The sequence below is a fragment of the Engystomops pustulosus genome, chromosome 8 (assembly GCF_040894005.1).
Source record: "Engystomops pustulosus chromosome 8, aEngPut4.maternal, whole genome shotgun sequence".
NCBI lineage: Eukaryota > Metazoa > Chordata > Amphibia > Anura > Leptodactylidae > Engystomops > Engystomops pustulosus.
The window spans coordinates 38,820,769-39,109,126 of NC_092418.1; the positions used below are offsets into that span (position 1 = coordinate 38,820,769).

The following is a 288,358-nucleotide window of genomic DNA, read 5'->3' on the forward strand; positions in this document are numbered from 1 at the left end:
TTCACTAACTATAAGAGCACTATATTCTTACCCATCAGCCACAGTATTCGTTAATGGTATACGCTCGGAAAGATTTACCCTTAGAAACGGGAAAGGTACTTTATTACTTTAAGGTAGTTTATTACATCAATTTCTACTGATGGGAATATTTGTAATTTGATATCAACCCCATAGGTGCAATAAGATGTACCTGTATGTTTTATTGCGCATGAGGGAGTATAAAGAGGGCTCACGGGCTGAGCTAACTTCATACCAGGCGCTTGCTTAAAAATGAAGCAAACACCCGTCGCTAAGACCGGCGATCAGTGCATTAACGAGCCGGCGGCGTATGGGCGCTGCAATCTTGGCTCAGATTGTCGCTCCCTGTGATGTCATTGGGGAGCGGTGATCCATTGCCATGACAGCCTGGGATCACACAAGGATCCAAGGCTATCATGCTTTAGGCTATCTATTACAATGTGCGATTTGCACATTGTAATAGATGGTGTGCGAAATCCCCACATACTGCCATACTGTAGTATGGCAGTATATGGTAGGATCAATCAGACAACCTAGGGTTAAAGTACCCTAGGGAGTCTGAAAAATGGTAAAAAATAAAAAAATAAAAAATTATATTAAAAAAAACTAAAAATTCTAATCACCCCCTTTCCCTAGAAGTCATATAAATATAAATACACAGTAAAAATCATAAAAACATTAGGATGCACCGCGTCCGAAAATGCCCAATCTATCAAAATATAATAACTTTTTTTCACTGCGTTTAACCTTTTAACAGAAAATAGCGCCCAAAGTCGCAAATGGCATTTTTTTTGCCATTTTGAAAAATATAAAAAAATCAATAAAAAGTGATCAAAAGGTCATACAGTTCTAAAAATAAAAGCATTGAAAACGTCATCAAAAGTTGCAAAAAATTACACCCCCCACAGCTCTGTACACCAAAGTATGAAAAAGTTATTAGCGTAAGAAGACGGCAAAATGAAGAATCTTTTTTTGTACAGGAGGTTTTAATTTTTGTAAATGTATCCACGTGATCGTATTGACCCAATGAATAAAGTAGACCTGTCATTTAGGACGCACAGTGAAAAATGTAAAATCCAAGCCCACAAGAAATGGCGCAAATGTGTTTTTTCAGCATTTTCACTGCATTCAGAATTATTTTCCCGCTTCCCAGTACACGGCATAGAATATTAAATACCATCACTATGAAGTGCAATTTGTTACGCAGAAAACAAGCCGTCACACAGCTCTCTACATGGAAAAATTAAAAAGTTATAGATTTTTGAAGGTGGGGAGTGAAAAATAAAGACACAAAAAATGAAAAAGGGCCTGGTCCTTAAGGGGTTAATGTCACATCCTACAAGTAGAGATGAAAGTTTACAAGTACACTTAGAAGAAGCAGTATTTTTCAGGTCTTTGACTATTTTTTATTTTTCTTATTATGCGGAAGAACTATTATCCCATAGCAGAATCTACACTTCAATCTTCTGTCCTTCTACAAACTGTCTATATTCACAGATGAAAACCGTCTCAAGAAGCTGGAAAAGATGATTTCAGAATCCCCATACTGGGAAGAATATGTGGGGATGGTTTACTTTAGTCTGAAAATTCTGCCATTTGTGAAGCTTTTCCCCTCTAAGGCGTCCTAGAATAGCTTCTTCATGCAGATCTCTCATATCTGACAGAGATATTTCTTCTAAATGTTTATGATGAAGTGATAGGGGTGAATCAGAATGAGACAAGGGAGGGACAGGAGCCGCTTAGATAATCTGCCAATTTATTGTCCATCTGATACTTTATATACAAATACCATCTAATTTATCTTAACACGGCTCTAATGCAAATGTATATACCAATAGGCACACGTTTTACTATTACATACATTAACCTCTTAGCGGTCAGCGTCCGATATATCTCGTGACAGGGTGACGTGTGTAAGGGGCAGGTGGGGATTACAAAGTGGACTGGCCAGTTTCAGTGATGTAAGTCATGACAGATTGTGTAATGTCATGACAGATCATGTCATGACATATGTAAAAGTCAGGACAAATCCACCACTCTCCAACACCATCATTTTGCTTTTGGTGATGTTGGAGAGATATGTGTGATCTGTCCTGTAGGTACTGTTTCACAATCACCCTCCCCCCCCCCCCCCATCGATTTGTGGTATGAATTTTTGTCAAAAAAATAGAACATTTGAAAGGTTAAAGTTTTTATGACATGAAGAGATACTCGACAGATTGTCTGTGGAGGATGCAGTAGTGCACTCCGTGTGCGGAGGATGTAGTTGTGCATGCCGTATGTGGAGGATGTAGTTGTGCATGCTGTGTGTGGAGGATGCAGTAGTGCACGCCTTGTACGGAGGATGTAGTAGTGCATGCTGTGTGTGGAGGTGGAAGTCGTGCACACTGTGTGTGGAGGAGGTAGTAGTGCACGCCGTGTGTGGAAGGTTCAGAAGTGCACGCCGTGTTCGGAGGAGGTAGTGGTGCACGCCGTGTGTGAAGGATGTAGTAGTGCACGCCGTTTGCAGAGGAGGTAGTAGTGCACGCCGTGTGCGGAGGATGTAGTAGTGCACGCCGTGTGCGGAGGATGTAGTAGTGCACGCCGTATGTGGAGGATGTAGTAGTGCACGCCGTGTGTGGAGGAGGTAGTGGTGCACGCCGTGTGAGGAGGATGCAATAGTGCACACCGTGTGCAGAGGAGGTAGTGGTGCACGCCGTGTGCAGAGGATGTAGTTGTGCATGCCGTGTGTGGAGGATGTAGTTGTGCATGCTGTGTGTGGAGGATGCAGTAGTGCACGCCTTGTACGGAGGATGTAGTAGTGCATGCCTTGTACGGAGGATGTAGTAGTGCATGCTGTGTGTGGAGGTGGAAGTCGTGCACACTGTGTGTGGAGGAGGTAGTAGTGCATGCCGTGTGTGGAGGGTTCAGAAGTGCACGGCGTGTGCGGAGGAGGTAGTAGTGCACGGCGTGTGCGGAGGAGGTAGTAGTGCACGCCGTATGTGGAGGGTTCAGAAGTGCACGCCGTGTTCGGAGGAGGTAGTGGTGCACGCCGTGTGTGGAGGAGGTATTAGTGCACGCCGTATGTGGAGGATGTAGTAGTGCACGCCGTTTGCAGAGGAGGTAGTAGTGTATGCCACGTGCGGAGGATGTAGTAGTGCACGCCGTATGTGGAGGAGGTAGTAGTGCACGCCGTGTGCGGAGGAGGTAGTGGTGCACGCCGTGTGTGGAAGTGGTAGTGGTGCACGCTGTGTGAGGAGGATGCAATAGTGCACACCGTGTGCAGAGGAGGTAGTGGTGCACGCCGTGTGCAGAGGAGGTAGTGGAGCCCCAAACCTCACCCCTAGGGTACCCACAAACTATAGTGCATACCCCACCCCTTAGTTGGCCAACAAAGTATAATTCACCCTTTCTGTGGCCCCACAATATATAAAACCTAATCTGGAGGCTAATGGCACTTATTTGCTATTGGTTAATTTGGCTATTTGCGCTATCAATGTGGTGTCAGTGTCCTATGGCAACTCTAGGGTCTGAGCCCTAGGACTGTCTATAGCAGTGGTGGCGAACCTATGGCACGCGTGGCAGACAGGGCACGCAGAGCCCTCTCTGCTGGCACGCGCGCCATCATCCTCCACCGTGTGCAGTGGCAGGGAGTGCACTTGCGACTGGGACCTTGAGAGAGAGAGGCACGCAGGTCCTCAGTTTAGAAGAACAGCATCTGCCCCTTGCGCTCAGATACAGAGCAGACAGGTCACACTGCACGGGGTAGATGCAGTTCTTCTAAACTGACGACCTGCAGGCCCCTCTGATGCAGCACTTGGCCGGGTGCAGGACAATGTCTGTGCTCCTGTCAGAGGAGCCGCTGCTCTAATAGAAGTTCCCAGTGCAGCGCTGGGAGAAGGAAGCAGCGGGGGTGAAGCTTGTACCTCCCCCTCCTACCAGGAGACCTGAAGTGGAGCCGGGACAGAGAGAGAGGGGGAGGTGGATGCTGTGACCCGGAACATCCAGAGGCTGCTGTGTGCCTTCCTCATAGATAACTGTAAGTTGTACAGTGTCTAAAATTTGTTTATACAGTTCACATACATATATACCTGTGCAATGCATATATGTGTGTATATGTGACATTTACACACATATGCATAACACAGATATATAATATGTCTTTGTTATGCACATGTTTGTGTGTGTTTATGTCTGTGTTATGTGTATATATATATGTGCCATGCATACTGTACATATGTGTGCACTGTATGTCTGTGTTATGCATACTGTATATGTGTGCACTGTATATGTCTGTGTATGCATACTGTATATATGTGTGTACTATATATGTCTGTGTTATGCATACTGTATGTATGTGTGTACTGTATATGTCTGTGTTATGCATACTGTATATATGTGTGTACTGTATATGTTGTGTTATGAATACTGTATAGATGTGTGTACTGTATATGTCTGTGTTATGCATACTGTATATATGTGTGTACTGTATATGTCTGTGTTATGCATACTGTATATATGTGTGTACTGTATATGTCTGTGTTATGAATACTCAGGGCCGGATTAAGGATGGTGGGGGCCCCTGGGCGCAAAATCTGGTGGAGGCCCCCACTAAGTGTAGCGTACACACAAGTCCTCCTGCTTCCTTCCCACTATCCCAGCAGTAACACTGCTACATACAGCCGCCTCATCCCCAGTAACACAGCTACATACAGCCGCCTCATCCCCAGTAACACAGCTACATACAGCCGCCTCACCCCCAGTAACACAGCTACATACAGCCGCCTCATCCCCAGTAACACAGCTACATACAGCCACCTCACCCCCAGTAACACAGCTACATACAGCCGCCTCACCCCCAGTAACACAGCTACATACAGCCACCTAATCCCCAGTAACACAGCTACATACAGCCGCCTCACCCCCAGTAACACAGCTACATACAGCCGCCTCAACCCCAGTAACACAGCTACATACAGCCGCCTCATCCCCAGTAACACAGCTACATACAGCCGCCTCACCCCCAGTAACACAGCTACATACAGCCGCCTCACCCCCAGTAACACAGCTACATACAGCCACCTCATCCCCAGTAACACAGCTACATACAGCCGCCTCACCCCCTGTCACACAGCTACATACAGCCACCTCATCCCCAGTAACACAGCTACATACAGCCGCCTCACCCCCTGTCACACAGCTACATACAGCCGCCTCGCCCCCCAGTAACACAGCTACATACAGCCGCCTCGCCCCCAGTAACACCAATACATACAGCCGCCTCGCCCCCAGTGTATGTATACACTGATACATAAACGCCTTTATATACTTATATACACACACATAAAGTTCTACAATCGAATACTTGCATATATTATCACAAGTATAGACTGATACACACACATTTGTGCACTCATATACATTTATACACTAATACACAGAGTATATACAAACTCATAAAGTATATACACACATACAGCAAATACTCACACATTCAGTATATACAGCATATACACACACATACGGGAAATCCACACACACATTCAGTATATACATACATACCACATACATAGCATATACAAAAACCACATCATTCACATATATATATATATATATATATATATATATATATATATAAATGTACACACATACAGTATATGCTTATATAAATATATGCGTGTATAAATACAGTAGATGCATATATACACAGTATATACATATATACACAGTAGATGCATATATACACAGTATATACATATATACACAGTAGATGCATATATACACAGTGTATACATATATACACAGTATATACATATATACACAGTATATACATATATACACAGTAGAAGCATATATACACAAACCAAAGTAGGGCAAAGGAGCAGCACCGTGTACAAAGGAAAAAATTGGGTGCAGGTCTTCAGAAGAGGGTCCGACACGACCCATACATCCAGGAAAAAACCGCGATGAAGCAGCACTCCGTAAGATAAAGTCAAGTGAATTTATTCCACCTTAGTGATGCGACGTTTCGTCTTTTCAATCAATTGTCTTGATTGAAAAGACGAAACGTCGCATCACTAAGGTGGAATAAATTCACTTGACTTTATCTTACGGAGACGCAATTTTTTCCTACATATATACACAGTAGATGCCTATATACGCATATACACACTGTATATACACACTGTACATACACATATACACACTGTATATACACTGTACATACACATATACACACTGTATGTACATACACATATACACACTGTATATACATAAATACACATATACACACTGTATATACACTGTACATACACATATACACACTGTATATACATAAATACACACTGTATATACACTGTATATACACTGTATATACACACTGTATATACTTAAATACACATATACACACTGTATATACATAAATAAACACACATAAATACATATGTATATACTTACCTTTTATGATGACCGGGTGTCTGTTTGGGAGGGTGGGTGGTCTTGCCGGTGCTTGTCGGGGGGGGGGGGGGGGCGGTGTGTGAGAGGGTCGTTTGTTTGCTTGTTTGGCCGGGAATGGGGGGTTGGCGGTGCTTGTTGGAGCGGGGGGCGGGTGGGGGTTTGAGCGCGGAGCGGTAGGGGGCGGTGAGGGTTTGAGCGGGGAGCGGGTGGCGGGTAGCGGTGCCGAGCAGAGGGCGGGGTCGAGCGGGGGGCGGGGTTCGAGCGGTCTTTGTGTGGGCCGGCTCGGGCATACACGGCGCCGGGATGGGCGGGCCAGGAAGCCATCACCTGTGCCCCGCCTATAATCCGGCCCTGTGAATACTGTATATATGTGTGTACTGTATATGCCTGTGTTATGCATACTGTATATATGTGTGCACTGTATATGTCTGTGTTGTGCATACTGTATATATGTGCGCACTGTATATGTCTGTGTTATGCATACTGTATATGTGTGCACTGTATATGTTATGCATACTGTATATATGTGTGCACTGTATGTCTGTGTTATGCATACTGTATATATGTGTGCACTGTATATGTCTGTGTTATGCATACTGTATATATGTGTGCACTGTATATGTCTGTGTTATGCATACTGTACATATGTGTGCACTGTATATGTCTGTGTTATGCATACTGTATATATGTGTGCACTGTATATGTCTGTGTTATGCATACTGTATATATGTGTGCACTGTATATGTCTGTGTTATGCATACTGTATATATGTGCGCACTGTATATGTCTGTGTTATGCATACTGTATATGTGTGCACTGTATATGTTATGCATACTGTATATATGTGTGCACTGTATGTCTGTGTTATGCATACTGTATATATGTGTGCACTGTATATGTCTGTGTTATGCATACTGTATATATGTGTGCACTGTATATGTCTGTGTTATGCATACTGTATATATGTGTGCACTGTATATGTCTGTGTTATGCATACTGTATATATGTGTGCACTGTATATGTCTGTGTTATGCATACTGTATATATGTGTGCACTGTATATGTATGTGTTATGCATATGTGTGCACTGTATATGTTTGTGTTATGCATACTGTATATATGTGTGCACTGTAAGGAGCTGTGTATGGACTTGTTTTCTGCGTAACAAATTGCACTTCATGATGACAGTATTTCTTAGTTCATGCCTTGTACTGGGAAGAGGGAAAACAATTCTGAATGCAGTGAAAATGCTGAAAAATGCATTTGCTTCATTTTCTTGTGGGCTTGAATTTTACGGCTTTCATTGTGCGCCCCAAATGACATGTTTACTTTATTCTTTCGATCAGAACGATCACAGAGATACAATATTTATATAGGTTTTATAATGTTTTCATACATTCTTCATTTTGCCATCTTCTGGTGCTAGTAACTTTTTCTTAACTTAACTTTTTACTGAAGTGGGACTGTGCGACTTTTTGATCACTTTTGATCAAATTTTTTATATTTTCAAAATGGCAAAAAAGTGTCATTTGGACGCTATTTTCCATTAGTGGTAAATGCAGTGAAAAACTCAAAAAAGAAAAAGGGCCAGGTCGTTAAGGGGTTGAAATAAAATGGGGCACATGTATCATAGTTTTGTCTCTCTGAGGGGAATTTTAGAGACTTTTGGCAGCTAGTTTTTGCACCTTATGTATGATCCTGTCTTTTTACTTGTGATACATGTTCAGTTTATCCTATCCTGGCAGGCGCAAATTTTGGCTTCTTTTTGAGACTTTTTGTTGCGTGACACAAACCATGTGAGGGTGTTATAGACAGGAGTGGACACCATTTATTTGGGATTTAACACGTTGCGTTTTTAATGCATTTTGAAACCTATTACAACAGCTGAGGAGAGGTGATTTTCCTAATTCCATTACTGTTAACATTTGATTTTACAAAACGCATAGTAAACGTGATGTTAACGCATGCGTTAATGTGGCATTTATATTGTGTTTTGTAAATGCAAATGTTAACAGTAATGTAATTAGGCAAATAGGTTTCAAAATGCATTAAAAACGCAACTAAACTGCTATGTGTGACCTCACCCTTAGAAGTAACCAATAAATTTTTTTTAAAAATGTAAATGCAAAAATGTCAGAATTTTGACAAAACAGGCTACTGTGCAAAATTTTAAACATTTAAAGCATGTGAAATAATTCCAATTTACATGTTAAAATACGGTCCATGAAAAAAATCCTTCCTTTGCACCTGCCCTGGACCAGGTGCAGATTTGCGCCAAAAAAGTCGCAAAAATGGCGCTAAAAAGTGAAACCTAAGTGAAAAGTCGCACGGAACATCTGGGAAACAATGATACATAAGGCAAACTCTGCACAAGGTGCAGCCAAAGCGTACTTGAATAACGACAGAGTTAAAAGTAGCAAAAATGGTGCAAAAACGACAAAATTAGACAATTTGCCTAGGAGAAATAATGATACAAGACTCCCTATGAAACCTATATAAATTTGGAATTCCCTTGATCATACCGAATAATAAGGTGAAAGCTGTAAAAACTGAGCCCACAAGAAAGTGATGCAAATGCGGTTTTCACCAATTTCCCCACAATTTTTTTCCAGCTTCCCCATACAAGGCACGGAAAAATAAATAACGTCACTGAGAAGTCAAATTTGTTACGCAGAAAATAAGCCCTCACTCAGCTCTGTACACAGAAAAATGAAAAGTTACACATTTTTAAAGGTGGAGACTAGAGATGAGCGAGCACTAAAATGCTCGGGTACTCGTTATTCGAGACGAACTTTTCCCGATGCTCGAGTGCTCGTTTCGAGTAACGAGCCCCATTGAAGTCAATGGGAGACTCGAGCATTTTTCAAGGGGACCAAGGCTCTGCACAGGGAAGCTTGGCCAAACACCTGGGAACCTCAGAAAAGGATGGAAACACCACGGAAATGGACAGGAAACAGCAGGGGCAGCATGCATGGATGCCTCTGAGGCTGCTTAATCGCACCATTATGCCAAAATTATGGGCAACAGCATGGCCATGACAGAGTGACCGAATGAGGCTAGATAGCATCTAAAACATCCAATAATTGACCCTGACACTATAGGGGACGGCATGCAGAGGCAGCGGCAGCAGCGGCAGGCTAGAGAGTGGCATGGCGACATACCCTAAATGGACTCAGGCTTCAAACCAATGGGTGGCAGAGAGGAACCAAAGGAGGTGAGCAAGAAGCGCTCAAATAATATCGGTACATGATAAAAGTTTGCCAGTATATTTTGTGGATTACACAGCAGGGTGGCGACAAAGTTAACATGGAAGCCATGAAAACAATTCAAAATTCTGCCTGACACAGCTCGTTTGATAAGGGGACCATGTATGGAGGCAGTGAACTAGTAGTAGATTAAAGGTGCTGCAGTTAAAACTATGTTAGTTGGATCTTGGCGTGGAGCTGGCGCTCCGCTGCCAGGCGAGCTTTTGCCAATCCAAGCCCCTGTCTCTAGGCTACTCCCCAAACAGCACTTCTAAGAACCTTTTGTATAAGATCAAGTGTAGTAGCGTTCTTATAAGTTTGGGATATGGCGGGTGAGGGGAATGTAAACATCTGCGCAAGAAGCGCTGAAATAATATCCGTAAATGAAAAAAGTTTTCCAGTATATTTTGTGGCTTACACAGCACGGTGGCGACAAAGTTAACAAGTTTGATGCGGAATGCCCTGTAATAGCTCTTGGGCGGTGTGCCTTTTATCACCTAGGCTCAGCAGTTTGAGCACCGCCTGCTGTCGCTTAGCGACGGCACTGCTGCTGTGCCTAGAGCTACCGACTGATGGCGCCATGCCCACGGATGGTAATTCGGAGGAGGTGGAGGAGGGGTGGGAGGAGGAGGAGGCATAGTAGGCCTGAAACACCTGGACCGAGGTAGGCCCTGCAATCCTCTGCGTCGGCAGTATATGACCAGCCCCAGGGTCAGACTCGGTCCCAGCCTGCACCAAGTTAAGTGTAGTAGCGTTCTTATAAGTTTGGAATATGGCGGGTGAGGGGAATGTAAACAGATGCGCAAGAAGCGCTGAAATAATATCCGTAAATGGTAAAAGTTTGCCAGTATATTTTGAGGATTACACAGCAGGGTGGCGACAAAGTTAACAAGTTTGTTGTGGAAGCCATGAAAACAACCCAAAATTCTGCCTGACACAGCACGTTTGATAAGGCGGCCATGTATGGAGGCAGTGAACTAGTAGTAGATTAAAGGTGCTGCAGTTAAAACTATGTTAGTTGGTTCTTGGCATGGAGCTGGCGCTCCGCTGCCAGACGAGCTTTCGCCAATCCAAGCCCCTGTCTCTAGGCTACTCCCCAAACAGCACTTCTAAGAACCTTTTGTATAAGATCAAGTGTAGTAGCGTTCTTATAAGTTTAGGATATGGCGGGTGAGGGGAATGTAAACAGATGCGCAAGAAGCGCTGAAATAATATCCGTAAATGGTAAAAGTTTGCCAGTGTATTTTGTGGATAACACAGCAGGGTGGCGACAAAGTTAACAACTTTGATGTGGAATCCATGAAAACAACCCAAATTTCGGCCTGACACACCTCGTTTGATAAAGGGACGATGTATGGAGGCAGCTATATGGACGACTTTTGGAGGTAGCAATGGAGACAACGTGTGGAGGCTGCTATGGAGACAATTCAATTTGGATAGTGCCTGTATGTGGCAGTCCAAAAAAGTTTTCAAACCAGAGGAGCAGGTAGGTGGCCCTCCAGAAAAATGGAATAGATTGAGTGCCTGTATGTGGCAGTCCAAAAAAGTTTTCAAACCAGAGGAGCAGGTAGGTGGCCCTCCATAAAAATGGAATAGATTGAGTGCCTGTATGTGGCAGTCCAAAAAAGTTTTCAAACCAGAGGAGCAGGTAGGTGGCCCTCCATAAAAATGGAATAGATTGAGTGCCTGTATGTGGCAGTCCAAAAAAGTTTTCAAACCAGAGGAGCAGGTAGGTGGCCCTCCATAAAAATGGAATAGATTGAGTGCCTGTATGTGGCAGTCCAAAAAAGTTTTCAAACCAGAGGAGCAGGTAGGTGGCCCTCCATAAAAATGGAATAGATTGAGTGCCTGTATGTGGCAGTCCAAAAAAGTTTTCAAACCAGAGGAGCAGGTAGGTGGCCCTCCATAAAAATGGAATAGATTGAGTGCCTGTATGTGGCAGTCCAAAAAAGTTTTCAAACCAGAGGAGCAGGTAGGTGGCCCTCCATAAAAATGGAATAGATTGAGTGCCTGTATGTGGCAGTCCAAAAAAGTTTTCAAACCAGAGGAGCAGGTAGGTGGCCCTCCATAAAAATGGAATAGATTGAGTGCCTGTATGTGGCAGTCCAAAAAAGTTTTCAAACCAGAGGAGCAGGTAGGTGGCCCTCCATAAAAATGGAATAGATTGAGTGCCTGTATGTGGCAGTCCAAAAAAGTTTTCAAACCAGAGGAGCAGGTAGGTGGCCCTCCATAAAAATGGAATAGATTGAGTGCCTGTATGTGGCAGTCCAAAAAAGTTTTCAAACCAGAGGAGCAGGTAGGTGGCCCTCCATAAAAATGGAATAGATTGAGTGCCTGTATGTGGCAGTCCAAAAAATTGTTTAAAACAGAGGACCGGGTCGGTGGTCCTCCATAAAAATGGAATAGATTGAGTGCCTGTATGTGGCAGTCCAAATGTTTAGCCCTCGGGTTAAACATTTTGAAAATGAGAGTTATAACTTTAATTTTTTTTTTACCTTTTTTTTGTGTTTTTTTTTTTGTGTGTTTTTTAGTTTTTAAAACCAAACGATGCTATCCTATTGCTATGGCTATTTTCTAGCCAAGTATGAAAGCACACTGCTATGCCAGATGAGATGACGCTGAGTTATGAAAAAAATAAACGTAAAATAAAAAAGGAAATGGCAGACTGTGCCTAATTGAAATCCAACCCCGGGCCCTAATAAATTTTCCCACTTCGGTCTTTGCGATGGATATGTGCGTCACTAAGCGCAAAACACAGTGGTCGCAAGTCTCACTCCAAATTGCTCACAATTTGCTAGTAGATGCACTGCAACAACTACAGCCACCAGCAGATCAACCAGAAATCAAATATATATAACGCTACTGTAGGCGTAAGTAAGCCGTTTGGATTCTCCTATGGCTATTTTCTAGCCAAGTATTAAAGCACACTACTATGCCAGATGAGATGACGCTGAGTTATGAAAAAAATAAACGTAAAATAAAAAAGGAAATGGCAGACTGTGCCTAATTGAAATCCAACCCCGGGCCCTAATAAATTTTCCCACTTCGGTCTTTGCGATGGATATGTGCGTCACTAAGCGCAAAACACAGTGGTCGCAAGTCTCACTCCAAATTGCTCACAATTTGCTAGTAGATGCACTGCAACAACTACAGCCACCAGCAGATCAACCAGAAATCAAATATATATAACGCTACTGTAGGCGTAAGTAAGCCGTTTGGATTCTCCTATGGCTATTTTCTAGCCAAGTATTAAAGCACACTACTATGCCAGATGAGATGACGCTGAGTTATGAAAAAAATAAACGTAAAATAAAAAAGGAAATGGCAGACTGTGCCTAATTGAAATCCAACCCCGGGCCCTAATAAATTTTCCCACTTCGGTCTTTGCGATGGATATGTGCGTCACTAAGCGCAAAACACAGCGGTCGCAAGTCTCACTCCAAATTGCTCACAATTTGCTAGTAGATGCACTGCAACAACTACAGCCACCAGCAGATCAACCAGAAATCAAATATATATAACGCTACTGTAGGCGTAAGTAAGCCGTTTGGATTCTCCTATGGCTATTTTCTAGCCAAGTATTACAGCACACTACTATGCCAGATGAGATGACACTGAGTTATTAAAAAAATAAACGTAAAATAAAAAGAAACTGGCAGACTGTGCCTAATTGAAATCAAACCCCTAATAAATTTTCCCACTTTGGTGTTTGAGGTGGATATGTGTGTCACTAAGAGCTAAACACAACGGTAGCAAGTCCCCCTGCAAATTCCTCACAATATGGTACTAGCTGCACTACTAGTGCCAGCAAGCCCAGCCACAAGCAAATAAAAAAAAAAAGGATAACGTTATTGTAGCCCTAAGAAGGGCCGTTGTAGAATCACTCCTGCCTAACAGTAAGCTAATAGAACACCCTAACGCTTTCCCTGACCAGCAGCAGCTCTCTCCCTAGCGGCATCCAGACAGAGAATGATCCGAGCAGCGCGGGCAGCGGCTAGTCTATCCCAGGGTCACCTGATCTGGCCAGCCAACCACTGCTATCGACGTGTAAGGGTACCACGTCATGCTGGGTGGAGTGCAGAGTCTCCTGGCTTGTGATTGGCTCTGTTTCTGGCCGCCAAAAAGCAAAACGGCGGGAGCTGCCATTTTCTCGAGCGGGCGAAATACTCGTCCGAGCAACGAGCAGTTACGAGTACGCTAATGCTCGATCGAGCATCAAGCTCGGACGAGTATGTTCGCTCATCTCTAGTGGAGACTAAAAAAATGAATGAAAAAAATGCTGCTACCTGAAGGGGTGAAGTTGTTTAGTTTTTAAAATGAAGGACTTTTATTCTTCATAGGATTGTGCTGACATCTAGTGGCTGAAAAGAAGCATAACACAAAATAGGTTGCCAAAGTTACTGAACAATGACTAATGACAATGTTTTCCATTGTCAAAGTCCACAAAAATATTGAGAATGCAAAAAAAAAAAAAAATTAAAGGTAACCTTTCTGCAGAAGTTTCCACAGATTTTACACATGATGCCATGGCCATAAAGTGAATGTTGATTAAAATGGTACTTGAAGTGGTTTATTAGGATGTGGCACCACGGTGGCTGAGTGGAGTGACAGAATATAAAATAATTCAACTTGTGGGACAGAATATGAACTAATTAATTCTGGGGGGGGGGGGGGGACACAGAATATAAAATAAATTATTGTAGGGGAACAGAATATAAAATAAATCATTGGGGGGGGGGCAGAATAGAAAATAATTCATTGTGGGGGACAGAATATTAAATAGCTCATTTTCAGGGGAAAGAATATGAAATAAGTCATTGTAGGTGACAAAATATGAAATAATTCATTGTGGGGGGACAGAATATGAAATAAATCATTGTGGGGGGAAAGAAAATGAAATAAATCATTGTGGGGGGACAGAATATGAAATAATTCAACTTGTGGGACAGAATATGAACTAATTAATTCTGGGGGACAGAATATAAAATAAATTATTGTAGGGGAACAGAATATGAAATAAATCATTGGGGGGGGCAGAATATGCAATAATTCATTGTGCGAGACAGAATATTAAATAGTTCATTTTCAGGGGAAAGAATATGAAATAAGTCATTGTAGGTGACAAAATATGAAATAATTCATTGTGGGGGGACAGAATATGAAATAAATCATTGTGGGGGGAAAGAAAATGAAATAATTCATTTTTGGGGACGGAATATAAAATACAGGTGGTCCCCAACTTAAGAACACCTGACTTACATACTGTATGTACCATGTATGAAGACAGCGTATGAGGTATCTACCTCCGCACATATATCAGTGATAATGAGATCTCTACCCTTCAATACAAAGCAGCGATATTAACAATCAGGGACATGTCAGAGTGTGAGGTATGTGTGAGTCAGCCATATATCCAGTGTACTAAGCAATAAGCTCACATATCAGCCATGTATGTGGTGTGTGAGGTGACCGGGGTATATACGTGGGTAATTACCCTCCCATATACAGCACTCACAAGACTGAGAGAAACCTCCTAACATTTCCGGAAGAGAAAGAGGGACAAAATGGCAGCACACCCAGTTTGGGATGTTGAACTCACAAACTCTACACTGTACATGCAATAGAAATGGAGCCTCTATCTGGATTTTATGTAACTAAGGCTTTTACTGTTACACAGTGACACAGGCTCCATGCACTGGTGTATAGAGATACATCTTCTCAGAGATTACTATTGTAATTATTGAGACAACTATTATTTTTATTATTATTTTCATGGAGACTATTATTATTATAATTTTAATAATAATTTCAATAATAATCTCAATAATAATAATAATCTCAATAATCTCAATCATAATAATCTCAATAATAATAATCTCAATACTAATAATCTCAATAATAATGTCAATAAACTCAGTACTAATAATCTCAATTATAATCATCTAAATAATAATAATCTCAATAATTATCTCTGAGAAGATCCCTCTCTATATATTAGTGTGTCACAATGTAACAGTGAAGCTCTTAGTTACATAAAATCCTCTCACTGACATCCACTGAGCTTGTAGCCTGGTGGATAGGGGCTCCTATCTCTATTGAAGAAGGCTGTAGGTTCAAATCCTGGGCTGGGCAAAAATTTATTTAATTGAATTAAATAAAGAGCTTGTGTCTGGGGAAGCCCTAGGAGATGTGGAGACCATATATGGACAGATGCTGATCTGAGCCTGATGACGTGGTCCCTGCTCTCCGCTATCCCGACACAGCTCTCAAAAGGATTCCCTGCCTGATGTCTGCTCTGGGGAACCCTAGGAGATGTAGACACCATATATGGACAGATGTGGATGTCTACCTGATGACGTGGTCCCTGCTCTGCGCTAACCCGTCACATCTCTCAAAAGGATTCCCTGCCCGATTTCTGTAGAAGGTTCGTAGGTTCTGGCTTATACATATAAAATATTTTTTTGATAACCCATTCTATTTTGTTGATGCTAAAAGCATTTGCTATCTCGGGCAACGCCGGGAGCTACAGCGTGTATATATATATACATATACACACAGGATATGAGTAGCAGTCTTACTTACCTCTACTTCCTCCAGCGGCGTCTCTCGCGGCTTGGTGTGCGTGTCCCCACCTCCTTATAGCCAGCATCTTTTCTTATGCCCTGCCCTGTCCCTGCCTACGCTTCTTTACTGCCTGTCCTGACCTTCCGCTACGTCCCCTGATCCTGTGCTGCCTGTCCCTGACTACGATTCTGCTTATTATCACTGTACTTCGCCATGGGTAAAGTCGCGTCTGTGAAGCGACCTGGTGGAACCACTGCTCAACAAGTCCAACCTGCTTTGCGGCGGGCTCTGCTGAAAACCGGGTGGCACTTAGACTCCGCTCCCATGTGTCCATTATGCACCAATTAGGCCTCTTCCACACTAGCGTTGCGTTTCACGTCAGGGTGCAATGCGTGAAAAACTGACGTTTTTGGCTGCGTTTTTGTTCCATTTTTCCTTGGAGTAATTAGCGTTTTGCGTTTTTCACGCGCGTGTTGTTAGCGTTTTTTTTGCGTTTTCGGCGCATTTTTCACGCGCGAGTCAATGGGAGAATCGAGCATTTTTCAAAGGGACCATGGTTTGGGATTAAAATGGGTTATTTAATTAAAAAATAATGTCTTCTGATAAGTTGCAAACATCTGCGATCTATTCTTCACTGTTCCCCGTGTATATTATCTCCCGACAAGTTAGCAGATGTGAAGAACAGTGAAGAATAGAATAAAACCAGTGAACACAGTGAAAACAGTGACCACAGGATCATTTAAGAGAAAAACACAGTGCAGAACACAGTGCAGAATAGATTACAGATGTTCAGCACATCTGCTTACTTGTCGGGAGATACGCGCGGAACGGTGCGGCCAAAATAGCATGTGAAGAACAATATATATGTGTGTGAAGAACAAATTGCAGATGTTTAAATACATCTGCAATGTGTTCTTCACACATATATATTGTTCTTCACATGCCATTTTGTTCGCACCGTTCCGCGCGTATCTCCCGACAAGTAAGCAGATGTGCCGAACATCTGTAATCTATTCTGCACTGTGTTCTGCACTGTGTTTTTCTCTTAAATGATCCTGTGGTCACTGTTTTCACTGTGTTCACTGGTTTTATTCTATTCTTCACTGTTCTTCACTGTGTTTTTTTAATTAAATGATCGTTCGCGAGCAGGGGAAATACTGTTATTCTGGTCACCTAGCAACCCTTACGTTTAAAACGCATTGCACTCGCATTGCACTTGCAATGATTGCGAGTGCAATGCGTTCTTGATGCATCTCCATAGACTTGAATGGGGCGTGAAAATTGCGCGTGACTCGCAAAAATAGAGCATGCTGCGATTTTGACGCGCGTGCAAACGAACGCAAGCACGCGCGTCAAAAACAACGCTAATGGAGAAAGAGCCATTGAATACAATGGGACAGAGTGCAATGCAAGTTCTGCGTGTCAAATGCACGCGCAGAACTCGCGCGTGAAAAACGCCAGTGTAGAAGGGGCTTTACTGGCCCCCTTCTGGGACACAAACAATCAGGTCACAGCTACTCTAACTGCGTTCCTCACTGAATTCCAGTCCATCTTTGAGGAACCTGCCCGGGCGTCTTCATCTGAGACCGCACTACTGAACTTGCGTCAAGGGAACTCATCTGTTGGAGACTATGCGGCTCAGTTCCGTAGCCTGGCTTCTAAGCTACCCTGCAACCTTGGTTGCAACCTTTAAAAAGGGACTTTCAAAAGAAACCATTGGGTTTCTTTTGTGGCATCTCCCCGCTACTTGGACTTGACGGCACGGGATGGTGAATCTACCGAGATCTGAGCTCCAGGTAGGGGGAGGCACAACGCTCTTTCTTTCGATTCCCCTTCTCTCCCCTCCTATTTCCACTCTTTCCCGTCTACTTTTGCGATACCTCGCTGCTATTCCTTCTTTCTTCTTTTTCATTATTAAGAAATTTTATAGAATGCATATAAGTTACAGTGAACCTGTCTCAGTAGATAACAGTACATTGAATTTCTGTTGTTGTACACATGACACCTTGTATTGGAAATTGTCACATTATCCAAATGTAACCCCCCTCCCATTCCACAAATGGGTGCATATTGGCGCGTGATTCTGTGACTTTAAGTGCTTACCCCTTTCCCTCCTCTCTCCCTTTTCGCACTGCTTTGTTTTGTTATTAAAAATTTAAATATGAAAAAAAAGAAAATGCAATATATTCCCAAATCATTAGATGCAGGGTTGTCCACGTCGTATCACACCCATTATTCAAACAGATATTCTGTATAGAGTCCCTAAAGGATTCCCCAAATTTCAGATCATATTTTAGTCAGTGTATCCAACATAAACCAATCCCCAATAATTGGGGTCACTTTGTACTAATATGACACTGCTTTATTGTATTTGCAGAAAGAAGAGGTTACAAAATTTCACCAGCAGGTGGTGCTGCTTCACCCTCATATCCCTGTATATATAATAGTGCGTGTCCAAATTAAGGTTAAATATTCGCTGACTATAATAATAACTTTCAAACACTCAGATTTTACTTTGTTTTACTTCTACTACATTGATTTATGAATACATTTGGACTATAATGATTCACATTTCACATCTATCGACATAAGGTCATAAACAGCCCACCGCCACCACAGTCAAGCGCTCCTTCATCTTTAGTCATGCTCTGAGAAAATGCTTTGCTATCTGAAAAATACATAGAATTTCAAGAAAGATACTGTAATCTTTATAAGAATATATAAAAACACAAAAACATACAGAAAATCATGATGCTATGTTCATACTGCAGAATTTAAGTTGAATTCTGCGTTAAAATCTGCTGTTGCACTTTCAGATGTAGATTATGACTGCTATGTCCTGTATTTTTAGCTCTATATGGGTAAAACTTGTATGACATATATTCCCTATCCCCAGAATATTGAATAAAAGCATTAATGCCGGGGGTTCTATGGCAACCAATTGCAGCTCAGCTTCCATTTAACCAGTGCTATTGAATATTTTAAAGGGGAGCTCTGATTGGTTGCCATGGGCAACTAAGAATATACTGACTTTCAGACAGTTTGATAAATCTGCCCCAATATCTTTACACATAAATAGTGGCACATATTTCAGCGCTCAACCCAGATTAACACCTTATCGACGTAGCTACATGTCATAGTATGCTTGCGGGTGTATGAGCCCACCTCATACATACAGGGTGTTTGCTGCAAAATGCAGTATACGCCCATTTCTAATAATAATAATAATAATAATAATAAATAATCTTTATTTATATAGTGCCGTCATATTTCTTAGCTTGTACACACAGCTCGCAGCTCAGGAGAAGTGTGGAGACATGCATGAGAGATTCGAATTAAGGTAAAGAATAATCTAAAATCACTGGCAGATTGAAGATCACAGGTTGGGCGATAGACTAAGATAACATAGCAGGTACAGCATTATGCAGAGCTATGTGGATAAGGGTGATTATTTTAGGGTGATTTTAACCGGGCCCACAAAAAAATTGCTACAAATGTCAAAACTGTCAACTTTACTGCATTTGCCAGCTTAACAGTACACAATATGGAAAATGAAATCTGATATGTTTACAATTAATGTATTTATTGTGTTGCAATTTGTCGGACACTGTACTGCTAAAGGGGCAATTTGAAACACAATTGTGTTGCCACAGCACGAAGCTAAGTGCACCAAAAAATAAAGGTGCACCTGTGTGCTCATCATGAAAACACATCAGATTAACTAAAAACTGCATTAAGGCTGGTGTTTGCACCACTTTTCATATATTTGGGCCCATGTCTTTAACTGCCGGTATCTTCATAATCGGGTTTCTATGCACCAGTGGCGTAACTTGAAGCTGATGGGCCCCAGTGCAAAGTCTGTGCCAGGCCCCTGACTATAATGTATGGTTTATAGTAATAGTCTTCTCATGTGGGAAATTGACACCTTATGGGCCCCATTAACCTCAGGCGCCCGGTTGCGACAGCACCCACTGCACCCCCTCAAGTTACACCCCTGCTGGGCACTATAGGATTGAAGACAGGGGTGCCTAAAGTGACTCTCCCTGCAGCCTCTAAACCAGATGAATCTCTAACAAATATGACTCTTCTCTGCTCATTTTCACATAATTTTGGAGGTAAAAATGTAATAGATAAACAGTGTGATACAATACACGTGGAATGGGAGATCTCGTCAATCACGGCGCTGCGATGAAGGCTTCTGGATGTCGCAGCGCCGTGATTGACGAGATGTCCCATTCCACGTGTATTGTATCATACCGGCTTGTTGGTCCATCTTCCTGGGAGAACGGACCAAAACCTGAATCTCGTGGCTGTCAGCGTCTCCCGATGCCCAAAAACATCTAAAAACATCTAAGAGCATAATTGCTCGCTGATACGCCTAGATTCTTCCAAAAACCAGGTGAGAGTCATTATCCTTTTTTTCCTATCTCTGTCATACCAAAGAAACACTTGAGTCTTTTTGCGATTTTGTTTCTTCTCTGTTTTGTGATCCACCTACCCCCTCCGAGAGGAATCACTCGGACCCAGCATCTACCCATAGATAAACAGTGGAGATTTCACCTAGAAAATGTTATCCCCATCATGAGTGAGCAGGTAGTTTAATGGTATAAAACCTGTTAACAGAAGCTTCAAGGTTCAATACAATCAGGGTTTTTAATACCAAAAATAAAAGTAGATTTAAAAAAATTAGAGAAGTTCCATCAGTTCTTTATATGTTGTCTCCATCTTCACAACTCACTTATGGAATTTGGCCTAAGAAATCTTAATACGTGAACACACAACCTTAAAGGGAGTAAATTTTGTAATTTCAGCTTTTTATAAAAAGCCATTAATATGTAATTCCTTAACATATTGATTAACGTGGCTCCTGATCTTTTGATATAGTTTTTACTATGGTTTTGTATGTTTTTTGTGTACTATATTACTATAGATGCTATAGAGCTGAATCCCCTCTTACCTTCTCTGGGCTGAAGGCTCCTTGTGATTGGCTGGAAGTTTCTTTTCCCCAGGGAAGGGTGTGTGGGATAGGACTTATGCAGCAGGTTCTGATAGGCTGGGTTTTGTTCTTATAGACCCCATCCCTCCTACTGCAGTGGGGTGGAAATTAGGCAGTCTGTGCTTTGTGAAGAAAGTTTTCATTCATGCTGCTCTCTGAGCTCTCTTTGAGAAAAGGACCAATGTTGCTTTGTTAATGTGAAACTAAGGGAGGTGATTCCTGGAGCATGGAGCTGTGTGCTGTTCTCCTCTCGGCTCTTGTTGCTGGAGTTTATGGCAGTAAGTAAAATATTAGAAATTATGTTTTTTTTAGAGAGAGAAGTTGACATGAGCAGCCACATGATTCCTTACATGCTGGCTTCATCTGTCAAACTGATGGCAATTTATCAAATATCAGCGCTCAACAGAAAGTGTACAGAGCAGACGGACACTGAATATTGGATAGAAACTTTTAGTTCTGATTTTCACATATAACTCAATTGACATGTGAGAGATAGAAGTTTGCCTTCGGGGTAGATCTGCAATAGATATACATGTTTTAAATATATTAAATGTATCCAGTATATTTGCTGATATGGATCAAGGCTACAACAACATTCAAGTCTGATGTGTTGCAAAGTATTTGTCACTTTATGGTAATAATTCATGGTAAATAAATTAATAAATGCATAGGATTCCAAAATGTCGTCCATAAATGGTTTTGGTTTCTTGCTTCTGCATTAAAGAAATAGTGAAATGCAGCCAAATGTTTGAGTGTTGGGAAATGTAATATTGCTGGAATCTACCATCAATATACAAATGTTGAGGGTCTAGGAAAGTGCAGTTATATCTTCCAATCCCTAGAATAAAATATCCATGTAAGGCCCACATGCCTGCATTGTTTTCTACAAAGGTTACAAAATTGTAGCAGGTAGACTATGTCACCTCTGGAGACGAATGAGAATACTTTTGCCACTTCACTACAGATGGATTCCCACTGAATTATATTGATGTCATATCCTAGTAATCAATTTTTATTCTTTATGTAATATTGGCATATGCAAGTTACCAGAAATGGGTTAAACCAAAGGTGCTGGTTGCATCTACAACCTTCTGGTGACTAATTCAACTTTATCAGTCTCTTTATAGTTAAAGGACATCTATCATCAGGATAAAGGATTGTAAACCAAGCACACGGACATACTGGCAGAATCTGCTCTTCTTTTAGTCAGTGTGCTTGGTTTACAATCCTTCATCCCGGTGGCATATGAGCTTTAAAGGGTATTTAAACTTTTCATTTTACCACATTCTTCTAAAAACAGTGTTGATGGCTATGCTACATTCATATACCCATAAACCCAGATCAACACCATTGACTTTAATGGGATCCATGGATTTTGAATTGCAAGAAGCTACAGACTGCAATATTTGTGGCCATCAAATATAATCACCAAAAATTGCGAGTCTAAGCAATGGATGATTTCATTCTGCTTTCCAATGCTCTGTAGAGGAACAAGGATTTATTATTATAATTATTACTATTTATAAATGAAATATATTTTTGATATTGTGTCGGGGGAGTGGTGTGAACATTTTTCTAATATACTTTATTAAGAAACTCTGCTTAGTTTGTAAAGAAACAGACTGCAATGTGCCCCCTAGTTACAATGTTACTTCTCTTTGACTATGTTGCCATGTCAAATATGTCTACAGGATTGAAGACTGGTCTCTGGTTTGTTACACTGCTATGAGTGTAAAGGAGAAATCGGAGAGAATTCTACCTGTAATGACTATATGTAAAAACACATTCATTGTTAAATAATTTCTAAGTCTGCAGAGGTGCATGTATAGGAAATTATTTATCATGTGCTAGTGAATGGTGGCAAGAGGAGCCTTAACCTGCAGTCAGTAATTGTATAACTCTTGTTCAACTGGGGGGTACTGAAGGTATGAGGTGGTGGCAAAATGATAGTACAATAAGCTGAAGGGATTGAGTAGAAAAACCAATCAAGTAGTATTGCAGATCTCACAGAATGGTGTGTGGCCTTGGCTTGGACAATCATTAATAATTGCTCAGAGGGAATGATGTCTGCTGGGAAGGAGGGCATCACAGAAAGTGAATCCCAGCTTTAAAAGGAACCCATTAAAAAAGACAGAAACTACTAACGGTATGTTGTCAAAAAGCACCATCTGGATCATTTATCTTCCACAAGCCAGTTTGGTGGCATTATCCAGAAAATCTACTCTGGTTGTATAAAGTCACAGAAGCAAAGAATTTAGCAATAAGGTCAAGTTCTCTCTTCCCCTGCCCTCGGTCCCAGGGCTGTCCTGAGGTTGGGAGAGTTGGGATATGAAAGAAGCATGATCTGGAAAGTGTTCATCTACTTGACAAAATATTAATGGTGGTTCATTAGGTAAATTTCTATGACAGGTTTCCTTTATGAGTGCAGGGCCAAGATAGTCTCCTCTTTTCTATATGACAACGATTACTATTTGGAAAGGCAAGCTGTAACCGCCTAAGAACGCCTCCTCTGCTGTGATTTGCATCACGCATCAGACTTCAGGAAAGATTGTTACTTGTGATGCTGAATGCAGAAGCATCAGTTGCAATGAAGGTGATATTCTGGTGGAAAGAAGTTATCCTTAGTTACTTTCCACCTCAGAGACTTTATATACGAAATCTGCCTTGAATGAAAGTTAAGACAGAGATTGACTGGTTTAGTAGATTGGTCTTTTCCACCTGGATGTCTGTTGACTGTCACCTTTTATTAGACTGAAGGTGACAGCAGCACAGGTAACATGACTGAGTTTGACTACACACTGCTAAATTCTCTGCTTATATGATTTTATGCAACCAATTTATATCTTACTCGGTCATGAAAAAAAACATAATGTGGGTTGTGTTAAGCTGCTTGACAACTTATTGATCGTAGTTTTAATAGATCAATTCCTGCTGACAGGTTCCCTTTACTTTATGAGAATGTTGTATTGTATGTGTATTTCTCTACACAGGCTGAGAAAGGTTACAGTTATTTATATCATCTACCAACTAGAGCAGGGGTCAGGAACCTTTTTGGCTGAGAGAGCCGTGAAGGCCACATATTTTAAAATTTTATACCTTAAGAGCCGTACAATATGCACATGCACTCAAGTAGATAGGTAGTCCCTGTGTCACGGGTGCCTCTGCGATCTACACCTCGGATCGCAGGCACACCCGTGGTGTGTCCGTGGTGGTGCCCCTTTCTGAGCTCACTTACCTCTCCACTTTCCTGCTCCCGTCCCACCTGGCCAGCGCGCGCGACCGCAGATTTTAAGGGCAGCGCGCCGCTGATTGGCGCTACCCACTTCCCGTGTTCCTATAAAGACTGGCAGCTCCCAGCATTCCCCATCGGATCTTAGTGCTTCATACCTATGAGGCAGCTTTGCGCAGTGTTTCTTTCCAATTGTTGACCTCCTGTTGTGACCCCAGACCTGTTCCTGATTCTGCTCCGTCCGTGCCAGCCCTGACCTCTTGCTCCGTTCCCCACCTCGCATCTTTACCACCGGCCTTGACCATTTGCCTGTTCCTGACCTGCCTAGTGATCCTGTTCCTGACCACGAGACTGCCACCATGACAAGTCGTGCCTGTGGAATGACCTGGTGGTACCACGCTGCAGCAAGACCATCCTGCTTTGCGGCAGGCTCTGGTGAAGACCGGGTGCCACTTAGATCCCAGTCCCATGTGTCTGCTTACATCATCGTCCACAGTGGTCCAGGGGGTTCACTACTCGAAATCCTGACACCCAGCACATACTCCCAGTAGATAGGTAGCCACAGCACATAAATACTCCCAGTAGATAGGTAGCCACAGCACAAGCCCCCCAGTAGATAGGTAGTCACAGCAAAAAAAAAAATGTCACTTACTAGCGCTCCCTGCAGGCAGCTCCTCATCGCTCCCACACTCTTTTCTTTGACCCAGGTTTAGACAATGGCTGCGATGGGTCGTACAAAGGACGTAGGCAGCGGTAACAGCTGCCTGTGATCAGTCTAAGAGACACACAGCAGCCATCACTATTTATTAAAGATCTGTCTGAGAGCCAGATGCAGCCAACAAAAGAGCCACATCTGGCTCCCGAGCCATAGGTTCCCTACCCCTGAACTAGAGCAACGTAGAATGGGCATCATTAATAAAAAAAAGTTGTAAAACGAGAGCTGAGCTCTGATTGGTTGCCAACTAGAAAATTTATCGGAGGCTTGATAAATGAGGCTTAAATGAGTTTCTGGGAAAGTTTGGTGACATCTGATATTATCATCACATATATGAAAACTGATGCGATCTGCCTTCGTGCAATTGGCCTCAAAATGTGAACTTTGTGCGACATTATGTAATAGTGTCGGATGATCTTTATTAATTCCGTCTGTTTTCCGGATGTGGCACGGTTTCACCCTTTTTTCTTGGTGCACTTTTCTTCATGGTGTTGCGACACAATTGTGGTGCAGTGCTGTAGTAAATGTGGCGCAAATCACACCAACACGCCCCTTTAGGAACACAATTTGTAAAATTGTCGGACAAACTGAAGTCGTGACACAATTGTGTAGCAGACCCATAATAAATACATTTGCAAGCTCCAAAGACTCTTTTTTTATGCAAACTTAGACAAAAACTGGCACAGACACAATAATATATCTGAGCCAAAGTGTTTATCATCTATTCTATTGTGACTCTCCATAAGGGTAAATGAAGATAGAAAGTTGAGGTAGATAGAGCTTACATGAAAAATTAAATGAATCCGTGATACACTATTGGGAAAACTGTAACATATGGAAGTTCATAAATTCCCAGTTTACTACATGACACATGTGGCTACAGCAGTAAAACACAAAATTGTAGTGTAAATGCCCTTTGTGACTCAATGTAATTTGAGTCCATTCCACAAATTGTGAATAGCATAGAGATCCCCGGGATGTCCATATGTTATTGTGCATGTGCAGAGTATATAAAAGAGGGTATGGTGTCATTATAAGGAATGGGAGTTTATCTGAGTTTATAAGTAACCCCAGGACAAAGTGATTAAAATATCTGTGATTTTACAGCTTTCTGCCCATTTGCGGCACAATGTAAGAACTGCATTTTAATGTGACTTTAATTTGCAATAAAATTCAACACTTAACACACGACAATGCGGGTGATAAAGAGAAGAATTGGACAATGGGAAATGTATCCTCCCTTATTCCGAGCTGTTGACAGATGTCACTGTAAAATGTCGGTGGGGAGGAAAGACACTTTTGTTCATTATTACTTTTTTCCATTTGATTGACTTCAAATAGTGGGGAGTGAATGGGTCACAGAGACAATAGTAGAAAACAGTCTGAGAGCTCATCTCCAGAGATCCCATCAGCTAGCTGAATCTTCTGAATAAGACGCCACATATCTTTCATAAGTTACAGATAACCATTGACAGTGCACCTTTTCTTTAATACCATACAGTAGGGTCCCCAATGTATAGATAACCATTGGCAGAGCCTTATCTTTAATGCCATACAGTAGGGTTTCCAATGTATAGATAACCATTGGCAGTGCCTTATCTTTAATACCATACAGTAGGGTTCCCAATGTATAGATAACCATTGGCAGTGCCTTATCTTTAATGCCATACAGTAGGGTTCCCAATGTATAGATAACCATTGGCAGTGCCTTATCTTTAATGCCATACAGTAGGGTTCCCAATGTATAGATAACCACTGGCAGTGCCTTATCTTTAATGCCATACAGTAGGGTCCCCAATGTATAGATAACCATTGGCAGTGCCTTATCTTTAATGCCATACAGTAGGGTTCCCAATGTATAGATAACCATTGGCAGTGCCTTATCTTTAATGCCATACAGTAGGGTTCCCAATGTATAGATAACCATTGGCAGTGCCTTATCTTTAATGCCATACAGTAGGGTTCCCAATGTATAGATAACCACTGGCAGTGCCTTATCTTTAATGCCATACAGTAGGGTTCCCAATGTATAGATAACCACTGGCAGTGCCTTATCTTTAATGCCATACAGTAGGGTTCCCAATGTATAGATAACCACTGGCAGTGCCTTATCTTTAATGCCATACAGTAGGGTTCCCAATGTATAGATAACCATTGGCAGTGCCTTATCTTTAATGCCATACAGTAGGGTACCCAATGTATAGATAACCATTGGTATAGATAAACCTTTAGCCGTGGGTGACTTGTTATTTTGATAATGGTTAAATTACTGAATTCTGTGAGCATGTTATCAGTTGTTACTGGAGCAGTAAGTTTCAAAGTTGATTATTTTCAATGACACAAAACAAATACACAAATCATCAAAACGTATAAAGGGCAACACTTTTACTGCATATAACAAAATGTTATATGGCAATTTTCTTTTTATTTCTGGTTATTGTCTTTATACTATATCTATATGTTTTTTCTCAATTGCACATGAATTATTCCAATTAAAATGGTAGAAGTGGTAGAAAAGAAGCAATGCCACACAAACCTGTTTAGTGAAAGACAAAATCTAGATCAATACAAGTCCCAATAAGAGAGACCTTGAGTTCAATACGGTATCAATGCTAAAGCACTCCAATGGTTAGAAAACAATAGTCACTGCAGACAACAAAGCAGATGAGGAGCACAAAGGGTCGGACAATAGGCAAGTGGAGGTAGCCAAGTCAGTTTCCCACAGACATTGTACATTTGGCACTGAGTAGCACAGACTATACTGCTATAACTTTACTATTTTACTTGATTTATCTTTTGCATTTGACTAAAGCTAATTTTTTAATTCTTTTTATGCATTATAGGTGCATCAGAAACTGTGGATCTTGCACCATGTATGTCAGAATGTCCTGGTGAGTTGTAATGTTTATTTATCTATTGCAGTTTTTTATACGTGTATTTTTCTTGCTTCTCTCATTCTTCATTTCATTGGCTAAAATTTTCACCAAATTTTGTACAAAACATTCGAAAAAGGAATAACAACCCTTTCACATTTTATGGTCAGCTTGTTTGACGTGACTGAAAAAAAGACCTACAAGCTGTGTGCAAAAACCTCTTAGAAAAGCAGAAGTTTGTTATAATTGGCACCCCTTGTGATTTTATTGGTTGCCATGACAGATGGGAAACTTTGAGGCCCCTATTTCTGTCATTCAGCTACTGCAACCCTCTTTTTCTGGAACATATATTAGATATGGTTGTGTCCCAAAATGTCCAATCTATTAAAATATAACAATAAAAAATCCCATACAGTAAACAATGAATGGGGTAAAAAAACCTCCAAATCCACCTCTCTGCCACCCTTACCATTTGAAACGGGTATACAAAAGCTTGTACATTAAACTGAATAGTGTCTTTAACTTTAGCCAGTTTCTAAAAAAAAAATGAACACCTCACACAGCTCCATACACTGAAGTTTTAAAAAAAAAATGTTGTAAAGGTATTTAGACTCTACACAACTATATAAATGTAATATATACGTGATTGTACTGATACAGAGTAAAGGGGATGTTTCATTTGTACTTTGCTGTGAAATCTGAAAATAAAGCTCTATTTGCTCGAAAAACTGTTTTTTTTTGTCAGTTCCATTCAAATCAAATTCTTTGCCAGCTTCTCTGTACTTTAGACAGAATATTAAATGGTGTCACTAAGAAATAAAATTCCCCTCATAAAAGCTTTCATATGGCTGGGTAAATAAAGAAGATATGGCTTTTGGAAGGTGGGAAAAGAGCCAATACCTGAATGGGTTAAACATTCTAAACAGCAAGAATAACCAAATCAGAACATATAAAATCATGAATCTAAAACAGTAGAACAAAGCAGAATCACTGATGCTCTCACAGCATAATCTATGATGATCTTGCTGGATCTCTTAGGGCTCATTCACATGCCGATTATGGCGACAGTGATCTTGTCGCATGATTTACGACCAGATCACAACCCCCATTGACTTCTATTTCTCCCAGTCACGGCCAAGTTAGGCACCGCAAAATATAGTACATGTCCTATGCTTTGGGAGATTTGCGGCCTCTCCTCTGCCTATGGGGGGGGGGGGGGGTGAAGAGCCCTCAACCTTCCCCCTCCTCCTCGCAACCCTGTGGTTGCTCGGAGTCTGGTCCAGGCAAGCACACGGCCATCTTAAAGCTCCCTTAGGCGGGGTACACATTTGGGTTCAGATTCTTGTTTTTAGCAAATCTCTGAAAATGTGTTTATGTCATAAAGCAGACAAAACACAGGCCAAGAGGCCTCATTTCTTATTTCCTATATAATTCAGTACATAATAAAAGCCTGTTTTGTGAAAGAAAAGATTTAGTTTCATGTAGAGGAAACTCAGTGATTATCTAAGGCAGAACACAGTGAAATTCTGCCATTCTCTGTTTACCCCAAGAGCACTGTACAGAGTTGGGATCAATCCACTGGGGCCATTTGTAATGAGTTATATTTCCCCACAATATGTCATGATTTCGGTCTTGGCCAGAGAACACTATAAGTGGCCCTGTTACCATCAGCAACTTATCACAATCCAGTATTCATTTTTCCTCAGCAGTTAAATACATTAGATCTAACCTGTGATTGGTTGCTATGGGGACCAAGGCCAGTTCTGTTGATAGTTGAGGCCTAGTTATACAATATGATTTATTACTATTGATTTATGGACCCTCATTTGCAAAGAGTTTTGGGCCCACTTAGATTTTTATCTCTGGTCAGGGACATTGACTCTCCTTAAATTACAAGGCATTGACACTTGACTCTTGGAAATCGGCAGCATTTCAGTATGCTCTGTCCCTTAAATCACCTTCCTTTACATGAAACCTACATTTTTCTTTTACAAAATGTTGTGTTACTGAACGATGTTCTAAATCCCATCAGCTGTGTTTCTTATATGAAACATGTAAAAAAAAAAAACCCTCCAACTTGGCTGCATCTGTATGAGTCACATATGCAAAGTTTCATGGCTTTTTGCCTCTCCTTGTAGACTTAGTTAGCTATTATATAAACTTCAGAGCTAGCCATAACATCTGCATACAGCGTAACTTTTCCCACATTCAAACTTTGCTTTTTTTTATAGAAAAATAACAGTTGTCTAATAAAAAAAAAATATTGAATTTGAAAATATCTTATTAATACTTAATATCTGCCATACACTTCAAATGTGGGGATCATCAGAGACAAATTTACATACGTTTATTAAAGTTCCTGGCGGTCTGGTAAAAAATATACTGCATGTATATATATTGTAGATTGTAATACAGGCAGTCCCCGGGTTACATACAAGATAGGGTCTGTAGGTTTGTTATAAGTTGAATTTGTATGTAAGTCGGAACTGTATGTTTTATCATTGTAATCCCAGACAGAACTTTTTGGTCTCTGTGACAATTGGATTTTAAAAACGTCCGGTTGTCATAGGAATCAATATTAACACTAAAGCTTCATTACAGACACCTTTGATAACTGTTACAGCTGTTTATTGTAGCCCAAGGATAAAGTACAATAAATTACCAATATCCAGAGGTCCGTATGTAACTAGGGGTTGTATGTATTTTATTATGGCCCAAGGCAGACGCTGCTATGACATAGATAGCACTTACATATGTTCCGTTGTTTGCAGCCATTGAATGCACACCATCATGTGCAGTTAGGGAAATTACAATAGTTATTATATTTTATATAATATATTTTATATATATATATTTTATATAATTGTTTTTATTACATTTTTTAACATTATGATAAGAACGGTCAAACTGTTAGTAATGTTCCTTGTACTTTACATTTTCATTTTTCTTGTAGGTTCTGGTCAGCTGGTGTTTCAGAAGGGATACAAATACATCTACAGTTATTCTGCAGTCACTGAAACATTTTTGCAAGGAACTTCTTCTGACAAGAGTCTTCTGGCATTACAGTGTTTTGTTCAAATAGAAGTTGTAGGAAAATGTCATATGCTTTTAAAGGTGGATATCATATTTTGTTATGTCATTATTTTAATTATAAGCAATATATAGCACACAAGGAATGATAAAAGCTCATTTGCAAACTGAATTTTCTCTAAAATGACAAAACGTCATTTAAAGCTTTTTTAAGTGGACCAGGACATGCCACCAATAGGAATGGGTACTGAGAAGATAATTTGTGGAAAAGTGGAAACATTTTTTCTTTTTCTCTAGCCCCCACCATTCCCAAAGTTCCCAATATGATAATTAGTCTATCTACTGTAAAGTCCTGAGCTGCAGTTGACAACCTCCGATCTGACTGTAGGAAGCCTGAAGGGAATATTGGGTGCTAAAATTAATGGCACTGGTTGTTTGGAAACAGTTGGGGTCTCAAGAAAATATTCCAACTGTTCTAGAATCAGTGGAGAGGCACCTACTGAAAGATACAGAGGGTTGGAGTTGGTAGAGTTGATGAAAGGTCTGTATTTTATGTAATTTTTTTTTTTTTTAATTTTTCTATAGATAAAGAATGCACACGTGAAGGCAAATGTGACATCAAAGAAAGGATCACAGAAGGAATTTGATGAGTTAAGGTAATAGGCATTGATGTGTACAGTATAGCAGATTGATAGCTGACAGACTTTTCTACCCATGCAACAATTACAATAGAGAAGAGAGAGCAGCTACTCTACCAAAGTTATCAAAAGGGTTTTTTAAGCTTATAAAATAAAGGTTATTAACCCTACTCCTAATTCCTTTCACTGATTTCTGCCTCCGGAGTCCTTACCCTTGCACTGTCAGCAGGGCTGAAAGTCTCTGGGGTCACAGGACCCACCAAGATCACTGGTTGGCTGTGGTGAGTTTCTTGACTCTTATTAAATACTGGCCAACAGCAGCCCCATATTAATTACTGTCCAGCAGCAGCCCCCCAATTATTATTGTCCAGCCACAGTCCACTTTTCTTAAATACTGTCCTGCAGCAGCCCCTCCCTTATTACCGTCCAGCAGCATACTCCTTATTACCTTCCAGCAGGATCCCTTTATTTAAAACCTGGCCAGCATTAGTCTCCCTTATTAAACACCATTCATCAGCAGCCCCCCTTTCAGTACAGGCTTTAGATTTTAACTGGGGGTGGAATGGGACTCAGGAGCAGATGGGTCAGGACTAAGGCAAGCACTGGGGAGTGGACGTGTGGGCTGTGCTTCCTTCTACTGCTGGCAGGAAGTGCTGTCGGCTGCACTACTGCAGGTGATGCTTTTTTGCAGGCGCGAAGCATACACTTTTATTCATGTTCTACTGTCAAGAAATGCCGTTCCACTGCAGGCAACACTGCCTGGGACTCAGCAATAGAATTTACACCCAAAGATGCAGCCATGACAGCTGCAACACTTCACTGGGAGCTGATTCTCCTTACTTACCTCTGCCCTGGTGGGGTTTTCCAGCATTCCCGAAAAACTCCTTTAAGAACTCAGTAAACATGGTTTGATGTTCTTCCACTGTTGATGCACTTTTACCATTCAGTTCTCAATTTCTTTGTATTGACAAGCATTACTATTACATCACTGGGTCATTTTTATTTGGGAAACTATAACCGTCTTAAAAGAAAATCTATCATCAGATTCAATGGTGATATACTACAAGTACTCACATATGCATTTTTTGCCTTGTCAGTGGATCTGTTAATGTTATAGAGTAGACTGGCTTGAATTTGATTCAAATGAGCTGTTAAAATAATGCAAATGAGCCCAGAGGGGCGCTTGGGGTGTCATCAGAGCCCCTCTGCAGCCTGTTCCATGTTTAAATGTATTTAATCCCCCTACTCCCGCTACCCACCCCCAGTCTTGACAGTGCTGGGCTTATTTGCATATTTTTGAAAGCTTTTACCAAATTCAGGCAATAAGAATAAAAGATTCAGATTAAATCGAAATGAAATAACGCACAGGTGAGTACTAGTAGTCTACCATCAGTGAATACAATGGTAGATTTCCTTTAAATATGTGACATACTGTAGCATTATAGTATGGCAAAGGCCTGGTTGCAACTGTGACAACTGACCTATAGACCACAGGTAGACATTGCATGTTCTGTAGGCATTTCAAGTTTTAGTATTTCCCTTATCCGATCTCACAAGGAGACAGAAGCATCTAATGTTTAATTCTTGGTTGCTGGTCACAGGGACAATCTACAGGATCATCCTTTGCAGTTTTCATATCATGATGGGAAAATACAAAGAATATGTCCAGTGCGGGAAGAGAAGACATGGGCTCTTAATGTCAAACGAGGAATTCTGAGTGTCCTACAGGGCAACCTAAAAGCACCTTTGGCTGGGCGGACCATTGAGGAGGTGAAATATTTATGATTAACTCATGTCTGCTTTAATTTACTGCATTTAATTTTATTAACAATTTATGCTCCTTGTCCACCATTCTATCAACCCCCTGACCTTTCCAGTTATGATTCTCAGTGTTGGTGTTGGACTCTAGTATAATTGTCCCTTTCATCTGTCAAGGATGTGAATACTAGATACAGAGAAGCGTACTATGTCCAAGAGGGACCACATTTGGATTTATTGTGTGTTTTATGTCTTTGTAGCCGCTGCTATTATGCACACAACTGAAGTCTTATTATATATTTTATTTATGGTGAAGATGGGACAGGGATATAAATTGAAATACTTATTGTTTTTCTTCGCAGGTTGATGTTTTAGGAAAATGTCCTACAACATACAAGTTCAGGGGACAATCTGTATGGAAGAAAAAAGACTTGACTCAGTGTTCAAACAGGATATTAGGATCCACATCTCTAAGATCAGTTCCTCTTCCTGGTAAAACTGTAAGTATTCAAAATGTCCTTGCCAAAACACAGACCAAGTTATTTAGGGCCATGGCCACACTCATTTCTAGCATTGCTTCTATGAAAGTGTGATAGAGTTTTCATATTCCCCTTATTTTTTGGACTTCATATTATCAGTGATTAGAAAGTAACATCCCTTTAGGATCGATTCTTTAATGTTGTTCCTTAGTACTTGAAGGGACATGGGCACATGGTAGCACTTAGTGGTATTACAGGAAGTAACACGCTGGCTAACACTGGATGTAGTGGATTAAACTCATGTTAGTATATTGTAGCAAACAAGCAGAGCTGTGACCTTGTTGCATAGACGCAGAACTGTGGTCAGGCAGCCATTAAAAAGAGCTGTGGTTATGCAGAATAGCAGAGTTGATACCACTTGATGTGTTAGAGCTGGCGCCCCTAGATATTGTAGAGTCAGATGCACTTGATGTAGCAGACAAGATGTAGCAGAGTTGGAGCCAATCAGTTTAGCAAAGCTAGATTATCAATGTAGCATGTTAATCCATTAGCATAGCATAACATTACCACAGAGTGCAGCATAGATGTACCAGTAGCGCTGCAGAGTCATATTAACACAAATAGTAAAATATGCTGGGTGTAAACTATATTTTAATTTTTCCTGATGGCTAACATCACCAGTGTTAGACTTTGTTTAACCCCATCAGATTAAAATACTTCTAGGGGGCCACCCTAAGGGTACATTCAGATGGCTTATGGGGCAGTTATCTGGTCTCATGATTTGCGAAGAGATCACTGCCTATAGGATTCTATGGCTTCTGTTCATTATGCGGTGTCTCACCACACCGTGACTGCGCTGCAAAATGTTGGACATGTCCTATATTTTGGCAGATTTGTTGCATGGCCGCTCATCAGTCTATGGAGGGAGGAGGGGTGAGGAGTGCTCACCCCTCCTACCTCCTCCTCACGGCCCTGTGCTGAGTGCATTCCGGGAGAGCCGTCTGCATGAAACCCAAATCAGAAATTAGACCCTAGCAGCCGTGAGGTTTGGTTGTATTCTGCGGACCTCTGGAACCCATATACAATTAAAAACTGGGCACACAAGAGAATCCTCTTATACTCAAGTGGGCAAACCCTGAAAATCACTCATTGGCCTACCTTTCCATTTCATACACAGCTAGAGATGAGAGGATCCAATGTTTGCATTCAGGTTTGGGGTTCGGCTTTATGTCCCCCCTGGCTGTTTGGGTCAGCTCATCTCTATATACAACCTATTTACCTCATCCAGCACTGTATGTGGTGGTGGTGTAGGAGAATTGAATACTTCTTGCAGGACCCCTCTCCATTTTGCAGCTGGTCATGATGAGTCAGAGCAGGAGGACGTATTGCAACAAAATGTTTATAAAAGGTTTAGTCTTCTAAATGTTTCTGTTTATAGGAAAATCTTTTAAACCCTTTTAATAAGTTATTCATAAACTTATTGCCATATAGTATGCTATTTTTTTTTAGATTTACTTAGCAAATCTTGGAACACTATGATAGCTTTCTATTTATTTAGCTTCAGATGATACTCATTGGGATGAGCTGGTTTCCTGCAATGATAGTTATATGGACAGTTAAAAATAGGCATACCTTGAAATAAATCCAATATATGATTTGATAATCAATGGTATATGGATGAAAGTCACAAATTCCACAGTTACAATTCCACTACGGTTTACAGCTCTGTTCTTTGGGTTGTGCCAAGTCATTTAAAGAGAACCTGTCACCAGGGTTACCTCACTAAACTAGTAGGACATGAAACAGGGGCGTAACTACTGTGGTAGCAGCTGCCCATCATTTGTTCTGTTGCACTAAAGAGTACAGGATGGGCACCATTATATTTGTATTATGCTGTACATTGTACAGCATAGTATGTGTATAACATATTTGTGATGTATATATGCTGTATATATGTGTGTGTATATGCTGTACGTGTATATGGTGTATGGTGTGTGTATATACACTCACCGGCCACTTTATTAGGTACACCATGCTAGTAACGGGTTGGACCCCCTTTTGCCTTCAGAACTGCCTCAATTCTTCGTGGCATAGATTCAACAAGGTGCTGGAAGCATTCCTGAGATTTTGGTCCATATTGACATGATGGCATCACACAGTTGCTGCAGATTTGTCGGCTGCACATCCATGATGCGAATCTCCCGTTCCACCACATCCCAAAGATGCTCTATTGGATTGAGATCTGGTGACTGTGGAGGCCATTTGAGTACAGTGACCTCATTGTCATGTTCAAGAAACCAGTCTGAGATGATTCCAGCTTTATGACACGGCGCATTATCCTGCTGAAAGTAGCCATCAGATGTTGGGTACATTGTGGTCATAAAGGGATGGACATGGTCAGCAACAATACTCAGGTAGGCTGTGGCGTTGCAACGATGCTCAATTGGTACCAAGGGGCCCAAAGAGTGCCAAGAAAATATTCCCCACACCATGACACCACCACCAGCCTGAACCGTTGATACAAGGCAGGATGGATCCATGCTTTCATGTTGTTGACGCCAAATTCTGACCCTACCATCCGAATGTCGCAGCAGAAATCGAGACTCATCAGACCTGGCAACGTTTTTCCAATCTTCTTCTGTCCAATTTCGATGAGCTTGTGCAAATTGTAAACTCAGTTTCCTGTTCTTAGCTGAAAGGAGTGGCACCCGGTGTGGTCTTCTGCTGCTGTAGCCCATCTGCCTCAAAGTTCGACGTACTGTGCGTTCAGAGATGCTCTTCTGCCTACCTTGGTTGTAACGGGTGGCGATTTGAGTCACTGTTGCCTTTCTATCAGCTTGAACCAGTCTGCCCATTCTCCTCTGACCTCTGGCATCAACAAGGCATTTCCGCCCACAGAACTGCCGCTCACTGGATGTTTTTTCTTTTTCGGACCATTCTCTGTAAACCCTAGAGATGGTTGTGTGTGAAAATCCCAGTAGATCAGCAGTTTCTGAAATACTCAGACCAGCCCTTCTGGCACCAACAACCATGCCACGTTCAAAGGCACTCAAATCACCTTTCTTCCCCATACTGATGCTCGGTTTGAACTGCAGGAGATTGTCTTGACCATGTCTACATGCCTAAATGCACTGAGTTGCCGCCATGTGATTGGCTGATTAGAAATTAAGTGTTAACGAGCAGTTGGACAGGTGTACCTAATAAAGTGGCCGGTGAGTGTATATGAGTGTATGAATATGTGTGATTATAACTTGCATGTGTGAAGCCTGCTATGGGACCCTGTCTCCCCTAGTTACACCCGATATGAAATGTCCCTTCTAGAATTCACCTTTCTTTGTGAAAGCTCACCTATAAAAAAAAATTATCCCCAAAGTGATTTTCACATGAGTGACTTCAGGGGAACTATAGACGGACCAGGACCGATCCAGAAAAAAAGTTCTACAGTAAACATAAAACAAGAGAAAAAAAAAGATTTTTACTCTGAGCTCCAGATGTTTTTTTCACAGTGGTGTAGTTTTCTATTACATTGCATAAATAAAAAAACCTTCAACATTCTAAGTGCGGCTTCTCTTCCCTCGATTCCACCGTTCACCACAGAAATATGTACACAAATAGCGTAGTATGCTCTTTCAAATTGACATTTATTATTAAAAGTTATACTCACAAAAGCACTTCTAAAATGCGCATATAAAACAAAATAAAACAATATAAAAGCAGGACGCCAACTTCACATGGGCGAGCAGTGTCTCTCTTCAAATCTCGACCTCTTTGTGTCCTTACCAAAATGCTGTACCTCTCACTGTATGGTGGATTTAGCAGTAAGCATTGTGTGGGAAACTGCAGATCTTGTCATCATTTCACAATAGGTGGGGACAGACAGTGGGGGACGGGGACACATGCCAGTGGGCAGAGTCTGCGTAGACAAAGGCAGAAAAAGTTTGGGGGAAGATTGTCCTGGTTGGAGGAGACAGAGTTAGGCTACATTCACACTACCGTATGAGGGACGTATGTACAGCTGCGAGCTTGCGGCCGTACATACGTTCTCCGTATAGAACAATGGCTGCACACAATGGCCATCCCCCATAGACGGCAAAGGCCGCACGCAATGCATTTCAATGGAGAGGGGTCACACCTCCTCCTCGGCATACGTTCGACTATATGCACCCTTAAGCTGGGGCGTCTGCGCTACACTTTTCAACAAATGCACAGTGCATTGGTGAGTAGGGTTTATTTTGTCTGATTTTGATGACAGGTTCCCTTTAAAGGGGTTGTCCAAGATTAAAAAAATGGTCATATATTGCTCCAAGGGGTAATATACAGAGGCCGGGGGTGACATCACGTCGACAGCCATGAGCAGACTGACAGACAGACTGAGCTCTGTATAAGCTCCAAAGCCAAATACCATAAAGCATTTTAGTAATATGATTGATATATGTACCCTTATGTATCAATATGTTTTTACAGCAAATTCTTGAATCCAACCTGGAATGTATGCAAAATTTTAAAGACGGTGTCTTAGCAGAAGCAACTTGCAATGAATCTCATCTTGTCACACTTTTCTCAAGAGAAGGAAATGGGGCTAAAACCAAAACCCAAACTGTTCTAAAGCTGCAGAAAACAGACGTAGAAATGATATCTAATAAAGGTTAGAGATTCTATTCATCTATCTATATGATATCTCTCTATCATCTACAGCTTTCTATTTACTAATATCTATCTAATATATATCTAATAATATACAACTATAACAACTCACATGTATTTTTTGTGTCTAGAATTGCCAGGAAGTGTTTATGCGACAAATCTATTGTATGAAAAAGAAATAAGCCCCGCAAAACCAGGTGGAGAAGATGCCGCAGAAACCGTCAGAAACCTCTGCCAGTCTTCTCACTTGAACTATGAGGTATTGTTTAAGACAATAGATTGTATGTAAATAAGTGTCAAAGGTTTATAGTGCATATTTATTATGAATGCATAATTATGTATTGAGAATGCTCTTTTTATTGCTTTGTCAATAAAGGTCACACAATAACGTCACATGGTTGTGAAATCACATGGATTTTTTGTAATACTGTCCGTAATTAAAAGGAACGCTACCTTCTCTAATTGTAAACAGAAACTCAATAGGGGGTTATATGAATTAAAGAGGACCTGTCACCCATAAATTGGGAACTAGGTGCGGCTTACTAAAGTAAGCAGCTCCTAGTGCTTAAACAAATGGTGCAGTATTAGAAGGATAGCGTTACCGGAAACCTCCGGGAACGCTATCTAACACTGCGGCGGAGTACAATGTAAACGTTGAATCCTCGCAAATTGGTCCGAAGTATTGATGGGTCAGTGTTATCCATATAGAGATCATTGAACAGGGAGGAGGAGATGAGCTGTGACATTATCTGTTGCCAGTAGTGAAGTAATGATGGGTCAGTGTTATCTATATAGAGGTCATTGTACAGGGAGGGGGAGGAGATAAGCTGTGACATCATCTATTGTCAGTAGTGATGTAATGATGGGTCAGTGTTATCTATATAGAGGTCACTGTACAGGGAGGGGGAGGAGATAAGCTGTGACATCATCTTTTGTCAGTAGTGATGTAATGATGGGTCAGTGTTATCTATATAGAGGATATTGTACAGGGAGGAGGAGATAAGCTGTGACATCATCTATTGTCAGTAGTGATGTAATGATGGGTCAGTGTTATCTATATAGAGGTCATTGTACAGGGAGGGGGAGGAGATAAGCTGTGACATCATCTATTGTCAGTAGTGATGTAATGATGGGTCAGTGTTATCTATATAGAGGTCATTGTACAGGGAGGGGGAGGAGATAAGCTGTGACATCATCTGTTGCCAGTAGTGAAGTAATGATGGGTCAGTGTTATCTATATAGAGGATATTGTACAGGGAGGAGGAGATAAGCTGTGACATCATCTATTGTCAGTAGTGATGTAATGATGGGTCAGTGTTATCTATATAGAGGTCATTGTACAGGGAGGGGGAGGAGATAAGCTGTGACATCATCTGTTGCCAGTAGTGAAGTAATGATGGGTCAGTGTTATCTATACAGAGGTCATTGTACAGGAGGGGGAGGAGATAAGCTGTGACATCATCTATTGTCAGTAGTGATGTAATGATGGGTCAGTGTTATCTATATAGAGGTCATTGTACAGGGAGGGGGAGGAGATAAGCTGTGACATCATCTATTGTCAGTAGTGATGTTATGATGGGTCAGTGTTATCTATATAGAGGTCATTGTACAGGGAGGGGGAGGAGATAAGCTGTGACATCATCTGTTGCCAGTAGTGAAGTAATGATGGGTCAGTGTTATCTATACAGAGGTCATTGTACAGGAGGGGGAGGAGATAAGCTGTGACATCATCTATTGTCAGTAGTGATGTAATGATGGGTCAGTGTTATCTATATAGAGGTCATTGTACAGGAGGGGGAGGAGATAAGCTGTGACATCATCTATTGTCAGTAGTGATGTTATGATGGGTCAGTGTTATCTATATAGAGGTCATTGTACAGGGAGGGGGAGGAGATAAGCTGTGACATCATCTATTGTCAGTAGTGATGTAATGATGGGTCAGTGTTATCTATATAGAGGTCATTGTACAGGAGGGGGAGGAGATAAGCTGTGACATCATCTATTGTCAGTAGTGATGTTATGATGGGTCAGTGTTATCTATATAGAGGTCATTGTACAGGGAGGGGGAGGAGATAAGCTGTGACATCATCTGTTGCCAGTAGTGAAGTAATGATGGGTCAGTGTTATCTATACAGAGGTCATTGTACAGGAGGGGGAGGAGATAAGCTGTGACATCATCTATTGTCAGTAGTGATGTAATGATGGGTCAGTGTTATCTATATAGAGGTCATTGTACAGGAGGGGGAGGAGATAAGCTGTGACATCATCTATTGTCAGTAGTGATGTTATGATGGGTCAGTGTTATCTATATAGAGGTCATTGTACAGGGAGGGGGAGGAGATAAGCTGTGACATCATCTATTGTCAGTAGTGATGTTATGATGGGTCAGTGTTATCTATATAGAGGTCATTGTACAGGGAGGGGGAGGAGATAAGCTGTGAAATCATCTATTGTCAGTAGTGATGTAATGATGGGTCAGTGTTATCTATATAGAGGTCATTGTACAGGGAGGGGAGGAGATAAGCTGTGAAATCATCTATTGTCAGTAGTGATGTAATGATGGGTCAGTGTTATCTATTGTACAGGAAGGGGAGAGAAGTTGTGACATCGTCAATTTTCAGTAGGGATGTATTGATGTCAGTGTTATATATACAGATCATTGTAAAGGGATGGGGATGGGGATGAGATAATCTGTGACATCATCTTTTGTCAGTAGTGATGTTATGATGGGTCAGCGGCATGATCTATATAGGGGGCACTGTAAAGGGAGGGGGAGGAGACATGGTGTGACATAATCACTACTGACATCAATAGAGATGTAATGAAGGTGTTTTCTATAGTGTGATCTTCTGTTGTACAGTTTAGTCCTTAAATTGCACACTATTGTAACATCTATTAAATATATACAGTGACATGGAATTTTGTCATTGAAAAATTCTAAAAGCTTGTTTAACACAAACACTTCATTTAAAGAGTGGGTCTTTTATTCTGGTGAGACATTCTCTTTAAAAGAACTCAAGGTAATTTCTGAATTCAGACTATTTTACTTACATTTGAAGGTGAATTTTTGTAAGAAAAATGTCGTTGAATTTCTAAGGTTTGTGAAAGGGTTGCATAAATAATGTAATGTCCCAGTACCTCATCCCAGCTACTGGATAATATAGTTGTTGGGTGGTTGAGGAGTTGCCAAATGTATTATGTGATTCAGATAATATTTGCTCTATGCTGCCACCTACTGGCATAATTGTATAGGTGTGAGAGTTGTGGTCACATGACCTTCCCTCAGCCAGACTGCCTGGAGGAAGCATCTAGAATCTTCTGAGGGAGGAGTCTCCCTAGTGATGGATCGCTGCTCCCCGATGACGTCACGGGGAGCGACGATCCTCCGAAAGATGGCGGCGCCAGCGGCGATCAGCAGGAAAACACCGGCGATCGGCACAGATTGCGGGTGTTACCGGTAAGCTTTTGCTGCAATATGCAGCAAAGACTTACCGGCTATGGAGAGGGCTCGGCCCACGAGCCCATTCCATGCACCGGGACCCGGCATGTGACGTACTATTACGTCACATGTCGGTAAGGGGTTAAATCTGGTGAAGATTATGTAAAAAGGGAATTGTGACCACTCTTATCACCTCACTTGCAAGTCTGTAGCCTGAAAGGTGCAATGGATTATAGTCTTTTATTTAACAGTAAAGATTCCAGTTTATCCCAGTTATAACCTGTGTCTGAGTTGGTCATTACAGACTTGCATCACCCCAAGAGGCTCATTGTGAGGCACACAGGGCTAGCACCCCACAACGTGTACTATAAGCTCCACCAAGCCCTTGTACCATAACAACAAGTCCCCCTCTGGGTACCACAAATCAACTCAGTTCTAAAGATAATGGTTGTAGATACAAAATATCTTGTAATATTCTTGATTTCAAGTTGGTGACAATCTTAGTTTGGATTATTCATTACTAAACTGTAGTTACATTTATAGGTGATCCACATTTCTTTAAATTTTCAAAATTCCAGGCACTGCAGAAGGAACCAGATAACTGGAGGGTAGTGTGGGAATGCAGGCTGTGGCTGAATGCCTCCAGTTATTGATGTTCTTCTGAATGAGACTGTCTCAACCACAGGATATAGTGCTCTCATTCACAGAATCGTATTAGTATTTTACATGCTTGAGATTTTCCTCCATGATGGAATACCACTATATATGTACGTATGCAGTAACAGTGAGTGGTTTGATGACAGAATGAGGAATATGTATAAAAGTATGTTAGCAAAGTGACTGAGCTTCTTACCTTATATAGCAGGCAATTCATCAATAGAAAAAAGTGCAGTGTCACAAGGCTCAAATCTCATGTAAAATGGAAATTTATTATAATGTGATTTCTTACTGCATAATTTGTATTATTTCATTATGAGTGAGATTGGAAAAATTGATTTGCCAAGTTGAGGAAGGCAGCTCTAGACCTACCTCATTAATACATAGGGGCTCATTTACTAAGGGTCACGCGCTGCACTTTTGTCAGAGTTTGCACTTTTACACAGGATTACACAGCTTGGACAGGTATTTAACAGGTGTTGTGTCGTGTTTAACTGGGATTGTGTCGCACACGATCAGTTTTTGGCGCAGCTGCGCTGGCTTCCATGCACACACTTTAGGGGGCGGGCCGTCTGACAATCTGACTGATTCGGAATCAGCGCGGGGTTTAACTTTAAAATTGTGTCGCAATTCAATGAACTTACATATACCACTTAAAAGTAGGTGAACTGAGCAGGGAAGCAACACATGCACGATATTGGGTTCACAATCTTCACTTTCGGTGAACTCCGTCAAACAGGTAAGTAAATGTGCCCCATGTTTGTAGTCCATGGGTACAATCGGTCATATGAACTACCTGCAGCGGTAGTCAGGACAACCCGTGTCCTGCTGATTTCGAGTGGATGGGGGAGGCCATACAGTCATTACTGGTGCAACACCCCTGCCAACGCATAGGCAGGCTGGTAGTTGTGAATGGCGACCTTCTCAGGTGAGGAGCTGTTAGGGAGATTGATCACCGATCTAGGAAGGTTCTGAAATCTGAGTATTATGCAATTGTAGCTGTAGATTCTGCCTGAAAAGGCAACAGTTAAATTGGTGTAAGTATTAATCCAATCATGTGGCTGTATTGTTAGCTGGGGTGTGATTGGAGACCACCTGACCAGGGGGAGTTTAAAACCCCTGCTCAGTGAGAGCACATGGTCTTAGTCTACCTGTCTCAGCAGAGACAAGAGGTGAGTATGCAGCACACCTTCAGTGCTGCAACAGGTATCAATGCCAGGAACTTCCAGTGTCTCAGGCCTATTGCCTAGCACCTAGGACGAGTCTGGAAACTCTAGCCCAGAGCTGCAGCTTCCACTATTTGGACACAGCTTCACCTAAACTATCCCAGCCTGAATCTACTATCAGTCTGGTGCACCATACCTGCTGACCACTCTCTATGACCACTCCAGTAACCTGAATTATCCAATGTTAATCGTTTTTGGGCCATTGTCTGCTGTCTGAAGTTCAATAAGGAACTGTAAGTTGATTTGCGCAACATTGCCTCTGTCTGATCCCTGTATACAGCTTCTTACCACCATGGGCTCCCCTTCCATTACCCAGGGACTCATCCGACAGACACTCAGGGGTTCCCCAGGGAGAAACCAGTACATCGGCCTCTCCCTCAATATTTATTGCACACGCCACCTGCTGGAGACCTGCCAGGCTGTGGGTCCCCATACTGTGACCACAGTGTGCCCAAGGATGCACTAACCAGCCACTGCGGTATTCTGGGCCCCGGCTGCCTCCAGACCCACAAGAAAAGGCTAGGTCCCGGTGGGGGATGTTGCACTGGCTTCCAGGACTGATACAGACTGGTTAAAGGGATGTATATAATTGTGCAAAAATGCCAGGTGGTAGGAAAACACGCTGACCATAGAAATCTTTGTTGAACAAATTTATTAGCCATTGTATTGGTTACAAAGAGTCTCAGAAGTGTATATCCTTCAATCCCTACCCCATACACATCAGCAGCCAGTGTACATACCCTTTGGACCTGATGAAGGAAGCGGTTCTCTCTGAAACTCTTTGTCCCCTCCATCCAACTGCTAATAAATTTGTTCGACAAAGTTTTGTGAGCGCATTTCCTACAACTTGGTATTTTTGCTCGATAGTAAACATCCCATTTGCACTATACAATATGCAGAGTGATCACTTTCACTGTAGCATTTCTGCTTGTCAGAGTGATGGTTTACTGCATATACTGTAAATTCAGCCAAGTTCGGACAATGATCAGGAATGAACTTTCCTAGGAACCTTTTCCTTGGTCAAAGGTCCCTGATCTCTCACACAGCATTGATGGCTTCCATTGTTTTACAACATGGTTTACATTACGGTTCCTAATTTTACTCTGCATCTCAAATTCTACTATTTTCTTATAAGATTGGACACCCCTTATGGACCCCAATGACATAATGGAATCTGTTTGGCTTCTATTATGGCATTCATCATTAGAAAAACTAACATTGTGTCTAGTGTTCATTTTTCTATCAAATGTGACAGAAACTATGTCGGAGCCTCCAACATAGATGTGAACAGAGACTTATCATGTGGAATAGACAGGCACCAGAAAGTTTTCCTTTCAACAGTAGATCAATATTACATGTTTGAAGGTGATAATTTTGTTATGAATTGAAGTCTTAACTTTATCCCTCAATTTCTTGTTTGACCTTTCAAAATAATTTAAAACATTTCTGGGTGTGGGGAGAAAATTTCCTGAAACGTGGCCTAAGCTCAGATAAGAAAGTTACCAGATACCCAAACTAAATCATTCTTGTGATTTCTACTGCATAATAAATCTCTAAGGACCTTCATACCACCAGCTCTTGCCAAGTTTTCCATGCTTCAACTGGACTCCAAGTCATGAAACAAAAGCTAATCACACTAGACGTCTGACATCTCCTCACCCTGCGGGAACCTCAGACCAATCTCATTAGAATACAGGATTTTTTCCAACCGCCTGTTGTCGTCTTGGAGATATCATGTCTGTGACTTTTGCTAATTTGCTTAACTCTTGTTTGATTCTTAGACGATTGTCCTGTACTTTGTGAAATTAATCTTGTTGCATAAAAGCTACAGGAAAACAATGAAGCAGAACATAGTAAAGAAAAGAATAAACCTTTACGGGCATGTTCTTATGAAGGGGTCTGATTTCACAGGAAAGGGTCCAAAAATTATGCAAATGTGCCAAAACTTTGGTAGCTTCTCTGACGAAAACTACGCGAACAGCAAAAAAAGTGCAAAGAAAGACCACACAGGCCCATATTTATTAAAGCATTTGCGTCAGTTTTCTGTCCAACTTTGCACTGAAAAGAACGTGCAAACTGCTTGCACATGTAAGTGTCTGCGCCGGTTTTATGTCCCGGCTGCACTGTGTCCGACAAGACAAACTGCTTGCACAGGTATTTAAGAAGTGTCAGTTTTTACGGCGGGTTACCCGAATTTTTCCGTTTTGCGACGATTCCCTGAATTGCCCCGGGATTTTGCCGCACGCGATCGGATTGTGGCGCATCGGAGCCGGCATGCACGCGACGGAAATCGGGGGGCTTGGCCGTACGAAAACCTGACGTATTCGGAAAAACCGCGGCATTTTTCAAAAAAAATGTGGCGTTTGACACGCGCTTACCTGCACCCAGCGGAGGACGGTGAACTTCAGTGCAGCAGCGACACCTGGTGGACGTCGGAGGAACTACCTTTATGAATCCCGGCAGAACCCGAATCAACCGCAGAGAACACGCCGCTGGATCGCGAATGGATCGGGTAAGTAAATCTGCCCCACAGTGTTAGTTTTCATGTATCTGGGTCATTTAAATGTGCCCTAAAATAATAGCCTTAAAAAATTACATTTCATCACACAAAAGCCTTAAAGGAAACCTACGTGCCCGTGCGTGCGCCGGATTCTAACGTGCTGGAGAGGCGGTGACGTCACCGATCTCCCCGGCACACGCGCGCCTGCGCAATTTAGCACGGGGAAACAGGCCGTGCTAAGTTGCGCAGGCATGGTGCGCCGTGCCCAAGTGCGGTGCGCCGAGTTATAAGTTAATAGAACTTATAAATCGGCGATAGGGGCTTTGTTCCCCTAACAAAAATATGATCTGGCACCAGCTCACCCTGAGCTGGTGCCATGTATATGTGTCTAAACCTACCACTTGTAAGTGGTAGGTTTCCTTTAATACAGCTACACTGCTGGAAAACATATAAAGATGAGAAGACAAAGCAGAATAAGATGTTTAATATGTATCAATGGCATGTCTATTTTAGCCTATGAAAGACTTGCTTATAAATATACACTAACAAATAGTAGGGGGGGGGGGAGCATATAAATACAGGATGAAATTACACAGAGTTGGCTTGTAGTCTGTTACCAGGAAGACAAATAGTTCTGCATAGTAGCTGTATACACAAATCCTAATTTTCCCTGATCTTTGCATTGGATGTATTAAGAGAAGTAGTAAATCTGCACATATCCCTGAGCTCACTGAGAATGTAGTGTCAGTTTTATTGGAATATCTAAATATTTTTTATGTCTTGCCAGTTTACTATTAGTCACTGGCCAGAGATGCTATCTGCTCTTGGCGTGAGCCATGTACAACACATTATCATTTACCCTGGCAGAGCGCTCTCCATCAACCTTTATATAAGCTAGAGTGTTCCTAGCTGTGGTCTATGCATATAGATTTCCGATGGGGTGATTTCTCTTTCAGCGAGTACAGTTCTGTGTAACATAGACTTTTAGTTGTTTACAAGTAATACTTAGAAATATCCAACCTCTGAAGCCCCTTCAGTAAAAGTTACTAGTGTTATTTTAATGCAACTGTAACAACATTAACTCTGTAGAAAAGTTAAATAAGAATCTACACAGTTATACATTATATTAAATGTTACTATTTGTGGACGCAGGAAAAGGTAAATATCAGTTTAAGCCCAAACCATGGATTCTAAAACATTTAGCTCAAACAGTGATGGGGCACATGTGCCAAATTTTTGGCTTGCCCTTTTTCTTTAATTTTTGGGACTTTGCATAGAGCATGTGCTTATTTGTGACTTTTTTTTACATCTAAGACAGTCTCCTTCGAAAGTTTACAATTTTCTATTTTTCTGCAATGTTCCCTGAGTTCTCAACTAAATGCAGATGTGAAATTTTACAAATATATGGTTACCCTGACCAGGCATAGAATTAGCTTAGAACTGATTGCGACTTTTGGAGACTTTTTTTTAAAACAAAAGTAACCAAAAGTTGCAGTACATTTAAATCGAACACAACACGGAAAAACTGCTAAGATACATAAAAAGTCCCAAAAAACAGATGGACAAAGCCAGACTGTCAGCTGTCAGTGGTTACAGGACAGAAATCTGATTTACACCAACTGCTTAAGGAAGGAAGAAAGACAGGGGGAAAAGAAGGACACGTGAACAGATCTCATTAATAAAGTATATTACAAAGTTTACTATTATCATCCTCACTACTGTTAATAGTTTAGTTAGGCTTTAAAAGGGCTATCACAAAAACAACATTTATCACCTACCCCCAGGATATCTTAAATGTATTAAGGGGAGGCCACAACTCTCACCTGCTCAGATCACAAAATGTAATCGTTAACCCAGGTTCTGGTGATCTTGTGATATTCATTGAATTCAAATTGGAATTTGGGCATTGTAGATGGGACCCCATGCTTGTCAACCTTTTTGGTGATCTAGAGCACAGAGCTGTTCTGTGTGGGTAACTCCAATATGAGTCATCCTTGTATTGAAAGGCCCATCCCCGTGCTGTAGCTCTACGTTGTAAACGCAGTGTTAGCGGTACGTGTGACCGCACCCTAAGTGGTTCTTTTTAAAGTACCATAAAGTTATGGCTTAGTTATCACTTCTCATCTATGGTCACTTCTACTTTATATTATTGGAGCATGTTTATCTACTGTAAAATATCACATGTCTTGCTCCATGTCCGTCACTCTATCATTGTGTGGCACAACCATTAACCAGGGCATCTTACTATTTTTTATAGATGCCAACATTGCAGCCAATCTAAGATTGATGGCCTGTAAAGTTGCAGAGATAATAAGTTTCCTAATACAATCTGACTACAACTTCTTGACATGGCAGAAATCACAGGACACAAGGATCGGGCAAGCTGGAATCCAACTGCTTGATCCTTATGTTCTTTAGAGAAGTTTATGGCAGTGGCTTTCTCCATCTACTACACAAGGACTTTCAGATAAGCCATGTATGAGGGACAAGGGAGTTCTGGCTATTATTTGACATGTATCCAATCTATTGTGCATTAGGATAGAAAAGGGGTTATATCACAATAAGAGCTGATGGCCTATCTCCAGGCGTCCCTGTCCGGCAAGTCAATACCACTTCTAATGCATTGCAGAATTGTGTTAGCCCTAGAAGCATCTAATACAGAACAGGATGGGCACTAAAAAGTGTCACCTGCTAGTTTACCAGTTCTTTTTATCCAAAAATAAATACAATTTAGGGCCACATATTCAGAAATTCTTATAAAATAAATACTTTTTAAATGAATGGAAAGGTATGATGACCATTGCAGGTCATATTCATTCATGGGTGTAAAAGTCCTGTGAATAAACCACATTGATACAATTTAAATTGTACGTGGCTCTGTAGTAGAAGAAACTTCTTAGCATTGATCTTACATACTTTGATGTGCAGCCATGAATTAGGTTAACCAAGCATACACGGGATAACTGCATGGGGTGAACAGTTCAAGTCACAGGGAACACGCTAGCTAGATATGTCAAGTGCCCCTTATTTGTGGTCAACCTGTATACATCTGGAGAAGAAGGGAGACTCTGTGATTATTGCTGAGTGCTGATTCATTTAATTAGCTCTGCTGGCAGCCGCTGGGACGCAGCTTTGTCGTGTGTGAAGTGTTGGCAGTACATAACACCGACCCCCAGTTGTTTTTGGAAGCGTCTTAGTAGACCGCTATTTTAGATCATAAAAATGTTACAGGGTTAGTTTCTATTTACTGAAACACCATTTATGTTCTACCAAACATTACCACAGGCAGTGAGGAGCATCTGAAAAAAGTGAATCTAATGTGCAAGCTTCGGCTATGCATGGTTTTATCTGCTTTTCATTTTAAAGGGAGGTTATAGAGCAGGAGTAGCTGAGTCACTTGTATATACTGTCCTATCTGCAGGCTGCATGTAATAAAGCAGGAGGAGCTGAGCCAGTTGCATATACTGTCCTATCTGCAGGCTGCATGTTATATAGAAGGAGGAGCTGAGACCGTTGTATATACTGTCCTATCTGCAGGCTGCATGTTATATAGAAGGAGGAGCTGAGCCAGTTGTACATACTGTCCTATCTGCAGGCTGCATGTAATAAAGCAGGAGGAGCTGAGCCAGTTGCATATACTGTCCTATGTGCAGACTGCATGTAATAGAGCAGGAGGAGCTGAGCTAATTGTATATGCTATCCTATCTGCAGGCTGCATGTAATAAAGCAGGAGGAGCTGAGCCAGTTGCATATACTGTCCTATGTGCAGACTGCATGTAATAGAGCAGGAGGAGCTTAGCTAATTGTATATGCTATCCTATCTGCAGGCTGCATGTAATAAAGCAGGAGGAGCTGAGCCAGTTGTACATACTGTCCTATCTGCAGGCTGCATGTAATAGAGCAGGAGAAGCTGAGCTAGTTGTATATGCTGTCATATCTGCAGGCAGCATGTAATAGAGCAGGAGGAGCTGAGCCAGTTGTATATACTGTCCTATCTGAAGAAAAATGTTATAAAAAAGGAAGAGTCGAACAGATTGTACATAAAGGTCCACATTTATTAAAGTGTGTGCACCAGTTTTCTGTCTGACTTTGTACTAGAAAAACGTGCAAACTGCTTGCACATGTAATCATAAAGTGCCTGCGCCAGTTTTGTCCAACAAGACACAAGTAAAAATGTGCACCTAAAAGGAACCACAAATTTGCAGCATAATAAAAGTGCATGAAAAAAATGCTGCATTCTGCTGGAGCGCACCAGTGCACCAGTGCAGGGGGTTGTGCTGAACTCCAACCTTTCCTTTGCATCATATATTCAATCTCTTGCTCGCTCTTGCCCCATGCATATTAAAAACATCTCCAGAATCTGCCCGTTTCTTACAATTGAAATCTTTGAAATGCTGATGCTTTGGTTCATTCTCGGCTAGTCTACTTTAACTCCTTATATAGTTTAAAATAATCACCCTCATCCACAAAGCTTCGCACAATTCTGTACCTCCCTAATCACTTCTCTCATCTCAGTCTATTGCCCAACCCATGTTTTGCTTCGATCTGCCAGTGATGTTAGATTAATCTCTACTTTAATTCAAACCTTTCACGCATGGCTATCACAATACCTAAACTGATGAAATTTCAGCTCTCTCTTTACTTACCTATCCTATGTCTTCCTCCCGTCTGTTATCCGACAAATATCAGATATATACGAAGCTCCAGGATTCTCTGCAGTCCCATTTACTTTGGAATGTGTAAATAAGATAGCGGCTTATGGTTAGTTCAAGCAGCAGCATTTTTATTTATTAAATTATTTGATTCTGTTCCCTTAGAAAATGTATGAAAACCTAACTGTGTCTTCATCATTAGATCAGTTTTTTTTTTTTTAAATCGAGGCAGTCTAAGTTCATAAACTCCATCAATGTTATTTGCTTATTCATATACTTTAATATAAAGGAAAATTTGAACCAATGGAAGCCGTTGTATTAATGAACATTGCAATAAGAAGTCTACAAACACCCACCAACCCCAACTATCTACCTCGGAATATGTGCAGGAAAGTTCCTGATAGTTTGTTAACCCCTTAAGGACGCAGGGTTTCTCCACTCATTTCTCGCTCTCCAACTTCAAAAATCCATAACTTTTTAATTTTTAAGTGTACAGACCTGTGTGAGGGCTTATTTTGTGCAGAACAAATTTTGCTTTCCTGTAATTTTATTTATTTTAACATGCCATGTACTGCGAAGCTGAAAAAAAATTTCAAATGTGGAAAAACTGAAAAAAAAAACCGCACGTGCGTTCTTGTGGGCTCAGTTTTTTCGACTTTGACTGTGCACTCAAAATAACACCTCAGCTTTATTCTTTGGTTCGGTGCAATCGCGGTGATACCAAATTTATATAGGTTTTATTGTGTTTTAATACATTTTCAAAAATTAAACGAATGTGTACAAAAAAGAAAAAAATTTTTTCCCATCTTCTGACGCTAATAACTTTTTCATACTTTGGTGCACGGAGATGTGTGTGGGGGGGTAATTTTTTGCGAAATGATGCGACGTTTTCATTGCTACCATTTTGAGGTCTGTGCGACATTTTGATCATTTTTTATTTCATTTTTTATGTGATGTGAAAAGGTGTAAAAGTCGCATTTTGGACATTTGGGCGCCATTTCCCCGCCTCGGAGGTCGCCACCGACCGTAACCGTTTTTATATTTTGATAGATCGGGCATTTTGGGACGCGGCGATACCTAATATGTTTGTGATTTTTACTGTTTATTATGTTTTATATCCGTTCTAGGGAAAGGGGGGTGATTTGAACTTTTAATATTTTATAAATTTTTTTTATTTTTTAAACTTTTTTTTTCTTTTTTTTTTCACTATTTTTTAGACCATCTAGGGTACATTAACCCTAGATGGTCAGATCGCTCCTACCATATACTGCAATACTACAGTATTGCAATATATGGCATTTTTGCACACTATACATTACAATGAGCCACAGGCTCATTGTAATGGATATGCAGAAGCCATGTATCCTCGGGTCAAACGAAGACCCAAGGCTACCATGGCAACCAATCGCCGCCCCCCGATGACGTTCGGGGGCGCGGCGATCGTAACAAAGATGGCTGCGCCCACGCGCCACCGTCTTTTAAATCCCACCGGCGACTTTGCCGGCGGCAACGGAGGGGTTAATAGCCGCGATCGGTGCAAGCACCGACCACGGTTATTAGCGGTGGGGGTTTTCTGCAATATGCAAAAACCCCCACCTTTGTATGAAGAGGACTCAGCCCGTGAGCCCTCTTCATACATCCCTTGTACCTCTGCGCCGTAGAGCTATGGGGCCCACAGTGTCAGGGGGGCCCCAGCTTCTTGGTATTTCATTTATGTGTGTATTTGTGATGTGTATATACTGTATGTCTGTGTATATGGTGTGTATATACTGTATGTATATTTTTTAAGGGGTAAGTGGGGCCCTGTCTCTCCTAGTTACGCCACTGTTGATCACAAAATAGAAATCATAATGTTCTACCATTTTGGTATTGCTATTTTCATGTGGGGCACACTGTCATCCACTGTATGTTTGTTTCTTATCACTTTGTTTTACATGCAGAAGTAATTTGATAGAAATATGAATTACAGAAATGTTTTTTTCCCTTTTGTCTAGACCACAGATCTATTCATGGGTTTGGTGTTTGAGCTGAGACTTCTGTCCTCTGACGCATTGTCTGATCTTTGGCAAAGGTCAGCTTTTAAATGCAGAGATAATTGGTAAGTACTGTAATACAGATTTTTAGACTTAAAATGAAGTGTGACCCTAAATGACTGGTAAATGAGAACATTTGCCAAAAAATGCCACCATCTGTGCACACCACTTGTGCACTTCTGTGGTTGAGCATTGGCATTGTGATTCATGTGTTAATGGCACAGAGTATATGGTAACAGTAAATGATAAATTATTTCTATTCTCTGAATTCATACGGGCCTGTGTTTTTACCATGTGTGCCACTTTTTGGCGAATCCAGATGGACTCCATTTTTCCCCATTGCAATCTGTGTGTAACAGTGTAGGGAAGCCCTGGCCAGGCAAATTAACAAATTATTAGCCAAATAATCTGCACTAAAAAAAGATGAAGGTTATAGCTGAAATCTGCATCGTCAGAACCTCGTAGTAATTTCTGCAACCAGATGCTTTGATGATTAAGACTGTCTAAATACAAAATAATACAAAAAATAAATCTAATTCAAATATTTGTTTTGTAAAATGTTACTTGTAGTGGCACATAAACATTCACAGCTAAAAGAAGACCTGTCACCAGAATTTTACCCCTCACAACCAGTAATACCTGCTGGTAAAGGGTTGAAAGTCCTCCCCATATCACCTAAAATTATCTGCCACTGAGGCACTGTACCTTAATTATAGCAGTTTTTCTGATATGCAAATGAGTAAACATAAGTCAACTTCTAAAGTCATGTTTTCTCTAGAATGGCAGTAAATCCCGCCTCCTTCTTTTGACTGACAGTTCTGTGACCCTTCAAATATCGAACTAAGCAGAAAGGAAGTCTTCCACTTTAATGTCCTTACCAGAATCCTGTCCCTCTCACCGCATGGTGAATTTAGTAGTGAACACTGTGTGGGGAAACTGCAGATCTTCTCACCATTTAACGCACCTGTGACGAGTGGGGACCAAGTGGTGGTGAGTGGGGCCACACATAAACGGGTGGGGCCAAACATAGACAGAGGCAGGAATAGTTTGGGGGATGATTTTCCTGGTGGGAAGAGGAAGATTTAAGCTAGGACGTTTGCACTGTACTATTTAACAAAGGAGGGAGGGGGGAAGGAGTAAGGTACATTGTGCCTTAAGATTAAAGGATCCTGTTAAGTAGCAAGTTGTATTCAATAAATCAATGTAGAAAAACACAAATGTTCCTCCACAGCAGGCCTGTGTTCCACTACGCATTAGGAAAGGAAGTTTGCAGGGACATATGCGTAACCAAAGGAAGAATAAATAGTAAGGCCACCCTTTGGACCTCTACCCAAAAAAAGTTGAAACATTTATCTGTAATAATTAGTGCATATTTTGCAGTTAAACTCGTCTTACATTGATGTATGACGGACAGGACTCCATGTAGAATGTAACAGTTATCCTTTAAGGATACCTGTAAATAGTACCTGACAAGCTCTGTGCGAAGAATGTGATTATTCTACAATAAATGCTTCGCTACTAGAAGAATCCCACCGCAGGGTTGGCAACCCCCTCAGTTTGAAGGGCTCTTATTTGTAGGTGAGGCTACAACATGGCATTGATCCCAAACTAATGACCCAGCGCATACTAAACTATGCTGTAACTAAGTGTTATCCCTAGGGAACCAAAAATATAAATGACTACACACAGTGAGAATGACTTGGAGAGTCCCCAGAGAAAGCCTCCATTCTCATGCTAATGTAATCCTCAGGACGGCAGTGTCTGGATCTCCCTTGTGAAATGTTGAAGTGCACCTGTCCTTCCCATGTCTTTCACCGACTCATGACTGACATCTATCACAGGCGATCCGTTTCATTTTAATGCGCGCCTTATTGTCTTCCTTTTGCTGGCAGGAAATAATTCTCAGAAGCATTCACACTGACTGAGAAAGAATATTTTCAAATTAATTCTCTTTAAATCCTGCATTTTCCTTGATACTTTGACCTAATTGTCCATTTTAATCATACTAGTCATCCTTGAAATATTTCCTCTATCAACTCTTCTCCTTTGAATTTCAATTGTTTGATAAGTTTGCCAGAGAAGTGAAAATTTGCTATGATACTCGACTTCTATATAATTAATTTCAAGCATTAAAATGTAAAATATTGTATCAAGGTATCATTTTTTACATAACCTATTTACCCTTTTCATAGAATATCCTTAACAATCATATTTTGTTCACCATTTGGCTAGAAGTAAAATTTGAGGACAAGACGGGCTTGATTTTTCATTTTTAAGTGCCAATTTTATTTGGATTATGAGCAGAGTGAAGTGGAGCTATGTGCAGAGAGATTCTACTGAATCAGAGGGTGGATTCTTCATGAGGGCAATATTAAAATCCAATTTAGCTTTGGTGTAGATCAAAATGTAGCAAATGTTGCTCAATGCTTGCTAAATTATGGTGCATCTTTAATTATTTCATTATTTTAACAATAAAAGTTACATTTCCTTAAAGGGGTATTCCAGGAATCAGCATAATTCATATATAAATGGGTACTGAAAATATAAGCTTATATGTAATTAGCTGTTATTTAAAATTTTGCTCCCCTTAGCAGAAAATGCTGTGGACATTCAAAATCATGTGATCACCACTACGTTTTTTGGCTGTAGTCGGTTGGGTGCACAGTGCATCCAGTATGACCAGTGTTTTGGTGATGGCAGTTACACATCGTTACTATGGTAACAGAGCAGGATAGCCTGTTATAATATATATATTATCACTGGGGGCAGAGCATAAGAGGGAGGAGGAGCTACTGAGAAATGAAGGATCATGGTACTTATAGTTTCCAGTGGTGACCATCTTGGTGATAACTCTGCATACTTTAAAAAAGCCATAAATTTTGTAAAGCACAGTTATTTCAGTACATCATTAGCCTGATCTGAAGTTAAAGAAGTCCACTCTAATTCTAGCAGAGTTGGAATTTTTTATAGACCCCACCTTTCCTACGCCAATCACTGCCATTACTTTCAGCATCTGATATGCTACGTATGCTTACACTATAATATGAATGGTCCTGGTCTGTTCCAACCCACCTGATGGTAGAGAGCATAATTCGAGAATTTTGGGGTCTAGAGAGAAAATTAAAATTATCAGTGACACCTAAAAAAAAAGATTGCAAAGCGATAGAATTAGTGGAGATGATGAAAGGTACTCTTTAAGATTAATATAAATTTGCCATGTTCTAGTGTTGTTTCAATGGATAGCACCCAGCCAAATGTATTTCAATGGGCTCCTATACATGGTTAAAGCAGCTCCGACTGTTGTAGCAGGTCCTATGCCTATCCATGTTTGCAACTTGGGCACTCCTTTTCTTTTGACATCACCAGTTGAGCTCTATAGCCCCTCAGGTTAATTTGTAAAATTCTTAAAACCTTTTATTTTTTTTAAAACAAGGGCCTAAGAAGCTAAAATAAGAGCGGATTTTGTGAGAGTGGGCTCACACCAGCATAGTGCGCTTGGTTTACAATCCTTAATCCTGGTGGTGGATTTTCCTTAACTTCTGGGTGCAAATACCCTTTAAGGGGAGGTGTTGTAGATTATCACTACTACACTTCCATTATAGACATGCTCTGTCCATGGTGCTGACACATCTACTTTGGTATGCAGCTTCATAGAGAAACACTTAATCTTCAGTGGTAAAAGCCTTCACCCAAGAGAAAACAACCCTTAATGCAATAACTGGATCTCTCTGGCATTTGTGTCTGACGCTATTGTAAAGCTTTCTACTAAATACATTGGCTTTAATGCTTCTGTTGACTGATCCCTGGCAGGATGCCCAGGTCACCGGTTCTCTAGTTTATGGTAGTGTAGGGATTGCTACAACCAGTTGATTCACCCACTAGACCAAATAATAGGGAAAATATATAGCATAAAAATAAATTATAGCTATACATATACTGTAGATGGAGAAAAATAATGGATGATAGTGCAGCTTATTAGTCAGATGATAAGTGCCATAAATGATGTGGAAAGAATTGTGTACCAAAGCAAATACGCCCTGCTGAAGATGTGGGATATGCAAACAAGGAAAGCTAAAACAATGACTCCTGGGAAAGAAGATACATTCGGGGAATGTAAGTTATGTATAGGTCAGCCTAATTGCGTCCTATAGTCACAACGTGATTATTTTAGTAACACAATTTTATTACAATGTGCAAAAGTATGTTAAGCTCCAGATATACTACATTTTAGATATATTATATGCACAACCTAAATCTCATATTCTGTCTCCTTTATGATAAATGAAGCCTCAAAAGGGCTTGTGTGGGATGAAAACATTTTTAATCCAAAAGCAGTGAATGGAGCTGAAGCAAAAAAGTTATTTTTACCCTTTAGTCCCCTCTGGTTAAGCATGAACCCTCCTTTTTTGTGTTAGATCAGCTCCTGCTATTGGCCAAAAAAAAAAACACAGACAACCACTGGCACGGGCTAATCACTAAAATTGGTGACGTCTTCAAGGGAACCAGATTTTACCAAGTATAATTACTAGCTCCCACAGGTAGGGTATGGAATGTCCTATCTAAAATTCCCTCTTTTTTGTGAAATATCATCCATTTACCTATAAAAAAAAATCTATCATAGTCATATTTTGGTTTTGATGAGCCCAGTTGCACGGAGAGTGTCACTTCAGACACCCCTATCTAATTTTATGTCACACCTCTTAGCTTGCGCGCTTACTTCCACAGTTTGATATTTCTGGAAACATTTCTTCAATGTGTACATTTTTTTTTGTTAGGCAACCCCTACTGGACGCTCTACCGTCCTGTGGAACCGAGGCCTGTGTTGGCTTAATGAAAGAAATCCTGATGTCAAAGGAATTAGAAGATGACAAAACTGAATCCTATCTCTGGTCACTGGCGTTTATACCAGAGCCAACACCTGGGATGATAGACTCTCTTATGGTGATTTTCGGATAACTTCCTATGTATTTTACGTGATTTATTTCTATGACAAATTGAAAAATGTATCTTTGTTACACTGGCATAATTTATACTGAGTTGTGTAGATTCTATTTAAACATACAGTATGTAAAATCGACCAATTTAATGGCGCAAAGATTATATTATTTATCTGTTGCAAATACAAATTCTTACTCCTAACTATCACTTTTTTAAACATTGAATTGGTTTGAAACAACATACAATACAAGTTCCACAATCTAGCCCGATGAGCTTTGTTACAATATCAGTCATTACAAATGGGCATTGATGTTACTGTAGATCAAATTACAAACACATATCATTTGCTTGGAATATATGCGCACTTGTATCTCCTAATATCTTTTCAGCCTTACTGGGTCCAATATTGCATGAACCAGGCTGGATAATATCTTTACCACCTTTATAAGTCTCTTCGAGACCTACACAGAATGTAGTGGAAATACTTAACAATAAACACATACAACAGTTTACAACAAATTAAACATATTAAACCTGGCCTAGAGCTATTGGTAGTTTGTAATCATTCACTCTTGGTAATTTATACTATGGATCCACCTATCCCATTGGGAATGGAACTTCTGGTATTTATTTGATTGGAGACCAATGTTTTTCTCATACCTACAGGTCTAGTTGATTTAGGAAATTCCTTGTCAGGGCATCCTGTTTCCTTTCAGTGTCTAGTGATAATAATTATTTTTGACATGACATAAAGTGTAAGATTTTAGAAAATGACTATTATTATTCATTTTAATCAGTTTTTTTTTTCAAATAACTAGAGGACTAGAAATCTAATTCTTAAAATGGTAACTTAATACCAAAAGTAAATCTTTTTCCTGGCCATTGTACTATAAGTCATCGGAACATGTACACAACCTTCCAGTTTACTTCTATGGGGTGAATTGTGTGACTGGAACCATGTTGCCAACATGTTTGATTTGAGTTTTAGTATAAGATGGTTATGAAAGGAGTGGTAGCACTCACTCGGAGTTAGGCTACATTCACATCATGTCTTTTGTATACGCACAGTATATACACAGACAAAAACAGGCAGACAGGAGCACCCTTTTTGCCTTTTCCACATTATACATTGTATACTGTGAAAACAAACACAGGAAGAAAAGATGCAACAAGCTACAACTTCCATCGTGCTCCCTCCTGCTGACTGACGTACACTATTAGCCGGATCATAATTACCTATTGGGAATGGATGTAAAGTATGCATTCCTCCCCAACCTCTGCTGAGGTACCTCAGCTGCGAACGTTCTGGGAGGACCCCAGTGGGGGACAGACCCTGAAATATCAGCATCAGCCAATCACTGACTGCTCCCGATGTTCACTCTTCCTCCAGCTATCGGAAAGGAGGGGGAGGAACATGATGACGTATCCCACTTTATGTGCATACATTAAGATGCGTCCTAGCCCACTGATGTAACCTTACAACAAAAATGTGATGTGAACATAGCACCTATATTGTGAAGACAACGATAAACAGAGTGCAAATTAAAGTGTTTTGCTCAATGATATCAGTGATACAATTGTTTAGCTTTGGAGAAGCATGTCCATGTCTTCTGGATCATCCATGGTAATCAAGAATTTGTCAAATCACTGACAATTCATTAGAAGACAATTGGTGCTGCTGCAGGGTCGCAGCAATCATTTTTTTTTTTTTGCCTTCATCAAGCAGAATAAATAAATATTTGTGTTTCTTTATTAAAAATGTACCTGATGTAACCTTGTGCTGAAAGCCAAAACGCATCATAACCATCTAATCAAAACAAATATTGCTATGATCCTGTAGCACCACCAATTGTTGGTGTTCGATTCTTCAGTATAGCATTTATAATTTTTTCTCCAGAAAATAGCAACTAAAAACTTTACATCTGCACTATTTCAATTAATACTAAAAATATTTTTGTTAAAGACAAATCAAGTTCAACTCATGTGTATCGCTGCTTGTATGAACAAACTATTCAGAATTCTGATTCATCTCATTAATGTGCCCTTATGCTCACTGTAATATCCGGGAGCAGAATTTGTCGTCCATAGCTTGACCTAATGTATACTGTATTTTTAGCTTGCTACTTGCTTTAGAAGTTGCTTTTCATGATGTATTAGATGTTGACATCTTGGCCTGCTATGAGTCACTGCGTTTGACATCTTGTGTGCATAACAATACAAAATTCTCTTCAGGTCAGCAATATAACTTAGGACATCTGAAAATAATTCTATACAGTTGTTCAGAAGAATTTTCCATTTGATTATGCTTACAATGAATATGGTCTGTTTCACATTACCTGCTGAATCACTGACATTTTAACTATTTTTAGTGATTATTGAAAAGGAACATGTGCCCATCAATTTATGATTGTTATGCATTGAACATGGCATCATTTAATTCACTTGCCTGTGGATTAAAACTTTCCAAAGCAAGTTTTCTGGCATAAGAGGGGTATACATCTCAATTAATGAATGTAATAGCATTTAACTGTATGCCATTTCCACGCCCTGTATATTCAAGCTATATATTCTTTTACATTTACATATATACTTCACTAATTCCACTACATAATAGCCAATATTATCCAGAATATAAATCGCTACCTAGGGGACAATTACCCTCTTGTTAGGACCAGCCAGGACTTATATAATGGGCTCAACTTAAATCCTTTAGAATTCCTTTGATTCTATCACCACAAAAAATGGGGGATTTAAACAGAGGGAACTTAAGATGTACTTCAGGACACAGATCAGCCCTCTTAGGTGAAGTGGTAGACATCTTGATATCACAAAGAGTAAATTGGATCTAACACAGATATATTGTTAAGAAATACACATGGGTAAAGCAGAATACAACTTGGGAAGAAAATAATTTGCCTTTAAAAACTAAATCTTAATACACTTTCCTTGACTAAAATCGGGTTCGCCTAAATATGGATTTTGTGTTTTAGCCGCTGCTGCAAGAACCAGGGGCAGGGTTGAGTGTCTTCCTAGCCATCACCTCTATGGTTCACCACTTCTGTTCGGTCAATAGAGTCTGTAGTGAGGTGCCGGAAATACAAAACGTCATGAATATTTTGCAAGAGCGTCTGGGAAATAACTGTACTGCACAAGAGCCGGAGGAAATACAACAGGTACATATATGATTATGGCTGTATAGTATATAAAAGTGTTAGAGAATCAGAATGTGTCATCTGCACTTATTTACTAGGTAAAATTATTCAGATTATAGTTTATAATGTTGTATTATGAGAGTTTGTAATAATAATTGGATTATTTTTCTTTTTCTAGATGATTGGAGTTTTGAAAGCTGTTGGAAATGCTGGGCTGGCTGCAGGTTCGCTAATACCTACACTTAGCCGCTGTGCAATCTCCAGAACCAATCCTGAAAGCACTAGACTGGCCGCTGTGGATGCATTCAGGAGGATCCCCTGCTCAGCTAATGTAAGAATCTGTCCCTTGTTCTACATGATATGATTGATACTCTCTCTAAGTACATAAAATTGTCTTATAGTTTATCTTCATCCTGTGCTCTAGACATATACAGGTGGAGAAGGTGTTACCATTTAAATGGTCCGAGCACAGTCTGACACTGTTATGGCAACTTCGTCAACTGGTAACTTTTAGTTTGCAATTAAGTCACTGATTGCTAGAATTCACAACACAGAATTATTAAATTAGAAGATGGAATATAAATTCCATGGAATATACATTTATAAACCAATACAGACATGGCAGTAGTGATGAGGGCTGCAGCTTTACAAGCTTTATGGCTCATTGACTTTTTGCATAGGGTCGGGAAGAGTTCTTCTTATGGAGATTTTGCCAATTAAGGTTGCCTTGCAGGCGTGTGGAGACTTATAGCCATTGACCTTCCATTGGGGGTTTCTTGGAAATATGCAAATACATTTTCCATGATGGGATAAGGAATACATTGCCTCTTTTGTCTGCCTTGTAAGGCAGCCCCATTAGCATCAAGCATGACTTTCAAGAAGTCTAATGATATGATGTGGGATTAATTGTATCAACTTCAATTGTTGTCCCTTAACCCCAGGATAACAATCTGATTAGTGAGGGACCAATAGCTGGGACCTAACAACAATGGATCCCAGCCAATTGTAGGAATGGTGTCCTGTTCCCACTAATTAAAGGAAGTGTCAGGTCAAGCATAAGGGAAGTCACTCATTCAATATATTGCAGAGCACAGTGCATTTGGCTATCTCTGGCATTCTCATGAAAGTGTCAGGGATCGCCAAGCATGGTTCTCATAATCGGTGGAGGTCCCAGCAGTCAGACCCTAACCAATCAGCTTTTTATTCCCTGTCCTGTAAATAGTAGATAACAATCAAAGTTGGTACAACCCCTTTGAAGGATAATGGAACTGGAATGAGCAAGTATCATGTAAAAAATGTTTATGTTTCCTACCCGTGTCTTGTCTGGATATAGAATTAGATTACAAACTGCTGAGTGACTAAGCTTAAAACCTTTCTAGTGTTGGCTCCAATGGAGCCGATGTAAGCAAATTATATTTTGTAATCTTGTTGTTCTGCTGCTTCTTTTTTAATATAAAGTATATATGGTTATAGGCATGGTAATTGATACAACCTGTATTTTAATAGAGAAAAACAACCGAACAGAACTAAGTATTTCACTGGAATAAAGTTAGATGCCAGAATAAAGGCTAAGAAATGATACTATGAAATGTGCCAGCAGGAAATCTCCACATGCCTGCGTCCTCACATATCACCTTATGACCCTATAGAAATATATCATGGAAAGTTTCACAGGCAAATAACACTTTAAATAGCTTCCAAGTAAAACAATAGGAATAATAAGAAGGCGACTCTACCTCCTAGGGGAGAAGTGTACTCATAGCAATACTGTCATCATTCTCCTTATCATAATATTTTATTACATAGGCGACTATGTGGCATGAGCTTCATCCTGTATTTAACAAAGGAGAAGATTATTATGGCCGTCTTTACTCTCTCCAGTCATTTTGCTGCATACAGTATATAATCCTAATCATCTGTATTTTATAGGTAACGCTTTACATGAGGCACATTGATATCAATGAGCCATCGGATAATGACAGTCTTTGTAGATGCGTATTGCCTTGGCTTATTTGAGAGTGATATTGTCTTGTTTGTTTTTTTCAGAGAGACATATTGTTTGAGCTTTACCAGGGCATGGAGGACACAGAAGAAATAAGGATTGCGGCATACTATACTGCGATGAAGTGTCCAAGCCAGGAGCTGTTATATTTAGTGCGGCAAACACTACGACATGAAACATCAACGCAGGGTAGGCCATAAAGATGCTATTTCAATCTACGTATTTTTTTTAGACTACTCTATGAAATTATATTCTGAACTGGCTAGGACATGTTTATGTTATCCCTTGAAATTCTCCTTCAGCTATAACGACATTGACATTTTTCTAATTAGCTTGGAAATCTATGGCTTTCAGTATCTGAAAGAAAAAGCTACATTTTTAGGCCACTGCACTGTGAACTTAAGTGTACACATACAATTATTAAGATGTCTAAAGATGTAACAAAGAGTGTGTGGACCCACTGTACCATTAAACTGATTTGACATAGGATGATTCCCAGGTCATTTTCCATTGGTGCATTGCTGCAGGAGATAGTACAGGGGCATGTAATGGGGATAAGCCGAGGTTAGGGCAAGCACAGCTCTTCCATTGAGGCTACAAGCGTCCAAGGTCAAGGCTGGCAAAATAGGTTCAGCTTTTGGTAAAATGCTAGAGTTCGGGTAATGCGCAAGAAAACACCTTTGCAGGTTACTAGGTACATTATTGCTAGGGCAACTAGCAAGGTGCCTTACATAGACAGGGGTACTGGGAATTGGCTGGGAAATCAACACATTTGGCCCAATAAGCAGTGGTTAGGCAGGCCCCATGATGGACAGAGCACTATATCTATCACTATTGGCATATTTCAAATACATATATCGCAATGAAAGGCAGCAGATTATAAGTATAAGTTATAGGTCCTGATCACTGGAATTATAAAACTGGTTAAGTCGGGTAAGTAAAACTTCTATTATTTTAGCTAATGTTTCTCTCTTAGGAAATCGCCTTTATTTAAAGGTAACCTGTCATCAGCAATTGACCTAATAAACCACTTCCAATATAATGTCAAGCAGTGTAACACCTTCTAGTTATTGTTTCTTTCATTTCCCAGGGTGGTGGCATCATCCAGAAAATCAACTTTGAAGTGAGATGTAAATTGTTTGTTTAAAGTCAAGGAGGAGGAGAGTTAAACACTGAAGTCAAGGTGGGGAGCTCTGAATACCACCTCCTCAATGATTAAAGGAAACCTACCACCCTGGATCTACCTATTAAGGTAGATTCGGTGGCAGGTTCCTCTAATGTAGAGTCATATAGCCCGTTTTAGGGCCAATTCTTTTGTGGCCCATAACTTTGTAAAATTTTAATTTCCCCAATATTCAAATTTCTTAATGAGGCTACTGGGGCATGGAGTAGCCGGAGCTGAGGCTACACAGCGTGGCTACTCCGCGCCCCAGTAGCCTCTTGCATTTCACACTCGTCTACGAGGATGGGTTCTGCCCATGTGCAGAACGCAGGCCGCCAGGTTGCGCGGTCTCAGCTCTGAAGCCAGAGCTACTTCGCATGCGCAGAACTCAGCTCTTTAGACAAGCTCCTGGTAGCTGAAGATGTCAGGGTAGGCGGAACACAAGAGTCTGCTGGGGCATGGAGTAGCCGCGCCGTGTAGCCGACTCCACGCCCTAGTAGCCTCTTTAGGAAATGTAAATATTGGGGAAATTCAAATTTAAAAAAAATTATGGGCCACAAAAGAATTAGCCCTAAAAAGGGCTATACATCTCTTCATTAGAGGGAACTTGCCACTGGATTTGCCTTAATAGATAGATCCGTGTTTTTTTTTTTAAAAACATTCATCAGACTTCAGGAGATCTATTTAGGGATGTCATTTGATGCAGAACCATAGATTACAGTTAAGGGGGCTTTCTAAGGAAGAGAGAGCTTGACTGCAGCGTTAAAATCTCCGCCTCATTGACTTTAAACAATCAAGTTACATCTCACTTAAAAGTAGATTTTCTGGATGATGCCATCACACTGGGTCGAGAAAGAAAGATGATCTGGAAGGTGTTTAGCTGCTTGACAACATACTGGTAGTGGTTTATCAGCTTGATTTCTGCTGACAGGTTCCTTTTAAGTCAGCTTTATTTATCCTTTTGATTCCATTGTAAATAGATTTGTACATTTTATTTCCTTGGGCTTTTTCTTTCTTCTGCTTCTCACTCCCCTGTATCCTTCCCTACATTGGACATAGCAGTGATTTCAGCACCTCACTCCTGATGTAAGACATTGGTCATGCCAACCTAGCATGCCAGCCTAGCCATTAAAATTCTACAATTTTGCAACTGTAAGTGTGCCAGCTATTCATCATATGTGCACATTTAATGACCATGGTTGTTCAGGAGTTTTGAATTAAAATCCCTCCCCCAAAAACTCAAGGAAAGGGGGGGTCTCTACATGGAAAGAGTGATCCTTATTCTGTATTTTTACAGCTACAAAATTTAAACTTGGTCTCATTATACCTGCAGGTAAAGCTATTAGGAAAAGTTAGTGTAAGTGACAGCTGGCAATAAGGCCACACATGTAGTCTGCTCTCCTGTGTATTCCATGTAAATGTATTATAGTAATAGATATTGCTGGCATTGATGGAAAATGATGTTACATGGCATAGGAAAAGTGTAACGTTTGTTGTTACAGCACGTGTATAGGATTACTTGCCTGCATATTGTAATGCTTATGTTTTTACGTTGCAAAAATGCACACTTGTGGATACCAGGATAACAGTTTGTGTCGGTGTTCTCTGGTTTCCTCCTACACTCCATACTGGTAGGTTGTTTAGATTGTGAGCCCGATGGGGACCGGAACCAATTTGGCAAACTCTGTGCAGTGCTGTGTAATCTGTGTGCACTATATAAATAAAGGAATTATTATTATTATTATGATGCAAGGACTCCCACCTGCTGCACAGTGCTTCGACTGTGGTATCTGACCTATACACAGGTCCTTTCCATGGGCTCTGCACATTCCTGTGCAGGGGATCTTAGCATCACTTTCTTATTTGTCCTCCTTTCAGTCAGCCCTCCTCACATTCAGCTTTCTCTTCATATTTGCCCCCCTTCTCACAATCAGCCCTCCCTTCATATTTGCCTCCCTTCACCCCCCCTTCAGATCACCCCCCCCTTAAGATCACCATCCCCCCTTCTCCTCACATTCACTTTCCCTCCTTATTCTCTTAGCTCCCAGTCATGTTCCCCCATCACCACAGTCTGCAGCCTTGTCAACTTCTTCTATAAGTTGCTGCTTGTACAATACATCCCTGAAGATCATGTGATCATGACATCATGGCAGGTCCTTGCGGATGTAGTAATTTTCTATATACAAATACATTTGATATTTTCCCGGGTCGCAGGACCTGAATGATGGCATTCCAGGTCCTGCAGGGCCACGTGACGTGCTTACTGTACACATTGCAAATCACAGCAAAACCATGATGAAACTGACACGGGAGAAACCTGCACCCACATTTTATTTGTACCCAATAAAGGTTAAGTTCTAATCACTCACAACTTCCCCCCCCCCCTAATCACTTTCCTCACAAAATTCATATCTCTATGCTGTATAGAGGACTTCAGATGCACTGCTCACTACAGGAGAAATAGGCAGAGAGGAACAGCTTTACTACTTTCTGTTTACATAGCGAGGCCGGTAGTGACGTGTGTATACACTGCATTAGGCCTCATTCACACAGCTGCAAATAGGGACCTTGACCCCCATAGATTGCAATGGCTCCCGATCACGGCGCGGTAAGCTCACAGCCATTTTTCTGCCTATGTAGTGAGGAGGGGTCCGCCCGCGATCCGGTCCGGTTGAGCAGACAGCCGTGTGTATGAGGCCTGAAACTCATCCAATCACACACTATAATGAATCCACTGGTATCATAAAGTGTAGCTAAACACATACAACTATCATCTAAAGTGCTACACGTGAAAGCAGCAAGCAGTGTACGTAGAGTCATCATGTTGATTCACTGCTTTTAAATCCCCCAATTATGAATAGAGAGAAGCAATTTCTAGCTTAAGAGTATGGGCTAAAAATATGCATCTCACACATTTACTGCGACACTGATAATAAAGAACGGGAAAGTTATTGCCCACTTCATGCCAAGTCTTGAAAGCCCTAATATTAAAATATAGTTGCAATCTAGGTGTTCAGACAGAGGGCTTTTTTATGAATTTAAAGGATATGAGTGAAGAATTTGATAGGATATGATAATGTGTTCCTTACTTTAGTTTTTTTTTTTCAGTGGATAATGCCATTTTCTTCCAACACTGGAATATTAAACGGAATATTAAACCGAACCAGTCGGAAGGATAAGGGATTTTTTTTTTATCATTGACGTTGTTTTTCACATGTTTTTCTGTGGTTTAGTGATTTGCCATTGTTTTCAATGGGTATTTTCACATTGACTTGTATTTTCACTTATCTGTTGTCTGTGCGGATGCGGATCACAGAAGGCAATAGAAGTCTGTGGAGGAACATTTACTAAGGGTCCGCGGACCGCACAAACGTTGGATATTCCAACGGTTACCAATTTGCATCGCATTTAAAAGGGTTTTGTGGTGCACGCGATCAGATTTTGGCGCAATCACCAGCTTTTATGCGGCACAAATTGGGGGGGGGGGGGGGTATCAAACGATCCAACGGGTTTGGACTGAGCGCAGGATTTAACATTTAAATTGTGTCGCAAGACAATGCACTTACATGCACCAAGAAGAAGAAGGTGAACTCCGGCGGACCTGAGCGGGGAAGCGACACATGCAGGAAATCAGACGCACAATCTAAGTGAATCGTGCCGGAGTCCATGATGCTCGGACAACGCACAGCAGGGATCATGACAGGACCAGGTAAGTAAATGTGCCCCTATGGGTCAGCAAAAGAAACTGATGAAACATCCATTTTTCACTGAGGAGGATGGAAAACCAGGTGTGATGATTGCAAAGCAATATTAAACCTTTAGTTTTTTTTTTTTTTTTGCTGACGCTGAGACAAAACTGATGCATCACTGAGACAAAACATAGGAAAAACAGAGGCAGAGAACAGGGAAGTTAATGAATTTTATAGGATATGAGTGAAAAATTTGATAGAATATTATCATTTGTTCTTTTTTTCAGTGGATGACACCATTTTCTTCACAAAATGCAACATATGCGCAACGGAAACACACGCCAATGTGAAACTATCCTTATGCATGCAAACTATTACTAACCTGTCCGGAACAATGACACAATCACAATGATGTCCTATATTTCAGGAGTTTCAGCATTACATAGAAATGTCATAATGAGTCATGATGGTGGAGAGGAGTGACAGTAGGATGTCCCCTTCTGGCCTAATTGATGTCCCATTGTACAGGTACATCTTCACATCTCAGTGGCCAGGAAGAGTCAGGCTAGTGCGACTCCCAATCCCCATGACTCTTTAGGTCATTTGTATACAGCATTCAGATTTTTTTTTTGTAACATGCTTTGACTACCAGAATGTTAAAGGGAACCTGTGACCAGGGACCTCATTTTCACTAAAGACAGGTGACAGAAACCTATTGCAGCTGCATTTCATATATGCCTTTCTGTCTTCTCTAAGCAGTTGCATAACAATATAATTGTGTGTTATAATTTACCTGGCATCCTGACAGAATCCTCTGTGTGGTCTCAGGGGTTGGGCTTTGGTTTAGATGCATTTTAAAAACAACATGTGACTTGTCTGTGCTGCAGACTGCTCAGCTCTTGGTCCCCACCTTTGTGCTCCTGTACAGCTCCTCCCTCCTGCTCCCTCGCAGACCTCACGGCCTGGTGACCTGAGATCAGTGGGAGGAGTTGTACAGGAGCACAAAGGTGGGGGCTGAGATCTGAGCAGTCTGCAGCACAGACAAGTCACATGTTGTTTTTGAAATGCATCTAAACCAAAGCCCAACCCCTAGAACTACACAGACGACCCTGTCAAGATGCCAGGTAAGTTAAAACACACATGCTTAGAGAAAGCAGAAAGGCATATTTGCAATGCGGCTGTAATGGGCTTCTGTAACCTGTCTTTAGGTTACAGAATGTCCAAGGGGGAGATTTATCATACACTGGTGCAAGGTGCGGCACCTGAGAATGTAAGCTCTGCCCCCACCACATCTGATTTATCAGGAGGCTACTGCAAGGTCTGGCACAGAAGGTCTGCGCTATAGCCTGATCCTGAATAAGAGCAGGCTATAGCTAATGCAGGAACGTATAAGAGGGAGGAAATAGGTGCAATTATTGGTCATACTATTGTACTTATTTCAGGGCTTCAGTTTTCTGGTGTAGAGGATTTGACAAATCTTCCCCAGTCTGGGTTTGTCCTAAATCGTGTGTAATGATATTGTATGTTGAAGAGCCTGATTTGTTGTATTCTGTTCTACCCATGGAAAGAAAGGAAGAAAGAAGAGAAATAATGGGAAATCCTATGAAAATCATCTTGAACCTTACTAATTAAACCTGGAGACATTATTATTAGAACACCGAGGTTCCAATGACATTTGGGGCCCACCCTTTATCAATTTCTAGCACACAGTTCTTTAATTGTTTCCAATTTTGGTCTCACACCTTAAAAACCTTTGAAAGTTTTGGTTTCTTCTAGCAGCCCCAGTCTGTATTTCTGACGTGAAAAATAAAAAGTTTATTAAATGTTTTCCATGTCTTTATGTAGGCTCTACTAATCTAGTGATCAATTCCTAAAATGAATTGCCTTTCCTAGGAATAAAAGGACACAAACTTCTGAATTCTAAAGAGGAGCGTTGGCAGCCTGTCATGTCTCTCTTGGCCTCTACAAACAGGACAGGACGTTAAACGACTTCATTAGTGAATTGATTTATTCACACAAGACATACTTTCAAGATCGAAATGAAATGGCTTGAAAATTTATGTCCGTTAGAGAGTGTCCTATTAAGATTAGCATTTTCTGATTATTCTGAAAACAGCCTCTATTATTACAACTTAATTGAATTTTATTAAAGAAGTTACCGAGAGGACAGCGATGGAAGTCTAACAGCCTACCAGACAAGTAAAACCAGCATTGTGTAGGGGACTTCAAAAGTTTTCCAGAAACCCCTTTCCTGTTTCACCTTTCCTGTTTTCTGTCATTTTAGAGAAAATTATATTTGTATCTTTATACAAATTAACTTCTTTCTTAACTTTAACTTCACCGTGAGGGGTTGGTTGTGTTTGTTAAGTATGTATAAAGAGTGCTCATGGGAAGTAGCACAAAAATATAGAATCAGAAAAGAGTGGACTGGGGAAAAAAAAAGATGGCTAATGAGTCAAAAATAAAATGGATCATTGGAGATGATCGGATCGGGTGGTCGGGTTCAGGTTTGGTCGCTTTGGAGGCCCCTGGCCAAATAAACCCATGGCTAGGGGCATCAATTTACCAAAATATGTTTGGTTCAGGTAGGTGAAAACGAACACCACACCTGACCCGATGATAGTGGAAAACTGTGATCAACTCCTCACTTGAAATGTTATGTTTCACAGAGATTTCTTAAGTTTACAATCACTTTAACCAACATCTATTATTTCAGTGGGATCTTTCGTGTGGAGTCACCTGTCACAACTCCTAGAGTCTGATGACCCATTGAAACAAGTCCTTGCAGATATCCTCCCTGATGACATTCTAGCCAAGGATTTTGAGGGTGAATCATGGAAATACTCTACATATTCAGATGCTACAGTTCATTCAGGTACAAGACCATTTCCATCTTCATGTTACTAGCACATAAACTTTGAAATAAAAGTTTTTTACTAGGCTGGATTCATGAATGCAGTTTTTAGTCCAGTTTTCTGAGCCAAGAGCCAATAGTTTTATATGTTTTCCACGATCACATTGTAAACATTGTAGACCAACGCGTTTTAACCGTTAGGTTTTAGTCATGGCCTTAGGGATACATATTCGTGCACAAGGGAATCGTGGCAAAGTGGTGAGCTGAACACCCGAATATGAATTTATTAAACTGCACTAAAATTTTGATGTACAAAATGCGTCTAAAGTACAGTATACAATATAGAAGAGGCATGACTTTACAAAAAAGTTTCTAAAGATGTCCCAAACATATCTTTTCACTGATTTTAACTTGTGTTTCTCTTTGTGCTTTTGACATTTCTTTATGAAAACTTTTTGTTCTTAATATTTTGTACACTCTTTTCAGAATCTGTTGGTGCAAATATGGAGGCATCATTGATTTTTACACCGTCCTCCTTCATCCCACGCTCTGCAATGGCCAACCTTACTGTACACACATTGGGAAGGGCAGTGAATGTAATGGAGGTGAGTTATGTAACCTGTGTGTCTAATTTCCTGTTGCTTTTTATAGGTCAAATAAAGTAACCTTCTTGAGATTGTGATACCTTTTAATGGCTAACTGAAATATAAGATGTTACAAGCAAGCTTTAGGGACAACTTAGGTCCCTTCATCAGGCATGGTATACTAAAAGCAACAGGAATTTCTTCAACTGGCTAACACGGTCCAAAACTTTTTTTTTCCTTGTATGTCTATATCTCACTTGTGTTCTTCAAATTATAATCAACATTATTTACTAGATTTGCAATACATTATAACTGTTAGAAATTATTAAGCATTCATCGTTCTAGCCACATCTGTTACTATAAGTGTAATGTGTTCATAGTTAACACTGGCCACTGGTGGTGCCCATGACTCCCTACATTTTCTATTCTAGTTTGGAATCCGCTTAGAAAATGCAGAAGACTTTCTCAAGTCAATGTTGGGTCGTCACTCTTCAACATTAAATGAAATTCTCGTGGGGAAAGATGAGGAAGACAAGCAATTTACTTCTGAACCACCCACGGAGACTGTAACACCACCTACTGATAAGAAGCCAACATCTAAGAGGTACAACCCTGGGGAACTGCTTGAGAAAAAGTCTGATCAGCAAAAAGTCAAGAAATCCAAGCACAGCTGTCCAAGTGGAAAATACAACAAGCTAAATGAACTACAGCAGAAGGTAATAAAGTATCACATCCTAATCCAAGGCAAATAGACCTTTCACCTCTGTCTGTATAGAAGGGCAGATGCCACAAGCCTACCATTGTGCATCACATGTTGTGGTCCCGGGGGTTATCACTTAAGCTAGATGCAGCTGCAAATTGACAAATTTTACAATTAAAATGTTTCAAATATAAATATTGTGACTGCATAGAAATACAAGTTCAAAGAAATTTAGATTTTATTCCAATTTTTAATCTATGGGCAAAGGAGTCATTCAGATTTGCTTTAGATCAAGAGGGAATCATAAATTGGTTTATGCCTCAGACTTTTTTACTCTTTTACTGTATCAATAGGGTAAAGTTATTTTTAAATACAGTATCCATACCTCTTCCTCTAATCCTTTCGTAGAACTTGATGGACATATGTCTTTTATATAGACATACTAATATGTATCTAAGGTGCATTTTGTTCTCCTACTACACAGGCAGTCCATTATTTGAAATGCGATCTGTGTAATTCTTCCTTTATCCTTTGGGGGCACTGTAGGGAAATTCCCAGCTTCCTTTAAATGGTACAGCTGGTGTCTGGAGGATTTAGTAGTGGGGATCACTTTTTATCTAGAGACAATTCTAACCCAACTTTATGTACTTCAGAGTTTGCTGCCAAGAGGACACTATTCTCCTCTACTTCATATATGACCATGTGACTATACTAAAGACAGATTATTTTGCACCAGAGTTCAGTAGCTTCAAGTGGTATCTGTGCACATGCAGTAGTTTGATTGGGAAGATAGCAAAATTCTATTAATTGCATATTCTATGTTTTCTTTTGGCAGTTTACAAAAGGAATGACAGACAGGAAAGAGCTAAGATGTGGACTAAGCCTGAAGATCTTTGGGAATGAGCTCATCTTCCTGGATTGTGAGGGAGTAAGAGACACAGTGAAACAATACTCCTTGAGCCTGGCTGGACTTGCAGTAAAACTCCTTAAGGTATAATCATTAGTGTTGGTTTTTTTGTTGTCAGAAGTTCTCAAGCAGCACAAGATAATATGTCTTTAGGGATTGGGGGATTTTCTAGATTTATTTACTTTCTTATGTGTGTATCACATGACTTTTAAAACAATGGTAATCATTTTTTGTATTATTTAGAGGTCATTTAATATGATGAACAATAAACTTGAATAATTGGGTCTATGGCACCAATACTATTGATACTAAGAACTTTATATATCATACATGTTTTAAAGTGGGGAGGGGGAACATTATAAGTCCTGATTTAGAATTAGGATAAATATATATAAGTATTGTAGTAAGATACATTTTTGAGTGTTTTAGGTGGATGATAATAGTAAAGGGTTGCAAAGTCTTGTACTAAACTGTTTTGTGAAAAACATTTACACCAGACAACTAGGATATTGTCCATGATATATTCCACATTTTTGGAATAGAATTTTTATTTACTTCTGTAGTTTGCTTTTAATCTGGCTTCTGCACCCAGAGGTGCAGTGCACTCGCCATGAGGCGAGTTGAGCCAGTTGCCTCAGGCAGCACCCTGGGTTTAGGTTCTACCCTGTCTGTGCCCCTCCAACATTGTAGGTGCTTGTAAATGTAATTTTTCTTGCACAAATACATTATACTTCCATTTGCATGACCATATCCTAAGGTGCCAGTATGTGTTGCAGGGCCAAGAAGTTCAATACAACAGAAGGCTTACCCTGGCAGCAGATGGTGTTATATTTCCAGCAATTTCAGGATTTCCAATTCAGCTAGCCATCAATTCTTCGGTTTCGACTAACATCAAGATCCGAGGGAACATGGACTTTAAGCAACAAAATAATTTTTTTGTAAATGGATATGTTAAACCAAGGTAAGAGAATGATGCGGAGTGCCAGAGGCTTGACTCTTAAGAGTGCAGAAACTTTCTGCTCCTTATTAGGGGAGACCATTACTATGTTCTTCAATAGGGAGGTAAGCTCCTGGGGGGGACATCTTATACTGTACCATATAGCTTGTGTATAGATAATGTTTGTGTGTTGTCACTTGAAGACCAAGGGTAGAGCCAGACCTGCATTTTTTCTTCCTGCCTTCCCAGTGGTGTGACTTGAAGCTGATGGGCCCCAGTGCAAAGTGTGTGTGTATATAGTACTAGTCTTCTCATATGGGAAATTGACACCTTATGGGCCCCCTAAACCTCATGGACCCGGTTGCGACCGAACCCTCTACACCCCCTCAAGTTATACCCCTGTGCCTTCCGTTGTGTCATAATATACACTTATCCACATGATATAGAATAAGAGTTTGGTTTCTGGAGATCTTAGCAAGTTGGACCCCCAGTGATCTGGTGAGTGGGGAACCAAAGGTACCCTGAAGTTGCTCATACCTAATAATTCATGGGTGCAAGAGCTTGATCAGCACTTCATTCACTTCTATGGGTTTTATGAGTTGGGCTATAGGGTTATGCCTATTGTTGCTCCATTTATTAAGGGTTACACTTCAGAGGATTTTTGCCCTTCATTCATGCAGTTGGGGTCCCAGTGATCAAAATCAGACATTGATTGACAATTATTGTGATTATGATAGTTCTACCTTTACAAGCATATGATAAGCAAATCTTTTTTTTCTTTCTGCAGTGCTTCACTCCAGCTCTCTTCCCAAATGGGAATTACTGGAACAGTGGGGAATATTGGCTTAAAATGGGTAACTGGTGTAAAAACCGTGACCAGCCTGGATGGGGGCATTCATATGAAGCGTGGACAGGATCTCAAGATTTTCCTTAACACACATGAAGAATCAATGGAAATACTGGATTATAGGTGAGAATTCTGGGATTCTGTTGCATTAGAAATAATTAACGCTACCCACGTTTCAGCACTGGGTGAATATTGGGATACTTGAGGATAGGGATTTATTTAGGTAATGGCAGTTCTCACATGCGTAAAGGGGTGAAAAATATTCAGAATGCAGTTAATGTTTAAGATTGGGTTAAGAGAAAATTCTAATTGTGCGAGATGTAACAGAGTAGGTGCCGACATCCTCCATGTTCTCTGGGACTGCCCAAGGATTGCGAGATACTGGCGTGAGATCTTCGAAATAATCGAGGCTCAGGTCCAGTGCACGCTACCGTGAGCAGTCACCCTCGGGCTCTTAGGACTTTCTGTTTAATATAGGCTTGAAGCTTTTGTTTTTGGCAAGATTGGTATTAATTAAAAATTGGAAAGATGCAATAGATCCTGTGGTGAAGGAATGGCAAATTATGGCAGATGGTATCAAGTCATCATAAGTGTGCCTACGAGAAACGTTATAGAAGGGGTAGGAGACTTAACGATATCTGGGAGCAATGGGTATAGTGTGGAAGGGAAGGGAGATTTTGTTTTTTTTAGTTTTTTTTTTTCCTTTACATCTCCAACCGGGGAGGGAGGACAGTGGGGTGAAAGTTTTCTTTGTATTTATAGAGCCAAAATGATGTCTTGGTATTTCATCTGTTATGTACTGATGTGGTGCGCTATTATGCTGGGATTGGTGTATTTTGTGAAGCTTTGTGCCACTTTTTTTTACGTACTGTATTGTACTTTTTTTGGTCAAAAATAAAAGAAAAAAAAAGAAATAATTCTTCTCTATTTTTAGAAAATATGAAAAATGTTTAGATTTTTTTTTGGAGTGAAATGTTGTGGTTAACATTAGAATTCATCAGCCCAAACACTTCTATGATTAAGTGGGTGACGATACTTTTATTAGAATACAAAGGAATCATCTACTGCAAAATCTGACAATTTGTAAAGGGTCTTTCACAGTTTCAAAACTGGAAATTGGAAGTTTAGATTGTTGACTACACATGACCAAATACGCAAATTATGCTGCTCTATGTTTAGGTCTACAGTAACACTGAAACGAGGAGTTGGTTCACATTTGGGTTTGATTATGTGAGTTTGGCTCCACACAATATTACTTGGCAATAACTACAACAGTGACATCTGCAGGCTGTTTGTATGCATTACAGCTTTGTTTGTCATGTGTCTCTAGTAGAGATGAGCGAACACTAAAATGCTCGGGTACTCGTTATTCGAGACGAACTTTTCCCGATGCTCGAGTGCTCGTCTCGAATAACGAACCCCATTGAAGTCAATGGGAGACTCGAGCATTTTTCAAGGGGACCAAGGCTCTGCACAGGGAAGCTTGGCCAAACACCTGGGAACCTCAGAAAAGGATGGAAACACCACGGAAATGGACAGGAAACAGCAGGGGCAGCATGCATGGATGCCTCTGAGGCTGCTTAAACGCACCATTATGCCAAAATTATGGGCAACAGCATGGCCATGACAGAGTGACAGAATGAAGCTAGATAGTATCTAAAACATGCAATAATTGACCCTGACACTATAGGGGACGGCATGCAGAGGCAGCGGCAGCAGGCTAGAGAGTGTCATGGCGACATACCCTAAATGGACTCAGGCTTCAAACCAATGGGTGGCAGAGAGGAACCAAAGGAGGTGAGCAAGAAGTGCTCAAATAATATCGGTACATGATAAAAGTTTGCCAGTATATTTTGTGGATTACACAGCAGGGTGGCGACAAAGTTAACATGGAAGCCATGAAAACAACCCAAAATTCTGCCTGACACAGCTCGTTTGATAAGGGGACCATGTATGGAGGCAGTGAACTAGTAGTAGATTAAAGGTGCTGCAGTTAAAACTATGTTAGTTGGATCTTGGCATGGAGCTGGCGCTCCGCTGCCAGACGAGCTTTCGCCAATCCAAGCCCCTGTCTCTAGGCTACTCCCCAAACAGCACTTTTGTATAAGATCAAGTGTAGTAGCGTTCTTATAAGTTTAGGATATGCCGGGTGAGGGGAATGTAAACAGATGCGCAAGAAGCGCATGATGCGCATGGAGCTGGCGCTCCGCTGCCAGGCGAGCTTTCGCAAATCCAAGCCCCTGTCTCTAGGCTACTCCCCAAACAGCACTTTTGTATAAGATCAAGTGTAGTAGCGTTCTTATAAGTTTAGGATATGGCGGGTGAGGGGAATGTAAACAGATGCGCAAGAAGCGCTGAAATAATATCCCTAAATGGTAAAAGTTTGCAAGTATATTTTGTGGATTACACAGCAGGGTGGCGACAAAGTTAACAACTTTGATGTGGAATGCCCTGTAATAGCTCTTGGGCGGTGTGCCTTTTATCGCCTAGGCTCAGCAGTTTCAGCACCGCCTGCTGTCGCTTAGCGACGGCACTGCTGCTGTGCCTAGAGCTACCGACTGATGGCGCCATGCCCACGGATGGTAATTCGGAGGAGGAGGAGGTGGAGGAGGGGTGGGAGGAGGTATAGTAGGCCTTTGAGACCTGGACCGAGGTAGGCCCCGCAATTCTCTGCGTCGGCAGTATATGACCAGCCCCAGGGTCAGACTCGGTCCCAGCCTGCACCAAGTTAAGTGTAGTAGCGTTCTTATAAGTTTGGGATATGGCGGGTTAGGGGAATGTAAACAGATGCGCAAGAAGCGCATGATGCGCATGGAGCTGGCGTTCCGCTGCCAGGCGAGCTTTCGCCAATCCAAGCCCCTGTCTCTAGGCTACTCCCCAAACAGCACTTCTAAGAACCTTTTGTATAAGATCAAGTGTAGTAGCGTTCTTATAAGTTTAGGATATGCCGGGTGAGGGGAATGTAAACAGATGCGCAAGAAGCGCTGAAATAATATCCCTAAATGGTAAAAGTTTGCCAGTATATTTTGTGGATAACACAGCAGGGTGGCGACAAAGTTAACAACTTTGATGTGGAATCCATGAAAACAACCCAAATTTCTGCCTGACACACCTCGTTTGATAAAGGGACGATGTATGGAGGCAGCTATATGGACGACTTTTGGAGGTAGCAATGGAGACAACGTGTGGAGGCTGCTATGGAGACAATTTAATTTGGATAGTGCCTGTATGTGGCAGTCCCAAACATTTTTCAAACCAGAGGAGCAGGTAGGTGGCCCTCCAGTAAAATGGAATAGATTGAGTGCCTGTATGTGGCAGTCCCAAAAATTCTTCAAACCAGAGGAGCAGGTAGGTGGCCCTCCAGTAAAATGGAATAGATTGAGTGCCTGTATGTGGCAGTCCCAAAAATTGTTCAAACCAGAGGAGCAGGTAGGTGGCCCTCCAGTAAAATGGAATAGATTGAGTGCCTGTATGTGGCAGTCCCAAAAATTCTTCAAACCAGAGGAGCAGGTAGGTGGCCCTCCAGTAAAATGGAATAGATTGAGTGCCTGTATGTGGCAGTCCCAAAAATTCTTCAAACCAGAGGAGCAGGTAGGTGGCCCTCCAGTAAAATGGAATAGATTGAGTGCCTGTATGTGGCAGTCCCAAAAATTGTTCAAACCAGAGGACCGGGTAGGTGGCCCTCCAGAAAAATGGAATAGATTGAGTGCCTGTATGTGGCACTCACAAAAATTGTTTCAAACAGAGGACCGGGTAGGTGGCCCTCCAGAAAAATTAAATGCATGAAGTATAGCAAGAGCCAGTGGGCCCTGTCAAAAAATAGCCATTTTCCTCTGCTTTACTGTACAAAGAGGAGGAGAAGGAGGAAAATGAGGAGGAGGAGGAGGAGTGGATCAATTATTCAGGTTGAGCTTCCTTCACCTGGTGGAGATTGGAAATTCTGAGAAATCCAGCCTTTATTCATTTTAATAAGCGTCAGCCTGTCAGCGCTGTCAGTCGACAGGCGTGTACGCTTATCGGTGATGATGCCACCAGCTGCACTGAAAACCCGCTCGGACAAGACGCTAGCGGCAGGGCAGGCAAGAACCTCCAAGGCGTACAGCGCCAGTTCGTGCCACATGTCCAGCTTTGAAACCCAGTAGTTGTAGGGAGCTGTGTGATCATTTAGGACGATGGTATGGTCAGCTACGTACTCCCTCACCATCTTTCTGTAAAGATCAGCCCTACTCTGCCGAGACTGGGGACAGGTGACAGTGTCTTGCTGGGGTGACATAAAGCTGGCAAAAGCCTTGTAAAGCGTACCCTTGCCAGTGCTGGACAAGCTGCCTGCTCGCCTACTCTCCCTCGCTACTTGTCCCGCAGAACTACGCACTCTGCCGCTAGCGCTGTCAGAAGGGAAATACTGTTTCAGCTTGTGCACCAGGGCCTGCTGGTATTCATGCATTCTCACACTCCTTTCCTCTCCAGGGATGAGAGTGGGAAGATTTTGCTTGTACCGTGGGTCCAGGAGAGTGAACACCCAGTAATCGGTGCTGGAATAAATTCTTTGAACGCGAGGGTCACGGGATAGGCAGCCTAGCATGAAATCTGCCATATGCGCCAGAGTACCAACGCGTAAGAATTCACTCCCCTCACTGGCCTGACTGTCCATTTCCTCCTCCTCCAACTCCTCCAACTCCTCTTCTTCTGCCCATACACGCTGAACAGTAAAGGACTCAACAATGGTCCCCTCTTGTGTCTCACCAACATTCTCCTCCTCTTCCTCCTCATCCTCCTCCACCTCCACCTCCTCCGATATGCGCTGAGAAACAGACCTGAGGGTGCTTTGGCTATCAACAAGGGAATATTCTTCCCCTGTCTCTTGTGACGAGCGCAAAGCTTCCGACTTCATGCTGACCAGAGAGTTTTTCAACAGGCCAAGCAGCGGGATGGTGAGGCTGATGATGGCGGCATCGCCACTGACCATCTGTGTTGACTCCTCAAAGTTACTCAGCACCTGACAGATATCAGACATCCACGTCCACTCCTCATTGTAGACTTGAGGAAGCTGACTGACCTGACTACCAGTTCTGGTGGAAGTTGACATCTGGCAGTCTACAATCGCTCTGCGCTGCTGGTAAACTCTGGATAACATGGTCAGTGTTGAATTCCACCTCGTGGGCACGTCGCACAACAGTCGGTGAGCGGGCAGTTGGAGGCGGCGCTGCGCTGCCCTGAGAGTGGCAGCATCTGGGCTGGACTTCCTGAAATGCGCACAGATGCGGCGCACCTTCGTGAGCAAATCAGACAGATTGGGGTATGTCTTGAGGAAACGCTGCACTATCAGATTTAACACATGGGCCAGGCATGGCACATGTGTCAGTCTGCCGAGTTGCAGAGCCGCCACCAGGTTACGGCCGTTGTCACACACAACCATTCCCGGCTTGAGGTTCAGCGGTGCCAGCCACAGATCAGTCTGCGCCGTGATGCCCTGTAATAGCTCTTGGGCGGTGTGCCTTTTGTCGCCTAGGCTCAGCAGTTTGAGCACCGCCTGCTGTCGCTTAGCGACGGCACTGCTGCTGTGCCTAGAGCTACCGACTGATGGCGCCGTGCCCACGGATGGTAGTTCGGAGGAGGAGGTGGAGGAGGGGTGGGAGGAGGAGGAGGCATAGTAGGCCTGAAACACCTGGACCGAGGTAGGCCCCGCAATCCTCGGCGTCGGCAGTATATGAGCAGCCCCAGGGTCAGTCTCGGTCCCAGCCTCCACCAAGTTAACCCAATGTGCCGTCAGCGATATATAGTGGCCCTGCCCGGCAGCACTCGTCCACGTGTCCGTGGTCAGGTGGACCTTGTCAGAAACGGCGTTGGTCAGGGCACGGATGATGTTGTCTGACACGTGCTGGTGCAGGGCTGGGACGGCACATCGGGAAAAGTAGTGGCGGCTGGGGACCGAATACCGAGGGGCGGCCGCCGCCATGAGGTTGCGAAAGGCCTCGGTCTCTACTAGCCTATAGGGCAGCATCTCCAGGCTAAGCAATCTGGAGATGTGCACATTAAGGGCTTGGGCGTGCGGGTGGGTTGCACTATATTTGCGTTTCCGCTCCAGCGTCTGGGGTATAGAGAGCTGAACGCTGGTGGATGCTGTGGAGGATCGTGGAGGCGACGATGGGGTTTTTGGGCCAGGGTCCTGGGCAGGGGGCTGACTAGCAGCTGACACAGGGGAAGGAGCAGTGGTGTGCACGGCCGGAGGTGAACGGGCTTGTTGCCACTGAGTGGGGTGCTTAGCATTCATATGCCTGCGCATACTGGTGGTAGTTAAGCTAGTAGTGGTGGAACCCCTGCTGAGCCTGGTTTGGCAAATGTTGCACACCACAGTCCGTCGGTCATCCGGTGTTTCCTTAAAGAACCTCCACACTTCTGAAGATCTAGCCCTCGCCGCAAGAGCCCTCACCACGGGAGCTTCACTAGTTGACAGTGGCGCTGATGCACCAGCTCTGGCCCTGCCTCTCCGTCTGGCCCCACCACTGCCTCTTCCAACCTGTTCAGGTCGAGGACTCTCCTCCGTCTCAGAAGCACTGTGTTCACCCGGCCTCTCAACCCAGCTTGGGTCTGTCACCTCATCATCCTCCGATCCCTCAGTCTGCTCCCCCCTCGGACTTCCTGCCCTGACAACAACTTCCCCACTGTCTGACAACCGTGTCTCCTCATCGTCGGACACCTCTTTACACACTTCCACTACGTCAAGAAGGTCATCATCACCCACAGACTGTGACTGGTGGAAAACCTGGGCATCGGAAAATTGCTCAGCAGCAACCGGACAAGTGGTTTGTGACTGTGGGAAGGGTCCAGAAAACAGTTCCTCAGAGTATGCCGGTTCAAATGGCAAATTTTCCTGGGAGGGGGCAGACTGGGGGGGAGGAGGCTGAGGTGCAGGAGCTGGAGGAGTGGGGATTTCGGTGACATGGGTGGACTGCGTGGAAGACTGACTGGTGGTGGACAAATTGCTCGAAGCATTGTCAGCAATCCACGACATCACCTGTTCGCACTGTTCTGGCCTCAACAGTGCTCTACCACGAGTCCCAGTAACTTCAGACATGAACCTAGGGAGTGTAGCTCTGCGGCGTTCCCCTGCTCCCTCATCAGCAGGTGGTGTCTCACCCCGCCCAGGACCACGGCCTCTGACCCCTGCAGTAGTTGGACGCCCACGTCCCCGCCCTCGTCCTCTACCCCTAGCCCTGGGGTTAAACATTTTTAAAATGAGAGTTATAACTTTTTTTTTTTTTTTACTTTTTTTTGTTTTTTTTTGTGTTTTTTTGTGTTTTTTGTTTTTTTTTGTGTTTTTTGTTTTTTTTTGAGTTTTTAGAACCAAACAATCCTATCCTATTGCTATGGCTATTTTCTAGCCAAGTATCAAAGGAAGCACACTACTATGCCAGATGAGATGACACTGAGTTAGTGCCTAATAGAAATCCAACCCCTACTGAATTTTCCCACTTCAGCCTTTGCTATGGATATGTGCGCCACTAAGCGCAGAACACAGCGGTCGCAAGTCTCACTACAAATTGCTCAGAATTGGCAAGTACATGCACTGCAGAAACTACAGCCACCAGCAGATCAACCAGAAATCAAATATATAGAACGCTACTGTAGGCTTCAAGAAGCTATTTGTATTCTCCTATGGCTATTTTCTAGCCAAGTATCAAAGGAAGCACACTACTATGCCAGATGAGATGACACTGAGTTAGTGCCTAATAGAAATCCAACCCCTACTGAATTTTCCCACTTCAGCCTTTGCTATGGATATGTGCGCCACTAAGCGCAGAACACAGCGGTCGCAAGTCTCACTACAAATTGCTCAGAATTGGCAAGTACATGCACTGCAGAAACTAAAGCCACCAGCAGATCAACCAGAAATCAAATATATAGAACGCTACTGTAGGCTTCAAGAAGCTGTTTGTATTCTCCTATGGCTATTTTCTAGCCAAGTATCAAAGGAAGCACACTACTATGCCAGATGAGATGACACTGAGTTAGTGCCTAATAGAAATCCAACCCCTACTGAATTTTCCCACTTCAGCCTTTGCTATGGATATGTGCGCCACTAAGCGCAGAACACAGCGGTCGCAAGTCTCACTACAAATTGCTCAGAATTGGCAAGTACATGCACTGCAGAAACTAAAGCCACCAGCAGATCAACCAGAAATCAAATATATAGAACGCTACTGTAGGCTTCAAGAAGCTGTTTGTATTCTCCTATGGCTATTTTCTAGCCAAGTATCAAAGGAAGCACACTACTATGCCAGATGAGATGACACTGAGTTATTGCCTAATAGAAATCCAACCCCTACTGAATTTTGCCACTTCAGCCTTTGCTATGGATATGTGCGCCACTAAGCGCAGAACACAGCGGTCGCAAGTCTCACTACAAATTGCTCAGAATTGGCAAGTACATGCACTGCAGAAACTAAAGCCACCAGCAGATCAACCAGAAATCAAATATATAGAACGCTACTGTAGGCTTCAAGAAGCTGTTTGTATTCTCCTATGGCTATTTTCTAGCCAAGTATCAAAGGAAGCACACTACTATGCCAGATGAGATGACACTGAGTTAGTGCCTAATAGAAATCCAACCCCTACTGAATTTTCCCACTTCAGCCTTTGCTATGGATATGTGCGCCACTAAGCGCAGAACACAGCGGTCGCAAGTCTCACTACAAATTGCTCAGAATTGGCAAGTACATGCACTGCAGAAACTAAAGCCACCAGCAGATCAACCAGAAATCAAATATATAGAACGCTACTGTAGGCTTCAAGAAGCTGTTTGTATTCTCCTATGGCTATTTTCTAGCCAAGTATCAAAGGAAGCACACTACTATGCCAGATGAGATGACACTGAGTTATTGCCTAATAGAAATCCAACCCCTACTGAATTTTGCCACTTCAGCCTTTGCTATGGATATGTGCGCCACTAAGCGCAGAACACAGCGGTCGCAAGTCTCACTACAAATTGCTCAGAATTGGCAAGTACATGCACTGCAGAAACTAAAGCCACCAGCAGATCAACCAGAAATCAAATATATAGAACGCTACTGTAGGCTTCAAGAAGCTGTTTGTATTCTCCTATGGCTATTTTCTAGCCAAGTATCAAAGGAAGCACACTACTATGCCAGATGAGATGACACTGAGTTATTGCCTAATAGAAATCCAACCCCTACTGAATTTTCCCACTTCAGCCTTTGCTATGGATATGTGCGCCACTAAGCGCAGAACACAGCGGTCGCAAGTCTCACTACAAATTGCTCAGAATTGGCAAGTACATGCACTGCAGAAACTAAAGCCACCAGCAGATCAACCAGAAATCAAATATATAGAACGCTACTGTAGGCTTCAAGAAGCTGTTTGTATTCTCCTATGGCTATTTTCTAGCCAAGTATCAAAGGAAGCACACTACTATGCCAGATGAGATGACACTGAGTTATTGCCTAATAGAAATCCAACCCCTACTGAATTTTCCCACTTCGGTCTTTGCTATGGATATGTGTGCCACTAAGAGCTAAACACAACGGTAGCAAGTCCCCCTGCTAATTCCTCACAAAATGGTAAAAGATGCAAATTAAAATAAAAAAAGTAGAACGTTATTGTAGCCCTAAGAAGGGCTGTTGGGTTCTTTGAGAATCACTCCTGCCTAACAGTAAGCTAATAGAACACCCTAACGCTTTCCCTGACCAGCAGCAGCTCTCTCCCTAGCGGCATCCAGAGACAGAATGATCCGAGCAGCGCGGCCAGCGGCTAGTCTATCCCAGGGTCACCTGATCTGGCCAGCCAACCACTGCTATCGACGTGTAAGGGTACCACGTCATGCTGGGTGGAGTGCAGAGTCTCCTGGCTTGTGATTGGCTCTGTTTCTGGCCGCCAAAAAGCAAAACGGCGGGAGCTGCCATTTTCTCGAGCGGGCGAAGTATTCGTCCGAGTAACGAGCAGTTTCGAGTACCCTAATGCTCGACCGAGCATCAAGCTCGGACGAGCATGTTCGCTCATCTCTAGTCTCTAGTCTTCTGTACAGTTCAGGGAAGCCATATTTAAACTTTTTTTTAAAATGTATATTGAAAAGTTTAAATATTTTTTTTAAAGGTACAGAAATCCAGTAAGCAATGCTGATATATCAGCATGGTATATTGTTATCATCAGTGGGAACCAATAAAATATGACTGATTGATTAAAAGGATTGGGAGAATTGTTTTCTGTGTCCACTCCTTTCAAGAACCTTTGGCTAACTAGTCATACTGACCACTTATCATCTATTTATTGTGTTACATGTGGTTACCATAACTGCACGTTCATTAATCAAATATGGGTCAATGATTTAAGTTTAATCAAAAGACTAAGGCTACGTTCATACGTCCATGAAAAAACATTACATTTCTAACTACAAATGGACCAGAGTACAAAATCCTGTAGTACATTTTTGAGTGGAAATCCTACAGGTATTCCCCTATGAAGACCTGTACAGGCAGTTGTCTCTGTGACAATTTAATTTTCCCATTTTTGTACTGTAATAAAGATCACTACAGACACCCCACAGCTGATCATTGCAGCCAGAGACTAAAGTAAAGCATCCAGAGAGCTTCACCTGAGGCCATGGTGGCCAGAGAGTTCCGTCTGTAACTCGGGGTCTTCTTTAAGTCGGGTCTCCTTAAAGAACATTGACTTACAGACGACCCCTAGTTACACACGGACCTCTAGATGTTGGTAATTTACTGTTCTTTAGTCCCAGGATACAATGATCAGTTGTACAGTTATCACAGGTGTCTGCAATTAAGCTTTATTGTTGATCCTGGTTCTTATGACTATCCAACATTTTTAAAATCCAATTGTCACAGAGACCAAAGAATTTTTGGCTGGGGCTACAATTAAAAAATATACAGTTCTGACTTACATACAAATGCAACTTAAGAACAGGACTGCCTGTGCATCCTTCATTCTGTTAGATTCTTGGATATACATATTACACCTTTGCTGGATAGTCATATTACAAAGTGGATAAAGTTTTGGGGTCTGACACCTTTGAATATCCTACATGAATGCATAAATAATTGGGGAGCTTAAAAGCCATAAAGCCAAGGTTAGATATCTACCGTATATTATCATATAGACCCATATTTGCTTTTTCAACATACAAATGATGAATTACTTTTCTTTTCTTGATCAGCTCCCAGTTGTACCTTATGACAGTGAATGTTTTGGAAGAAATCCAAAGTCCCAGAGGTCAAGCTGAAAAAAAATCCTGCATGAATGAGGAAGGTGAAGTCACAGAGGCACAGGCTGCATTGTATCTGCATTGTTTTAATTATGCTTTGTGTTAAAGGGAAACTGTCAGTAGTTTCGACCACTTAAAGGAAATCAACCACTTAAAAAAAGGCACTAGAAAAACACACCTCCGCTCCTCTTCATTCCGGCACTGTCTGACACTAATCTATACACCCCGGGATCACCTAGAAAAGAAAGTTATAATTAGCTGCATAGAGAGCGGAAACAAGATGTCCGGCACTCCAGGCTGCTAATTATGAACGCCCCCACAACTGCTTCTCCCTGTGTGACATCACCACGCTCTCCCATGCTCCCAGCATGGGATAGGGAGGTGCGGGGCGTGCATAATTAGCAGCCCAGACTGTCGGACATCTCGCCCCTGTGCTCCGTGCTGCTAATTATAACTTTCTTTTCTAGGTGATCCCAGCGTGTCAAGAATAGCAACGGACAGTGCTGGGATCAAGATGAGGAGAATCGGGGGTAAGTATTTCTAGTCTTTTTTTTGTTTTTTTAAATGTTTGAATTCCTTTAAAGATGCAGGCAGGGTTAGCAAGCAGCTCTGGAGATTATTGTAACCATACGTTTATGTGTGTGTTAGTAGCTGCAGGACTGTAAGAAAAGCATTTATATTCCAGGATTGTAACTGGACTTGGAGCAATATGATGCACTGGTGTGTGAGATCTCTTTACTGAACACAGCAAAGTCAAACTGCTTGAAAAGGGGGGAGTTGTTGATCTTGGTAGTTTCTGCTATGTGGTAGTTTCTGCTACATACCCCAAGGACAGTCCTTGCTTATAACCATCAGATGCTTTTTAATTTGGTGTGAGAGCTCCAGTTTTTTGGAGCAAATAAGAAGCAGAACCATTTGCACTTCTGCACATGGTACCATATGTGGTATGGACATATATAGACTTATGTACCGGCTTAAAGTCATACAAAATGGTTTCAACAAATAAGTCAATATTAAATGACTGTGTTTGCTTATATTTCCATAGCATCCAAACTGTTGGGTTGGCAGCCATGTTTGGAACTGTCTTTCCCTGAAGGAGAAAATCCATTACCGTTCCCCTTGTCCGGACCAGGCAAAGCATTGCTTGTATTAAGAAAGCATGACAAGGGGCTACAACAGTATCTCCTTGAAGCTTCCTACAACCATGTTTCACAGGTACTGGGGTTTTATGAAGTGTTTCCCTCTAGCAAATTCATGTCAAGAAATAACAGCAGGCACATTCATAATTTTTCCCTTACCTCAGATTTACTGATGATAGACCACTTACACGGACATCTATAGTTCATTAGTTCCTCCCTGGTACCATCCTTCTTATACCCTTTGATCCCTTTACCTTTAAATATTTTTGGTAAACATAATTGATAATTTAATGTATGTTTGATTGTCTATCCTTTCTGATCACTCAGAATTTTTATACACTTTCCTTTTTTCAAGTTCCAGAAAGATGGCTGGTTGCCAAATGAAGCTACGGTGCACTTTTTCCTTGGAACTCCAAAATCTGAGATTAAAAGAGATGTTGGCATCGACCTATATTATAACATCCCACATAGGAAATTCAGGCTAAAGCTTTTACATCCAAAGAAGAAGGTGCAGATGGATGGTATGATATTTGGACCAATTGCAATTTGCAGCCGCTCTAACATTATTGATGACTGTAATCATTATATCTATGATTGGGGAAGTAGAAAGACAAGGAGTGAAGATATAGGGTAGACCAAGTGCAGAGGGTTATTCTGACTCCCTTATTATGTCAGGAAGAATTTGTTGCCTTTCTTGGAACTACTAACAAAACTGGTGGAGAAGGTGTGTACATAACCCAATTTCCACCAGTTGATTTCCAGTCACTGTGGGTGTGACAGGGTGAGGTGCAGAGCCTGCTGTATTACTATATTTCTGATGGTATATAAATATACCTGTGTGCAAAGGTTATTGCCCCACAAACCAAATAACTGGTTGGGATATCCTTTAGAAATAAGACACAGTCATCTTTGCAGAATTGTTGTAATTCACCCACATTGGAGAGTTTCCAGGCATGAATTGCTTTTTTACGGTAATAAAAAGCATCTGAACTTTGACTAGGCCGCTCAAAAGTCTTACCATATATACTCAAGATATACTTGAATATAAACTGACGCGAGTATAAGCAGAGGTACCTAATTTTAACACAAAAATTGGGAAAACCTATTGACTCAAGTATAAGCCTTGGGTGGGAAATGCATTGGCCACAGCCTCCACCCAGTATACAGCTAGCCAGCCCGCCCATGCATTCAGTAAATAGCCAGCCAACCCATGCCCTCTAGTATATAGCTAGCCAGCTTCCTGTCCCCCAGTATATAGCCTACCCCCTGACCCCCAGTATATAGCTAGCCTGTCCATACCCCCTAATATATAGCTGGCAGCCCCTGCCCCTTAGTATATACCCTGTCAGCCACTACCCCCAGTATGCGTAACCTATATAAAAAAAACTCTCTACTCACCTTTCCAATGCAACCCCTGCTCCACCCCCCCTCCGCAAGTCCTCATCTTTCTTCAAATACTCCATCTCCCTGCACGCTGCCGTCGCACACACACCATGTTGTCAGCCGCTTACTGACATCATAGTGTATACGTCCGCATTGGCGCACACACTATGATGTCACCAAGCAGCTGACGTCAGTGTGTGTGTCCTAAAGCAGCGTGCAGGGAGACAGAGCCAGGGTCTTGGAAAAAGAGGAGGACCTGCCGGGGGCGTTGGAAAGGGGAGTATAGAGGAATTTTTTTTTTTTAACCTCCAGTTAAGCCAAGTTAGGTTTTTCAGCAAATTTTTTGTGCTGAAAAACACGGCTTATACTCGAGTATACACAGTATGTTTCTTTTTCTTAAATCATTGAAAGGTGGAGATGCTTATGTGGTCTTATATCATAGTCATGCTTCATAACCGGAGTGCGCTTCGACCAGACATCACAGGGGGCAAGAAGAAGATTGCAGTACAAAACGTCCTGCTTTTGCTGGTGCTAGGCTGTGTTATCACAGCCCAGGCACTGACACCTAGGATTAGTATTAAAAGGTTTAAACAGAGTTTAACCTCTTGAACACTACGATCAAACGTGGATCAAACTTTCTAAGCGGGTGACGAGGAAGTAAGCCTCTCTAAGTAACCCATCAGCACCCTACAGCAAAAGTTGCAGGGGTTCCCAATGACGTCAAAGGGTGCCCAGGGGTTCTCTGTGGGTGCCTGCCAGCATCTTGCTATTATGCCATGACAGAGACCTAATACATGGCGATCAGTAGCGAACTGAATAATGCACTGCATTTCAAAAGTAGTGCAGTGCATTATACAAAACATTCAGTGCCCTCTTTTGAGATAAATGACAAGAAAAAAAAAATTCTTAAAAAAAACACCAACACACATGAAGAAAAAAAAAATTAAAATCACACACATATTATACTTCTAATCCAGGTAAAAAAAACTATAATAGCACGTATCCTGTATGACAAAAACTTTTTGATAATAATTCTTCACGTGGCTGTATGCACTTCTCTAGGTGGAATTTCAGGTCCATTTTGTTATGGTGTAACTACTATTCTGTTGCGTGTAGTGCTTCTGTTCCCCCTTAAAGGGGTTGTGCAGGAATTTAAGGGAACCTGTCAGCAGTAACGCATCTAATAAAACATTACCAGTGTAGCCAAGCAGCTTAAGGCCTTCCAATTTGTGTTCCTTCCATGTCCCCTCCATGATACAAATATCCAGAAATTTTACTTTGAAGATAGATGTAAATTGGTTGCATCATGGAGAGTTCACTATTGAAGTCAAGCTCTCCCTGCTCTCCCTGTGATTCACTTCATTAACCAGACTTCTGCAGAGGCGATTAGGGATGTTCCTTGATGCAAGCCCATCAGTTACAGCAAAGTGGGTAACTTGACTTTAAAGTGCTGAATTCTCTGACTCCTTTACTTTATACAACAATTTACATATCACTTCAAAGTTGATTATCTGTTGATACCACCTAACTGGGTCATAAAAGATACATGATCTGTAAGGTGTTAACCCATTTGACAACTGGCTGGTGGTGGTTTATTAGGTCAATTGTTGCTGACATGCTCCCTTACATTTTTTTATACAGAGCTGGAGGTCTGTAAAAACAACAAAGAGCTGGTAATGAGCTCCACTAGCACGCCGGTTAAATTATAAAAAAAAATTAATTCTTGGACAATCCCTTTAATGAAGAGGTGGAGCCTCAACTGGATTCTTACCATTTGTTAGATTGAATGTTAATTCTAATAGATTTGAGGTGGAGCGTTAATTGTAAAAAAAAGTTTGTTGATACAAATATAACTATAATAAAGATTTATTTTCATGCTAAACTTTGTGTTTTGTCTCATCATTAACAGGAAGACTGGAATCATCAAGAAATTCTAGAAATGGACACTTGGAAATAATTGTGGACGACAAGGAGATCTATTACGTCAAAGTATTAATACTAAATGTCTTAGGAAACTGTTCTATATAGTCACTTTGTTCATACCAGATAACTGTAAATGTATATAAGAAAATGCGAAAATTATTTTAAACAACGAAAAGCCCTTTGTAATGAAAATTTTAGTGTAGGAATATAAGCAGGGATAGTAGAAGCTTTCTGTACTGTATACACTGTACAAATAAAGCAGGTTATCCTTAGCAACACTTTATCAGAGAGTTGCTGAGGAGAACTTCGCATTCAGTTATTATTATTTTTTGTAACTCCTTAAAGGAAACCTACCACTTGTAGTGGCAGGTTTCCGATGGCAATATCGGGCACCAGCTCAGGCTGAGCTGGTGCCGGAGCTTATTTTAGTTAGTGCTTTAAACCGCGGTATCGCGGTATCGCGTTATAGCCGGCGCAGGCAGGTACGCGTTCGGCGCTTACCGTGCGCGCGGCTCTCATTCACTTCCTATGTAGCCGCGTGCACGGTAAGCGCCGAGCGCGTACCTGCCTGCGCCGGCTACAACGTTTAAAAAGTGTTTTAAACCGCGATACCGCGGTTTAAAACACTAACTAAAATAAGCTCCGGCACCAGCTCACCCTGAGCTGGTGCCCGATATTGCCATCGGAAACCTGCCACTACAAGTGGTAGGTTTCCTTTAACGTTCTGCGCCATAGCTCTACGGCGCAGAGGTATATGGGATGTATGAAGAGGGCTCACGGGCTGAGTCCTCTTCATACAAAGGTGGGGGTTTTTGCATTTTGCACAAAACCCCCACCGCTAATAACCGCGGTCGGTGTTTGCACCGATCGCGGCTATTAACCCTCTCAACGCCGCCGGCACAGTCGCCGGCGGTGTTTAAAAGACGGCGGCGTGCGGGCGCCGCCATCTTTTTTCCGATCGCCGCGCCCCCGAACGTCATCGGGGGGCGGCGATCGGTTACCATGGTAGCCTCGGGTCTTCTTTTGACACGAGGCTACATGGCTTATGCAGGTTCGTTACAATGAGCCAGTGGCTCATTGTAATGTATGACCTGCAAAAATGCCATATATTGCAATACTGTAGTATTGCAGTATATGGTAGGAGCGATCTGACCATCTAGGGTTAATGTACCCTAGATGGTCTAAAAAATAGTGAAAAAAAAAAAGTTTAAAAAATAAAAAAAAATTATAAAATATTAAAAGTTCAAATCCCCCCCCTTTCCCTAGAACGGATATAAAACATAATAAACAGTAAAAACCACAAACATATTAGGTATCGCCGCGTCCCAAAATGCCTAATCTATCAAAATATAAAAACGGTTACGGGCGGCGGTGACCTCCGAGGCGGGAAATAGCGCCCAAATGTCCAAAATGCGACTTTTACACCTTTTTACATAACATAAAAAATAAAATAAAAAATGATCAAAATGTCGCACAGACCTCAAAATGATAGCAATGAAAACGTCGCCTCATTTTGCAAAAAATGATCCCTCACACAGCTCTGTGCGCCAAAGTATGAAAAAGTTATTAGCGTCAGAAGATGGCAATTTTTTTTTTTTCTTTTTTGTACACATTCGTTTAATTTTTGAAAATGTATTAAAACACAATAAAACCTGTATAAATTTGGTATCACCGCGATCGCACCGAACCAAAGAATAAAGTAGGCGTGTTATTTGGAGCGAAGAGTGAAAGTCGTAAAAACTGAGCCCACAAGAACGTGACGCACATGCGTTTTTTTTTTCAATTTTTCCACATTTGGAATTTTTTTTCAGCTTCGCAGTACACGGCATGTTAAAATAAATAACATTACGGGAAAGTACAATTTGTTACGCACAAAATAAGCCCTCACAAAGGTCTGTACACGTAAAAATTAAAAAGTTCTGGATTTTTGAAGTTGGAGAGCGAGAAATGAGCCGAAAAACCCTGCGTCCTTAAGGGGTTAAATAAAAGCACAAAGCTTTGGTTAGAAAAAAACAAAAACATTACAGACATCTTCTAGAAGACTTCCCCTACATATGTTTAATAATATATTTAAATATTCTAAATAAAATTCTAAATAAAATGAAAACTTAGTTTTTTGACCTTGTAAATCTTCTTCAGAAATAAAGACCTTCCTAGACAAAGGCTGCTATATATATATAAACATAGACGAATCGGTTTATGTATTATCCTATTTATTTAGTAAACTATAATGATTGTGAAACATATTGTCTCTATATGTTTTAGGCAATGACAGATTTGCAGACAGTGGGCTTAGAACAGAGATATTTTGCTATGACAGAATTGAAGTTGAGTAAGCATGGCGGCCCCATCATTGTCTCAGGAAACATTACCAAACAGCTTGGAAAAAAGATGGCGTTTTCTGCATCGTTGATAAACTTACTCAAGGATACAGCCTTCATTACAGGTAAATGTGATACAGACAACCAGTGCTTTCTGCAATAAATATGTCAAGATCCCATAATCCTATATACTGTACTTTTCAATATAACTGTTTGCAATAAAAATTACATAATTAATAATGATAGAAACCATTGGGGGAGATTTATCAGAAATCTCTTAGAGCAGAATTGCTCATGGCAACCAAACAGAGCTCGGGCTTTCATATTCCCACAGATTTTTATTAACCCTTTGAGTATCCAGAAATCAAGCTGCCAGCGATGCATTTAAGCACAAATGACAATGAAATTGGCAAATAATGTAACTATGTATTTAATATCATAAATACATAAATCAATAGTATTAAACTTATCAGGTATTTAATCAATATGTTAATTTTCATGAAAAATTGTATAAATGTGTTTAATGGGAATTACTTTGGGGATAGGTGGCACCATTGCTGTATGTGGCATTGTCATTTTGGTGGTAAGACAGAAGGGTACATGACGGTGGGAAGCATTAAGGTACCGCATTATATTCATGGAAGAGACATGTGGTACTTTGGTAATACTTAATGATTTTTTCAGGTTCACTATTATGTATTCTTAGCTTACCCGGGCATAGTATACCACCGGCTGAAGAAGGGGGAGGGCTCCTCACCTCTTCCCTTTTCATACGGAGCCGTGCAGCCAGGTCGTAAGTATGGTGAAAGATAGTGAAGCAAACCTTTTTCAGGTGACAGCAAGGTACAGTGACACACATATGTGCTTACCTTACCGTGCTATGCACAACGCACTCTTATGGTTGCCATATGTTAGCTTCAGTTCATACAGCTAGCATCTGACCGCCATATACGTTCGTATGCATGGGGGCCTAAGTCTCTACTCCACTTTCATAACCCTGACCCATCTTAGACATAGGTACATGTCACTCCATATGCAACCGGTGCTGCACGAGTAGGCTCCTACTCAGTTTTATTCACAAAAGTAACTTGGCACCAAAATAGGTAGAATACAAAGTGTTATTTTATTACGTTGCAAACTACAAATAGCAATCCACAGAAAATTGTGACATTTGGGTCTTTGTGGACCTTCTTCAGACATAGTCTTAAGATATCAGTGATAGAAAAAGAGCACCAGGTTCTGAAAAGTGACAATTTTCTGTGGATTGCTATTTGTATGTCGCGACATAATAAATAACACTTAAGATTCAAGCTATTTTGAGTGCCAAGTTACATTTGTAAATATTACCCTGTCTGAGAGTTTAAATACTTATCTCTTCTAGTCTCTGCTCCACCTTTCCTACCCCGCACCATGACATAAAAATTAGTTTCTCTGCCTTAGGCTACATGCACACGATGTATACATTGGCCCCGGGGGAGAGGAGGAAGGGGAGAGCGCTGCTCACCCCCGCCCCTTTCCATAGGAATACACAGCGCACGGCGCCGCATCCCTTAGAAACATAGGACATGCCCTATCTTTCTACGGGTTACAGAACGGTGCGGTGCCACACGTGTGCTGCACCGTATCGCTCCGGTATGGTGCCGCAAGGTCATTGAAGTGTACGGGGGACGTATATACACCGTACATATATCGGCCGTACATACGCCCCCCATGCGTTCATGTGAATGTAGCCTTATAGTGACGGTTTAAACAGCAACAAATAAATCTTGAGCGTTGGATAAAATTAATGAGGTCCTGCGGTGACAACAGGAACATGTTTTTTTTACATCTTTAACCAGTTTTTCATATTAGTTTGGGATACTGTACAAACTAGATGATTATCTTATGTCTTCATCAACCCAAATGCAACAAGTCCAACAACTCTTCATTGCTGAGTCCATGCAAAAGTTAAAATAGTATGAAATGAATTACTTTTACTTGTCTTCTGGACCCCTGTATAACATTACAGTAAGCACAATAGAGTCCGTTGTGTCACTGATCCACAGATAAGCCTAACAGCTTGAGAAGCGCTGCTGTACAGCGAGGTTGCCAACAGCCCGTAAAATTTACAGGCAGTCCATAAAAATAGGGGTCTTTTTTCAGTGTCAGTAAATCAAATTAACAATCATTGAGATAATGGAAAACATACATGAAGTTTTCAACACTTAGCCGTAATGAAACCAAAGGACAATGGTTAGCAAAAAATAGATAGCAGCAGTGTCACAAAGGTTGCTGCCCGATATGCATTTCTGACATATTCACAGGCATATATGCAAAAACCTCTTAATTTATTGGAGGCATAACAAATATTCAGTCACAATCCAAGTAAATACACAGGTATACCTGCAAATGTACAGGTATATCCCATGGCTATGACATAAAAGCCGAAGGACTAATACTTTAAAAAGTAAATTTGATAATGCTTTCGGGTGTAGGAATACCCATCTGTGGCAGTCAAATGGACATAGGAGTAAGGAAAAAGCAGAACTCAGAGTCACATCAATGTGAATTAAACAAACAATTAAAGTGTGCCATAAAAGAGAGATGGAAATATTCCTTCACTGGTAAATCGAATTGTAAACATTTTGCCCGAAAATTTCCAATTCCAGTTTTAATGTCATTTTTATATAAATTAATTTCCTCCCATTGATTTATAATTTGCTTCTTTGCTGTGGGGATATGAAGAGCTTAGTCTCAAAGGTCTAGAACAGTGATGGCGAACCTTTTAGAGGTCGAGTGCCCAAACTGCAACCCAAAACATGCATATTTTTTGCAGTAACATATAGCAATTGTCTTGCTCTGTGCTGTACCACGGCTTTCAACGGGACTAGAGGGCACCAATATCTTTGTCAGAAGGAGAGGAAATTTGAGTTGCCACTGGAACTACCCTTGAGAGCCCCCTGAACAGGAACATTCAGGGGTCGCACAGAAGGAGCTCCAATGATAACCTGACCCTGCCCACGCCACCTCTCTCTTCTTGCAGTCTCCGGTATACCAGGATGCTCCACATTAAAATAATGCTAAGCATGGCAAGTTCTGAGACTGCAGGTGGATCCCTATCTGGAGAACTCTGCCATGGTGCAACAGCCTGAGTGCCCTCTGAGAGGACTCGGAGTGCCACCTCTGGCACCCGTGCCATAGGTTCGCCACCACTGGTCTAGAATTATAATAGTAGTAGTAATAATCATTAGGCTGCAGAGTTGTATCCGACTGAACAGTCAAAATGTAAACATTGAATGGACAAATTGTGGGTATGAGGTTCTCTACCCACATGGGTCTATGTTGCATGAGAAGAAGAAATGGCTCCTAACAGCCATTCTGCCCAATAGGGTCCTCTGTAAGCAGCTATAAGCAGTTCAGTGGGATTGACTGATAACAATGAAAGCAGCAACCTAAAAGTGTGAGGTTGAGGTAACTACAGTATATACACACCCATAATGCCTGTATAATAGTAGGGAAAGAAGACAAATGGTGGACCACTCTATGGAAGAGCAGTACAAGGCGTCAAACTACAAAGAATGGTGCTCTAATACTTGAGATAGCTATGAAGTCTGTGTTAGATACTATTTGTAACTACCAAGCTAGTTGCCACTTGTGAAATCCTTATAAACCACTTAGCCTGATGCCTCCTGCAAAACTGATGTGATCACTAAAGTTTTAATATTATATCAGTAAACAATCATTCCAGTTATGCTGTGTCTGTCTGAATTACTGTACCATTGTCATATGGGGCCAAAGCTTCATAGAAGTAATAATCCTGGTTTCTACCTTAACCTTCCAGTCAGTTTGAGTAGGCTAACAAAAAGCCAGAAGATTGTGGTCCCAGTTATTTCCATCATCTTGACTTGTGTTATTAAATGTAAACTGTGTATTTTTCCTTGTTTGCGTGGATTTCCTCCAGGTCCTCCGGTTTCCTCCCACACTCCAAAACATACTGGTAGGTTGATTAGATTGTGAGCCTCATTGTGGACAGGGAACAATTTGGCAAGCTCTGCAGTGCTGCGTAATTTGTGTGCGCTATATAAATAATAATAATTATTTTTCAAAAATATATTTTTTTCTTTACAGTTTTAATTGACAAGAAGTCAGATGATAAGATGAAGCAATATTCACTAGAAAGTGAAGCTTACATTCCAGGAGTATTTGGGTCCTATGGGATTGGACTTCTGCAACAACGAGGAACTGTTTGGTCAAATGCCATGAGAGTCAAGTATGGACTTTTAGGTAAATTTCTTGTTCACATTAGATATATCACTGTGTTCAATCCTGGCTGTTTTGGTGGTTGCTTTGTTTTAGGGTGTTTATTATTCCTGGCATCATCCTGGAGGTTCCTGTTTGACTCCACTGTCAATCCCATATGAATAAAGCATGATGCACTTTGCTTTTTTTCTTTCAAACTCTTATATTCTTATTTTGCAGTTTAAATACACAGTATAAGCAACACATACAGTGGGGCAAATTTACTTACCCGGCCCATTCGCGATCCAGCGGCGCGTTCTCTGCTCTGGATTCGGGTCCGGCCGGGATTCATGAAGGCAGTTCCTCCGCCGTCCACCAGGTGGCGCTGCTGCGCTGAAAATCATCTCCACGCGCCGGAATGCACCACCTCGGACCAGGTGAAGGTAAGCGGTCACCAAGCGACACTTTTTCGGGTTTTAAATGCGGCGGTTTTTCCGAATACGTCGGGTTTTCGTTCGGCCACGCCCCCCGATTTCCGTCGCGCGCATGCCGGCGCCGATGCGCCAAATTCCGATCGCGTGCGCCAAAAACCCGGGGCAATTCAGGTACAATCGGCGCAAAACGGAAATATTCGGGTAACACGTCGGGAAAACGCGATTCGGGCCCTTAGTAAATGACCCCCAGTGTGTCTTGTATGAATATCCATAAATGTCCATAACTCACATATTTGTGAGTCTGTGTGATGATAAAATAATATAGGAGTTTGAAAGAAAAGAACAAAGTGCTTCATGCTTTATTACTTCAAATATTTACCATAACAGGCATCTTGCATGATATAGCATTTCTGATTTAGTCACTCAGTTTATATATCTTCTCCCTCCAGTACCAACAACCATGAGCAACCAGCCTATATAGCAACACAAATAATGTACAACTAGGTCCTCACAATAAAGTCATACTACAACACAAGTATATTCAGTGCCCAGACCATGCTTCAAAAAAATTCAGACCTTCAGCCCGAACTTATAATGGGTTGGCAAGGATGTCAAAAAGAAATCCCTGAAAATATAGGTGCAACTGCTTATCATGGTATCGCAAAAATAGTTTAAGGAAAGATTAAGCTTTCAAACAAAGTTGCATCAAGGTGCTTTCTGTATAAAGGGCTAGCACATTATTACAATCTACCTCAAGTTTATGTTCAGAAAAGACAAGATTAGCAAGATACACATAAGAGTAAAAGACGACTGTGTACTATATCTCTATAATCCGCTGTCGTTATTTAAAGAGACTGCACGACCAATCCGTTTATAAGTAGAGCATTTCCTAGCCAGAACCGTTTTTCACACATCACTCATACACTGTAGGAAGATCAAGAGACTGCAGGTGCCAATCAAATGCAAATCACCCTTGGAAAACGAAAGAAAAGATCAGTTTTTAACAGACAAGAATTAGTACGGTCATGTGCATGGAGCGTTAGTATGTGATGAGACACTTTATGGGACAAGATATCTAAAAAAGAAAAGCCGTGCTAATATTAGGTGCTTGCATCAGGCTTCTCCTTAGTGGCTTGGCGCTAATTTTTCATTCCATAAATGGCTGCTTTAAATTGAATTTTTCATAGATTACATTACTTCAGGCTCATATATTCACCACATAGTTCGCGGTCCTTGGCACAAGCATTGCTTTATAACGTTCATTTATCGTTTATCTTGTGCTTGGCTTGTTCTATGGAATCGTTAGCTGTATTTTATAACCTAAGTTTCTGGCCAGATTCGGCTGTGGTTCAGTGGGATCAGAGCCGTCAAATCAGCTCTTGTAACACAATTTTGATTAATTTTCGTCTCCAGTTCATAACCCTGCATGACGTTCCAGAGGGCACTTTCCGGGGATTTAAGATACGATTGAATGCAGATCTCATTCATTTACATTTGACTAAGAGATTGCTAACGCTACGTGACTGTTGTGCAATAAAGCTGTTAAGGTGACCTCTCCTCTTTTCCAGATTTCCAATGTATGTACGTAAGTGGTAAATCAATCTAATTTCCAGCTCCTTTGGCCTGCAATTATTTCTAAACCTTTAAGAGTTTTAGGACATTAATTTCCTTTTTTAGTGGCGAGTGCACATTTTTATGAATCTAGGGTTTCTCATGAGAAGTATTCACACTGCTCCATAGAGAATGTGACCTTGCAGCTCCCTGATGGCACTATTCTCTTATAGCAGTAGAAGTTATATAGTCAGTGGGGCAGATTTACTTACCCGTCCCTGCGCGATCCCTGAGGTGGGTTCCCTGACTCCAATGCACAGCTGCTGTGATTCACTAAGATCGTGCGCCCGATATCCTGCATCTGTCGCTTCCCCTATCATGTCCCCCAGTGTTCACCTTCTTCTTTCCAGTGCATGTAAGTGCTTGATCTTGTGACATGAATTCAAAGTTTGTCTGTCGATTCTTCCGATGGCCCCCCCCCCCCATTTCTGTTGCATGAAAGCCAGCGCTAATGCGCCAAAATCCGATCGTGTGCGACACAATCCTTGTTGCAATCCCTGAAAAGACGGAAAACCAGACGAAAATGCATCCGCAGGACCGTTAGTAAATAAGCCCCATTGGGTGCTGATCTATTGGTGCTGGTAAAGCTCTGAATGCGCTTCTGTTGAGGTGCTTATTAACGGTGAAGGCGAGTACCAGATAAATCTGAGTGCTGTCCTCTGAAATTTCTATCACTCTCATAGTTTAGAATCAAAGTGGCAGGATACATGAGTGGTCTTCCACTCTATCTATTAGTGAGAACAGGACCCCTAATGTTATGATTGATAGAGGTCTATTCTCATGCCCAGCACTGAGGCTTCCACAGGGTCCTGTGTAATGAGGATCACAATCAAACTTGGCACAACTCCTTTAATTCAATTCAATTCTTTATCATGCTTCATTGCTCAAAATGATATCTAAACGTATAAATTAAGCTTCTGAAAGGCAAAACTTAAAGAGGTTTTTAATCATTTTTAATAATTCTGTTCCATTAAAAATGTCTCTGCATGTATATGTACATGTGTCTTTTCCCCCTTTGAGAGCTTCAGCCTCTCCCTGTTCACACCATGCCCGTTCCCTGTACACAACTTCCTGTTTCGGACTCCTTCAGTCTGTCCTTATGGCGTCACCCACTGTGCCTTTTTCTCTCACAGTCCCTCCCACTAACATACATAGGGAGAGGGGAGGTGGAGGGAGCATGGTGTTTCTTAATCTCCTGCTGCAGCCACTCCTATTCTTCAGAGTCCATGTAAACAAAGATGCATGGAAAATTTGCAGACAGCACTAAAGTAAGTAGGAGGGATGCTGAATTATTTGATGAACATGCAGGGATCATTATTAAGGCAGTAAACGCACTTGGGCAACTTATGTAAAAGAGTGACCAACTCTTTTAACATTTCATTGATCTTTTAAAAAATGTAATGGACTTTCAATGCAAAGCAGGCAGACATTTAAAGTTATTGGGGTCTTCTGCTATCCTACAAGACCAGCAGTCCTGATATTATGTTGTCCATGTGTAGCTAAAATTGTGGACTCCAAATGCATATCCTCTTTAGTTTGCCATCTATATTAGTCTGGATTCATCAGGAGAAAAGGCTCTGAAGAGGTTGTATAAACAAGTCTTAATCTACCCCTGCCAAGTCCTAGTATTTGGACCACTGATCATGTTCATGTTTAATTTCCCTAGTGGGGCTATTCCAGTTTCAGAATTTAAAAATCCCATTTCTAAATACATGTATCATAATGCATAGTAGAGAGATATGTGCATTACTGGCTGTTCGTTTACATAGATACATTTTGGATAGACGTTCCACATATTTTCTTTCAGCTGGAGCCAAAAATTAATCAGTTTATCATCATTTCCTGTGTACTCTCAGGAAATCATGGAGGAAACAAAAGTAGGTGAAGGCGAATGATCTTGGCAATACTCTTTTTTTTACCCTCACATTATTTGCACCCTATGTGGATCTACAATTCAGGATATACAAACAAATAACTAAATAAGCATTAATATAGTTTTAGCACCGGTTTTGAAGTTGCAGTAGACTTTATATTGTTTTAATAACACTACTCAAATATTTGCGGATTTGAAAATAAAATGTTCTGCTTCTTTGCCATCCACTTGCCTTTGTAAAGTTACCTATCATATTTTACAGGTGATGCAAAATTTCTCCGCCACGAATGTGATACAGGACAAAAAATAAAGATTGACACGGATTCTGAAGAACAGTACAAAGTCGACTTTGAGCATGAATTTCATTGTACACAACTTCAAGCTTTTAACCACAAGGTACCTAAATATTTGCAGTTTACTTGATCACTTCAAGCTGGTCGAACACTATGCAGACTGTATGTCCTGGACCGATCACATCCCCATCACCTGCATAGAGTTACATTTCCCTTCCTGTGGAAAACTCAATGCACAAAACCAAAATCAACTCATTGGGGCAAATATATAGAATTTTTGGCTTGGATTTTTCTTCTTTATCTAAGACTTTTTTTGTGACAAACTCCCTTCAGTTCGTCATGGTCAAGTTTTTCTGCATTGTTCGCTGAGTTATCCCCTGATTCCAAATGTGAAACTTGCAACTTTTAAAAAAATTCTTAACGTTTTTAAAAATTGCAAATCGACATCTGCCCCCAGCCTGGGGTAAGAAATTGTTTACAGCGGTTTGCAAATTTTTAGAGACTTTTGCAACTTTTGTTACAATAGTCTTTACAAAAGTTTACTAAAGATTTTAACTCCTTAAATGCCAGGTGCATTAACCCCATTACGAAGGGGCCTGAAAAGGCTCTAGTGACCAGGCATTTTTAGTGAATTTATGTAAATGGCGGTTTAAGGGCCAGCCGCTCTGGTTAACCCCTTTGGACCCGGCGGTCATGTGACCATCGAGTCTATAGAGAAATGGCAGCAGTGGTACTTCAGCGCGATGCTGTTAAAAGCGAAGAAGGGAGAAATGTTGATAAACTGCATCTCCCTTATCCCTAGGGTATCCGGATGTCTCTGACTAAAGAAGTTGCTAGAAATTATAGACAGGCTTTAGACATCATCGGGAGAGCGGAGAGAAGGAAATAAGGAAATTCCATTAAGCCAGACTTAAGTTACATGTGCCCCACTGTGTGGTGTCTGTGCTGGGGTAATGTGGCCACCACACACTGTAGAGATAGCTGTCAGCTTATAGCTACGTTATGCTGTAGGGACTATCTGGAATTGTTAACTTTTCTTATCCTACTAACTTAATAAAATGTATTATAGGTACATTTACATCATGAAGAGTATGCACCTCACATACATTCCTACCTGGAGGTCAGCTATGGAAAACACTGGGATGAAATGAACAACAAGAAGAAGCTTTTCATCAGTCAAACATTCAAGAACAACTCGAACCCTTCATCATCCAGCTACTTCATGGAGGTAAGCCCTCATACACCCAAATGTATTTTTCACAGTTCACATCCCCTTGTATCCCTATGGGCTCTTACAGACAGAGGTGGTTTCCTCAGCCCCATGTATGAGCCTAGTGCCCCTGAGTACATATCAGGCCATGTCCTATTCTTGGCCACGTTTGCAGCTCTGCCATTCCATAGGAGTCTAAGAGAACAAATATGGATAACATACAAGTGTATGTGCCAACCGTATATGTGAATCGGTTGCTGTGTAACACAATCATGTGAAACTCCAAAGGGTTGAGACAAGGTAGTCAACATTTTGCTGCCTGATGCGTGCCACAGGTGGCAGCCCCCTGTGCCCCCTCCAGTATTAATATATCAGGTAAGTTTTTTCAGTAGTCAGGCTCTGCATGAAGCATTTCAAACCCATGCTGACATAGGGTGTGAAGAGACACTATTTTTAAGTGTCAGGTACTTCTCTGAAGCTGGTGACGGCACCCCTCATGCTGCCCCCTTCTTTCTTCAGTTGCTGCTGCCTGAGGTGAGAGACTCAACTTGCCCCATGGGTGGTAAACCCCCTGAAGGAAGTAACCTAATTTGCCAGCCTTCAAACTTGTGTGAATGTATTTTCAATGTCTATAGATGTGGTTGAAACAGTTTTTTCTTTGCAGTTGTAAACATCTTTAGTGCAATATAAATTGATTTTATTCCTACAATGCAAAAATATAAAAGAAAAGAATTCCAGGAAATCAGCTAAATAAAGATTATTGTACTTTTAATGCATTTTTCTAATGCTTCTAATTTTTTTAGAGTTGGATTCTTAGGAAAAGCACAAGCTTTTTACAGATATGTAAAAAAAAATTACAAAAATACATGTGTGTCTTGTTATAAATCTGACCATAGGACTGTTATAAATCTGACCTATTTCCAGATACTAACAAATAAATTTGTTTTCAGTTTACCCTACAAGTTGCTGAGAAACAAGTGAACTATAGGACACAACTTTTACATACGCATTCGGCTCTGGAAAGCAATACCAACTTTAAGGTGCAGTACAATGACAGGATGCCATTTGTTGCCGGATTTCAGTGGAAAGATACGTCAAAGAATGACCTTTACAAATGGGAAGGTAAAAAAAAAAAGAATAAATCTATGTCAATCTAACACTAATGAGACACTACACTATTATGGGGCACATTTACTAAGGTCTGTGCGCAGTTTTCTGTCTTTTCAGTGCAAACTGCTTGCACATGTATTTAAGAATTGTCCATGCTACATATGTGTTGCACGTGACCTTGTTGTGTCACGGCTGCACTATTTTTTATGTGTCACAAAATTCTGCATTGAAATGGGCGTTCTGGTGCTCAGTCAGACCATGCGCCACATTTATTTTGAAATGTACAACAACAAAATGTGTTGCACGGCCCATGTTAAAGGTTCACCAAAAAGTTTGTTCACTCCGTCGGGTCAGTGCAGGGGGCGCCACAAATCAGAAATCTGGTGCCCTCTGTACACAGTGCGGTTTGCACTGTTTTTAGGAAATGTGCTCCTATATTTTTTGTGACATGAATTACTGCACCCAATAGTCGTATACGTCTCCAGAATTATCTGTAACATATTATTTTCCAGCTTAACCAAAGCAAGAGTAACTGTTAGTTAGTAGACTTACTCATAAAAAGGGAAGTAGTTGTTCAGAATGTACAACTATTTTAAAGTGGTTTCCTTGGTAATAGATATTGATAACCTGTTATCTAAAGAATCGGAACTTAGCTCCAATCCCTTGACTTCCACCTTTGTCCACTGTAGTGTCTTATATAAGTTTTAAGAATTGACTTTCCATGATGATAAAACAGAAGTGTCAGATGGACCTCACAGTAAAAACAAATAAAATGGTGCAACTGTATCTTTTTGTCCATTCTATGGCATTTGGATTTTTTGCCATGAACATTTTCCATTTACATGATGGGATAGTTATGGGATATTTTCTATAATTGCTCCTTCTTTTTCTCTTACACAGGAGCGTTTACTATGGACACTCCTTGGTTGTATCTCTACTCAGCCCTCAAACTTCATCAGCCTCAACTGCACGCTTACCAGACCATCATTGAATTGTCTGCTGGAAAAGCTCTGTCTGTCAAGAACCTAGTGTTGGATTTGTTCTACAAAGACTCAGGAAGTGAGAAAGAGAGGAGAATTCATATACACACACCTACGAATACTTACCTAAGAGTCAGTCTAAGTTTATAATTATATTATTTCCCAAATCTCATTCAATGCCCTTGTATTAAACTGGAAGTTATTTTTTAAAACTTATAATTACCTCAATCTTTAATTTTTGTACGGCTCCCCCCATAGCTACCATTTATTCATCCTTCATGAAAAATTCTGGAATTGCTGTTTCTCATCTATCTTATCTCACCAAAACAATGTGATTAAAATGTGTTTTTTTTAAATAATAAAACATAGGAAGAACTATTTCACTTTGAACTATTTATATTTTTCTGTTCCAACCCAAAAGTAATTTATTTGCTAACTATTACTAATGTATGTACTTGTTTCCAAGTACAATATATGGAGCATTAAATGGTTCCATAAAAATGCAACAGTAACAGTAGGCTACAGAAGGTTGATGGAAAAATAAGGATACTGGGAATCAAGAGCAAAGATTGAAAAACTAAAATTTCTGTATGTCCATATCCATGGGGGAATTTACCAGCTTATAGCTGGTATACAATAAAACTGACTGTGCTGTATATAAATATACAACTTTAGCTGTTAGGGCCATGGTCATTTGACATTTTTTTTTACTGTGATTTAATGATTTTTTTTGTCATGTTTTATGACATCCAGAATATTGTGGTTCATCTTTTCGTTAGGCTTCCACAGTCAATTTTATTGGGGCTAATTCCTTCAGAAGTTATAGCGAAATGGTCTCACTGTGGAATCAGCTGATAAAGAATGAGATCCATCTGGAAAATAGTGAGAAAATGAAGATTATTTCATTCAAGATCAAGGGATCAAAGCAGGAGTTTAATGTGACAGTGGATTATTGGATCACAGATCTGGTAGGCGCATCGTTCCATGACATATATATTGTGATGATAGTGGGGGTTGTTGGCTCTCCCACAGAAATGTGGTCTGTCCCGTTAGGCATAAGGAGAGCTTCGGAGATTATTTGCACTTCATCTGCCGGATCTTTTTATTCTACCCTCTTCTATTTTGTGGCTGATGAAGCATATGGGCAAGTATCTAAAGTGTAGGGCCGGCTGTATCTCAGTTCACAAGGACCTTGGGACATTAGACAGTCAAATGCACGTAACATTCATTTGATACCAGTCTTAGGGTCATCTTTTCAGACTGAATACTGGTAAATGTACACGTGTCACAGATGTATGTAAATAAAAAAATGGTGTTCCTACCAATCGGTGAAACAGGGAAATGCCGATGTTCTTCACCCTTATTATAATTTTTTTTCAAAACCAAGAATAATAAAAAAAAAATGCCCCCTATTAACAGATTTTCTTGTTTTTGTAGCCAAAGAAGTCTAATTTTCTTATTAAATCAGTGTTGGCCGGCCAGAGGAACCCCCCTTTGATTTTAGAGCTGAATGGTCAGATAGAAGATGTGAAGAAAGAAGTTCTGTTCTATCAGAAACGCGGACTCATACAATTCAGGTATTTCAGCATTTCCTAACACAGGAGCTTTAAACACCCAGCAGTCAATTTACTGCAAATTTACATTTTATATGCAAACTAGCTTCTTAGTGCACAAGGGGCGGGGGACTGGTGGTGGTCCTGTTTTTTTTCTTTCTACACTGCTTACAGCTGCCCCTTTACATGCTGATTGATATGACCCTTGTGCCAAGAGTCCAGCCCTGCCAATAACACAGCATTATGGGCACTTTTACTTACCCAGATACTCGAGTTCACTGAATGCATTGTCCATCTATAATGCACTGTGCGGCGATTCACTAAGATCATGCGCCAGAAATCATGAATGTGGTGCTTCCCGGCTCAGGTCTGACAGAGTTCACCATCGGTGCATCTTTTACATAGGGCGTGCAACACAATTTAAAAGTTAAATACGGCACTCGTTTCAAATCAGTCGGACTGTCCGACGGCACGCCCCCTAATTTGTGCCGCATGGACGCCAGCGCAGCTCTGCCACAAAAGGGTCCTATACGCTGCATACCAAGCACACACTTCTTAAAGTGCAAGTCGTTTTACCCTAGAAGAATGTGCATGGTCCGACAAAAGTGCAGTGTAAAACCCTTAGTAAATGAGCTCCTATGTCTCCAGTAAATGTCTGCAATTAAAGAATTTAAACTTAAAAATATTAGGATTCAAAATCCAAACAACTGTGAGTGGAAGGTTCTAGTAGTACGTCTCATCAATGGTCCCTACTGAACAGAACATTATTATCTCTCGCCACCATTACCTTATGTTAGTAAGCAGCGCACTGGAGACGTACTGTATTTGCTTTAATGATATTACCAAGTGTTACAATTATTCATTCTGCAGAATAGATGACAGATGATTTGCAGTTAGCCTTAAGAAGGCTTCTCTGGCTAATACAACCAGACATATTTCACTGATGCTCTCCAATCCTCCTAGCCTGCTCGAAATTTACTGCCGTGAACTTTTACACTCCGATAAACTGCTGAATTTTTTTTGCAGACATTTGCGGTTAGTTCTCCCATTCTATAAATATTGGCATTAAAGGGGTATTCTAATTTCGTCTATACAAATATTTTCAATATAAATCTTCCACAAATACAAATCTGTCTTGCTCAAATCACTGGAAGTATGATGGTTTGGAGGCGCGTTTGTGAATTGTCTTAACAGTAAACCTATTCTGTATTTGACAGTACAGTATTGGGTTGTGTTAGAGAGAAGATAATTTGTGCACTTGCAGGCATGGCTACCTCCCCAATGCAATAAAATGTTAATTTACTAAATTATAAAAACATCATTATCTCAAAAATCACAGGTCCTGTGGGCACGAAGATTATCTGGACAGAATTTAAAGTCATTTACACAATCCAGATTTTTCTTGGGGTGTGGGGGAGGGGGGTGCTATTAGATGGCTGGTCCACTCTCATTGCATTTCATCTGACATTGAGAGAATAGGGCACACGTTTCAATTTCAATCATAAAGATATAAAGAACAGCAAAACCGCAGTGAGTACAGAGATTTTGTGCTGTTTGTCTGATTTTATCACCATCTCTCTGCCATAGTATTGGTGTCCCCAGGATATGTGGCACCCCTTGGTTTCTTGGGACCCAAGCAATTGCTTGGGTTGCCCTATGAGTAAATCCACCCATGCATATATCCATCCACAATCACAGGTATTGCACCTCTCTGTATCAGTCGGACTGGCTGATTTACTTTATCCGAGTGTGCTAGATAAAAATACAATAGCTAATTATCCGTTCAATGAAGTGCTGCTTTAATTGCACTTATTAACCTAAGGTTTTTTTTACAGCAGAAAATAAATCTGCTCTTTGTTCTGCCCTTGCTGACTCAATTTGAAGTTTAAATGGAGTTCTTAAATGCGAAAAGTCATAAAAACCTCTCAGCAAATTGGCTGGGTACCCTGCTTTGTAATGGGTTTATTGAGTATTGAGTTATAATATTTACACTCATGTATGAGAACATGTCTATAGAGATATACAGTATATATTAGTAAAGAATAGGAATGCAGGGTCTTTGTTAGATAGATAGACGGACTGTACTATGCAAGTTTTTTATATTATTGTTTATCAATTAAACAAAGAAATTAACAAAGAAAAATCTATATGACTTCTATATTTGCTGTGACCACCCATTGCCTTCAAAACCACATTATTTCTTCTGAGTACATGTGTACAAAGTTGGATAATAGTCAACTGTAAAGGTTGTTTCACATTGGTGTTTTTTTTTACATCAGGGATCTGTCACTGAACCCATTTTGGCTTATGGGCAAGTACAGATTGGTTTTCTCTTCCTGGCTTCAGTGATTTTTCACTGATGCCTTACTGAACCATTCTATGGGCTTTTTCACACTTCAGTTTTTTTTCCCCTGATTCAATGTTGTCAGTGAACACAAAAAGAAAAGGTTCTTAATTGACGGCTGATCAGTGGTCAAAAAACTGAAGTGTGAAAAAGCCCATTGGAAAGAATGGTTCAGTAAGGCATCAGTGAAAAATCACTGAAGCAGCAAGTGTGCTAAGAAGAGTTGATGTTTTGAAGGCAAATAATGGCCACACAGGATTGGAGAAAATCTTCTATCACAGAATATACTACCAACCTTGTGTTAACAAGAACTATGAAATGTTATAAAATCCCTTTGAATGTATTTTATCATGTCTAGGCATCCATTTAAGCTTCCTGTCCCACAGAGTGTCCTTCTGCAGGAGACTTTCACTGTAGATAAACGGAAAAAACATTACATACTGGAAACCAAGCTGGTTCTTGACCAGATCGATGAATGTGTACAGACCATTGTGCTTGGATACGAAAGTGACAATCCTTATGTGAGTAGAATAATACGTCTACAAACAATAAAATCTACATAGTAATCCATTGGAAGCTAGCTAGTACAGATTATGACATGCATGAGAAGATGTACTCTATAGCGGTGATTTATTATGCATTCCTGGGGTACAAGGCATAAAAATGAGTTATTTCACCTACATGCCACCATCACACCAAATGGGGGCGAAGAGGTGGGACACAGGGCAGGCATCGGGTAGTGCATGACAAGGTGGGGATGCCCACATACACCATATTTACTACAACCTGGCACAGGTTATAGTGGAATTCTCCAAAAAGGTGGACCTGGCATAGAATTCATCCAGAGCCTCTTAGTATATTGGTGCTGCATGTGTCAAGAATGGGGCACGATCCTAACCTTGATAAATTCCCCATTTATCTAATTTCCCCCTTCTTTGCACTCTTTGCACCTCATTTGTCTTTCTCATTTTGACTCTGTCAAATGCAGGGTTTTTTGTGCCTAATTAGGAGCACATTTTTAAAAAAGTTGCAATTTGTAGCGCAAATCAAACCAATTGTCTTTTGTAAGCATGGTCAGGACTGACGTGTTATTGTGCAATTATTTACGCCCATATAGGCGCTATAGTATAATAAATCATGCGCAAACATCTGGAAAGAGGCGCAATATAATTACAAATAGACGCACCAACACACGTTGAATTGAGGTGTTACATTACAAAAACAGCCATTAGCAGCAAAAAGGCACAAAAACACCAATAAAAAAAAAGATATTGCATACTACTTTTTTGTTATGTCCTGCTGTTTTTCCCTCCCCACCAAAAATACACAGTTTTAAGATGTTTGTGAGTATATAAATAAACACAATAAGAAGCCTACCTGGGTGAGTGCTGCTCCACTTTTTTCTATTTTCCTGTTCGATATTCTTTGTAACAATGGAAACAGAGCACCACCTTAGGCTCACTAAATGCTGATCAGATGGTTTATTGTAAAGGTTGGTAATTTTCCAAAGGGCCCCTACAAAGCCCACACAATTACATTTTTGTGTGTCTCTACACTATACAATAGATTTCTATAAAATAAGAGAAAATATCCAGCCTGTATATTAACACAGTTTTTCGTGGTGCACAGTTTGCCCCTTAAGGAGCTACTCAAGGTATAAGACCGGTCCACACAGTCTTTGAAAAAGTCCACAAAAATAGATAAAAATATTTTCACTATGACCGGAGCTCCAAAAATTCTTCTTCTCCCTCTTATTCTATCTTAAAACTTCGATGAACAGCACCAATCTTCAGTTTCTCCTGCTGAAAGTATGTCACCATTCAGACTAGCACCATCGCACTCTCATTCTCCTCCTTTAATTGTATTGTAACTGGAAGAAAATATGCAGGCAGATGGTGTGGTACGTTCCAATAAGGTTAAAATTTATTTCAATTCATCATACTCACAAAAATCCATTAAAAATGCGCATATCACAAATTCACATAACGGGACGCTAGCTTTCTATCCGCCCGACCCAAAGCGTTGCTCTTCCAGTTACAATACAATTAAAGGAGGAGAATGAGGTTGTGATGGTGATAGTCTGAATGGTGACATACTTTCAGCAGGAGAAACTGCAGATTGGTGCTGTCCATCGATGTTTTAAGATAGAATAAGAGGGAGAAGAAGAATTTTTGGAGCTCCAGCCTGTATATTGTCTGATTGTCTATATTTGCAATTTTTTTCTAGATCTGTGCTAGCCTAAAGCATCCTTTTAAGCAGTCTCTTCAAACTATACCTAGCAACATTGAAGCTTGTGCCTCAACACGGAGATACATATCTGTAAGTTCACTTTTAGTTTTCTCTCACCGGTAGCAAAAATATGACTTTATGGAGAAGTACATAACAGTATTGATATGATTAAAATAAATAAAGCTATAGAGGTTAGATAGAAACCTACCATAAGCTACAGCATCCTCTGCTTACAACTCCTTCAGTTATTCTCACCCCTATCTATAGATTTATATGGGGAGCTGTCATCTCATACCTCTTCTTGGAGACCATGGCACATTTAAAAGAGGTATTTGAAGTATTGAGAGCCTAATAAGTGGTGGAAAGGGGCATATTTCTCAGATAAAATCTAAACATTTTTATTGATTTAAGTCTCCACAACAAAAATTAAAACAAAATGGATATTTAAAAACTAGGTTTTTAAATGTGCACATAGACCCGCAGCCCAATATATAATACATTGTAAGATGTGCTCTCCTTGTTTCTCATCTATTGTTAAATATCTTGCATATAATCTTTTTGGTCTCTGGTTTCCTAATCCCTTTTAAGGATATGAGACATCACCTTTAAATGTTTTTTTTCACTATTACTTACCTTTTTCTTTTTGTGTGCTCATGCTTTATATTTATGTTACATTACTTACTAATCGACTTTGGATATTAAACATTTTTTGACATAAAAATAAAAGAGCAGCCTGTAAAATTAATCAAATTTTGAATGTCATACAGGGAAAGCATGAAGTCGAAGCAATCGTTAAAGTTAACAGGAAAGATATGTTCGGTCTCACAGGGAAGTTTGAGAACAGATCTACCAAGAAAGAAGTGTTGCAAGCAGTTCAGATTGATATGACTCACGCTTTCCAGGTACCATTATGTTATCTGGCCCTGATTCATAAGTAACATAGTATCTCAGCTGTTGGTCTCTTACCAATTCATTTTCTACTGAAATAGACATTCTCAAAAATCATGACATCAATAGGCTATGTTTATCTGAGTCACACAGATGTGAAATGTAAGTTTGACTTTTTGTCTTCATAATATTTTTTGAAAAATACAAATTTAGAGGAACCCATATGTAACCTTGGCACTCACTGATGGTCCTCTCCCGATAGCATACATTGTCTAAGGGGTGGGTTTTCCTGCTTTGTATTTTCCCAATGTTGGAAGCAGTTGTGGGAAGTAGAAATTTTATGACATTAAAAAGACGATGAAATGTTTAGCACTTTGTACATTTAAGCCACTGGCTATTACCACTTATCCAACATCAGTTGGAAATTTCCATCTGTAACATAAATGTTTGATAGATGTAAGAAATACCACTAGAACCCACCTTCTTAAAAACTTACATTCAGACCTCATGAGGTCTACTATGGATACACCATAACTGACTGTAATCTCTTTACATTGCCTGTTATTGTCTGAATTGCTTTTTTCCAAAAAATAAATAAAAATTTACTCTCGAAATTGTGCCAATGAAAAATATAGCTTGTTTAGCAAAAAGTAAGCTCCCACAAAACTCAATCAGTGCAAAACTGAAAATCAGACTTCTCTCTCAATACGACGAGGCAAAGAAGCAAATTATTTTTAAAAAGTTATTTTACGTGCTTATCCAGTAAAACAGTGAAAAACCTTGCTTCCTCTTTTATTTCACTAGAAGAATAGATCATATTCTTGCACAAAAAAGACGCCTGATCAGTTATTTCACTGACGTTTGAGTTTGTGGTGTAAGTTATGCAAATGGTTGGATTCAGCTCACATTTGATTACATCAGTCAAAAACAGATGAAGATAAATTATTTAGAGTCTTAAAATTCAATATAAAATGTGTAAAAAAATGTTCTTATTTTTATTCATTAAAAGTTGAGATTTCCACGCAATTTGAAGTTTGATGGGATGATCTTCTCAAGGGAGAATAAGCAAGATGGTTTTGATCATGGACTACATGGAAAAGTTATAATTAATGCTAACAATACATTACAGGTATGAGATACAGGGATATTATTATAAATATTTGGTGTAATTTCTACACTGTAATTAGGTCATCCCATAGTCATCTTTTTGTATATACAATATATTGGTTGAAGAATTGTTACTATTTATAAATCTATCCCTTTGATTAACGTTGATTGTGTTTTTTTTGTTTACAGCTTCATGTTCAGTTTAACAAATCACTCAATCAGGTGGCATTTTACTCTCATCTTTCCCATCCTTATCAGTGGAGAATTCCTCAGGATCTTCAGGTACAGCTGGATATTGCTCCAAGCCTCTATTTAATCACTAAAGGCCCCTAAACATTAGAGGGAAATTGGCCATACACTTTGACATGTTTGGCTAATCATCCTACGTGTATGGGGCCTGTCAGTTCCTTCCATAAATACGACTTAGGAACTTGGAATTGAATTAATTCATCCTTTTGTTCTTGGGAAATAAGATAGGAGACATCGGGGATTGCCTTCTACAATAATTAGACATAGACTTCTGGCTGATCCAGTGGTGCATGTGTGTGAGGTAGGGAAGTGAATAGGAAAGTCAGGGCTCCATAGCAGGTTTCTGTATGGGACTTCCCACCTTCCCTTCCTGCTTAAAAAATATACCTATTTGTATACAGGCGGTCCCCTACTTAAGAACACCTGACTTACATACGACCCCTAGTTACAAACGGACCTCTGGATATTGGTAATTTGCTGTACTTTTGTCCTAGGCTACAATGATCAGCTATAACAGTTATCAGAGGTGTCTGTAATGAAGCTTTAGTGTTAATCCTGGTTCTAATGACAACCCAACATTTTTAAAATCCAATTGTCACAGAGACCAAAAAAGTTCTGGCTGGGATTACAATGATAAAATATACAGTTCCGACTTACATACAAATTCAAGAACAAACCTACAGACCCTATCTTGTATGTAACCCGGGGACTGCCTGTACTCAAATATGTGATTTACGATAACACACATATACGGTATACACTCATGTATACATACACATACAGTTCTTCACTTATGCACACACATTTATATATTCATACTCAGTGCCATATACAAATTTACAGCATATATACACACATAAAGTATACCCACAGCATACATATATAAACACAAATACAGAGCATGGACACATCACACATATGAATTGCACATATGTCATTTACATATTATTCTGTAAAACATGCAGCAAAATATGTATATAATAGTTACATCTTTTATATGGTTGAAAAGAGACAAACCTCCATCAGGTTCAACCAAGAATGGTCCATTCACTAGGGGCCCAATAGCAGCTGCTATGGCTGCTGCCATTGTAGTTACTGGTGTGAAGGAGTTGGGGGAGAGAACTTTAACTTTCTATTAAAACTTCAATCTTTAATTATATTATTATTAATTATGTAAAAAACATTTACACACCTCTTGCTATAGCAAGACAAATTACCAGGTGGTGCACAGTCTGGTGTCCATGCTGTAGGAAACCCATCAAGGGCATGGTCACTACTTTCGATTCTAGCATGAACTGGTCTGTCTTTTGATGATAGGAGCTACTCCTACACCATTTAACTCTGATAGAATATTGTAGAATATGTAAGCGAGGTGCCCAGAGGTATTCTAGAACTAGAGCTGTGTATATATGTTTTTAATGTACCGGTAATTATTAATAAAGGTTGAAGGTTGAATTAAGAAATAGGAAGAATTGGCATTGTCTTGACCTAAAAGGTGAAGAAATGTTGTGGCTTATCAAGACAGTCATACAAAATGTCATGTCAACCATAACCCTAAATAATTCCCATGAAAGAAAATTGTAACATAAAATAATATCACTTTTAAAAGTGGCCATACGTGTTAGGTTAAAGTTGAGGGGACCAACTTGTTTACAGCATTGTTTGTACAGCATACTTAAACTCATCACCAGGTTTTACCCCATTAAACTACTGTTTTATGTAAAATCTCACTGTTTGCCTATAACATATCTCCCCCAAAATCATGCAAATATGACCCTGCTCACCTCATTTTCAAATGAAATGAGTCAAGTTTAGTGGCTGCAGGGATAGTGTTGTATAATAAATAGAAACATACCTTTTGTTTCATATTAAGGATAATGATCCCATTTTTCTCATCACATAAGGCTTATAGTTCTGTAAACAGAGTTTACAACCAGAGATACCTGCAACTAAAGACATCGCTGGAAATGCAGACTGGAGTTACCTATTTTCTATCTGCGTATATATCCAATTCTGTAACTCACAGAACCATAAGCTTAGAAGGGACCTTAAAGATGAGAATCTTACCTTTGATATGACACAAACCATGTTTCTAGGGGGCCATTTCAGGTAAGAGGAGGTAAAATGTTGAGATTTTACATACAGGAGGGAATTCTAGAAAGGATATTTCATTCCCTACCTGAAGGGCCTAGGAGTTTAGTATGGTAAAACCTGGTGACGGTAAATCCGTTTAAGAAAAAAGCTATTGGGCACATTGGCTTTCAATGTGCCGATCCTTTCTTTTTGAAGGGACATAATCTGTTTTGCAGAGAATTCTTATTTCATACTAATTGTTCTTTACCAATACTGATCTGCAAGCAACTTTCTCCTTTTTCTGTATATAGATTAAGGCTTTGGGAAAGAAGTATGGTGGAAGTAGCACTAATGGAAGCTTTATTCTTCACTATGATGGTAAAGATATGGTATTAATTGAAGCTGATCTAAACCATGAGAGTCGGAAGAATATCAGAACACTTGGGCTGAGTGTGTATACACAACAAGCTCTAACAGGTGACCGGCAGACTGCTGGCCTAAAAGTCATGGGCAAAGCCCTGCCATCAAGGTACAGTGATGACATGAAGCATTGTAGATATGTAACTGCAATCATTGTGGAATAATGTTCCTCATAGCTCTTTGTTAAAACGCTGATGAAAGTGGGATCTTTCCAATAACCAAATTTGTAGTCAGTATTTGGGTTTAAGATTATCAGCTTCATTTTACTCTTTTTGATTGTTTTACAACTGTAAGAGTAAGATTATTGGTGTATTTATCACATAAGGCAGTGGTGGCGAACCTATGGCACGGGTGCCAGAGATGGCACTCGGAGCCCTCTCTGTGGGCACCTAGGCCATCACCCAGCACAAAGGTCACCATTCAGGACTCCTCCTCCTGCATTTACAGGCAGCCCTGAACGTGCCATGTTCAGGACTATTTGTCATTGAAGCCCCTTCTCAGGGCCTGTGATTCATCCCGTTAAGGGGACCTTAGAGGAAAGCTGCAATAATAATCCACATTTCTCCATCTTTCTACTGTATTGGTGTCTTCAGGACGCCAATACGTTCAAATCTGTGACACAGCAGGGAGCAATAAGTTACATTAAACTGGCATTTGGCACTTCGTGAAAAATATGTGACTTTTGGTTGTAATTTGGGCACTCAGTCTCTAAAAGGTTCGCCATCACTGACATAAGGTATTCAACACTAAAGTCTGAGGTACTTTGGAGACAACCAGATCCCCAGCACTAAAGTTTGAGGCACTACAAAGACTACCAGATCCTCAGCATTATAGTCTGAGGCACTTCCGAGACAAGCAGGCTCTCAGCACTAAGGTCTGCTACAGATTTTGTGGTCTCTAAAGTCTGAGGTACTGCCAAGACAACCAGATCCTCAACACTGAAGTCTAAGGCACTTTAGAGAAGACTAGATCCTCAGAACTGAAGCCTCAAACACTTTAGAAACAAACAGATCCTCAGCACTAAAATCTGAAGAAGTTTAGAGACAACTTCATCCTCAGAACTAAAGTCTGAGGCACTTTAGAGACAAACAAATCCTCAGCACTAAAGTCTGAGGTACTTCTGAGACAAGCAAATCCTCAGCATTAAGGTCTGAGGAACTTTGGAGACAACCATATCCTCAGCACTAAAACATGTGGCACTTTCAAGGCAACCAAACAGATCCTCAGCACTAAAATCTGAGGAACTTTAGAGACAACTGCATCCTCAGAAGTAAAGTCTGAGGCGCTTCTGAGACATGCAGATCCTCAGCATTAAGGTCTGGTGCAAAACCGGGATAAACTGATCCTCAGCACTGTAAAAAAAAACAGATCCTCAGAACTAAAATTTGAGGAACTTTAAAGGCAACCAGATCCTCAACACTAAGGTCTGAGGAACTTTGGAGACAACCACATCCTCAGCACTAAAATCTGTGGCACTTTCAAGGCAACCAAAACTTACCTGAGCATGAAAAGTAGTTTAAAGTTTTAATACTAAAATGAATTGGAAAGATCTTAATATAGATATATAAATATTTACTATCAAACTCTATAGTTCCCGTTACTTCCTTCCTATATCTAAACAGTTTTCGGCATCTGCAGATGAAGTAAATCCAATCAATTAATGTTTATCAAACCACTTAAGACATTGGTCTGGAAAAAAATCCTCAAATTGATAAAACCTGTGTATAAACATACTTAGACAATGAGAATGAATAGATGTATTCAAATCTGGATGCAACGTGTGCCATTACTACTACATGCAACCATCAGGGCTGACATTTAGTTAAAGATTACCGTATATACTCGAGTATAAGCCGACCCGAGTACAAGCCGAGACCCCTAATTTCAACACAAAAAACTGGGAAAACCTATTGACTCAAGTATAAGCCGAGGGTGGGAAATGCATTGGTTACAGCCTCCCAGTATATAGTCTGCCAGCCCCTGTAGCATACAGCCTGCCCAACCCCTGTAGTAGGAAAAAAAATAACACTGTACTCATCTTTCCAACGTCCCCCATAGGTCCTCTTCTGTCTCAGACTGTCTCAGACAGAAGAGGACCTACGGGTGACGTCAGGTGAGTTTTGTCTTTATTTTTTAGTTGACTCGAGTATAAGCCGAGTTAGGGTTTTTGAGCACAAATTTTGTGTTGAAAAACTAGGCTTATACTCGAGTATATGTTATAGTTGATAGTTTCTATCAAGAAATGTAAAGATTTTTTTTTCTATACTAAATCCCTTAGAAGGAAGGAAAGCTGAGACCTCTAAAAAAAGATTAATTTTTCCAAGTTATCCCATGATTACTATTAATTATACGGTTTCTATATTAAAACATATAAATATAAAACATTATTAATTGGTTTGTCTTTTTCACTTTTGAGATTTATTTAGGTTTTTATTATTTTATTTTTCATTTATTTTTCAGAATGTCTTTTACATCCAGGATTCATTTCAATGAGAAATCTTTGCTAATTGATTTATCTGGATCTAAAGAGCAAAAAGTGGGTCTTGTGTTAACATTTGCTGGGAATCTAGTACACAATTTTGAAGGATTGTCTACTGTCCCACAACAGATTTCCATTGACGGAGGTTTAAAGCAAAAAAAGAACATTAATGAAGGTAAGAATTAATAATGGAAAACATAAAAATCCACAAGATCATATTCGTTGTCCTGTATAATAGACATATGTGTAGGTAAGAAAGTGCTCCATCTCTTAGACTGTAGGTGGACTTCAGGCACATAAGGCTTAAGAACGGGGACGTATTTCCTTTCTACAATGCTAATCTGACATTGAAACATTTTTAGAAACTCCATTTTACAAATTATCTAAATTCCTGTCCAAGAATCCAAATTTTAGTGCTGTGAATCAGCTGCCAGTTACATATATGTTTAATTAAAGGGGTTTTATGAGACTAAGCTACTGATGAGCTCTGCTGTTCTTTGTATCTATATTCCAATAATAAATACATATAAAGTTTATTCAATTTAATAATTCTTAAATTTTATTTTTAGGTTATATCAGCTTTGTCAAGAATCAGAGATTTTATCAGGTCAATATCCGTAATCGAAATCTATTTATCAATGGCAGCCTTCATAATATCAGTATAGGCTTCACCCAGAATGGAAGCCACTCACTGCCTGCCGAAACAAAGCTCAAAGCCAACATTCACTTGGAGGAACTACAAAAGCACGGACAGGTCTGCATCCAGATCGATACAAAACTCATGTGTATGGATCTGGTAAATACAGCTGACCAAGAGCACCGTGTAAAAGGAACATTGTCACACAACATCGCTTCATTGCAGAATGCAGGTATGCCACTGAATATTTAATATTCCTAATAACCTATGTCCTGTTATTAATAGGATGTATTATGTCCTATGATTTTACAAATGTCATTCTCATTCCACCTTAAAACATTTGAGGGAATCAGTCACCAAGATTTACCGAACCAAACAAACTGCTAATGTTATGTAAGACTATGCCCGAACATGCCACTCGTAAGTTTTTTTTTTCAGCTGCCAAAATTTCATATGCAAATGAGACCTCTCAGCTGCATAGAGAGGTGGCTCTGTATCGGGGGTCTCTATTCATTTCTTTGGGGACTTCGCTATTCTTGGAGGTGCCTTAGAAGCAAATTGCAAAGGCAAGAGTGAAGATAGGAATCCCCCTTTAAAGGAAATCCATAACCACAATTTACTTACATAAACTAACTGCTATGTAATGTATGGCTATGCCCTCACATGACATCCAAGACTTTTTTCTCCCATGCCAAAATTTTACTATTGAACAATACAAATGAGGTTGCAGTGCTTTGGGGGGCATTAGCAGAGCTCCACAGGGCTCCGCCTCCAAATTTTGCTGGACCCAGGAGTGACATAACTGAATAAGGAAGGATAAAAGAAGATGTTGGGTGGTGGAAGTGTAGCAGGAGACGTTGTTAATGCTGTGGAGCTGAAGCCTGAGGCACTCTAACCCCCCAAAACAATTTGCCCTCATTTGCATTTTTAATAAGCTACATTTTGGAATGAAGGAGCTGCTGGAAAATAGAAAATAAAGGTTATGGGTGGCATGTGTGGACATAGACCTATGTTACATAGCAGTTGGTGTACGCCAATTCTGGTGATGGATTCCCTTTAAAGGGGTATTCCTCTCTTTATTCTCGCTTTTGCAATTTGCTTCCTTGGGGAGCTCCAAGATTAACTAAGCCTCCCTGTGTTTGGAAGTCCCACAGAAATTAAATTATATGCAGAACCTCTATTCACTGTAGCTGTGGGGGGGCTCGTGTGTATGTTTTAAGGTTCTTGTTTGAGGTTGCCTAATAGTGTAAATTGCTGCAGAGATCTACTAACAGAATATTTTATTTTGAGGATAGACTAACTCTCCCAAAAAGAATACGTTATATGGAATAATAGCAACCCCAACAAGAAATTTTTTTAAAAAATTTTTTCGAGTGAAACTAAGTAATAGAGATTTTACTAGCTGAATATTAATAAAGGTTAAGTTTTAGGCCTGACCAACAAGGTTTTTTCTGTCTTAGGACAGTTTGTAAATAATGGTAACAAAATGTAACAGAAGAACATGAAACAACCAGATTATTTTGGGTTGACGTTTGTTTTGTTGAACCTCCAAGCAGAAACAAATGGTCCTCATTCTTCATTGGCTTCTCTAAGTTACTGTAACTGATTGAAAAGCGATTGTTGCTTATTTTGCAGGAATTCCAGCAGAGAGCGCTCTAGAACTGACATATAACAACACAAGTAACAACAGGACGTGTGGAATGGTGCTGGGCTCTGGAGCAAGTAGGATTGATGTGTCCATAGGTATAGAGAAGTCAACAGCACATACCCAACTGGGAATGAGCCTAAAGCACAATAGTGAAAAGCTAAAAAATCATAAGATTCCCTATATTGTGAATGGAGTCTGCCATTATCAGGTAACTGAATTGTTTACATGTAAATTTTTACATATAAATTCATCTTCAAACACTGATATGTGGATTACTTAAAGGGGCTACTACGTCGGTGTTCCTGAATACAAAATCATGACTAGTCATTCTACATTACTATATTATCTCTTTATACAATGTGAGGATTCCTTTTATTTTTACACTTAGGTGCTATGCGTAGATGTTTAAGATTTCATATTGGTTGGACAAATAAGATGCAAGTCTTGTGCTTCACCTATACAAATGCTAAAAGTATATATTTGGTGTGTGGTAAAACTGCTCCCTACCCCATCTCAGTTCAATTCATCATAGGTTATCTTAGAATTATATTACTTGTCAATTGCAGCTTAATATAGCATATAGCATAAATGGGTAATCCCAAGTTTAGAATATAATATCCATAAAAACGGGGTTTACAAGGTGATCATTGAGCATCCAACTGCTGGGACTACCAACGATCACGAGAATGAGACCCTTAGCAATCCAGATAACAGAGGCCCTGTCCTCACTAATGGGTAGAGCGACAAGCCAAGCAAGCACTCTGTCGCTCCACTCTATTCTATTGGAGGGTCAGAGATAGATGAGCGCTGTACTTCTACCTCTGGCACTCACATACTCAGTAATTGGAGCGGCAGGGTGATTGCTCGGTTAGCCGCTCCACCCATCAGTGAGAATGGGATCCGCATTCTCCTGATTTTGGGGTCCCGTTCTTTGGATTGGTTGGGGCCCCAGCAGATAGACCCTCACCTTATGATCCCCCATCCTTTGAATAAGGGATAAATTGTAAATTTGGGAAAACCTCTTTAACAATAACTCCTTTAGTTAAAAGTGCTTTTTTAACGGGCAAAGGTAACCCATTACAAAAATAAAAGTTGTCTGGAACTAGGAAAAGCTCCACACCTTTGTGCGATATTGTGTGTAGTATATCTCATTGTAGCTGAGCAGCCATATTTGACATATAGTATGTGGATGGATGCGACTTTGTTTTTGGAAGGAAGCAGCCATGTTTTATAATCTTGGAAAAGCAACTGCATCTTAATTAATGTATATACTAGAGTATAAACCGACCCAAGTATAAGCCGAGATACCCAATTTTAAAGGACATCTACCAACAGATTTACTGGTGGTAGGCTGTCACCAATGCAATGCACGTTCCTAAACATGGGAGAAACACTGCCACAGGTAATGAGCATTGCATTGGTGACAGTCTGCCACCAGAAAATCTGTTGGTAGATGTCCTTTAACACAAAAAAAAAAAGTGCTGGCAGAGGCAGAGATGTGCTCTGCGGGTGGCGACATGCCGCATCATAGTTGTGTGCGGGGGGACGAGGCACATTACTGGAAGCCGGAGTTGCTGGAAGAAAATCAGCCGCAATGTGAGTTAGATGCCGGGGTGAGCGCCTGAGTAGTATATACTACTTTTTTTTTTCCTTTATACTTGAGTAAAGCCTAGTGGTACGTATACACAGTAGATTAAGGATCACTTTTTATATTATTTAAAACTTGCATATTAATACTTAAAGGGAATCATTTATATATAATGTATCTTGTTTTATATTTTAGAGTACAAACAGAAAACTTTTCACTGGAGTTAACATTTCTGTTGAAGGGGAACAAATAAACCTTGAAGTTCAGAAGAAAACTGCAGGAAGCACATCGGATATCGGTCTCATTCTCCGCAATGACCTCAGCTCAATAAATCACGTATTACCATCAAGCATAAAGGTTGGCTTCAGACCCACCATCATCAGTACATAAAGCGCTCTGCATTGTGCAGTGTCATTTGTCGTACTCTACTCTGATGTTAAATTGGAAGGTGGTTCAGGGGTCACACTCATTAAACATATTGGCACATATGTTACTGCAAGGCTAGCGCTGCACTCCCATTTCTTTTGGATTTGTACTAAGCATTGGATCTAATGGTTATACTCAACCCAGATCTAACTGATGTACACTGTTCAATCTTATCTGATACAGGTCATGGCAACCCGTCTCTGTGCAATTCACTGAATGAGAATGGCAGGTGAAATATTCATTAGGACTATTCGCTAGTTTGTTGCCATATATTATGTCTCTAAAATGAAAGTACATATTAAAGGGACACTGCCATTAGGTTTACACCATTACCATTACCAGCACCCTCTTGTAGGGTATGAAATAGTCTTAAAATATCCTCTTTTATAGAAAAAAAAACTAGCCGTTTATCAGTAAAAAAAAAAATAAACTACAAAGTCATGTGAAAATGAGCAGAGAGGAGTCACTTTTAGAGGCTTAAGAGGGAGTGTTACATTAAATACCCATTTTGTGGGCTCTATTTGCAGGTAAAATCATGCTTTTAGAATCATGTTAAAGATAATAATAGCATAGATTTGGTGCTATAGAGATATGGATATCTGATGTGAGGCTCCCGCTTTAAGCTTTGAAGTTGATGCAATTCAAGTGAATTTTTTCTGCTCATTTGCAAATGACTTTTTTTTTAAACAGGTGAGATTTTACATAAAAGAGGGAATTCTAGAAAGGACATTTCATTACCTAACTGATAAGTGATCATTAATGTACAAGCTGGAAGTACCTTAAACTTTACATTTTGTTATAGGAAGTTTTTAGCTGTAAAACATGTTTGGAAACTAGACTACAAACTACAGTATTATGTTAGGAGTATCCCTTAAAGAAAATTTACCATCACTTTTTTATACATTACTATTTGTTCGAGATAAAGCCAGAAGTGAATCCAGCAAAAAGGACAATTCTAAATCCTTACTTTATATTCCTGATTTATATTGAATTCAGTTCTGGGGTTGTCAAAAAAAGGCATCACAAACAGTGTAATTTTTCCTCCAAATACTGTGTGTGATATCAGCCTTATAAACCTGCTCATCTCCATCTACTTGAATTATGTCACTTACGGAAAACAGTTTATAGTGACAGACTGTACATGCCCCTTGTTTATTCTATTACATACGTGTATATATATATCTGTAGATTAACGTATAGTGTTTCTTATTCCCTTATGTCGTAGGCTATTTGCAATGGTGAATTTACTCCTACTTTATTTTATGGACATTGTCATGGGGAACTGACACGGAAAGTCATGGAGGTAAAAAAAATTACTTTTAAATTGTAAATATACAGATAGTACTGCATAGAAAATACTAGTGATGTACAGTTTTTTTGAATCCCATTTTGACACAAGAAATCCAAAATTGGGGTATTGCTAGAATATTGGGGCTCATTTACTAAGGGGCCGAATCGCCGGGTTTCCCGAATACAACAGTTTTGCGATCGGATTGTGTCGCATCGGCGCCGTCTTGAATGCGACTGGAAACCAGGGGCGTGACCGTCGGAAAACCCGACGGATTCGGAAAAAACGCAGTATTTAAAAAAGAATTTGCTTGACAAACACTGGGACAAAGAAGGTGAACTTCTGCGGACCTCGGTGCAGCGACACCTGGTGGATATCGGGCGCACGGACCTTAGTGAATCCCGGCAGATGGGAATCCACATTGGAGAACGCTCTGTGGGATCGCAAATGGACTGGGTAAGTAAATGAGCCCCATTGTGCTCCTGTCAAGATATGCTGTTGCTTTCATTTAAGCAAAGCGGCTATTTAAAAATTAAATAAAAATTAAAAAAATACTTAAACAAAAACTCATTTCTACTTGTGCACCCTTCACCTAATTTCCATCTATATAACAGAAGTGCAGAAAGAAAGGCTCCAGGCTACAGTGCAGTCTCCTGTCTGATTTCAGCATTTTTTACATTTTTATTGTTTTGTGTTATACCTCACTCCTATTGTTCCATATGACTCTTTGTAGTCTGCAATGTAATATTATACAGGCAGTCCCTGGGTTACGTACAAGATAGGTTCCATGGGTTTGTTTTTAAGTTGAATTTGTATGCAAGTCGAAACTGTATATTTTAAAATAGTAGTTACAGACAAAAAATTTTTTGCCCCAGTGACGATTGTAGTTTCAAATTTTTTTAGTGTAATTGGACCAAGGATAATCAAAAAAACTTAATTACAGACACTTTACAGCTGATCATTGCAGTCTTGGACTATTGTAAAGCATTCAGAGAGCTTCAACAGAGGTCACGGTGGGCAGAGGGATCTGTCTTTAACTAGGGGTCGTCTGTAAGTCAGGTGTTGTTAAATAGGGGACTGCCTGTATTTGTATATGTCCCCTACAATTTGTAAACCGCTACGGAATTTGATGGTGTTATATAAGTAAAGATCATTATAGATTATAATTATTATACTATCAATCCCACAGCAAAGCATCACATGGGCATCTAAAGTCAGCACCATCTGTACCAATTGGGGAGACAGTCCAATTTTAGTTTTCTCTTTGTTTTCTTTAATGAGACAATATTTTGACAGTCAATGGGGCTAAGCGATCATCTGATTTATTATAACTGTGTAACTGGAGCTGTCTAATCATGATAGGAAACTAATAGGAGTCCATGTAATTTTATTATTCCGGTTGTTTAGGGACTAGTGACTTAAGGGAGCAGAATGAGATTTAATTCTCAAGACATCACCACAATTTTCAACCATCAACTAAAGTTGGGGGTTGGGAAATTCTTGCAATTTAGAAAACTGGACATGGACACCATTGTATTAAACTTGTAAAAATATTTAGGTAAAGTTCACTCATTAATATACCTGTATACAGAAAATTAATGCAATAAACTTGTGTTTTGTTAAGATTTCAGGTCCAGTGAGAGCTACATTCAATGGGTCCCTCTTGACTACTGGCTACAAAACCAATATATTTGGATTGGCCTCCTCAGGCGACACCTTTGCCCGCATAAATATCAACACTGAGTGGGGTCTGCACAACACTATTGAGATAGGGTTTAAACATGCCCTTCCTCAGCTCCAAAGCCTTGGGATAGCCAAAGACAGCAAGATGAGGATGGTGGCAATTAGACAGGGCAAAAATGCAGCATTACTTGACATAAGTATTGGAAAATGTGTCTTCAAAGCTAGTTGTGAAGTGCGGACTGATAACAACAGAAGTTTGGCATCTAATCTAAACTGGACCAGCTCTGTGCTCAACTCTTGCAACCTCCTTGAGGTAAAATATGAGCATCCTTTATAATCAATTAATAATCATTTGGACGTGCAGTCATATATAGGTATAAATTATATGATTTAACCTTCCTTTCAGAAATTACATTTACCAAAGAATGTGACTATGATGGGCTCCTTACAGAGAACTCCCTGTGACTTTGGTCTCTTAATGAAGGTTGACTATGAAGGGAAAGAAGTCAAGATGCAGCTGAAAACAATATGTGACCCTTACACCATACAAGGGACAGTGAATCATTCTGTGCCTTTCCTGAGCACTCTGGGATTGCCTACTACTAACCGCATCGAGCTGTCTACATTGGCCCGATCATCTGTTGGTGGCTTGATCGTATTTCATTCTGGGAATTGCAGAATAAATGCTAAGGCAGACATCAAGGCCAAAAATAAAACTGAATGGATACTACAGACAGAAAATGACTGCAAATTGTTGAAGGTAACAGTGTCTTATGTTCTTTTATAACTCAATTATAAACTAAAACGGAGTCCAAAGAAGCGCAGGGTGCTGAGACATGAGGAGCTGTTTGGTGGTATTCATGGTATAGAGCTGCTTCAGCTTTTACTGTGGTCCCCACCCTTTGAATTGCTATTATAAAGATATAAAGATGGTTACTTTATAACATATAGCCCAGGAATGGTGGGAAAGTGCTCACATCCAATCCCATAGATTGACAGAACTGGAGGAGTCAGGGGAACATTCAGACAAACACCAGTTTTGAGGTCTGGGAGCATAAGGAAATGCTTCTACTTCAATGGGCCCACATCTGGTGACAAGGTTCCTTTAAAGGGCATCTACCTCCAGGATGAAGGACTGTATGTAAATGAGCCTTAGGGGCTCCAGGCTCCATAGGTGTTAATGGAGCCTGGAGCCCCCCCTCAGGCTCATTTGCATACAGTCCTTCATCCTGAGGGTAGATGCCCTTTAAGTCCCTGAACCAAGCGGAACCAATTTCACATTAAGATCTACCTCTTTGTTGGACCGGACTTAAATTTGGACTTTAAGTTCACAGTTCATATGCCATTTTAAAGTCCATAGAGTGACTATGTTGTCATATAATTGTAAATCCTAAGGTGAACTCAAAGTGACAACAAGACAAATTTAGTCATAGAAAAGGTAAATGATAGAGGGTGGATCCAACCTTGGTCTTCAAACATCCTGTCTCAGGTTTTGCCCCTTATAATAATTTTGAAAGCTTATGTACCAGTTTTCTTGTTTCAAGAACATTGATCTATATTATTAATGATCTTTCATGATCAAAAAGATTACGCCCACCACAACCATGACATCATCAGTTCTGAGCGCAGTTTCTCCTGCCATATATAAGTGAATGAGAGGAGGTCAAACCCAATCCTACTCATTAATTGTATGTTTTGGCAGCTTGATTCAATTAATAAAGCAAACACATTCATTTTTATGAGTGATGGAGATTAATATTCTGTGGTTTCATTTGCTTTGACAGGATCTCAATATTCCGTCTCAGACTCGGATTAATGGCTCTGCAGTTATTAATGGTTGTGAAGCCGAGATGCTCTGTGCCCTTACATTGGATGGTAACACGTCCATGCTCCAAATGAGGACCGAATGCCAGCCAAAGCTAAAAGTGGAATTTATATTCCGACATAACCTGCCCATGTTAATAGAAATCAGTGAGGAAAGCAAGCTGTCAATCACTGTTGGCAAACAGACAAATTACAACATTGACATTTTACTGAAGTCTGGAATTTGCTCCATTGAGGTTAAAGGAGATATAAATGCTGACAATAAATTGCAGTGGAAGATGGTTGCAGAGAACAAGTGTAAGACTATCCAGGTAATATGAGGAAAGTCAATGGGGGTCATTTAATTTTGATCAGGACATTGGGACATCAGGTTTTGTATTTGTTTGATATATCTTAGAGGTTGATATGTCAGGCAACTGAGTCTGTGGGGTTTTTGAGACTTTTTATTAAAAAGTTGCACAAAAGTCTCAAACTCTTCTATAACCCCTTCTAAAAAGTTTTTGGGACTGGAATTTATTTGCGACTTCTTACCATGATTTGCGCCAAAATTTTTAATACGTTCACATGATAAATGTACATGAGGCACAATACTGAAAAAACCTTTGCTAACTTTTCCAGGCTTAGTCTCAAATTTAGACACACATTTATAAATATGCCAAAAAAAGTCACAAATATAAGAGAAAAAAAGAGAAAATCTTAAGATAAATGACCGCCAATGTATTTCTCTGTGGTCATAACGTATGGTCACATTCATCTGAGAATCCATAAGGATGCAGAATCTGTGTAAGAATATAAAAAAGTCCTAACTTATACCCTAGACCATTATAGGCAATGAAGGTGCCCTCAAACCTCCACTGGAGTCTATATTATTTTAGGAGTCTGAATTCCCTAAAAAATCTTCAGAACCAGCACATTAGTGGTCCAGGAACATGCCATCAGCTTATGGCACCATTATACATTTGTAAGACTATAGGGCTGTTGCATCTCTACTTTGATATTATACTTCTTTGGAACCAATAACCAAGTGGAATGACATAACACTGAGTCTGTGGACTGTATGTGTATATATGGTAGGGGGTTGTCTAATGGATGGCATAGATGAAAGATGAAACACTCAGGACCCCTACTCTTATCTGTAATAGAGGGTCACTAACAAACATTTCGGAGAGATGGCTATTCCCAATGTAATGTGCCAGGGCTGTAAAAAGCTGGCCCTAAGTCAATTATCTGATCATCCTGGCAGCCTTTATCTAGATAGGGATTGTGTTTGGCAGAGCAACTATTGGGACATTAAAGAATGACAAACTACCCATTAAACTAGATTTGCATTAAGTGTTTTATTGTTTTTTTTAAGTCCATTTGACTAAAATTCAATACTTGGGGGACTTCACTTGTATATGGGACATAGCTAGACCAAATGGTGAGCATGCAAATGGCAATTCTTTAACTAACTTCCCCTAGTGATGGCATTACATTTTCTCTAAATCCTATATTAATTCTGCATAAAAGTACATGTTAAAATGATCATTTTAATTTTGCGGTACTAATAGTATATCATAATGATATACGTTTATACATAATTCATACATAAGATTCAATTAAGCAGTGCAGGTTGCTTGGAATTACTGGAAAATTAATTGTCATATAATTATAATTTATTGTCCCTTGAACTATGTCTGATGACTCGCCTTGTGATGAGGAAATGTCACAAGGTTTATTTATGGTGGATGTCTAGATGCAATATCATGTTAGAGGTTCTTGTGTGTAGATGAGGTCACCTAGATTTATGCTGCAAACATTGTCATTAAAATGTCTTGAGGAGTCTTGTAGGTTCCCATGGGCAGATATTATATCCCAGAGTTCAGTGTAAATATCCTAGTTATTAAAGCACATTCAGATGATGGTGACTGACACTTGGAATAAACATGGGCACGAAATATAAAGGATCTATATAGGCAAAGTTAATGAAAACGAATCTATAGATATAAACATTATATCAAGTGGGGTTTTAAGGGATCTTGGAAAACCCTGTTGGGGCTGGTGCAAAAATAATTCAAAAAGTTTACCTTCCCTGCTCCAGGTCCTGGTTCCAATGTAATGACAGTGATTGGTGACCCAACACAACTGGAAGGGTCTCAGCTGAGGCCACTTATTGGCTGCTATGGGCCTCTTGACCTCCCAAGAGTGTTGGGGACAGATGCCCAGGAGCAAGGGAGCTATACTTCTTTCTATTTGCTTACCCCTGCTTTGTCTTCATGGGAGCCCTTTAAAAAGCCCTTGAAACAAAAAAGTGGTATTAAAACACGTTTGATTGAGTAAATGGGCTTCTCATTTCACTGCACTTGATCATCATCTTAGTTACATATCAACTAAATATTAGCCTTAATAAAAATATTTTTCCAAACTATCAGAAACCATACCCTTATCCCAACTTCCCCCTATCTGCCATTTGTTTAGTTTACATGTTACCAGAGGAACAGACAGAGACCCTTTAAAAGTACAAGGCAAAAAGAACTTTATATAAATATGGACAAGGAGTAAGCACAGGAGAAAATTGCTATCTAGGCCAAATTATTTTTGAAGAATATTACTTTACATAAACCTTGCTTATATATATATCCATAACTTTATTCCCACACAATTGTGTATGTAATGTAAACATAAGTTCTATTTTTCACAGGACCTTGGTGCTCCCATGAAGATAGAAGGATCTGGATACATTATAATTAACAAGAAAGCCAATTTGGACTCACAAATGTTAGTGGTGGTTGATGAAAGCAACCTGCAAGGATTACTGATTCTAAAAGCAACAGAGGTACGTAGTGTCAGCATAGGAAACCTATGTGGGTCCACCATAGCTCATGACTTTTAGGGCCCATCCACAGTACATCATATAAACATGAATAAAATAAAAAAATATAAAATATGTAAATCATTCTTTAAGAATGATGGGTGGGCTACTGTTGATGGTGTATGGTGCTAATCTCTGATGATAGATTCTTAATAAAAAAATCATTGCATAAAAAACACAAGAGGTTAGTCCGTGGATAACTAAAAATGTATGGCTTTTGAACTGCAAAATTGTTAACAAGTTAAGGAAGGCAATAGTACAAGCCACGGTAAAGAAACACTACTTATATTTACAAAACCAGTTATTTCAGCAATTTTCATAATGATTATTTAATGTTCTTTCTGTTCCCTCTTATTCTACAGAAAAAACAAGAGTTAGATGCAATTCTTACCCACAATGTTCAGCCTGCAATATCCCTTGGTATACCCACAAGAACCATGGTAGATGTCACAACGGAAAGAAACAGTGAACTTTATAAAAGGTCAATTCACCTTAGCTGGGACAATAAACAGGTATTTAGCATATATAACAGGCAAACAGTATATGGATTATTCGTGGTTAATCATTTTGCAAAGATATTTATATAAAGTAACCATGGGTGTTACCACTGTAGGAGCATCCTATGCAGCAGTAGTAGGGGTAACATCATAGTTGGTGACATAGTTTGATAGCATTAATAAGGATTAGGGGGCATATACTATAAATATAACTATAGAGGTCATAGTGATCGCAGTTGCAACCATGCCCAAAAGCAAGAGTGTAATCACAATATTATAGAGGTGTCTATCAAAGATAGAAGCGAGTAGCTGTACCTAAACTAACATTATATGGCATCCCCTTACATAAAGCTAAGATGCTGATATCATAGAAGAGATATATTATTGATATTCTGTTCCAAAACACATATAGTTCTTTCGGGGATAAGAATAAAAAACATATGTATAGGCATGTGCCCCTTAAGACACTGACAATGTAACTGGATCAATATTCATGGAAGCTGCTTAAGGTACTGATGGACATGAGAAAAAGTTGTGTGTTAGCCGTAAGCTTAGCTTTTGTCCTGGGGCTGGTGAGTTTTTAGCTACATCCCTGCTCTGGAACCTCTTTCCTCTATGCACTAACTGGTTTTGTGTGATCATTCTTTACTTCTATACTACTGATACAACAAGGTTGCATGCTACCCATGTGTGAGGAACATAGAAACATGTGAGCAATACTAACAGGACATCAGTGACAGCCCGGATTAGTCACTCATTCATGATAACGTTTTGTTGAATTTGTGATAACAGATTAGTGAAGAAGTGAATTTTCTTCAGAAGGATGAACATGTAATGTTCAGTTACAAGATAACACATAATCTGGAAACCCTGAAAAAGTTCCTGCTCGAAGATAAAGTGGAAATAAGGGTAAGTTATTGCTATATTTGGGTCAACACCCAAGTGACATGTGACTGACATTTTTGAAATCTCACCACAAAAAGTCTAATTCTCCCCTCTACAGCTGATGGTACTTGAAGAGTTTATTGGAGATGCATAATATTATGTTATTTTATATACAAATGAAGTATGAATAGGTCATTAATTCTGCTATAGGAAAGGAGAGAGTCACTGGGGGAGGGGGGGGGGCATACATTTTCCCTTGTCCACCAATTTTATGGCAGAAAAAGCACATGAAGCTATCCCTCTACACCAGTTTTGGCCTTTTCCAACCTGCATGCCACTTTGGGAACTAAGAGTGATGTTAGAAACACCAGTCTTAATGAATTCCCCAACGAACTATTAGGGTTGCAAGATGTCTCAGATTGCAATACCATGGAGTATGGAAATTGTAATACTTTACTTAGTTTAAGTATTGTGTTGTGTCTTAGGACTTACTTACCCTCTCACTGGAGACTAAGGGGGCTGTTTCTCCTATTCCTGTATAGGAGTACTAGACTTTTGTCTACATCAGTGATGGGCAACCTTTTGAGCTTAGTGTGTCATAATTCGCCAAAAAAACGAGCATAACTCGGGTGGTGTGTCACCTTGACAAAAAAACATATTTTTGTGATATTTATATTTTAAATAACAAATATGTATACTATTTAACTTCTAGGGTACTTTAACCGTGGATTGTCTGATTGATCCTACCATGTACTGCCATACAATCAGACAGGTGTGAAATTGCTTAGTAACCTGCAAACTTTCAGTCATGAAAGTTCACAGGTTATAGCGAGGGCGCAGGCACCGCTGTCCGCATTTCCTTCATGCCCTTTTGGCATGGAGAAGGTGTGCGGTTAAAAATAATCGCAATGTCTGGCGATTTGCAAGGCGTTGCGATTATTTCAGGGCTTGTACGTCACAAAACTGACACACAAGCCCTGATGACTTCTATCATACAGTGCACTGACCTTACTCACTGTGTGATGGGAGTGGTTGTCCTCCCTCATCCCTGCTCTGGAGTTGGTCAGCGTAGAGGTGGCAGCTGCTGGGACATCACACAAGGCAGCAGCAATGTGGCCTCTGACTGTGTTGCCATACTACCCCCACCACAACTATCGGGAGCTGCACAGGAGCCTCCTGGGTGTATGGCCGGGTCACCTCTCCTGCTGTGCCCTGTGCTGATACCTGTGCTGACTGGAGACACTAGGCACAGCTCACACATGGGGAGTGGCCGGCCCGGGGAAGGAGGAGGAGTAGGGGGGAGTGCTGGGAGCTCAGTGCAATCTCTCAGCCTCCCGGCTACTGCACCTGATCATGTAGGATGAAACTTAACTCTCAGGCAGCCGCGTGTCAGTGAAAATGGCTACGTGTGTCAGCACTGACACGCGTGTCATAGGTTAGCCATCACTGGTCTACATTGTCATTGCATGTTGGCTTTTTTCTTGTGTTCCTTTAAAATTAAAAATGTAAAAATATGGTTCAAATTTTGGTTTTGTGGCAACTCTACTCTCATTATAACAATACTTTTATCATTATCCTACTCTCTCAATTTTTCAGTATATATAAACCAGCAATATAGATGAGGGATAAAGGTAATAGAAGAGAGACATATTGCCGAATTGGTGTCCGTGCAGCCCCTGACCAATCACAGCCATGTCTAGTAGCAAGGGGCATCAATTTGCTCAATTGGCTGCATAGCCGCCACTCCAGCAATATTTCCAGGCCACGCGGGATCGTTCATTTCTAGAACATACATACTAAAAAACATGTAGATTAAATGATCAGGCTGAATTTACAAAAAAAAAATTCTTACCAAAACTACAAAATTGAAAAAAAAAAAAAGGGTCATGATTAAAAGATCTAAAAAAGGATAAGGATATCAGAAAAGATGGCAATTACATTAGAATCTTATTTATATGTTGAATAAAAAAAATGTATATTGATATCTAACTGCTTCCTAAAACTAATATCATTCTGGGGAACAAGAAGGCAAAGGCAGAACGCCTTTGCTTGATTTCTAGTACAGTTTAGATATATACAGTGGGTAAGGAAAGTATTCAGACCCCTTTAAAATTTTCTCATTTTGTTTAAATTGCAGCCAATTGGTAAGATCAGGAAAGTTCTTTATTTGCTCATTAACCCCTTTGCATCACATCCTTTTTTGGTTCATTTTTTACTCCCCACTTTCAAAAACCTATATATTTTTCATTTCTACATGTACAGAGCTGTGTGAGGGCTTATCTTCCGCATAACAAATTTTACTTCTCAGTGACGTTATTTATTTCTCTATGCCATGTACTGGGAAGCTCCAAAATTCCAAATGTGCTGAATTGGTGAAAAGTTGGAATAAACTTGACGTAAAAGTGGCGTTTGGGATATTTGGGCGCTATTTTCCGTTATGGGGTTTATTTTATATCAGTTTAGGGAAAGGGGCTACTTTATTCCTAGATACGGATTCTTTCTACCATATACTGCAATACTACTGTATTGTATTATATGGCATATTTACACATGATTCATTACAATATGCCACTGGCAGAGAATCTGCAGAAACCATACAGACTTGGATCTAACAAAGACCAGAGGCTGTCATGGCAACTGATCGCCGCTCCCTGATGACGTTACAGGGAGCGATTATTAAAGACAAAATGGCGGCCCAGGCACCACTGGACTTCACCAATCACAGGTGATAGTGTTGGATGTTTGCTGCAATATACAGCAAACCCCATGTCTCTATAACGAGGGCTCAGTCCCATAAGCGAGGGCTCAGGCCCTTTTCATACATCATTAACAGCTACGCACTGCACATTACGTCATGGAACGTGCAAAATGTGTGGAGAAAAGCAGGCGCTGATCATCACCTGCCAAATACAATCCCAGCAGTAACATGTGGTGGTGGCAGCATCATGGTTTTTTTTTTTTTTCAGTTGTAGTGATGACTGGTTGTATTTTTTCTTGTTCAATAAATTAGCAAAAACCTCTACATTTTTCTGTACAGATGGGGGCAGAGTGTACATTAATGAACAAAATAAATTGATAGCAATGAAATAAAAAGGGTCTGAATACTTTCCGTACCTATTGTATACTTCTGCCTATATATTTCTGTGACTATTCTGTCACAGTAGCACTGTAGTCCGTTCCATCTTATTAGTGGACCCATAGCACTTGCTATAGTATCTTCATTATCTTCGGGACCCATGCCACTTATATTAATGTCATGAAGCAGTTATACAGTGCCTTGAGAAAGCATTCGGCCCCCTTGACCTTTTCTACCTTTTGGCACATTTCAGGCTTCAAACACAAAGATATAACATTGTAATTTTTGGTGAATAATCAACAACAAGTGGGGCACAATTGTGAAGTAAAATAAAATTTACATCAAATTTAAAAAAATAAATAAATAAACTGCAAAGTAGGGCCTGCCCTTCTGTAGTATATAGTCAGCCTGTCCCCCCTGTAGTATATAGCCATCCTGCCTCACTGTAGTATATAGCCATATCCCAAAAAATAATTAATACTAATACTAACCACATGGTCTATCCCAAGTCGCCGGCCTCTTCTCACTGAATAACCTAGGAGGCTGCCGGCACCAAAGCAATAATGGGCGCTGGCTGTGCACAGCAACCAGCGATATGTGTATATTAAAGAGGCGATTGCCTACCCTCTCCTTTGACCAGGCTCCGATCAGACCACTGCAAATCTACCAAGAACCGGCCATCCCTCTAAACTTTCTTCTCAAACAAGGAGATGACTGATCAGAGATGCATCCAAGAGGCCCGTGATCCCTCTGAATGATCTACAGATATCTACAGCTGAGGTGGGAGAGAGTGTCCATAGGTCAACAATCAGTCATACACTGCACATATCTGGCCTTTATCAAAAGACAGCCATTTCTCTAAGATATCCATAAAAAGTCTCATTTAAAGTTTGCCACAAGCCACCTGGGAGACACCACACATGTGGAAGAAGGTGCTCTGGTCAGATGAAACGAAAAATGAACTTTTTGGTCAATGCCAAACAACATCCCCTCTGCCACACATGGTGGTGGCAGCTTTATGGTCTGGGTTTTTCTTCAGCAGGGACAAGGAAGATGGTTAAAATTGAAGGAAAAATGAGTGAAGCCAAATACTGGACAATTCTGGAAGAAAAAAGGTTGGAGTCTGCAAAAGACCTGAGACTTGGACAGAGATTTATCTTCCAACAAGACAATGATCCCAAACAAAGCAAAATCTACAATGGAAGGTTCACAAATAAACGTATCCAGGTGAATGACCAAGTTACAGTCCAGACCAGAATCCAGTCGAGAATCTGTGGGAAGAGCTGAAAACTGCTGTTCACAAACGCTTCATCTAACCTCACTGAGCTCCAGCTGTTTTCCAAGGAAGAATGGGCAAGAATTTTAGTCAGTCGATGTTTAAAACTGATTTTGTCATCATTGTGACTCTAGAACACTTGAGATTTCCCAAAATATTCCTGCAACTCCTTTATGTTGACATTACATTTTTATGTACTGGAAATGTACCCTGCCCTCAGCCTCAGGATTTAGAATTTCCCCAAATTTCCTAAGACTCGTCATACTTCAGTTAACAGGCATCATCAAGCTCAATTTCTCAGAAGTATGCAGTCTACAAGGAACGTATGGAAATTCCCATAATCTATCCTTCTTGAATTATGAATTATATCCATCATGTCAGTGGACCTATCATTTTAATAAAGTTATTATTTAATAATGTTCTCAGTATGGTGTATAAGAAAGGATATGTTTCTTTTATTCTTAGGCTGATATAGAACTCCAGGAAAATAGAAATATGAGCCTGGCCACTTACTATGGACCTCACTTTGTCAATACCACGGTGAGAATACGGAGTAATGAGACAACCTGCAATCTGACCACAAGCGTCCAGCACAACTTGCCTTGGTTACTGCGCCAAGGAATTTCTGCTTCTATTCTGGTAAAGTATATTGAAGTGCAAAGAGGGTTTTTATTAGATCATCAAAGAAACCTTAAAGGGATTGCCTAGGATAAGTTATTTGGTTGTTGGCCAAACAGATACTTACTAAATCAAGTTTTTAACATGATTACTACCCTGATTTCTTGATTCCAGATTTTAATGCCACCATCTCCACTTCCAGATTTGATCATAGAAAGTAAAAATGTGTAAGGCTCTATTCTCACCAAGTTTAGCCCTCTTTTGCACACGGCCATGTGCTCGCCCAGGACGTAATCCGGATGAGCTCACGACCGCAGACAAGAAGGAGGGTGAGTGCTCTTTATGCCTCCCCTCTCCATTGAGAGTCCAGAGGCCGACACCATAATCAGGCATTATATAGGACAGGTCCCATATTATACATGGGCGGAGGGCACTCAGCTAAATCGTGGTGTGGTGAAACACATTGTGCTCACCGCACCCTGATCTGGTGCCATGATCCTGCCACAAATGACTCAACTTACATGGCCAATCATAGCCGTGGAACGTCGGGTTCGCTTATCTCTACTAAAAATATTTCTCCATTGTTTGATTTATTTTATGAGGCATCATTGTGAAACCAACAAAATGCCTGATCTCTCTTTAGAGCTCACTGGACATACTAGCAATGAACGGCAAGCAAGAAGTGACTATGGAGGCCACAACAACGCAGAGCGCCTTCATGTGCACTGTGTCATCACTGTCCGCAGGAAAGAACAACAAGATCCTCTTCAAAAGTGCCCACAACATGGACTCTTTTCTAAAATATGGATTTCCAAAAGTGATCCATGTGACAGGAATATTGGGAAAAGAAGGTGTGTAGGTTCATAGAAGAATATCAAGAACTGAAAAAGGAGTGTTTGATTACAAATTAGTGAACCATTGCCTAAGTTAAAGAAACCGGTCATCAGAATTTGGCCTAATAAACCACCACTAGTATATTGTCCCATATTGTGACACCTTTGTGACATTCATACATATATGAATGAATGAATGAATGAATGAAGTGCCATTGCTGCTTGCATGGAAGTACATAGAGGTGGGGGCACCAAAATGCATATTGTGGGGTCCCTTACTGGCAATTATTAACACTACTAGGTTGAGGCTGCTCCACCAGAGTACCAGAGGATGCAATGGGCTAGTTCTACACCCTCCACATACATATTGAGGACTAATGTAAAGATAGATGCCACTGATGCACATAATGTATCCCTGTCAATAACACTAGCCCAGCCAAAACGATCACCAGGACTTGGTGCTTGCGTGTCTTCATCTGCTTTCTATGCTAGTCAGTAATATAATATCTGTGATACATGGATTCCACCTCTCATCAGATTAATTTATGCAATCAATCTGGTCCAGTTCCCCTCTCAACAGGGGTCAATTAGTGTCTGTTTAGTCTACCACTATGTACGGTATATACATCATATCTGCCTGCAAGCAAACCAGGAACAATGCTGAACATGTTAAATGGTGCACTTACAGCCCGATTTGCATATTGATATAAAAATATAGGGGCATATTTATCAGGATCAATGCGCCACGTCAGTGGGACATGGAAGGGGAGCGCACTCGCTGCTGCCGGCTACTTTTCCAGACGGTGCCTGGCGTAGAATAAGCGGTGCGCAGCTACCTGCCCTGATACATCAAGAGGTGGACGCACGAGCGGTGGCCTATGATAAATATGCCCCATAATGTGAAATGTAATGTAATTAGGCAAATTCCCTCTTCTCACTTGCTGAAGTGCTTTTCAAAACGCACTGTAAACGCAACTTAAACGCAACGTGTGAATGGGGCCTTAACTTTAAGAAAATGAAACCCCTCAAAGTTAGAAATGTTGAAAAACGTCAGCACCATGCATGGGTACAAGTGTTTTTTTTTTGTTAACAGTTTTTTTGTCAACTTTGACAGGAGATAAAATAAATGGCACATTGGACTTGGAATCTGACAAGAAGAAACTAAGGATCGATTTAAAATCCTTTATGGATGTAAGCCATAATTTTGGCATTGCTGCTGGAGTGAAACATTCAATGCCGATGCTGCTTTCCTGGTCAATACCAAACTCAATGCAGGTAATTGAATGACTGCTAGATATGACCTTATGTTCTTATATGTGCTCTTATATATCACACACTATACATGTCTCTTTTCTCAGGTGCTGATGCAAGCGGTATTAACCAGTGCCGAAGCTGGTGGAGCTTTGATGTTTAACTGCGATAAGGGCAGCAACGTTTCCTTCTCTGCTAATGTCATATCCAAGCAGCAGAGGTCAGTACATTCACTCCTTTCTGGGTAACATGTATCAGTCACACTGCTCCACAAATAGTACAGTCATAGTACAGTGAGGTAGTAGTAAGGAGACTGGTTAGATTTGTATCTTTCTCTACTACTTACTTTGGTAAATAACCTCTGGAAAGATTTGCAGACAATCAATGTTTCGACCTCTCATTGACTATTCCTATCAACCTACAGGGTTTTAATCCAGATATAGTTTTAGTACATAAGGATTTAAACACTAGAATTTTATAATTTTTAAGGTTATGATTTAGAAGAAATCTACTATAAAAATTAAGAGTAACAAAACAATCCTAAAGCACCATATCATGGGCTGGATCATATCTCATAAGGACCCCCTTTATTTTTTTTAAATCAAATCTTTTTTATTGAAACATCTCCAACACCTTTTTCCATTTACAACAATGATGACAATTCCCAACACACTATCCCCCCCTAACCCCCCCCCCAGCCCAAACCCCGATACAATTCCGTAAGAGTCCATAACTTGACCCTCCGTCACGGAGGTAAGTGTTCATATTCTTGTATATCCGTCTTCATGGATTGCAGGTTATCATCTTGATTACCTCATACATGCATCACTCATTCCGCCACAAGACAAAACAAAGACTATTTATATAGCTACACACAGTCATATTAGGGCGTCTCAAGAGGAGAGGGGACTTATCAAGAACCTAGAGGGGAGACCTGGTGTAGCAATCCATGGTCCCCACACGGCGTCAAACTTTTTCATGGCCTTTCTTTTTTTGTACACTCCCTTTTCCAGCCTAATTACTTCATTGAGCCGTTCCTTCAGCTCCTTAATAGTGGGGGGAAGCGGTTGGATCCATTTGGACGCTATCAATTTACGCGCCTGATACAATATGCGGGACATACCTATGATGTCCGGTGTGATTGTCATATCATCCTCCAGCAGACCCAACAAGCAGATCCGTGGGGATACCTCTAATCGTATGGAGTATATCTTGAAGATAAGGTCCAGTACTTTTTTCCAATATCCACCCAATTGTATACATTCCCAGAACATATGTATTAAGTTTGCCTCAGGCATGTTGCATTTTGGGCAGTTAGAGTCCGACCTGGCCCCTATTTTGGCCAGCAGAGCAGGCGTTTTGTAGGCCCTGTGTAGCAATAAAAGTTGTGAGAATCTCCTACTTTCGCTGAGAGAGAGCACTGGTGTTAGGGAAAGGATAGTGTCCCATTGAGTGTCTGTGAGTGGCCCTATATCCGTCTCCCATTTGGATCTGCTAGGAAATGTAACGCCTTGAAGGAACTTGTCTTGCAGTGCCCCATATAGCATTGAAATGAGCCCCTTAGAGGAGCCAGATAGCAGTAGTGATTCCAGCACTCCCAATCTTTGCAATGTCATGTCTAAAGACTGCTTCTGGGACTCATATGCATGTCTTAACTGTAAATACCTAAAAAAGGCCGTGTTTGGCAGTTGATATGTCTCCTTAATGGTTTCAAAGCTTTTTAATTCCCCATTAGTCTGGATCTCTTTCATGGACACAATGCCTTTGCTGGACCAAAATTGGGGTTCTTCCATCTTTAAAAACTCCCCAAATGTTGTATTGTGCCAAATGGGTGTGTGACCACTCACTCCTGTCAATCCCAGCATGCTCTTCCCTCTATCCCACACCTTATATTGCAACGCCAATGTGGGGTATACTGGTCTCAATCTCTCCCCTCTTCCTGCTTCAAAAACGTGTATGGGTATGTCCCATGGTGAGTCCTCCGCAACTATTCGTCCCCCCACTCCATGTTCCTCTCTTGTGCCCCATCCCCGAAAGTGTTGTAGCTGTGCTGCAATAAAGTATACCCAAGGATTTGGTACCGCGAGTCCTCCATCCTCTTTTCCTCTCTGAAGGGATTCCAGTTTAATTCTGGGGTGCCCTTTTTTCCAAATTAGTCCCCTAAATATTGTGTCAACTTTGTAAAAGTGTTTCCTAGGTATCCATACTGGGGAATTGTGGATAATATAGAGGAGCTGTGGCATTAAAACCATTTTGATTAAATTACATCTGCCTACTTCCGTTAATGGTAGCTTACACCAGGTGTTCACTTTAACCTGGAACCTGTCCAGTAGTGGTATCAGATTGTTCTGCACATATTCCTGTGGCCTGCTGGACACCACCACCCCCAAGTATTTAAACTCCCTAACTATTTTAAGAGAAAGAGAGTCAAGCGGTATTTCAGGGTCCAGCCCATCCACCGGGAGTAGGACTGACTTGTCCCAATTAATTTTGAGACCAGAGTGGCTGCCGTACTCCGTGATGATCTGCATCACTGGGTGCAGTGAATTATATACATCCGCTAGAAATAGCAGAAGGTCGTCTGCGTAAAGTGCAACCCGTTCCTCCGTGTTACCGCATTTAAATCCCACTATGTTTGGGGCGTCTCTGATCTGGCAAGCTAATGGCTCTATGGCCAGTGCAAAGAGGAGGGGGGATAGTGAGCAGCCCTGTCTTGTCCCCCTTTCCAATACAAAGCTGTCTGATAGCCTTCCGTTTGCTCTGACACGTGCCCTAGGTTCCGCATATAAAAGCTTAGTGAGCTTAACGAATTTGGGCCCAAAACCCATTCTGCCCAATACCGCCCACAAAAATTCCCACTCGACGCTGTCAAAGGCTTTGGCAGCGTCGAGAGAGATGACCGCCCTTGAGCCGGTGTCCTGGGAGGAGATCTGCACTGCAGTGAATAGTCTACGTATGTTGGTAGCAGTAGATCTATTGGGCATAAAACCGGACTGGTCCGGGTGCACCAGACTCTGCACCACCTCCGATAGGCGATTTGCCAAGACTTTAGCAAGTATTTTAATGTCTATTGGGAGAAGTGAGATTGGCCTATAAGACTCGGGGTACTTCGGGTCTTTGCCCGGTTTTGGCAACACTACCACTATGGCCTCCCGCATTGACGTAGGTAGCTTACCCTCTTCCGTTGCCTTTTCAAGCACCGCCAACAAATGTGGTAACAGGAATTCCTGGTACTTCTTAAAGAATTCCCCTGGCAGCCCGTCCATCCCCGGGGCTTTATCATTTGGGAGAGCCTTCACTGCCTCCTCTAGTTCTGCTAGCGTAATTGGGACCTCCAGTTTTTCCCTGGCCTGCTCCGTTAGGACTGGTATATTAATGTTTTCCAGGAATTCCTTTATCCTGTCAGGGGATCTCTCTAATTTAGTTTTGTACAGATGTCCATAGAATTCTCTCAGTATTTTAAGGATACCCGCATCATCTGTTATCTCTTGTCCCTCTATGGAGTACAGACTTTGGATATGGGAACTACTCATTTGACTTCTCACCACTGTGGCAAGTAGATGCCCTGCGGCCTCCCCTTCTGCAAAGTATTGTTGTTTCAAAAAGAACCTCTTATAGGACGCCCTTTCCAATATATGGTCCTTATATAAAGCTTGGGCCTCTTCCCAATTAGTTTTGGAGCTGTCATCCGGGCACTCTATAAATTCTCCTTCTGTCGCAATTACGCGCTTTTCCAGTTCCACCAGCAGTTCCCTGGATTTGGTTTTATACCTGGAGATGCGGGCGAATAGTAAGCCCCTTGCTTCGCCTTTAATGGCGTTCCATAATGCAAGGAGTGGGACTGACCCTTCGTTGTATTCTAAGAACCTTTGTAGATCCGCCTCCAACTCACATCCTACCAATTCTAACCAAAATGGATTGACTTTCCATATTGGCCTCTCTCTATCACGTGCTCCAAAGTCTAATTCCACTCTCAGTGGTGCATGGTCCGAAATACTGCGGGCCAGATATTCTACGTCCTTTACCTTGGTCATCATATGTTCGGAGCCTATTGCCAGGTCGATTCTAGACAGGCTACGATAAGAGGCCGAATAGCATGAGTATGATCTCATAGTAGGGTTACGGTATCTCCAGATGTCCAACAGCCCCACCTCCCCCAACACCCTGGCCAGCGAAGTGTGAGGCGTGGTTTCGGCAATGGTGCCCTGATGGAATTTATCTAGGTACGGGTTCAGGTAGTTATTGAAATCCCCTACTATTAGGATTGAGTATGTGGGTGAGTTGGCAGCCAGACGTAAAATTTGTTTTAGTACATCTGCCGTGTACGGTGGGGTATGTATATAGCTACCAGAAGTATGGGATATTCCCTGATAGTGCAGAACAGACACACATACCTGCTCTCTGAATCAATAACTTGTCTAGAGCACTGAAATGGTATAGCCCTGTGGACGAGCACACTAACTCCCCTTGCATGAGTGGAGAATGTAGAGTGAAATTGCTGCCCTACCCATGACCGGCCGAACTTTCCCACAGTGTCAGCTGTATAGTGTGTCTCTGACAGGCATACAATTGCCGGTTGGTATTTTTTGAGTAGCTGAGACACGGCGCATCGCTTGTTTGCGTCTCCCATACCCCTCACATTCCATGCAATGACATTAAATGTATCCGCCATATCTTGCTAGGGTTATATATATTGACAGTTGCATGTGTGATTCCTTAAGTCGTGATGCAGTCATATGGACCTTACAGTTAGCTAGAATTGTACCGGTACAACAACCCCCCTTACCCATTCCCAACAAAGACAAACATAGAAACAACATATACCACTCATACGACATCCTTTCCAACTTCGGACGCCGGGGTAGTCAATATCCTGATCCTTGTAGTTGTGAAAGTTCCTGTTGGTGAGCAAGGAATCATCCGAGGTAGATTACTCCGGTGCACATAACAGTAGACGTGTAGTCCTGGCATCAAAACAACTCAACTCCATGAACCTTAACTGCGGCAACTGAGTAGGTAGCTCCCATCCCCCCTGTGAGAGGAGAATATTAAACACACTCCAGCTTTTCCCAGGGTTAATTCCTTTCTGGTCGCCGGATGCGGCCTTCATTGACATAAAGCCAGTTCATGGCCTCTCTCGGCTGGTCGAAGAAGTGGGTCTCGCATGGCATATGGTACCTGCGCCGAGCGCAGTCTCCTTTTCACGTAAATGAAGAGGGCTCTCCGTTTCTGAATAGTAGAAGAAAAGTCCGGGTAGAAGGAGACCCTGTGGCCCTCAATTTTGATATCTGGTTTATTTCTCGCGTGGCGTAATATCAAATCACGGTCCCTGAAGTGAAGAAGCTTTATCAATATGGGTCTGGGGGCCGCTCCTGCTGGCAGAGGTCGAGTCGGGACCCTGTGGGCTCTTTCAATGGCAAACATTGGTGTTAGCTGGTCTCGCCCAAAGGTGGAAGTTAGCCACTGCTCAAAGAAAGTCACTGCATCTCTCCCCTCCGCTTTCTCTGGGACCCCCACCAGACGGACGTTATTTCTTCTAAGCCTGTTCTCCAGGTCGTCCGTTTTGTCAAATAGTGCACGAACATCCTGGTTACATCTTCTTATATCTCTTTGCATAGGTGGAACAGCATCCTCCACAGTGCTAATCCTTCCCTCCATCTCCTTCACTCTTTCATTAATCTTATACATATCATGCCTCATGCGTGTGAGCTCTTCTTTAAGACCCCCCATGTGCAGATCAAGGTTGGAGTTACACAGAGCCACAGCAGATAGGACATCTTGTAGTGTGGGCTCTGCTGCTGCCCTCTCCTGCTGCTGCAGACTGTGTGGGGTTGCAGCTGCTCTTATCATGAGCAGGCACTTTATGTGGAGTGTGGATCCCCTGGGGAGGCTCTGAGGTGGGTGACACACTGGGGCTTGGAGGGGCTACTGCTGCTGCTGCCTTATCTGGTGTATCAGCGCTGGGGCTGACAGGGGCCAAGCTTTCATTTGGGGATGCCCGGGGGGAGGTGTGGGCGAACTGGCTGAGCCGCGCTGCGGCCGCCTCGCTCCTCTCCCTCTGCTTACTTTTGCGCGTCGGCGCCATTTTGGCCGCACGCTCCGGCTGCTTACCCTTCTCTCCTTTGCCGCGAGTTGCGGCAGTCGGTGCCGGCATCTGATGTCTCCCGCCGGGTACCGGGTGTGATGGGGCAGCTGTTCGCGGGGATTCGCTCACCGGTGACGCCAGGACTCAGGATATTATGTGGTAAGTCACCGGAGCTCCCTCAGCGAGCGTCCGATCACATCCCTGGTCAGGCCACGCCCCCAAGGACCCCCTTTATTAGTAACCAATGTGAACTCCTATCATGGATATATTCACCATAGAAAAAAAGGTGTTATAATTATCACAACGTTTTTCACAATATTCTTTATTATAACTTAATTAAAATCTTCACAAATACATATATCAAAAATTGGATTCCAAAAAAATTCCTTCACATGTGACAACTGGACACATAAAGTAAAGGTACCCAAGATTATTAAAACTAGTTTTAAGCAAAGCTATATAGTGCATATACACTCACCGGCCACTTTATTAGGTACACCTGTCCAACTGCTTGTTAACACTTAATTTCTAATCAGCCAATCACATGGCGGCAACTCAGTGCATTTAGGCATGTAGACATGGTCAAGACAATCTCCTGCAGTTCAAACCGAGCAACAGTATGGGGAAGAAAGGTGATTTGAGTGCCTTTGAACGTGGCATGGTTGTTGGTGCCAGAAGGGCTGGTCTGAGTATTTCAGAAACTGCTGATCTACTGGGATTTTCACGCACAACCATCTCTAGGGTTTACAGAGAATGGTCCGAAAAAGAAATAACATCCAGTGAGCAGCAGTTCTGTGGGCAGAAATGCCTTGTTGATGCCAGAGGTCAGAGGAGAATGGGCAGACTGGTTCGAGCTGATAGAAAGGCAACAGTGACTCAAATCACCACCCGTTACAACCAAGGCAGAAGAGCATCTCTGAAGGCACAGTACGTCGAACTTTGAGGCAGATGGGCTACAGCAGCAGAAGACCACACCAGGTGCCACTCCTTTCAGCTAAGAACAGGAAACTGAGGCTACAATTTGCACAAGCTCATCGAAATTAGACAGTAGAAGATTGGAAAAACGTTGCCTGTTCTGATGACTCTCGATTTCTGCTGCGACATTCCGATGGTAGAGTCAGAATTTGGCGTCAACAACATGAAAGCATGGATCCATCCTGCCTTGTATCAACGGTTCAGGCTGGTGGTGGTGGTGTCATGGTGTGGGGAATATTTTCTTGGCACTCTTTGGGCCCCTTGGTACCAATTGAGCATCGTTGCAACGCCACAGCCTACCTGAGTATTGTTGCTGACCATGTCCATCCCTTTATGACCACAATGTACCCAACATCTGATGGCTACTTTCAGCAGGATAATGCGCCATGTCATAAAGCTGGAATCATCTCAGAATGGTTTCTTGAACATGACAATGAGTTCACTGTACTCAAATGGCCTCCACAGTCACCAGATCTCAATCCAATAGAGCATCTTTGGGATGTGGTGGAACGGGAGATTCGCATCATGGATGTGCAGCCGACAAATCTGCGGCAACTGTGTGATGCCATCATGTCAATATGGACCAAAATCTCTGCTGCTTTAAATAATACCCCATACACAAAGAAATGTATAATGTAGAAAGGTACAGTAGATAAGACTGTCTTAAAATGTATTAAAAGAAACTGGTGTTGGATGATAAACATGGTGCTTTAGACCTTTCAGTTTACTTTTCTCCAGATTTTCACTATAATTCTTATACAACTTTGCTGCACATATTAGTCTATCATTGCCCTTTCAGTACACCATGACACCTACCCCTTGCTTGACAAGTCAGGATAAGTGTCTTAATATAATAAATGTGACACACAGAATGCAAATCAGTTTCTGGAGGAACTTAAAGGGTTTGCCAAGTATGTTTATTGATGACATATCCTTAGGATGGGCAAATTATATCTGATCATGGGGGCAAACATTGCACCGATAAGCGGGTCTGGCCTAACCCAATGCAAGGTGTTGGAAGCTGAGGGCTGTATGCTTTTTGGTAGTGGATGGTCACTCTGTGACACCAATTACATATGTGTAGTGGTCAGTGGGTAGTGGTGCAGTTATTGGAGCTGAGGTCATATTCATTTCCTTTGTATCAGGTCTTGCAGTGTCAATCTAGAGGAAGAGCACAGAAACATCAGCTTCCGGCTCTGTGCCCTGTGTTGAGTCTGAACATCTCATCACTGAGTGGGTCGGTTACTTTTGTCTTGGTTGGTCTTCTGCTTCTTTCTGTATACTACATATACAGACACAGCAAATTTGAATACAACATAAGCTTTTTCTGTAGTAATATCTTAATATAGAAAAATGAGTATAAAAAAAAGAGACTAAGTCTCTTTCACACCAACATCTGAAGTTATAAAGAATCTAAGAAGAACTTCATAAAACCGTTCACTTCCTTTACATCTTGTATGTTAAGTATCAGCTTCCCCATACACATTTCTCTAGAATCTATCGGCTCCTGTATTCTGGCTCTTCTTATTTTCTTGGTAATTGTTTACAAAATGTACAAATCTCACACAATGTTAATTATTTTATATGCTTGTTCTTCTCTTCATGTCTCAGAGTAGAACTCTTCCAGTTGCCCATTTCCACCAATCAGAGCTCAGCTTTCATTTTCCTACAGCTGTTCATAAAATTAAGTTTGAGCTCCGATTGGTTTCCATGGGCAACTGGAACAGTTTTACCTCTTCTGATAAATCTCCCCCATTGACTGAAATACAATAGTGCAAAAAGAGTACATTCTAATAGCGGCAGGTGTAAGTCCTTTGGTACATATCTCATCATTTATGCAGATCATATAAAGGTTCAACTCCATGGTACATATAGGGGGTCATTTACTAAGGGCCCGATTCACGTTTTCCTGACGTGTTACCCGAATATTTCCGATTTGCGGCGATTGTACCTGAATTGCCCCGGGATTTTGGCGCACGCGATCGGATTGTGGCGCATCGGCACCGGCATGCACGCGACGGAAATCGGGGGCGTGGCCGAACGGAAACCCAACAGATTTGGAAAAACCGCCGCATTTAAAAAAGGAAATTGTGTCGCGGAGCTTGCACTCACCTTCATCCAGGATAGGATCGTGAACTTCAGTGCATTTCAGGGAACTTCAGCGCAGCAGCGCCACCTGTGGACATCGGAGGAACTACCTTGATGAATCCCGGCCGGACCCGAATCCAGGGCAAAGAACGCGCCGCTGGATCGCGAACGGGCCGGGTAAGTAAATCTGCCCCATAGAGTTGCAACTTTACTGGTATGTTGCATACATTACATTTTGGGTACCATAATATACACCCTTTAACACATTTTTTTTAAAGGGTTTTCCACTTCGATATTGTTTGCATAATGAAAAGTTGTAGATTTTCCAAAATACTTTCTGATGCCAGTTATTGAATCTCTAGCAATCTAACATTGATGAGCTATCCTAAGGAAAGGTCATTAATATGAAAACTACGTTTAGTAGTAGGTGCTCCATCATGTTGTGATAGTTTAATAATGGCTACAGCCATGATGGCCGGAACTTTGTATAGTCTGTTACTGGTCAAGAGACCAGTCTTTATTTTCTAATGGCTGCCTAGTTATCAAGTCCAAAGGCTGTCGAGTGAGGTTTGCAAAAGTATTTATATTGTACAACTTTAAATATGGTTACATTGCAAGGAAAATCCCTTCATTGTTTAGAAATGTTTATGTAGTTCTTGAAAAAAGTTTGTCATGAGCCGAAACCTTCATACAACTTCACACAACTCTAGTGTGCTGCTATTTCTTGGATGTCATGTGCGGAGGACATGGCGCCCGACCCCTTTCAGTGTTCAGCCACCAAATAACTGGTTATTCTACGCCCTGATTGTTGTGCTGCATTAATTTTCTTTTTATGTATAAAGTGATTACTTCCCATTATCATTATAGAATGACAGTGAAAGGTGTCACTTATATATACTGTAGGATCCACCATTTATTATGGATGATGGTCAGCGACTTTGCCTCCCCTCACAATGACCTCTGCGCAGGTCACATATCAAAAAATTAAAGCAGATTAGGAAATGAAGTATGAGCGTCAGGACTGGTATATGATAATAAGTAAAATGTAGGATGATACTGTGGCTGGTTGGAGCAACATCTCATGTGAAGCAGTGGATCACACACACTTTACCGTCCAGGGGGGCCATTGGGTCTGAAGCATACATCATTTACAAGCTTTTTTTGGTTGCAGCATTCACTACTCAGTTCCAAGGCGACAAGGTCAGCATAAGAACTGATGGGAACTTCTTTAATTAGGTTTTCATTGCCAAGCAGCTGCAAACAAGCCTGACATCATTATGTATAATACCGAGCATTGTCTGCAGTGCTATAAATGTCTCCTTTATAGATCATAAACTATAACAGTTGTTTAGATTTGGGGAAGTTAGCTTTTCTTACAAGTGACATCAGGCTTGTTTCTAGAGCCAACTAGTTTACTGGTTACAGAACATCTCTCAATGAACGTGTACATACAGTACATGATATCACAGAGGCAGCATTCTTCACCGTTTTACATACACAATCTCCTGCATCTCAAGGAAGTTTGCTGGTCATTAACAGTTTACTCTAGGCCTCATACATACACCTCTCCTTATGGGTGTGTGCACACCTTGGTTACGGCCCAGGCGAGAATACGGCCGCCTGCATGAGGCTCCACAGGCATGGCTTACATAATCAAACAGCTGTTAAGAAATCACAGGCGCTTAGTTGAGCTCTCTTATCTAGCACAATGGAGGATATTTACGAAATATTGGTGTTTAATACACCAGTGCAGACTTGGACTTCAACGTCGTATTTTCAGTTAGATGAATTATGCAGGATCATGCCCCCTTTTCTTCAGACAACACCCCATTTTTCGCACCTATAAATGTGGCACAAGGCATTTCAGGTGCAAATAACTCCAGAATTCTAGCATAGAAAAAAATTGATAAATCTCCTCCAATATTTACATGTAGTTGTATATGGTATGGAGCAGCCGCAGGCTTGGTTGGGGATTCCAGCACCCAATGAGGTCACCATGTTATCTGTTCTATTTGCATCACTTCTATGTAAAGATTTACTAGTTTTGGGTACCTTTTTGGAATATTCCGACACTTCACACTATGCAATAGGGTATATATACACATTTCGCCAGCACATTATAACTATCACTTGTTACAATCACTAGTAACAATGCTATATATAGAAAATTGAGTGACCTCCAACTGAGGGTTTGCCTGGCTCACCAGAGGATCATCTGGATGACCCATAAAAATAGGCCCCCAAGGTACAGCAAAACACAAACTCATCCATAGGTTACTGGTATACTAGGGACATTTTCAAAATGATAAACAGAATGGATAGAGGATGAGCCCTCAGCATCATCACCTCTGGCAACACAAAACTGGCGTAAAGACTTAATACATGTGAAAGCAGTTTGATAAATGTGGCCTAAAGACTTTTGCTTTGGACACGTAACAATAAGAGAATTGAAAAATTACAGTTTTCAAAGTTGCTTCATTATCTATATCTATGATTTAGATATAACATAAAACAATACAGAGTTTTAGCACATTTAAAGGAAATGTTCCAGATTCCACATCCCTCAACAAGTAAATACAACATTGTATAGAATGGAGTTCCTGTTTCCTCTTGATCTATTAATTTTGAGAAATGCAAATAAGCTTCTAGGTGCACAAAGTTATTTTTGTACAGATCAGCATTAAATACCCTGGTGCTGTACATGCAATTGGGAGTGCAAGACAAAACTACATTGAACTGGAAAGAGTTGAAGGAAAAACCTGTCAACGAGGGCTCAAAGTCTTATTTCTACATCAATCATTTTGCGGCAGTGCTGGTTGGGTGTACAAGCAGCCCTGGTGCACAAAATATAGCAATTTGGGAAATAGGATTATTTTTAAATAATTTGAGAAATCTGATTGAATGCCCCACTATTTTTACTTTTGGGGTATTTGGGGAGCTCTAAAAATCCTTTTATCTATTTCTCTCAGAGGTCCACGTTTATCAAAACAGTGCAAACTACACTAAGTGCAGTTTCCCTGTGTAGTGTGCAGAGGGCACCAGATTCACGAATTGTGGCGCATGTTCTTCATGAATCTGGCGCTCCCTTCATTGTTGTATATTGCCTTATTTTCATGGTGTGATAGATATACCATTTTGTTATAATCTGATATAAAATATTATTTGGATGTTTATTTTTTGCTATCTAGTGAGGAACTGATTGTGAAAGCAGCACACAGTGTACCAGCCCTGCGATCCTACATCCCAAGCTCCAGCACCTTCATCACAGAGGTCAGTATCTCTTTAGTGAAAAGTGACAATACACTGACACAATTATGTAGTACCGGTAATTTCTTTTAGATTTTTGTTATCAAAAGACAGAAAACATTATTTGCTCTGTGAGTGTCATACCCCAGAAAATACCAATCAAGCTATAATAATAATTCTGTTATTGATATAGCGCACACAGGTAACGCAGCACTGCACAAAGCTTGCCAAATCAGTCCCCGTCCCCAATGCTATGACAACAAAAAGTGGTGTATAAAACAGGCCAATATAAGCCAGATAAAATGTGCAACTAAAAACACCCCCAAAGATCTCATATAAGCTCTATTACATTTTTGTACCCACCCCCCATTGCCAAAGGTATAGCCCTATAAAACCCAAGTGTGAACAGGGCTGTGCAAGGTTTTCATAAACACAATCAGAGATGATTGATCCTGCCTCTTACACAGCTGCCGGTCCTTCTTGGAGACCTCGGTTATCACTTTGGGTGCAGCAAATATTTATTGCTTGTATTTTTCAGCACAGTACCTTGCATATGTCAGGTCCTATAGGCCTATTCCTAGAGCAGTGTGTGTGTGTGAGGGGGGGGGGTACAAACAATGTTTATTAAAACTCGTTTGGGTTGGACACATACACCATTGGACCTGTTTTATACTCTACACCTTTTGTTGTTGTAGTTTAAAAATCACTTCTTTTGGAAATATATTTCATATTCATTCTCAATATTACAATTTTTCTTTTAGTTTTTCACTTTAAAGCAAATTTCACCTTCATGAATAGTAAGAAGAGAATACAAGAAACTAAAATATATCTTATCAGAGCAAAGTACTTATTTCTCCTCTTCTTTTGGCTTTTATCATCCTCTCTCCTTTCCTTGTAATCAGCTGAAGCTCATAACATAACAGGACAAGAGGTGGAGGAGTGGTTTGGCCATGAAGAGCCACAGAGTGAGCCAGTGTGGGACAGGGAGGCCACATGCTGGCACACAACCTATAGCCTGTGCCAGTTACAGTAGTGTGCTGTATATGCAGGGTCGGCTCCAGGTTTCAATAGGCCCTTGGGCGACAGAGCCTCAGTGGGCCTCTTTGCAGTGAAGTCACATGGAGGCGTAAGAAATTCAGAAACTAAAATAGTCTCCTATTCCCCAAAATATTCCCTAGTTTATCATATCATTCAGTCCCCTCATAGCTATTTTGTATACAGCCGCCTCATGGTTATTTTATATAATATGCCTCTCCCCCCTTATGGATTCATTAGATACAGCCTTCCTCACCCCCATGGATTCCTTATGTACAGCCTTATGTGGGCCCCAGCACTTGCCCGGGTATGCCCAATGCTGGCGCTTGTGCTGTGTATATGCTAAGAGTTTATCTTTCGAGACCAGCGGGGTTGGGTTAACTTTAAGCTCTGTTGCACAATGTGCCAGCACTTGGAAAATCCTCCCATCCTTTAACATGTCATTAAACTATTTGGGCCACATTTATTAAAGTGTTTGCACCAGTTTTCTGTCTGACTTTGCACTAAAAAAAAAAATGTGCAAACTGCTTGCACATGTATTTATAAATTGTCTATGCCAGTATTGTGTCGCGGCTGCACTATGTCCACCACGCCACAAATTTCTGCACCTAAGGGGGTTCCAGTGCCAATTCAGACTATTTGCCCCATTTATTATACAGGTTTGTGTAGCACCAAAAAGAAAGGGTGGTGAACACTTCCCAAGGCATCAGATTCATAAAAACCGTGCATGAGTATTGAATAATCTGCTGCACCCTGCTCATTAGTGAGGCAAACTGCACATAGTACAAACTGCATTTTGATAAATTTGGGCCAATTTATACAAAAACAATTAACAGAGCTTTATAAAGTGGTGATGCTGGTCCCCCTGGCCAATCATAGCCATGGCTAGTAGTTCAAAACGTCAATTTTGCCGATTTGGATCCAGCAATATGTTTGGGTCGCACACTGAACCCAAGAGCAAACGTCAGGTCTGCTCATCTCTACCACGGTAGTAATATTATGTGCTACACTGGAAAGCACCATTTAGACTTAAAATTTGATGCATATTAAATAAAAATCATCAAAGTGAATATTGTTTTGGTTAATCTAATCTGGTGCTTGTACTCCTTTTACATGGAAAAAAATCTTTCATACTTGTCATATTCTACAGCATGTCAACACACATCGGCAGTCATATAGAGACGATTATGGCAGGGCAGACCTGTTCAGAGAATTGCGAAATACTAGGTTTCACAATGAGAAATTGGTTACGGTGTTGTGGGTAATGTGGCTTTTTAATCAGAAAACATTATGACATAAGTGGTAATATTTAAGCCCTTTCTGGAAGCCAAACTATTTGATTTCTGAAGAATTGGGACTTGATGTGGTCTGATCTGCATACACACCTGGCCATAGACACGTACACAACCTAATGGTGCACATTTACTTACAGGGTCACCGGAGTTCACTGAAAGTGCATTGTCCGTCTATAATGCAGCTTGCGGCAAATCAGATCATCGCATGATCAGATCATCGCATCGCAAGATCATGCACCTGAAAATATTAATGTGTTGCTTCCCCGCTCAGATCCGAGTTCACCATCTTTTTTGTGGTGAATCGTAGAAGCCCTATGAAACATAGGGCATGCGACACAATTTAAAAGTTAAATACCGCGCTCAGTCCGAATCAGTCGGATCATCTGATGCACGTCCTGTACAGCTGCGCCACAAAAGGGTCACGTGCGATACAATCCCAGCGCACATACTTCTTAAATACCTTTGCAAGCCATTTAAAAAGCCCCGAAAAAGGTGCACAGTTCGACTAAAGTGCCGAGCGAGACCCTTAGTAAATGAGCCCCAAAGACTTGCATCAACAATATCTGTAGAATAGACAACTGTAGTGTTGTTTTTAATTTTCCTGGAATTTTCATATTTGGCAAACAAGCCATTAAAGATGTAAATGTAAATGTAGATCATAGTGCAAGATAGTAACAAAGGTTTTATACATATTCTGTAGACTGATTATGATGTGTGTGAAATCAGCTCAGCAATGTATTCAGCTCAGTTCTCACACAATTGAAGGTTCTACCAAACAATACAGTGCGACATCTGATGTAGTAGAGGAAGAAATCCTTTTCTTTTTCTAAGTGATGTTATTTTATATATTAAAAAAAAAAAATCTATATATAAACAAGCTTCTCATGGAACGCCAGAGGTGTGGCCATGACTACTGGTGCATCCATTGGGGGTCATTTACTAAGGGCCCGATTCGCGTTTTCCCGTCGTGTTACCCGAATATTTCCGATTTGCGCCGATTGTACCTGAATTTCCCCGGGATTGTGGCGCACGCGATCGGATTGTGGCGCACCGGCGCCGGCATGCGCGCGACGGAAATCGGGGGGGGGGTGGCCGAACGAAAACCCGACGTATTCGGAAAAACCGCCGCATTTAAAAACCGAAAAAATGTCGCTTGGGGAGCGCTTACCTTCACCTGGTCCGAGGTGGTGCATTCCGGCGCGTTGAGATGATTTTCAGCGCAGCAGCGCCACCTGGTGGACGGCGGAGGAACTACCTTCTTAACTCCCAGCCGGACCCGAATCCAGAGCAGACAACGCGCCGCTGGATCGCGAATGGGCCGGGTAAGTAAATTTGCCCCATTATGTTTGATAGTCAGCCAGCACTGCCTCTTTGCACATTGATTTACATGACATAGAAATAATAAAAAGGGATTAAACCACCACAATGAAGTAAATACTTGGCACTAGAATTCATGTAATCTTCTTTTATTTTATTTTGATTTAATTTGTGTGTTTGAACATGGGAAGCAATCCAGAATACAAATAACGCTTCAGTCTATTTTTCCGTCTATTTACCTATGACCTTCATCAGAAACAGATTCTCCATGGAAAGAGATATCCACAATAAGGAGCCTGTTAAGTGGAGAACGAAGAGATAATATCAGTACAATGGCAGCGCTGCCACATTGGTACGGCCAGTGTAGTCTACCCACTATGGTAGTGCCGCTATTGTAGTGACACTACAACCTTCTCCACTTAATGGACATCTACCATCAGGATGTAGAATTGTAAACCAAGCACGCTTACATGCAGGTATGTGCCCCCTCTGGCAGGATACACTCATCTTTTAGCTTGTTATGAACTTGTTTGTAGGAGAAAAAAGGCTTTAACAATTATGCAAATGAGCCTGAGGAGCCCAGAGCCTCTCAGACTAAATTGCATTCTTTTTAAAAAAAATTAAAACGTGGGCATAAAAAGCTAAAAGAAGAACATATTCTGCCAGAGGAGGCACACACAGTATGTCAGTGTGCTTGGTTTACAAACTTTGACCCTGATGGAAAATATCTCTTTCCATAGACAATCCGTATCTGATGAAGGTAATGTAATAGACAGAGACGTTATATGTATATCTACATTACTTCCCATGTATTACTTGCCAAGTATTTATTTCATAGTATTTATGGGGATGGTTCCTCAACTAGCGCAACACTGAATATGACCTATATCAAGGAGCGATGTGTACTTATTCTTTACCGGTTAATCCAGCATAGACGTGATAATTCACAAAAATTGTGAAGGATGGAAGTCCATTTTTTACTTACGTATTGATACAAAAACCTCCACTTATTATTTAGGTCGCCTACACATCAAATGAGGCAGAAGGAAAGCTTTATGTCGGTATTGAGGAAAAAGAATTGAACTTCTCATCAAAGATCCATTTCACTGAAAACGCATGTTTGAACATTCTACAATTCAAGCATTCTTTACTACAGGTAGGTAATCTAATATATCTGATAGTCCAGAACCTAAGGGGATCTTACCATGCATATGCTTCTATACCAGGAGCGTTTTAATCAGCCTATAAATTAAAAAGAACCTGTCAGAAGAAATTGACCAAATTAACCATAATCAGTATTGTAAAGCGCTACGGAATTTGATGGCGCTTTATAAATAAAGATTATTATTATCACAGTATCATAGTAAAAAAAAAGTCCAATCTATACATTATACTGCGTTGATCCAGAAGGCAACAACCCTGCATGGTTGATGCCAAGTGGCCCAAAGCAGGGAAAAATTCCTTTCCGATATTTCCGATATTTACTTATATTGCGGTCAAAATAACTCCCTGGATCAACAGAAACTACTAATAAAAAGTTTTATTCCCATACAATGTGATATTATCATATGGGAATAGAATACTTTCCACATTATGTTTCTTTCATGTCCCACTAAAGTGACATTGTCTCGAAAATAATGTTTGAAGTGAGATGTAAATTGGTTGTATAAAGTCAGGGAGGCAGAGAGTTCAGCGCTGATGTCAAGCTCTCCTTGCCTTAGAATGCCTCGTTCTGGTGGACTTTTCATGTTCTTTTCAGTGCAAACTGCTTGCACATGTGTGCCGCACTTAACCATTTGGTGTGGCGGCTGCACTATTCTTCACAAGACACAAATTTCTTAAATGAAAGGGGTGTCCCGGTGATCAGTGGGAACGTGCGCCACATTTATCATGCAAAGTCCGACAGAAGTGTGTTGCTAGTCCCATGTTAAAAAGTGCACCAAAAAAAAAAAAAAAGATTGGTGGGGGGTACTAGATTCATGAAGAACAGGTGCCACAAATCATGAATCTGGCGCCCCTGCACTCTACACAGGAAAAACTGCAGACTGCACTGTTTTTAGTAAATTTAGGTCATTAACTTCATTGCTAAATTCTCTTTATACAACAAATTTACATCTCAATTCAAAGTAGATTCTCTGGATGCTGCCATTACACAGGTCCATAAAAGGAAGACTATCTCGAAGGTATTGAGCTGCTTCACAACTAACCGATAGCAGTTTATTATAGTATGAAAATAAGAAGGTACACTGCACTAAAAGATAACAGGGCTTGGAATAAAAGGACATTGGTATTGATGCACTGCTCAGACGCACTATTGTTTCGAATCACATTAGCGTTTATTAAAGTGAAACACCAAACTTTTCCTATCTTCCAGTGGAGATAGGAGATGCATATACTCCAGCAATATCAGTATCTGGACCTGACAAAGGGAACGGTGTGTTCTTGAAATGCGTTGTCCCATTCGTCTGACTTATGTGATTTTAAACAATATTACATATTATACCCAATCTAGACACACACAGAAGTTTATTAGGTCAGTTTATGCTGACAGGTTCCCTTTAAAGCAATGAACTTTAATCTAAAAAGCTGATACGAGTAAATCCTGTGTAATCTGGCACTTACTAACTGTATAAAACGTTCTTCATTTTCCAGTTGAGGAACCTTCCAGCTCTAATAGAAATGAGGACTTTTTATGAAAAAAAAACCAAAACAGCTGCTCTTGACCATAAAACCATTTGGGGCAGAAAAGAACTAAAGCTGTCGGGAACTTACACTGGACACTTTCCAAAGTTATCTGGAGGACATGAGATAACAGGTAAGATATCTTTGTCAGGTAATAGCAGGTGTCATCATCAATAAGGATGAACCGTGGTGGAAAAATACACAGTATGGGGCACATTTACTAAGGACGGTGCACAGTTTTCTGTCCAACTTTGCACATTCTTTCATGTGTAAACTGCTTGCACAGGTATTTAAGAAGTGTCAGTCCCACATATGTCGCACGCGACTCGTTTGTGTTGCGGCTGCACTATACCCAACGCAACACAAAATTCTACACTGAAATCGGCGTTCCAATGCTCAGACGGATCGTACAACACATTTATCATGCAGCGTCCGACAGAATTGTGTTGCACGCTTTATGTTAATGGTGCACCAAAAAATGTTGGTCCACTCTGTTGGGTCTTTGTAGGGGTTGCTAGAATCATGAACAATGGCTGACACAATTCAAGAATCTGGCGCCCTCTGCCCACTACACAGGCAAACTGCACGTAGTGATAAATGTGCCCCTATGAGTTTGTTTTTTCTTGTGTTCCAGGGGAGTTTTCCCAGTCTCTTGTTCCGGCAGCTCTGCGGCAGGTCAATGTCAATATCAAAATAGAGCACTCAAATCACAACCATCAAGATCATATCAGTATTGTGTGGAATGTTAAAAACCAGGTATCATATCTATCTAATGTGAATTTTGTTGTATGATTAAATTGCATAGGTGTCACATGGTTTTCCACTGGACTAGTGGGGGTCTAACTCCTGACACCCCCTGTTTGAAGAGTCTGTGCTGCTTAGGAGGCTACTGCTTATTCTTACATAGAAAGATAAACGAGTTAGTAGAAATATGTTATTGATGCAGATTTGTTGTGGCACTGGAAACAGTCAACAAGCATGTTGTCAGACAGCATTAACATGTTACTTGAGCTCGTTTAATACATAAAGTATGGTTGGGATTACCTTTATAGTAGGTGAGTAAATGTGAAATTTGTCACGCCATGAACTAGAAGGGTATCTCACCATACTTCATTTCCACTACGAAGCCTATAGAATTAGGAATATACCTGCAGACATTAGATGTGTCAGATATATGAAACACATAGTGGTGGTGACCAAGATTATGTTACCATAATATGGTAAAATCCCCAGAATAGTCAAGGATTTGAAAAGTGGCGAATGCCTGTGGTTATTTGTTAGGGGAGCTCAGGAGCTTTACTTGGCTCCCTCTAGTGGTAGCTCCAGAAAGCCAACAATTTATTTTTGACATAGAATACCATGGAGCTCTGAGCTTTGTAAAGATTTGTAATCAAATAAGTCAGTTATCATAAACTATTAATATAGAAACATATATTTTAATCCAAGGACTCCCACTTTTCATTGGCACAGGATGCGGATACCTGAAGATGGTATTGGATAAGATGGGGGGGTTGTTTATGAATGATTACTTTAGTCTTCCTTTGGTCTTTCTAAATCCAAACCTATGTAATACACAATTGCGCTATTTACTTTGAACAATATAATGAGAGTGGCATTGTTATGGGAGTTGCAAAGGACTCCACAGCCCCCTCAATACTATGAGAACGGTCAATCTGTGGAATAGCCTGCCTCAGGCGCTGGTCACAACAGGGACAGCAGAGAGTTTCAAGAAGGGTCTAGATGCCTTTCTAAACCTAAATAACATTGATGGTTATGTTACATAGAATTGTTTCCCCTAAATCCCTCCCTCATCCAATCCCTTCCCCTCCTTGGTTGAACTTGATGGACAAGTGTCTTTTTTCAACCGTATAAACTATGAAACTATGAATATACTGATGAGATAGGAATATCTTAAACTAACCCAGTCACTGCCTAAAGCACCAGGAATACTGTAATAAACCCCCTTATTGCCATGGACCACCTAATCCTTTCATATTCCTAGATCACCACCAATCCTCACATTTACCCCATCACTGACCTTGATCACCAAGAGTGCTGTATATGACATGTAACATTTAATGACTTCCATGTTTCTTTCTGAAGGTCAACCTTTCCTCTTCTCTAAAGATCGCGAAGGAACGTCTGTACTACAGAGCCGGCTTCTCACATCCTTTCAGTTTTGCTATAAAAGAGATGGAAGTGGGTTCTTTATCAGAATGGAAAAACAATCAATATGATCAGAAGGTAAAGATATGTGTTTATAAAGAATTCTGTGTATATTTAAAAACTAAGTTCAAATGTGATCATATAACAAAGATGGTTATGTACAGGTAGAGACACAGATGTCAACCATCCTGGATCCAGCATCAAATATATTCCAAAAGGAAAAGATTAGTCAGCTCAACTGATTGCCTTGGATCCGTAGTTTAAAATCTGAAGCCTAATGACCCACATATTCCAAAATAGAGGCGACACCAGACACAACGGAATTCTCAAGGCGTTTGAATGAAACAGGTCTTCTTCATTATGAAAACATTGTACATACAACAGATATGATACATGTAGACTGATCAACGCTAAGCATCCTAATCATGATCTAACTACGACATTTCTGAATTTCAGATATGATATGAGGTCTTCTGCAAGTATAGCTATGTGTCAGTATCCTCTTCTCCCTGTGACCTCAGCCATTCTCAAACCCAGGCACCCCAGCTTGAACGCAGCGGCAGTCACACACTTCACTGCTGTCCATTTATCTGTGTAGGAATGCATGAAATATGGAGTAGTGTAGAAGCTCCTCTATAGCAATCCCATAGAGATGAACACACATGTCTGCCGGTCACCCCTTTAAATTGGGGTATACAAGACCCCTGTTATTGTTATCTGCGAGGGTATCTTCCTTATCCTCTTGATAAGATGAGATAAGATAAGATAAGATAAGATAATCCTTTATTAGTCCCACAGTGGGGAAGTTCACAGCGTTACAGCAGCAGAGAGGGTACAGAGAGTAAAGTACAAACTATGACAACAATAATATTAGGGATAAATGAACAAAAATAAAAGGGGGATAAAAAGACAAAAAAGAGACAAGCAATGATCGGCAGTTTGATGTTTAGTCTGTGGATGGGACCTGCAGGGACTGGTTAGGTGGGGGGCGCAGGTTACTTCTGTTTGGGCCTTGTTTGTTGAACAGCCTGATGGCAGCGGGGAGGAATGACTTACGATAACGCTCCCTCTCACACTTGGGGTGAAGCAGTCGGTCACTGAATGTGCTCCCCAATGCCACCACAGTCTCATGCAAGGGATGGGAGCTATTCTCCAGAATAGACTTCAACTTACACAGTGTCCTCCTCTCAGCTACCACCTGCACTGTGTCAAGAGGACCCCCCAGGACAGAACTGGCTTGTAGAAAACAAAATGTAAGAAATACATTTGGCTTGTAGAAAACCCGTTTTAATTTACATTAAAAGTAGTAAGATCTTTTGGATTACAGTATTCTTCATCTTCTCTTCCTCATTTTATCTGCAGTTGATATTACATCAGGAGATCAATCTGCACACGATACAGTGATTAGGAAATATTATTGCTGCATGATATTAATTTCTTCACAAACCATAACGGCCAAAGCACCCACATGGGAAAGTGCCATCAGAAAATGTCCTATTTTTAAATACATGTATTTGTTATTGAACACGTTTATTAAGAAAATTACACATTTTATTCATACTCTATGTGAATATTTGTAGAAGTGATCAGGGTATTCTTTTCAAGTCTTGAAGATAAATCATGAAGTAGATTTTTAAGAAAAATAGGCTTTGAAAATTATGCAATGAGCCTGAAGGGCTTTAGGCTCCATAGATGTTAATTGTGCCTGGAGCAACTCAGGCTCATTTGCATAATTTTAAAATGCTTTATTTAAAAAAACAACAACAGGACATTAGAGATAAATGAAGAGCACACAGCAAGATGTAGGTGTACTTGTTTTACAATCCTTCATCCTGGTGGTGATCCTAGTGATGTTCTTAAAAAAAAAATATATATATAAAAGAAGTAATATCTGTCTTTCTGTTCTAGCTATAAATATCAAGCAGAAAACCAGTACAAAATCTGATCAAAAACTGTTTATTTTGTAGTTAAGTATAATCCTGAAATATTCCAGTTCACTCTATTAATTTAAGGAAATCTACCAGTACAATCCAGCATAATAATCCAGGGGCACTTGCTGATAGATATATTTGTTATGGCCTCCTTCCTGCTAAAATCGACTTTTAAAATTATGATAATGAGTCTGAAGGGCTATGGAGGGTGTTAGCAGAGCCCTCCATGAGTCCTTCTGTGCTGTAGCTTAAAGCTTCACAGGCTGTTACAGTGTCTCACCCCCCTGCTCTCTCAGCACTTCCCACTCCCTCTGATGTAATATTACTGCACAGCACAGAGTGAGAGGGTGGAAGTCCTGCACAGTGTAAAAGTCAGTGAAACTGCAGCAGTAACACATATTTTTAAAAGTTGATTTTAGAAGAAGAGGCCATAGATAACAAATATAAGAAGATTGCCACATTCACAGTGCCTATGAGTGAGTGTGTCTGGTTTGTTATTCTTGATGGTAGATTTCCTTTAAGACTTATAAAAGGCTGATACCTCCTGCATTGTAGAGATCACTTTTCGGTTTCCCTATTCAATAAATCAAAATTTTTACATGAACGAAGAAACTAAATTCATATAAACAGTGTATATACACTCACCGGCCACTTTATTAGGTACACCATGCTAGTAACGGGTTGGACCCCCTTTTGCCTTCAGAACTGCCTCAATTCTTCGTGGCATAGATTCAACAAGGTGCTGAAAGCATTCCTAAGAGATTTTGGTCCATATTGACATGATGGCATCACACAGTTGCCGCAGATTTGTCGGCTGCACATCCATGATGCGAATCTCCCGTTCAACCACATCCCAAAGATGCTCTATTGGATTGAGATCTGGTGACTGTGGAGGCCATTTGAGTACAGTGAACTCATTGTCATGTTCAAGAAACCAGTCTGAGATGATTCCAGCTTTATGACATGGCGCATTATCCTGCTGAAAGTAACCATCAGATGTTACAGGGTACATTGTGGTCATAAAGGGATGGACATGGTCAGCAACAATACTCAGGTAGGCTGTGGCGTTGCAACGATGCTCAATTGGTAACAAGGGGCCAAAGAGTGCCAAGAAAATATTCCCCACACCATGACACCACCACCACCAGCCTGAACCGTTGATACAAGGCAGGATGGATCCATGCTTTCATGTTGTTGACGCCAAATTCTGACCCTACCATCCGAATGTCGCAGCAGAAATCGAGACTCATCAGACAAGGCAACGTTTTTCCAATCTTCTACTGTCCAATTTCGATGAGCTTGTGCAAATTGTAGCCTCAGTTTCCTGTTCTTAGCTGAAAGGAGTGGCACCCGGTGTGGTCTTCTGCTGCTGTAGCCCATCTGCCTCAAAGTTCGACGTACTGTGCTTTCAGAGATGCTCTTCTGCCTACCTTGGTTGTAACGGGTGGCGATTTGAGTCACTGTTACCTTTCTATCAGCTCGAACCAGTCTGCCCATTCTCCTCTGACCTCTGGCATCAGCAAGGCATTTCCGCCCACAGAACTGCCGCTCACTGGATGTAAACCCTAGAGATGGTTGTGCGTGAAAATCCCAGTAGATCAGCAGTTTCTGAAATAGTCAGACCAGCCCTTCTGGCACCAACAACCATGCCACGTTCAAAGGCACTCAAATCACCTTTCTTCCCCATACTGATACTCGGTTTGAACTGCAGGAGATTGTCTTGACCATGTCTACATGCCTAAATGCAGTGAGTTGCTGCCATGTGATTGGCTGATTAGAAATTAAGTGTTAACGAACAGTTGGACAGGTGTACCTAATAAAGTGGCCGGTGAGTGTATGTGTTTAAGAGTACAATTTTTCAGCTCATGACCAAGAGGTATAAAAATCCAAACTACAGATATCAGGAAGAAGATTACCTTCAATACAGTTTCACGATATACATTTCGAAAGGACCAGACCATAACATTTCCCTAACTTTAGGTAACCGAATCCAGGTTGTATTTTCAGAATGAACATAATTTGACCTAAACACTTGTAAAAAGCAAAAACAGGACCCCTCTGTAATCCCATTTCAATTGAGTTGCTGGTCGCATGTGTGCTCCTTCTTTCACTTCAATATAAGTGAAAGTCTATGGGACTTCTGTAACAGTACTTATTGCTAAACCAGTAACGTACAGTACATGACATATATATGAATGCTGTTTTTGAATTATTTCCTTACAATTTTTATGTGTTTAGACTCATCTTGCTTGGAACAAAGGGCTTCCCGTCAACATCACAGTCTCCTTAGAGGACACGGTTTCAGATCTCACTAGTGTATGGAGAGCCTGTGTGGACATTTTACCAGGTCAGGTAGGAATTGTGTGTTTGCAAAATGTTTACATATATATTTGTATTGTTTTTTTTAAATATATTTTTCTATGCTTTTTAATGCATGAATGACTGAAAATGTGTACAGTAGAATAAGTGGCTGATACTGTAGAAGATAAAAATGTTTTTTATCCATAACATTTAAATGTAAGAGCCTCCTGTGCTTTATATTGGGTCTATACACATGACTTAACTTTTCATGGTTATCCCACACAAAAGTTGTTAGGGGAAGTGGTCACCTGAATGAGTAAGTGTAGGCCATACTGGTAGGTGGGGAACTAAGTGTCCCTCCATCTAAAATGTATTTATGTGCACAATGAATGATGTCTACTTTTTTGTCCGGGGCGTAACTAGGTGAGACAGGGCCCCATAGCAGACTTCTGAATGGGCCCCCCTTCCCCCTTAAAAATATATATATTAGTATACTCACACATGTGAGCTACAATCACACACAGTATATACACAAACACAGTATCATACACACAGACATGCAGCATATACACATATACATACACATAACATATGCACACATATACAGTAATCATACATCACACAAGCACACAGAATATACACACCCAATACCCCCAGATGTTTGGGCCCCCTGACACTGTGGGCCCCACAGCAGCTGCTAAAGTTGCTACCCCTACAATTACATCCCTGTTATTGTCTACAATATTAAAGAAATGCTCAGTTACACATATCATAACCTATGTAGATGTCTCTTATGTCTGGTGTCACAGAATTTCCAGTAATAAGTCATATCATGTCCTCCTTGCTACAGATGCAGCACTTCCTGATCCCCAGAAATATTCTCCTTTGTGGATATTTAGAGAAAACATCAAACATGTTTCAGGAGAATCTGAACCTAATGTGGAATGAGAAAAAAGTTGTGCAAAGTTTATTGTACAAGGTAAACTAATATTCAAGTGTAAATCCTAGTAAATCCAGAAAATTCCATTGTTTTTCTCAAGATACTCTAAAATACATTTCCTAGCAGCTAATCACATGAAAGGAGACGTTCTTTATACAACCTATATTTAGATTTTATATGGAAGTCACAGTTTCGAAACAGTTGTACTAAAGCCTCCACATGTCAAACCCTCCTATAGCCTAAACTGCTATAATGTCTCACAGGGCTATGTTCACCTCTTCATTAATCTGGCGTAAGCATAGAACTACTGCTAGTACAAAACGGCGCAAAGCCAGATTCATGACTCTGGGATTTAGCAATTCTTGTAGGTACTCTAGTCACCTGCTGGTGTATGTGCTGGGACTTTTTATGCATTTTGAGACTTTTTTGGGGGAATTTTGGAAAAAAAAAATCCCACACAGCAATTAGAGCTAACGAACATTTATTTATGGACACATTAATGGATTTCATACGCAGGGGTGTAACCCTTCCTGCTTCAGCTTCACAGGCTTCTCCCCCTCTACTCCCTCAGCACTCCCTCCTCCTTCTGCCTGATGTAATCTCACTGCAGCAGTTTCAGTGCACAGAGGAAAGGGGAAGTGCTCCTACACAATGCAACAATCTGTAAAAATGCAGCACAGAGGGGCTCTGGTAACATCTCCCAGAGCCCTTCAGACTCATTAGCATAATTGTTAAAGTGGATTTTAGAAGGAAGGAAGCCATGGTTAACAAATACAAGAAGATTACCACAGTCACTTTTCCAGGATCTATTAGTAATAGTCTCTGGTTTATCATGCTGGATTAGGATGGTAGATTTTCTGATATGCCACCAAGAACATTAGTGGCAAATCAGACATATTTCTGTATTATTTTCTAGTTTTGGTAATGCTCCAAAAAACATTTTTTTTTTTGCTTATGATAGTGACTACCATGGTGCACCCGCAGCATTGCATCAGCCTCCAGACAAACTTGCAAAATGAACTACTTCTCATGCGTCACTCCTGCCCTCCATTCATCCTTCCCTTAATGCTTTGTGACACTGACTCCAGCACAGTTGGATCTTTTTCTCCAATAGTAACCTGTCCAGTGCTCCATGTTTCAGCACCCAATATACCTGGAGCAGAAAGTTTGACACAACCCACCTGAATGCAGAGAGTCTGAGTAGCATCCTGGATGCAGAGATGTTTAGTACCAATTGCTTGGGGATGGTTTGAGCTAGATAGTTGGGAGAAGTGGCAAAAGATCCTCTCATTTTATGTTTAGTTGTCACCATTCAGAACATTACAGGATACATATCACAGTATCCTGACAGCCTCTTGTGATCATGTGATTGTTAACATGCCAGAAATAGGCGGTAGTCTAAGAACTGCCTTAATCATGTAAGAAGGGTGGCGGCAGGAGGAACAGAAGAGCACACTCCCAGTAGTAAAAGAAAAACCATAAAAACTTTGGCATAAGTCAGGGGGTCATAGCCCTAATTCTGGGAATTGCAGGTCTCAGAAGGGAACAAGACATTATGGCTAATCCTGTGGCTATGTCATAATATACAAAATGAGAATACCCTTTCACTGTGCTTTGTTCTTCCGTTTATTTTGGCCTCAGAGAAGCCGTTGCATTAGATCCTGTAAATGTTAGTAACTTTTTGCTATCTTTATTAGTAATGCCATATTGCTATGTTTGTTTTTTATTCCTTGTGATGCTAGAGAGATAACACGTTGGATCCTGACAGTCTCCAGCTAGAAGCCACATTTGAAAACATCTTTATAGTTGGCTGTGGCAAACAACATATTCTGACCAAAATAGACACGAATTACATGAACATGATGAACCACATCCTGAAGCTGGAAGTCTGTGATCTTCCACATGTAAGCCGGCCTTCGGTTATTGCGATTTCACAAATCTCCATTATTCTTCCTTCCAGTAAAGATTTGTTCAATTTTATTCCTAGCCAATTGTTTTATCTGGAAACCATCGTCTCGGCAAGGAGGAGCTTTTCCAATCAAAGATACAGCTAAGTGTCTCGGCGGATGAGGTGGATGACACAATACTGGTTTTGGCCTTGCATGATTATGGGGAAAGACCAGCACAGAATTATTCGCTAAACTTAATGGTAAAAATATAAATTTTAATATCACAATGGCAAATTTATATATTTAAAGGGGGAATTATAGGCCTGAGCATTATTATATTTAAAAAATGAGAAGGGCAAGGGACACAAACCAGATTATGAGCCCTAAATGCCTGTGATTTTACCCAGTGTTAGAAAGTAATAGTTGTCCTTATGGAGACTTTGCCAATTAAAGCTGCCTTGCAGGTGTGTGGAGACTTACAACCATTGACGCTCCCCTGGGGATTCTTGTAAATATGCAAATGGGTTTTCTAGGATGGGATAGGGAAAATAATGCCTCTTCTGCTAGCCTGTAAGGCAGCTCCCTTAACATCAAACATGACTTTTAAGAAGCCTAATGACATGATGCGGGATCAAAGCCAAACCAGTATATGTATTCCAGAAAGAACAGATTCCCAACTGTAGACAGCGCTGTTTCGATGTCTTTGCATCTCAACAGCAGAGTGCAGGAAACTGGTTTATCTGAGTGATAGGCTTTTGACCAGGGTTGGGAAGTTAAAGCTCTCCTCAATGAAATCTTACCTAAATGTTGTATATTTCAGTTAACGGCATCAGCTGCGGTTCAGCTTGATTTCAATGGAAAATACCTATCATCTCCTACCATGAGGCAACTATTGCTTGAGGGGAAGTTTCATGATGGTGACAAATGGACTGTGAGTGCTACCCATAAACAGAGATGTCTTCAGCTGCAATTTGGACAGCATGTATCAGGTATTGTTACGACAATGAATTTGTTCTTTACAGAGCTGCAGCTGACGCAGTGCATTTTAGAAATTATAGTCCCTTGTTACTGTCCAAATATTTAATGCACAGCGCCAAATATGGCCAAATATGTGAACTAGAAGTCATCCATGTTCTCTCCGACTATATGTCTAGTTGCAGGAAGAGCAACCTTAAGCTCCTGGGCCTGAACCGAAAATGTTTCAGAGAATCTTCCCAAACATAGGATGATGAAAATTTACCAAAGCTTGCACTGGCATGCGAGATTCGTGGCACAATTCCCCCACACCACCTCCATGCCAAGGGCCACAGAGTGGATGCAGAGCCTGGTGTAGAATGGATTTCGGGCACATTATCTTGCGCCAGATATACTAAGAGACTGAAGACTATTAGTATATCCTGCTAGCCATGCCGGGCATGATGCGCCAGATCTTATCATATACCCCCATTTGAATTTACTATGGATAATACTAATGATGTTGAGTGGCAAGTGGCTCCTCTTAGACACCATAGTCTTGGTACAACTGCACCACCTGTACTCCCTAAACTATATAAGTTTAGAGATAATGGGGGTGATTACCTTATAACTTGGCTGTCATTGTCTTTATGGTTCCCTTTAGTAGGGGATAATTGGGCACAGACTTGTAGGAGATTGTTATGGCGGATACTGTGTACAGGCCTGGATGACTTACTTGAGAGTAAAAATATCAAGAGTTATGGGAAAAAAGACATTTGTTTGAACCTAAATTATAGGTTGGACTTTATGGACCTGCATCTTTTTCCAACCTTATATACTATGATACCATTACATTCATTGGCTGCAGTAGTCATTTCTGGTGCACATTGCACTGCTTACATGAGAAAACAAGCCTCTTGTGAATTGTATATTTAGAGCAAGTGCTCTTTAAAGCACCTCAGAAGACAAATCCATGGCACATAGGGGAAGATTTATCAAAACTGTATTAGTTGCTCATATCAACCAATAACAGCTCAGCTTTTATTTTCCCACAGCAGTTTATACCATGAAAGCTGAGCTCTGACTGGTTGCCATGTGAAACTAGAACAGTTTTCCTCTCAGATGGTTTTGATAAATCTCCCCCATAATGTTTATTCTTTGCTTTAGAACATTAAATGCCAAGCACAGGTCATTGATCAATCTGAAGGTTAAGAACATTATGTTTCTGTTCACACCTATTACATACTATTATTGTACAGTGTCCCTTCTTATAAACTTAATGAGCTCAGCTTCTTGGAGAAATGATTCTACAAAACATCTTTCCACTTGAAGGTTATCGAAGCCACACTGAGTAATATTGCACTTAGTGTTCAACTTCTTGTGTTTCTTAGGAAATTCGGAGGAAAAAGGCATCGAGCTCAGGGCTTGCACGGATTCCAAGCATTTAGCAACAGTGGATACTTATGTGAACACTAACAGAACACTAGAACGATTGGGACATTTTGTCCTTTCTACAGTAAACCAGAGTCTAAGTTTATCTTACCAAGGATGTGGAGAGAACGTTGCCAAAGCTGAGGTACATTATACTTAGGGGTTTGTTATGGTTATGCACATGCTCGGTATTGTCATGGAAGTCCACTTAAAGCCCCTCAGCAAGTATGTATGTGCTGACAAAGGACACACATGAGTCTAGTAATTGTTTGCGTGGCATAAATAGTATGTAGGTGCCCAGACAGGATCCTACTTCATCTACCGTGTAAGAAATTAGATTTATAAAATATGTAAACCATGTACTCTATTGGAATCTACAGAAATTGGCAGTGTTTCAGTATGAGAGAGACTTTTATAAAATTATCAATTGCCTTGAGGTATTAGAGTTACCGGGGGCATGTCATAGGGTCCACCGCAGCTGTAAAAGGCTATAGAAATGCTAGCACCTTAAAGTAAATCTACCATCAAAATCAAGCATGTTAACCAGGAACTTACTCATGGATCCAGACACCATTACTGTGGTAACCTTCTTATATTTGTTATCCATGGCCTCTTTCATTCTACAACTTTTAAAATTGTACTAATGAGCCTTAAGGACTTTCCTGCTCACCCCTCCCCTCTCCATAGCACACTGCCATGCACACAGTGAAAGACAGAGAAAGCCCTGTCGGGAGCCTATTGCCATCTATGTAGACGTATATATACAGCCGCAAACTTGTGGCCACATATACTGTACGTCCTCAAAATGGCATTCTGAATGCACCCTTAGGCTACAGTGACACAATGGGGGTCATTTACTAAGGGCCCGATTCGCGTTTTCCCGACGTGTTACCCGAATATTTCCGATTTGCGCCGATTTCCCCTGAATTGCCCCGGGATTTTGGCGCACGCGATCGTATTGTGGCGCATCGGCGCTGGCATGCACGCAACGGAAATGGGGGGGGCGTGGCCAAACGAAAACCCAACGGATTCAGAAAAACCACCTCATTTAAAAAAAAAAATGTGTCACGGAGCTTGCACTTACCTTCACTAGGAATAGGCTGGTGAACTTGAGTGCGTTCCATTGCTCTTCAGTGCAGCAGCGCCACCTGGTGGACGTCGGAGGAATTGCCTTAATGAATCCCGGCCGGACCCGAATCCACCGCAGAGAACGCGCCGCTGGATCGCGAATGGACCGAGTAAGTAAATCTGCCCCAATGTATGCCATGCCGCTCACCCCCGCCCCTCTCCATAGGGATATATAGCACACAGCGCCATATTCCGGAGAAAGATAGGACATGTTCTAAGGAAGCAGGGGGAGGGTGAGAGTGTTACAGCATGTAAAGCCAGATCACAGAGGGTTTTTGATGTTATATTTTTAAAATTTCATTAACAACAGTATTTATCCCTAAAATTCTTAAACTCAATTTGGAAAATACTGAAAACCAATATTCGATTTGTAAGCCACGTGACATCAAAATAAGTTATGCATTATGAAAATGTAAAGAAGACACATGGGAAATATTATTCAGCCACTAATTCCAAAAATTCCTATTTTTTTTCTTTCTGTAAATAAACGCAAAACTTATCAGCCAACATTTACCACTAAAATGAAGTACAACATGTGAGGAAAAAAAAACCCAATCTCATAATCGCTTAGATAGGTTACAGTGTTCAAAAGTTATATCCATATAAAGCGAAGCATGTCAGAATACAAAAAATGGGGCTGAGCCTTAAGCTATAAAATGGCTACATCTTGAAGGGGTTAATGACCATAACAAAATAGTGTGTTTTACACTAATAAAGAAGAAGTCCACAAGTCTGGTAAGTGCTGCTGTCTTTCTTCATCTATTGGACTATGTTTATCTATCTTAGCGGAGCACCACAAGGAGTGGATCGTTCCTCCTGCTATCTAGGCTCTGCCCAAAGCTGGACTGCCCTGTTCTGAACTGTACCCTGTAATCTTACCTTTTAGGGAATTCATTAATAATGTTCATTTTGAGTTAAATTTTTCCCATTTTTAACCCCCCAAAAATGCAGTCAACATTGCCATACATCTGATGATCGTTGTTCTTAAAGGACTCAATCACATATAGAGTCAATATGGTCAATATAGAGTTAATATGGTCTTGTAGCTGAAGTTCCTGGTCTGTCAGGAAAATCTGTAGCATAAATGCAGAGATATCAATTTTAACTTAACTGCAAATTAGCATTTAGTTGTTACCTAGTTTAACTACCCAGCACCTACCACCCTTAGTTGGCCAATCGTGGCCTAATCTACCATGACCAGACTGAATTGCTCATTTCAAACTTTGACCCAGCTAAGACCCAGCTGTGCCATTGTTTAGTGACCATTTTCACCTTTGGATGTTTAGTAATGATGGATTAAAACACTGTCTCTTTTAGAACCTACTGGGAAGCCTTGCATCAACTTTGAAAATAAGACTCGCAGAAATTAACAAAAAATTTGACGTCTACATTGGAGGAATCCAAAAAACTGTAAGTAGCCTGTAACTTGTTGTAAAGGCTGATACCCTTTATCGCTCATCGCGTCAGCAGGATGTCAGAGACAGCCAGAGACACCAGGAAGAGGGTAGAAGTGGGATATTGTTGTTGTCTGTAGGGGTTAATCAGAGCTACTGGGTCTAATCAGTCCCAGTACAGCTCTGATCAGACATCAGCCCCAAAGGGGATTGTTTGCCCAGGTAACTAGAGCTCTTATGGATGCCCCAGTTACAAGGGAAAACTTGAATGAAAAAAAATAAATTAAAAAAAGTAAAAATGTTCCCATGGGGTAGTTTATGACTTCATGGGGACATATAACGTAAATAAAACACTCACATTCCGTATGTACAAATAAATATCTAAAAATATACATTAACTAATTCCCAACAAAATTTTTAAAAATCCCCGCCACACCATAAAAACACCACCATTTTCGTCCTGTTTGCCCACATACATTTTATATATCAAAATGACCTTCATCCAAAAGGGAATTCATTCATAATGGTCATTTCAAACAAAGTTACAAAAAAGCCTTTCTGCTTATTGTAACTTTAACACCCCCCTTTTACCATTGTTGACTAGCAGTATGTGTCACAACCCCCCCCCCCCCCCCAAAAAAAAAAAATTTGAAAAAAATTATTATTAGGTTTTTTTTTTTCAGGGTAGCATGCTAAAAAAAACCACTACATATTTGCCAAAAATGCCTGATCATTAAAGCCTTTTCAGGTCTCATCAATAAGGGGTTAAGAGTAAGGGCGCTGTAGTGCTTGCATTTCGCTTAGATAGTTTACAGTGTTAAAAAGTTATAACCATATAAAGCGATGCATGTCAGAATACAAAAAATGGGGCTGAGCCTTAAGCTATAAAATGGCTACGTCTTGAGGGGGTTAATGACCATAACAAAATAGTGTGTTTTACACTAATAAAGAAGAAGTCCACAAGTCTGGTAAGTGCTGCTGTCTTTCTTCATCTATTGGACTATGTTTATCTATCTAAGCTGAGCACCACACGGAGTGGATCGTTCCTCCTGCTATCTAGGCTCTGCCTAGAGTGCTTGCATCTGGCCCTTAGCACCCACAACCATGTATAGATGTACAATGCATAGATATTTTTGGATTGGGTTAGAGTATAGAGGTTACAAGATAAGCATTCTAGGAACTGATAAGCCCTTACTGAGTCACTCCCTCCTCTCTTCTATGAATTACTAGTGTAAAAGGTGCATTCTTGTAACCTGCTCACCCTATACTCAGAAGAGGAAGTCCTGTGGGGCATGTACTTGAGGCTGGAACCACTATTGTGGTTCAAAGACTAATTTCCGAGTTAATGAGTTCAGAATAATGCTTTCATCTGTCATATGTTTGCTCTTGGCAGATTGTGCTAGTACATTATTTATTGCATGGTGACTATGACAGGTCAAGAGTGTTGTGTGTTAAGGGCAGTGTGTTACTGGGAGATTGAGTAATGTAAATGTTCTCTTCCAACATGAAGTGAACCAGAATCGCCCTCCTCTGTGCCACTCTTCGATGAAGATAACCTTTTAAGAACTGCTGGATTCCGTTTGCCGTTTTCTTTTGGAATGTAAATGTTGTCATGGGCTATAATAAAAGATAAAAATAAAATAAAATGTAATTATTAAAGGGGTTAATATTAAGGATGAGCTGAAGGGGGCACCTTTCTATGGTTTGTCTTGATTCATAGACAACTTTCTGGTGCCTGAGGCGAGCTATATAATGGCGTCCCCTTTGCCCAATCCAGTGTTAATATAGCAGGTTATTTTTTTTTTTAGTATCATATTCACTTAAGTATAAGCTGACCTGAGTATAAGCCAAGGTACCTCATTTTACCAAAAAACTGGGAAAACGTATTGACTCGAGTACAAGCCTAGTCTCTAAAAAAAAAAAAAAAAAAAAAAAGCAGTCGCCGTCAGAAGGCGGCGAAAATGCTGTGTCATAGTTTGTGCACCAGCAGATCGCATAGACGTGCACCTGCCGGCATGGCCTGGAAGCCTTTGAGGTGCCGCGGGGAGAAGAGGATGCCGGGGGGGTCAGGCCCGGAAGGAAGGTACTACGGTTATTTATAAATATTCGAGTATTAGCCGAGTGGTGGGTTTTCAGCACAAAAATTGTACTTAAAAACTTGGTTTATACTTGAATATATATGGTAAGTGGGTTCTCCATGCAGTGTCCCATGCTGACATCGTATGTGAAGAGACATTATTTTTAAGTGTCAGGTCCTGCTCTGTTGCAGGCGACTGCACCCCTGACAATGCCCCCATCTTGCTGCAGGTGGTGCTGCCTGAGGCAAGAGGCTCCACTTAACTCATTGCTGATGCACCCCTGTTCGTAGACAGAAATATAAAAAAAAGTTATGGACATCAGGATATGCAATGTAAAATTAAAACCATATAAGTTTGGTATAAAGATAATGGGTAGCTTTAAATAAAAGGCTATAAAGTAAATAAACCCATAATAAAATGGTGTAAAGACTTTATTTTTCAGATTCCATCCTGTTCTGAATCAGGAAGTACAATATTTCTTTCAAAGACCAATCTTTAATGGTTTTGTGAAAGAGAAAATGAAAAGTTATGGGTTTTGGAAAGAGGAGTTGAAACGAAAATACTAAACTAGTAAAGAGCTTTGGTGGGAAGGGGTTAACTTCTATATGGTGCTGGAGATTGTACATATGTGAGTTCATTCTGTTCTTCTAATGTTCAACTTAATTGTCATTTGCAGGTGCAGAAATATAATTTTCTCCATGAAGCAGCTGGGTGGCCTCTGGCGTTGTCCCAGGAGATAGCGGAAATCCTACAGTACGGACCCAAAGTAATTCATCAGATGTGGAAGCAGAGCAGTCTGAGACAAACGCTTCGACACGACCTTCCTTTATACTTGGAAAAACTCAACAACTTGGTACAGCAAATGCAAACTGAACTGCAAAGTAAGAGAGAAGTTGTGTTCAGTGTGTGATATAAATTATAAATTTAATGGAGAAATGTGTAAATGCAAGTAGGGGTTACCGACCCCTTGTCTCCAATCACACGCCTGTAGTGGTGGCCACACAAATTCTGGCCAGATCATGGGCCCCAGACAGGTCTGTTACACATGTTCATGGTGGTTGGGTACAATGGGGCACAGGGTCGCACTACACACTTTTGTCGAACTGTGCACCTTTTTCGGGGCTAAAACGGCTTGCACAGGTATTTAAGAAGTGCCTGCGCTGCGACCCTTTTGTGGCGCAGCTGCTCTGGCTTCCATGCAACGAAAATTAAGGGGCGTGCCGTCGGTCGGTCCGACTGATTCGGACCGAGCGCCTATTTAACTTCCAAATTGTGTTGCACACCGTATATTAAAGATGCACCACAAAAAAAAGATGGTGAATTCTGTCAAACCTGAGCGTGGAAACGACACATTCATGATTTCTGCTGCCGCATGCAGAATTATACACGGACAATGTACTTTTAGTGAACTCTAGTGACTTTATAAGTAAATGTGCCCCAATGGGGCACTAAGGGTCCGTGGATCACATTTCCGTCGGACTTTCCGACGTTTTCGGGGATTGCATGGCTGGGACAGGTATTTAGAAGGGAATTGTGTTGCACGCGGATTGAATTTTGGAGCAATTGCGCCAGCTTTCACGCAACAAATGCGATGGCCTTCCTTGCTAGCCTTCCTTGCCCTCTCCCTGCCTACAGTTTTTGTACTAATGTAATACCCTATTTTTCCCTACTTTCTCTTCTTATGTTGGGTGCAAATTAAAGTAAAATACACAAGTAAGGAGAGATAAGAGGTGCTAAATAGAGAGATAAGAGATGCTTTAAATAGGTGCTTTAGGAGGGAAAGAGCAGGAAAGGTTAGAATAGGGCTAGAAATCTATGCACAGTTTAGACAGGGCAGATGCCAAGTTATTCAGCCAGCATACACATACACTTTATACTCTCCAGAAATCAATGTCACTGTTTTCTTAACATACAAAGCAGAATTTCTTAATAATGTATATTAAAAAATATCAATCACATTCCAAAATATATATTAACCATTATTTCAAATGGCTGATTTTAAATCTGCTGTTGAATGCAGTTAATAAAACAAACTTACAACCTATTCACATCAAACACTTGATATACAGTGAATAAATATGCAGCAGTGATCAGATTATTGCTTGCAGTAGAAATGTCCTTATTTTATAGAATATATAATTTATTGTACTATTGCTTTGGATGCACTCTTCTAGGAAAGAGCAGAAATATGTAAAATGATTGGAAATTCTAGACGCGATACAAATCAATCTGAGAAAAAACTAAGTCCAGAAAAGATTCAATTTCAACTTCTTGTAGTGTTCTGTATTTATTTCATCTCCGTTATCCAGTGATATCCTGAGGCTTTTCATATCATCATCCCATAAGATTTCACAGTTTATCATGTGTTAACAATGCAAAATAAATTTGAAAAAAACACATATGAAAACTGCTCATTTCAGATCTTCGGGGAATTGGAAGTGTTTTCTGCAGCCTTTTTAGACTTTAGAGGCAATTTTGTTCATGTAAAGTAAGAGCATATCATAAAACCTTCTTGAGTAGGATTTCTAAACAATCCAGCAGTCCTATCAAAATAATACTAGACCATATGGTGCCACTCGTAATGCCCTTAGAAATCTTCATACAGAATTGAAATAATTGTGATACTATGGTCAGAAAATATAAAGATACCTCCTAAATAATAACACTATGCAGTAAATAAATACATCATACACATCAGCAGGCACTCCAACCCCTATAATCCTGGTTAAAAAAGTCTGTACACACATTAAAAGCTCTTACTTGGTGCAGAATCTGAGGTAGGTTTGCCATTTCTGGGACCCCACCTCAAATGGCAGAACAGCTTAAGAGTGCATCAGTGACATATGGAGGACAGTTTAGACAACCGGTGGGAGAACTGGCTGTATCCCTCGAATGTGTGGGCCTCCCCTCATTTCTAGAGCCCATAGGTAATTTTAGGTTGCTTTATAGATAAATCCGCTCTTGTTCGGAAATAAGTCTGAATTTGATAGGAACTACTACAGTAATGGGTAATGGTAATTTTACCACAACCTTATATTTTAGTTATTTAATCCTTTTGTAGACTATAAAATGTGTAAGGATGTTCCTTAATGTGACTAGAGGTCTATATGTTGTATAACATGAAAGTTACAGTGCTGTACAGCTATGTTCATCCAGTAATTGTTATTGGCGTTACATTGCTTGTCACACGTGACTTTAGACTCGCAGACCACAATGCAACTCACATCTGACACGGCTGGAAGTTGTCAGTTTTGTTCGCAGCTCTTAATAGTATTGGCAACAGCAAGTTACAGACACGTTGCCAAAATGTCTCTGGCCGGAGAAACCCTATGTTACACAACATGTGTTGCTGTCGCCTTGATCTAATAATGTGCTATTTATGGAACCCTGTATAATCCTTATTTTGTATCATTTTAGAGCCTCTTTCTACGTTAAAGGATGCCTATTACGACGCCACCCTAAAACCACTCGATGATGTATGGAAGGACAAAACAGACACAAGTCTTCACCAAATCAATGCCTATCTCCCAAGTATTGTTAAGGATGAATGGTTGATGGAACCCATCAGACACATCTTACATGGCATAAAGAGTGGGGTGGATCTGGTGAGTAAAATTATATTGTCAAGTCTCAAGTACCCATCAAGTGTGGAATTAAATATATCCTTGCCCTAAACTGAAGCCAGCCTGGTAAACAACTGAGGCCGCATTCACACAGTGCGTTTTGATTGTGTTTTGGGACCCAATCCAAAGGCTCCAATTGTGATCACATACTGAGATAACATGTGCTACCATCAATTCTAAATGCAATAGAAACACAAGGTTACCTCAATATGTGATCACGGGGTAGTGAAGACGCACCATGTGAACGCAGCCTAAGGGTTTGACTACAGAAACCCAAAACTGGGGCAACATGTAGCATTACAAATGATTTGAAAACCCTGTTCTGATGTGTTAACTTTCCACAACTTATTTAGAGAAGAGAAATCTGCAATGTGATGCTACTCTGCATGATGTGTTATACTAATTTTGCTTTTATATACCTTAATGTTTGGAAATTTCCATGTAACCCAGGTATTATCTATTTTCATTCAGGGCATCCATCAAATACTGAAATGGACAGAAAACAAACTTTCCAGGACAGTAAGTAGGATAAGAAAGCCTCTGACAGGACTGTTTCATTACTCCAGGTACAGGATTAGTATATTTTTATAGTATATAAATCATATGTAATTATTATGTATCAGATATTTAGGATTTCTCAGAATTTCATATCCCCATAGGATAGGGAATCACTTGATTGGTGGGGGTGACTCATGGGACACCTAATGATCATGAGGATGGAGTAAAGTCACATGAATGACCAACCATTGCATTGTTTTAGAGGTACAAGGGGACCCTAATTTCAGACCCCCACAGATCAGCAAGTTATCTCCTATACACATATATTTACACCAATTACAACTCCAGTTATCTGCTGTTTGCAGCAGCTCAGTGAAGCAAAAATGAGCCATCCATACACTGTGTTTGGCCATGGTGGGGCAATACACATAGATCAAAATTGGGCATCACATCAAACCTAAAGGTCTAATGAATGCTCCAAGTAAGGCTACGACCAGACCATGTTATTATCCCTTGGTTGGAAGAAAACGTTGGTCAGATTTGCAGTGTACCCCTACAATGGGGATTAGAATATAACCCACTGTATGCTCATGCAGTGGGATAAGTCATCATGTTCCTCATCTCCCCTCCGAATGTGGGGGGAAGAATGATTATTGCCAGCAGCCAGTGTTTGGTGGCTACTGATGTTCAGGCAGCTTCTCCCAATGATGTTACTATCCTTATATAGACAGCAACATCACTGGGGGTCTGCCTGAGATTATGCTCATCAGAGGTTGGGGATGGATGTGATACTGTGCCGCTCCAATGGCCTATGCTGAGCGTACACAACTCTCAGCAGGATGGGAAGACATAACTTCATGTAAGATGCCTCCATCTGCCAGCATATACAACCGCTACTTTCCTGGCATATACGCAGAATGTATACATAGAAAGTTGTATGAATGTAGCCTATGGTGGCCATAAAGGAGCACTGATGTTTCTTTTGATTGTTGAAATGATTTTGAAGCCTACTCCAAGCACCTTTAAAGTCGCTTCTGAAGTACCCCAATTTTCAATTGGCATTAACATAGTGGACAAAAAACATGCTACAAGCTTTGTATTCCCATGTGTTCCCATGAAGCTGAAAGGGCTAAGTCAAGCAGTAACTTCCCTTGCCACTACAAAGTATATAGCACTGTGATGGGTACACTGCGGCCCCTGCAAACAGATGATTTTTTTTAGGGATGCTGCAATTCAGATGCTACCAATTCTAAGGATATGGGTTTAATAATTTACTTATTAATAACTCTATAGGGTCTACAACCTCCATCAAGCCTTATAATCTACTGGCAGCCTGTTGTAGAAAAATACACATATATGAGATATTCCCAGTTTACTCGGTATGCTAATGAACAATTGGTGCACCAAGATTCTGTCCTTAGCACGCAAAGCCCTGTTTTACCCCAGTATTACCACATGTATCTCAAAAGACATATCCTGCTCATCTGATGTAGTTGTTAGCTGCCCAGGCAGAAATAGCAGTGCTAATGTTCTGGGTTAAATAGGAATTTCTAAGAACTAGTATAATGGACAAATAATCAAGATGATGTTTAAATCTTAGTTCATTTCTGAAAAACTTGCAGCAATCAGATTATAATGCCTGGGGGAGGTGGTAGACTGCCCTTTAAGTAATGACTATAGAAAAATTCTACAGAAATATTCAATGTATGAATAGTTGACATTCTCATTTTATAGGCATTGAACGTTTGTTTTCACAAGTCAGTTTTCTTACGCAACTAAAAGTTATACAGAATCATCTTCTTCATGGTTAATATCTGATTTTCAGAATGTAATTTTTGAGTCACATGTATTTTTACATTTTCCTTCCTAAATTTCCTTCTATTAAATATTGCAAAAGCAAATGTCTAGCGGATTGTACACAATGGGGAAGATTCATGATGGCTCACATTTATTAAAGCGTTTGCACCAGTTTTTTTTGTCTGACTTTGCACTAGAAAGAACATTCAAACAGCTTGTACATGTATTTATGAAGTGTGGCTGCAAAACAGAAAAAATGTGCACCAAGAGGGGCGAGTCAGACCGTGCGCCACAGTTCTGCAGCATGAACAAACTGCACAAAAAATCATGCACACTTCCCAAGCAGAGCCGGGGGGGGGGGGGGGGGGGGCAGATTCATGAAGACCATGTGACACATTTCATGAATCTGTCGCACACGGTTTTTGAGAGTTTACTGGCAGAGAAGACACATGAATCTCCCTCTTCCTGACAGTTTTTTGCTTTCTCTGACTTCCATGTCACTATAGGCGTGTTGGGAGATCAAGTAGGGAGCTGGGTGGAGGGTGTTCCAGGACGTGAACAGCAGAGACCAGCGGAAAACCGTCAGAGACTATAGCAACAAACTCTGCCAGTTCCAATCTGGTCTACAGAACAAAAAGGGTTGAGTTTGCACCCATATTCACTGAGAGGCCAGAGTCTTTTGGTAATTACGATTGCAGAAGTGCCAGTGGGGGCGTTCTAAACACCCGTCTTAATGGATTCCCCCAATGTCTTTTCTGCAGGGCATTTTATAGAGCAGGAGGAGCTGAGTAGATTGTACAAAGTGTACTACCTGCAGGTAACATGTTATAGAAAAGGAGTTGCAAAGCGGATTGCGCACAGTGTCTACTTAGCTGCTTCTGCTCTATAACATACTGCCTACAGACAGAAGAGCACGTTGACAAGTTCACTATTAGGGTCCTCACTTATATAGGCGGTCCCCTTCTTAAGAACACTCAACTTACACCTAGTTACAAACGGACCTCTGGATGTTGATAATTTACTGTACTTTAGCCTAAGGCTACAATAAGCAGCTATAACAGGTGCTTATTGTATAAAAGGTGTCTGCAATGAAGCTTTATTGTTAATCCTGGTTCTTATGACAACCCAACATTTTTTAAAAATCCAAATGTCACATAGACCAAAAAAGTTCTGGCTGGGATTACACTGATAAAATATATAGTTCCAACTTACATACAAACTCAACTTAAGAACAAACCTACAGAACCTATCTTGTACGTAATCCGGGGACCTCCTGTACAGCTGCTAAACCCCTCAAAACTATGGTCTAACTTCTGAAGGTTAGCATATCATTCCATATCTCACCAAACAATGGTTTTAGAAACAGGAAACTAAAACCCATGTTAAAGTGTGGCAGGTCCACATAGATATAAACACTGCATCAGTCAACATTGTTGGTCTTTCCAAGAAAAGATGACACAATCTGATGTTACTGTTAAGATGTTTTCATGATAATTCTGGCTCTGCACCTACCACTCAGCTATTCATTTGTCTGTGTTTTATACTTTGCAGTAACTGCTCGGTCACACTGAGCTTCCCTGTGCTTCCGATGGAATACCACTTAACAGATCTGGCCAATGTCACCCACTACATCATTGAGGAGAAGCTGATGAAACCACTAAGAGAGCTGTACAGCGTCAACCCTGTGGCAGAGTTTTACCGATTTAAGCGAAGGATGATGGAGAGTCCATTTGCGTGTAGGTGACATTCAGTTATTTGGCGCGGTTCCTCAGTGCAGTATCTTAGTTTACAATGGTTAGGAATAGCTCCGGTAGTAATATATTTTTAAAAGGGAGATCATGTTCACATTTTTTTTATGTGCGATTATAATGATGGGTACCCCCAGTAATCTCTCTTATACAAATAAGTTGTGCCTGATCCATATTCAACCATAGGACTAAGCAATAGTATTGGGCTAATAAGACTAGGTCAAGATGTGACGATAACTAAAAGGTAGGTGATAAAAATGATATAACCAAATCTATAGATGGATATGTTCAATTGAAAGGAATAAAGGGGCATGGGCTGGCAGGCAATATACTAGCGGGCATGGGTGGGCTGGCAGGCAATATACTAGGGGGCATGGGTGGGCTGGCTATATACTAGGGGGCATGGGCTGACTGGCTAGCCATTTACTGGGTGGAGGCTGTGACCAATACATTTATCACTCTATGTTTATAATTGTGTCACTAGGGTTTCCCTGTTTTTTGAGTTAATATTAGCTAACTCAACTTATATACGAGTATATATAATAAAGTATCATATTAAAACATAAATGTCAAAGTCTACAGGTAAATAGCATTTACAACATTGACATTCTATGAGAACTATCATACACATTGTTGTCAACATCTTCAAATGCACACCAGAATCTACATAGTAGAAAAATGTTTTGGTCTGGATTCGGGTCAGCTTTAGATACTATAGTCCTACCATTGAGTGTTAGAAGACATATGGCTGATTTGACCTACAAATATTGTTATCTAATATATAGACACCTCAGTGGAGTTGTGTCATGAAAGGCACACAGAGGTAACACAAGCAAAAATAAAAGCCTTATAAACTATTGCCAGGGTCCACATGAGATAACCCCTTTAGTTCCCAAAAAACTGAAAAAACTTTAGGTAATACAAAACTCGAAGAACTATAGGTTGCACATGATTGCCCTTGAAGCCCAACTTTGTCATAGTTATATGGCTATTGGGTTCTTGAGACTGCTGGAGACTTCCATGATAAGAAAATATCATAAGTTACAAAATATCCAATTCTACTTCCTGTAGTCAATATCAGAATGATTGAATGTAAATCATGTGATGGGTTTCTTATCTTATCTTTATTGTCTCTAGATCATGCAGTTTTAATTGGAAACAAACACATTGTGACATTTGATGGACACATTGTAGACTTGTCTTCCAAATGTAACCTCCTGTTGGCTAAGGATTTTCTGTACAACACATTTACCATAGTACTGAACCAAGGTACTGGCGGCCAGAGATCATTGCACATAGAGATGAATAAGGTCGCCGTTGACATCTATCCTGGACTAAAGGTAAAACTGTCCATTCAGCAGTAAGATATAAAAGAAAACTACTATCAGGGATACACTAACCAAGGTATTTCTGATGGTACTTACCTTTCTGTCTACTAAGCCCTACACTGCTTTTACCTAAACTTTTAACCAGAACTAACAGAAAACTTTATGTATTGTTTATGTTAATAAACCTATGAGGTTACTGGGACGTAGAGCAGCCAAGTCTACACAGATGCCCCTGTAGCCTATAAGTCTTATATCTCTGGATGCGGCACCAGAAGCGTTCTATGGCTATTCAGCCTTGCCCATGCATACGCGGTAACTTGTTACTCTTTTCAGCAGTGAGCCCAGTTACTGCACATGCGTTGGCACAGGCTGAATGGGGCCGCGCCCAGAGGTAAGACTTCAGAGGTTACAGGGGTGTGGTGTAGCCTTAGCCCCCGGTGCTCGGCCGGGCTACTCCACACCCCAGTAGCTTCAGAGGTTCATTAGCATAAACAACGTTTATAGCTAGTTCTGGTTAAAAGTTTAGGTATAGGCAGTATAGGGCTTAGTAGAGCGAAAGGTATCCACCTCAGTTAGTGTAATACTGATGGTAGGTTTAATACTACGTTATACTTTCTGCACATTTGCAAATGTTGATCTTTATATTTTCTATAGGTAGAAGAGAACTGCCAGAACCTTGATCTTCCAACATTGAAGAATGGAATATCAATAAAGAAACATGCAAATAAAATTGAAGTGTCAAATCAACAGGGAATAAGTGTGGAATGTGACAATCACTATGACGTCTGTAGTATCACCCTGGATGGATGGCTTCATGGTAACTCAAGTGGAATGTGTCTCTGTATATACTGGATGCTCATACAGATGTGTATATCCTAACCAGGGCTAACCTTAAAATTTACCAGATTCAAGTTAGGCTACAGGGGTTTTCCAGCCTATGAATAACTAAATCAACATTTATCAATATTTAGATAATCAAAGATACAATAAAAAAGAAATACATTCAGTATATGTCACATAGTCTTTCAGAAATCTCAATGAAACTGGATAATGGTTAGAGAATTCGTTAAACTCTAATTTCTTAATTTATCGGTAACGTGACCCTATTGTTTTCCTATCCCAGGAGTCTCTGCTGGACTATTCGGCACAAATGACAATGAAGCTGGGAATGATCTGCTGCTTCCAGACCATACCCGTACAAACAGCACACACGACTTTTCACTAAAATGGCAGGTAGTTATCCATTCTGATTTTTGTGTTTATTTTGTATATTGACAGGGTTTTCCAGTTTAAAGTGTAAGATAAAAATGGTCCAGCACTACTACATGTAACAAAACTATAAACTGAAAAAAACATATTATAAGCCCAACTATTCAAACCTCATAGTACAATTACATATGTTTGCAAAAGTCACTCAATACAAGTAACTGATTTCTTTAATGTAATGAATAGCTAGACAGCTTCCGTCTGAATCTTCACCCATACTTTATGGACATCGGCCTCCAACTCCCTATTATTTTTTTTTTTTTTAAACCTAGTGACACACGGTACAACCATAGCAAATGTCCCTTTAAGGGGGTATCCAACAAGTTTAGTGCGGTCCAGAGTATATTTGCTATGCTTTAGGCTCAGTACAATACAATAAAAGTATCAAGAAATGCATAGTCTGTGTGCATCAAAACAAAGTTCTTCGAAACTTGATGGCAATGTTTTGTGTCATGTAGTAAATAGTTATTTTAGCCTTACAATATATGAATATTTGTCACATTTACTTTGTACCTAGGTTGACAGCCAGTGTAGTTCTGGAAGGAAGAAGGTGAAGGCCTGCACCACTGCACCCCATCACAAGTTATGTAAAGCCTTCTTCCAAGGAGGACAATCCGTGCTGAGGAACTGCTTCAGAGTTGTAAGCTCATAGAAACTGATCGATAGTATATACTGTGTATATGGAGAATTGTTTTAATTGTGTTTTATATGTGTGTAGATGTAAGACGCCAGTTCTACTAGACCAGTGATGGCGAACCTTTTAGAGCCTGAGTGCCCAAACTTCAACCAAAAGCCACTTAATTATTGTAAAGTGCCAACACAGCAATTAAAGCAGTAATTTATTTCTCCCTTTTTTTGAAAACTTTAAATCGTTCAGCCTCCTAAAGACACCAACACAGTTGAAAGGAGGAGGACATATTCATCTATCCATGTAGGAAGAGTCTGTAGGAAGATTCTTTGAGTCCTGTCTGGTGAGCTTTATGCTAGGGTGAAGACCTGGGTGCCCACAGAGAGGGCTCCGAGTGCCGCCTCTGGCACCAGTGCCATAGGTTCGCCACCACTGTACTAGAGCCTTGGTTATAAATGTGAAAGTACTCGTGACTATTTACTCCACTGCAATTATCCAGAAAAGTGCAGTTTTATTTTCAGTATGATCCTACCAAGAGATATAATGCCCTCCTTATAGATTTACAGTGTCAGAGCTGAATTAGTCATATACTGCTAAATCACACAACATTTTCAGATGGAACTTTTTACAGTAAAATGCTCTCTCTGGTTCTGAGCCACTGAAGATGTGTTAAAACCAGGTGCACATTCTGACTGGGATACAGGCCACTAGAGGGCACAATAGAAGCAAGTGTTGAGACATAAGAAAAATCATTATATTTTTATTTAAATAATCATGATAATCCAGGGGCACTTCCTCGTAGATCCAGGCATCGTGACTATGGTAATTTGATATCCATGGTCTCCTGCTTGCTAAAATCAACTTTTTAAATTATGCTAATGAGTCTGAGGGCTCTGGGGGTGTTTTCAGGGACCCGGAATGAAGTCTTTTCAATTGTTGTTACAATGAGCACAGCAGGTCACCCCTCTCCCTGCTGATGTGGAGGGGGAGAAATATCATTTTTTCTTTTTTGGATCTCTTTGTGGGGTTCTGTTATTTGACTATTCGGGGAGTAATCCTTGGATAGCATTGCATGTGATATGTCTTTTACAGAGTTGTGCCTGAAGGTGAGCAGCATTTGCCTGCAATTTTAAGCATCTCTAGGGAGGGCTGTCTTTTTCTCCTATATACATGTTCTGCTCATTGCACCAAGTGAAAAGACATGATGAATGGGCTCTGGAAACACCCCCCAGAGCCCTCTGGCTCCATAGCATAATTTTAAAATTTGATTTTGGAAGAAAGGAGGCCTTGAATAACAAATATAGGGAGATTACACAGTAACGGTGCCTGGATCTATGAGTAAGTGTTCCTGGTTTATCATGATGGATTTTCATGGTAGAATTCATTTAAATTGAATAGTTGGAGATCTAACAAAGAAGAATTTATTAGGAGACAACTCCATTATGGCTGTTTTGTTAATGAATCAACCTAATACTTCAACTCTGACTGTAATTCTATAGTCCAGCTCATATGTGAGTTATTTGTGGTTTTATAAAATAAAATTCAACTCTACAACATCTGTAGGATGGCTTTCATCAAGATGAGTCACAATTATAATTTCCTAAAACAAATCCAAAAATAATGCAGTGTCGGGTATCAGGAGGACCAGCGGACACTCATGGTCTTTTTGAGTACAGTACTTCAGTAGTGAGGTGGAGACATTGAAAAGTTGGTCATTAGCCAAGATAAAAGAACTTTTTAAAAAGAGGGTATTTAGTGAACATTTAAGTATTAACTTTATCATAGTTTGGCAATTGGGCAAATAAGCATAGGAATGAGGAGAGGGTGTTGTTAGGCAGAAGAGGGGCAGGTCAGGGTGAGGAAGGGTAGAGTCAATAGGCAGGGACTTTACTTGGAGTAAATATGTGAAATATCTAGGATCTGCAAGCTGTCTGCAGCTACTACAATGATCTTAGGTGATAAGTGAAAGGCGTAGGTTTTGTACCCTCAATGAACACCAATCAATGACCTTATCCAAAAAGATAAGCATCTCATTTGCAGTCTTAGACAGCCAATTTAATATAGAATTTCGACATGAATTGTCCTCATGGGTCAACAGCGATGAGCCCCAACTCGGTAATAATTTTTCTGGGTTGGGACAAGCCTTTCATGGCAAACACTGTGCCCGTGTCGCCTATTAAAGATGACATGTCAACATAATTTATCCCCTCACACCAGTAAGACCTGGTGGTAAAGAGTTAAAAGTCCTCCCCATATCACCTAAAATTATCTGCCACTGAGGCTCTGTACCTCAGTTACAGCTGTTTTCGTGATATGTAAATAATTAGACAAGAGTCAACTTCTGACAAGAAGAGTCATGTTTTTTCAGGCTGCCAGTGAACCCTGTCTCCTCCGAAAGCTCTGTGTCCTCTTCCTGTCCTTACCAGAATGCTGTCCCTCTCACTGCATGGTGTAGTTAGCAGTGAGCATTGTGTGGGAAACTGTAGACCCCCAAGCCCCATTTTACACACCCACTGATGAGTGGGATGGAGTAAGAGACAGAAGCGCAAAAAGTTTTGGGGTACAATTTTACTTGGTGGGAGGAGGCAGATTTAAGCTGAAATGCCTGTATTGCCCTTTACAACAAAGGCAGAGTGGAGGGGGAGGGGTCTTGAGTAAGTTTCATAGTTCCTTTTCTTGATGACAGGTTCCCTTTAAGGCATACAATTGTCATAGACAGGGACACATGACTGTGAAATGGTCACCAGGTAACACTACATTTCTCAATATCTGTTCTCAGGTTTCCCCTGCTCCATATTATAGAATGTGTGTGGAAGATATTTGCGATTCCAATGAGATTAAGACCGTCTGTAACTTAGCTGCCGCATATGTCCATTTATGCAACAGAAACTATGTTCCTATAGAAATACCATCCCAATGTGGTAAGTACACCAGTAATATACACCCCAGGTGAGAGGTTGTGTATGCAGCAGCTGTTCTCCAGATACCTCTGTGAATACAGATTTACTAGTGTGGCTTCTGACTGTGGCTGCTGGTGTTTCCTCTGGGTTCACCTAGGCTCCTTACCAAATTTTAATGTTTCCCATAAGCCCAATTGTATTTGTAATCATATCTTGTATCACACACCTTAGGCCTCTTACACACAAACGTATAGTTTTTTTCAGTCATGTATTATTTTAGTGGCGTTTTCAGATGTAAATATTGAACATATGATACCCATATGACACTGGGTCAGAACCTTCTTCCTCTATTCTGACTGGCAGTGTTGGTATTTAAAAAGGACTGAGTTAGTCACAACCTCCACACATGTTTTATATAGCTGCAATAAGAATGATTTCACCTTTTGCATCTGGAAGCGAGTGCCTGGATTTATATTCGTACTACAAGTTTTGTAAGCACCATCCGGTAGTGTGCTACAGAATAAGTTGGTGCTGAGCAGTGGGAGTACAGAGTAGTGGTACAGCACTCCCCAGTTTCCAGTAGTAACATCTGCTGTGTCTACATTGTATACTACTTAATGTGCTATATACATCCAGATCCTGTTGCCCAGCACACTCGTCATTGTGGCAGCCCTGTCCCTTGATATATAGGATGCAGTAAGTGTAGTTATGTTGTAGCGCTCCATTTCTGACATCAGTGCCATTCACTATGCCATAAAAACATAATGGCTTTTCCCCAGTTTGTTTTTCCTCTAAGCAGCGCAGCATTTACTGAAAGTAATAGATTGCAATCCATATCAGTGCCAGCTGCCGTAGTGATGGAACGGGCACTTCATTGTGCTGTGGTAATGTGTCTGCCCCCGGAGCCACTCATTACTAATGTGCACCGCTGGCTTTCTGGTTGGATGATAATAAAATGAAATCCTATTTACTGACATGTCTATATCCCCACATTGCTGTAAGATTAATCGTTCAGGGATCAGTTGGTTTCTGTATTGTTAAGAATAATGAAGAGTTTGGTAAGAGGAACAGCAAATGCATAAATTATAACAGAGGAAACAGAGTTTATCATTGTGGATTTATTAAGTCCGGAGCAAGAGCCATGTGTTTTACATGCAGAGTTTGCTGAAGATTTACCATAGATTTGTCCCTATGTATCAAAAAGGGCGAGATTTCAAATATACAACAAAGCAGAAGCATGCCATGAATTCTACATATATTTGGAATCATATTAAAAGATAAGAATTTCATCCTTTAGACCACATCAGCCTTACAGTTTTATGAGCTACAGAATCGAATATACAGGCAGTTAAACACTTTCTGGGGGTCCGATGAGATCCTATGTACCTCCGTCAGACCCCTCGTTGCTTCCAGAGATGAGTGGAGCAGACAACCATGCATTTCCGTTCTGCTCCATTCATCTCTATGAAGTTGACGGAGATTGCACACCACTGTGCAATCTCAGTCAACTGCATAGAGAGGAATAGTGCAGAACGGACATGCACGTCCTTCTGCTCCGCTTATCTATGGGATCGAAGAGGGGTCCGACAGATTTTTTTTTGTGATTTGTGGGGGTCTCATCACTGAGATCCCCACTGATCAACTGTAGATAGGGGCCTTACTCTCTTCCCGGGAAAATCCCTTTAAGAGGATTAGAGGGTGTTATATAGCAATTTTCAGGACTATGAATGCAACATCAATTCAGCCCAAATAGACTCATAACTGAATTAGAAAAATTTGGTGAATCTGCAACAAAGCAAATCTTGAATAATTCGCTCATCTCTACATACAACTATAACAAAAATCCTTGTTGCATGGAAACCTTGGGTACATTTCTGTCCACTACAAGCGTTTTCTTTTGGAGTGGATTACAACACCAGCACTGTTATCCATGATATGGAGCCAACTATGAGAACGTGGATCAGTCTCTATAATGTTTTAATCTGAATTATTTTCTTCCTGCAGTATGAAGCACAGCCAATCCACAGGAGCAGCGATGACTGACACATCTATGTTGTATATTATCTGAAAATAACATATGAAGTGCTTGTATGTGATGAATTCACCTAAGCACACATAAACTAGTTCAGACCTAACCAGAACAGGGTATAAACTGAATGTATGGAGCGTTTTACACACCTCACTGTATTCTGCTGTAAGTAGCACTATTTTATTTTTTAATAAAGAAAATTCTTGTTTCTTATCCAAACTCTGTTTTATTCTTTATTATGATATTTTGAAGTAAGTTTTATTTACAGTCGATTAAGTTGTAGAAGTTTGACCATTTTTTAACATGTGACGATTTTCACCAATCACATTAATTTTTGCTCAGACGTTTATGTAAGTTTATTCTAAGGCAAAGATCAGTCGCCAGGATAGAGAAGAATCTAGTATATCAGTATAATAAGGGAGCGGAACAAAGGTACAACCTCTAGAGCATTGAGGAGGGTCTTACACACATATGTTCAATACATCTGTGCATCCCTGAAAAGTACCTTTAATTTATTATGCAAATGATCTACTATATGCTCATAATTTGGTAGAGAAAAGTAACCCATAAATTCTTCACTATTGCTTTAAATCAACAGATTTTAGCTCTACTCCTCTTGGAATGAGAACCACCACCACCTCAGTCATTATCCGAGAACTGTAATGCACCTCTTCTTCCCTCTATGTTGCCTTTGGCTTATGTTATCACCTAGAACAGATTCTTCTGTCTATCAGCCAGCCTAGATAACAAAATTATCCAAACAGCGACCCCACTTTAGGCCTTTCAGCAAGAGGAGATCCAACATGTCCATGTATTACAAAAAAAGCTTACTGAAGGGAACCACATAATGCTTCTTACAACCTGTGGTGGAGCTCCAGGAGACTGAAACACCACTTATTTCAGATGACCACTATGGTCCCAGAAACTGAAGACCTCCGATAATCAGCTAATTGTTGCCAGACTCTCCTAACAAACACGGCTCGTCTAAAATGAACAACCCAATAAATTATGATGGCACCGAAAACATCCAGAATGGCCATTATGGCAACTAATAAAGAAAAAAAACATTAAACGGAGCACAAAATATTTATGATATCATTCTAAATTAATTTGCGCACCATTTTGTTAATAGACGGCCCTTGACTTTCTACTATCATTTATAGAACATCATCTCTTGAAATAATGATTCCAAGACTAAACGAAAGGCTGTTAAAAGGAGAATCAAAAAATGTCTGCTATAAATTATTTCCAAACCCATTAAATGTTTGCATCTGGGATTAAAACAAAAATAAAAAAAATTATTCTCTGGATATATATCAAAATTCATAATGAGTCCAATCACTTGTAAATAAGATACCAGTATATGTTCATGTTAAAAGACCTAATAAAAGACAGCCATAAATTTTAGACGTCGGCTGAAAACTTGTTTGGCTGAAGGTCAACTTCATCAGGTCATTGGTAACATCCTAGTTCAGCTCAAGCAAGCAGTTATAGATACAGATATAAAGTGCCCTATAAAAGTATTTGGCCCCTTGAACTTTTCTACCTTTTGACACATTTTAGGTTTCAAACAAAGATAAAAAATTTAAATTTTTTGGGGAAAGAAACAACAAGTGGGACACAATTGTGAAATGGAATGAAGTTTATCAGATATTTTAAACCTTTGTAAAAAATAAACTGAAAAGTGGGACGTGCAATTATTTGCCCCTTTAAGTTAATACTTTGTAGCGCCACCTTTTGCTGCGATTACAACTGCAAGTCGCTTGTGGTATCAGGTCTCTCTCAGTTTTGCACATCGAGAGACCGAAATTCTTGCCCATTCTTCCTTGGAAAACAGCTGGAGCTCAAGGAGGTTGGATGAAGCATTTTGTGAACAGCAATTTTCAGCTCTTCCCACAGATTCTCGATAGGATTCTGGTCTGGACTGTGACTTGGCCATACTAACACCTGGATACGATTATTTGTGAACCTTCCATTATAGATTTTGCTTTATGTTTTGGATCATTTCTTGTTGGAAGATAAATCTCCATCCCAGTCTCAGGTCTTTTGCAGACTCCAACAGGTTTTCTTCCAGAATGGTCCTGTATTTAACTCCATCCATCTTCCCATCAATTTTAACCATCTTCCTTGTCCCTGCTAAAGAAAAGCCCAAACCATGATGCTGCCCCCACCATGTGTGGCAGAGGGGATGGTGCGTTCAGGGGGATGAGCTGTGTTGCTTCTACGCCAAACATACCAGAGCACCTTCTTCCACATGTTTGGCGTCTCCCAGGTGGCTAGTGGCAAACTTTAAACAAGACTTTTTATGGATATCTTTGAGAAATGGCTTCTTCTTGCCCCTCTTCCATAAAGGCCAGATTTGTGCAGTGTATGACTGATCGGTGTCGTATGGACAGACTCTCCCACCACAGCTGTAGATCTGTGCAGTACATCCAGAGGGATTATGGGCCTCCTGGATGCATCTCTGATCAGTCTTCTCCTTGTTTGAGCTGAAAGTTTAGAGGGTCTTGGCAGATTTGCAGTGGTCTGATCCTCCTTCCATTTCAATATGATTGCTTGCACGCGGCTCCTTGGGATGTTTAAAGTTTGGAGATCTTTTTATATCCAAATCTGGCTTTAAACTTCTCCACAGCAGTATCACGGCCCTGCCTGGTGTGTTCCTTGGTCTTCATGATGCAGAACCCTGAGACTATCAGAATGCAGTCACACGTTGCAGTTAAAACTGCATCGCAATAAGCTTTGAGGTGGTTTTAGGTGTAGTTTTTGTTAATATAACAGGTTAACATTTGTGGAACAAATTTCTCCTTCAAAATCAAATTCACAGGTTCAGTTCATGTCTTTCAACAGTTAAATTAACAAAACTGCACCTAAAACCACTTTAAAACTGATTGCGATGCAGTTGTAACTGCAACGTGCGACCTCACCCTCACAGAGCAGGTGGATTTATACGGAGACTCTCACACACAGGTGGATTATATTATCACCATCAGTCATTTAGGACATTGGATCTTTCAGAGATCCTCAATGAACTTCTGGAGCGAGTTTGCTGCACTGAAATAATTTTGTACACCCCACTTTTCAGTTTATTATTTTTTTCTAAAAGTTTAAAATATCCAATGAATTTTGTTCCATTTCACAATTGTGTCCCACTTGTTGTTGATTCTTCACCAAAATATTTACAATTTCATATCTATATGTTTGAAGCCTGAAATGTGGCAAAAGATAGAAAAGGTCAAGGGGCCGAACACTTTTGCACGGCTCTGTAGGTGAGTCGAAAGTAACAGTGACGAGGCAAAATCTTCTACACCTAAAAAGAAAGGTTTCACCACCATCGTAGACAGGAGTTTTTCCACTTAAGAGCAGTGAGACCATGTAACTTGTTGCCACAGTATGGTGCAATGTTTTCATAAAGTGAATTTTTCGCCACTGTGGGATTATAAGCATCAACTATTCACTATTCCTATGGCCCAGATCTGTTATTCTGTCTGCGCCAGTTTACTGTCCGACTTTGCACTGAAAAAAAGAGAGTCTTTGAAGCTTGCACATATATTTAGGAAGTGTTTGCGCTACTGTGTCCGACATTTTAGAAAAATGTGCACCTAAATGGGTGTGGTAGTGCTTAGTCAGTTTTTGACACCTTTAATACAGCGACTCGACAGAACGCACACTGTATGTTAAAGATGCAGTTTAAAAAAAAAAAAAAAAATAGGGTGCACACTTTCCAAGCAGAGCAGGGTGTGCCAAGAAATTAAAGCCCATGAGCAAGTATTCAGTAATCTGGCGCAGTCTGCACACTAAAAAGGCAAACTGTGCACAGTGCAAGTCTGCACCATTTGGCCCACAAATTGTATATGGCCAGCTTAACAGTGAACTGTTTGGCATAGAGATGAGTAAATATGAGTGGACCCAATGGTTTGGCTACCTGACCCAGACAGGGGGTGTCCTCCTGGCCTATCATAGCCATGGCTAGTTGCTAGGAGCATCAGTTTGCCGGATTGGCTGTTCAGTCACCAATCCGGCAATATGTCAAAGTCAGGCAGCTGAACCTGAACCAGAACTCAACTATTGAGTTCACTCATTTCTATGGTTCTATGGCAAACAAGTAGAAACAGTCAGGTAGTGTTTTTTTATGAGTTCCATGAATATTTAGGTGATAACAAACCAATAAAATGTAACTTTTGATTATGAAAAAGTATAAAAAATAACTTGCTGTGCCAGCTTTCCATCTTACTTCACGTCATTGTCATTGACAGATGGTGGAGTATTTGCCAAAAAAAATGGACCCTTTTCTTACATGCTGTATACACTCACCGGCCACTTTATTAGGTACACCTGTCCAACTTCTCGTTAACACTTAATTTCTAATCAGCCAATCACATGGCGTCAACTCAGTGCATTTAGGCATGTAGACATGGTCAAGACAATCTCCTGCAGTTCAAACCGAGCATCAGTATGGAGAAGAAAGGGGATTTGAGTGCCTTTTAACGTGGCATGGTTGTTGGTGCCAGAAGGGCTGGTCTGAGTATTTCAACTGTTGATCTACTGGGATTTTAACGCACAACCATCTCTAGGGTTTACAGAGAATGGTCCGAAAAAGAAAAAACATCCAGTGAGCGGCAGTTCTGTGGGTGGAAATGCCTTGTTGATGCCAGAGGTCAGAGGAGAATGGGCAGACTGGTTCAAGCTGATACAAAGGCAACAGTGACTCAAATCGCCACCCGTTACAACCAAGGTAGGCAGAAGAGCATCTCTGAACGCACTGTACATCGAACTTTGAGGTAGATGTGCTACAGCAGCAGAAGACCACACCGGGTGCCACTCCTTTCAGCTAAGAACAGGAAACTGAGGCTACAATTTGCACAAGCTCATCGAAATTGGACAGTAGAAGATTGGAAAAACGTTGCCTGGTTTGATGAGTCTCGATTTCTGCTGCGACATTCGGATGGTAGGGTCAGAATTTGGTGTCAACAACATGAAAGCATGGATCCATCCTGCCTTCTATCAACGGTTCAGGCTGGTGGTGGTGTCATGGTGTGGGGAATATTTTCTTGGCACTCTTTGGGCCCCTTGGTACCAATTGAGCATCGTTGCCACAGCCACAGCCTTCCTGAGTATTGTTGCTGACCATGTCCATCCCTTTATGACCACAATGTACCCAACATCTGATGGCTACTTTCAGCAGGATAATGTGCCATGTCATAAAGCTGGAATCATCTCAGACTGGTTTCTTGAACATGACAATGAGGTCACTGTACTCAAATGGCCTCCACAGTCACCAGATCTCAACCCAATAGAGCATCTTTGGGATGTGGTGGAACGGGAGATTCGCATCATGGATGTGCAGCTGACAAATCTGCAGCAACTGTGTGATGCCATCATGTCAATATGGACCAAAATCTCTGAGGAATGCTTCCAGCACCTTGTTGAATCTATGCCATGAAGAATTGAGGCAGTTCTGAAGGCAAAAGGGGGTCCAACCCGTTACTAGCGTACCTAATAAAGTGGCCGGTGAGTGTATATATTCTTCTATTGAAGTCAAAAGGAAAGACATCCATATTGAATTAGATGGAGTATCTGCTGCTGAATGAAACATTTAGTGCTTCTACAAACTGTCTAGCTTATGCCACACATTAGATGGCCAACTTTGCTTTAGAAATTTGTAGTAATTCAAGAAGAAATTATGACAATCAATAAGGGATGGTCACTAATTCCAAACTTTAACAGGACTCCAACATGGCCACCTATATAGTACTTATCTTGTGGAAGTACAGTGGTCGCCGCTTGAAGCTGCACGTCACGTGACCGGGGAAGCTAAAAAAATGTGTTAATAAATCTATTGTCACAGGTTCACCTGCGACCCATATCACGGGTCGCAGGCGCACCCATGTGGCCCCGGAGCCTGCCTGCATGCGAACTCCCCTCTCCTGCAGCGGTCTCCTCAGCTCCCATGGTCTGGTGCGCGCGTCCCCGTTTCCTAGGCCTGCTGCCTTCCCTGATAAATACCCAGCCCCTTCCTGTGTCCCCTCCCGGATCTTTGTACTTCTATGCCTAAGAGAAAGCTGTATTCCAGGCCCTTTGTGATTATCCTGATTTCACATTGTGACTGTGTTCCCATGCTGCCTGTCCTGACCTACCGCTACATCCCAGACTCTGATCCTGTGCTGCCTGTCCCGACCTCCTGCCTGTCCCCAACCACGAGTTTCTCTTAAGATTCTGTACTATGCCTTGGCCAACGCCGTGCACAAAGTCTCGCCTGTGGAACGACCTGGTGGTACCAAGCCACAAAAAGTCCAACCTGCTTTACAGTGGGCTCTGGTGTAAACCAGGTACCACTGATCCTGACATCTATTGCCACAACATCACCTGTAAGGTTTTTCTTTTAATAAAGCCAAAGGCACAGTAAGGTGCTGAGCAACAATGCAGGAAGTCAAGTTTTTTAACAGAATGTTTTTGGACTGTCTGTTTACAATTTTTTTTTGTTCTACAAAAAAGGCAGCAGAAATAATGCTGAATAGCTATGAAGAGAGTTCCAGACTACTCTGTATTCATGTGCAGCTGTAAACTACAACTTCTAACTTTCTAGTGTTAGGTGTAATTATTCTTAGAATTGTCTAAACATGTTGTCCACTTCAGACAATTTTTCTTGTTATGTAGATGTGAAGCAATTCTTAGAATATGTTCTTGCAGAAACTAGGACACTTCAGTGCCCTTTGCCTGTTTCATGCGCTAGTAACTGCAGTTCTTGGTACATACAATACTGTGTTTTAGGCGGTTGGGGAAGATAAACTGCACAATTGCAGTTCAATCAACAAAATGCTAAGTAAACGAGGCAATGAAATCTATCCTTAACCAAATAGAAACATTTTTGAGGGATTTCAGCAGGAGAGTTGTTCCAAACATCCAGGAGGGCTAAATACAAATCTTCTGTGGATGTAGACTTACTAAAATAATTCTGTGGTGGCTAGCTTTAAACTTTCAGAACTATTTTATATTATTTAAGCTTAAAAGTGTAAACGTTCTCCCCCCCCCCTCCCTTGGTGAATACAGTGGGTATGGAAAGTATTCAGACGACTTTAAGTTTTTTGCTCTCTTTCATTGCAGCTAATTGGTAAAATCTAAAAAGTACCTTTTTTCACGCCTGGATTCCGGGATCCCATGCAGATGCTTTCTACACTCACCGGCCACTTTATTAGGTACACCATGCTAGTAACATGTTGGACCCCCTTTTGATTTCAGAACTGCCTCAATTCTTCGTGGCATAGATTCAACAAGGTGCTGGAAGCATTCCTCAGAGATTTTGGTCCATATTGACATGATGGCATCACACAGTTGCCGCAGATTTGTCAGCTGCACATCCATGATGCGAGTCTCCTGTTCCACCACATCCCAAAGATGCTCTATTGGATTGAGATCTGGTGACTGTGGAGGCCATTTGAGTACAGTGACCTCATTGTCATGTTCAAGAAACCAGTCTGAGATGATTCCAGCTTTATGACATGGCGCATTATCCTGCTGAAAGTAGCCATCAGATGTTGGGTACATTGTGGTCATAAAGGGATGGACATGGTCAGCAACAATACTCAGGTAGGCTGTGGCGTTGCAACGATGCTCAATTGGTACCAAGGGACCCAAAGAGTGCCAAGAAAATATTCCCCACACCATGACACCACCACCACCAGCCTGAACCGTTGATAGAAGGCAGGATGGATCCATGCTTTCATGTTGTTGACGCCAAATTCTGACCCTACCATCCGAATGTCGCAGCAGAAATCAAGACTCATCAGACCAGGCAACGTTTTTCCAATCTTCTACTGTCCAATTTCGATGAGCTTGTGCAAATTGTAGCCTCAGTTTCCTGTTCTTAGCTGAAAGGAGTGGCACCCGGTGTGGTCTTCTGCTGCTGTAGCCCATCTGCCTCAAAGTTCGACGTACTGTGCGTTCAGAGATGCTCTTCTGCCTACCTTGGTTGTAACGGGTGGCGATTTGAGTCACTCGAACCAGTCTGCCCATTCTCCTCTGACCTCTGGCATCAACAAGGCATTTCCGCCCACAGAACTGCCGCTCACTGGATGTTTTTTCTTTTTCGGACCATTCTCTGTAAACCCTAGAGATGGTTGTGCGTGGAAATCCCAGTAGATCAGCAGTTTCTGAAATACTCAGACCAGCGTTTCTGGCACCAACAACCATGCCACGTTCAAAGGCACTCAAATCACCTTTCTTCCCCATACTGATGCTCGGTTTGAACTGCAGGAGATTGTCTTGACCATGTCTAGATGCCTAAATGCACTGAGTTGCCGCCATGTGATTGGCTGATTAGAAATTAAGTGTTAACGAGCAGCTGGACAGGTGTACCTAATAAAGTGGCCGGTGAGTGTAGTTCCCTGAGGTTGGAAGTTGAACGTTAGTGGAAGACATTTTAAAATGAGATGCTTAATTGGGTCTGGGTCAGGGATCTGGTTGGGCCAGTCAGGAATGGTCACAGAGATGTTCTGAGGCCACTGCTTTGTTATTTTACCTTTCTGCTTAGGTCTACACTGCAAGAAAAAAGGATGTGTGTCAATAAGACAATGAGTTATGGAAGCTAACTTTATTTGAAAACTAATACACAAACCTGAGACAAAATACATAGACAAAAAAAAAAAACCATTTAAAAATAGTACATAAGTACCAATAACAAACGACTGGTTGAATTGGCCATGTAAGGCCAACCAACCTAACGCCCTCTCAAAACCGGTGTAAGCATCCACCCCTCCTAGTGGAAAAGAAAGGTAAATATATACAGCATTCAGCATCAGCCATTGGTGGTAAAAATCCAGATCAACAAAAATAAGTAATTTGCCTATCAATCTCTAGGATAAAGTAAACTCCATAAAACATTACCAGTTCCAAAACAGCTGATGGCGAGGTACCCCCTCACAGATGATACGGTAAGTCAAAGGGGGAGTAGGAGGTGGATGTAGAGAAGGTGGAGGGCTCCCCAGTGTATAGTCCTCTCTCAAGGACTTCCTCAGGGGTAAAGATCAGAAACAAAAAAAAAAAAAAAACGTCTCCTGTTCCCTAAAATATTCCCTAGCTTATCAAATATACAGCCCCTCTTACCACCTATGGATTCATTAGATAGAGCCTCTCTTATACAGCCTTATTTGGGCCCCGGCACTTGCCCAGGTATGCCCAGTGCTGGCGCCGACCCTGGTCATTTATCTTAGTCAGGATTAATGCGCCCGTTTTCGGCTTCTTTCATTTTTCATAAGAGGGATTTAGTTTAAATAAATCTTGGTGTTATTTTTGCGACTTTTTAGTCAATTTTTTTCTTTAAAAAACGCAGCCCATATCAATCTGTTGCCTACGTCTGGTGTGGACTGGAGTTGTTTGCTAATTTTTGTTGCAACTATTTCAATAGTAAATAAGTCGTCTACATCCGGAAGCAAGTAAAACACTTGGACAAATAAGGCACAAACCAGGATTACTGATATGTGGCAAACTATTAAAGGGAACCTGTCACCAGGGAGCTCATTTTCACTAAAGACAGGTTGCAGAAGCCCTTCACACCAGCCGTGCAAATCTGCCTCTGCCTTTTCTAAGCATTTGCATTACAATATAATTGTGTGTTACAACTTACTCTTGCATCCTGACAAAATCCTGAGGAAGGCACAGGGGCTGAGTGTTGGTTTGGATGCATCTCAAAAAACAACATGTGCCTTGTCTGTGTTACTCCCTCCTCAGATCTTAGCCCCCACCTGTACCGCTCCACCTCCTGCTCCTTCTGAGAAGTCACAGCCTGGTTAGATGACATCAGTGGGGGAGGGACAAGCTGTACAGGAGCACAAAGATGGAGGCAGCCTGCACCTCAGACAAGTCACATGCAGTTTTTTGAAATGCATCCAAACCAAAAGTCCAGCCCCTGGGACTACCCCAGGATTTTATCAGGGTGCAACAGGAGAGGAAAAAAAGACAGATCAGACTTTGATTTGTAAAAATAAATTCAGTAAGTTGTCACTACCTTCTTGGGGGCCCATGGCCACTCAAACCATTGAACAAATGTCATACGCAGAAGGACCATCATCCATGAAATTCTTGTACATCTTTTCCTGCTCTCAATACAAATGTACATAAAAGCCATTTCAGGACTTTTATAGGTCCTCCAATGGTCCTGAAGCGGATTCTAGCATTGTATATAGGAAGTGAATTTGCGACTAATATTTATACAGCCATAGTCAGTCTTAATTGATTGCACAATGGATCACATCCCGCACATTGTATCTCCAGGGGGTTTCCTCATCCAGTGACTGCTTTGTTAGCACTGTAATCTTGTACATGGGGAGCGCTAACAGATGTTCCTCATTGTAAATGCATGATAAAGAATATGCAAATAAGATTGCCAGGATGGGAAAAGGAAAGCTATGACTCCGGTGCTTCCTTACATCAATGCCCAGGAAGCCTTGTGACATGACCTGGGAAAACAGCCAGACCAGAGTCTTTTCCAGAAGTACAGTATAGAGGACTGGTTTGGCTCGGTGAGAGGCTACACACACACACACTTTGGTTGGTATATAGAAATGTGCTGACCAGAGTGAGAAATCAGAGCAAGGATTACGGAAGTGCACCAGAATATGTATGGGCAAAAAAAAAAAAAAACAAGTAAACTATTTTAAAGTCAGTGGGGGGTACTTACGATGAGTAAAGTCAGGGACACTTACTGATCGTTCCAGGCACAGTGACTGTGATAATCTTCTTATATTTAGTATTCAGGGCCTCCTTTCTTCTAAATTCAACAATTCAAATTATGCTAATGAACCATAAGGGGTCTCCATGCTGCAGATTCACAGGCTGTTACACTGTGCAGGAGCACTCTCTTTCTACTATTTGCTGAATCTTCCTCTGCTGCAGAGAGATTCTATCAGGCAGAGGGAGGGGTGAAGCATTAAGGGAGCAAAGGTGAGGGAGATAAAATATAACAGCCGGTGAAGCTGCCACAGGGAGGGGCTCTGGTAAACCCCCCTATCGTCCTTCAGGCTCATTAGCATAATTTTAAGAGTTGATTTTTTTTTTTAATGAGAGAGACCATGGATAAGAACAATAAGAAGATTACCATGAGCAGGTGTGTCTGGTTGACCATGGTCAACTGTGATGGTAAATTTCCTTTAAGGTATCACTGGAGGAATATTTTCCTAGTCCTACACACGGAAATTGTGCCGATTAGGGTAAATTGCTATTCCAGAGTGAGTGATGAACCAGAATTATAAGGCTGCGTCCACATATTCAGTTTTTCACAGTTTGACGTCCAAACAAGGAGTGCAGTGAAAATAGAGGAGGAGCAGCTTCTCTCAAGGATATGTCCTCTATTATCATCCACTCCTACTTTTGGCTAAAAACTGCATCTGCAAAACTTAGTGTGGATACACCCTAAGACCTACAGCCCAAAATGCAACTTTTATCATGTGCTTGCCGGACCAAACACTTAGAGACTGAAACGGCACTTACAAGATGAGTTGAGTATAATTCCGGTCTCTGAGCTTTCGGCCCGGACATTCCGGCAAGTGCACAATGCGTGCGAGTCGCATCAGATTTGCTTGTGGGCTTTAGGTCTTAAAGGAAACCTGTCACCTAATTTTCACAAATACAGCTAGTGACAGATTTCTATAGAGCTCTATGAACTGACTAAAAATAGTTTCCTTCACATCCCCATAAATCGTCTTTATCATATATAAAGAAGGTATGTCCTGCTTGCCAGGGCCCCTCCCATCTACTCCTCCTCATGCCTTGTGCCTCCTTGTTCAGAAGTTCATGTCATGTGACCAGGGTAATCTCATCTAAGATTCTTTACCATTTACATTGACAAAATGTATCCTATGCATGTATCTGATCACATGAAATCACAACAGCCTCCATGGACATCTCCATGGTAAAGAGTTAAAATACACACTATACAATAGCTGGTGACAGACAATTGGGGCAATGGTGGAGGGCAGTATCAATCCCGTATAATGAAAGCACTTTGTTATTTTTAAGGGGAAAAACTATTTCATAAGTCATGGACAAAATGTTCAAAAACACTTTAATCTTTGATCCATTCACAGCACAAGTTACAGATAAAGATAAAATGTTGCTCAGAGAATAGATAAGATACAGAATAGATTAGACCAACCCTTTCTGAATGACTGCGTTTTACGTGAATTCATCAGGAGGTGGCAGTGTTAACAAATCTGGGCTCTCTTTACAGTCACTTCATGCAAATATAACAAAAGTATCCAAAGTAACACATACAGGTCCAATTCAATTACTTGCACAACTTCATATAAGGATGTGTCACATTTAACGAAGTTTCTTAGGAGTTTTCCCTTGAATCACACATTCCCAGTAATCAGATTGTTCTCTGTAGTGTGTGGACGTAAGGATCTTCCTCTTACACATTGTAGGCAGGAAGTTGTACATTCCTTACATTTCCAGGGAAATCAATTTAGGCATCAGTTTTTCCTGGTGTCTCTGTACCATGTTAAAGAGAAAGCACTGGATACTTTTCTTTTCTAAAGCAGTCTTTAAAGAAAGGCAAAAACCAAAAAAAAAAAAAAAAACACACCACAACAAAAACCTAAAACTCACCTACGCTCCTCTTCACCCTGATCCCAGCGCTGTCCTACGCTAGTCTTGACACCCTGGGTTCACCTAGAAAAAAAAAGTACTAATTAGGAGCACCAAGCTCTGGGACAATATGTCCGGTGCTCTGGTCGGCTAATTATGCACACGTGCCTCTCCCAAGCTGGAAGCAAAATTCACACCTCTCACGTGACATCACCTACCTCTCCCAGCATGTTGCAGGAGCATGCATAATTAGCAGCCCAGAGCGACCGACTTCTTCTGTATCGATAATAAGGAGTTTCTTTTCTAGGTGAACTTGGCATTTCAAGGCAAGCGGCAGACACCACCAGCATCAAGGTAAAGAGGAGGGGAAGTGAGTATTAACTCTTTCACAACCCGTGACATAATAGCACGCCACAGGTCGGCTGTGGGCACAATCCTCTCCATAACCGGTAAGTCTTTGCTGCATATCGCCAGCGGCTTCAAAGAGATGGTGGCGCCACCATCTTGACGAAGCTCATCGGTCCCTGTGACGTCATCTGGGAGCGGTGACCTGTCGCCATGACAGCCTCAGGTCTTCCGAAGACCCGAAGCGGTCTGGTTTTAACCCTTTCACCAGGCAACTGGGGCGTGTTGTAGCCGCTCTGTGTAGCTTCAGCTCCGGCTACTCCCCGCCCCAGTAGCTCCTTTCACAAATTTGCATATTAGGGCAATAAAAGATTTGCCCTAAAAAGGGCTCCAATGGCATTTTTTAGAAGAACCTGCCACCAGATCTATATTAATATTTAACAATATTCGGACCGCCCACTGACTTTAGTAGTCGCTGGAGCAGAGACGCTGGAGCATCATGCTGAATGAGCGCTCCATAGACTCGGCGGTCCCAGAGGTGCGGGGTCTAATTAGACCCAGTCCAGATCTGACCAGAATCCCATCCATAGGTGGTGGTTTTCCCTGTAACGGAGGCTCTTATAAATGCCTTAGTTACAGAAAACTTGTAAAAGAAAATAAAGAAGAAAAAAAAAAAAAAAAAAGTAAAAAATGGCCCCCAGGGGCCTATCTTGTATGTATCACATGGACCGTCTGTATAATTAAAAAAAAAAATTTCTCCCGCTACACTACACAAAGCATCGCCATAGTCACCCCGTTTGACCGGGACTATACATATTATTATAATTAACTAAGAAAAAAAAGGCTTTTTTTCCACCTACAGTATATACGCGAGTATAAACAGAGACCCCTAATTTTATCACAAAAAAAAATTGGAAAAAGCTATTGACTTGAGTATAAGCCAATGGCAGGAAATGCACTGGTCGGCCTCTGTAGTGTATAGCCTACCACCCTGCTGTAGTATATAGCCAGCAGCCCTTGCCCCGCCTTCCGACATTGAGCCGAGGCGGAGGTATTTCAGCTGATAAATCTGCTGAAAATCTCGGCTTTTACTATAGTATATACGGTAAAAAAATGTTTAAAATTTTATTACCTTTTTAACTGGCTCTATGTGTCCCGAAAAAAAAAAAAAAGCTATGACCCTTAAACCAGCGCAAACGAAAATTTGCTAAAAATGCCTGGTCACTAGAGCCTTTTCCGGTCGCGTCACTAAGGAAACTCACAGATCTGCATACATGACAGGTCCTGACATCTTATATAGACTCCAGGGAGCGATGATCTGAGCCAATATGGTGGCTGGGATTTCAGATGCTGCTAGAGCCAGCACTGTCCATGGGTGTTAGTATGGAGGGAGCTCATGCCATCAATGTACCTTTATGGTTGTTTGTGGCAAGGAGTTAAAGGGAACGTGTCACCAGAGGACCCATTTTTAGCACTCCCCCAGTCCCCACAGAGCATAGTACATACACTGCCAGTGTTTTTGAATAAAAAATATGGAATTAGACTTACCGGTAATTTGGTTTCCACTAGTGACCATGACGGCCCCCACCTGGAGGATGCTCCTATATCCTGTAGGGACAGGAAGTGCAAGAGATTAAAAGCTCCTCCCTAGCACCCAACACCAGTGTCTACCAAAGTACCACCCGGAAGGATGCAAGTGCAAAAAAAATTTTTACATAGAACCATCTCCAAGAAGGAAGAAAGGGAGGGAAATAATGGGGGCTGTCATGGTCACTAGTGGAAACCGAATTACCGGTAAGTCTAATTCCATATTTCCACCACGTTCCATGACGGCCCCCACCTGGAGACTTAGCAGATTACTCCATTATTTGGGAGGGACCACCACCTGCCCTTCCTGGGAGGCAATATCCAAACGGTAGTGCTTTGCAAAGGTCGAGGAACTTGACCACGTTGCTGCCCGGCATATCTGGTCCAGAGATGCACCCCTATTTTCGGCCCACGATGTTGCCATGGCCCTAGTGGAATGGGCTTTAGTGTCCCCCGGAAGGGAGGTGTTTGAGGTTTTATAGCAGAGAGAAATGGTGGATTTTATCCATCTGGCTAAGATCACTTTTGAGGCTTTCAACCCTCTATTCTTCCCCCCAAAGTTGACTAATAAATTTGAATCTTTACACCACTCTTTTGTTGCTTCTAAGTAAAATAGAACACATCTCCTAACATCTAAAGTCTGCCACTTTTTTTCACGTTCAGATTTAGGATTAGCACAAAAAGGAGGGAAGAATAATTTCCTGTCTACGGTGGAAATCAGACACAACTTTGGGGAGGAAGAGGGAATCTAGTTTGAGAACTATCTTGTCGTCTAAGATTCTTAGAAAGGGTTCCCTGCGCGAGAGGGCATGAATTTCGCCCAATCTGCGAGCTGTGGTAATCGCAACTAGGAAGACCGTTTTAAATGTGAGGATTTTCATGTTTGCAGAATCAAGAGGCTCAAAGGGAGGCTCTGTGAGAATATTTAGGACCAGCGAGAGATCCCAAGAAGGGACTGGGTTGTGTATATGCGGTTTAATACGAGAACAGCCCTTAATGAATCTTTTGATCCATCTGTGATCTGCTAAGGGGAAATCAAAATATATACTTAAGGCCGAAATTTGGACTCTAAAGGAGGGGTACGTCACCAGGGCGCCGGGCACGTCATTTGGGGCGGCCCTGAATGCCCGACTCCGGGGACACGGCTACAGTCCAGGAATCAATCACTTCCGGTCAAATCGGAAGGGGGAGGAGGGAAGAGCCTCTCCAGGCACGCCAGATCACTTAAATAGCGTCCCTGGGGAACCCTATCTCGGGTGGCTCTGGTGCTTCCAGCAACATGGCTGATGACGCATCCAACCTGTTCCAGGTCCTGGTACCCGTAAGTACAAGCCCTGGGCTGACTGCTTCTCTCTCTCACTCATACATTTCATACCTGTCTATTGACTGTTATCATGTATGCTTCTCTTAGGGAAAAGAGCAAAAAGAACCTAAGGAGAAAGAACAGAGAGATAAACCCCTTAAAAAACCCTCTGAAAGATGTGGCTTATGTAATTCTAAATTATCCGAGGATTATAGAAAGAGTCTATGTCCAGACTGTCTAGCTAAAATTCTAAAGGAAGAAAGATCGTCATTAATGGACGAAATTAGATCCGCAATAAAGGAGGAAGTATCCTCCTCTATTGCTGCTCACTTACCCGAACTACCTAGGAAAAAACCTAGATATATTCAGTCATCCTCTTCTGATCAGGATTCAGATTTTCCTTCCGGTTCTATGAATGAAAGACTGGAAGAAGACTTAGAGGAGGTACATTCTAAGGAGCAGGGGCACACGAAATACTTGTTCGCGTCCGAAGATCTAGATAACCTTTTAAAAGCCCTGAGAAACACATTAGAAATAGAAGATGTGTCAGAACCTACTTCAGTTCAGAATGACCTCTTTGGGGGACTTAAATATAGAAAGAAAAGTTTCTTTCCAGTAGTTGACACGTTAAAAGATTTAGTGTTAGCAGAATGGAAGGAACCAGAAAAAATAATTTCGGTTCCTAGAGAATTCCGAAACAGATTGTAATTTGAGGATAATGCATTATGGGACGAAATACCCAAGGTTGACATCCAGGTCGCTAAGGTAGTTAAAAAAACGGATCTCCCATTTGAAGATAGTGCCCAATTAAAAGACCCCCTTGATCGTAAATCTGATGCCTTGCTAAAGAGGGCTTGGGAGAAGTCTTCATTAAATATTAAGACCAACATTGCCTCCACTTCTGTCGCCAGGACTTTATATTTCTGTTTATCAGAATTAGAATCCATCTTGTAAATAAGACCTCAAGAGAATCTATTATAGAGTCTTTACCCCACCATAACCTGCCCGTCCGCTGGAACCCTCCACCTGCCGAGGACCGACGCCCGGACTCGAACGCCGGTCCCCGAACATGAAGAAAAGGCTCTAGCTAGCAGGTATTACCAGTCTGCCTGCTTGCCCCCGGATCCGGCCCAGCATTAGTCTCCCGGGACCGCTGGATGGGCCGGATGGCGCGGGGGGTGGGGAGGAGGTGTTTCTTGTTCCCCTCCACTCGGTTGTGGAGGCGGAACTATCGGAAAAATAAAAAAGAAAAAGTAAAAAGTTAAAATTTAAAAATCTCTCGTGTCTCCATAAGGAGACTCTCTTGCATCCTATATCCCGTAGGGACAGGAAGACACTGGTGTTGGGTGCTAGGGAGGAGCTTTTAATCTCTTGCACTTCCTGTCCCTACAGGATATAAGAGCATCCTCCAGGTTGGGGCCGTCGTGGAACGTGGTGGAAAAAAGGTTTTACAGAAAAAAGATATATCACCTTTCAATGCCATGTGCTCCTGGGAGTGGCTGGAAAGGAGCACATGGCAATGAAAGGTGCTATACATCTTCTTTTGGGAAGCTGCACCTCCATGGGTCATTTATTTGAAAAAAACACATCACTCAAGATTGGCTATAGAGAAGCAAGAGGTGGGGGAGTGGTAAAATGGATCTCCTGGTGACAGGTTCCCTTTAATTTCTAAATTGTATTTAACACATTTTCAAAAATACAGCCTGCATATCAATAAAATGAAATATAAACAACTTTTACCACATTGTACGGGCGCAAGTAAATACCACCTACATACATCACTGAGCTACGGATGTTTGATGTGTGAATGAAGGAAACCTGTCTGTATAGGTTTATTGTATACATGGAGGATGGGTCCCGGCCTGTGGTTTTTGCTTTTAATAGTTTTGGTGATCTGTGAATATGTACAGCGTCTAGTTCTCAGTAACTTGGTGGTTACAAAAATGATCGCCTTATCTCATTGGCATCTTCACATGAAACTTCTGTAATATCCTACTTACAGAAAAATTATGATTTTTTTTTTACATCAAATAATTGTACATTTTATAAAGCGTTCTGCATTCTCAACTTCCTGGAACAAGAATGGTGAGATCAATATGCAAAGTAAAAAAAATTCTGAATTGAAATGGGATAAGAATAAACATGGGCAAAAACAGGCCGAATATTGACATCTAGTGATTTGACGCCCTGTTGTACTTGGCCACAATATAATCTGTGACTCGGGGGCCATTAAGTGTGACACTTCACATTGTGTGTAAAATGTATATAGTTGTTTCCCCAAGTGCCCAGGGTTTGTTTCTCCGCATGCAAAATAGAAATGGTACATTCAGGCTGATGTACAGCCATGTTTATATAGAACATCTTGCTGGAGGCCAGGTCCAACCACCAAAGTTTAAAGGGGATGGCCACTCTTTTACAACAGTTTCTCGTGTCTCTTTACTACTTTAATAATAATAATCCTTATTATCAAGTAATTCAGCATTCCTGCTACTTTAGTGCTGTCTGCAAACTCTCTGTGGATCTTCGTTTACATGAACTGTGAGAAAAAGGCAGTGGGTGATGCAATTAGGACGGACTGAAGGAGTGAGAAACACGGTAGAATGTGGATAACAGGAAAAGGCTGAAGACCTCAAAGGAGACAGACATAGGAACATAAACATGCAGAGACCTGCCTATTAGAGATTTATTGAAATGTCACCAACCCCTTTAAAGGTGTTGTCTGAGAGTTATGAAAAAAAATAAATAAAAAGGTGGCCGGAGGGGGCTGCTTAAAAAAAAAAAAATAAAAAAATAAAGATCTGCTTACCTTCGGACACCCTTTCGGATGTCCCACGCTGCTGTCGCTCCGGTCCAGGCACCATGTAAACAAACAGCCGCCAGAGCAGTGCTGGACTCAACTTCCGGCCGGCCACCCTACCCATCCCTATTCACAGCACTGTGTATGCGGACCGGATGGTTGTCCAGTGCTGCTCCGGCGGCAATGTTTGTTTACATGACGTCGGAAGGCAAGTAGATCTTTATTTTTTAAGCAGCCCCCTCCGGCCACCTTTAGGGTTTTTTTTTTTTAATAACCCTCGGACAACCCCTTTAATGTCTTAATACATATGAAACTAGAAGGGTGTTTTTGTTTTCAAATGTTTCAGGTTTTATTTTCAAAATTATATAAATAGAAATATGATAATATACATACAATAATACAATCCCCAAGCGGGCTTCACGATGGAATACAGGAGGCATTGTACACCAATTCTTGGAGAGAACTGAAGGCCCTGTTCACGCCTTAGTAAAGTGTCAAACACCTGTGGGCCATCAGACTGGACCCCCAAAGAATCAGGGAATCCTCCAGTGGGCTGCCCCCTTCTGAAATTACTGAGGAATCCTCTGGTGGGCTGCCAAGGCTAGGAAGAAGCCAGCAGCATTGGGGATGTTATAGAGCACACACTCCATTTATCAGGATGTTATCCTATTTATTTAGTCTTGGAAGCACCATCTTCATACACTTCTCCAGCGCAGTAGTGATTGGATCTTTATTAATTTACAGAACTTACACTATGTACAATAATTACATAACACGCACTGAGGATCCTCACAACTAACTAGTTCTCTCCAAAATCTACCAAGGAGCACATTTGCTTGAATATGACGTGGAAACAGTCTTTCTAGAGTGACATTTGTAGTGAAGCAGGACACTGGTGTCCGAGGTGCTCTAGCTGTATGTCATGTTCATATGTAGATCCTCCACTTCATATCTCCACATACTATGATGGACAGGATTGTCTGACAGATCGCTGATCTTCACAGCACGGAGGATGAGCTCAGGGCTGCAGGACAGGACTGTGCCCATCACCATCACATACTTTCCTGTGAACAGGAGGAGAACAGAGCATCAAATAGGTCCAAAACCAAAATATGATAAGCTTAAAGACAACCTTAAAATACAGGCTGCAAGTTTCAATGCTCTAGACTTCTGGAAAATATATCTCAACTATAGAATTATTTAAGTTTTGGCAACTCCAGTTTCATTCTATTACATGGAAATAGCAGTTCTCCAGAACATGACGTGAAGCCTCCTGTCTATTACCTCATCAGCCAGACATTTCTGTCCATAAAATGCCCGTAGATGGAGGGTCATGTGATCTCTAATTGTCCATGAACAAACGCCCTGCCAGGGCCTCGATCTTATTTTTTAGTGAATACCATCATAAGGTCCTGGCAGGACGATCGCTCATGGGCAGAGAGAGATCACATCCATTTTATGGTCAGGAATGTACAGCTGATGAGACAGGAGGCTTTACTTTACCCATCAAAAAAGACACGGATCGGATTCCCCTGTACCAATGTGCAATGTGTGTAGGACCTGGCTGTGACGTACTGAGCAGTGGATTATAAAAAAAATAAAATTCCCATACACAAGTACAAAAAGCCCAAAATCGCAACAAAAAAACCCCACATATTTGGTATTGTCGCATCCTTAAGAATGTGTACAAAAAAAAAATAAAAAAAAAAATAAAAATCAGAAACGTTATTGGACCCACTGGGTGAACGCTGTTAAAATCAAGAATGTTAATTTTTCATCAAATCCCTTCACTAAAACATGATCAAAAGAGTCATGCGAAAAAAAAAAACTAAAAAGAACAAGTCAAAAAATGAGCCCTCAACCGAAAAATACTAAAAAGGTATACCTCGGAAAAGATGGCGATACTAAAACAAATAAGATTTTCTCTACATTAGTTTTTCTTCACCAAACATTATTTGCACAATTTTTACTGGACACGAGCTGCTCCAAAACTACAAGTTCCCTAATGATTGTCGTCATCTGATGAGTATGGGAGGTTTTATTCAAAACCCCAGAAGAAATAAGAGGCCGGGTCCACACCACGTTTTGTGCAACACGTTGTAGGACAAGTCAGGCAGATTCCGGATGTGTCCTTAGAACACATGACTCGTCTCCCACTATATAAGCATACAATGGGTTAAATCAACTGGGGGGGCCCCCCCGGAATACGGGAGGAGGCATGAACAACAGCCAGAGACAGTAATTGGTGGCTGCCGATGTACGGGGGTGTTTCCCCAGTGATGTCACTGTCTTTATATGGATATCAGCAATTTGCTGTACTTTATCCTTAGGCTACAATGATCAGCTATAACAGTTATTAAATGTGTCTGCAATGAAGATTTATTGTTTATCCTGGTTCTTATGACAATCCAATATTTTTAAAATCCAATTGTTAGAGACCAAAAAAAAAAATTCTGGCTGGGGTTACAATTATAAAATATACAGCTCCGTCTTGCATATAAATTCAACTTAAGAACAAACCTACAGAACCCATCATGTATGTAACCCGGGGTCTGCTTGTACAATAATAGTCATAGAATAAGTCCCATCTTACTTCATCACGGAAAATTACTACGCAGAACTTGGATCTGTGTAAACAATTCACAAAGATGAAACATGCACAATGTAAACTGTGCGCCTTCCGGGAAACGTCTGAGCTTAAGGAATTTATGGTGTCCAGATAATTCATCAAAGTCACGCAATGGTTTACAACCCGCACAAAACAGAAAGTGAAAACTAAATCTCTAAGACGACAAGAAACAACTCTTTCCTTGTGTATGTAGACAGTCCCCGGAGTAGTAACTTACTGCTCCATAGCAACATCTCTGGTGGGAACCCAAACTTTCAGGCTGCATTCACGCGCAGAGTTTTTGGTGCGTTTTGACCACATCAGAAACTGCAAGAACGCATACGTGTTTTCAACGAAAAGCCTTTGTTCTAGAATGAGCAAAAGGTATTGTGCACGAGAGTGTGAGCAAATAATTGTTATGTTCTACATAAAATATGTGGTTATTGTATCATAATGGTGATTAAAGCCTTATTACTGTACATTTATCACTTACACATGCCCCATGTATGTGGGAGTTCTAGGGAAATTGAGGTTTGGCTTAACGACTCCACAGCCCTGACTTTTATGGCAGAATTCAGAAAGATGTCATTTACTTTTCCATTAATGAAGATGGTGGACGGTCTGACTACAAGCCGTAGTTTTTAGTCATTTCTTTTTTTTAGATCTCACTTACCCTATTTGTACCCTGAGATGACCAAATCACTTTAAGGGACATCTACCACCTGATGGTAGATTATTATTCCTTACCTCCCAGTCCCGTCCCTATGTGTCCCAAGCTTCATTTCTTATATCTTTGCATGGATATCAGATAAGGTTATATTACAGAGGAGCCTGAAGGTGCTATGTAGAGCAACGCAGGCATTTGGCGCCATTTCCCAACCCACTCCACTTTTCACTTATGCCGACCACCAGCACCAGATACAGCAAGACAATCCAGATGATGATCCAGTCAACTTGTCTTTCAACGGAGACTGTAACGGAAAGTCCATAACCGCAAACCCCCACCACTGTGCCATCCAGTAGCACCCCAGCATCCTAGGAAACACTAGGGGGAGCTCCTTACCACCCCAGCCAGTGACTGATTATTAGACAACCTCAGTTGGCACCTAAGGACTGCACTGGGGATGGATGAGTTATGTTAGCAATATCTTATCAAGTCTCTTCCTATCATCTTAAACCGCCCCCCCCCCCTTACTTCACCTTCAAACTGCTTCTTATTGGTAGGATAGAAAGCAGGAGGTCAGCAAATGCTGGTCCGTGACGTTTGGAAGTGCTGCAGTTTCTCCTGCGCAGGTCACAGGAGCAGGACAAGGTCTCTGGGTGTCAGACACCGCCGGAGACCCTAAGGTGAAGACAGCAGTAAAGCTATGCAGTGAATACAGGAGCCAGTACTGCCACCGGTTCTACAGACCTGGTCACGTGATCAGCAGTCTGCAAGGATTAAGCAGAGCTGCTGGGTGCAATCAGACCCAGTACAGCTCAGCCCTGACAGTGGGTCGTTCTCCCTTCTAGCAGGGGCTCTTATAAGATGCCCACATTACAGGGGAACACTTGTAAGGAACAAAAACTGAAGATCTTCCCTAGGGGTCTTTTATGACCTTATGGGGGACAAAAAAAAAAAGTGATAAATATTTAGAAATCAACATTCATATTTCCCAATTTAAAAAAAATCCTCCGTACACTACACAAAACATCTCCATAGCCATCCAGTTTGCCCCAGACTATACATTTTATGTATCATAACAACCGTCACACACAAGGGAATTTAATTTTCTATTGGTCACGGTCAGTTAATTTGAAAAAATATTTACTATATGTTCCAAAAATTCAAAAATAAAGAGTTGTGGTCCCTGAACTAATACTTATGGAAATTCATTAAAATGCTTTGGTCATTTAGGGGTTACAGCATGGTAAAATCACTACAAGGAATGCAAGTGGTTCCCAGGCCGCACCGGTTCTGTGTCATCACTGTGTGACCCGTTTCCAAGCAGAGTTTTCCACAGCCTCGCCACGGATCCCTCAATCATATTCATGGGTCCATTGAAAAATTTTTAAAAAAACTATTGCGTAGCATATGGACTGCAACAACCTTCATGTGCAAGTAGTCTCAGGCCGCGTTCACACGATGAGTTAGGTTTTTTTTTTGTTGTTGTGTTTTTGACGCATTCCAAAGGCCTTGATCACACGCTAAGGTTACATTGCATTTCCACTGCATTTGCCAAGACACAAAGTAAGCTCAGTATGTGATCACAATTCACACCTTTGGAATGCGTCAAAAAAGCAGCAAAAAAGTGACGCAGCGCATCTAGTAGAGCCTGGAAACACGTCTGCCACATGGACAGAGATTCCCGGACCTGTCCCTGGCATTGGATGTAGTATTCTCCTCTTACTATGTGGCAGGGGAGACCACATAGCGGCTAGTCTCCAGCATTTAGACGCAGAACATAGCAGCTGTTTAAGAGAAGAACAGTATCAACTGCGGCAGAGCGCGTGGGCTACACCTACAGCAGGCGCAATGCTGGTCCACAGGTCCATAAACATTAATATTGTGCTATTTATTATGTAGGCGGCACCTGGCACTACTATACGGCATATAACTGCTGCTCCAGAGTGTGGTGTATACAGTGCATGTAGCTGCTATGCCCTCAGCACACGGCAGGGGGCGGCATACCTTGCTCCAGGCATGGCTTCCCCTTGGGCACCCTGTCGGCCCCGCACACAGTGAACGTGTGACTGTCATCAGTGAGGCGCAGCGTCATCCCGCGCTCCGGCCGCACCTGCAGGATCCTGCCCTGCATCCACACCACGGTGACCTCCAGCTCCCCGCCTCCTGCCGGCCTCTCCAGCCAGAATGACGGCGCCGCTCCCGGCCGCTTCTTACACTGCTTCAACCCGGCCGCCAGCATCTTCACCGGGGGAGAACTAAACTGTCCGCCCCCCTCCTGCACCGCAGTCATGTCCGCCATGTGTGCGCTTATCCCCGCTTCAAATAAACGCGCCGTAATGACGACAACTCGCAGCCACTAGAGCGCGGACTACTCGTTATATATTTGTCTCTTCTGAAGGCAGCCGCCATTTTGGTGTAGGTTCAGTCACTTGGCTGTATTGGTGTGTTAGATGATGTTACCAGGAGAAATTCTGCTTCCAAACATCTATAAAACTTAATTATGCCACTATTATTGTATATATTGATATACCAGGCATATGTCCCAACAAGTGCGCATTATGCAGCCTTGTATGACTAGTTATTATATGTGTATGTGATTATTATATAGCTTCCAGTCATTACACACCAGGGCTCTAATTATTACTAATTACACTTTTACTTTTTTTTCGTTTGAAGCCATAAAGATTTGCACGAGCTCCAAGTAACAAGATTTTTCATGTATTTTACAATATGACACAACTACATGAGAATACAATGCATCACGTGAGTTATACTGTACAGACTACTGTATATGCCAAAAATAAAGTTCATGGGGGACAAGGGGGCACCAGGGATTACAATCCAGATTACAGGGATGCCAGTAGCTCTTCCCCACCAGTATTCTGCTCTTCCCAGTGGTCACAGCCACTAGATCACTTACCTGTACCCCCAGGATACCAACATCTGTTATAACCAACCTACCTGACCCTCCGCCATCCTATCCCCTATGTCAGTGATGGCAAACCTTTCAGTGACCGCGTGCCAAAACTATAACCAAAATCCACTTATTTACCGTGAAGTGCCAACATGGAATTTTAAGAAGTAACTTATTGCTACCTGTTCTTCCACATCTTTTAATTGTATCGGCCGCCTGAGGCCACCAATACCGTACAGTTGAAAGAAGGAGAGCAAATTCAGACTATCATAGTAGTTTTCTCTCCAGGGTCTCTCTGTAGAGGAAGAACAGTGGGTCTAGCAAGATAATGCAGTTCTGTTAAAACCTTCTCACTTTTCCCGCAGTTCCAAACAGCCAATAAAGCGTCACTTAAAATAGCGCTGAGAGCAGCATCTCTTAAGTTGCCTGGGACTGCAGGAAGATTCAGTGTTTGGTAAACTCTGTAATGGGGCGATGGCCTGAGTGCCCACAGAAAGGGCTCTGAGTGCCACCTCTAGCACCCGTGCCATAGGTTCGCCATCACTGCCCTGTGTCATGTGTGTCTACATCATCATTTAGGCTGAGTGTATTTGTCCTGGGCCTATCCCTCTGTCCCCCTGGTGATAAGAGGCATTGTCCCAGGGAGAGGGTCCCTGAGCGTTAAAGGACCTAGTCACTAATGTGACTGTTTTGGTTCATAATCCCCAATTTATACTGTGATTTGACTCCTAAATACCAATTCTGTTCTGTTTTTATGTCAACTCTGGAGTTCAATGGTAAAAGCCAATAGGGTCACTTAGAAACAGTCCAAAGCCTAACTATTTAGGTAGAACAGGGGGCACCTTGTATTTAGTCAAAACCTAAATGTAGTGAATGAAATGTCCTTCATAGAATTCTCTCTTATGGTAAATCTAACACGTTTACCTATAAAAAAAAAATTTCCCTCAAAGTCATGTGAATAGATTGTAAGGCTACCTCCATGCACATGTAGGCTCAGATAGTAAGCTCTTGTAAGCAGGGCCCTCACTTCTATTGTTTCATCTTACTATGTTATTACTCTGTAATGTCTTATTTGTGTGTATATGGCCCTCTTGATCTGTGAAGTGCTGCAGAATATGATGGGGCTGTAGAAACAAAGATGTATTATTATTATTATTATTATTATTATTATTATTATTATTATTATTATTATGTGAAAATGAGCATAGAAGAGTCAAATTTAGAGGCTGCAGGAGGAGTGGCACTTCAAACAACCCTATCTTCTCTCTTTCTCTACTACCTGGAAACTGTGGACAGCATGGTGGCTCAGTGGTTAGCACCACAGCCATGCAGCACTAGAGTCCTGGGTTTAGGTCCTATCCAGGTCAACATCAGCAAAGAGTTTGTATATTCTTATGGGTTTCCTCCGAGCCCTCCGGTTTTGTGAAACTTTGTGCAGCGCTGCGTAATCTGTGTGCGTTATATAAATAATGGAATTATTATTATTACTACTAACATGGTGTCATATTAAAGGTAGGAATCTCATCTTTATGATCACAACAGGATTGTTGTTCTGTGATCTATAGAACTGGAGATACAGGCAGTTGGGAACTGGATTTTTATCAGCAACTTACATTTCCAACATGTCTGTAGCAGGTTCTGTAAATCACCAAGATCTGAAAGATGAGATTCTTATTTATGATATGCCGCCAAAAGCATAAACTTGACTCATCTTAAGTGAAATATGACTCTTCTCTGCTCATTTTCACATGACTTTGGAGGTGATTTTTTTTAGATAAATGGGTGAGATTTCATATAAAAGAGTGGACTCTATAAAGGACTACTCTATAAAGGACTCACTCAGGTAAGGTATGGAATATACCTTACCTGAGTGAGGTGAGTAGTTTAAAGGGTTATTCTCACAAAGACAAAATTCTTAAATAAACCCAGGATGGCAAAATAACACATTCACTAATTCAATGTTACGAACAAATGTGCAGCGTTTCACAGATACATAATAGAAACCTGTCTCTATCAGTCCTTGTGTTTACATTTTGGCTGTCCCTGGATATGACCATAGACTCCTGACTATGGTAGGGCATATTCCTGGCATATGACAAGCAGTTTCTCTAGTATTGCAGGGGCCGGAAGCAGAGAGCACTAAAGACAGAGACACTTCTTGACCAGCAGCAGTGTGCATAGGAGATGGCAGCAGCTCTACAGACAAGATAAGCTCTGGATTCGTGGGCAGGGGGGCATAGCAGTTCTGAGTCAGCCTTAGCTGTGAGTACATTGCAAGTAAAATGGAGCATTAAGTATTTTGCATGTAGTTTGACTGGCATCTGGCTCAGGCACTTGGACTGATAAAGGTTGTGCACCCCTGATATAACACATATGTCTTCTACCTGCATGGGACTGCTCAAGGTAGTGTCAGGCTCATATGATTTTTACCATTAGTAACATGTGACTGCTAAACCCCCAGAAGAGAAGACAGTAGGCAAGACAAATCCACATCATGATAAATATTAAGGAAATATTTTATTTTTGGTAAGGATCAAGGCCTTGTCATTACTCTCCTGTGATGCATTAGGCTCTTACAGGTGTAGTATAGGAGAACTAATATAGAGCATGAACTCTACATAAAGAAAACTCGATTAGTAGGTAAGAGCACTAACTACACATAAATATTTCAGAGTTATGGAAGATATTGAAATATTTTCTTTACTTTTCATCTATAGTAATTAAAATGATAAAAGAAAGGGAATTATTATACAAGCCATCCCTAGTGGTAGAATGATACATTATGAGACACGGGGACAGACACGTTTGTTGTTATCCCTAATAATTTGTATCCAATATACAGTTCAGAGATGTTTCGGACGGATAGGTGAAGGGTCGTATAACAATATGGAGGATGGCTCCTGGAAGGCAGTGACATTCAGATCCAGGGTTTTCACCTTCATCCTCTGTTGCATCTGGAAAACTGGCGCTGCTTATATGCTTCCAAGTATGAAGAAAGAAAGAAGCCTGAAAGAAAGGAGCAGACAACATAATGATAAGAGGTGTTTACAATCTCATATTTTATAACCAGTCCTTTCCCCCTGGGACTAAAGCAAAACTGTCACCGGGAATGTCATTTTTAGTTGGTGACAGGTTCCAAAAGCCTATGCTATGCAATGCTGATTTTAAAAATGCCTTTGTCAGCATTGTGGATCATTTCAATAGTTTATATAAGTTTATTTCACATTACCTGGCTCCCTGCCAGCAGCATGTGGTGAGTCCAGGGGGAGGGGCAGCTGAGTGTGTGTGTCGGTGTCTCCTCATGAATTTTCCCTCTACTCCACACCATCCCCTTGCTCTGCTTTCTCAAAGCACATGACCAGAAGAGGGGAGAGATTTTGATGAGTGTGGAGGAAATGAGATTAAGACACAGACACACACCTGACCTTCTGCCTGTCCCCTGGGACTCACCACACACTGCTAGCAGGTAGCAAGGTAATAAAATTATATAAAATATTAAAATGATTCAGAATACTGAGAAACGCATTTGTAAAATGCGGTATATAGTAGACCCCACATGTAACCCAGCAGTATATAATGGCCCATATACGTGACCCAGCAGTATATATAAGCCCTCACAAGTGCCCTAGCAGTATATAGTGGCCCAGATACGTGACCCAGCAGTATATAGAAGCCCCCACACATGCCCCAGCAGTATATAGTAGATCCCACACGTGCCCCAGCAGTATATAATGGCCCAGATACGTGACCCAGCAGTATATAGTAGACCCCACAAGTGCCCCAGCAGTATATAATGCCCCAGCGGTATATAGTAGACCCCACAAGTGCCCCAGCAGTATACAGGTGATGTCTCCTGGTGTTTTTTTAATACATCTATTTAAAACATCTACCTAATAAGCCAGTGCTCTGCTTGCCCATGCACAGTACAGCAGTCCTATTATACCCCTGATATATGACAATATATAACATAATAACAGCTGTGCTGTGATTGGTGGGGGAAATGGATGGGAGGGTTAAAAGTTTTATATTTTACCAATACTGTATATGCCACCAATGCCTTAGGGAATTTGCTATGTATTTATATATATATATAAACTGCAGTGCAGAGGCAATGTCAATGTATATAAGACAATGCAATAAGATAAGTCTTTCCAAAATCCCACATACCTCACTAGCAGTTTAAGGACGATGACATTAGACACGGTAGGTCCGGTCGCTCCTCCACATGTATAGATGTCCTCCAGATATTCATGAAGGGTTCTTGTCCATTAAGTTCTCCATGTAAGGTCTTCAGTAGATTGCAGCAGTTACTTGGAGCTTTTCCTGAGCAGGAGCATTACTGTGGGTGTGTCTATTGGTGGCACATATTTTTTAATCATTGAGTCCAGTCTTGGATTCCCAGATAATGTGCTCAGGATCTTCTTGCCGTGCATCCGGGCCTGTGGACAGCTGTCCTGGATGCACTTGGCGATGGCTGGTAGTGCCCGATCAGTCACTCCTTTTCTTCCAGACAGTATATAGTCTGGCCCCTTTCTATCCACCAAACCTGCCAGATGTTTGCTGGTGGTGGACCTAACGCTGCTGTTTTTATGGCACAGTCCACCCTCTATCAGGGCTACCAGAGCACGGCCGGAGCTGACATTATTCACCATGGATATGAGAGTGCTGTCCACTGCGTCACGGATAAAGCTGTTGGCTTCCCCGGCCTTGTGTAACAAAACCTTTGCAGTTTGCTGGAGGTCGTGGTCCATTTGTGTCTTCCATGTGCAGAACATCATGTTCAGGCACTTAATCGCAGCAAGGGATACTGCAGACCTGAGGTTGGTGACTTCCTTTATTACTGCAGTCCTCAGGTCTCGGACGGTCTGTAGATCATATTCAGCATGAGAAGATAACAGGGAGAAGATGGTTTCAATCCCTTTCATCTTTTTTTCCCAGTCTTCATAATCCAGTAATCTCACGGCCTCAGAAACCGCCGTCTTAGGTTCTGGAAATGTCTTTGGCTGTGTACTGGTTGTGGCTTTCTGGGGTTGGGCTTCATGAGGACTAGATAAATGTCTTATAGGTGGTAGAACAGACATCTTCTTAGGTACACAAGGCTCAAAGATCTTTGTGCCAAGATAAATCTGGGCAGATGCTGCTGGTGTTGGATATGTATCTCCATAGCAAAGGTTCTTGGTTACCTGCTGCCTTGGTACTGGGGTGTTCGGAATAGTCCAGCCCATACTTGTCCTGCGTTCACCAGGTACAGGAGATGTTCTCGGGTTTCTCAGAGTATTGGTGCTAAGCTTAGCCAGCACTTTCTGAGCCGCTATGTCCCTGTGAGCGGTAAAGTTATCACCTAGGCAGAATTTTTTGGATGACGGTAGCTCCATGCCAAGGTAGAAGGCGGAAATGTCAGAAAGCTCAGAATCTGAGCCGGATCTTACGGAGTCTGACTCCCACATCTTCAAAAACAAAACTCTATAAAAAAAAAAACACTTGCGCACTGAATACAAGCACTGCTTCTCTCCGGAAAGAAAGTCAAGCAATGTACAGAACCCTGAGCTAGCAAGGTTCTAATAGAATATTCTCACAATACCGGGCCTATGGCATCAGAACCGCTTCTAGAACCTTCTACTTAAAGGGCCAGTGACTGAAAAATACAAGAATATCTCTAATGTTGTTCATTTAGAAAACTCACCTATTTGTCTTTACTGAAACCAATAAAATGGAGTATTATTAAAGGGGTTTTCACACAAACAAAAGTTAGGCCCAATCAACGGGATATGGCCTAACTTGCTGGTCAGTGGGGGTCTCAGTGATGGGACCAGTACAGATCACGAAAACGAGGGGTCCGTCGGACCCCTTGTTGCTCCATCAGACTAACGGAGCAGACGGCCGCGCATGACCGTTCTGCTCCATTAATCTCTATGGAGCTAACCGAAATTGCTGAGCACTGCGCTCACTGATCTCCGCCAACTCCATAGAGATTAATGGAGCAGAACAGTCATGCGCGGCCGTCTGCTCCGTTAGTCTGACGGAGGGGCAGTCTGACAAGGGGCCCGACGGAGCTTTTAGCTACAAAAGTTATATATTCTTAAGGGGTTAAAGGCAGCCCTCTTAACTTCAAGCATGGCTTTCAAAAAGCTTAATGACTTGAGGCAGGAATAAAGCCAAACCAGTATTAATTCCATAAGGCAGTGGTCCTAAACCATTTTATAATCAGGAACTGGCTGCATGTCACATTTATTTCCTGGGAACAGTGGGGAGAGGCTTCTTCCGTATATATAGTCCTTAAAAAAAATGGTGTGCCCCCCCCTTTATTGTGTGCACCCACCTAGCCACAAACTATATTATGTATCCTTTCCCTCAGTCCCATCTCTTAAATAACCTCCATTCGTGCACCTGCCAGCTTTTTAATTTCTATTCCCTGCAGCCGCCCCTAGTACTGCCCAATTTCTTGCCACCCCCTTTATAGTGCCCTCTTTTCTAATGCCCCTCCTCATAGGACCCCCCTAATAATGCACTTTTTTCTGTAACCTCCACCTTAAAGTATCTCTTTATCTGTCGGCCTCTCCATATAATGCCATGTTTTTTGTATACACAAAGCGTATACATCAGGATAGCACTCGATAGCACACACAGAATCTCCTGAAGACAGTATTAGAACTCCGATACCCCCCTTATTGTGTGCACCCACCTAGCCACAAACTATATTATGTATCCTTTCCCTCAGTCCCATCTCTTAAATAACCTCCATTCGTGCACCTGCCAGCTTTTTAATTTCTATTCCCTGCAGCCGCCCCTAGTACTGCCCAATTTCCTGCCACCCCCTTTATAGTGCCCTCTTTTCTAATGCCCCTCCTCATAGGACCCCCCTAATAATGCACTTTTTTCTGTAACCTCCACCTTAAAGTATCTCTTTATCTGTCGGCCTCTCCATATAATGCCATGTTTTTTGTATACACAAAGCGTATACATCAGGATAGCACTCGATGTATAAGATTAGTGTATACATTGACAAATAGTCAGCGTGTGATTCTGAGCCCCGTGAACGGAGCGGGATGAGGTGGCGATCCACACAGAATCTCCTGAAGACAGTATTAGAACTCCGATACTGCTTTATTATTGCTACGCGTTTCGGTCCGGTACCCGGACCTTCATCAGGCATGAAGTGCATTACAATTAGGGTAGTTTAAATAGATAAAAGAACATGAAAACGAGGCTCCGGTGTAAGGTTCCGGTCACATGTGGACCGGACTTACTCGATTCACCGGACAGCCCGATACAATACATTTTGTTCATTAAAATAGACACTGAACCTTTAAAAACTTACAAAATATACATAACCATATTCATATAACATTAAACCGATATACTTGCAGAGATTTATCTCATTTGTAAGTGGGTAATCGTCTATAGCGTATGTAGTGTATATCGTTGCTTAGTGACCGGGATGTTCTACGGAAGCCGCAGAGGGACAAAGTGCTTTGCGCTAATATGAAATCCTGTGGGGAGAATCTGAGGCGTGTGTCGTTACTTAGCAACATTAGTTACTCTACATCAGCTAAGGGGAGAAGAGACTAGCGCCCGTCCCGGTGAGATGCATAAGGGACTCGTGAGTGTGCGTCACTGAATGGATATTCCACTGGCATGGATGAAGTTAGATGTGAAAAACATGAATGCAGCAAGGGCGCAAGTGGTAAGCAAGTCAGACCGATTCTATAACTTCATTTAAACCGTGTGGATGCAGAGAATCTAGCTTGAATATCCAGTACGATTCCCTACGGTTTAATGTTTTAATTCTATTTCTATTTTCTTGTGGGATCTGTTCTATAGGAGTGACCTTAATGGCTCCGAAGACTCGCTCATGTTCCAGATGTAAATGTTTGGAGAGGCTTTGCTTCAAATACCCTATTTTAGTCTTATGTCTGTGGCCGTTCATACGTACCCTTAGGGTTTGGATGGTCCTACCCACGTATTGAAGGCCACAGGCACAGTCCACTAAGTAGATCACATAATCGGATGCACAAGATAAGGCTTGTTTTATTCTGAATACTTCTCCTGTTTTATTCGAGCGAAAAGAGGTCGTTATGTGGTGGATAATCTCGCAGCAGAGGCATTTTTTATGTCCGCATTTTGTCACCCCTTGTGATGGAGTTTTAGTGTTCTTATTCTTAGTAGCATCTTCTTAATTTGCTGGGTGCAATCATATTCTTTATTGATGTTGCTTTCCTGAACGTGATCCTGGCTTGTTCAGATATTATATCTTTTAGGAACTGATCCTTGCGCAGGATGCCCCAATATTTATGGAATGTTTTCCTTATTTCTTTGTTCCCTCTATCGTAGGTAGTGAGGAAGAATAAGGTGAGCTGCTGTTCGCGACCTTATGCACTTCCTTCTTCTTCAGTTTTAGACACTCGCCTTGTGTTCTCTTTCCATTTAGGTTGAGGGCTTGATCTATCAAGGGAAGTGGATAGTTTTTCTGTCTAAATTTTTCTTTCATATCTCTGGCTTGGATGTCATAATCGGATAAATTGTTGCAATTCTTTCTTAACCTGTGAAATTGGCTGAATGGGACATTCTTAAGCCATTTCGGGTAGTGACCGCTGGTGTAGTCTAGAAAGCTATTGCTATCAACCCTTTTGAAATATGTTTTGGTGTTAATGCAATTATTTCCTTTTGATAGTTCCAGGTCCAAAAACACAATTTTTTCTTTCTCAATATTCATGGTAAAAGATAAGCCCCATGTGTTGGAATTAAGGGCATCGACAAACTTCAGAGCTTCTTCCTTCAAGGCATGCCAAATAAAGAATAAGTCATCGATGTACCTTTTGTAATATTTGATGTTTTTCAGCCATTGGGGGGTGTTGTATATATGGGAGTCCTCGAACCGCCCCATAAATAAGTTGGCATAGCTAGGGGCGGCTCGAGTCCCCATTGCTGTACCACACCTCTTAAATAAAGTTTATTCTCAAATAGAAAGATAGATATAAAGAGGAGACTTTCAGTCAGAAATTCTCTTTGATCCATAGGAATAAAGGTTTTATTGGTTATGTACCATTTAACCGCTTCTAGGCCTAGACAAATAGTGGCAGGTGGGGGCACAGTTGTTGCCTCCCTCTGGCCATTATACGTTCTGCACGTCAAAAAAAAGCAGAATAGAAAGACGTAGCAAGCTACATTTTTGTAAACCACACCCTAGGCTTTGTGGGTGACACCAGAACCAAGTTTACTACATAAAATCAGAACTGAGATTAGAACAAAATATACAGCACCAGAACCGAGTTAAATGACTGCAGCACCAGAACCCAGTTCAGTACATAAAGAAACACTTCCAGAAACCAGCAGAGTACATGGAAATAGAACCAAGCTCAGTGTAATAAAATATCCAGTATTGAGTGCAGAAATTTGAGCTCATGTGTAATGCCAGCACTTCCTGTAAATCAGATTTGGCAACACAAAAACTTTAGGTTCCACGCTCCATCATCATCTACTCTATGTTATTATCCCAAAACTAATACTGTTCATGTATGTACTAATACTGGTCATGTGAATAGATTGTAAGGCTACCTCCATGCACATGTAGGCTCAGATAGTAAGCTCTTGTAAGCAGGGCCCTCACTTCCATTGTTTCATCTTACTACGTTATTACTCTGTAATGTCTTATTTGTGTGTATATGGCCCCCTTGATCTGTAAAGTACTGCAGAAAATGATGGGGCTGTAGAAACAAAGATTTTTTGTGAAAATGAGCAGAGAAGAGTCAAATTTAGAGGCTGCAGGAGGAGTGTCACTTCAAACAACCCTATCTTCAGTTCTCTACTACCTGGAAACTGTGGGCAGCACGGTCTCTCAGTGGTTGGCACTACATCTTTGGAGCACTGGGGTCCTGTGTTTAATTCCCATCCAGGTCAACATATGCAAAGAGTTTGTATGTTCTCGTGGGTTTCCTCTGGGTCCTCTGGTTTTCTCCCACACTCCAAAACATACTGGTAGGTTGATTAGATTGTGAGCCCCATTGGGACAGTGACCAATTTGCGAAGCTTTGTGCAGCGCTGCGTAATCTATGTGCGCTATACAAATAAAGGAATAATTATTAACATGGTGTCATATTAAAGGTAAGAATCTCATCTTTATGATCACAACAGGATTGTTGTTCTGTGATCTGCAGAACTGGAGATACAGGCAGTTGGGAACTGGATTTTTATCAGCAACTCACATTTCCAACATGTCTGTAGCAGGTTCTGTAAATCACCACGATTTGAAAGATGAGATTCTTATTTATAATATGCCACCAAAAGCATAAACTTGACTCATCTTAAGTGAAATATGACTCTTCTCTGCTCATTTTCACATGACTTTGGAGGTGATTTTTTTTTAGATAAATGGGTGAGATTTCATATAAAGGAGGGGACTTTATAAAGGACATCCCATACCTTACCTAAGCGGGGCGAGTAGTTTAAAGGGTTATTCCAATAAAGACAAAATTCTTAAATAAACCCAGGATAACAAAATAACACATTCACTAATTCGGTGTTATGAACAAATATGCAGCATTTCACAGATACATAATAGAAACCTGTCTCTATCAGTCCTGGTGTTTACATATTGGCTGTCCCTGGATATGACCATAGACTCCTGACTATGGTAGGGATATTCCTGGCATAGGAGCATCTTCTCTTGTATTGCAGGGGCTGGAAGTAGAGAGCACTAAAGACAGAGGCACTTTGTGCATAGGAGATGGCAGCAGCTCCACAGACAAGATAAGTTCTGGATCCGTGTGCAGGGGGGAATAGCAGTTCTGACTGTATGCCTTATTGGTTAAGTGAGGTGGCAGAGCTGAGTGTGTCATTGGGTCTTATATACATCTCATGACTCTCATCTGTATCCTTTTCTAGGTGTCAGATACAAGTAGACTGTTCAGAAGCTAAATGAAAGTGTAGCTAAACCCTGGACCATGATAATCTAAGCACATTGTCAGCACACAGCATCATATGCTGCTAAGGTATGGTGTGAACCTGACACAAGTGTAATGTGGTTGGTAAGGGGCCTGGAATTATTCTTAGTCAGCCTTAGCTGTGAGTGTGTTGCAAGTAAAATGAGCAGTAAGTATTTGCATGTAGTTTGACTGGCATCTGGCTCAGGCACTTGGACTGATAAAGCGTGTGCACCCCTGATATAACACATATGTCTTCTACCTGCATGGGACTGCTCAAGGTAGTGTCAGGCTCATATGATTTTTACCATTAGTAACATGTGACTGCTAAACCCCCAGAAGAGAAGACAGTAGGCAAGACAAATCCACATCATGATAAATATTAAGGAAATATTTTATTTTTGGTAAGGATCAAGGCCTTGTCATTACTCTCCTGTGATGCATTAGGCTCTTACAGGTATAGTATAGGAGAACTTATATAGAGCATGAAGATATTGATATTGAAGATATTGAAATATTTCCTTTACTTTTCATGTATAGTACAGTAATTAAAATGATAAAAGAAAGGGAATTATTATACAAGCCATCCCTAGTGGTAGAATGATACAGTATGAGACACAGGGACAGACATGTGTGTTGTTATCCCTAATATTTTGTATCCAATATACAGTTCAGAGATGTTTCGGACAGATAGGTGAAGGGTCGTATAACAATATGGAGGATGGCTCCTGGAAGGCAGTGACATTCAGATCCAGGGTTTTCACCTTCATCCTCTGTTGCATCTGGAAAACTGGCGCTGCTTATATGCTTCCAAGTATGAAGAAAGAAAGAAGCCTGAAAGAAAGGAGCAGACAACATAATGATAAGAGGTGTATACAATCTCATATATTTTATAACCAGTCTTTTTCCCCTGGGAATGTCGTTTTTAGCTGGTGACAGGTTCCAAAAGCCTATGCTATGCAATGCTGATTTTAAAATTTGCCTTTGTCAGCATTCTGGATCATTTCAATAGTTTATATAAGTTTGTTTCACATTACTTGGCTCCTTGCCAGCAGCATGTGGTGAGTCCAGGGGGAGGGGCATCTGAGTGGGTGTGTCGGTGTCTCCTCATGAATTTTCCCTCTACTCCACACCATCCCCTTGCTCTGCTTGCTCAAATCACATGACCAGAAGAGGGGAGAGATTTCGATGAGTGTGGAGGAAATGAGAATAAGACACAGACACACACATGACCTTCTGCCCGTCCCATGCTGGCAGGTAGCCAGGTAATGTGAAATAAAATTATATAAAATATTAAAATGATTCAGAATGCTGAGAAAAAATCATTTGTAAAATCATCATAGTATAGGCTTAAAATGCCGTAAGGATTTGCCGTAGATCAGGGGCGCACAACCCTTTTTAATCCAAGAGCCACATTGTCGTACTGCTACCCTTCAGTGCGCTGCACTATAAACACACAGTATACACAGTACAGCGCAAATGCCCCCAGAAACAACTACTGCATTTGTACAATAAGTAACATAGAACCCAGAGCAGACTACAATACAGACGATAATAATAATGGAAATTGCCTGAACCCGTGCAGCAGGTAATAATTGTGAATAACTGGCTGCACGCAGGGGCTCTGATAGACCGCAGTACTGTGCCCTACCGACAGCTTGTCTCTCCTCACTCATGTAGCCCCCCTCCATGTCTGCTACCCCCTTCTCACACAGCAAACTCCCGAAGGACTCTAAAAGCAAGCCCCCTGGGTGTAGTCCTCTGTCCTCCTACAGAATCACTCTCCCCCAGGTCTGGGTTTGGACAGGAAATGCCCAGCAGTATATAGTGGCCTCCACACATGCCCCAGCGGTATATAGTAGACCCCACATGTGCTCCAGGAGTATAGAATGGCCCAGATACGTGACTCAGCAGTATATAGAAGCCCCCAGCAGTATATAATGGCCCAGCAGTATAGTATATAGAAGCCCCCACAAGTGCCCCAGCAGTATACAGGTGATCTCTCCTGGTGTTTTTTGAATAAATCTATTTAAAACATCTACCTAATAAGCCAGTGCTCTGCTTGCCCATGCGCAGTACACCAGTCCTATTATACCCCTGATATATGACAATACATAACATAATAACAGCTGTGCTGTGATTGGTGGGTGAAATGGATGGGAGGGTTAAAAGTTTTATATTTTACCAATACTATAAATCCCACCAATTTCCTAGGGAATTTGCTATGTATATATATGCTGCAGTGCAGAGGCAATGTCAATGTATGTAAGACAATGCAATAAGATAAATCTTTCCAAAATCCCACATACCTCACTAGCAGTTTAAGGACGATGACACTGGACCCTGTAGGTTCCGTCGCTCCTCCACATGTATAGCTGTCCTCCAGATACTCATGAAGGGTTCTTGTCCATGAAGTTCTCCATGTAAGGTCTTCAGTAGATTGCAGCAGTTACTTGGAGCACTTCCTGAGCAGGAGCATTACTGCGGGTGTGTCTTTTGGTGGCACATATTTTTTAATCATTGAGTCCAGTCTTGGATTCCCAGATAATGTGCTCAGGATCTTCTTGCCGTGCATTCGGGCCTGTGGACAGCTGTCCTGGATGCACTTGGCGATGGCTGGTAGTGCCCGATCAGTCACTCCTTTTCTTCCAGACAGTATATATTCTGCCCCCTTCCTATCCACCAAACCTGCCAGATGTTTGCTGGTGGTGGACCTAACGCTGCTGTTTTTATGGCACAGTCCACCCTCTATCACGGCTACCAGAGCACGGCCGGGGCTGACATTATTCACCATGGATATCAGGGTGCTGTCCACTGCGTCACGGATAAAGCTGTTGGCTTCCCCGGCCTTGTGTAACAAAACCTTCGCAATTTGCTGGAGGTCGTGGTCCATTTGTGTCTTCCATGTGCAGAACATCATGTTCAGGCACTTAATCGCAGCAAGGGACACTGCAGACCTGAGGTTGGTGACTTCCTTTATTACTGCAGTCCTCAGGTCTCGGACGGTCTGTAGATCATATTCAGCATGAGAAGATAACAGGGAGAAGATGGTTTCAATCCCTTTCATCTTTTTTTCCCAGTCTTCATAATCCAGTAATCTCACGGCCTCGGAAACCGCCATCTTAGGTTCTGGAAATGTCTTTGGCTGTGTACTGGTTGTGGCTTTCTGGGGTTGGGCTTCATGAGGACTAGATGAATGTCTTATAGGTGGTAGAACAGACATCTTCTTAGGTACACAAGGCTCAAAGATCTTTGTGCCAAGATAAATCTGGGCAGATGCTGCTGGTGTTGGATATTTATCTCCATAGCAAAGGTTCTTGGTTACCTGCTGTCTTGGTACTGGGGTGTTGGGAATAGTCCAGCCCATATTTGTCCTGCGTTCACCAGGTACAGGAGATGTTCTCGGGTTTCTCAGAGTATTGGTGCTAAGCTTAGCCAGCACTTTCTGAGCCGCTATGTCCCTGTGAGCGGTAAAGTTATCACCTAGGCAGAATTTTTTGGATGACGGTAGCTCCATGCCAAGGTAGAAGGCGGAAATGTCAGAAAGCTCAGAATCTGAGCCGGATCTTATGGAGTCTGACTCCCACATCTTCAAAAATAAAACTCTCTAAAAAAACACTTGCGCACTGAATAAAAGCACTGCTTCTCTCCGGAAAGAAAGTCAAGCAATGTACAGAACCCTGAGCAAGCAAGGTTCTAATAGAATATTCTCACAATACCGGGCCTATGACATCAGAACCGCTTCTAGAACCTTCTACTTAAAGGGCCAGTGACTGAAAAATACAAGAATATCTCTAATGTTGTTCATTTAGAAAACTAGCCTATTTGTCTTTACTGAAACCAATAAAATGTAGTATTATTAAAGGGGTTTTCCCACAAACAAAAGGTAGGCCCTATCAACGGGATCAGGCATAACTTGCTAGTCAGTGGGATGCTCCATCAGGCTAGTGGAGCAGACAGCCGCGCATGACCGTTCTGCTCCATTAATCTCTATGGAGTTGGCGGAGATCGTTGAGCGCAGTGCTAAGCAATTTCTGTCAGCTCCTTATAATTCCCTCTTTACTGCAGTCAGCCCTTCCTTATAAGGGCAGACCTCAGAACAGGGTCCATTATAAGGTTGGGTTCAAACCGCGTTTTTTGTATACACAAAGCGTATACATCAGGATAGCACTCGATGTATAGGCTTAGTGTATACATTGACAAATAGGGGCAGGTGGGGGCATAGTTGTTGCCTCCCTCTGGCTACTATACGTCCTGTCCGTCAAAAAAAGAAGAATGGAAAGACATAGTAAGTTATGTTTTTGTAAACCACACCCTAGGCTTTGTAGGTGACACCAGAACCAAGTTCAGTACATAAAATCAGAACCAGAACTGAGATTAGAACAAAATATACTGCACCGGAGCAGAGATTAGTAAATAAATATAGCACATGAACCCAGTTCAGTACATAAAGAAACACTTCCAGAAACCAGCAGAGAACATGGAAATAGAACCAAGCTCAGTGTAATAAAATTTTGAGTATTGAGTGCAGAAATTTGAGCTCATGTGTAATGCCAGGACTTCCTGTAAATAAGATTTGGTAACACAAAAACTTTAGGTTCCTCGCTCCATCATCATCTACTCTATGTTATTATCCCAAAACTAATACTGTTCTGTTATTTCCTTAGAGATCATTATTAGCTCCCAATAACCAATACAGTAACACTCCCCTAACAATAACCAATATAATAATGGTGCCGCCACACAGTAGCCAATATAGTCCCAGTATCCCTGCACAGTAGCCAATATAGTCACAGTACCGCTGTACAGTAGCCAATATAGTCACAGTGCCCCTGTACAGTAGCCAATGTAATCCCAGTATCCCTGCACACTAGCCAATATAGTCACAGTGCCCCTGTACAGTAGCCATATAGTAACGGTGCCCCCACACATAGCCAATATAGTAAAAGTGCCCCCAAAGTCACCGAAATAGTAATGGTGCTCCACACAGTAGCCAATATAATCAAAGTACCCCCACCAAGTAGCCAATATCGTCAAAGTGCCCCCAAAGTCACCAAAATAGTAATGGTGCTCCACACAGTAGCCAATATAGTAACAGTGCTCCCTCAGTTACCAAAATAATAATGGTGCCCCCCCCACACACACACACAGTAGCTAATCTAATCACAGAGCCTGCAAATGGTTCACAGTGCCCCCGCACTGGGTGTGCACTGTGCCCTTGACGGCAACGTTGAGCCCCTCTATACCAACCAGGGCCATTGGGTAACATGGAAACATATTCCATAAGTGTTTTTTGGCATAGATAGTCACAATCTCTGGCGTGATCCCCGAAAAGTTGGGAAACCTGACGAAAATACGGCTGCGGGGCCCTTAGTAATTAATTCCCATTATGTTTACTGTGGGCAATAAGCACCTGTTAATGTGAATGGAGACTAAGCAATAAAGTTACCCAAAATCGATGGAGTAAGGAAACATATGTGAAAGGCTACAAAATGTCATTAAAATGTCAAATTCCAAACAAAATATTTGGATTAAATATGTGGATGGTTGCTCTAAGGGCTTATTCACATGGCCATCTGCGGGGCCGTACATGCAGCCGCAAATTGACGGCAATAGCGACACGGGGGGATACGGGCCGCACACCGTAAAAAGATAGAGCATGCTCTATCTTTCAGTGTGTGTGCGGCCGTGAGCCGGTGTTTTCTATGGAGGGAGGAGGGGTCACCTCCTCCTCCTCTCCAGCACACGGCGGTATACCCGCACAGCGGGCATACCGTGTGTGTATGTACCCTAAAGTAGGACAACATAATTGATGTAGGGTTATTATACAGGCAACAAATAAGGGCAAGTGTTAAATATTAATTTATCTCATGATTTCCACTACCTGGTGAGAACCCGGACCAAGGTGAGTATCAGATGCTCAGCACATGAGGCAATAATCTAAAGTTCAGGGGCTTTTGCCCTGGGTGCTAAATTTAGCAATACCATGATTAATCCCTCTAATTTACTATTTACTGTATTCCTAATGAATGCTTCGTGTCACTATTGAGGTTAATTCCCAAAAATATATCAGGTAAATAGCAACATGATATAAGATAACATTAAGAAAGAATTAGGTGCTTTCCTAGACATGAGCCCTAGACATCAATGAGCCCTTTGGGTAAAACAGTGACACCATGTTATCGAAATGAACAGGTCCTCTACCAGTGTTACAGACCTTTTACTAACTTTACAGCATTGTGCTTGGTAGAAAAGGAAGAGGCCAAAATGGATAGGTTATTAGATGGGTGGAGGTCCAAATGCTCAATGCTAGATGCTCAGTGGAGGTGCCAGGGTTTGGACCTCCACCCATCCAATAACCTATCCATTTTTAAATAGCACTTTAAAATATATTGACCGTCTTTCACTAGTACAAGCCATGCAGCCAGAAAATGTAATTCAACAATGTGATGTTCCGGACCCCTGAAGGGAACGCAAGGTCAATCAATTATTCATTTTTTATAGACACTCCCTGAAAATACGTGTTCTGGAAGGTGCAGGAAGGGAGATAGACTTGTCCACACAACATCCGGTATGGAACAACACTAGCTCACAACCCTGAACAGCTGAAAGCCGCTTTCACTAACCCCAATGAAACAAAGCCTTATCAGTACAGTAGACTGCCACCAACTTCTTGTTCCATATAAGCCTGGTCCAGGGTAGCACGTATATAACCAAGACACGGAAGTGGGGATTTGTGGATTGAGATAAAATAACAAAGCAGGTTAAATTTTATATTTAATTGCCTTAAAGCAGTGGTTCTCAACCTGTGGGTCGGGACCCCAGCGGGGGTCGGACGACCAAAACCTGGGGTCGCCTAAAGCCATCGGAGCCGCAATTTTACTGTGTTTTTACTGCGAGTTGCATGGTTTGGGGTCACCACAGCATGAGGAACTGTATTGCGGGGTCACAGCATTAGAAAGGTTGAGAACCACTGCCTTAAAGGCTCACTAGACAAAACAATAGCACTGTATTGTATACAGTTACACAGAGTACAACTAAAATCAGTGTACTACATGTATCAATTCACTGGTTCAGTTACCTAGTGCTGGACTAATTGGGGAAAGGTTAGTCCACACATGAAGATCCTTCCTGCTCTTGAGGTGACTGTAAATAATTCACCCAGGCAGATGGGCAGAAGGGTTGATGAAGGGGTTAAAGAATAGGCTTGCTTAACATGAGAACTAATGAGTGCATTTTCTGAAGCTTAGCTATGTCACTGTATAATTACATTTAATTAGTCTCATTACAGAGATCTGATGAAACTGATTTCTCTGATGCCAGTAAAATCTATATGGAGATACCAGATTTTCTTGTTTAGCATTTTTTTCTCGGCTACTTAACATTTTTTGGCTAAGAGATGTCCAGCTCAATACTATGATCCATCTCATAAGAAATAATCCTAAATGTGGTAGTTTTCGTCATTACTGCTACCCTTTGAACCATTTTCATAGAACAAAATACATTTGATGGCATCAATGTGATGTACCTCATGTACAAATCTCTGCAGCTCAGTCATTCCCCTCCCATCAGGGGTGTAAGTGGGAGAGGCTGGGTCCTATAGCAAACTTTTGACCTTTCCAACAAATATACAAATCTGTACACTCACACATGTTTATACAACCACACACATTTATACACACATGTACATACTCACATACACACACATACAGTTCTAGACTCATTTATACATTTTAATCACATATACACACTTTTTGCACACATTTATACACTCATTAATACATTTATAAACTTATACATGGAACACTTGCTTTTGTCAAGAGGATATAGGACGCTATTCAGGTCACCGCCTTAAGCCCATCCTCTCCTATAGTACGTCACTGCGGGGGGAAGACTTAAAGAGTAACTAAAATTTCAACAACATTTTGTAAATAAATAATGCAGATAATAATTAGGAACTATGTAATCTACTTTATTAGAGAAATATGTTCCTGTGTCCTTCTTTTTCCTCTGCCTTTCTTCCTTCTTCAACTCTCTACTACAACTTTAAAATTTGCTGAGGAAAAGAACGAGGGTCTGGTGGAATCGGGCCTTCCTTGAGAAATACCTGGCAAAGGATTTGATACCTTGACGATTGAGAATCCAAGTATTTCCCTCCTTCGAAGTAGAAAATGAGACTTTAAGAACTAAGTGGGAGGAGGTCTCTAATAAATGCTCTAAAGCAGTGGTTCTCAACCTGTGGGTCGCGACCCCGGCGGGGGTCGAACGATCAAAACACAGGGGTCGCCTAAAGCCATCGGAGCCACGATTTTATTGAATTTTTTGGCACGAATACAATATTCTTGTACATGGTTTGGGGTCACTGCAACATGAGGAACTGTATTGCGGGGTCACAGCATTAGAAAGGTTGAGAACCACTGCTCTAAAGTGTTTATGGAACTACTAGTACTAATGAACAATGAATCCCTTAGCGAGATTGAATTAGAACTGGAAGGTTTATAGAATAAATTAAAATTGGAACTTTCAAATGACGCAGTAATGAAACTCAATGAGGAAATAGAGACAGACTTAGAGAAATGGGAGAAAGAAGTTTGTAAAATGAAGCCTGAAAAATTCCAGTGGGATGTATCAGATTTCAAACAGGGGTGCACATATAGATGGTCACACAATAGAGGTAGAACGATGTCAAGAACCAGATCTAGGTCACGCTCCTCCTTGCAGACTTCGGAAATGGAACACCAGAGACTCATGACTAGGAGTAAAATGTAAAAAGCAAGGAGGCCAACACACAGAAGCAAGCCTTAGCTGAAGATGATGCACATACCTCTGGTAAAAGGAAATGGCACCCCCATCAGCAGGGAAAGAAACCAAAAAAAAGTTAGAGGTAATTAATCTTTCTTCCCGTCCTCTCTCTGATGTCCAGTGTGGTATTTTCAGTAAGGGGCTAATTTTTCCGCCCTCTAATGATTTCGATTTTTTTACAGCGTTAAAAGACCTGCATTTGTTTTCTCTGAAATTAATTTTAAAAAATTGCATTATAAAAAGGATATGGAGACGGATAGTCAGACGGAGAGGGATGCACTTCAGGCTTGAGAAGATCTTCTACAGGAACAAACCTTGCAAACTCCCAAACTCTCAGCCTTTCCCAGATCTACCTGTTCCCCTCCTTGTCCTTATGCCCCCAGGTGGAAAGTTTTACTAAATTGGCCAGAGATTTCAAGGCTCTCTGTAGATGTAGATGTAATGACATTCTAACACTTGTCGAACGTTAGGCCCTGAATTGCAAAATTATGATGATATCGTTGTGAAGGGGGGGGGGGGGTAATCTGGTCTAAGGACAAATACGAAAAAGAAGCCTTTAGGCAACTTAAAGTCCGTAACACATACTGTAAATTAGCGTATAACCCCACCAGCAGTTTCTCTGCTGAATTGTGTGACATTCTGCAATTAGCATATGAGAAGGGGATCTTTCCTAAAAAGGTACTCTAAGGAATGGTGGTACAAGAACCAAAAGTCACAACTTTATAACTCTTGCCCAAAATACACAAAGATCTTGTTGATCCCCCGAGGAGGCCGATTGTCTCTGGGATTGGGGGGTTATGTCACCCAATATGTAAATTTATTTACTACTACTTAAAACCCCTTTTAGAATGTCTGCCATCCTATGTAAGGGACAGTTCAGACGTCCTATCCAGAATCAACGGGATTTCTTTCAGGTCTGATATGGTGCTGGTCACGGCTGATGTTGGACTGGTGTTTCTTTTCTTGCTTCCATATGTACACCCCCACAACGGCTGTGTGAATGCACCCTAAGGGTCAGAAATAAGAGGACAGTGCAGTACAGAATCGATAGGCAAAAGAGATGATACAGGTAAAGGGCCTAGAAATCCAAAATACAGAAGATAAACATCAGTTAGCTCCAAAAAAAATACTTAGAGCATGCATGGGAAAAAGCTTTCATGGGATTTCAGAGTCCTGGTCCACAGGATCATTGGGCTAGTTCTGTTACATCCAAACAAGACAGACCAGCAGAGGAGAAGTGGAGGAACATTCTGTCCACCTGTGCAAAGTCAGAGGGTAAAGCTATTTCAGACAGAATGCAACCCAAGAACAAATCAGTGCTTACTCATCAGTGCATACTCAGCTGTACTTTAAGTTCCGAGTACCGTGCTGAAGCTTAAACATGCACAGATGTAACAGAAATATTCTCTAGGTACAGAAAGAGTGAATTATTAGTCTTGTTATCTGCCCGAGGTTTCAACGAGTTTTTAAAGGGGTTTGCCCACGACAGAAAGTACTCAAATCTTAATCCCCTAGTGATCCTAAAATGATAAAGATAACTTTAAATAGTTAATTTGCAATTTTTCTCCTATCCCAGGATCAACTAGGTGGGTGTAAGATCCTGATGTGTGGTTGTGGCCTAGCTGAGCAGTCACATGGTCTGGTCTTGACATTTCCTAGATTATCATGCTACAGGGTTTATCTACACTTTCATCAAGTCTTCTACTTATAATATCGACATATAGAAAAAGATTTATGACATGAATAGAAGATTCCTAACTAGATAACAGAAATAGAGAGTAGAAATGAGCGAACTTAATGTCTGACTTCGGGTTCGGCATTCTGTTTCGGGTGAGTAGCTAGGGGCGTTCATTTGCCAGATTGGCTGTTTAGCCTCCCATACAGGAATATGTCCAGTTCGTGGCAAAAGCCATAAAGAGATATCACCTAACCCCTGTCACACAAACCTCTGCTATGACACATATAACAAGTTGTCTTTTTCACTGCTACAATTTTAGGATACAATAAACTCATTGAGCCTTGCAGCGCTGGGGACCTGGGAGTTATCCCGCCGATCGCGCCGGCAGCTTCAATAAGATGGCAGCGCGTGGGTGCCATCTTTGTGACGATCGTCAGTCCCTTTGACATCAGCGGGTAGCGGCGATCGGTCGCCATGACAGCCTTGGGTCTTCCGAAGACCCAAGGCTGTCTCGTTTTAACCCACTCATTACAATGTGCGATTTGCACATTTTAATAAATGAGGTGGAAAATCCCGATATACTGCCTCACTGTAGTATGAAAACGTTATTAGTACAGATGATGGCAAAATAAAAAAAAAAATTTGTCCAGGAGGTTTTAATTTTTGTAAGTGTATGAAAACATTATAAAAACTTATACAAATATGGTATCTCCGTGATCATACTGACCCAAAGAATAAAGTAGACGTGTCATTTTGGCACAGTAAAATCCGTAAAATCCAAGCCCACAAGAAAATGGCGCAAATGCGTTTTTTCACCAATTTTACCGCATTTGGAATTTTTCCCCCTTCCCAGTACATGGCATGAAATATTCAATACCATCACTATGAGGGGCAATTTGTTACGCAGAAAAGAAGCCATCACAGAGCTCTCTACATGTAAAAATAAAAAAGTTATAGATCTTTAAAGGTGGGGAGTAAAAAATGGAAATGAAAAAACAAAAAAAGGGCCAGGTTAAGGGATTAAATACCTGTGCAAGCAGTTTGCACTGAAAAGAACTCAGAAAAACTAGTGCAAGCAGCTTAGTAAATGTCATTGGATTTGGAAATAACTTCTAAACTAAACCCTCACAGATAAAGGCTTTTTAAGAAGCAGAGCTCTCCCTCGCTGTGCACACTCGCTGTATCAGCTAAGCACTTTCTTGTCTTACAAGTGGCAATGCACATAAATAGTTCCAGATGCCTGACCACGTGATTTCTGGGAAAAGCGCCGTTTACCGAAAGCAAATAACTGCGCGGACGAATATAATAGCTGAAAGAACTGCAGGACAAGCCGGGGTTGTCACTGTCTTCATATAAACAGCCCTGGGCTTAGGTTCATTCATATTCAGTCTGCTAGTAACCCATTCAGCATGTGACAAAGCATCACAAAGGGGGGAGATAAGGAACAGCACATTCACAGATCAGGATAAATAGACTTCACGGAATGTGAGTACATAAATGAGCCCTTCTTTTATCATGCTAGGGCAGTGATGGCTAACCTATGGCACTGGTGCCAGAGGTGGCACTCGGAGCCCTTTCTGTGGGCACTCAGGCCATCACCAGAGAGGACTCCAGGTATCTTCCTGCAGTCCCAGACAGCCCAGGACTTGCTGTGCACAGAGCTATTTTAAAGTGACAGCTCTACCTGGGACTATTTTTTGCTTTATTGGTGTCCTCAGAGTGCTGGTATCAATGAAAACTGTGACAGAAAAGGAAGTATAAATCACAAATTAAATTTCTGTGCTGGCACTTTGCGATAAGTAAGCAGGTCTTTGTTGTAGTTTGGGCACTCGGCCTCTAAAAGGTTTGCCATCACTGTGCTAGGGGGTTAGTTTGCACAAAGTCCAGGTTTGTTAAAATCAAAGCTGAGAAGCCAGTGAATTACCATATTATTTTTGCATATACGCAAGTAGAGAAATTCATACTTCTCTCCCAAACTTAGTCATAGCGCAAATTCACTTTTCGGCATCTTCAGGAATGCAACTTAAATTATATATGCAGAAGCATAATTAGCAAATGCTGGCCAAATAGTAGATTTCTGCATATTTGTATGTATTTGTACACACGTGTTTATACAATAACAATTAATTATTTACTATACACACAAAGTTCTACACAAACATTTATACAATCATCACACTCACACATTTATGTACTTATATACACTCATGCATACAGTATATACAAACTCATACAATACATAGACACACACACAGTGGGGCTCATTCACTAAAGGTGCACTGCAAACTTTTGTCGGACTGTGCACCTTTTTTGGGGCTAAAACGGCTTGTACATGTATTGTGTGTGCGCTTGGATTGTGGCACAGGTGACTCTTTTTGTGGCGCAGCTGTGCTGGCTTCCATGCGACACAAATTAGGGGGCGGGCCGTCCGACGATCCAACTGATTCGGACAGAGAGCAGAATTTAACTTTCAAATTGTGTCGCAAGCCCTAGCACTTAGATGCACCACTAAAAAGATGGTGAACTCTGTCGGACCTGAGTGGGGAAGTGACCCATGCATGATATCGGGCACACGATCTTAGCAAATCGCCGCACGCTGAATTATAGTCGGGCAATGCACTTTCTGTGAACTCTGTTGACCCTGTAATTAAATGAGCCTCAGTATATCCCCCGAATATAAGACCTAGTACAATTTTGTTCAGGTTTAGAAATATAAGGCCTCCCCTGAAAATAAGACCTAGTGGCAGTCATTGCAGCAGCTCCCTCCACATCATACATTATTATTAGTAAATCTTTTAGATTTTGCAGAAGGTTGTGCCATGGGGGAAGAATTCATGGAATTAAATCAATGACTGTTGTGCTGCAAATGTGATACCGGCAGCTACCCGGATAAGAAGGGTCATTTATGGAAAGTGCTTTTACTAAACATGAGAGATTGGGGCCAATGATTCTAATAGAAATGGAGTCACAAGAAATACAGCATGAAATTCAGAGTTTGGAGGGTCACAAGAATGTTAGAGAAGTAGATTTTCTGTTCAACGATAAATGTAAATTCTTGTTCATGGAAAAATAAGACATCCCCTGAAAATAAGACCTAGTGCCCTTTTAGGAGCAAAAATTAATATAAGACACTGTCTTATTTTCGGGGAAACAGGGTAGCATGTGACGCACCCAGGGCACGTGCATTTAATAAACTAATAAAACTTCAGCTTTATCTCTGCCTTGGGCGGTGCGGCTGGAGAGTGGCGTTGGTGGTCATGCTTGAGGTTGCTCTTGCTGATTAATTAGTTTTATTTAGAACCAAGTCGGCCAACACTTCGACATTGTATATGGCACCATATGCTAGCTGTATGAATTGCATATGGCTGCCATAGAACTGCATTGTGCATGGCATTGTGTATGGTGAGCGCACACGTGTTTCAAATACCGCGCCATTCCCGGGAAAAAGATTGCATGCTCTCTCTTTTGCCATAAGAATGGCCTGGCAGCAAGGCTCCCTATGGAGAGGGGAGGGGTAAGCAGCACTCATCCCTCCACCTCTCCAGCCGAACATATGCTACACTCAGGTCCCAGCCCCGGTGTAGCATACGTCCATAGTTAAGGAGACAGAGTTGGAGTTTAGTGAAACAATTTTTAGGAAGAAAAATGCAATAATTCTAGGTTAATAAATACCCCCACTGTGCTCCTGAATAAAAAAGCCCTCATAGTTCTCTAGCCAACAACCACACTGAGTCCACTTCACATGCGCTATGAATAAAAGAACACTGCAACTGTCCATATTTAAAAATAAAAGTACCTTTTAAATACCTTGTAAAGTTGGGCCACACCAAATACTGAAAAGAGTACATCTATGAAAAAAACATTGTGAGAAATCTGTCAGATTTTAGCAGAACGGTTTTGATGAGTTGGGATTTGGGTATTTGACCTATTGTGACAGATGAGATTCTTAGCTTTAAAATGGCACCAAAAGCTTGTTTCTATGTACTATAGAACTAAAGATATGGGCACCTGAATCCTTAAGACTATAATAGTGACTCATCTCAGGCAAAATATGACTATTCTCTGCTCATTTTCATGTGACTTTGGAGGAGATTTTTCATAGGTAAATGACTGAGATTTCACATTCAATAGGAAATTCTAAAAGGGACAATTCATACTCTGAGAGGGCTTATAGTTTTATGGGAGAAAATCTGGTGACAGTGTCTCTTTAATAATCAAAAAAGCCAAATAAAAGACTTATATTGTCCTTGAATGACCCTTAAACAATGTATTCCTTCTTAATCATGACTCATCTACATGGGAAACCCTTCCAAGTTACTTTTAGAGACAAACAGACATGGTGATCCCTGGCTCGGATAAGTAAGTGATTCATAACTGCCCTTTGCTGTGGTTTTCCTATCCTTTGCCGTAGCATTTCTGAATAATTTTTGTTCGCTGTTCTCTTTCCTTTGAAATGTGGGTATCATATGTTCTCTTTAAATGAATCAAGAAGCAATTGTTGGCTTTCTGCAGAAATACAGGTCACAGTGTTATAACCATATTCTGAAAGTTGTAGTCAGCAAAGCGCAGTACAGGCGGTTCCCTACTTAAGAACACCTGACTTACAGATGACCCCTAGTTACAAACGGACCTCTGGATATTGGTAATTTATTGTACTTTAGCCCTAGGCTACAATAAACTGCTTTAACAGTTATCAAATGTGTCTGTAATGAAGCTTTATTGTTAATCCCGGTTCTTATGAGAATCCAACATTTTTAAAATCCAATTGTCACAGAGACCAAATAAATTTTGACTGGGGTTACAATAATAAAGTATATGGTTCCGACTTACATACAAACTCAACTTAAGAACAAGCCTACAGAACCTATCTTGTATGTAACCCGGGGACTGCCTGTATATGGATTGTGCACCAAGAAATAGGCCCTGCATTACACCATACAGGGTGTAACAAAAAGGTCGGGATGGTGGAATATCTCACAAAATACACATCAGATCGAAAAACAGGGGGGGGGGGCAGATTTACAGTCTATGAAGCTGCAGCACAGAAGAGCTCTAGTAACATCCGCAGAGCCCTTCAGGCTCATTAGCATGGTTCTATGAATAAGTGTCCCTGGTTGTTCATGGTTGATGGTGGATTTCGTTTAAATTTTGCTTCATATATTATTCATTGATCTACAGAACTATACTATATCTTCTTTTTTTAAAGGGAACCGGTCACCAGATTTACCACATTGAACTACTAGCCACCTCAGGTTGGTTACAAAATCCTTTCTAGGATTTTCCTTCTTTGAGAGTTCTCCCCCGTTTACCTATTTAAAAAAATCTCATCCAAAGCCATGTGAAAATGAGCAGAGAAGAGTCGTATTTTGCCTTAGATGAGTCACTTTTACAGTCTGAAGGAGAGACATCTCCTATTTTGGGTACTCTAATACCAAGATACATATTTTTGGTGTCATATTAAAAGATAAGAATCTCATCTTTCAGGTTGCAGCAAAATTGTGTTTCTGGAAGTTACTTTATCTGTGAGCTCTTGCTTCTTGCTCATCCTCTTTTAGATACATTCTAGCTTTTTTTATGTGTCCATGTGTAAAGTAAACTGGGACCCAGGAAGAAAAACAGGATAGTGAGCCCTAAGCTATGCTCCCAAAGCTGACACCTGCCTACTGTCTTAGCGAGTCGTAATGATCAGTGCCGCCCCTACAAAGATTGGAGCCTCGCAACTGGAAAATTTTGTGGGCCCCCACAGAATGATAATCCGGTTCTGTGTGCACAGTGAGTTCCCTGCACCTAGGAAAGGAGGAGGGTTTTCTCTCCCTTCTCCTCATCAGGGCCCCTGAACACTGTCACACTAAACCCCCCTGATGGCCGCCCTGGTAATAACCTAGGACAACTAGAAGACAATCTCTCTTTAGGTCTCTATGCAAACAAGAGAACAAGACAAACAAACAAAAAAACACAATATGGGCGGAGTGGAAAAACCAGATCAGCAACTATGGCAGCAAAATCTGAAGGGCAGAAATCAGGTCAGCCATCCACTAGAACCCAGTTCAGACTGCCAGACAAGTGAATAACAGAAAAACTCAAGGTCTCCTCAACCTATTAGCGCAGATCCAGGAAGATGCTGACACAAACATGACAGAATAGCTCCATTACAGTTTATAGGCACAAAGAGATACAACATTTCCCGACCGCCTAAGGGGATTTGCTAGTTACCAGTGATGATAAGTGTCTCTGAAACCTGTAAAAAGAATGAGTTATGCTTGGGGCGGTGTACCTGAGCATTTCACTAGCACATATGAGCCCTCATAGGTTTCCTATAGTATGTCCGCTTGATTCTATGCTATGATGGACTGTATACATACATTTTTCTAACACAATGTAATCCTATAGTACAGTATGGGTGAATATCACATAATAAATATACTAAATTCATTACTGTTTGGCTTTTAGACATAAAGAACATCTACATCAGAACTCACACAACTTTGTGCAATGTTTGTTAATACACATAACACACATCCAAGATCGGCCAAGTTGGAGTTGGTGTGGTCACCTAAGGTTAACAACTTAGTTTCTGAACTTTGGACAGAAGTTATGGTTCATATATGATTAAGTAAGTTGTTTTTCATAATAAATACAGTAATATATAACTTATCTTAAAGGGCAGGTCATGAGAGGACAATACATAGACAATGGGGCACATTTACTCAGGGTCCGTGGAACGCGTTTCCGTTGGGTTTCCCGAATTTTTCAGATTTGCGCCAAATTGCAAAGGGTTTTTTTCACGCACGTGATCGGATTTGACGCATCAGTGCCAGCTTTCATGGGACACAAATCGGGGGCGTGGCCGTCGGACAACCAGGCTGATTCGGACAAACCGCAGAATTTAAAATTCAAATTTTGTTGCAAGATCAGCACTTGCATACACCGGGAAGAAGAAGGGGGACTCCGGCAGACCTCTTTGGTGAAGGGATACAGGCAATAAATTGGACACACAATCTTAGTGAATCGAGGCAGCTCCGAATCCTCGACGTACAATGCACCTCGGGGATCGCGACGGGACGGGTAAGTAAATGTGCCCCAATGTTTCTGCCTTTTCACAAGTTAAGACGTGCGGAGGAGAACCCAGGCATTGTCTACAGACAGTCCCTTGAAATAACCATATCACAGACAGCTAGCCAACCCATCTGAATGACAATAGATTATCTGAGTGCTAGCTTCCAGGATTTCTCAGCTAGGCAAGAGAAAAGCTGCAGGTTTATATACAGCGACTAGTGAACAGCAACCAGATCCCATCTATTGAATTCAATGCAATGAAAATATGTTGTCTATTCGCAGGATAAAATAGATTTTTATGGCAAGTATTTATAATGTCGCCAGCTGCACACCGCAAGTGGAATTACGGGATCCACGAGAATACCGCAGGGCGAGCGACACATGGAGAACCTGATGACCCTACCTTCCCACTTCATTGCTTACCGGATTTAAGGTACTGTTTCTCCTTGGATGTGCTACCACATCGATATTGAATATCTGAAAGACGTGGATGCAGAGGGAAAAACTTTTTAGACAAGTATTTATAATGTGCCTAACCCTAAATAGAATAGTAAATGATTGATTCTTTATAGTATCCTGGTTAGAACATGAGAGTTGCCATGTGCCCCCAAATGGCAAACTGTACAGAGGTATTTTGAGTGATGAGTTCCAAAGATCGGAAGCTGCGTCACAGAAGACTCCTGCGGCAAAGGTTTAATACTGGATCCTGAGAATAAAAATTGTGTCTGCTTCTAAAAGAGGGTACTAAGAGGTGTAGGGAAATATTTTAAAGGAGCTGCCCCTACTTCTGGGACCTTAGAGATCTGCAGAATTGGGGGCTGCAATTGTCCACAAATGGCATTTTTGTTCCATTTTTAAGCATGCGTTTTCAGCCCGTTAAAAAAGGCATGCCATTTGAAAACGCATCCGTTTTTGACCGTTATCTTAATTAAGATAATTCGGAAAAAATCATCAAATGTACTTCAAACGCATGCTTAAAAATGGACTAAAAACTGAATCAAAACGCTAACGTGTGGCATCCCACACGCTAAGGGTGATGTCACACATGGCATTTTTAGATAGCAAAAAAACGCACCCGTTTTTAAAAATCCACATGCGTTTTTGAAAATGCATCTGTTTTTTTCCAGTTTTCCAAATTTGCGCAATTAAAGACAGACAAAACAATGAGCGTTTTCGAAAAACACATAGGTTTATAAAAAAGGATGCATTTTTTTAACGAATGCATTTTTTACGATCTGAAAACGCACTAAAAACTAAAAACGACCTAAAAACGCCATGTGTGACATTACCCTAAGGGTGATGCCACACATGGCGTTTTGAACACGTTTTTTGGGCCGTTTTTGAGCAGTCCGTTAAAAAACGCATGCGTAAATAACCCATCCGTTTTTAAAAATGCATCCATTTTTGGAAAAAGCATGCGTTTATGCACATTAATTTTTTTAACGCATGCGTTTTCTTCGATCTGAAAACGCACTAACTAAAAACGGCCTAAAAGCGCCTCGGGTGTCTCCACCCTAAGGAGATCTTGTGCAGCAACAAAGAAGTGAATGGAACACCAATCAGGTATGTACATGTGCGCATGAGATCCCAGCAATCTGACATCTAGCGATCTGTAACTTACCTCCTACTTTTAGGATAAGTTGTAAATTACTTTACTGGTGTAACCTTTTAAATTGGAGTGTTATGGGATCTTGTCTCAAATGTTTGGTTATTAATTTAGTTGCCACATTTTGGACTTACAGTGAGGCACCTATTCCTGCTAAGAGGTTATCAAGGTGTGGACCAGTGTGAATAGATTCTAGCGAATTCAGGTGTTTAATTAGGCCAATGTTCCTTATCAATGAAGAGTCAATAATGATAAAGATTAGAAAGAAAATCCCCAATTTATAACTGCACCCATGTGTACTCATAGTTTTGTAGGTTTGTGTATCCCAGCAATACAAGTGTTGGAGTTGCCATTTTGTTGTTAGATGTTAAGTAAGAGAACTTCAGTTTTGCCACATCCATCCCCAAACCACTCCATCTACTTTATCCAAAAGTGGTCAGTGGGTTCAAAATGCCAAAACGCATGCCTTTAACCTCTTCATGAAGCAGCTTTTTTTTGTTCATTTTTTGCTCCCCACATTCAAAAATCTATAACTTTATTATTATTCCATGTACAGAGCTGTGCAGAGGGCTTATTTCTGAGTAACAAATTGCACTTCGTAGTGATGGATGGTATTTATTATGCCATGCCTTGTCCTGGAAAGCAGGGAAAAAAAATTCCAAATGTGGTGTAATCTGTGAAAAAACACATTTGCACCATTTTCTTGTGTCCTCAATTTTTACGACTTTTACAGTGCGCTCCAAATAATACCACTATTTTATTCTTTGGTTCAGTACGATCACAGGGATACCAAATGTATCCATTTTTTATTGTGTTTTAATACATTTTAATGATTAAAACCTTTTATACGAAAAACATTTTCAGGATGAGCTGACGTTTTCATTGATACAATTTTGAGGACAATACGACCTTTGAATCACTTTTTGTAATTTTTTTTATATGTTGCAAAATGGTGGAAAAGTGGAGTTTTGGACGTTGGCCGCTATTTTCTGTTACTGGGTTAAATGCTGGGAATAACCGTAATCATGTTTTGATAGATCAGGCATTTTAGGACACGGTGAAACCTTACATGTTTGTGATTAACCTGTTTAAATCAGGTTTTATTAATTTATTTTTTTAACTATTTTTTTTTTACTATTTTTCAGACCCCCTAGGGTACTTTAATTCTAGGTTGTCTAATTGATCCTACCATATACTGCCATAGTACAGTATTGCAATATATGTGGATTTTCCACATCATCTTTTACAGTTTGCAAATCTCACATTGTAATAGATAAGCTAAAACTAGACAGCCTCAGTCTTTGTATGACCCAAGGCTTTAGTGGCAACAGATCGCCACTCCCCGATGACATCACGGGAGCGACGATAAAAAAAAAAGATGGTGGCACCCACTCACTGCAGTCTTTTAAATGTCGCCGACGGCAATCAAAGGATTGACACCAACAAAAAGTATTAGCACTGATCACAGGTGATAGCGGTGGGTGTTTGCTGCAATATGCAGCAAACCCAATGTCCTCTCCATATTTTTTTTAGAACTTCATGACGTACTATTACTCCATGGAGTATCAAATGGTTAATCCAAAAATACTAATGTGCAAGGCATAATAAATAAGGCCACTACAATCTATTTATTGAAATGTCATGTACAAATGACACAATGACGACACAAGTCATAGTGTTATGTAGAGGTCTTGGTCTTTGGTTCTTGCCAGTCGTATGTTATTTAGTAGTTCTTTAAATTTGGATACAATGCTTTCTACTTAAAGGATGACTAGTCTAGTATCCTGTCTTTTTACATAACTATTACAAAGGACAGTCTGCAGACATACCGATTACTATTACTTATGGCCAGGTATGCACCTCCCACGAGGCATTTTGAGAACATGGGTGGACTGTGTGACGAGGAGCCATGGGTGGGGGCTCTGTGAGGAGAGATCGGACATGGGGGGGGGCTGGATGAGGGAGGTGGACATGGAGGGCAGAAATAACAGAGATGAGGTTACACATAAATATATTTCCTTTTTTACTTTGCACCAATGATGTAACATCACATGACAGAAGCAGAAGTGCAGCCCCTGAAATCATAAACATGTGCCAATGCCCGATCTATTAAAATATTTAAATAATTATCCCTTAGGAGTCTAATGAATTTGTAATTTTTTTCCCCTTCCCAGTACAGGGCAGGGAGCACAACCTGCCGTGCAGATAGCAAGCCTCATATAGCTCTGGAAATGGAGAAATAAAAAAGTTAGAAAGTTGCAAGATGAGGAGTCAAAAACAGAAAAGGGCTGTGGTATTAAAGGGGCACAAGAACTGGGGTCTGTTGTATCCCAAATGACTGTAGTGGCAGGATGGACATAAGGGTTGCCGCTCCAATCAGTCGAGATATCAGAGTATGGCGCAGAACTAACTCACTCAACACCATAGAGATGGATAAAAAAGCAAGGAACATGTTGTACTCTGTTCATTTGCGGTACAGCGGACCCCCCTTTTTGTAATCTGTCGGTACCTCAATTGATTATTTGCAGTAAGCATAGTATATAGCTATTTGACAGGTGAAGGGGTGGGGGCGTCTTTCTATGGTTTACTTCAGGCAGTAAAGAGGTTAGGTTCACCCATGAAGGGGCTTCTGCACATCAAATTGTGACCATCAAGTTTTGTTTAGTGTGACCACCAGAAGGCAATCATTTCAGTGTACATTGTCCAAATTCTAACCCCAAGGCAGATGCCGTACCACCTTCATGTTCAAGTTCTACCTTCCTAATTAGAAATGTGTGGACACAAGGTGGAGATCACAATGATAAATGAATAAAAGTTGAATTTATTATATGTACAAAAGAGATATAAAAGTGTACATCAATAAAATATTGCAAGTCCTAAAAAAAATGCCAAAAACTTCGCCCAACCAAGAGTTTCACCTGTTCATATTTAAAAAAGTTGTTGGTCTCAGAATGATGCGATACAGCTAATTCTTTTGATATTTTTTTAATGTATTGAACCAAATCATAAAATACAAAAAATAAAGGAGAGGCGTTTTTTGTACTGCACAGCGAAAGCCGTCAATACGGAGCAAATATGGAAATGGCGCAACTGCTTTTTTTTCAATTGTGCTGCATTTGGAATTTTTTTGCAGCATTATAGTATGTTAAATACTGACACTAGGAAGTACAATGTGTCACATAGATAACAAGCCCTCAAAAAGATAACAAACTTTGTAAACTGAAAAGTAAGAAAAGGGCCAGGTCGTTCGGGGTTAGGGTACTAACTGTTATTAGTGTTGTTGTTTTGGGAGGTTTGTAAGGGTGTGAAAGTGGGTTCCAGTAAGTATGTGCTCAATGTAATCCAGGGTAAAGCTGCCATCCAGTTTTGCTGAGTTAAAGTTGAGAAAGTTGTAGATGTAATATTGGATCCTTAGTTCTGGAATACACAGATCACTATATCAAAAGCATGGGTTCAGTCGTTTTATATTTCAAGTCAGACCCGACTGGAATTGCAGGACCTACTGTATACATGTGGTTTGAACAGACCTTTGGAAGATGCCCCCTTTCCCCATCCTAATGTCATGTACATACTGAGGTCGATAGTTTAGCATTACAGAGGGATTTGTGGAAGCTTGAGGGATGGGCAGAGAAATGGTTGATGAGGTTTAATGTAGATAAATGTAAAGTTATGCACTTGGGCCATGGAAACAAAGTATAATTATGTTCTAAACGGTCAATTACTTAGTAAAACTGAAGCTGAAAAGGACTTGGGCGTATTGGTGGATGGTAAACTTAATTTTAGTGACCAGAGCCAGGCGGCTGCTGCTAAAGCAAATAAAATAATGGGATGTATCAAGAGAGGAATAGATTCTCATGATAAAGACATAGTTCTGCCCTTATACAAATCCCTGGTCAGACCACACATGGAATATTGTGTACAGTTTTGGGCACCAGTATATAAAAAGGATATAGTAGAGCTGGAACGGGTGCAGAGGAGAGCAACCAGGATTATTAGGGGAATGGGGGGACTAGAATACAATGACAGATTACAAAATTTGGGATTATTCAGTTTAGAAAACAGACGACTGAGGGGAGACCTCATTACAATGTACAAATACCTGAACGGACAGTACAAGGATCTCTCCAAAGATCTTTTTATACCTAGGCCTGTGACCAGAACAAGGGGGCATCCTCTACGCCTAGAGGAGAGGCGATTCTACCATCACCATAGACAAAGGTTCTTTACTGTAAGAGCAGTGAGACTATGGAACTCTCTGCCGCAGGAGGTTGTTATGGCGGACTCTATGTACATGTTCAAGAGAGGCCTGGATGCCTTTCTGGAGAGAAAAAATATCACAGGTTATGTGGATAAAACATTTATTTAATTCTTGAAGGTTGGACTTGATGGACTTGCGTCTCCTTCCAGCCTTATATACTATGATATACTATGATTAGAGATGAGCGAGCACTAAAATGCTCGGGTACTCGTTATTCGAGACGAACTTTTCCCGATGCTCGAGTGCTCGTTTCGAGTAACGAGCCCCATTGAAGTCAATGGGAGACTCGAGCATTTTTCAAGGGGACCAAGGCTCTGCACAGGGAAGCTTGGCCAAACACCTGGGAACCTCAGAAAAGGATGGAAACACCACGGAAATGGACAGGAAACAGCAGGGGCAGCATGCATGGATGCCTCTGAGGCTGCTTAATCGCACCATTATGCCAAAATTATGGGCAACAGCATGGCCATGACAGAGTGACAGAATGAAGCTAGATAGCATCTAAAACATCCAATAATTGACCCTCACACTATAGGGGACGGCATGCAGAGGCAGCGGCAGCAGCGGAAGGCTAGAGAGTGGCATGGCGACATACCCTAAATGGACTCAGGCTTCAAACCAATGGGTAGCAGAGAGGAACCAAAGAAGGTGAGCAAGAAGCGCTCAAATAATATTGGTACATGATAAAAGTTTGCCAGTATATTTTGTGGATTACACAGCAGGGTGGCGACAAAGTTAACATGGAAGCCATGAAAACAATCCAAAATTCTGCCTGACACAGCTCGTTTGATAAGGGGACGATGTATGGAGGCAGTGAACTAGTAGTAGATTAAAGGTACTGCAGTTAAAACTATGTTAGTTGGTTCTTGGCATGGAGCTGGCGCTCCGCTGCCAGGCGAGCTTTCGCCAATCCAAGCCCCTGTCTCTAGGCTACTCCCCAAACAGCACTTCTAAGAACCTTTCGGATAAGATCAAGTGTAGTAGCGTTCTTATAAGTTTGGGATATGGCGGGTGAGGGGAATGTAAACATCTGCGCAAGAAGCGCTGAAATAATATCCGTAAATGAAAAAAGTTTTCCAGTATATTTTGTGGCTTACACAGCAGGGTGGCGACAAAGTTAACAAGTTTGATGTGGAATGCCCTGCAATAGCTCTTGGGCGGTGTGCCTTTTATCACCTAGGCTCAGCAGTTTGAGCACCGCCTGCTGTCGCTTAGCAACGGCACTGCTGCTGTGCCTAGAGCTACCGACTGATGGCGCCATGCCCACGGATGGTAATTCGGAGGAGGAGGAGGTGGAGGAGGGGTGGGAGGATTTGGAGGTATAGTAGGCCTTTGAGACCTGGACCGAGGTAGGCCCCGCAATCCTCTGCGTCGGCAGTATATGACCAGCCCCAGGGTTAGACTCGGTCCCAGCCTGCACCAAGTTAAGTGTAGTAGCGTTCTTATAAGTTTGGAATATGGCGGGTGAGGGGAATGTAAACAGATGCGCAAGAAGCGCATGATGCGCATGGAGCTGGCGCTCCGCTGCTAGGCGAGCTTTCGCCAATCCAAGCCCCTGTCTCTAGGCTACTCCCCAAACAGCACTTCTAAGAACCTTTTGTATAAGATCAAGTGTAGTAGCGTTCTTATAAGTTTAGGATATGGCGGGTGAGGGGAATGTAAACAGATGCGCAAGAAGCGCATGATGCGCATGGAGCTGGCGCTCCGCTGCTAGGCGAGCTTTCGCCAATCCAAGCCCCTGTCTCTAGGCTACTCCCCAAACAGCACTTCTAAGAACCTTTTGTATAAGATCAAGTGTAGTAGCGTTCTTATAAGTTTAGGATATGGCGGGTGAGGGGAATGTAAACAGATGCGCAAGAAGCGCTGAAATAATATCCGTAAATGGTAAAAGTTTGCCAGTGTATTTTGTGGATAACACAGCAGGGTGGCGACAAAGTTAACAACTTTGATGTGGAATCCATGAAAACAACCCAAATTTCGGCCTGACAAACCTCGTTTGATAAAGGGACGATGTATGGAGGCAGCTATATGGACGACTTTTGGAGGTAGCAATGGAGACAACGTGTGGAGGCTGCTATGGAGACAATTCAATTTGGATAGTGCCTGTATGTGGCAGTCCAAAAAATTTTTCAAACCAGAGGAGCAGGTAGGTGGCCCTCCAGAAAAATGGAATAGATTGAGTGCCTGTATGTGGCAGTCCAAAAAATTTTTCAAACCAGAGGAGCAGGTAGGTGGCCCTCCAGAAAAATGGAATAGATTGAGTGCCTGTATGTGGCAGTCCAAAAAAGTTTTCAAACCAGAGGAGCAGGTAGGTGGCCCTCCAGAAAAATGGAATAGATTGAGTGCCTGTATGTGGCAGTCCAAAAAAGTTTTTAAACCAGAGGAGCAGGTAGGTGGCCCTCCAGAAAAATGGAATAGATTGAGTGCCTGTATGTGGCAGTCCCAAAAAATTGTTTAAAACAGAGGACCGGAAAGGTGGCCCTCCAGAAAAATTGAATAGATTGAGTGCCTGTATGTGGCACTCCCAAAAATTGTTTAAAACAGAGGACCGTGTCGGTGGCCCTCCAGAAAAATTAAATGCATAAAGTACTATACCTAGAGCCAGTGGGCCCTGTCAAAAAACAGCCAGTTTCCTCTGCTTTACTGTAGAAAGAGGAGGAGAAGGAGGAAAATGAGGAGGAGGAGGAGTGGATAAATTATTCAGGTTGAGCTTCCTTCACCTGCTGGAGATTTGAAATTAGGAGAAATCCATGCTTTATTCATCTTGATAAGCGTCAGCCTGTCAGCGCTGTCAGTCGACAGGCGTGTACGCTTATCGGTGATGATGCCACCAGCTGCACTGAAAACCCGCTCTGACAAGACGCTAGCGGCAGGGCAGGCAAGAACCTCCAAGGCGTAGAGCGCCAGTTCGTGCCACATGTCCAGCTTTGAAACCCAGTAGTTGTAGGGAGCTGTGTGATCATTTAGGACGATGGTATGGTCAGCTACGTACTCCCTCACCATCTTTCTGTAAAGATCAGCCCTACTCTGCCGAGACTGGGGACAGGTGACAGTGTCTTGCTGGGGTGACATAAAGCTGGCAAAAGCCTTGTAAAGCGTACCCTTGCCAGTGCTGGACAAGCTGCCTGCTCGCCTACTCTCCCTCGCTACTTGTCCCGCAGAACTACGCACTCTGCCGCTAGCGCTGTCAGAAGGGAAATACTGTTTCAGCTTGTGCACCAGGGCCTGCTGGTATTCATGCATTCTCACACTCCTTTCCTCTGCAGGGATGAGAGTGGAAAGATTTTGCTTGTACCGTGGGTCCAGGAGAGTGAACACCCAGTAATCGGTGCTGGAATAAATTCTTTGAACGCGAGGGTCACGGGATAGGCAGCCTAGCATGAAATCTGCCATATGCGCCAGAGTACCAACGCGTAAGAATTCACTCCCCTCACTGGCCTGACTGTCCATTTCCTCCTCCTCCAACTCCTCCAACTCCTCTTCTTCTGCCCATACACGCTCAACAGTGTAGGACTCAACAATGGTCCCCTCTTGTGTCTCGCCAACATTCTCCTCCTCTTCCTCCTCATCCTCCTCCACCTCCACCTCCTCCGATATGCGCTGAGAAACAGACCTAAGGGTGCTTTGGCTATCAACAAGGGAATCTTCTTCCCCTGTCTCTTGTGAGGAGCGCAAAGCTTCCGACTTCATGCTGACCAGAGAGTTTTTCAACAGGCCAAGCAGCGGGATGGTGAGGCTGATGATGGCGGCATCGCCACTGACCATCTGTGTTGACTCCTCAAAGTTACTCAGCACCTGACAGATATCAGACATCCACGTCCACTCCTCATTGTAGACTTGAGGAAGCTGACTGACCTGACTACCAGTTCTGGTGGAAGTTGACATCTGGCAGTCTACAATCGCTCGGCGCTGCTGGTAAACTCTGGATAACATGGTCAGTGTTGAATTCCACCTCGTGGGCACGTCGCACAACAGTCGGTGAGCGGGCAGTTGGAGGCGGCGCTGCGCTGCCCTGAGAGTGGCAGCATCTGTGCTGGACTTCCTGAAATGCGCACAGATGCGGCGCATCTTCGTGAGCAAATCAGACAGATTGGGGTATGTCTTGAGGAAACGCTGAACTATCAGATTTAACACATGGGCCAGGCATGGCACATGTGTCAGTCTGCCGAGTTGCAGAGCCGCCACCAGGTTACGGCCGTTGTCACACACAACCATGCCTGGCTTCAGGTTCAGCGGTGCCAGCCACAGATCAGTCTGCGCCGTGATGCCCTGTAATAGTTCTTGGGCGGTGTGCCTTTTATCGCCTAGGCTCAGCAGTTTGAGCACCGCCTGCTGTCGCTTAGCGACGGCACTGCTGCTGTGCCTAGAGCTACCGACTGATGGCGCCATGCCCACGGATGGTCGTTCGGAGGAGGAGGTGGAGGAGGGGTGGGAGGAGGAGGAGGCATAGTAGGCCTCAAACACCTGGACCGAGGTAGGCCCCGCAATCCTCGGCGTCGGCAGTATATGACCAGCCGCAGGGTCACACTCGGTCCCAGCCTCCACCAAGTTAACCCAATGTGCCGTCAGAGATATATAGTGGCCCTGCCCGGCAGCACTCGTCCACGTGTCCGTGGTCAGGTGGACCTTGTCAGAAACGGCGTTGGTCAGGGCACGGATTATGTTGTCTGACACGTGCTGGTGCAGGGCTGGGACGGCACATCGGGAAAAGTAGTGTCGGCTGGGGACCGAATACCGAGGGGCGGCCGCCGCCATGAGGCTGCGAAAGGCCTCGGTCTCTACTAGCCTATAGGGCAGCATCTCCAGGCTTAGCAATCTGGAAATGTGCACATTAAGGGCTTGGGCGTGCAGGTGGGTTGCACTATATTTGCGTTTCCGCTCCAGCGTCTGGGGTATGGAGAGCTGAACGCTGGTGGATGCTGTGGAGGATCGTGGAGGTGACGATGGGGTTTTTGTGGCAGGGTCCTGGGCAGGGGGCTGACTATCAGCTGACACAGGGGAAGGAGCAGTGGTGTGCACGGCCGGAGGTGAACGCGCTTGTTGCCACTGAGTGGGGTGTTTAGCATTCATATGCCTGCGCATACTGGTGGTAGTTAAGCTAGTAGTGGTGGAACCCCTGCTGATCCTGGTTTGGCAAATGTGGCACACCACAGTCCGTCGGTCATCCGGTGTTTCCTTAAAGAACCTCCAGACTTCTGAAAATCTAGCCCTCGCCGCAGGAGCCCTCGCCACGGGAGCTTCACTAGTTGACACATTTGGCGCTGATGCACCAGCTCTGGCCCTGCCTCTCCGTCTGGCCCCACCACTGCCTCTTCCAACCTGTTCTGCTATAGGACTCTCCTCCGTCTCAGAAGCACTGTGTTCACCCGGCCTCTCAACCCAGCTTGGGTCTGTCACCTCATCATCCTCCGATCCCTCAGTCTGCTCCCCCCTCGGACTTCCTGCCCTGACAACAACTTCCCCACTGTCTGACAACCGTGTCTCCTCATCGTCGGACACCTCTTTACACACTTCTTCCACTACGTCAACAAGGTCATCATCACCCACAGACTGCGACTGGTGGAAAACCTGGGCATCAGAAAATTGCTCATCAGCAACCGGACAAGTGGTTTGTGACTGTGGGAAGGGTCCAGAAAACAGTTCCTCAGAGTATGCCGGTTCAAATGGCAAATTTTGCTGGGAGGGGGCAGACTGGGGGGGAGGAGGCTGAGGTGCAGGAGCTGGAGGAGTGCCGATTTCGGTGACATGGGTGGACTGCGTGGAAGACTGACTGGTGGACAAATTGCTCGAAGCATTGTCGGCAATCCACGACATCACCTGTTCGCACTGTTCTGGCCTCAACAGTGCTCTACCACGAGTCCCAGTAACTTCAGACATGAACCTAGGGAGTGTAGCTCTGCGGCGTTCCCCTGCTCCCTCATAAGCAGGTGGTGTCTCACCCCGCCCAGGACCACGGCCTCTGACCCCTGCAGTAGTTGGACGCCCACGTCCCCGCCCTCGTCCTCTACCCCTAGCCCTCGGGTTAAACATTTTGAAAATGAGAGTTATAACTTGTATTTTTTTTTTAACTTTTTTTTTTTTTTTTTGTTTTTGTTTTTTAGTTTTTAAAACCAAACGATGCTATCCTATTGCTATGGCTATTTTCTAGCCAAGTATTACAGCACACTACTATGCCAGATGAGATGACGCTGAGTTATGAAAAAAATAAACGTAAAATAAAAAAGGAAATGGCAGACTGTGCCTAGTTGAAATACAACCCCGGGCCCTAATAAATTTTCCCACTTCGGTCTTTGCGATGGATATGTGCGTCACTAAAACACAGTGGTCGCAAGTCTGACTCCAAATTGCTCCCAATTTGATAGTAGATGCACTGCAGCAAGTACAGCCACCAGCAGATCAACCAGAAATCAAATATATATAACGCTACTGTAGGCGTAATTAAGACGTTTGTATTCTCCTATGGCTATTTTCTAGCCAAGTATAACAGCACACTACTATGCCAGATGAGATGACGCTGAGTTATGAAAAAAATAAACGTAAAATAAAAAGAAACTGGCAGACTGTGCCTAATTGAAATACAACCCCGGGCCCTAATAAATTTTCCCACTTCGGTCTTTGCGATGGATATGTGCGTCACTAAAACACAGTGGTCGCAAGTCTGACTCCAAATTGCTCCCAATTTGATAGTAGATGCACTGCAGCAAGTACAGCCACCAGCAGATCAACCAGAAATCAAATATATATAACGCTACTGCAGGCGTAATTAAGACGTTTGTATTCTCCTATGGCTATTTTCTAGCCAAGTATTACAGCACACTACTATGCCAGATGAGATGACGCTGAGTTATGAAAAAAATAAACGTAAAATAAAAAGAAACTGGCAGACTGTGCCTAATTCTACTCAAACCCCTAATAAATTTTCCCACTTTGGTGTTTGAGGTGGATATGTGTGTCACTAAGAGCTAAACACAACGGTAGCAAGTCCCCCTGCTAATTCCTCACAAAATGGTACTAGATGCAAATAAAAAAAAAAAAAGTAGAACGTTATTGTAGCCTAAGAAGGGCTGTTGGGTTCTTTAAGAATCACTCCTGCCTAACAGTAAGCTAATAGAACACCCTAACGCTTTCCCTGAGCAGCAGCAGCTCTCTCCCTAGCGGTATCCAGACAGAGAATGATCCGAGCAGCGCGGGCAGCGGCTAGTCTATCCCAGGGTCACCTGATCTGGCCAGCCAACCACTGCTATCTACGTGTAAGGGTACCACGTCATGCTGGGTGGAGTGCAGAGTCTCCTGGCTTGTGATTGACTCTGTTTCTGGCCGCCAAAAAGCAAAACGGCGGGAGCTGCCATTTTCTCGAGCGGGCGAAATACTCGTCCGAGCAACGAGCAGTTTCGAGTACGCTAATGCTCGATCGAGCATCAAGCTCGGACGAGTATGTTCGCTCATCTCTAACTATGATACAACCTCTTTTGGTAAATGTTGAACAACTGTCTAATGACTGTGGGGGTCCTAGACTCTCTTGGCAATTCAAAGGGGCAAGAAGTATCATTCATGTTGTCTTTCCATTTGCCGCATTTTTTGTCCAATGATCCACAGAGGTGTTTGGGAATGGTATTTCCCTTTTGCCCACAGAGCCACATATGTATCTGTTGGTGGACTTGGGATAAATAATTTTGTCTGAATGCATGTTTGGCATACTACTGCAGGCTACTTGCTTTCTTCCAGATCATGTTTTATTCATCACCCCGGGTGGGGGCATCATCCAGAAAATCAGCTTTGAAAAGATGTAAACCGGTTCTGTAAAGTCATGGAGGCAGAGAACTTAGTGCTGAAGGCAAGAAAGCCCCCTTGGCTGTGTCCTGGGACATCATGATAACCTGAGTAAATGATGTCGATAACAGCAGAACGGGTGCTCTGAGGCAGGGGGAGCTTGACTTTAGTAGTAAACTATCCGCCTCCTTGACTATATACAACCAATTAATCTGCTTCACAACATTCACATTCAACAGGTTCCTTTTAATTGTTAATATAGGGGCTAAATCTAATTTCCTTTACTTTCCATCCCAGTGTATTACAGTGTGTGTCTTTATTAGGTTAGTTTGATTGTAAGAGAGATTTTCTATTTTATACCACTGTAGTTAATAAAAACATATATGCCCATAACTTACCTCCTTGAGGAAAATACATATCTTGGTGCTTCTTTATTACAATAATTCTAAGTGGCATATTTGGTTTTGAGATCGTTTTGTCTTGTGTTTTTGTAAATGTTAGAACGAATTATGGGGCTCATTTACTAAGAAAGACAGACCACTAAAATCGCTCTGCCCGTGTTTAATGCTGGGTGCGACAGATTCATTAAGAACTTTCGCCAGAAATCATGAATATGTCGATTCCCTGCACTGGCCCGACAGAGTTCACCAACTTTTTTGTGGTGCACCTTTAACATCAAAATTTAACATAATTTTCAAATCTTCGCTGACGTGGATGGAAGGTGACTACAAGACCCCGTTCCTCTACTCAGAGAGTGACGCAGCAAGCCTCTCCTAAGATGGCAACACCACGCGCTTGGCAACACTCAGGAAGGTGCAATCTACCCGCAGTCTGAAGGGTCCTGGGGGTCAGAGAGGGAATCAGGCTCCTTACATCCCCTTTGCCAACAAAGCCCCGAGGCAGGTTTGTTTAATAATGAAGCCAGCCAGATCAGGGGCGGAACTACAGTGGTAGCAGCCATAGCAGCTTCTATGGGGCCCACAGTGTCAGTGGGCCCCATCAGCCAACCTGACAAAAGAATGGACACCATGATGTACAACATTATATACATATACATTGTACATCATAATATGTATATAACATATACACTCACCGGCCACTTTATTAGGTACACCTGTCCAACTGCTCGTTAACACTTAATTACTAATCAGCCAATCACATGGCGGCAACTCAGTGCATTTAGGCATGTAGACATGGTCAAGACAATCTCCTGCAGTTCAAACCGAGCATCAGTATGGGGAAGAAAGGTGATTTGAGTGCCTTTGAACGTGGCATGGTTGTTGGTGCCAGAAGGGCTGGTCTGAGTATTTCAGAAACTGCTGATCTACTGGGATTTTCACGCACAACCATCTCTAGGGTTTACAGAGAATGGTCCGAAAAAGAAAAAAAACATCCAGTGAGCGGCAGTTCTGTGGGCGGAAATGCCTTGTTCATGCCAGAGGTCAGAGGAGAATGGGCATACTGGTTCGAGCTGATAGAAAGGCAACAGTGACTCAAATCGCCACCCGTTACAACCAAGGTAGGCAGAAGAGCATCTCTGAACGCACAGTACGTCGAACTTTGAGGCAGATGGGCTACAGCAGCACAGGGTGCCACTCCTTTCAGCTAAGAACAGGAAACTGAGGCTACAATTTGCACAAGCTCATCGAAATTGGACAGTAGAAGATTGGAAAAACGTTGCCTGGTCTGATGAGTTTCGATTTCTTCTGCGACATTCGGATGGTAGGGTCAGAATTTGGTGTCAACAACATGAAAGCATGGATCCATCCTGCCTTGTATCAATGGTTCAGGCTGGTGGTGGTGGGGTCATGGTGTGGGGAATATTTTCTTGGCACTCTTTGGGCCCCTTGGTACCAATTGAGCATCGTTGCAACGCCACAGCATACCTGAATATTGTTGCTGACCATGTCCATCCCTTTATGACCACAATGTACCCAACATCTGATGGCCCTTTCAGCAGGATAATGCGCTATGTCATAAAGCTGGAATCATCTCAGACTGGTTTCTTGAACATGACAATGGGGCATATTTACTTACCCGGTCCATTCGCGTTCCAGCAACGGCTTCTCTGACGAGCGTTCGGGGGTCTACCGGCGATTCATGAAGGTCCTGCGCCCGATGTCCACCAGTTGGCGCTGCTGTGCCGAAGTCCGCCGAGGTGCCCTGGAGTTCATCGTCTTCATCGTGGTGCATGTGACTATGGCCCGTGCGACCATTTTTTTTTTTTTTTATGCGGCGGTTTTTCTGAATCTGTCGGGTTACCGTTCGGCCACGCCCCCCGATTTCCGTCGTGTGCATGCCAGCGCCGATGCGCCACAAACCAATCGCATGCGCCAAAATCCCGGGGCAATTCAGGGAAAATCGGCGCAACTCGGAAATATTCGGGCAACACGTCGGGAAAACGCGAATCGGGCCCTCAATGAGTTCACTGTACTCAAATGGCCTCCACAGTCACCAGATCTCAATCCAATAGAGCATCTTTGGGATGTGGTGGAACGGGAGATTCGCATCATGGATGTGCAGCCGACAAATCTGCGGCCATCATGTCAATATGGACCAAAATCTCTGAGGAATACTACCAGCACCTTGTTGAATCTATGCCACGAAGAATTGAGGCAGTTCTGAAGGCAAAAGGGGGTCGAACCCGTTACTAGCATGGTGTGCCTAATAAAGTGGACGGTGAGTGTATGTGATGTATATAAGCTATATCTGTGATGTACACTCACTGGCCACTTTATTAGGTACACCATGCTCTATTGGATTGAGATCTGGTGACTGTGGAGGCCATTTGAGTACAGTGAACTCATTGTCATGTTCAAGAAACCAGTCTGAGATGATTCCAGCTTTATGACATGGCGCATTATCCTGCTGAAAGTGGCCATCAGATGTTGGGTACATTGTGGTCATAAAGGGTCATGGTCAGCAACAATACTCAGGTAGGCTGTGGCGTTGCAATGATGCTCAATTGGTACCAAGGGGCCCAAAGAGTGCCAAGAAAATATTCCCCACACCATGACACCACCACCACCAGCCTGAACCGTTGATACAAGGCAGGATGGATCCATGCTTTCATGTTGTTGACGCCAAATTCTGACCTTACCATCCGAATGTCGCAGCAGAAATCGAGACTCATCAGACCAGGCAACGTTTTTCCAATCTTCTACTGTCCAATTTCGATGAGCTTGTGCAAATTGTAGCCTCAGTTTCCTGTTCTTAGCTGAAAGGAGTGGCACCCGGTGTGGTCTTCTGCTGCTGTAGCCCATGTGCGTTCAGAGATGCTCTTCTGCCTACCGTGGTTGTAACGGGTGGCGATTTGAGTCACTGTTGCCTTTCTATCAGCTCGAACCAGTCTGCCCATTCTCCTCTGACTTCTGGCATCAACAAGGCATTTCCGCCCACAGAACTGCCACTCACTGCATGTTTTTTTTTTCTTTTTCGGACCATTCTCCGTAAACCCTAGAGATGGTTTTGCGTGAAAATCCCAGTAGATCAGCAGTTTCTGAAATACTCAGACCAGCCCTTCTGGCACCAACAACCAGGGCCGCCGATAGGGCAGTACAACTGGTACTGCCCTATGGGGCCCGGACTCTAAGACACTAGGGGGGGGGCCCGCAGGGCCGCATCTGCCATGAGCAGAGCCGGATCATCATTGGCGCTATTGGAGCGCTAGCGCCGGGCCCCCGGATCCGGATTTATTGGTTGGGGGCCCCCGTCCTGGCGCTCCAATAGCGCCGATATTCATGCTCCTACTGGGGCCCCGGCAGGCCCCGACACTCTCCACGGTAGACGGGCAGGGACCTCCGTCCGTCCGGACCGGAAGCTCCTGCCCGTCACTGTATAGTGCTCGATGCGGCCGGAAACGGCCGCTCGAGCACTATTACTGGAGCGATGTGCGCCGGGGTTGTCTTCCGGCCACATCGCTCCATGAATTAGGATGCGCGGCCGCGCGATGACGTCATCACGCGGCCGCGCACCCTTTCCTGCCTGGCCGCAGGCTGAAGAAAGAAGATGTGGGAGCCTGAGGTGAGTACGAGTTTTTTTTTTTTTAAATCAAATAGCAGTAAAAACATGGTGGGGGCTTATTAAAATATGGGGGCAGAACATTATATAATTCATGGTGGGGGAGGAGGCAGCATATTAAATAATTCAGTGTGGAGGGGCAGCACATCATTTAATTCCTTGTGGGGGGGGCAGCACATCATTTATTCCATTGTGGGGGGGCAGCACATCATTTTATTCCATTGGGGGGGGGGGGGCAGCATATCATTTATTCTATTGTGGGGGGGGGGCAGCATATCATTTATTCCATTGTGGGGGGGGGCAGCATATCATTTATTCCATTGTGGGGGGGCAGCATATCATTTAATTCATTGTGGGGGGGGGGCAGCATATCATTTAATCCATTGTGGGGGGGGGGCAGCATATCATTTAATCCATTGTGGGGGGCGGCATATCATTTAATTCATTGTGGGGGGGGGGGGCAGCATATCATTTAATCCATTGTGGGGGGGGGCAGCATATCATTTAATCCATTGTGGGGGGCGGCATATCATTTAATTCATTGTGGGGGGGCAGCATATCATTTAATCCATTGTGGGGGGGGGGGGCAGCATATCATTTAATTCATTGTGGGGGGGGCAGCATATCATTTAATCCATTGTGGGGGGGCAGCATATCATTTAATCCATTGTGGGGGGGGACAGCATATCAATTAATTCATTGTGGGGGGCGGCATATCATTTAATTTATTGTGGGGGGCGGCATATCATTTCATTCCTTGTGGGGGAGGGGGCGGCATATCATTTTATTCATTGTGGGGGGGCAGCATATCATTTCATTCCTTGTGGGGGGCAGCATATCAAATAAATCATTGTGGGGGGGGGCAGCATATCAATAATGAGGGGATGTGTTCTATGTGGGGTAGCGTGCGGTCACTTGTGTTGTGAGGGTTATTTAGGAGCGCAGTGTTGTTATCCAGGAGACTTTATACTGTAAGTGACTGTGGTATTTTTAGGGACGCCGGGTGGAGATGCTGCACGGAGCTGAAGATATCCAGCTGTGAATTCACCTGTGATACATCATGGATTGGAGAATCCGGAATAAAGTCCTCCTGATGGAAGAGATTGTCATCTATAAGGTACTAGATGCCACTAATGACTCCCAGATCCTGTAGTCAGTCACACAGTGTCAGGGAGCTGTCTGTAGGGATGTTAATTGTTAGTAAAGTTTTCAGCATTTTCTGAACAGGGAGTGGAATTTGATAAAAGATTTTGCAAATCTGAAAGTAAGAAGACTGATTGCTCCGTGAATCTGAATTTGCGGTTACTTTGCCAAGATCTAGCTGATGTGGCTTCAGGCCAGAGTATAGTTTGTAGAACATGGTCCTTGCTGACCGCGTCACAAGGACTGCACCCTAAGCCAGTTATAATGCAAGGAATTCCACAGTGCTTGGAGTGGCAGTGCACTGTAAAGACAAACGATGTCATTACAGTTCACTGCAGCTCCAAGTGCTCAGAGCTCCCTGCATCATATATGGGTTATGATGTGAGAAGTGCAGTCCTTGTGATGCAGTCAGCACAAGGACCATGTTGCACCAACTGTACACTTTTTTGGAGCTGCTGGGCCCAACTGTTTGTTGCAATAGAGGCTCAAAGTGATTTGAGTTGGTTTAATTTTTTGTTTACACCTATGGTGAAGTTTACATATATTTATAAACATTGTTGCATTTACTTTATCCATTGAATGCTGATGCTTATTTATTGGCATTCTTGTGACTACACACTTATAGATGCATGCATCTAATAAAGTTATTTTTATAGTGTGGTACATGAGTATTTTGTCTTTATATATATCCCTTGTTTAAAGGGAATCGAGCACCAGGTGCACAGCATAGTACCTGAAGGTATCATGCTATGCACCTGATGACCCTGACTTCAGCACTGTAAGTTCCATCAAAATGGCCTCTATGGTTATCCTTTAATGCTTTTATAAAGAATTATGTTAATTACCAGCTTAGGAGCAGTGGGAGTGCTCCAGTGCACCTAAGGGCTCCTTATGTCACCCAGCGGCCAGTCCTGCGGACTGCGGTGATCCGAAATCCCGATACCTGTGCCTGCTCAGCAGCCTCTGTGAATCAGTGTGCAGGTGCTGGGACTTTAGGTTTCCTTGGGGCATGCAATGAACGCTCCTTCTTTTCCTTCCCATTGGTTCTGAGGAAATATGAAGTCCTGACCCTTATGCAGTGATTCACAGAGGTTGCTGAGCAGGCACAGGTACCAGGACTTCAGATTACCTCAGGACTGGTGGCAGGGTGACGTAAAGAGCCCTTAGGTGCACTGGAGCACCCCCACTGGTAATTAACACAATTCTTTATTAAAACATTAAAAGATAGTGGCGGCCCTAGCAATTGCACTTTATAATGTTATATTTGTTATATGTTGTCTGTTAAACACTTTTATATGTTTACTGTTCACCATGCTTTAGTTTTTGATGCCATATTTGCACTATAATAAATATACTTGACCAAAAGTATGACTCCTATTGGCAATCTACCAGAAGAGTGTGCCTTGTCGTAGCAACAGGCCTCAAACCCTGTTTGTGAAAGGTCACTGCGGGGGGCAGGAGGCTTGTTCGGTTTTGGGGTGTGTTGGGGCCCAGACACTTTTGCTGTATGGGGCCCCGAATTTCCTGATGGCTGCCCTGCCAACAACCATGCCACGTTCAAAGGCACTCAAATCACCTTTCTTACCCATACTGATGCTCGGTTTGAACTGCAGGAGATTTGTCTTGACCATGTCTACATACCTAAATGCACTGAGTTGCCGCCATGTGATTGGCTGATTAGAAATTAAGTGTTAACGAGCAGTTGGACAGGTGTACCTAATAAAGTGGCCGGTGAGTGTATATATGCTGTATCTGTGATGTGTATATGCTGTATGTCTACACAATATATGATGTGTATATATACTGCATTATGCTCTATATATGTACTGTGTATATCGTGCAACTGTAACTCACATTTGTGAGCATATAAATATGTATATTTTTAAGGGGTAAGAGGGGCCCCATTCAGAAGTCTGATATGGGGCCTTGCCTCTCCTAGTTACACCACTGAGCCAGATTCACCACTGGATGATATCATGGCAGACATGCCAGTCAGCCAGGCCTCCACATTATCGGGCCTAGTACCCGGTAAGGACGTATGTCCTCCCATACCACATTATTTGCCAGATAGGGTTTTGCTGGAACAATTTTCACATCTGCTACAGCAGGAACTAGAAAAGGTAGCAGCACGCATAACAAATGAGCTTAAAAATGACTTTTCTAATGTGGGTCATAGGATCGAAGCTATAGAAAATAAATTAAATCAAACAGTCACTGAAGTGAATCAGTATCAGGCCAAATTTAAAGATCTTTTTATGCAACTTGACTTAGTACAAGTTAAGTTAGAGGACATGGAGAACCGCTCCCGTAGGGAGAATTTTCGGATTTGGGAGTTACCTGAAACGGAATCTGAATTACGCAAAATGGCCCTGGACTTATTCAAACAATTTCTACCTGGTACTCCAGATCATTTTTTGGAAATTGATAGAATCCATCGAGCATTGACATCTCCTAGGGCAGATGGGCCTCTACGGGACATAATAGTCTGCCCCCATTATTTTTCCACAAAAGAAAAAGTGGATTTAAACCCTATCCAAATTTACACCTCTCTCGCCCACTACAATCCAGAAGAAAAGAACCTTTACGCCTCTTTTACAATCACTGCAGAACCGCATGATAAGATATAGATGGACCTTCCCATTTTGCCTGGTCTTCAGTTTCAATGATCGGTCGTATTCATTCACTAAATTGGAGGAGGGAGAAGCCCTCTCAGAACGACTAAGTCTACTGGCAGGAGATTCTTCTTCTTCTCAATTGTTTCACAATTGTTAAATCACCCAGTGTCGGTTTTATGGAAAAAACAGCAAGGGAACTCTCAGAAAACGCTAAGCTCTACCGCTTTGAACCCTACTAAATAGGATTGCAGAGATGGAGATAAGCTTAAAGTCAATATTACCAAGTCGGGACCAGTATAGAAGTGATTTCTTTTGCACATTCTCTGTTTAGGGGTAATGGTGTCCCTGATTAAGGTCGCTCCTGGGGAACTATGCCCTCTCCAACAGTTCTACCCAGCAGTGGGGGGGGCCCATCAGTCGGAAAACCAGGACTTAGTCTTGGCACGTGGCACTGATGTTATTGGTTTGTTTATGGTGTATGTGACTTTTGCTCTAATTTTGAATATTTGCCAGACCCTCTTTCTTTTTCTTTCATTTTAGGGCTTCATTGGGGACCTAATGAGCATCACTAGATTTTAAGGTTTTTATAACCTAATCTGGTTATATAGCAGCGGGGAGGCTATGATAGGCCGACTCTAGGGTAGGGATTTTGGGTCGGGGATAGAATGTTAGTTAAAGAGTGCCTTTTTCTTGTTATATGTATTGCATATGTTTCCATATAACTATAAATGTAATTTTGTTACATACTTGGGATTTGGAATATTCGTTATGTATCATAATCATGATGTGTAACCTATATGTACTGTTAAGACTTGCAATAAAACTTTTTGAAAGGAAATGCATCCAAACCAAAGCCCAACCCCTGAGACTACACAGAGGATTCTGTCAGGGTGCAAGTAACTATGGGCAGTGACGGAAGTTGAAGCTGATGGGCCCCAGTGCAAAGTCTGGGCCAGGCCCTCTTCTCAATTGGGAAAGTGACACCTTGAGGACCCCCTAAACCTCTTGGGTCTGGTTGCGACTGTACCCTCTGCACCTCCTGGCAATGAGCATTATCTACAGCTTTGTATGTTGTCGCCATGTTTGAGTTTTCACCTACTACAAACTACACACCAGCTGGATAACTGACTTCCTTTGAAACTGGAACAAGTGTGAATGATGCTAACCTCTGTACAGTGTTACAGATTATGTTGGAAGTACATGTACAGCCGGAAATTAATAAACTTTCCTTTGGCAAATGTATCAAAAATCTGCCGCTGTGCAAATAACGCCACTTCATTCCCTCCCTTTACTGCAAACAATGCTTTTTCTTGGAAATCAGCTTCTTCTTATGAAGGACTTTGCACGTTTTATTACCAGACAAAAGATTTATACTTTCATAGGTTATTTAAGTACAATAATTGTTGCATGAGTAAAACAAATACTTGCAGAATCCCAGTACCGAATCCTCCAACTTATACATCAAGGAAAAGAAACAACTGAGGTGTTTCTTTTATCTAGAAGACAGAAGCGAAACTACAGGGTGCTTAGAATCGGAGAGGAATTGACTATAACAGTTACATGATGATGACTACAGTAGCTATGTATACTCTTAATATATTCTATTAGTTCTTATGATATTATAAGGAGGAGTCAATAAACAGAACCCCAAAATATCTGCAGAATACTGCGGTTATATTTAATACTACATTCATTTATGTAACATACGGTCAGCCACTACAGACGGTCCCCTACTTAAGGGAACCCGACTTACAGAAAACCCATAGTTACATACGGACCCCTCTGCCACTGTGACTTCTGGTGAAGCTCTCTGAATGCTTTACTATAGTCCCAGACTGTAATGATCAGCTGTAAGGTGTCTGTAATGAAGCTTTATTGATAATCCTTGGTCCAATTACAGCAAAAATTTTGAATCTCCAATTGTCACTCGGACAAAAGAAATAAATTTGTCTAGAACTTCAATTATAAAATATACAGTTTCGACTTGCATACAAATTCAACTTAAGAACAAACCTCCGGACCCTATCTTGTATGTAACCCGGGGACTGCCTGTACTTCTCCTGGTAACTTCTCTTTTAGTTTTCAACATAAAAGAGTTTCCACCTTGCAGCAGATTGAGTTACATTGTACAGTGTAGTAAGTAAAACAGATCCACTATCACCATTATTTTACAGCCTCAGATATATACATTATATATGCGTTCCCATGACACTACATTATTTAGGGCTCTTTAGGGACAATGTGCATGTTATATATTAGCTGGGTTTGCATACAGGAAAATTCTCAGCATGATTGTCAGAACTCACTCAATTGCTCTGCAGTATTCTGAATGCAATCAGGTTTCAGGTTCTGTGCTTGAATACCACACCCATGGCTGCCTTTAATTGACAGCTGCCTTTCAGGTTCTTTTCCTTGGTAAAAGCTGGGTTTGAGTTAGTTTTGTGTGCAGCTGTGGCTTGAGTGATGGATAGCTGAACCAGTCAGCAGCTGGGGGCGTCATCCATTACTTCTTTCATATTCTCCTCCGTTCTATCAGAGGATGCTGGTTAATTCTTAACGCGTGTCCTTGTTATTGCTGCTACTGCATTTGCTTTTCTGTCCTCTACTTAACCACTTGACCACTCCGATACTTTCATGCTGTTCCATCTTGGTTTTGACCCGGTTTTACATCTTCTATGTTGTTTTATCTCTCTGTAATTGTCATTTTTCCTGTGCACCAAGAATTAGATTAAATTGCAATGCAGACTTTAAAATTTAGAGTAGGTTACAAATAATTTTATCCTTGCAACAATGGTCCTAGGGGAGAATATCAAAGTGTCAAAAATCTGCATATGTCTCTCTTTGCATAGTTCAGGTAGGTGGACAGGAGAAATTGAAATGTGTATGAGTAACATGAAACTAGTTTAGACCTCTCTGTGGCTGACATCCAGCCCTGGACCTCCTTTCTGTGCTGTCTCAGCTTATTTGTGGCACACTCTGTGCTGCACATTAAATGGATTACAGAGGAGGCAGTGAACTAAAGCCCTGTCTGAGAAAGTTACTATACGGCTGCAGCTGCTTCCCTATTCCTGGAAAGAGTGAAACTGAAAGTTACTTTGTGATTTACAAGAAAACGAAACCTATTGCTTTAAAAAAAAAAACACCATCAGGGGCATTTACTATTCACATTCCTCCAGTGTTTTGGAAGACTTTTCTATTTTGTTGCTGCTATACTGTGTGCACCATATTTATGACGTGTTGGTGCCACAATTTATCTTTTTTTCACACTCACACTTTTTTTTTGTTGCTCTGTTTGAGCGCTGCTTTTGAATCCGACATTCTTCCTGCACTTCTAGTTTCACTTTTTTTGATGCTATTTTAGTGCATAATTAGACTAACCAAAAGCAAAACTACTAAGTTCTATTTCACCTTCATGAATGTGGAGTCATTCTAGAAACTTTCCGGTCGTGCGCCAATTTATTAATCCCTTGTGACACAATCTAAAATCTCAGTCTAATAAACCACACAGGTCATGCACCCCAAAAAAAAAAATGGACCATGCGACAAATATAATAATTGACCCCCTATGATACTAAGTTGCATAGTGATAACCTCAATAATTAGTTAATAACCTCCTAATTTTAGGACTGTTGACTAGGAAATGTTCTGTTTATTTGATGCTCGCCTAAAGTGTAATTATATGTTATCTATTGTGTCCTCAATTCTTAAAAATGCTGAATACTTTTTTCTGCAATTTTTTTTTTTTTATTACTTAATCCCTTACCAACATGTGACGTATTAGTACGTCACACGTCGGCTGCAGGTTTATGGAGAGAGCTCACGGGCTGAGCACTCTCCATACAAGCAAACACCTATCAGTAACACCCATTCCGGGCATCGTAATATTGGCTTAGATTGTCGCTACCCATGACATCATCGAGGAGCGACAATCTGTCTCCATGATAGACTCAGGTTTAAGTTTTCTGATTATTTGTTACAATAATAAATGATCAGTAAAAATTCCCATGTATTGCCATGCTGTAGTATGGGAGCATATTGTATCATCAATTAGACAACCTAGGGTTAAAGTACCCTGAAAAATAGTAAAAAATAAAAAAAAGGGAAAAAATAAATTAAAATAACCTTAAATATGGCAAATCTATCAAAATATAATAATAGTTAACATTTTACCCCATAATGGAAAATAGCGTCCGAAACGCCACTTTTTTGCCATTTCGCAACATATAAAAATGAAATTAAAAGTGTTCAAAAGTCCTCAAGATGATAACAATGAAAACATCATCTCATCTCGTGAAAAATCACATGTCACTCAGCTCCATACACTGAAGTATGAAAAACCTATTAGCAAAGCTGCCAGCGGCAATAATAAGCCGGTGACACGTGGGCCATGTTGGCTAAGATCGTTGCTCCCCGTGATGTCTTTGGGGAGCAGCGACCTGTTGCCATGACAGCCTCGGGTCCCACAAAGACCCGAGGCTGTCTCGTTTTAACCCATCTATTATAATGTACAATTTGCACATTGTAATAGATGATGTGGAAGATCCCCATATACTGCCATACTGTAGTATGGCAGTATATGGTAGGATCAGACAACCTAGGGTTAAAGTACAAAAACAGTACAGTAAACAGTAAAAAAAAAAAAAGTCGAAAATGCCACTTTTTTGCCATTTTGCAATAAATTAAAAATTCTATAAAAAGTGATCAAAGGGCCGTACAGTCTTCAAAATGGTAGCATTTAAAACGTCATCAAAAGTCACAAAAATTACACCACACACAGCTCTGTACACCAACCGATAAAGGTAATACATCACCTATAAGGATAGTACCCAACTGAAATAACTACAAGTCATCTAAGAGACAAACGCTAAGCTGTGTGAAATGATCTATCGGAGACAGCAAATATATTGTTTACCAACGATTGGATGTGCTATATTAACATGTCCCATATCCTGGTCTGGCTTCATGTTATTCAGTGACTATTTTTTCGTTTTTCGATTTTTGCGCATGCACAGTTTTATCCATTTGGTTTTACTCGACACCAAACGTTTATTTACTGCGCTATCTAGTGTTTACACGCTGTGATATATAGCACGAGTAACGGTGTAGGTTGAAACCAGGCACTTTATCAAGGTGCCATTTGACCCCCAAACTATACAAACATAAAGTAAGATTTTATACCAGTAATCTACTAGTATGGTGATGTCCCAATGGTAATATATATAACAATATAATAATGTGATTTTACATTAAATTTTTTGATATGTAGAACAATTGTAAGTGATGTATAATTTCATGAAATAAACTGCGTGGTATACATCTCATTCTTATTACATCTCAGTATTACCAGAGCACACCTCCCATCAGTGGATTGTCCAATAGATTGAGAGTGCGGTCTAGAGAACCAATATAATGAATAAATCCTGTAATAATTATTTCATTTTTATCCATAGTGGGAACTAAGTATATACATATAAAGCCTATAGAAGAGCCAATTTGTTTTCCTGGATGGGATAAGAAGCAGAGGAGTTTTTATATAATGATGAGCTGCAGAGGTTACTCTGGGCATGGAGTAGCCTCTGTGATCTTCCAGGCTACTTCTACTCCATGATCTGAGTAGGGGGCACAGCCCGCGCAGGCTCAGTGAAGCCAGCAGGGGACCAAGAGCTTCCCGTTGGCTGGTAACGCACCGGTAGCCACTGCACCTGGGCCATGCTGCCACATTCACTAGCAAAAGAATAATGAGTTCAGCAATCAAAGAGAAAGTAATTATTTGCTGCTGATTCCACTCCTAAGAATAAAGCTCCAAAACTGTGGAATTGACTGTGTATAAAATGCAACTTTTACTTTATCTATTTAAAAAATAAATTATCAAACGTGTAAACGATAGACAACCAGCTGGACCAACGTCCCAACTGCAGACTCTCTGTGAAGACACCACACAAAAGGATGATGGAAAAACACATTACACCTGCTATGTCCACACCTGGGGTCAGAATTAATAGGCTTCAAGGTTCACAAGGAGGCAGCAGGAGAGGGAGGGGGGGGGATATTTGTGGTTTGGTCAAGACCCAATTGCAGGGGTGTGCTGTTGCAGTGTGCTGTTGCGGTGTGTTGTTGTGGTGCAGTTTGCATGTTAATGTCTAGTAGCTACAATACGACCACCATCTATCCCTATTACACCCTGTATTTAAATGGCTATCAACCCCTGTAATCCTAATCTTGGAGTGACCGCCCTATAAATAAGATGCCCTATTGTGCCACTATTGTACCATTGGTGGTCCATGGGGCTTCATATGTTCCAACATGATATGTTTCAGATTGTTTTGCTCTTCAGGGGTACCATGAACCATGAATCATGTACAATGAAAGGTTATTTCTTAGAGATTAGGGCACTGAAATGTAGTCACAGATGCCTATAGATGATACAGTGCTGGTTTCACAGTGTTTCAGCCAGTGGGCCCCCAAGGCCACATTTATACTCACTTGCAAGGGGGCAGCTCTGCAGAGGCTACTTGGGGCAGGGAGTAGCGAATTAGCATAAAATAATAATGCAGGATGAAAACTTGTTCTGGGCTTCATTGACTTCATTGGGACATCCAGAAGGGCTCACAGTACTGGTAAAGCCAGAAGTCAACATCACAGGGCATATAAGAAGGATTGTAGTGCTCCACTTCGCTGACCACTGGAAAACTTTTGAGTCACATGACACAATTTTTTTGTGCGCTTTGGTCGCCATATGGACTAAATTAGTTTGCGTGATTCCTTGTCTACTCACTGATACAGCGTTACAAATATTACCAAATATGTCTGCAATTATTTTGAGTGAAAGGGCTAGGAAAAGTATGTGCTCTGCTAATAATCTACAACATCTGGAGGATATTAAAATGGCTTTTGGCATTCTTCAAATGAACCTAATCCCTCTGATAGCGAAGAATGGCCACATGCCACATACACAGCGCAGAGTTATTGTTTGCCTTTACATTTCGCGTAAATGGGAAGACTGTTTCTGGGAATTGAAACAATGTATATGATAACTTTCTGAGAAGGATCATGTGAGGATACGGACTGGACCTATGTTGGAGGAACGTGCACATTTCTTTACAGCTGAATTTGCTTATCATTTATGGCAATGAAAGTTTGCCCTCAGCACCTATCCATGGATGCCCCTTCTACCCCTGGGAAATGTAATTACCCTCTCATCTCCATGAATCAGAACTTGTATATTCCACCTCTTCTTACTTTTCATGTACAGTATAGCTATATCCAAGCTATTTTTATCATCATATTCACTTTTCTTATTTTATGATGTAACATACAGTCATAAGTCCTCTTAGAACGTAGGCTGCACTAATGTATCCTATGTATAGAGTGAAAGTTTAAAGAAATTTGGAAAATTTTCTATGGGTTGTATCCCCATAAGGCACTATGCCGCCATAACTGCCACCCACATGATAATAGTACACTGCCCACTTTACCCTCATGCGTTTTAACTAAACTAATCATGTAAGAGTGCAACTAAGGCCACAAGCCCACTTTGCATGTGATTCTCATATAATCATTATTTGGCAGATACCAGTCACTTAAAGAGAACCCGTCATGCAAAATAACCCCCCTAAACTAAATATATTTTCATAAACTGCCATTAGAGAACATTGCCTCTATCCCTTCATTGTCCCTCTACATGCCTGTAAACCTAAGCAATGAGGTCCTAAAGCTGTATGCAAATGACCTGTGAAATGTCCAATGAAGCATTAGCATATTCAAGCTGTCCACTCTATTCATGAGTGGGAGGCACAGCCACACCCCCAGTGCTTGACTGACAGCCTGTATAATGATGTGAGGCTGTATAATGATGTGCTTCCTGGTGCTGGTGGCCACGCCCCCTGCAGCCTGTGTGTGCATGTGTGTGTGTGTATGTAGGAGAGATACAGCAGCTCCATGCAGCCATGTTACAGCAGAACATGTCAGATTCATGTGTAGCTGATGTCTGTGTCTCTCACCTGTATATTAGGAGGATGCAGCATGTCAGCAGATGCAGCACAGACACTAGCCATGCTTTACTATACATTACACACAGACATGAGCAGGGGGAGGAGAGGGGAGGGGTAACAGGAGTGACATCACTGCCTCTGACCATGTGACCAGCCTCATTTACATAATAAAGAAAAGATGATTTTACAATGATTAATGTATGAAATATCTAGATAAAGGCTGGGATGGGATCCTTGTGAGCTGCTCCAACAGGTAGAGGTGACAGGACTAGTGACACAGACCTGATGACAGGTTTCCTTTAAGGACAGACAGGAAGTTACAGGAAGACATCCAATCAGGATCTATAGACATGTGACTTCCTCTCCCAACTTTGATCTCTGTTTTGCCAACCTTTTTTTTTACTCATGGTGATTTTGTTTCTAAGGAGTTATTCTGTAGAAAATGGAATATCAAAGTTTTTTCTTCTGTGAATCCAAGAAGCTCACATAACATTATAATTTGACACAATCTAGAACTGGGTCTTGCCCAAGACATGAAATATTTAAAGAAAATCTACCGTCAAAATTAGGTATGAATAAACCAAGGGCACTTATAGATCCAGGCACTGCGACTGTGGTAATCTACTTAATGTATATACTCGAGCATCAGCCATGTTTTTTAGCACAATTTTTGTGCTGAAAATGCCTCACCCGGCTCTACTCTGGTATATGAAAAAAAAATAATTTGGCACTCACAGGTCTTCTTCTTGATTCCTGTGTGGGTGTAGCAACAGGTCTGTGCGTGTTGGCTGCATCGGGAAGGTGAGTACTGAGTTTATTATGTTTATGTTCTGGGCATACCGGTGGCTGGCAGGCTATATACTGTGAGCAGTAGGCTGGCAGGCTATATACTGAGGGGCAGGGGGCTTGCAGGCTATATACTGGGGAGCAGAGGTCTAGCAGGCTATATACTGGGAGCAGGGGGCTGGCAGGCTGTAATCTGGGGGGCAGGGGGCTGGCAGGCTATATACTGGGGAACAGGGGTCTAGCAGGCTATATACTGAGGGGCAGGGGTGCCTGCAGGCTAAATACTGGGGAGCAGGGGTCTAGTGGGCTATATACTGAGGAGCAGAGGGCTGGCTATATACTGGGAGCAGGGGTCTGGCAGGCTATATACTGGGGGACAGGGGTCTGGCAGGCTATATACTGAGGGGCAGGGGGGTTGGCAGGCTGTATACTGGTGGGCAGGGGGCTGGAAGGCTACATAATGGAGGGCAGGGGGCTGGAAGGTTATATACTGGGGGCAGTGCTGATTCTAGCTTTTTTGCTGCCCGAGGTAAATACTGAAATGCCGCCCACCCAAAAAAAAAAATTATCTTAAAAAAAATCTAAAACCTGATTCATTACAAACAATATCCTTATGCAGCACCACAGATAACTGGGTTATCTGACACTACAACTGACACTGCACATTCTGATGCTGTCTCCCACGCTAGTCAGTCAATGACACAGGCATTAATGGTATCTAGTACCTTACAACAGGATCCTGCTCCATCAGGAAGACCATTTAATTGTGATTTCTCCCAGCCATCAGAATCACTGTTGAATATACCTGAAGACGTTCTGTAGACGATGTTCTTCAGTTCTGTGCAGCATCTCCACACTGCGCGCTTAAAAATATGACAGTCACCTACAGTATAATGTCACCTAGATAACAACACTGTGCTCCTAAGTAGTATAAATCCCAAACTTCACAATTTATTATACAGACCGCTAATAATTTAATAAATAGTGCCACCTTAATCTTAATAGTTCTCCCGCTTTATATCTATGAGGTGTTGGAAGGAGAGATATAAGAAATCATTTATACCAGCTGTACTAGAAATGTCAAATGTGGCCATGAAGGGCAGAACACATCATATCTTCATTAGTTGAGAGGTTCTTGAATGTGTGATTATGTACTTTGTATTTTATTTTAGTATGTCTTATTCTAGGGATATGACCTATTTTATGTATATGTTTCATGTTTGATGTTGGTTTTATGGTCTGTCTATTGCGGATTGACACTTTAAGTTCCCTGTGGGGATAATAAAGTTATTATTAATATATGAATATATAAAATACCACCCTAATGAACTTATAGTATATACAGCCCCCAATTAAATTATAAGCAGTACCCCATACAGCCCTCCCCGGCTATATACTGGGGGCTGGCTGTGACCAATGCATTTTCCATCCTAGGTTTATACTGGAAAAATAAGTTTTCCCTTTTTTTTTTGTGGTAAAATTTTGTGCCTTGGCTTATCGTCAAGTATATACAAGTATATTTGTTATCCATGGCCTCCTTCCTTCTATAAACAGCTTTCAAAATTGCAAATGAGCAGGAGTCATAGGCTGTTACAATGAGCAGAACATGTCTACCTCCTGCTCTGCACATTATAATATCCTTTGAAGCTACAGCACTTAAGCGCTCTAGAAACACCCACTAGAGACCTTCAGTACCACTGGATCAGTCAGGCTTAGACTATGGGCAATTATTGGGTTACATGGGTTTATATTTTTTATTTGTTATCTTGACCTATTCATCAAATTGGTCATTAATAAGTGAACGTGCGGGTCCGGCACCCCACACCCTTCGCCAAGCAGTTGATGGATACTACAGAAATAGGTAGAATCATATTGTCCCACATTTATTAAGAGTTTCAGACAGTTTTCAATCAAGTTTGCAGCTAGTACAACAAAGGGGGGCTTGACCTCATTCAGAAGGCTGGCGAAGTGCTGAAATTTTTTTCTGCCGTGTACAAACCAACGAGCCAACTAATAGGATTAGCAAAGTACTAGATATAGTTACACTGTACACTCACCGGCCACTTTATTAGGTACACCTGTCCAACTGCTCGTTAACACTTAATTTCTAATCAGCCAATCACATGGCGGCAACTCAGTGCATTTAGGCATGTAGACATGGTCAAGACAATCTCCTGCAGTTCAAACCGAGCATCAGTATGGGGAAGAAAGGTGATTTGAGTGCCTTTGAACGTGGCATGGTTGTTGGTGCCAGAAGAGCTGGTCTGAGTATTTCAGAAACTGCTGATCTACTGGGATTTTCACGCACAACCATCTCTAGGGTTTACAGAGAATGGTCCAAAAAAGAAAAAACATCCAGTGAGCGGCAGTTCTGTGGCGGAAATGCCTTGTTGATGCCAGAGGTCAGAGGAGAAGGGGCAGACTGCTTTGAGCTGATAGAAAGGCAACAGTGACTCAAATCACCACCCATTACAACCAAGGTAGGCAGAAGAGCATCTCTGAACGCACAGTACGTCAAACTTTGAGGCAGATGGGCTACAGCAACAGAAGACCACACCGGGTGCCACTCCTTTCAGCTAAGAACAGGAAACTGAGGCTACAATGTGCACACGCTCATCGAAATTGGACAGTAGAAGATTGGAAAAACGTTGCCTGGTCTGATGAGTCTCGATTTCTGCTGCAACATTCGGATGGTAGGGTCAGAATTTGGCGTCAACAACATGAAAGCATGGATCCATCCTGCCTTGTATCAACGGTTCAGGCTGGTGGTGGTGGTGTCATGGTGTGGGGAATATTTTCTTGGCACTCTTTGGGCCCCTTGGTACCAATTGAGCATCGTTGCAACGCCACAGCCTACCTGAGTATTGTTGCTGACCATGTCCATCCCTTTATGACCACAATGTACCCAACATCTGATGGCTACTTTCAGCAGGATAATGCGTCATGTCATAAAGCTGGAATCATCTCAGACTGGTTTCTTGAACATGACAATGAGGTCACTGTACTCAAATGGCCTCCACAGTCACCAGATCTCAATCCAATAGAGCATCTTTGGGATGTGGTGGAACGGGAGATTCGCATCATGGATGTGCAGCCGACAAATCTGCGGCAACTGTGTGATGCCATCATGTCAATATGGACCAAAATCTCTGAGGAATGCTTCCAGCACCTTGTTGAATCTATGCCACGAAGAATTGAGGCAGTTCTGAAGGCAAAAGGGGGTCCAACCCGTTACTAGCATGGTGTACCTAATAAAGTGGCCGGTGAGTGTATAAGCTTAGATAGGCAGTCTGAACATGCATCAGGTTCATCTCAGTGGTTCCTACTGGATGATAAATCTGGTGCATCTTTAGGGCCAGTTCAGGCTTCAGATATTTCATCTGTTTCTTGCATTAATTATTGAGGGACAGTATCACGAGTGGTAGACCACACAGAACCAGAAATTGTTGTAACATGTAGACATATCCTTAAATTTATACCTGTGTTTATAAAAAATATGACAGGGTCTTCTTTTATTTTTTGCTCTAGAAATGGGTAATGGATTATTTTTAGGGGATGCCTTATTATTTCCCATAAACAAAAAAAAATCAACATTTTTACAAATATAATTGTATCTTTGTTTTCTAGAAGATTATCATAACTCTCCAAACCCTGAATTCCATTGTGGATTTCTTATGACTATATGACATCGCATTTAGAATCTTTAGCCTTTATTTCTCATGTCTAGTTATGGCAAGCGATAGCTTCCCGAAGCATGGCACCTAGAAACAGTTCTGGTGCCATTGTAAAGAAGAGAATTTCCCCTTTAATATTACATAGGGATTGTGTTTCTAGTTGTAGCAGGATCATGGACAGCTTGAGTTAAAGTTACAATCCGGGTGGGAAAGCACAATATTTGATATTAAAAGGGAGATTCTCCACTACAAAATGGCACTAGAGCTGTTTAAGGTGCCAGGGTCCAGAAGATAGAGGTGTGAGATAAAGGCCAAGAAGGCTGCTAGGGCTTATCTTGGGGTAAGGTCTTATTTTCTGAAAAACAGAATATATAAGTAGTGGTGGCTCCTTTTGCCCATAGGCTCTAGCACCATGTTTGGTTTTTTATTCTTACAATAAACCTGTTCTATACTATATGGGTCTATTTTGCATCAGTTATTTTTAAGACTATTGCAATTAAGTCCGTAAGTGAAACATCATGAATTGCGCCCCACCCGTGTATTCACGCCAAACATAAATCATACAAAGGTCAACAAATATAATGTAATAAGGAATTATGCTCACTGGCAGCGTCACAAAGCTTCATGACAGCTCTGCTATAGAAAAATGTACTGTGGTTTGCTAAATTCCTTACACCCATTATACTACAGAGAGGGGCACTAACTTAAAGGTCATTTTATCCCAGGAGAAACTTAGTCATTGAGCGTCAAAAACCTTGTATGAACATGTATTCGGTTCAGAAAACTGGTTGTTCCATGCAGCTTATTTTTGTAATTGCTCTAATCCTACAGTAAACAATGAACAGGTTAATGATGGAGGCGTTCCATACACCACAAAAGAGAATGTGATCTTACATTATGTAACTGGGAAAGTAGGCATGAAATTTTCACATTTGATTTACTGCCACTTTTCAAAACAATACCCCAAGATAATAATCAGCACGTTGTATAAACCATACAAGTCTGAACACAGGATCTATAATAATGAGTATAGATAACTAATAAGGTTGGATTGGGTCCAATATTACTTTGTACGTCTTCCACATTCAGAAGAAAGTGCTCTAAAAACTTCACAATCTATGGCGGACGAGTAAAAGTATGTGAGTGTGTATTATACCTGCTATATATGAGATTATAGGTAACAAGTACTTCAATTAAATAGTAAAACAAAGGGTAAAACTGCTACTGAAAAAGACTTGGTTGTATTGGCTAATAGAACTGTAATGCTGCTTTTTGGGATCAGACAATGATGAAAAAAGAAAGGACAGGCAGTCGTAAGGCTAGATTCACCCAACGGTCCCTACCTACTTGCCAATCCAACCCTAGATGGTAGGTGACAATTGGTGGACATTCCCTTCCTGCGCCAAAGTGATAACAGGACAAACAAACACAGAAGAATGGTCATAAAATTATGGGTCAAAACCAAGACAAACAGTTGGTCAGAAGATAAAGGACAGAAGATCAAAAATACAGAAGTCCAGAAAACTCAAGCTCCGAATGAGAATTATAGCAAGCGCTGAGAAGTGGGCAGCCAAGTGTCTAATTAGCTATCAGAGTCCTGGTCCAGAGAGTGATTAGACCAGTCCTCATGTCACAAGCCAGACAAGCCAGACTAGCTGGAGAGGAATGTGATCAGAGAAGACATGTATCACGTGTACAGCTCGCTTAGAGCGTAACTAAACTTTCAAACACATTTTTAGTCATCCTTTATTTTAATCTCTGAGAAGATACATCTTTATACCAGTGTAACAATGTAACTCTGTGGAAGGTCTACTGAAGCTCTCTTAGATAAAATCCTCCCATGGGCAACCACAAAGTCCATAGTCTAGTGGATGAGTGCAATGTACTGTAGCTCTATGGCATGGTAGAGCGCAGAGATTGTAAGTTCAAGATCCATGTGACCCAAAAATTATTCCTTGCATAACACTATATAATTTAGGGACCTTGTTTCAGGGGAAGACCTCATATATGTACACCATATATGTACAGATGATGGTATTTCCCCATGACATGGTTCCTGCTTAAACATACAGAATTAACAAAATAAAATAAATGAACGAGGTATATTCAATTTTTTAGTATTAGGACTTATACTTAAAAAAAATTAGTTCAAAAGTTTAGCTACGCTTTATCTTTTCTAGAGCTCAGAACAATGTCGACAGGAGGCAGAGGAGTGTGGTCTTTATCAATTAAGACAGCCAGGAGTGAAATAAGGTAGTGTTCAGACTAATGCAAACTAAGTACAAAATCTCAGTCAACAGTGCATTTTTTGCCATACTTCATGGCTTCGAACCCCGAACATGGCAGAGATTTTTTACATGAGCTTTAGTAACCTGTGCCAGGCAGTTGCTGCCAAGACAAATAGGATTATGAGATGCTTCACGTGATACATAGATCCACATAGCAAGGACATTTAGCCTTTAGCCACATAGCCTTTATTTAGATTTATCTTTGGGGAAAAGAATGTAAAAATAATTCCATTTTTACTTGATTTTGCCCAGAAGGGGGTTTTATGTTTGGATATTTTGTGCAAAAATATCAATTTGGCAATTGTGGCCCAAATTTGTGCAATTTTTGAAATTTGCAGTACTATCAATGCCAAGGTATATTAGCCCCAGTGTTAATGTGTGATAATCCAAAATCCATATTTGTTCAGGGTACAATAAAAAAAAGCCTTTTAGTCCCTGGTAATGACTTATGATATAGAAAGTAAAATATGCTGCCAATTAATTTCCTCCATCTAGTTCCTGTCATTGTTATTATTACCACCCAGTTTCAGGCTTTAGCTTAGACAAATATACTACGGGAAACACTGTATATTCCTGTAGTGTTTATGCAAGGGATTAAGTTGCCAAGTAAATGACCTCCACACTAGTCATAAAATAATTATCATTATAAATTAAAGTCATTTACTGGACAAAAGTCCCGTGAGACTCTTTATTCAGAAACATAGGAGAAAATTACAAATCTGAATGAGCTAGAAAGTACGGGTGACTGGACCTTGTGATCTGAACATGGCTGCCTCCTTGAAAGCCGCCATATTGGATCAAGGGAAAGCTTTTCCAATAGGAAGGTGTTTATGTAACAGATCAAAATAAAACAGAATTGTCTTGAATCTAAAAGATATAGCAGTAATTGATTTTGGAGACAATTCTGGTTAATATGCTACATGACCTTGATCCAATATTGCTGCTTTCAAGAAGGCGGCCATGTTGTACACATAGGGAGTCATTTATCTTAAGTTTTTCTCTTTTTTTTCTCTTGCATTTGCATCAAAAGTTGCGACTTTCTCACTCGACTAGCAAAACACAAGATTTTTTTAGTGTTGCGCCTTAAAATATGGATGTATAAAAATGGCACAATTAGGACGCAAATCGCGGTTAAAAGGTCGAAAATAAACTGTAGTCCCAATCATGTGTAGTAAAAGTCTGAGAATTTTGTGACTTTTTATTGAACCCCACAGACTCAGCTGCCTAATGTATCATGTATATCATGTATGCTTATACAGTGGGATACGTTGCCCAGTGTCTCCTCCAACACCCTGAATGCGGGGGAAGAAGTGAACAAGGACAACAGTCAATGATGTCAATCTCCTTATATGCACCGCAGGAGGGAAAAGGATGGAAAGATGTAGCTTGCGAGTCTTTTTCACACTATACGTCTTATACTGGTCAGATGAAGGCAACCACTACGCCTGCGTCTGCCACTATGGGGCAGATTTACTCACCCGGTCCATTCGCGATCCAGCGGCGCGTTCTCTGCGCTGGATTCGGGTCCGGCCGGGATTCATTAAGGTAGTTCCTCTGCCGTCCACCAGGTGGCACTGCTGCGCTGAAAAGCATCGGAACGCACTGGAGTTCCCCGAGCCGGGCTGAGTGAAGGTAAGTGCAAGCTCCGCAACAGATTTTTTTTTTTTAAATGCAGCGGTTTTTCCGAATCCGTTGGGTTTCGTTCGGCCACGCCCCCCGATTTCCGTCGCGTGAATGCCAGCGCCGAGGCGCCACAATCCGATCGCATGCGCCAAAATCCCGGGGCAATACAGAGGAAATCAGCGCAAATCGGAAATATTCGGGTAACACGTCGGGAAAATGCGAATCGGGCCCTTAGTAAATGACCCCCTATATGTCATCGGGTGCTCTCAGTGTATACATCGGGAGCCTTCCTGACATATATGTTGAGCATATACCAAAAACATGATGTGAACCCAGCCTAAGTTGGTATCACATATTCTATGGTTAGCACTTTTTCCCAGAACTTGTGTTTAATAACCAATTGTTTTACTGTCCGTCCTTCCAAATAGTTAGAAACTATATAATCTGTTGCGAAGAAATTGTTCTACATGTTCTCTTCATTTTCGTTGAACTTCTTTATAGAAAGATGTGTTTTCTTATGAACTGGATCTTCTCATAACATTTAATTATTTCCAAAAAATTCAGCTTCAGTCTGGTGCTTCAAGTAGAACACGCTGTTCTATGTTCATCCAAGATGTCTACAATATGACTCATGTTGTACCTGGAAATGGTGTCATAGCCACAATTTGACCTTGATTCCTTTTAAGTTTTTATAAGCGTTTCTGAAAAATGGAGCCGTGAAGTAAACAATCAGGCCGGTAACCAATATTACTTTATTGGTCCGAGAGAACATTTATGAAATCTCAGAATTTTCTCCTTTTGTCATTTTACAGCGAAAAATAAAACACAAGACCTCGTGTGGATTGCACAATTACTTGTACTACTTCTACTTATTGCTAAACAATCGCATGTTAATATTATACATTGCACGTGTTGGAAAATCCTTCCTTAATCTCAGTGAATCATCCGGGAGACTTGTTTATCATGGAAAGATACTTGCCAGGGAAAACATGTCAGATTTGTAGGCATCTAAAGTAGGTTTCTACTAAAGGCCTGACTTGTAAGAAGGAATCAAGGGTCTTCCTTTAAAGAAACAACTGCAAAAAATGTTACTTAAAACAATGCAATAGTACTTCAAGGGGTATTCCCATTACAGCAAGTGAATATTATTGTTTATATTATAAAAAGTTATACAATTTTCCAATATACTTTTTGTATCAATTGCTCACGGTTTTCTAGATCTCTAATTGTTGTCAGTACATAGAAAGCTTCTATGTTTACTTCCAGTCACAGAAATCTGACCATGGTCACACAGGTGCACAGCTCTGATAACTGTCTGCGATATAATGAGCCGTGCACCTGTGTGACCATGGTCAGATTTCTATCCACTGGAAGTAAACACAGAAGCTTTCTGTAGAATGACAGTAAGCAGGAATCTAGAAAACTGTGAGGAATTAATATATATTGGTATATTTAAAAATTGTGTAGCTCTTTATCATAAAAACATTAACATTGATTTGCTGAAATGGGAACACCCCTTAATCATTTGCATAGATAAAAAGAATCCGCTTGATGGTTGCAATACAAGTAAGCACGGTAGTTGCTGGTCAGTTTGACAAAATGGAACATCTAAACAACTTAAAGGGGTATTCTTGTTTCAGCATTCATATTTATTTTAACTAATCTGTCATATACGGTATATACATTTTTTCAATTAGATGTTATTAAAAAAAAATTACCCGTGTGAAGATAATTTATCACAAATGTAGTCGTATGGTCCCTGTGTCCTCGGATATGGCCACCTCTGCTTCACACAGGAACATTTTTTTTTATAACATCCAATTGAAGAAATCTTTACCTCTGGCAAATGAAGTAAATTAAATATGAATGCCCAGATGGGAATACCCCTATAAGTTTAAGATGGGTAACTGATTACTTCACAAGAACCATAGGCCTTTATGTTTTTACACTGTAACCTGGTACCAGTACATCAGAGGGAGGTCTCTCTTGCAAACTTTATTTTATAGAACCTCCCACTAAATACCATTCTCAAACTAAAGTCTTCTATAGCCCTCCCTGATCTACCTGTAGCCTTAAAGGGGTTTGCCCATGAAATAAAATTTCCAAAATTAAATGCCCTAGTGATGTTTACACAGTGATGGTCAGTTTAAAATTCTAGAGTGTGTGCTGGGACTCTGTAAGCAGACACTTCATGAACCCTCTGTCCTATGAGATACTGTGTGCTGACAATGTGCTTAGATTATCAGGGTGCAAGTTTTTTCTACACTTTCATTTAGCTTCTTAACATCATACTAGTATCTGACACATAGAAAGAAAGATGAGACAGATCAGAGATGAGAGATGATGAGATCCATGAGATGCATATTACACATGACAATCTCAGCTCTTCTATCACAGCCATAACATACACAGCACTGTTATATACCTCCCTCCCCCAGATAAAGATCTTATCTGTCTGTAGCTGGTAGCTTTACTCTCCTCACAATGTTTTGTTGTTTGCCGGTAGGAAGTGAGTGTGTGAGTCTGTGTGAGATCATCCTGGAATGCAAGGGTGGGGACTGGAGACAGAGAGGAGCACAATGCAGCTACAGACTGAAAAACAATAATAATAATATTTCCTTTATTTATATAGCGCACACAGGTTGTCCACTTTCAGCAAATAATTAATATTGCTTATATTGTTTATTTCCTGTGAATAAACACCAGTCACTGGTCATGTGACATAGTGTACATCTCATTAGTATCACAGAGAGTAATCAGAGGTGTGTGTTATTACTAACCCTGCACATGTGTGACATCCCAAGGCCAGGGACCTGTGTTCATCCACAGAAATTAAAAAAATTAAGCTTACTGTTGAATGAGAGCAAGCAGATACAGAAAGTATGTTGATAAAATTGTATAATTTTTCATTACAAAATATCAATTATTTACTCAAATTAACAATCCCTTTAAGAGGGTATTCCCATGACTCCCAGGATAACAACATAACAGTGTAATCCACTGTTATTAACATAAATACAGCACTTCACAGATAGCATTCCAACCTGCCTCTATCAGTCCTGGTGTTTACAATTTTAGTTGCCTCTGGATCCGACCGTAAAACTTGGTCGGATTATTCTCATGAATAGCTTCTCCTATCTGCACACTGCAGTGCTCTCTGTCTCCTGCATTACAAGACCAGCTCAGACACAGGCACTTTCTGCCAGCAAGCAGCAGTGTGCAGAGACTTACTTTACACACTACAGACAGATAAGGTCTTAATCTAGGAGGGAGGTATATATCAGAGCTGACTCTGTGTGTGTTATAGGTAAGTTAATAGAGCTGAGAGTGTCATTGTGTTTTATATCCATCTCATGGATCTCATCATCTCTCATCTCTGGTCTATCTCATCTCTCTTTTTCTATGTGTCAGATGCTAGTGGAATGTCCAGAAGCTAAATGAAAGTGTAGATAAACCTGGACCCTGATCATCGAAGCACATTGTCAGCACACAGCATCTCATAACACAAAGGAATCATGAAGTGTCTGCTTGGAAAGTCCTCAACCACACTCAATTTGTGTGATAGGAGGTAAAACTGGAAGAAAACTGACTAAAATTGTAAAGTAAGAATGATCTTTATTATGTAAACATCACTATGGGATTAAAATTTGAGAACTTCATGGGCAAACCCCTCTAAGTTTACAACTAGACAAATCTCCCTTGCTTCATGTAGGGCTGTTGTCGGAGACAGCACACGTGGGTCTCTCAGAGATGACTTTCCGATGGCTTAAGATATTCTCAGTCCTCTGTCAACTCTTACTTTGCCTGGCTGGTTATTTTGCTACTGGAAAGTACTTGGTTAGAGGTATAGAATTATATTGGAGTGTGGAAGCAACAAATGCGTTGCTCAATTTAGTAAAACCAGTAAAATCCCAATGGAAAAGTGCATCTAGCCCCTGCAGCCTTTTCTCAATGATGTCTTGTTCCACTAAATGTTATTATGACATTTTATGTGAATCGATAAAAAATTGGTAAATGTAAAAAATTGGTAAAAATTGGTAAATGTTTGCCTCCTACGTACACAAGCGGTAGGTGTGTTATTCTCAAGAAGATCCATTCATCTGCAGTACTTCAGTTTATCACTATTTGCAGTTTCTTGGGGAAAAGTACATTCACTTCTATAAACTTTCTTAGAATGTAAATATTTGGAAGAGAAATAAAATATCCAATTCTAAATATTCTATGTATGATACATACAGTAATTATGAAAACCCCAGAAGCACTGACCCATTTTTCAACCTAAGTTACTTTATCTAGTCATATAATATACAATAGGAACCTAAAAGATAAAGGCTTGTATTTTATTTTATTTTGTGATGTGTGTGTCATTTTAGGTAATTAATGTGAATATTATAATTGCAGGTAAAGGCTCATTCAGACGTGGGTTTCAAGCCGTGAGTTTTGGACCGTGCATGGATACATTTCACAGACCTACCACAGTGCTCAGGACATGTGTATCGTCGTGATATATGATGCAAGGAATCCCTTCATACAGAAGTACCAAATGTTTCCAACCAGAAATGCCTGGCCGGCTGCTCTGCTCATCTTGGGGAGTGACAAGGGGTCCGACTCGTTCTAGTGATCTGTGGGTGTCCCATCACTAAGGCTGCCACCATGCAGCAAGTTAGGCTTTATCCTCCTAAAGGAGCCTATGTCATTTTGTGCAAAAGACAATTCAGTGTTATATTGACATTGTTGTTCTAAGGATTCAAGATTTGAATAGATTTTTGATACTTTTATCTGTAAATGGGGCACATTTACTTACCCAGTCCCTGCGCTATCCCCGATCGACTGTCCGACGAGGATGAACTCTGCTGCGAATTATGAAGATTGTGCACCCGATTTCCTGCATGTGTCAGTTCCCCGATCAGGTCCGCAGGAGTTCACCTTTTTGTTCCTGGTGTATTTAAGTGCATGGCTTGCGACCCAAATTTAAATGTTAAAACCTGCGCGTCGACAGCCCCTCCCCCCCCCATTTTGTGTTATGTGAAAGCCGGCAAGATTGCGACACAATACGATTGCGTGCGACACAATCAGCGGCGCGGTCCCCGAAAAGTCAGGAAACCTGACGAAAATGTGGCCACAGGACCCTTCGTAAATAAGTCCCAATAATCCCACGCCCTCGGCAATCCAGATCGAATTACACTGCCCCAACCCACGAGCTACTTATTCAAAGAAGGCCGTAGGCACATCAACCACACAGACAATGCAGACTGACGATTCACACATGCAATTGCTATATATACTATGTTAAAATGACCTGGTAACGTAATCCCTTAGGAAACTTAGATTCTTTAAGGCTATAGGCAGAGGCTTATTAAAGTTAACACTTTAATATACATGAAAAATACAGTACACTCAGAAACGAACTTATCAGATTACAATAAAAGAAAAAAGACTTAAGAAACAATATACTTACAATACATGCAAACAGTGCCAGATTGGCTGGAGGACACGGCACAGAAAGATCCAGTCTTCTAATGTGTAGAGTCCTCAGGATGGAACAAGGCCATGTGGCTGCTTCACTACTTTAAAGCCAGTGGGTTTTTGACCTCCATCCTTGGCTGTGAGGTCACTGTGAGCGGGAGGTTCTCATATCCTCCCTCCCTTTAGAGAGGTACTGGCCGAGTCTGGGGATCTGTTAAAACCCTATAACTTTTGATTGGAAGATGGCACAGTTTTGCCATTGCTTCTAATCACCAGGGTAGCTCGCTAACTTTTACCCCGTACCAAACTTGGGGTGTCTAGGCCTAACATTAGGGGTGTTCTGCCATTGGCTGGGTTCCCCTGCAGCTAGGCTTTTGATACTTGGGCCATGAAGGTATCTAGATCGCACAACTCTCCTCTGTAACTGGGGACCCATAATTATGAATTATGCCCCAGTTATGGACAGCTATGATATTTCTTTGTCTCTCATGGTTTTGAAGGGAAAGCAACACATAGGTCCACTATTCCTTTTATCTCTTTGTCCCCAGAGATGAGCTAGCAGAGGGGTGAATTTCTGAACTTGATCTGTGTTCACAAAGGAATCTCCTGTGGTGTTGGTTCCAGTTAGTCTTCCTGCCATAAATTTAAGAAGACGCAATGAAAAAAGAAAAAAAAACACAAACAAATGTACAGTTGGTGCAATATTATCACACCCTACCACACCCTGAACAAAGCAACAAAACACTCAAACATCCTAAAATGCCCAGGTCATTTAGGTTTTACACAGAAAGCACTGTTTGCTCAGGGCTGTCCTAAGTCAATACATTTGTGTTGATGACAGATGTATGTTTGGATTTACTCCAATGCCAGGAATGGGAAGGCTATTCATTTTAAAGCAGGAAAAATAAAAAATTCCAGTAGTGGAAAATATCACAAAATAACATGTGATTTTCCATAGTACAATATGAATCATAGATGAAGACTTTGTTGGCTACAATCAGTTAAAAGAGATTTATAGTTACAGAGCCCGAGTAGATTTCTGTATCTTCAAATGCACAAACTTACAAATGCAAGATTACTGTAGCTTTCGATGACGGAGGCAATTTTTTGCCATACAAACCCTAAGATATTCACAATTCCTGGCTGTGGAGGAGGAATGAAGGGGTTCATAACCGATATTTTAGGAGGCTGGAGCATGAGTGATTTTATATATATATATATATATATATATATATATATATATATACCGTATATACTCGAGTATAAGCCGACCCGAGTATAAGCCGAGGCCCCTAATTTTACCAAAAAAACCTGGGATAACCTATTGACTCGAGTATAAGCCGAGGGTGGGAAATGCATTGGTCACAGCCTCTCCAGTATGTAGCCAGCCAGCCCCTGCCCCAGTGTATATAGCTTGCCAGCCCCTGCCCCAGTGTATATAGCCTGCCAGCCACTGCCCCAGTGTATATAGCCTGCCATCCCCTGCCCCAGTGTATATAGCCCCCCCCCTTCCCCGTCGTGCAGCACAACAATACCGGATGGATCGCACAGAAGATCTACGGGTGCCGCCAGAAAGGCGAGTTTTGATTTATTTATTTTTTTGACTCGAGCATAAGCCGAGTTTGGGTTTTTCAGCACATTTTTGTGCTGAAAAACTAGGCTTATACTCGAGTATATAAGGTATATATATATATATATATATATATATATATATATATATATATATATATACATCGTATATATATATATATATATATATATATATATATATATATATATATATAGATATATATTTATAGATATATAGAAGGATAGAGAGAGAGAGAGACTATATATCTCGCTTGGCACATGTAGCAGGAAAGCTCCTAGGACATATACTATACAGCCCCATCAAATGGATTCTAGAATCTCCATTATATTGTAATACAATTTTTTTAATGCATGAAATACAGGAGTGCTTGATGCGCCAGTGCATGATGATAACTCTGCCCTGTAGGATGCAGAGAATATACCTAAAAGCTCTGGTCTCTTAGTATATCCGGCACACAACTGTACAGACAGGTAATTCTACACCAGGCCCTGCCTGGCATAGAATTGCAATATAACAGGAATTGGCGCAGGTGCAATTATGGCCCAGTCCACACCCACTTGGCGTAAAGGTGGCGTAAGGGGGAAAATAGTTGCAATTCCGGGCACACTTTAAAAATTCCTTTTAAAAAAATTTACTTCAAAAATTTGGACACTAACCTTATTGCTTTACTATTTGTGTCTTCTCATCATGAGATAGCTGCCATTTATGGACTTGTATTGTACAAGCATGGACCAATTTAACTATTTAATGTAGGATTTATCCAGTATTGGCTGTGTTGTTTGTAGAGGAGCTTCTATCCAGGTAATGGGAGATATGTAATTAAGGCCTATGGTGATTTTTGTTTTTACCTATTTTTTAGTTTACTTCCAAAAAATCTGTAAAGAGTTAATAGTACAGTAACGTTTCTCATACTAAACCCACTCAATGGATACAAACCTTCCTACCATGAGCAGTCATACTGACTCCGCGTTTCATACCAAGAGTCTCCCACGTAGAAAAGTGATGATTTCATTAATGAAAATGATGCTGTTTCATGGTTAAACTGCTTCACAGCTTGATGAAGTGATATTCAGCGTGTGCATAGTCCACATTTACTGTTCATCATTTCCATATCTATACGTAAACCTACTCACGTGGAGGCGGAAAGACAGTTAAACTACTTAA

General features: G+C 41.3%; 3 protein-coding genes and 2 long non-coding RNA genes across 6 annotated transcripts; 2 read left to right on the forward strand and 3 right to left on the reverse strand.

Moving 5' to 3' along the window:
* The first annotated feature begins 21,372 nt into the window (after positions 1–21,372).
* Positions 21,373–189,279, forward strand: LOC140075161 (uncharacterized). Of its 2 annotated transcripts, XM_072120705.1 has the most exons (74): positions 21,373–21,535; positions 28,045–28,092; positions 31,028–31,188; positions 31,690–31,760; positions 33,344–33,512; positions 33,863–34,000; positions 38,444–38,624; positions 38,755–38,882; positions 53,092–53,195; positions 57,906–58,071; positions 61,059–61,241; positions 61,399–61,551; positions 63,267–63,411; positions 70,790–70,948; positions 71,414–71,532; positions 71,943–72,227; positions 73,047–73,202; positions 73,895–74,079; positions 74,843–75,025; positions 86,091–86,182; positions 87,184–87,353; positions 87,633–87,798; positions 90,570–90,649; positions 92,849–93,029; positions 97,012–97,167; positions 101,303–101,436; positions 102,403–102,561; positions 103,494–103,665; positions 104,554–104,765; positions 105,413–105,601; positions 106,071–106,210; positions 108,889–109,051; positions 110,757–110,849; positions 111,527–111,661; positions 112,657–112,776; positions 112,944–113,036; positions 115,388–115,605; positions 117,957–118,150; positions 118,545–118,844; positions 120,248–120,468; positions 122,044–122,205; positions 123,500–123,577; positions 125,187–125,558; positions 125,652–126,005; positions 127,030–127,380; positions 129,750–129,884; positions 130,283–130,432; positions 131,210–131,326; positions 136,120–136,293; positions 136,916–137,123; positions 138,220–138,380; positions 138,464–138,576; positions 150,693–150,774; positions 155,416–155,553; positions 157,050–157,212; positions 157,714–157,835; positions 159,183–159,323; positions 163,415–163,528; positions 164,328–164,456; positions 166,160–166,321; positions 166,405–166,566; positions 167,127–167,295; positions 168,652–168,836; positions 171,137–171,229; positions 173,968–174,172; positions 176,709–176,896; positions 177,386–177,480; positions 180,761–180,945; positions 182,095–182,297; positions 182,940–183,102; positions 183,409–183,518; positions 184,069–184,191; positions 186,959–187,100; positions 189,084–189,279. In XM_072120705.1, exons 1-74 carry the CDS (start codon positions 21,484–21,486, stop codon positions 189,086–189,088), a joined length of 11,628 nt encoding a protein of 3,875 aa, XP_071976806.1. In that variant the 5' UTR covers positions 21,373–21,483; the 3' UTR covers positions 189,089–189,279. The 2 variants fall into 2 exon arrangements, with proteins under 2 accessions (XP_071976806.1, XP_071976808.1); XM_072120707.1 differs by lacking the exons at positions 166,405–166,566; positions 167,127–167,295; positions 168,652–168,836; ... (9 more) ...; positions 186,959–187,100; positions 189,084–189,279 and having other exon boundaries at positions 163,415–163,523; positions 166,160–166,296.
* Positions 189,280–208,043: 18,764 nt separating this feature from the next.
* On the reverse strand, positions 208,044–213,346 carry RMI2 (RecQ mediated genome instability 2). Its single transcript, XM_072120709.1, has 2 exons — positions 212,999–213,346; positions 208,044–208,783 (listed from the first exon to the last, which is right to left on the reverse strand). The coding sequence occupies exons 1-2, from the start codon at positions 213,291–213,293 to the stop codon at positions 208,629–208,631; spliced, it is 450 nt and encodes a 149-aa protein (XP_071976810.1). The 5' UTR covers positions 213,294–213,346; the 3' UTR covers positions 208,044–208,628.
* LOC140075164 (uncharacterized) lies at positions 212,963–225,764 on the forward strand. The gene is made up of 4 exons (XR_011849357.1): positions 212,963–213,409; positions 216,029–216,170; positions 224,790–224,896; positions 225,498–225,764. It is a non-coding gene; the product is annotated as an uncharacterized lncRNA (long non-coding RNA).
* On the reverse strand, positions 216,413–218,129 carry LOC140076064 (uncharacterized). Its single transcript, XR_011849516.1, has 2 exons — positions 218,076–218,129; positions 216,413–216,914 (listed from the first exon to the last, which is right to left on the reverse strand). It is a non-coding gene; the product is annotated as an uncharacterized lncRNA (long non-coding RNA).
* Positions 225,204–228,527, reverse strand: LOC140075162 (TOG array regulator of axonemal microtubules protein 1-like). Its single transcript, XM_072120708.1, has 2 exons — positions 227,137–228,527; positions 225,204–225,661 (listed from the first exon to the last, which is right to left on the reverse strand). Exon 1 carries the CDS (start codon positions 228,414–228,416, stop codon positions 227,277–227,279), a length of 1,140 nt encoding a protein of 379 aa, XP_071976809.1. The 5' UTR covers positions 228,417–228,527; the 3' UTR covers positions 225,204–225,661; positions 227,137–227,276.
* Between the last annotated feature and the right edge of the window lie 59,831 nt (positions 228,528–288,358).

Excerpts from the sequence above, each read along its gene's own strand:
- RMI2 (XM_072120709.1), bottom strand. The coding sequence starts at position 213,293 with ATGGCGGACATGACTGCGGTGCAGGAGGGGGGCGGACAGTTTAGTTCT. Across the intron at positions 208,784-212,998 it reads GAAGCCATGCCTGGAGCAAG|GAAAGTATGTGATGGTGATG; the intron begins GTATGCCGCCCC and ends TCCTGTTCACAG.
- LOC140075161 (XM_072120705.1), top strand. The coding sequence starts at position 21,484 with ATGGAGCTGTGTGCTGTTCTCCTCTCGGCTCTTGTTGCTGGAGTTTAT. Across the intron at positions 33,513-33,862 it reads CTGGGCGGACCATTGAGGAG|GTTGATGTTTTAGGAAAATG; the intron begins GTGAAATATTTA and ends TTTTCTTCGCAG. Across the intron at positions 74,080-74,842 it reads AATGGATATGTTAAACCAAG|TGCTTCACTCCAGCTCTCTT; the intron begins GTAAGAGAATGA and ends TTCTTTCTGCAG.
- LOC140075162 (XM_072120708.1), bottom strand. The coding sequence starts at position 228,416 with ATGTGGGAGTCAGACTCCATAAGATCCGGCTCAGATTCTGAGCTTTCT.